This window comes from Pelecanus crispus, chromosome 7 (genome assembly GCF_030463565.1).
Source record: "Pelecanus crispus isolate bPelCri1 chromosome 7, bPelCri1.pri, whole genome shotgun sequence".
Taxonomy (NCBI): domain Eukaryota; kingdom Metazoa; phylum Chordata; class Aves; order Pelecaniformes; family Pelecanidae; genus Pelecanus; species Pelecanus crispus.
Genome location: NC_134649.1, coordinates 9321772 through 9603021, shown reverse-complemented (window position 1 = coordinate 9603021; position 281250 = coordinate 9321772). Strand labels below are relative to the sequence as shown.

General features: G+C 52.1%; 7 protein-coding genes and 1 non-coding gene across 10 annotated transcripts; 4 read left to right on the top strand and 4 right to left on the bottom strand.

Annotated features, from left to right (window-relative positions):
- Positions 1-88384: 88384 nt before the first annotated feature.
- TRNAR-UCG (transfer RNA arginine (anticodon UCG)) lies at positions 88385-88457 on the bottom strand. Its single transcript has one exon. It is a non-coding gene; the product is annotated as a tRNA-Arg (tRNA).
- Positions 88458-89283: 826 nt separating this feature from the next.
- On the top strand, positions 89284-99741 carry POLG (DNA polymerase gamma, catalytic subunit). Its single transcript, XM_075713419.1, has 22 exons — positions 89284-89876; positions 90198-90393; positions 90820-90987; positions 91258-91404; positions 91629-91708; positions 92198-92380; positions 92511-92668; positions 92886-93009; positions 93079-93303; positions 93445-93565; positions 93752-93823; positions 93936-94058; positions 94292-94452; positions 94575-94628; positions 94726-94843; positions 95314-95449; positions 95553-95799; positions 95892-96014; positions 96304-96475; positions 96746-96954; positions 98066-98226; positions 99359-99741. Exons 1-22 carry the CDS (start codon positions 89284-89286, stop codon positions 99418-99420), a joined length of 3633 nt encoding a protein of 1210 aa, XP_075569534.1. The 3' UTR covers positions 99421-99741.
- FANCI (FA complementation group I) lies at positions 99734-125252 on the bottom strand. Its single transcript, XM_075713418.1, has 37 exons — positions 125169-125252; positions 124961-125033; positions 124241-124371; positions 123677-123833; positions 123539-123596; positions 122899-122940; positions 122287-122410; positions 121289-121374; positions 120981-121113; positions 120625-120717; positions 119971-120107; positions 118974-119154; positions 118299-118386; positions 117603-117733; positions 116881-116951; positions 115883-115997; positions 115375-115497; positions 114203-114271; positions 112848-112949; positions 111828-112013; positions 111612-111733; positions 111053-111217; positions 110321-110500; positions 108827-108990; positions 108349-108425; positions 107776-107892; positions 105827-105878; positions 105116-105243; positions 104913-104981; positions 104680-104779; positions 104201-104385; positions 103500-103556; positions 103360-103419; positions 102542-102628; positions 101392-101487; positions 100686-100811; positions 99734-99854 (listed from the first exon to the last, which is right to left on the bottom strand). The coding sequence occupies exons 1-37, from the start codon at positions 125250-125252 to the stop codon at positions 99789-99791; spliced, it is 4035 nt and encodes a 1344-aa protein (XP_075569533.1). The 3' UTR covers positions 99734-99788.
- Positions 125253-128498: 3246 nt separating this feature from the next.
- On the top strand, positions 128499-132512 carry RLBP1 (retinaldehyde binding protein 1). The gene is made up of 7 exons (XM_009483224.2): positions 128499-128510; positions 128757-128885; positions 129171-129372; positions 130483-130661; positions 131333-131491; positions 132142-132252; positions 132354-132512. Exons 1-7 carry the CDS (start codon positions 128499-128501, stop codon positions 132510-132512), a joined length of 951 nt encoding a protein of 316 aa, XP_009481499.2.
- A 4125-nt stretch (positions 132513-136637) lies between these two features.
- Positions 136638-178234, bottom strand: ABHD2 (abhydrolase domain containing 2, acylglycerol lipase). Its single transcript, XM_075713783.1, has 11 exons — positions 178211-178234; positions 167815-167901; positions 166738-166938; positions 156759-156934; positions 155040-155207; positions 151982-152165; positions 148296-148388; positions 146507-146617; positions 145170-145239; positions 144205-144289; positions 136638-143128 (listed from the first exon to the last, which is right to left on the bottom strand). The coding sequence occupies exons 3-11, from the start codon at positions 166929-166931 to the stop codon at positions 142932-142934; spliced, it is 1278 nt and encodes a 425-aa protein (XP_075569898.1). The 5' UTR covers positions 166932-166938; positions 167815-167901; positions 178211-178234; the 3' UTR covers positions 136638-142931.
- A 14180-nt stretch (positions 178235-192414) lies between these two features.
- Positions 192415-201693, top strand: MFGE8 (milk fat globule EGF and factor V/VIII domain containing). 2 transcript variants are annotated; one of them, XM_075714288.1, is made up of 10 exons: positions 192415-192487; positions 195699-195824; positions 196090-196215; positions 196735-196848; positions 197291-197472; positions 197888-198043; positions 198747-198891; positions 199769-199953; positions 201274-201429; positions 201550-201693. In XM_075714288.1, exons 1-10 carry the CDS (start codon positions 192415-192417, stop codon positions 201691-201693), a joined length of 1407 nt encoding a protein of 468 aa, XP_075570403.1. The 2 variants fall into 2 exon arrangements, with proteins under 2 accessions (XP_075570403.1, XP_075570402.1); XM_075714287.1 differs by having other exon boundaries at positions 199751-199953.
- A 6571-nt stretch (positions 201694-208264) lies between these two features.
- HAPLN3 (hyaluronan and proteoglycan link protein 3) lies at positions 208265-210919 on the top strand. Its single transcript, XM_075714357.1, has 4 exons — positions 208265-208391; positions 208690-209064; positions 210148-210450; positions 210639-210919. Exons 1-4 carry the CDS (start codon positions 208265-208267, stop codon positions 210917-210919), a joined length of 1086 nt encoding a protein of 361 aa, XP_075570472.1.
- A 1907-nt stretch (positions 210920-212826) lies between these two features.
- ACAN (aggrecan) lies at positions 212827-240788 on the bottom strand. Of its 2 annotated transcripts, XM_075714019.1 has the most exons (19): positions 240719-240788; positions 239800-240171; positions 238309-238483; positions 237634-237761; positions 236726-237019; positions 234470-234982; positions 233800-233974; positions 233233-233360; positions 232818-233111; positions 232461-232655; positions 231102-231772; positions 229649-230888; positions 228122-229474; positions 219194-219307; positions 216326-216484; positions 215746-215828; positions 215259-215403; positions 214293-214475; positions 212827-212915 (listed from the first exon to the last, which is right to left on the bottom strand). In XM_075714019.1, exons 1-19 carry the CDS (start codon positions 240786-240788, stop codon positions 212827-212829), a joined length of 6381 nt encoding a protein of 2126 aa, XP_075570134.1. The 2 variants fall into 2 exon arrangements, with proteins under 2 accessions (XP_075570134.1, XP_075570135.1); XM_075714020.1 differs by lacking the exon at positions 219194-219307.
- Between the last annotated feature and the right edge of the window lie 40462 nt (positions 240789-281250).

The following is a 281250-nucleotide window of genomic DNA, read 5'->3' as shown; positions in this document are numbered from 1 at the left end:
GAGTCAAAAGTAGCTATTCACATCCCCTTGGGATATGACACCCTCATTTTCCATGCTGGGTAAAGACAAAAACCCTTTACAACATGTTTCTGGAATTTGTCAGCGGCTGCCAGCAGCAGCATGTTAATTAAATGTCGGCAAAGATGGAAGCAAGAGGCTCTGCTCTAATTGGACACTTTGCTTGGTGGAGCTGAAAAACATTGTGACAGAGGAGGAGGCGCCGAAACACTGTGTTCCCCCGCCATGGCATGGGGACGGGGACAGCCAGGCGCAGGAGATGCTCTCTTCTGAACCAGCGTTGCCTCTGTTTGGCCTTAAACAACCTCACCGTTGAAAAAAGAAGAGTAACAAAATAAGAAAAGGCCTAAAATCCTCCACAGGCAAGGTCTCGAGCACAGCAGCAGTGTGGAAAAGGGTTTGTTGGCTAAGGGGAAATTCAGAAATACTGTAGCTGGGCTGTCAGGAGCTCTAGCCCTCTTGCCAGCTGGTGGTGTGTTGTATATTCTTTTATGATGGCAAAGGAGATGTCTGACAGGGGTTAGAAACGGTCTCCAGAGAATGATCCCTGCAGAGGCTGAGTGTACGTTGAGCTGCACCCTTTCCCCAGGGCAGGGATGGGAAAATGGGGGCAATTCCTGATTTCCCTGTGCTGGGATCTGCTGAAGGAAGTAGATCTCTTCCCAGCCCCTTTTCACTGGGGAAAGGGTGAAACAGGCGTTTTCTGTTCACATTTTCATCTGCAGAGCCCATCAGAAACCATCATGGGGACATTTACTGACGGGCACTGTAGACAATCTCATTTCAAAAGTGGTGTCCTAAACTTTTCGCCCCAAGTCTTCAAAACCACCTGAAAGCAGAAGCAGACCCCTTGGGCACTGCATTTCCTACTGCCTCACTGGACCGGGGCCCTTCTGTCCCACCCCATTTGAGCCTCTGGCCATGTCCCGGAGAAGCCAGCACCCAGCCGTGCCAGCCCCCGTGGCCTCTGGTCTTTCCTCTCAGCAGCTTGCAAGGGGCTGCGGGGATCAGTAACTGCAAAGACTGAGCAACCCTCGCTGCTTTAGCGAGGTGGCCAGCCCGCATCTCTGGTGGGGCAGGTCTGTGTGCAGACCTGTGTGCACGTGCCGGCAGAAGGGGCCCCAACCCGACTCCCCATCTCTCCAGGCTCTGCCTCCTCCCTGTGGGAAGACACCTAAATTGTCCAGGCTGCTGGGCAGCAAAGGGTTTTATTGCCCGTGCTCTTGCGGGGCTCAGTCTGGTCTCAGTACCTAAATCACTCGCTGGGGCTGGCCTTGCAGTTTTAATTCCCTGGCAAACAATGCCAGGGTCGGGCTGGCGTGTTTGAAGTGCGGTCGCGGCCCCAGCCGTGGACAGAGGGCTTCTCAACGGGGGGGCACAGAGAGCAGAGGATTGGGCTGCTCCGGCAGGCAGGAGGACGTGTGAGAAAGGGGCTGTCGATACCCATGGGGATTAGGTGGTACAAATTGGCTGGGAAGCACCGGAGGCATTGACCAAAGTTGTCCTGGGGCACGTTCCCATGGGGGGGCTGGCTGAAACAACCTGCCTTCAAGGAGGCTGGAAGGCCCAGCCTGGCTGCTAATCCCCTGGGATCTATGGGGCACAGAGCAGAAAAGAGGTTAAAAAAAAAGAAAAAGAAAATCTCGTGTAAAGGTGGTGGTTTCCCCAAGGGATGATGTTAGAGAGAGTGGGAAAGGGGTGAGGGGGGGGAACAGCATCGTTTAATCCCCCTTTTAATAGGCAGGTGGTAGGCTTTGCTCGCACTCCCGCTCCTGCAAGCTGCTGCAGAGATTTTGGGGGAATGCCTTTGCTCGCCTCCTCCGTCCCCCACTCCTGGTGGAGACCCCCATGCCTCTGCAGAGGGTCCCCGTCTGAGGGCCTGCCCGGGAGAAGGGGGGTCGTGTGCTTACATCTGTGCCCATGTGTGTGTTGGTATGCGTGGGTGCAGGTACATGGTGCAAGCCCCAGATTTGGGCTGAAACGGGCTCGTTGCACGCCCGAGGCGCTAGCCACGGCAGATCTCCCGCTGGCAGTGTGCCCGCGCGTGCAAAGCCCTGCATCCCCACGCACGGGCCTTCAGCCTTCTCGACCACGTGCGACCGTCACACCGAAAACCACATTGTCCGCACCGCCGGTGGTGTCGGCATGCCCTCACACACGTGTGCCAGCCTGCCGGCCACTGCGTCACTGTACACATCCGTCCGCCTTTGCCGTGCGTGTCCGGCTACCGTTGCGCCGGGGCGAGCGTGTGCATGTCGGACGCGGCATGGACGCCTGCGTGAGCACCGCTCCGGCCCCTTCTGAAGGAGCCCTGTAAATTGTAATCAGATTAGGGCAGCCGGTCGCTTAGGGCCCTTGAAAAGGGCATACGTCCCCTCATCAGTACCTAGCATTGAGTCGCACAAAGGGTCTAAGTAACTCGGCAGGGGTCGGGCCCTCTGGAGCGCAGGGGCGGGGGCTCGCCTTTCTTTTCTCTCTGTCCCTTGTAATTATGTCAATTTGCTAGCCAAATTGTTTGCTTGAGTGGACAGTGGGGGCTTGCCCCCCTTCCCGCCTCCCCCCCACCCCTAACCCCATTCATGTGCTAATGTGGGAAGGAGCATGGCCTCCTGACTTCGGGAGGTGGCCTTGAGGAGCAAAGCACAGGGGGGCACGGGCCGGGAGCCCCCCGTTTACGCGCCCATGGATGCCCTGGCCTCGCAGCCCGGATGAACGGGGCACTCCTGTTTGCTTTAGCCCATGGCGGGGTGTGCAATGCCCAGCCAGCCCCAGCCAGCCCTGGTTTTCTCCAGCCATCCCTCACCTGCACCATATCCCCGCTTGGGCCAGTGCATCCCCGGGGCAGCAAGCCATGCCCTGCCGCGCAGCGGCTTTTTCGGCACACCTCCCCGCCCGCGCACCTCCCAGCATTTGCATATATTCTGCCTGCAAAGCCTTGTCAAGGGGAGCTCTTTATTGCCTGTATAGATCACAGGGTGTTAGTTAAGGGGCTTCTTTGTATTGCCTCAGACAGCTGGGGTCATCAAAAGTCCTGCGGTGGGAAGGAGAGACAGGAGGAGGGGGAAGCTCTGACAATACGGACTGAAGGATTAAAGGAGCATATAAAGTTCCTATTGAGTGAGACAAGAGGCTGTTCACTCCCAAGATTGACAGCGACCAGGAGGCGATTCCCAACACAATGTCCAATTAATTCTCTACCCTCTTCGCTGCCGTCTCCTCCCTCCCTCCTCTCCTGGGCTGGAGCATGAGCAGGGAAGGGCTGAAGCTAAGATCCTCGAGAAGGTAATTAATTATTCCTGGCTAAGAGAGCCTGCCAGGGTGCAGGCCAGTCCCCAGGCTTGCTCGGCATCCGTCCCCCTCCCACAGGCTCCCATCAGCTCAGGCCACTTCAGGGTAGTGGCCTTTCCATCACAGGCAGAGTTGTCCCACCAAGGGTCCATCTCCACAGCAGGTCCCACACAATAACCATGGTTAGTGCTGAGCCCAGAAGAGGTAGATTTAGGGCTAAAGACAGACTAGCAGTGGTATGCAGCAGGGCAAGTAGTGGCAGCAAAAGAACTAGCGAGCAGGGCAAGGTGCATGGGCAAGATGCATGGGCATGCAGAGCATCTGGGGAGAGGCAGAGCAGCGTGTGCCAGGCCTGGGGATCAGGTCTTACCTGTATGTGCAGTGGCAATGGTTAAAGCAGCTCCATCTACCCTGGTTTTGTAGGGAAAAGTGGGCTCCTGGCCGTAAGGGTGCATTGCCATTGTCCCCTGGGCTGTCCACCCACACTGGCCCCAGTGCTGGGCATAGCAGGGCTCGTGGGAGATATTTGTGAGTGTGCTCCTACCTCTCCTGCGAACTGCATCTCTTTGATGTACCCCCGTGTACAGGAGCAGAATCTGGGCCACCATGTGAAATTCCTGCAAACCACTGAATATGAATTGTTTGACTTGTCTGGTCTATTTTTTTCCTTGCAAACACCTCAGCCCAGAGGGAGGGAGTAACCAAGAAAGCACCTTTCTCCGAGCTTGCCACCTTTTCACTGGTACCCTCTACAGCACCAAGGCTCCCAGACACAGGTGGCAAACATCCTTACACACTGACAAACTTCTCCAAACCACTTGGTTTGGGAGAAAAAGCCATGCAAGCAGGAGAGCCCAGCTTTCACCGCGGGGGACACTTTGGCCAGCCCATCTCCTCTGTTCCCACCGTTCAGCACGGACCTCTTCCCCTGCCCATGGCATGGAGGATGCCGCCAGCCCATGCCGGCATGGGGTGGGGGACCAGTGCTGCCCACCCCACGCACCCCACGAGCAGGAGATGCCCTGGGGATGCCGGCACAGGGATGCTGGTTGCTCGGTGTCTCCTGCCCGCTCCCTCCCGCCGCACACGCTCCCAGTGAAGTTGTTTGAAAGTCTTCCGGCAGTTTTCGTGGCCAGGAATAACAGATTAGCCATGATCTGATCAGCCCAGTATCTAAGCTGTATTCTCCCCGCTGACAAGTATTTGAAAGAGGGGAGGGGCCACTTTCAGCCCAACGATGAATCTTTCACCGACAAGAAAAGACCCTTTTTTCTCCCGCCAGCCGCAGGCTGCTCCGTGCCCTGTTGCTAAGCGAGACCCGGGGCCGCTGCTTGCACGCGGCCGGCTCTGGCGGGGCCCTCGGGTTAGCAGGATCAGGAGATTCACACCAGACATCTTGTTTTTTAGGGGGGGGTGTTTCTTTTCTCACCCACCTTTGACTGACAGATAACAGCTCGCCGGCGAGGCCTGGGGATGCCCCTGCGGAGGCAGCTTGCCCTGGGAGGAAAGGGAAGATGCAGAAGCCTTTGGAGGGTGGGTTGGGGCATTGGGGTCAGGGGCAAAGCCCTAAATGTCTGGGGTTTGCTGCCACGCATGGGGGTGTCCCTAGCTGGGCTGCAGAAGAGCAGCCCCCCCATACCCACAGCCCCCTTGTCCCGGTGGGTTGGGGCACAGCACGACCTGGGGGACATGACCTTGGAGGATGCTTGGTGCTGGTAGCTAAAAAAAAGCCTGGCTTGGCTTCATGCAAGGGTGGCTCTGAGCTTGGGCTTGCAAGGGGTCATGTGGCAGAGGAAATGGGAGGACAATCTCCAGCCTTGGTCCAGCTTTTTGGTCCCCACAGACTCACATGCTCCGGAGCACCCTCTCCCCCCACCAGCCCCAGCCGGTGCCAACCACCCTGTGAGAAAGAAGGGAAATCACTAAAACAAAGGCTTTCCAGGCTATTTCTGGAGCTGCCAGCATGAGGTGCCCTCGCCTAAGACATGTGCTCACATCTCCCTCCTCTCCTGCAAGGCAGCAGTGCAGGCAGAGCTGCAGGCTGCCAGGCCCTGGGCTGGCACCTTCCCAGAGCCCTGCCTGCCCTCCCTCGCAGGCAGGGTGCTGTGCAGGGAGGAAGGAGGCTCTCCTTCGTGCACGTACCCCTCCGCTGACTCTCCAGTGCCGCTGCCGAACCTCCCTCGCTGGCCCCAAGCAACGGCACCCCTGGGTATTACCAATGCGCAGCAGCTCAGGCTCTTTGTGCTCAGCCCTACGTGGGAAATCCTCCCTCTCCACTGCTGTAGGAAGCCTGGAGAAACCCTCTCGTCCCTACCTTGGCCTGGGAAGACTTTCTTGACCTCAGACCCATGTGAGCCCTTGATCTCAAGACAGGCAGAGGTGACCAGGGCTTGTTGCACTGACATGCAGGAGGACTGTGGAAGAGACCTGTGGGGAGGCTGTTTCCTTTTCCACTGGAAAGGGGAATCACTCTGGCACAGCACCACAAGCTGCTCCCTCCCCACGGCTGTGCCCTGTGCCCAGCTGGTGTGAAAAGCCCCAGGGAAGGATGCCAGAGGGGCTGCAAAATTTACTGCTGCTTTGAGCAGCACAAAAAGGAAAGAAACCCTGAGCCTTCAGGTTAGAAACACAAAAGGCCGGATCCGTGGCTGTGATACAGCCCCTTTCTGTAGCTTTAGCCACACAAAGCAGCTGAAAAACTGGCTTCTCTGGTGAGCTGAGCTCTCCTTCACTTTGTGGGGGGAGAGCTGAGAGCTCCTCCACTTTGGTCCCTCAGTGGCTGAAGGGTCAGTGCCAGTGCCAATGCTACAGCCACCTCCAGCACCATGGGCAGCGGGACAGGATTCCCAATGCCCCAAGGTTGTCCTAAGGTGCACTGGAGGCATGATGACTTTCTCCAGTCTTCCCAGGAATAGGAGCACCTACGTTTGGCATTCTAGGGGAAGGTGGTGTTATGGTGCAGGTGCTGCATCAGTTTGTGCTTGCCGTGGATAGCAGCGGCTGTGCGGGCTGCTTGCCATGCTTGGCAGTGGGCACCCACCCTACATAAATCCTTTCCAGCCAGCAGCTTCTCAAGGTCATGTTCAAGTCTCTCTAGGCTTGAGCCAGCAAAGCACAGGTGAGGTCTGCTGACCCCCAAGACGTCTCTCACAGTCCCCCCCCATCCAACTAACTCTCTGTCACACTTTTTTTCTGGCTGTTGACTGCCCCAGCAGGGGCAAGCTCCCAGCTTTGGCCCTTTACCACTCATATGGTATATCAGGACAGATTTCTCATTCTTTTGGGTGGCTCTGCTAGCCATGAGACACGTCCTCCACTGCACAGACAGGTCTCCTGCCTTGCTCTGCAGCCAGCAATTGCCTGTGCAGTGGAGCAGTGGGAGAGCTGGGGGGCTGGAGCACACCCTTCATCCTCTCCTGGGGAGGCCAAAGGACTTTTGACATACATCTTAAAGCTTCTTTGCCCACTGCTTGGTTAAACCTGCAAATGGCCTCTGTTCCTCTTGGATAAACTGCCTTACTCATTCACTATCGTCTGCAATACAATGACCCAATGCTCACGCCATGGGCGTGAAGACCCATGTTTGACTGTCCCCAACCTCCACATCATCATTGCACTGACCAGGTTTCTAGGATCTCCATGTGCTACAAACAGCAAGGCCCCAGTGTCAAAACGAGTTGCTCTTGACTTTGTTCCTTTTGCCTCAGTCGCTTCTCCTGGCTTCGCCTCCAAGCCTTGGCTTCACCTTGGCTTGTGCTTGGCAGGTGTTGCAAGGTGCTTTGTGGGTGGGAGCAGCAGCTCCCCTTTCAACTTCACTTTTCTCTGGGGAATCCTGAACCACTAAAACCAATTTAGTCTCTAACTCTGGGTAGTCTCTACATGGAAAATGCTCTATAAAACCCTCCTCTGGGAAGGATGTAGTCTGCAGAGAGAGACCTGTCCTCCTGATGGTCTGATCATCTGCAGGAGAGCACAGGGGCTCTTCCCTGGCCAGGGACTGGGCGGCACCACATCTTCTTGAGGAAGAAAGGGAAAATTTGCCTTCAAGGACTAGTCGGTAAAACCTGATCTGAGAATTCATGTCCCAGTGCTGAAATAAACCATTGTGCGGCAAAGAATAGTACACAATGTAAGCACTCAGGAAAGAAGAAAATAATTTTATCCTGATTTCTAGTGCCTTCCTGACTTGTGAGCACCCTCCCATACTCACACATGTCAGCAGAACACAGCGGAGATATATTTATATGAAAATCCGGCTGTCTCTACAGCTATCTATAGCGTTTCTTTCTGTGCCCTTAGCTCCATCCTATGGCTATGGGTTTGGTTTGCTTCAGTTTGGTTCCAGCACCTGGAACATCCCTGTGCAAAGGGATGATATCAGAACCCTGTGTCCAAAATGGACCAAAATAAAGAGCCATCATGTGATCAAACCGGCAGCTTGGATGGGTTGGGGGCACATGGGGAGCCTTGAGCATTGCAGCATCCTTTTCTGGGGCGCTGCCGGCAGGGAAGGGGGTCCCCCCACGGGCCTCCCTGCAGACGAGGGCCCCCGCTCAGAAAGAAGTGGCGGCACATCAGTATGCAGGAGTGGTCGCTGCTTGCCAATAAATTAGCATAAACCACTCTAGGAGGTAAATAGACATACAAGGCGCCAGTGTGTGCAGCGTGGGCTGCGGCTTTGTCTCAGCCCCACTATTGTCACGGCCCCTGCTGCACACTGACCGAGTGGGGCCGGTGTGGTGGGCTCTTACACTTTTGACTGCTGGATAAAAGGGGGGAACATAAAGAGAGGGGAGAACTTTTTTTCGGGTTTTTTTATAAGTCCAGACGAAGTTACAGACGTCTGTTAAACGTCAATTACAGCTGAATAAAGACGTCTGCTTGAGGCTTAGTTATGGCTCCTTTCAGCCACCGAGATTTTTCCAGGGCTGGCCCGGGATGCCTTCGGCAACCTAATTTGGAGATTGTAACTCTATAAACAGGCTCTGGCATTAATCAAGGCTGGTGAAAATGCAAATGACGGCGTGAAGGGGGCTCGGGGACCGGCCGCAGTCCTGCGCCTTGCAACTCAGGGCAGGGAGTAGAAAGAGGGAAGCAAAGAGGAGGAAGAAAGGGGCCATGCAGAGGAGCGGGGATCCATAAATAGAGAGCTTGGTGGGGTTTGCTGACTTTCCTCCTGGTGCTCTGGGAATTGGTCCCATCAGAACTCCTCTGTACCCGCCTCCGCTTCCCACCAGTTAACCCTTGCGGTGCTCCTGGCCGTGTGAGCCAGGAGCGTGGCCTTTCCATGCCTGGTTGCTTAGGTTTTCGAGCAAGACCAAGGCCAAAACACCAACAAACCGGGCATTTGATGCCTTTAAATCCTGGAGGATCGCTGGTGTTTTGGAGAATCCAGACTATATAAGAGAGGGTGTCAGAGCAGCATGGGGATGGCAAGGAGTCACCCCTTTGGGAGGGCAGCTCATGGTCTGCGTGGTCCCCCGTCACTTGTTATGTGGCTTGTTGATATCGTCTCTGTTTTGTCATGGGAAAAAGGCCTCTGAGCTCTACCTGTGGGGGGAATGAAGTCCCAGGTCAGTGTTGTCCACACCATTAAAAGACATCCTGGTGACCATGAAGACCAAAGCTCTCTTCAGCAGGGACAAGGTACCTAGGGACCTTCTTCCCTCTCAGATACATCCATCTGGAGAGGACGAGGGTGGAGGGCTGGAACTCCCCTTGGCCTCATCAGCAATATTGCCTTGTGTCCTGGGATGCTCTAGCAGGCTGAGGTCAGTACCTGGTGAGGGGAACCACGTCCTATCCTACAGCCATGTCATAACTAGATGTTGCAAACCAAATGTAGGAATGAGCCTGAAAATCAGAGTGGAAACAGTGCCAATGCTGAGGGCTAACAGTGTCTCACTTGTAATATGGGGGAGACTCATTCCTTGCTCCCCTGATGCGTGAAGCATCCTTCCTGTGCTCTGCCCCCGTGCTGTACTGGCCCAATGCACCATGTGGTGACTGTGGGATGGATGGTCCAGAGGAGCTCCAATCTCTCTCCCTTCCTCAGATCTGCTGGGAATCTTTGTTTTTTGGAAACATTTGAGAAGACAGGTGCAGTCCAGGAGCATTTTAGAGATAAAAGTAACATAGGAGCCTGCTTCCCATTCCCACCTCCTTGAAAAAGCGTCTTCTCCTCTCATTTCTACTCTATGGGGAGCATCCTCTCCCCATCTCAGCCTCTTTTTTTTTTCTTCTTTGTCATTCCCTTTTCTGCATCTCACGTGGTTACACATTTTCCCATCTCCTCTCTATTTCCATATCCAAAAAATCAAACTGGCAGAGAGATACAAGACACTCAGACACAGAAACTCCAGTGACCCCCCTTCTCTGGTTTCTTGGAGAAACTCTGTGTCTCTTGTACTGAATTCAATAAACCTGGAGTACCAGGTTTCTCCTTGGCCCATGGAGATGGGGGTTAGAGTCCCAGATACCTCGCAGACCTGCCATGTGACTGGCTTGAGGGAGTGAAAAAAAGGGGGGTTTATTGCAGAGAATTGAAACAGAAACACACATCCCAGGCCCTTCCCCTTCAGGTGGTGATCAGGATGGAGCCTGCCCTTCCCAAGATATCAGCTTGATGCTGCTGGGGACTGAAACTGGGCGTATTTTGCCCTGGCTGACTTCCATCCACTCATAGCTTCACCACTGAAAAAAACAACTGCATGCTTCTAGAAAACACCTGAAGGATCCCCTCCAACCTGGAGAGGGTCTACAGGAGGGATTTAGGCCAGAGGAGCTTCTTTTGGTTATGGTTTCTACACAGCTGAGCAGTTTTCCTGATGAAGCATCCTGAGAAACCCGTAGCTGGTCCCGGAGAAGTGTGAATGAGGGAGGCGACGTGCTGAGGCTGTGGGGAACCCCTTACAGGGAGGTGGCACATGTTGATGGGTGTCTTTTGCAAGATTGGATTTTTCACAATGGGATGTGGTTCAGGGGAAAGCCAAGAGAAGGACAGGAGGGTGAGACCTCAGAGGGCTGCAAGCAGTGGTGTAGGCAGAGATGCAAAGCAGCAGTCCCCAAACAGGCAGCTGGTTGTTACGGGCTGGGCAGGGATCGCGGGTTCTCTGTGGCCCCTGGCTGATTTACTGTAACCCTAAGTTCACATCCTTTCCCCTTTCACCTGGGAAGAGGGGGACAGGCGGCTTTTTGGGGAGCTGACAGCACTTTCAAGGAAAGGAAGGTCAGACCTTGCGGTAAGAAAGTATCTCTGAGCCCAGAAACCGAGAGATGACAGAAAAAGAAGGGATGGAGGTGGGGAGGAGGACGGAGATGAGAGGATCAAAAGGGGGGATGTGGATCAGGGCACAGAGCCAGTCTGGCGGACAACTCCTAGGGCTTCCCGAAAAAAACAGAGGATGGGGTGGACCAGCGACAGCTGGAAGATTTAATTGCTCCTCCGCAGACCTGCTCGGCTCCCTCCCTCTCAGATCTGCATTTCAATATGAGAGCAGCAGTAAGTGGGATGCCGCTGGAAGGGGTTAGAATGATTAATCATTTAAAAAGCAAGATCTTAATTACAGGGTGCAATTTTTGCTATTTAAGGAGTCCATTAGTTTCCAGAAAGGAAAAAAAAAATATATATATTGCAGGTTATTCTCCTTTTGAAGAAAATGGGAGGGGGGGACCGGGGGGCCGCGGCACCCAGGCTGGCGTGGCCGCCCCTGCCGGGGCGAGGGCGTTGGTGTGCGAGGATGGCGAGGGGGAGGTGGTGTCATTTGTTCCCCAAGTGATATTTTTGAAGGGTGCTGGCTCTGAGCATTCGCCACGCTCAACCACGCGTTGGCACAATCTGTGCCGGAGCAGGCAGACAGCTTCTGCTCAGCCTCCACCGGCACGGCTCCTCCTCCCCGGGGGCAAGGGGAGGATGCGACTGCTGTCAGCACCGCTGACCCCTTGGCCGAAATAGCTCCCAAAGGGCGTATCGGGGGGTAATTGCCGTGATAACAGCTTGTCTGCTGGGAGTTGGGCTGAGACGTCGCACAGCTCATCTCGCCCATGGCTGAGGCCGCTCCAGCCATGCCAGGGGGGCTGCAGAGCGCCGTGGGCCACAATGCCACCCCTGGCTGGGGACACAGGGCATCGGGGCGAAAGGGGACGCCGGCTCAAATGATGCCCGCGATGCCGCGGCCGCGATGGCTGCGGGCTCGGCCCCATCTCGCCCCGCGCTGCAGCCTGGAGGGAGGTGACGGGGGTTAATCGCCCACCGCCTCCCCTCTGACCCCTCTGTGGGTTTTTCTCTTGTATGGTCATTTAGCCGTCCCCTGACACAAAAGGGAGCGATTAAACACAGCTCAGGCCCTTCATGCTTTAGTGGATTAATTTGCTGATCCCCCACGGATTAAAGGTCTCGACAGGATCAGCGGGAGCAGCGGGGCAGACCCCGGCGGGAGGAGGCCAGCGATAGTCCTGGGCAAGCCCCAGCCCGCAGCAATCCCCCTCTCCAGGGACTTCGTGGTGTCACCGAGCCGTGTCAGGGTTCAAGGCATCGGAAGCTCGCCTAAATACCGCATCCCCAAACCCTCCCACTCACTTCACCGACCAGCCGAGAGACAGGGAGTCCCTATGGCCCCACTCACGGGAGCAGAGTCCATCCCTGATGCACCCAGCAAAGGCGGACAGGGTGAGCATGACCGGCTGCTCCAGAGGAAAGGGGGGACGGTGGTGACTTTGAGGGGCTGCACCCCAACAGGGAGGGGCACAGTTGCCCTCCCCAGGCCTGCGGGAAGCAGAGATTGCATCTGCCTTTAATTACTCCCTCTCTGCATATCAGATGCTCGTGCACCTTCTGCACATGAATGCTGATTAATTGCAGGGTTAGGCTCCGAGGCAGGCCGGACCACATTATTTCTGATGTTTGCTCTTTTCACAAGGAGAATAAATGCCATGAATCCACAGTAATCAGTGGCTTTTAGCTTGTCACTCTTATGACACTCTTTACTTAGACCAGGAAATGGCAAATGTGGTGGAAATAAGAACTTTATTATCTCTTTTTTTCTTTGTTTTTGCTCCCAAAAGGGAGGTGTGTGACGAGGAGGGGGAAGAAGGTGGTGGGGGCATCTCACGGCACTGGAGAGGGAGAAAGCGTCTCCATTTTCCCTGCACCCGAGGAGCCGTGCTTCGCCCTGTTTGGTGAGGGAAGGAAGAAAAGCAGCAGCATCTTCTTTATGGAAAGAGGCCAGGGCAGTGCCTCAGGCTGGGGCTGTCCTGGAGCAGCGATGGCACCCTGGAGATGGCAGAGCTGGAGGGCAGCAGGGTCTCTGCCACCCTCCGCAGTGCCCATGGCCTTGGGTGGATGTCCCCGCGTGCCGCATCCAGCCTGGGCGACATCCCATAGCCTAACCAAAGGAGAGGAACAAGGCTGGGGGGACACACCCAAAAGGGTGCTGAGCGTCCTGGCGGGGATGGGCACTGGGGGACGAACAGCAGCACCTGCAGCATCTCCCATCCCTCATCCCTTGCCTTCCCTCCCCGGCAAGCCCCGCTCTCCTCCCGGCCGAGCCCCATCAGCTCAGGTGGGAAACCCTTTCACCGCCTCCCTCAATGCCCTGCTACCGATCTCATTGCCGCCGCTTAGCTCAGTGCGAGGGCAGCCCTCTGCTTTTCAGCAGCGAACATCTGGCGTGCCGCGGGCGGCTGGCCACCGGCCGCCTCCAGCCCCCTCCCCACGCCACCGGGGATGCCCGCAATTAGGCAGCCTTCGAGCCCTGGCCATGGCCCCGCTCAGGTGAACGCCCGGTTCCCGGGGATGGAGGTGTAATTAAGGTTAATCAGAGGGCCGGGGGGTCAGGGCGGTGGTGGGGAGACCCGCGAGCCTAATGGCGGCCGTAATTAGGCAGCTGTGGAGAAGCGGTTAATGAAGACGGCAACCATTAATAAAGCTCTTCCTGAGCAGCCTTCTGGCCCGGGTAATTGAGGGATTTGCAAGTGCCATCTCCCCCTTAACCCTGTAATGAGCAGACCCGTGGCGGCCCGCGTTAACCCTTCCAGGGACGGCGGCGGCGGGGCCGCTGGCTGCCCCTCACTCTGCGGGGACGTGGCAGCCTGGCTGGGGTCGTGGGAGGTGGGTTGGAGCCTCTCCCCTTGTCACCTGGTCCCTGGGGCTCCCTCTGCCCCGTGGCTTCCGCGGGAGCCCTTTGAGCCATGCTCAATGCGGCTGGCAGAGACTTTTCTCGCAGATGCTGTGGTTTCCCACGCCTGCCTCAGCATTATGCAATCCCCCCCCCAGCCCTCGCTGCCCCCCCGGCCCCACCACCCACCAGCGCCGGGATGTCATCATCAGCCCAGGCCCTGGGAACCCACATTGTTAGCTTAGTAAATAGAGAAATCCCCACTCAAGCATTGCAAATGAGGGCAGAGGGGGAGCCGGGGAACCGCGCCGGCCACGGCGGGCCGCGCGGTCTCTCCCCTCTCTCTCTCTCTTTGAGTTGTCAGATGAATTCAGTGGTTAACAAAGAGTAAGGGAGGGAGCTGAGCTGCTGTCGCAGCTGGGCAGGGCAGCAAGAGGAGGCAAGACTGCAATGCCACCGCTCCAGCGAGCAGCTTCGGCCCTGTGATACCTGCCACAGGTGGGCAGGAGCCCGGCGTACCCCCGTGGCTGTACCTGCCGTGTACCCAAACATCAGCAACTCCGCACCCCGAGGCTCGTACTGCAACAGGGAGTGATGTTTCAGAGAGCGAGGCAGCCAGGGGAAAGGCTGAGAGGGGCTGGGGACGTGTCCCCTCCTCGCTTCATTTCTCTGCTACTGGTTGTGCCTACGTGGCTGCAGTTCCCCAGGAGTCCTGGGGACCCTGCTGAGCTATGGGGACCCACTGTACCTGAATGCTTGTGAGCATCCTGAAAGCATCAGTAAGGAAGTGAGGCAGATCAAAAGATACAGAAATGCTTTTATTTTCATCTGAAATAGAAAACAAGCACAAAAAGGCTGCTTTTACAGAGCGGTGGTTCTGCTTCTCTGAATGGGGCATGAAAATCACCTGGTGAGTGGAGCACCCAGCTCTGGCAGTGGTGATGCTACTTAGGCTGTACCACAGCAAAGTCTCTCTTGGCGCTACCAGGAGGTTTTCCTTCACCTCTCACAGGGGATCATCCAGTTTCCCTCTAGCTCTGGGTTTCTGCACATGCAGGGAGGTGTTTAGAATGGCACATGCTCCCCTTTGCAAGGTGCACAAGTGCTGAGAGGTGCTGTACGAGTATATCCCACCTGGCACTGGTGTCTGGAGCCAGGCTCTGCGCTGAAACCACTGTATATCTGCCTCTGCAACAGCCTGCATCAGGCAGGTCTTTAAAGTCTTTATTAAGATGTGGAGGTGTGGATGCCCTTCTCTGCCGGTTGCCTTGGCTTACAGCCTGAGAAGGTCATGGTAACATGTCGGGAGCTTCGCAGACTTTCTTCCCTGCCTGGCACTGTGAGCAGCGATGCCATTCCAGACGCTGAGCAGTGTTCGAGGTCCCACTGCCACGGTGCCCACAGAGCTGCTGTCCACAGGAATCCCATGGGTGGGCACAGCCGGAGGGTCAGGAGGAGCCACGAGCCCCTGGCTGGGGCCAGGCACCCAGGGGGTGAGGGGGTGAGATGGGAGCACAGATTCAGGGCAGTTCTCTCTCCTAATAAAAAGCTTTTGCCATCATCACTGGACAGTCAGGGAAATCTGCCCAGAGATGTTGGCTGGGAAAACCAAGGGCACGTTTTCCCAGGCCATGGTGATTTGTAAGGGGTTGAAAGATCTCAGTCTTCGGTATCTAATGCTAACCTGCCTTCACTGAACTGTTTTGTTAAACTCTTTAAATTGTGTGTTTCTTTTATAATAACATGCTGAGTTTAAAATTAAAACGACCTTTCTGAAGGTGATAGCAAAAACGTTTCACTCCAGGTCTCTGCCCCTAGTTTGTGCCACTGCAGCAGGACTAAAAGGGGGTGGAGGAGGCTCGGGGAGCCCCTGAAGTCCTGCCAGGGGGTTTGGCAGGGCAATGGCAGCTCAGCCACCCTGGTAACTTGTGTCATCGGGTGCTTGTTGGGGACCAAATCCTTACCCCAGCATAAGCAGGGGCAATTGCTATCGCAATCAGGCAGCCAGAGGCAGAGCTGCTTGGATCCTGTACTGGGAGTGAACTCTACCCCATTTTGGGGGCTACAGCTGGCACCTGGCACCGCTGTGCCGTGGGTGCCGACCCCTGCGCCCACCCCCAGGCAGGGAGAGCCTGGTGGGGAGAGCCAGCCCTTATCTCCAGGGCTGTCCAGGGCAGTGCGTGGGGATGCAGCCTGAAGCTCGCTCACGCTCTGACCTCTCCCCAAATCGCTTGGACCGTCCTCAGGTCAACCCTGTCCCACCAGATTTACTGCCGGTTATACTGGGGGGATTGGAAGGAGTCAAAACCCGCTCCTCTGAGACAAACCCAAAGAGGGGATGGATGTGTGTCCTGCCCTGTACATCGGGGTGGGAGAGAAGATGCTGGGAGGAGACAGCAGCTTGGAGCAGTGCTTGTATTTGGGAAGGACAATGAAGAAGAAACCTCTCCCTGCAGCCCTGCAATCTGGGAGCCCAGATGCTCCGGGTGCTTCACACCCACACCGGGCAGGGAACTGTGCTGTGGGGTCAGGCGAGCTCCTGGGATCTTCCAGCCACACACCCACTCACGTTGGGAAATCGGTGGCAGCTCAGCCCCCATTCCTCCATCCTTCCATCCCTCCCTGGTCCCACGGACTGACCCTCCAGGGACACCCCCAGCCCCGTGCTGCGATACATCTGCTCCTGCGGCGCCCGCTCCTGGCACGGCATGCTGCGGGGTCACCGAGATGGGAGCCACAAGCAAACCATCACTTCCAGGTATTTTAGGGTGGCTTTTTCTTTTTCTCAAGGAGAGCAAATTCCTATTAAATTGTAGCTAAAGGGGAGAAAAAGGCTCAGAGGGGACCAAGCTGGTGCTGAGCATCACCAGAACGACCTGGTAACAAATACATCCTCTCACCAATTATTTACCAGTAAACCTGCTTTGGCAGATCCCACATAGAATAAAACAGGTAGATTTTTCATGAGAAGGTTGGGGTTTTTTTGGGGGGTGTCCCTGCTCCATAAAACACATTTACCCAGTACATACAAAATACATTTATCCAATTTCTTTAAAACAAACAAAATAACCTCTCCTCTCCATCTGGCCCCTCTCTCTGCTCCTTTCTAGCCTGGTCTGCTTCTCTATTCCTCGCAATATGGAACATGACAGGGTATTTTCAATGCTATTTTTGTCCATTGTGTCATAGCTTATATTTAAAATAGCATTTAAATCTGCCAAGTAGTGCGGTGTTTTAAACTGCTGTCAGACTGAGTTTCTCCTCCTACATACCGCAGATTTCAGCTGCGACTTAAAGACAGATGAGGAAAGCTTTTGAGGCGGGGGGGAGGTGGAGGTGGTTGGGGACCAGATTGTCTGCAGGTACGAGGAGAGTCAAAGGATATTAATAGGGTAAAGGGATGCTAAAGGGGCTGGAGGAGGGACACAACCCCAAAGAAAACCAGGGAAGGTGCATACGGGAGTGAAATCGCCTTCCCAAAGGAAGCTCTCGCTTGGGACAAAAGGCTGAAGTGGTGGGACCAGAGGTCTGCACCCAGCAGCTGTGGAAACCAGGGAGTCCCTGGTCTGAAGGCAAAATGAGAGACCCCCATCACGTGGCATTTGTGCTGCATTTGGGGTTTGCCTCACGGCTCCCCGAAGTGGGGTCAATCGAGCCTTTAGCAAGAGCAGCCCTAAGGCAGAGGCTTGCATCGGGGTTTATTATCCCTTTCGTCATCATTTATTTTTTGGGACATGGCTGACATCTGGGAAGCCCTGGGGCAAAGTAGTACAGTCATGGTCCATGGTCAATGCCTGGGAAAGGGCCCGTTCCCTCTCCTTATGCTTGTGGGGATCTAGAAATCTGCTGGTCCTTTCCTTCACCACCATTAATAAACATTGCAACCATCCCCAGCAGAGCTGGCTTGGTTACGATCAGGTTAGAAACGTCAGCCTAACCTCTCCCAGCCAAACCCTCAGCCAGCTCAAACCTCCATGACCCCTCTGAAGTCATCTCTCACTGGAGGAGGTGCTCCAGAAATGGGTTTTCTCTCCTATCTGACCCCAAACCACCTTTGCTTCATATGTTCAACCTTCAGGCCTTTAGTCTAGGTGCTGGAGCAGTTGTGTTCCCTAGATGCCCTGTTGTTCCCTTCACGTGTCCTCCTCTACTCATGGGCACATCCCAGAAACATGATGGGTCCTGAGCAGCACTCCCAACCTCTCCCCCTTTGCTCTGCTCTGCCCCTGCGAGCATCCTCCCTTGCATGTCCATGTCATAAGAGGATGCACCAAGCCATCATGCTCCCAGTCGCCGGCACATGAATGGCATGGGGATGCCCAGGCTGAGATCCCTGCTGCCACGGATGATGCCTTCCTCCCTCCCTCCCAGGGTGCTACCGGCTCCACTCTGCTCACCTTGGCTGCCTGCGTGGGGATTGTTGGTAGCACTGGGAGGGCCAGGTGGGAGCATCCCCATGCCAAGCCCAGCAGCCACGGGTCCCCACCCTGCTGCGGAGGAGTTTGGTATCTCTTCTTCCTCATCTCATTTTTGGCTGCAGCGAAGGGCTGGTGCAGCCCCACCAGAGCAGCTGACGTTCGGGGGACATGGCCTCCTGCACCCCTCTCTGCTGTAAGAGCTCCATGCACAGTGAGTGTGGGGTCTCTCCCAGCCCCTCACACAGCCCTGCACCTTCCCCAACATTGATGGGGCCCACGCCAGGCCCTGACGGCCGCTGGATCCTCCCCGGTGCCCGGAGGGGTGGCTGTTTCATGGGGTGCCCCCAGCCTGCAGATGCCCCTCACTTCCCAAAGAGTGTTTGAGTTTTGGTCCTGCAGCCGTCCCAGGTTCATTTCTTGCTCCATCTCCGCCAGTGTCTCACCCTCTCCTGGGACACGTGTGTCTGCTGTTGATATCTCCTACCCATCCTCTTCTGTCAACACCGCCTGAGGAAGGGACAGATTTGATTTTTAGCAATGTGTCCTCTGTGTCAATAACTCCCCCTCGTCCTCTCTTGGGTGGCAGGGCTATCTGCTCACCCATCTCCTCCTCCCTGCTCAGCAGGCAGCTTTCTCCTGCCTCTCCACTCTCTCTCCTTCACCACTTTCCCTTCTGCCTGGAGTTTTCCATCGCTCACTCTTGTTCCGAGGGAGGGGTGACTCTTCCCACAACTCCTTGCTGTTTCATCCAGTGCCATGTCCCTCGGCACATCCCTATGCCATCCCCAAAACCAGCTCTGCCACCCCTGGGCCAGGATGGCAGAGGCGTCTGCATTACACGCCACTGCTCGCTGGGCTGAAATAGGACCAGCGTCGGGATCTCTCCCTTTGGGATCACCTCGCGCCTCCAGCTTGGTCCCATTCCCCAGCTCAGTTTGGGACGGGGCGATGCGCCATGAGTGGGGGTGCCTGGTTGGGTTTGGTTATTTATTCCTCCAAAAGGCAAAGCTGGGGAAGGCGTATGGCCAGCTCCGCGATTGCATCGCGGCGCGTTAATCAGCCGCATTAAAATTCCAAGACAGCTCCTGCCAAAGTGGCTGCGCACTGTGCAAGGTGGCTGGGAAACGCCGGGAGCCGTGACAGGCAGGCGCGCGGGCAGACAAAGAGCTCACTTCGTCACTCCGGGTCTGCTCCGGGAGGAGAAAGCCAACGCACACACAACCCCCTCCATGCCGCCACACAGCCCCACGCCGCCCGGCCACGCGGATGCCACTGGTGAGCCCTAAGCGAGCAAGCGTGCGGTAGCCAGCGAGCTTGCCAGCATCCCAGCACCGGCCCAAGGGGACATTTAGGCTGGCTGAGCATCCCAGCTGACCCCACGGGCAACCACGGGGATGGGTGGTACCCACCACGGGGGACCGGGATGTCACGGCGATGGGGACCACCCACTGCTCAGCCCTCGGCTTCCCATCCCTGCCCGCGCAGGGGGTTCGTGTCCTCGTGGGGCTGCGAGCCCCCAGGGTGAGGGTCCCCCCCAGGCCTTGTGTCCCCCTCCAAAGCCCCTGCCAGCTGTAGTAATGCATTTTGCCACAGGGTGCCACTATGGCAAAGCTGTAAGGCCGGCTGGGGCCTGCAGCCTTGTTGTATAAGCCATACCTGGCGCTACCCACGTTAGTCGTGGTTTCCTTCTTCCCCTCCACACCCATCTCCCCCCACGGCCCCCGCAAGGAAACCGCAGCAAGAGCACCCCAAATGTTCATCCAAAGGGAACGGTGCTGCCAGGTGACCCCTGTGCCACATGGCAGAGGAGGGGATGCTGCGGTCCCCTCTGGGGTGTCCTGAGAGTGGCACGGGGGACGGTGGGGACCGACATGTCACCAGCGCAACGGCATTGCTCTGTCTCTGCCAGATCTGTCAGGGACAAGAAATCCCGGAGGCTCTGCAGGACCATGTGCCATGCCAGCGAGTGAGGGGGATGCTGCGTAACCCAGGCGTCCAGGAACGACGTGCCAACCCCACTCCTCTCCTGCATTTGGGGTGCCAGGCTTTGGGCACGCAGCTCCCCAGTAAAGGGGGTCTGGCTCCATGGCTGGCTCCAAGGGGCCTGGTGATGCTGTGGTTGGGGCCTTGCAGGTGGCACCCATAGCTGTTCGCTCAATCCAGCCTTTCCCCAAGGATGGATCCAGCCAGCCCTGTCCTCCTGCAGCTGGGCCCATGACCTGCCTGCAGGAAAGGGGATGCTGCAGCTGCAGCACCCCAACCCGTCCCACCCCACCCCACCCCACCCCACCCCACTCCATCCCATCCCATCCCATCCCATCCCATCCCATCCCATCCCATCCCATCCCATCCCATCCCAGGGAGACGGCGCTGTAGGAACCAGCAGGCTGGGTGCCGCACCCTGAGTTTCTCATCCCCCCACACCCTGTAGCCCCTTCCCAGCCTCTCCCCAAAGGGGAGGAGGTGCCCCAGGGCGGCTCAGCCCTGCACCCGCAGCGGCACTCCAGCAGCCCCATTTTGCACCCACGTGAGGCTGATGGCATGGCTCAGCCTAGGAAGCCAAGTCGACAAGAGCTACACAGGATCAGGCCATAAACATGAGATTTTTTAGGGTGAAAAGTGCTCTGCAAATGGCAGGCGGTGGGATCCTGCACGCTGCATCCGCCGCAGGCGGAGAGAGAAAGAAGATTCGCTTCTTCCCTCGCTAATAAAGTCTGGCTGAAATGACACAGTATAATCAGTGTTTACCTGGGAGTTTACATACGGTTTGTTGTAATTATAGTTTCAATTCCTGCTTTTGCATTTTTTTTTTTATTTTTTTTTTCCCCAACATCTATTTTTCAATCAGTAAAAGTAAATACTATTTTCAGCCCAATGTAATTCTTCCACTCCCGTGGCCACAAACACAGCGAGGAGAGCGATTCCATTTGCGCGCTGTGCAATTGAGCAGAGAGAGGAGCCCGGCGGCTGCGGGGCATCGGCAAAGCCACAGCTGAGCGGGGACCTGGGGACACGGGGACGAGCCTCCCCTCCCCGCCACGAGTCCCCCGGGACCTCCACCCCACCCGGCACGGCTACCTTTGCCGGTAAAAATCGGCATCAGGCCCAGACGCTGCTTCCCATTGCGTCGGCATCGTTAAAACCCTAAAGCTGCCTGGTCGGAGGCAGCGGGGAAGGGATAAGAGCCATTAGGTGCAGCATCATTTATTTCAGGGCTGGCAAAGCTTTGTTCCAGCTTGGGGATTGAGTTGGCACTAAAAGCGCCGTGATCCCCCGGATTTAATCTTTTTTCCCCCCTGTTTTTACGGGTGTGATTTATAACAAATCAAGGATGCCGGTGTCAGGTCCCCTTCTTCACCCAACTATTGTCACAGACACACACACACACACATGCTGATTAAAACCGCCCGGCCCCCGCCGGTTCCTCCTCGTCCATCCATCAGCTGCTCCAGGGACAAACTTAGACATCCCGCTTCCAGCCCACACCTCCATACGTGCGTGTTCTGGTGCTGCGGGTTTTAAGCCAGTGTTGGGTGTTAATTTGATATGCGCATACACACAATAAATATAAATATATATATAGGTATATTTATTTATGTCATGCCCCTAAATCCTTGTAAAAATAATTGGGAGCTCTGTCTCAAGGAGGAATCGGGCATTATTGGGATGCAGAATAAAAACATCGCCCTAGAGACACGCAGGGGGTTTCTGCCTCGGCCGCTCCGGTTGAGCATTCGCCGGTTACGGCCCCGAATCAGGCACTGCTTGAACTCGGTGCCAAGGCAGAGCCGCTGCCCGAGGCCGGCGGGCAGGCGGAGGAGGGAAGCTGGGCGCTGCTTTGAGAAGGGGACCCTTCTCCTGCCTGGAGGGTCTCAGCCCCTCGGAGGAATCAAGCAGGGGCCAGCAGCCCTGCCAGCACCCCGTTACACCCCAGCATCCTCATCATCCCCATTTCGGGTTAAAAAATAGGTGATGAGGATACTTCTCCCAGAGCCGTGTCCTTGGCCTCCGCTCTCCAACGCGCCCAGCTCCCCACCAGAGGAATTTTTTTTTTTTTTTTAACCATCCCTGCACCCCAAAAGGGCTGTTTTCTCCCCAGATGCACACGCCATCCCTCTGAATATCTCAGGGGCCAAAGAGGAAAATTTCAGGGCGAGTTTTCAGAGGGGCCCCTCGCCCCCAAGGCCCCGGCGAGGCGGGCGGGGGAGCTGGGGCTGTGGCCGGCGCCGGGAGCGGGGCAGCCCCGCGGCAGTCGGGGCTCCCCGGGCGTTTGAAGTTCGGCTGCGCGGATAAACGCCTGTCCCGAAGCACGGGCGGCTTCGGCCGATGCATCCCGGGGGGGTGAGTTTGTGTTTTCCTAAGGTGGGAGGAAGGAGGATGAATATTGGCCGGGTGGGGAGAAGCATCCTTCTCCCGCTGTTGCCTGACACTGAAAAGAAAATTAAAAACCAAGCCGTCTAAAAAAAAAAAAAAATTGTTTTCTCTCTCGCTTTCACAAAAAAAAGCTCTTCTCACCAATCCTAAGCATGAATATATTTTCTTACTATATTTCTTAAAAGCCTACCCCGCACAACCTTTTTCCCCCCCAAAATAAGAATTAGCTGGCTTAAACTCTCACCCAAAATATTTATCGTGAGGAACAAAGATATTGGAATCGTCTCCGGGGTTGGATTTCAATTCTCCCTTTCAGGCTTTTATCTTTTCAATCCAAATTTCAGTGACAATAATACGATTTTGATTGACATTAAAATTATTTATTGTCACATTGTAGCTGTTTAATAAATTGTGCCTGCTTTATTTTTTGGCTTATAAATACTGTATCTTTACTACCTTGGTGCTTAACTCAAGGGAAGGAGCCACTTCTGAAGGCAGGCAGCAATAGACTTTGCCCAGACAAGATGTAAAAATGCCTTTTTACACGCATGACCCTGAGGAAAGAGCCAGTTCCACCTTTTAATAATTTTTATATTTCAAATCACTCTGTTTTATAAAATTTTGCTTTATTTTCTAACGGTAAAATATGCTCCTGCAAGCTACATGTAAGATGAAGAGGATTTTAATCTCCATCCAGATACAGAACAATTAATTTGTCAGGAGTATTTAAAAAATCAGGAAAACAATTCAGGACACTTTCATGATCCAGATTTGAGAGATTTTTCACCATTCAGGGAGTGAGTTCATCTTCCCCCCCCCAAAAAAAAAAAAACAAAGCCTGGAGACATCCATTTCAGAGTGCCATTAAAATCTGGGTCGCGTTGCAAATGATTTTCTTTTTTTTTTTTTAATTTCCACAAATTACTGAAAGTTAAAAGAACCATCAGCCATTTTACTATTAAAAAAAAAGGAGAGAAAATTAAAAAATAACACAGCAAAATGTAGCCCTTTTTAGAATAAACCAAAAGCAGTCCCTCCACGCCTCGGCAGAAATATTTCCCTGGGTGGAAAATTTCAAGTCTGGGTCCCACCGATGCCTTTTTCCGGGGAGGCGCTGCCTGTTCACCCTGGGTACGGGTGGGATGCAGCGGGGTGCCGGGGCTGCCAGTGCCCCAGGGGTGCTCTGGGGCTGCAGCATCTCACCCTCCTGCCTGCAGCGGGCAGGGGACAGTGTTTGCATGATGCCCTTAAAACCCTTTTTTGGGGGAGCCTGGGGTGGGAGATACTTTTCCCGTTGGCAGACAAAGGAGAGCTCTGCGGGGGAAGAGCGGGTTCGTTCCCCGTGCCCACAGCCACACAAGGCAGGGCGGAGGTGCTGGGGCCCCGGGTGGGCTTGTGGGAGCGGGGAGGGATCCAGGCAAGGCGGCGAGCAAGGATGCTCCGGCAGGGCTCAGCCCTGGGCACCCCCTGCTCCTCCACAGCCCCAATGCCACCTCTCCCCTGCCGCGCATCCCCCCCAAAACTACCCCAAAGCCCAAATCTGCACGTACACGGGTTTGACCCCTGCTCCGCTATTGGCGCCGCTATTTGGGGGTGGCGTTATGGTCCCGTAGAAGACCCCCCAGGTATTTGGGGCAAGGCCTTTCCCACAGGGACATAGGGTGGCCGTGGGGACACGGACCCTTGCCCAGTGCCGGCGGGGATAACAGGGCTGCCCCGGGTCTCCCCGTTAATCTCCTGCACTGCCTCTCCCAGCACCGGCCGGCCGCAACAGCTCTGGCAGCCGCGTTTATTTACAGGCTGAATTTGTATTAAAATGGTTCATTATTTTCCTGACTGGCAGGTTTCCAGTGTCCGTGCTAGTTAATAATTGCAGCCAATTAAACCTTTGCAAAATATGCATTGCGGGGACAGGGCTGGGGGGACACAGCACCCGAGGATTTCTTGCAAGCCCACGGGTGGCTCGTGCCGCCGCGGCGGAGGCCCACGGTGGGCTTGGGGACATGGTGTGGCATCGCCGCCAGCCGCGGGGACCGCCCGGGGACGGGGCGGCTGAGCCCCCGGGGATGGGGATGCTTGCAGGGCTGTCACTGCAAAGGGGGGTTTGCCCCCTTTACAGGGGCAAAATGTGCAGCTGGTGGGGGAAACACCAGTAGGATCCAGCCCAGCCCTACGGATTTGCTGCCCCCTTGACCTTGCGGGTACCAACGCTGCCCACCCCAAGCCCCGACCTGCCCACTCGTCCTGGGGATGGGTGTCCGCAGGGCAGGGCTTGGGCTCAGCCGGGGCATCGCCCTGACCCCGGGCATCCCACCGCAGCTGCAAGGGGGGTTCTTTTCAAAGCGTTCTTTTCTCCCTCTTTTCCTGCCTTTCCGCTCATTCCCTTCCACCTCTGGAACACCCTCTGCCTCCACAGGCCGGCAGAGCATTGCTTCCGAATCCCACCCCGATCCCCCTGCAACCCAGGCACAACCTGGGAATAAAACATCTCTCAGGGCTGCAAAACAAGCAAACCTCCATGGTCCAAAACCCAGGCGGGGCTGAGACTGCCCAGCTCCTTCCACCTGTGACCTCGGGTGCCTTTTGCAAGCTGTAAGGATGCGAGCACGTTTCTCAACCACCGCTTGAAAAGCAGCCAAAGAACGGGAATAAAGAAACATTATTTAGCGAACGCTCGCCCCGCTCTTTGAAGCTGGGAAGCTCGACAGAAAGGCTGGGTGTTCAGGCGGGCTGTGGCTATGGGAAGGCTGGGGGGGATGTTTCTCAGACACTAAAATCGCTCGGAGAGATGCGGGAGTGGGAGCGCGTTCGTGGGGAGGACGGCTGACGGGGAACAGTCGCCTTTCAGAAAGGCAAATAATCGCAGCCTAGGTTAGCTCTTCTGTCGAGAGAATAATTGTGCTTCTAAAGGCCCTGATATGATGAGCAGCACTGCTTTGAAATCGAAATAAATACATAAATAAATCAGGGATCTTGGACTGATTAAGGCAATTGCTTCCCTTGCTTTTGCAACCCCTTTGGGTCCTGGTTCCCAGAGCCAATTACATATTTAAAAAGTTTCTCTCTGAAAAAAAAAGGGCTTGCAACTCTAAAATAAAGTTTCTTTGTGGTTGCCTAATGAACAGCGAGGGCCGGGGCAGTTTACATCTTATTAATTGGTTTTAAATGGCTCCAGCTCTGTCTCGGAGCATCTTTATGAGCCGGCCACAATGTGGCTGTGCCCTCCCGGCTGCCCCGCGCAGGGTCAGGGCACGCCAGGCACCGCTGGCCCGGGCCCCTTTGTGCGGGCAAGCGGCCAGCCCGCCTCCCCCGTGGCCTCTCCTCCTCCACCCCACAGTCAGCCCTACAAAAGCCCCCCAGGACCCGCCGAGCTCCCGCCACCTCGGCCCGGGTGTGGATGCAGCCGGCGCGGAGAGGAGCCAGGGAGACGCTGAGGATGCTCAGCCATTACTTTTCCAAATATATGCACAATTTCTCCAGCTCCCTGCTCCCTCCTGTATGACTATAGGGGAGATTTGCTTTGCCACCCACTCCCCACTTTGCCCCCCACCTTGGCACACTGCTTAAACCTCCTTGTACCCAAACCCCGGCTTATTTTTAGGCTCCGCATGGCCACGACACATGGGAGCTTGGCAGCCGGCACAAGCCCAGGTGCTGCCCGAACATCGCCGGGCACATCACACTTCACACCACCGCGCACCTCCAGGCACCGAGCAGGCAGAGAAAAGGCTCTGTTCCTCACCCAAAAAACACCCAGGGGGGTTAATTCAGCAAACAGTTTCCTTGCCATGAGGATGGGGAGAAATAAATCTTTCCCCCAGCCCAGGGAGGCGCAGAAACCTCACCCCTAAGGGGAGGCAGGGCTCGAGGCACATCCTCGGATGTCTTCTCCCCGTAAATGTGCATTATTGACAGCAGAAATGATGCGGGATTGGGTTTGCAATGTAAAGAAATGCTGGTGATTATTGATATTTTCCAGAGTTGCTTCCAAACCTATTCTTGGGCTTGAACGTGTTGCATGTGTCATCTCCGATGAACGGTTTTAAGCTTTAATTCAAAAAATAGCATTATGTTTATAATACTATATAAGGTTTTCTCCTGGCTGTATGCGCGGGATTATATATGTATCTGTGTGTGGGCGTGGGTGTGTGTGCAGGGATGCAATGAGACAAGCAGCTCAATCTGGAGCTGGTGGGGAGGAAGAGCCGCACACGCAGCCCCGAGAAGCGGCCGGTTCCCTTTGGTACCAATTCGGTTTCTTTTTTACCAGCCGGTGGAGTTGTCTGAATAAACATGTTATTGTTTGGACCGATCTATAGATAAAGGCGGTGATGTTGTACGTGCAGGTATACGTCTGGGGGTGCGTGGGGCGGGGGTGTTCACCAGCTGTTGAATGCTGGAGATGGGCTGGTGCGTGACAAGATGCCAGACGCTTTTCAGCACATCAAATCTGTATCTCAGCACTTTTCACGGCGCAGAAAGGAAACAGTAATTAAGCGACAGGACTTACACCACTTCCGCACCGGAGTCGCGCTGCATCCCTTTCAGCCCTGCACGTGTGTGTGCCAGCATGCCCCGCCACTCCAAGGGGAGCCTCACCCCTTTTTAAAGACGATCCTGATTTTTTTTTTCAATGCTAATGGGTAAATTATTCAGCAGAAAGAGTGTTTCCCCCATTCTGGGATTTTCCTGGTAACGACTTACTGGTCATTTCTGTTGGTCTCTGCCAGGCTCTACTGGTTTTATGAAATGCACTGGAATAATACTGGGAATAGCAGTGTGTGGGAAGGAGGAGGAAGGTTTTAACTGCATGGGGTCTTCCATCTCCAGCTCTGTTTCTATGGATATCTGAATGGAGTTTATATTTATCCCTCCTGTTTGAGCCATATGTGCAACTTTGGAGGAGGAGGAGGAGGCCATGAGCAGAGCCGCTCCAACGGAGCTGCTGGCTCTGCTGAGCCCTGACCCCTTTGGGTCAGCAGTGAGAGCATCACCCCAATGGGCAACATGAGCCTCATCCTTTCTCCCAAGCCAAAATGTCACTGCAAGGGGGGGAAACAGCAGAAATAGTTGGGCTAGAGCAGCAAGCGCTGTGTCCGGCGGGGAAGTGGCCCTCTCTGTGACCCCCAGCTGCCAGCCAGAGATGTCAGGGCAGGAGCATCACTCCTGGTCCCCGGTTCCTCCTGCAGCTTCCCTGTAAACGGCCAAATTTCCTGGGAGCAAGGGATTTTCCATCCGTCACATTGTCCTTTGCTGTCAGGAGAAGAGTCGGAGGAGCCCCGACGCCGGGGGGAGCGTGCTGGGGCGCCGGAGCAGGTAGGAGTGGGAAGGCGAGCGCGTGACTCAGCCCGGCCCCGGCACACCGGCTCCCGGAGCATTACCGTGATGGCTCCATCATTAATTGATCAATCACAGGATGACAGTTAATTAAGTAGAAAATAAAGCTACTCTGCCCAGCCTGGCATTAGTAGGCAGCGGCATTAAGATTTCTGGAGTACAAGGGGGGAAATTAAAAAACAAAGGCACATCTGGAGGAATAACCCCATCGCCGGTGGCTGCCTGGCGCGATGCCCCCCGGGCCGGGATGTGCAGGCAGCCCCTGCACGGCAGCGATGGCCAGTTCTTGGCTTCTTCTCCCCTTCCCGAGAAGCCAGACCCCACCCACTGCCCTCCAGGAATATCCCCTGTTATCCGCGTGGCCCCTTCCCCACTGGCTCCAGCACTGCTGCCCGGGCACCAGCCACGGGACCCTCTCCAGCTTCTGGATCAGCAAAGGGGCTTTTCCTTTCAATCCCATTTTCCCACCTTCCAGTCCTGCCCTGTGGGCTAACCTGCAGCCAGGATGGGGAAAGAGAGAAAGCCAGAAAGGAAGCATCCCTCTCCCCCCCACCTCATGTGCCAGGGATTGTCTTGATATGAAAAATTATGGTTTTTGTTAAAAACTATTACTAATGAGGCGTCTTTCCTGCCCTTAATTGTTGCCAAGGCGATGACCCCAGCCAGCCATCTTTAATTAACTTAGACTAGATCTCCTGAAATGAGTTCCTCGGGTAAATTGCTCACCACGGCTTTCAGGCACGGAGCTGTGTTTGCCCAGCCCGCCCGCCCCGGCGTGCCACCACAGCCACTGGCAGAGGTGATGGCATGGGCTGGCGTCCCCCCCTCCGCCTCCCCCTGCCACTGCCAGGCCAGGTAACCCCGAAGGCAACGGGTAGAAACGCAAGAGCAGTGTGGGGATGGGGATGAAGGAGCGACCGATGCCTGACCACAGGGAACGGGATGAATGCGGATTTTCTCCATAAAATGGGAATTCACCCTGGCTGCCGGCTTCTCCGGGGACCGGAGCATCACGGGGGCCATGGGACCGGCCGCGCGGCGGCTGGCGCCTCTCCAAGCGAAAATCACATTTCCTGCCTGACAGATAACGCCGGTCAAGAGAATGCCAGGACGATTCCTGAAAATGCCATAATTGTTTTAATCTGATGGCGGATAAAAGATAATGATGCTAACAATATTTAAACATAATTATAGTTTCCTGCGGCTGTTGGGCTCTCTGAATCCTCTCCACTCAAGTGGCTTTGTTTACAAGCGGCTTCAATAAGACAGGGCCCGTTTTCCTCTTCTAGCGCCTTCACACCTGCACCTCCATCGAGGCGGGGGGTGGGCGCATGCCAAGGGGATGGCGCTGGCCGGCTCTGCGGACCCCCGGGCTCTCCGGCCCTTGGCCCACCATTGCCCATCCTCTGCTTCCTGGGATGCGATGCCTGCATTGGGGAAGGGGCTGGATGGTGCTGCTTGGACCCTGGCAGCACCTGAAGAGCGGGGATCTGTTTAGGGACAGGTGGCAGGAGTAAATACCCTATCGGGGTGGGGTAGGCATACGGTGGCTGGTTTATACTGGTCACCTGTGTCACAGCTGCCACCCCCCTATAGCCCCCAAATCTCATCCTCAGCTCCCCTCCAAGATGAACTCCCCAACATCAATATAAAATGACAAAGCAGGACAAAGGGATTTTTCAGGAATGATTTTCTGATGGCAAACAAATAAAAAGCCCCGGAGGTGGATGGCTGGGGGTTCGGCATCTGCAGAAGAAGAAAATGGGGGAAGAAAAAAATAGGATGAAACCCCTACACTGGAGACACCCCTGCACTGGAGACTGCTAACCACGATCTTAAAGATATTCCCCCAAATGCAGCTTTCTTTCCGGGGGGGGCTGGCTGCACTGACGGCCCAGGTAGCAGTAGGAAAGGTTGCAAAACAGCTCGGTCGAGTGCGCAGAAACAAGTCATGAGAAAAGACGGGATTTAGGCAAGGCTTTTAGAAGAACTTAAATATGAAATGGCTATTTCAGTAGCTGGAGTTTAGCCTCCTGTGTGAATCGGTCTTTGTAAATAGCAATGGAGGATAGCCAACTTCCCCAAAAGGACTCTACGGGGGGTCCGGAAAATCACAACGTCCTGAGTTTAATGGGGAAAACAGATAGAAATGGTAACAAAGAATGGGGAGAAACAGCAATAAACCTGATTGTTTGGTAAATAAGGCCGAGCCTGTTGCCGAGAAGTGAAGTTTGAAAAGCAGCTGGGGAATGAATAACCGGTGAGAAGTTAGGAGACAAAGTGGCGTAACAAACCGGGGGGGTTCCCAGCGCAGAGGGGTCAGTGCCGGAGCCCCTGCGGCGGGCGGGAGCACGGGCCTTCGGAAGTGTCAGGGAGGAGGGAGGAAGCAGCGATGGGACAGTATCCACTGCTGGTCCAACACAATAAAACCTGGCACCATATAGAGGGGTATGGAAGGGTCTCACTGTGCTGATGAACTTGGCCTTAAAATGAGGGAGGAATTCAGTGTTGAGCACAGAGAAACCAAATCCGTTGCCTACACGGCCATGAAACAGCTACATCCAGCAAGGAAGAGTGCTCCGAGCTGTGGATATGACTTTGGAAAGATCAGCTCAGTCACTGGCAGGGTGCAAGAGGTGCACAGCGAGTCGGGAATGACTCGGGATGGATCAGAGGAGAGGGCAGGGATGGGTGAGGAGAAGGCAGGGAGCGGCTCACTCTGTGCCACGCGAGTCCCTGCCTCGCCCGGGGGATCTCACGGGGCCAGGGAGGCAGCGGGGAAGGATGAAGAGGTGGGTTGGAGATGTGCAATAGCTGCCATCTGAGGAGGGATTAAATAAGGTAGGACTCCAGCCTGCAGGAAGAGGGGAGTAAGGAGAAGAGGACTGTGAAAGGATGAACGGCAGGGAGAAGGTGAATGGGTGCTTACTGCTCGCTGCTTGTCCCAGCAGAAGAGGCAGAGGGCATCGGATGCGCCAGCTGAATGCCTGGCACAGGGAGCTGCTCTGGCAGCCACCTGGGGGGCTGCAGGGACCAAAAGTTTGGAGGGGTCGGAAAAATAATTGAGAAATTAAGGGCAGAGAGGTGCCTGGCTGCTGGAAGGGCTGGGAGCCAGCTGGGGCTGGGGGGTCTGTAGGACGCTGGGCAAGAGAGCGCACCCCTCCCTGCCACCGCCCTGTGCCCTGCCCCGGGCTGGGACACCGCTGGGGACGAGGCAGCTCATCCCCGGAGCTGCCGTGAGTTTGGGGGTGGCCCGGGGTCCTCTGCTCGTCCCCGGAGCATCTCTGACCCCCAGAGCCAGGGATGCACCTCGGAAGGGGACCTCGCTCCTGAAGCACCGGGCAGGAACCACTCCTCCCTCCCAAAATGCACCTCCAGGTTTCCCGGCAGCTCACCCCCGCCCCGCCGGGAGGGGGTCTCACCGATTACCCCGTGCCTCTGGGGAAATCCACGCGAGACGCGCAGGGACAGCTCTTTACACGACACACGTCACAACGGCGCTTGCCCACCTTGCCTGCCCACGCAGGACCGAGTCGCGGATGGAGGGGGGAGGACGACTTTACCGGGGAAGCCCAGCCGCTGCCCTCCGCGGCCCCGCAGCCCACGGCCCCAGCCAGCAGCCCGCGGCCACGCGTGGCCGGCGCCGCGCGTCTCCACGGGCTGGGCGCAGCCCCGACGGGGCGCGTTGACATCTGTAACCAACACGGCGGCTCCGGCAAAGGCAGGGCTGCCCGGCCAGGCGGAAAATTAACACTGACATTGAGTTTAATTAAACAAAACAACCAGGCTGCGAGCTGGAGCGGGGACGTGGCGGCAGCTGGAGGAGCCGAGCTGGGCGCGTTTTGGGAGCGACACCCGCCGCCGCCCCACGGGGACGAGCCCACTCCGGCCGGAGCCACGCCGGGCCCGGGAGGCCGAGGCCGGCTGGGGGGGCCCGGCGTCCCCGCGGACCCTGCCATCCAGGGCCGCGAAACACCATCTTCCCTCCCCGTTTTGCCCGTCTTTTTGCAAAAAAAAACCACGCGGGTCGCAGCACGGCGGGGGAGGCCCACGCGTGTCCGTGCCCCGGCGTGAAGCGGGGGGGCTGCCCGGAGGGGTGCGGCGCGGGGGGGAGGCGGGGGGCGCTCCCGGGGGCGGATTTCGTTGAAGGGGGTTTGGGGAGCTGCTGCTCCGGCGAGCCCGGGCAGCGGGAGAGACCGACGTACGCCCGTCCGCTCACCGGCTCCGGCCCCGCTTTCCCCCCAGCCCCAAATAAAAGAGGTGCGAAGGGCCTGATCCGGCCAGGGAAACGCCAGCAGAGCATCTCCCGGCCAGCCGCTCCCCGCCGGGCACCAGTGGCACCAGTAGCGCCAGTGGCGCCTGCGCTTGCCGGGCCCGGGCAGCGGGCAGCGCAGGCGGAGGGAGGGCAGCCCTGCCCGCCGGGGCTGCGGTTTTGTGCGGCACCGCACGGGAACCGCTCGGCTCCACGATGCCGCGGCCGCGGCCGAGCCGCCCTGCCCGCCGCCCGCAGCGCAACTGCCCCGCGGAGGAGCTGAAAATAGCGCGCAGCCCCGCGCAAGGCGAGCGGGCTCAGCCCCCTCCAGCCCCCGGGCAGCCGCGGCGGGGGTCTCCGGCGTTTGGGGCCGGGCGGTTGCCGCTGTTTCTGTCTGCCCACCCCCGGCTCTCTGCCCCCCCCCGAGCTCCCTCCAGCATCAAGGACCCCCCCCCCGCCTTCCGACCAGCCCGCTGCGCCCGGGCCCTGGAGCAGAGGGGTGATCCCGCCACCGCCAGACGCATCCTCCTCCTCCTCCCAATCCATAGCTTTGGGGCTTTTAGTCTGGTCATTTTATTTCTTTTTTTTTTTTTTTTTTTTTTTTTTGAGGGGGGGCGTGAAATGTCGGCTTTGAAGGATATTTGTAATAACATAACCAGCAAAATGAATGTCATATTTTTGCTCCAATGAATTGGATTTCCTGAAATATTGTCTCCGTAATGATGCCTTTAGGCTCCTCTGGATTAGATAACTCTCCAACCACATCAAGAAGGCTAATTATCCCAAAGCCACTTTCCCCGCATTTCCGCATCTATTTTACGTGCCCATGTATGTCTGCGTGTACACACACGAAATTCCCCCGGAACACGAGGGCTGCCGCTGCGGCGACACGCACCGGGGTGGGGGGGGGGGGGCGGCCTCCGGCGCCCATCCCCGTGGTGCCCCCCCCCCCCCCCCCCACGGCGGACAGGGCAGCGCCCCGGGCCGGGGGGGCCCCGTCGAGCAGCCGTGACGCCATCAAGGCCGACTCCCCTGCCAGCCAATCCGCAAGGTTCGGCCGCACGTCGTCAGCCCGCGCTGACCAATGAGGGGCGAGCGGCGCGGCCCCGGCGGGATCCCCTCGACGGCTGGAGGCGCGGGGGGGGGCGGGAGGGGACCCCCGCGGGACCGCGGTCCCGGCGTGGGGACGGGGCACCCCCGGGGCGGGGGCTGGGCAGCGCCAGGCGCCGGGGCTGCCCGGGGGGGGCCCCCACTGCCCCCGAGGTCACGCGTGGGGGGGTGGGAGGGGGCGAGGCCCCCGCGGGGGGCGGAGGCGCGCGGGGCAGGGCCCCAGACAAGAGGCGCGGGGTTGCCCAGACCCCACCGAACCCCCAGCGCCCCCGGGGGCCGGGGAGGGGGGGCTGGTGCGGGCCAGGCCGACCCCGCACACACGCGGGAGGGGCCGCGGCGGCCCACGCGTGGGTGCCCCCGCCGCCCGCCCCCCCCCCATCCCCATCCCGGCGCGGCTTTCTGTCCCGGCGCTGTGCTTGGGCCGGGGAGTTTGCACTTCGGGATTATTCATCTCCTGCAAGTTTTTTGTTAGGCGGCCCTGAAAGGCCTCAAAGGCTGGGAACACCATTCTAATTACGGGGAAGCACAGCTTATTTAGAAGATAAAAAGAGACTTGTAGTCTCATAACAGCTTCTTATATCCGTCAAATAAGGATCTCTAATGACGGGGTGAGAGCCAGTGAATGCCTAAAACAAACTAAAAAAAAAAGGAGCGAAAATAAAGCAGCCAGGGGCTTAAGATATATTAAATTACCCTGATTAGGAATTTAGGCCGTGGCTCGAGTCTGCTGGAGAGGCTGGCGAGGGGGGGGGACGGAAAGTGCTGCTATTCATTTCTGGGGAGAGGGGTCAGTAGGTCGGAGGAGTTCACAGGGCCTGGCTCTATTCTTATGCTAACAGAGAATACAAGCGCTGGCCTGGAAAATAGAAATGAATTTGCAATAATCCGAGCCCCTCTGTTTGCAAGGCGAGCGGCTCTATAGCTAATTGCAGCCCGGCCTCCCCCGCCTCACTGCGGACAGTTGTAACGATGCATGGGAGATTAGAGCCCGAGGGGTGCGGGGGGGGGGGGTTAAGCTGTCTCCCCCCTTCCCTCTGCCCGACGGTGAAATATTCCGGGGCAGGCGCTGGTGTTTGGGCTGGCTCTGCTCGCGGGGAGCGGGGCCAGCCAACTTCTTGAACTTCCCCGGAGCCGCGCAGGGGAGCGGGCCGCCGGGCAGCGCCGTGTGCCGGGGGAGGGGGGGGTCGGCTCTGCGCGGCCCCGGGGACGGGGGGGAGGAAGCAGCGAAGGTCCCGGAGAGGTGTGGGGGGGGGGGGGTTCCCCCATTGAGCTGCCGGTGACAAGCAGTAAATCGGGGAAGAATAGCGCATGGAAACGCACCGTCGGGGCCGCTCGCCGGCCCTACAGCTGCCGCCCCGTCTCGCCGCCATCCGAGGCACCGGCTTCCCGGCGGGATGCCCGGCTCCCTTCCCGCACCCCGCGGGCTCCCTCTCGCACCCCGCGGGGTCCCTCCCGCACCCCGAAGGCTCCTGCCCCGCACCCCGCGGGGTCCCTCCCGCACCCAAGAGCTCCCTCCGCACGGCGCGGGGTCCCTCCCGCACGCCGAGGGGTCCCTCCCGCACCCGCGGGGTCCCTCCCGCACCCGAGGGGTCCCGCCGCCCCCCGCGGGGTCCCGCCGCCCCCCGCCCGGGTCCCGCCCCGTCGGCGGCTCGGCGGGCTCGGTGGCCGCGGGCGGTTTCAGGACCCTGGACAGGGGCGGGGCCGCCGTCGGGGCGCGGCTCCGCCGGGTCCCCGCGCGTCCCCCGGCCACGTCCCGCCGCGCCGAGGCGGGGGGTTCCTCCCCGGGCGGGACCGATCCTGGCCCCTCTCCCCCTTTTCCCTACGCTACCGGGCTGGGATCAAACCCCCGCAGGGGCCGCCGAGCCCCGGGGCCGCGCTGAGGGCGCGGGCCACGGTTCGGCAGTGGGTCGGAGCCCACCCCAACGCACCCGCCTGTGCGGGGAAGCCGTGGACAGGGGGCGAAGGTGCAGCCGAGGAGCTGTTTTAATGAACACCGAGCGGCTGGGCCAGCCTCCGCCGCCCTCGCCGGCACACGGGGCTGCTCCCGGTGCTGGGGACGGTGCGGACGCCCCGCCGTGCCCCGACGGCGAAACGGGGTGGCAAAGCCCCGGGGTCGCCCGGCCCGGTCCCAGCCACAAAGATCCGGCCCTGCTGCCAGAAACGCAGCCCTCTTTCGTTAGCGCCGCTTCGCCCTCCTCCTCCTCGCCTGCGGCTGGCCCCACAGCCGGAGCCAGAGGTGCTCCGGGGGCGGGCTGCGCCTGGGGCCGGCGGCACCAGCCCCGGACCCAGAGACCGGGACCGGCTCCGCAGAGCCGGGCCGAATCCCGCGCCCCACATCGCCCTCGCAGTAATTCTGCCGAGCGCTGCAAACTTTGCCCCGCCGCCCCGAGCCCCCCGGCCGCCCGGAGGAGTCGGGCTCAGAGGGGCGGAGAGCGGGGCCGGGGGCTGGGGCGGGCCGGGGCCGGGGCCGCCCCGGTGGCCGCGGGTCTCGGGGTCTTCGTAAATCGCTTTTTCCGACTCTCTGAATTTTCTCACTCGAGACTGCAATTAAAAGGCTGGTTCCCGTACGTGGCACACGCCGGGCAGAGTCATCCCCGCTCGGCATTGTCCCTGCCACGGTGCTTCTCCCGGAGCCTTCACCTAACACCTTTGTCGTTTTAAAAGGCAGAACCTCCGGATTTTACCCAGCGGGCTGTTCTGAAGGGCTGCCTAAGCGTAAGAAAATTCTATTTCAGGTACATTAAAAAAAAAAAAAAAAAAGACACACACGTTAAAAAAAAAAAATACACCAACAAAACAAAGGTGTTTCTAATTTCCAATTGTATAGTGAGTCGCTGAGAAAAGAGGTGGCATTATTTGTAATAATAATCTATGAACTGGATTTAGGAGGAATTTTCAGCAGGAAAAATTCATTACGGGGCTGCTCTCTGAATTTTCGCTCTCCCGAGGAAATACGAAAAAAAGATATACGCGAGCTTTTAAAAATTGTTTTGGAAAACAAATTCGCCGGCGCTTTTATCTCCCCTGCGGTGGGACACGGAGATGAGCCGACGCGATTTTATTTCTCAACGCCCGCCAGAGTTTGGGTTCCCCCCTCCCCAAAATAACGCCCGGTCCGGCCCCGGCGCCCTCTCCCCTCCCTGTCCTTCCCGACCAGGCATAAACCGCCGAGGCGGAGAAAAGCGGGTTTCTTTGCTAGAATAAAAATTGGTTTGACTTGCAAGGAAAAAAAAAAAAATCGTGTTTATTTGCAAGAATAAAAAGTGTGTTTCTTTGCAAGAATAAAAATCGGGTTTATTTGCGAGACTAAAAAGCCGGTTTCTTTGCAAGAGCGGGGACCTGCTGCTGGGAGCTGCCGGACGCAGCGTTGTGCTGCGGCTCGGGGGAGGCACGAAAAGGGGGTGATGTCCCCGCTGAGTGCCCCCTCCACGGGGCTGGGGTTCACTCCCCAGCGGCTCCCCCCGGCCGCTGCGGGGGACGCCGGGGGCCCGCACCCAGCCCCGCACCCGGGGCTGCCCCCGTCTCACCGCAGCCGTGCGGGGATTTTGGGGGGGGGGGGGGGGAAGGTGCCCGGGAAGCGTGTGTCCCCCCCATCCCACCGGTGGATTCCTCCCCCGGAGGCTTTTTCCTCGCCCCGCGGCCCGTGGCAGGCTGCTTCCCCTGCCCTCCTGGCAGGGACGGCAGAGCCGTTCCCCCTTCAACGAAAAACCGGGGGGGCGATGGCGGGGCCCCCTGCGCCCTCCACCCCCACCGCCCGGCGGCCGGCGCGGAGGGGAAGCCCGGCCGGGGGGGTCCCCCCCCGCCTCAGCTGCGAGCGGGGGGCGGCGGCCTTCCCCGCACCCCCCGGCCGTGGGTGCGGTGCTCACCCCGCGGCGGGACGCACCCCACGGGTGCCCGGGGAGCGGGTGCCCCCGGTGTGCGCGGACACACGCAGCTCGGGTGCACACACGCGTGTGCGGGGACACACACGGGTCGCACGCACGTACCCGCCGCTGTGGCACACCCACCCGAGTGGGCACAGGCGTACGGGGCCGGGGGGATGCGACACGCGTGTGCGGACGGGTCGCCACATGCAAGAGGTCGCGGGCACACCCGTGCCTGCAGGCGGGCACGGACCCCCGGTACAGCCCCGCCGGCTGCAACCCCCCACGCTGGCTGCACCCCTGCCGCCCCCCAGCCCCGCGAGCCGCGGGGACCCCCCAGCCCAGGCCGTGTTCCCCCCCCACCCCCCGCACTCCCCCTCCCCAAATTCACCAGCTTTCTCGCCCCCCTTCCCCACTCCCCCCACCCCACGCAATTAAAGGCGGCGGCGGAGCGGTGAGGGCCCCCCCGCCCGCGCCCCTCCCCTGCGCGAGGTGAAGGAACACAGGAATAGGTGAAAACACAGAAACAGCCCCAAAACAGCGCTGCCCGAGGTTCGGCTTTATTTGCTGCTACGGCTCCCCGTGCCCTGCGGCCGCGGGCCGGGCCGGCCGGGCCGGGTACCTGGCGGGGCAGCCCCGGTGGCGGCTCCGCGGGCCGGGGGGGCGCGGGGGGGGGGTGTGGGGGTCCCACTGCCCGCGGCGGGGGGCCGGGGAGCCGCAGGTGCCGCTGGCGGGGACACCAGCAATGGCTGTTTGGGTGTTGCATTAAAGCACGCTGCAGTGCGCACACAGGCGGCCCCTCCCCCCGCAATCTGCCTGTATGCTAATGACATGCAAAGCGACTCATTTGCATGTTTATCTCTGTCAATGGGCAAGCGTGGCGGGCGAGGTAATACGTTTCCCACCGCGGCATGGAGGCCTCCCCCCACCCCCACCCCCCCCACCCCGCGCCCCTCACCGCCGCGCCGGGCCGGGGAGGGCAGGGCCGGGCGCACCTCCGGCCCCACCGCCCAGCCCTGGCACGACGGCAGGCACTGCCACAAAATGGCTGCCGGGGGGGGCCCTGCGAGCGCCCACCTCTGCCCCCCAGCAGCCCCCGGCCCACCCGCGCCCCCTCCCCTCAAACCCAGCGCGGATTTTGTGCTTAAGCAGCCAATCGGGGGCGCGGCACCCTTCCCCCCTCCCTTCCTCCCTCCTTCTCCCCCACCATCCCTCCTTTTCTACCCTTCAACCCTCCTTCTTCCCTCCATCCCTCCTTCTCCCCCTCCATCCCTCCTTTTCTAGCCTTCATCCCTCCTTTTCCACCCTACATTCTTCCTTCTCCCCTCCATCCCTCCTTCTCCCACCTCCATCTCTCCTTTACTACCCGCCATCCCTCCTTCTCCCCCTCCATCCCTCCTTCTCCCACCTCCATCTCTCCTTTACTACCCGCCATCCCTCCTTCTCCCCCTCCATCCCTCCTTCCCTCCATCCCTCTTTCTCTCCCTCCTTCCCTCCATCTCCCCTTCCATCCCTCCATCCCCTCCCTCCTCCAACTCTCCTTCTCCCCCTCCATCCCTTTTCCACCCCCATCCCTCCTTCTCCCCCACTGCATCCCGCCTTCCCCACGCCCAGAGCCAAACCCTGGCTGTTTCCACGCGAGGGGGGATTTCTCTTTTCCCACCGCCCGAGGGAAAACTCTTTTCCCTCCTCCCGAGGGCTCCGACGCCGGCCTGGCCGCTGAGCCCCCGGCAACTCGTGACCGCTGTGGACGCGGAGGCTCGGAGGGGCTCGGCCCTCGGTTCCTCTGCTTTGGGGGGGTGAGGGGTGTCCACGGGCGCTAGTGGGGAGCAGCAGCCGTGTGTACGCTCACGCGTGTGGGCCCACGATGGGACAGACATTGGAGGCACCTGTGCGGGCGTGGGTTTTTTAAAGAGCCACCGAAATATTATAATAATAAGTTAATAAATAAATAACGAAGAGGCCTCTCCCACCGCCCCGAGGTGCGCCCACACCCCTGTTTTCAAACACGCCCGCTGGAGCTCAGGGCTCTGGTTTTGGGGAGCGGGGGGGGTCCCCGCCTGCGCGGGGACGCGGCGACCCCCACGCACCCTCGGTGGGGGCACGGCACGGCGCAACCGCCCCACGGGGCGTGGGGGGCAGCGGGAAAGCCCCGGGGGCGGCGCGGGGCTGCAGTGCAATACAGCGCTATATGCGCTCCATGCTATACGTACACACCTATGTCTCTATCAAGCGCACATGGTGTGTCGGGCAGGAGGCCGCGGTGACGGCCCGGCCCCCGCACCCGCACCCACTCCCGCACCCGAGGGGTCGCCCCGCCCCGAGGCGCCGGTGAAGGGCGCCCGCCTCGCCTCGCCGGGCTGGGCGTGGGGACGGGTCTCGGGGGAGCCCCTCCTGCCTCCCCACCCGCTATCCCACCCCTTCCCCGTCCCCTCTCAGCCTCTTATTCTCCCCCCCTTTTTTTTCTCCTTGTCCCAAATCTCGCCCTTTCCCCGGTCAAGGTGTTTTCGCTCCCTCCGTCTCTCATCTCTGTTTTAACCGCGGGGAGGGGGGGGGGGGGGGTATTCCCCCTCCTTCACCCGCAATTGTCTTAGGAAAAAATAAAATCAGCCGAAAACCCCAAATCCGCCAGCCTGTGCCCGAGGATCCGCGGGCAGACCCGGCCCCGCCCTGCCCGACCAGTTTATCCCAGCGCTGCCCGGCCGCAGGTACTGGGAGAGGATTTATTTGGGGCATCAGCCAGCCCCCTCCGGGTGCCCCATGGCCACCCCAACCCCACATATCGCACCCACGGAGAGGAGGTGTGCCCCAGCAGGGATGCCGCCGCTGCCCTCCCCGGGGGGGGTTGCCCCCGAAGCCCCACGCCCCCCCCCGACACGGGTGGCAGCGGGCCTGGGGGTGCCGGCCAGCCGGGGTCCCCCCCAGCGCCCCGGCCAGCTCCCGGGTGGGTGTTCCCCTCCTGAGGGGGGCGGGGAGAGGCAGGCCGGGGCAGAGGCAGGTTTGGGAAGGCCCCCTCCCCTGGCTTTCCGGCTGCCCCCGCCAGGCAGTGTCCCCCCCGCACCCCGGCTTGGGGGGGGGGGGGCGGTCCGCACCCCCGGGGGAGGCCGGCCCGGGGCTCCACATCAGCGTGCCCGGGGCAGGGCCGGTTTTGAGGGACCCCCTGCAGAGACATCCCCCCCATCACCCCCCAAAACCTGCCGTGCCACCGCGCCCGCAGCAGAGGCAGCCCCCCAAAAGCAGATGGGGGGGGTGTCTTCCCTTACCTGAGCGCTGGCCCGGGGGAGCCCCGGGGAGGGGGGGTGCTGGATCCGGCTCGTTTTCTCCCGCCGTGTCCCGCAGCAGAAACTTCCTCCGACCGCGGCCGGGGCCGGGGCCGGTGCGGGGGAGCCGGGCTGCGCCGGGGGGACCCCGCGGCCGGGGAGAGCCGCACACCCCGGGCCATGTTTATATGTGGAAAGAAGGGTAATTGGAGTGCTTAGACCAAGAACGGGGGTTGTTAAGTTTGCAGGCAGGCAGCTAAACGGTGCCAAGTGCGGGCAGGGAGGGAGGGGGGCGCGGGGGGGAGGCTGGGGGTGTGTAAGAAATAAAGAACAATTGTCAGAGGCGAACAAAAGGCGGAGGATGGAAAGGAGCTGGGAATCCCGGGGCAGAGCCCCTCGGCGTGGACTTGAACTTGGGCTTTGACACCGTCTGCGAGGCGGAGAGCGGCTCCGGGCCGGGCGAGCCGGGCTGCGGGGGGGGCGACAACAGTCTCGGTGGCGGAGAGAGGGGGCATTACCCCCCCGCAAAACCCACCTTTCCCCGGGGGCGGGGGGCACTTTGCTTCAGGATGCTAGTGGTCCGGGGGATAACCCAGACGGGCTGAGACCCGAGGGGCTCAGCGCACCTCCCGGGGCGGAGGGGGGCGGCGGCGGGGGGACCCCGTCGGGGCTGGCCGGGGCCAGACGGCCGGGGGGGCCGCCCGGTTCTCACAGTCTGCGCCCGAGCCTGGATTCTCTGCACGTCCCGGCCGGTCCCCCCTTTGCCGCTATTCAGCACTTAATTGAACATTAATGGCAGCTGGGGATGAGGTCATTGGAGCCGGCTTTTCTCACACATTTTTCATGCAAATCCGCTAAACTCTAAACAAATTTGAATAAAACCCCCTTTGTGCGGGCCCTCCATGGTGTTTTTCCACGGGCCGCTCCGCCTGTCTCCGAACACTTCATCCGGGGAGGGGGGAGATGCGCTGTGCCGGGGGGGGGGAGAAGCAGGGAGATGAGGGGGCGGGGGGGGTGTCCCCGCCCGGGCCTGAAGCACTGGGCAGAGCCGTGTGTAATACCCAGAGAGGCTGTGTCCTCTGCGGGGCTCCCAAATCCAGAGCCCCCCCAGGATGCACATTGGACAAGTGGGGCCTCGCACTGTGCCATCACCTCCCTTTGCACCCCCCTCATCGCACCAGTTCCCCCAGTAATATCCACCAGGAACACCAGTTCCCCTGTTCCCCTGTAACCCCTCGATAGCACCAATCCACCCCCGGTGCCGTCAGTCCCCCTCCAAGTAACACCGACCCCCAAAGTAATACCAGCCGCCCAAGTAGCATCAGTCCCCCCAGACACCCAAATCCCTCCCAGTGCCACCAGTGCCCCCAGCACCCCTTGCTGCACTGGGCAATCAAGCCCCATTGACTCTCTGTAAGGTGGTTTTCGGGTGCTCGCGGCTGCACAGGGTAACGGCACGCAGAGCCCCCGACCCCCCTGCCCCGCGCCTCCGCAGCCCCCGCGCAGCCCCCATTAGCATCCCTGCACGCCCGGCCCCCTGCCCAGCCTTGAACTTGGCCATGCCGGGCTGCGCTCCTTCTGCCTGCCTGGGCTCACACAATGCCGGCCTTGACCCATTGTTTGCTTTTTTTCGGGTTTCAGCTGGGAAAGCGGCCACCTCGCGCAGCCTGCCCCGAGCACGCCGGGAGCCGGGCACAATGGGGAACCCTGCTCTGCAGGCAGAAGGGCTCCAAATCATTTGAGAGACATATTCATTATATTCTTTCACGGGGGTCTGTTTGCATTGGGTTTAGCGGTTACTTCCCAGACGGGGTTCAGACCAAATAAAGATCACTTAGCGGCAAGGGATTCGCTCGGGCTTTCAGGGAAATGTGCCTGATGCGGGGCACAGCGCAGCCCGGCCGCTTGGCTCTCGGCTGCTCCCGCTTCCCCGCTGATTTGCCTGCGTTTATTTTGTGCCCGTTGCCTCCTCCATCCCGAGACTGCACCAAATCACACAGCTTGCTTTTGCAAAAGGGAGAGTTTATTTTCAACAGTGTATGGGGTGGGGGTGGGGGGATTTTAATGGGAAAGAATTACAGCCAGTACGTTTCTCTTACAGGAACAGAGAGGGTGCAATAAAACAGCAGCAGGGCTGCCTGGCCTGGACAGACTCACGGTCCTCTGGGCCCCAAGCACAGCGCCGTCGGGAGGGCTGTGCTCCCGCAGCTCCGCACACCCACGGACGAAGAGCGGCAAGGGCCGAGCTCTGCTCCATGAGCAAAGCCCGGTGCTAAAAGCTTCCTTCAACCTTCACACACCCGGTATTTTGCCAGGTGAGACAGTGGCTTGCTCAGATCCCTCTGCCTAAGCACTGTGGTCCTGCTCCGGGGTATTTAGGGCACCGAAGACAACATACAGGAGTGATGTGGGATGATCCCCTGGCTCCCTGGGTTGCCCTGGCTCCCTCCCCACGGCTGCACCAGCGTGAGTCAAAGCGATGCAGAAACCCTCTGTGTTCATGAGCCAAAGCTGCCTCCTCTCTGGGGCCATCGGAGAAGCAGGTCAGGGCCCTCCTGGAGAAACCTGGAGATGTCAGATGGCAAGTCCAGGCAGGCGGTAGGTAGCCAAGTGCAAGAAGGAACTCACAGGCTTGAAAGGTCCCTTCTCCACTCGCTGGGATCTAGGAAGGAAAGGAAAAAAAATGGAGCAGTTATGATCTCTGGCAGGGAAACGGTCCAGCAGCACTTGGCTGAGAACAGACCAACTCAGCTCATGGATGGAGTGCAACGCCAGCCCTCTTTCCCTCCTCACCACATGTTTCCCATGGCTCCGGGCCACCTTACCCCTTTCCCAACCGGGAAAACCATGGTCCCGGACACCGAGCTCCCCCTGCGCCCGCCTCAATCCCCTACCTCTCTGCCTGCCCCGCACACTGCCAGCCAGGGGAGGGCTTGCTGCTCGTCCTTCCTCCCTAGGCTTTGGGGCATGGGATTACTCTGCATGTCAGAGCCACTAAAGGCACAGCCCTCTGATGTTTTAATCTTCATGTTAACTTTCCCTGCCCTCGGCGCCCTTGCCTGGCTGGAGAAAGTGATACCGAGCCACGGAGCTGGAGCCGAAGCTATGACACTCCACAGCAGTCCCCTTCTCAGCTTTCCCCACACCTCCTGGGTTTGCCCCACACATCTTGCACCTCGTGTCAGGTTCTCCTCCGTTTTTGCTGATTTTTTTCTCTATTTCGTTTGCACTTTCCCCATGGTGAGTGCATGTCCCCTAGCACAGTCTCCGAACCCAGTCCTATCTCTTTGCCATCCTCCCTTTGCTTTGCCTATAAACTGTTATGCTGGAAGGAGTAAAGACTAATAAAACTAATTCTTGAATACGCTTGGATCCAGAGTGCAAAAGGAACCATCAGCTGGCTAATTTATTCTTTTTATTGCACCAAATTGTAATTTTATAAAATATTGCAAATTTTATAAAATATTTGCAAGCCCATTTTAAGAGATAAATCTTCTGTGTGGCTCTCTAATGAGCCGCCCTGGGAGTAGCCGGCATGTGATCTGCTGTAGGTCGCACCGCGACGTTCCCGGGCTGCAACTGGATGAACCACCGTAACTCTTTGAACTGTGCAAATACTCTACACTCTGGGGTCCAAGCTGCAATTTTCATGGGTATTTTTTCTCTCTCTTAAAAATAGATCTTCTGTAACCCCTTTATTGCAATATTCATAAAGCACTTGATGGAAATCCAAGGAAAATCCCTTCCCTTTCGCAACTTTGAAGCAAGCCTAAAACTTAAGAGATGCAGAAGGCAAACCCACCCCACGTGCGTGGGTTTAGGGAAGGACCACAGCCTGTCTCTGGGGAATTAGGTTGCCGAGAGGACAGACCCCATGTGTGTAGGGAGACCCAGGCTGCAAGAAGCCAAGGCTCAGCACTGCTTTATCCTAAGTAACATTAGGAGTCACCCCGACGCCCCCTCCAAGGGATGGCAAGGATGTTGAGGTCAGGGCAGATGAGATCTGAACAGTGGTGGGTGATTTCCCAAGCCCAGGAGAGGAACAGGAGGCTGAACCCTTGTGCTCACCAGGGAAAACCCTTGCAGGGCAAAGACCTGGGCAGTGACAGCCCCTGCCCTCCGCCTGGGCAGGCTGAGCTTGCTGTGACCCACAGAGAAACTCATCTACGGTGCAGAGAGAGAGGATGCTCGTTGGTACGAGGCATCAACCCACCCTGGGAATGATGCCCTGCCTGCCCCGTGGGTTTGCACCTTCCAGCACTTAGTAACTGAGGGCAGGAGGGCTGGACCGACCCAGATGATTTGACACAAGCTTCAGGAAAGCCCAAACCTCCTGCACACACTTTTTCTGCGGGCAGAGTTCTATCTAGCATTGCGGGTGCCTGCAAACATCGCACTGCACCGGGACCCGATCCCAGCCCAATGCTGCCTTCTCTCCCCAGCGCCCTGCACAGGGAAACCATCCCGCACACGCAAAGTAGCATGTGGATTCATTATCCCTCTCTTTTTTTAAAAACGATGCACAAATAATTGCAATTACAGCTCAGCGTCTGCCCCAGCACTTGCTCCTGTGCCTCCCTGTGCCCTTACAAAGCCAGCGCTGAGGTTTATATGCTGACAAACTGCCCCGCCACGGCTATTTTGGGTGGTGGGAAGGGCAAACACCCGCCCGCCCCCCCCCCCCCCCCCCCCCCCCCCCCCCCAAATAATGGCAAAGGGATGCAGGACGCTCTGCCTAATCAGATTCCTATCCCCTATTGAGGCCGGGAAGGAGGGACCCCGCTCCTCCCCTGCCCTCAGCCCAGCCTCCGCTTCACCGGCTCACACGGAGAAACTTTCTGGACAATTTAATCTCGCCAGGGTGTTATTTAGAAAAACCTTTTTCACTGTCAGTTTTTTTTTCCCTCCCTTCCTTCCCTCCCCCCCCGCTTTTTTTTTTCTTCCCTCCCAGCCTTGATTGAATTTTGCAAGCCCCTGATATCTTTCTTTTTTGTAGGGATGCACGCTGCTTATGCAAATACCAGCCTTTCATACCGCCTCCCTGGCTCAAGTCCTCCAACTTGAATGTGACCAAAAGCTGTGCTCTCCCCTGCTAACTCCTTAGCACAATTACACCTCCATTCTGCTCCAGGGGCCCAGTGAGGGGGGAAAAAAAAATCATTTTAAACTAATAACACGTGCTGTTTGCTTTGGATAATTACAAGGGAGCTTCGGCTTCTAAGAGCTATGAAATATTCTGTTCGGCGGGGCGGGAGGGAGGCTCCGTGTTACGCCTACGCTGCGAGTTTTATCTCCTGGCGGAGATGCTCGCGCGGCCTCTCGAGGCTCCTTCCATCTCGCGCTCGTCCTGTGCACCTGGGCAAGCATTTACATTTCCTACGGAGGAACTTCTCTGCGCTTTGGGCTACGGGAGAGAGGAGAAGGCGGCTGACATTTTTCTTATCTCAAGTTACAATTTCCTGCAAGCATCAAGATAATAAAACATCGGCGATGGGCGAGCCGAGCGAAATGAATGCGTCGCTGGCTCTCCCGCGGCATCGTGGGGAGGACCGGGGAGAAAGGACACCCGAGGGATGCGGCCGCTCCGCCGGCTCTCGTTTGCATCGCAGCCCTGCTGTTATTGTCCTCTTGCCTTGTCTGCTGGGGAAGTTTATGTGGAGGGCTTTCGCTGGGGCGAGGAGGAGGAGGAGGAGGGGAGTTTTCCCCAAAAGCACCCAGGAATCTGTCAAAAGAGGGACAGAAAAGAGAAGAAGAAGAAGAAGGGAGACAGAGAGTGGGAACGTCAAGGACCCCTGACTAATGAATAGCAAGTTTGCCCTTGAACCTCCCTGGGCTTTGCCATTCCCAGGCTCCAAACAAGGGCTGATGCATGCTTGGGCCCAGCTGCAGGGGGACCGGGCTATGGTTCATCTCAGACACTTTGACAGCCTGGGCCTTTTCCCCGCATAGCTCAGACTCGCCTAACTACTCCCCTGGCAACAGCTCAGTGCAGGAACCTGCGCTGAGGCCCTGCCTGCTGCATACAGAAGTGCGAGGAGGAGGGGAGCCGCTGGGAGAAATTAGCTGGAGACCGGCTTAACCCATCAAATGCTGGGCAGGCGTCGCCAGCCCCGGCACCCTTCGCTCCGTCCCCGGCTCGGCTGGCCGGGTGCTCGCTGGCAAGCATCCACAGCGGAGCAGGAGAGGGGCAGCGATGGGTTAGATGTGCCGAGTCGCTGCGTATCGCAAATCCCATGACCTGCTGCTTCGCCAAGACCCAGCGCCTTGGACCTGGTGGGGCTGAAGGTCCTTGTGGTGCCAGGGATCTAGGAGGGAGCCGCAACAGCCGGCTGGAAAAGGCCACTGGACACTGAGTGGGAAGGGCATGGCCTCTCCCTGGTGCGGCAGGGACGGGCATCCCTCTCTGCCAGCCAAAACAAGGGCTCAGGCTGGACGAGAGAGGCACAAACTTGCCCCGGCCACTCTTTCTGCATTGCAGATCAAAGGCAGGGAATGAGCTGGCCTTAGGGGTCTGCACTGAATGGCTGGAGAAAACAGGCAGGAGCACCCGGCGGCTCCAAAGCACGACCCAGAAAACGTTCCCACATCCCAGCCCCATATAAATCAAGGGGGAAAAAGGGGGGGCTCCATCCCAGCCTCTGTTTTTACAGAGCATCTTTCATGTGCAGCCCCTGAGAGAGAGGGCTTTGCCGAGCTTGTTAAGGACGGCTCCTGCGCCAGGCAGAGAGGGGGACGCACCATATGGAGAGGAGAAAAAGAAAAGGGGACACTGAAAATGGAAAATTATGCAAAGCAGGAGGAGAGGCGCTGGGGGAAGGGGGGGAGGGAGGCAGCGAGGTGGTGGGGGATGGGGAGAGGGTAGGCTGAGAAGGGAGCCCTGACGTGGGGGACACCAGCCAGCTGGCATGGGGGCAGCAGGAGGGACAGAAGTTTCCTGTGACTGGGTGCAGGTCAGCCCTTGCCACCTTTGGGTGTCGTCACTGGAGGGCAGCTCTCCAGCTGGGCCTTCCCCGAGCAGGCCTGGCCACGGGGCAATGCCCGGCTGGACCGTGGTGGGTGCACCCTGCACCTGGAGCTGTGCCACGCCGGGACATGCGGCAAAACGGGGCCCGCAGAGACCTACTTCAGAGGTGTCCTCAGGACCTCCGTTACTATGGCAATGAGGTTGCGAGCAAACATTATGGGTTTTTTGGTCAAGGTTTTTGCTTTTAATCAATCACAAAAACCGGACTCACGTACCGAGGTGCCGGGTGCCTTGTAAGAAATGGCCCTCAATGACGGCAACGACAGCAAGGGCCCGAATCGCCCTGGGTCTCAGCTGCTCACGCAGTGATGGTGGACACTTGGGTGAGTTAAGGAGAATCTGAACGCAGCTGCCAGAGTTCTTCCCTTCCCCTTGGTCCCCTGAGGGTCCTGGTGCCACAGGGCAGGCTGCAGCCCCAGCGTGGCGCAGGGATGCTGGGGATGCTGTGCAGGCACAGGAGGGAGAATGAACTTTCCAGTCCCTCATGGGTGTTATTGCCCAGCTTGTGCTCAAACTCCAGCACCTGGCCTAATGAGGCATTTGGAGAAATGACTTGGCCCTTCCCAACCCAACTGCGGAGCTCCTCCTTGCTCTCCTGGAAACCTTGGCCACGTCCTGGCTTCTGGGCTCAGCTCACCTTTGGGAAACCATGATGGCTCCTCCGTCCCAAACCCACCCTGTTCCTCTGGCTTGAGGGACTCTGTGCTGGCTCCTTGTCCGTGGGCCAGGACCACCTTGCACATCCTCACTGGGTGCCAGCCTCCTTCTCCAGCCCATCTTTCACCCCAGCATGGAGAGCCATCCTCTTGGTCCTCCAAAAATCCCCAGGCTTGGTGCTTGTTGCTCTGCCTCCCCTGCTTGGTCCCCTCCATCCTGTTCCCATCTCCCTCCAGCTCTCCTCTTGACGGCTTTTGATCAGGACAGCTGGTGCTTTTCCTTCACTCTCCTTGGCATCACCCAACACCCAGGAACACAAACTGCTCCTGGCTGTCACCTTCCCTCCCTCTCGGCCCCGGCGCAGCCTTTGCTCTCACACCCGTCTCTACTACGCCACTCCCTTTTTTAGCTCCTTCTCCTGTGTGTTGCATCAGGAAACCTTCCCTTGCTGCATCCCAAACGGATTGCTCCATTAATCCCTTCTACCTTACTTCCCTCCATTTACTGTCAGTAAATCTACCATCAGCGCTCGCCCTCGCCTTACGCCCCCAAATCCATGTTTCAGGCAGTTATGGGGCAGATTCATGTGGCACGAGTGCACAGAGATGGGCTGCTACATGGGCAGGTGTGGGACCGTGCCTGCAGAGATGGGCACGCTTGCCCCAGCGTACACGTGTTCCTGCCTGCACACACCAACCCCTACATGTTCCTGCCCATGTTCCCACTGCCAGATCCAAAGCTGCGGGATCTTGAGGACAGCTCTTGCTCTCCCCTTGTTCTCCCCGAGAGCATGGGCATTATCTGCGCAACATGGGTGTTGCTGGGATTTGGGCTGTTCGGTCTTATCGTCACTAGACAAAAAAGATGCTGTGTCCATCTTCTAGTTTCTTCAAGAGCCATGGCCTGGAGTAAGGCTATATGTGTTGGCCAGATCCTCAGTAAAGCCCTGGAATAAGCTGTAGGCACTGAGGAGGATTCATCTAAGCAGCACACAAAGAAAAATAGCAAAAAATAAAGTTCACGGGTGCACAAGGAAAACAGAGCTTCCACCCACAGAGCAGCTGTGTGGGGCTCCGGGGACAGGCAGGCAACGTGGGAGATGTTTCAGAGCTTGCTCTCAAGATGATGCATTTGCAACTGCTTCCCTTCTGCAACCGGTGGAGGTAAACCGAGCCTCCTGCCCAGCAGACACATGTTTTAATATGTGTACCTTTGGGCAGAGGTAGATGTCCTGAGCTGCTTTAAGGCTGGCAAGCCACTGTGGCAAAATGATGCAAAAATGAGATGTGCCTTCATGGCAGAGGAAGAAGAGGGATCTCTTTTATCCCTCGATATCCTGACACAGGCAAGCAACTGCCCCTCCATGAATGAACCCAGGCGAAGGGGCTGCTTGGTGTTCTCACTGCAAATTCCCACCCATTAAAAATGGGTGGTGTGAGGTGTTGGGGGAGCACATGGGATTCAGGGTGTCCTTTGGATCAGGCTGGCCTCAGCTGCCGCACTGGAAGCTGAACCGTTTCCAAGGAGGATACGGCAAGAACAGCAAGTCCTGCCCAAGTGACGGTCCAAAGCGTTGGCACTTCGTCCTGATTCAACCTCGCCCCAGATTCCTGCCCCTGGCGTGCATCCAGGTTTCTTTCTCCTTGACCCATCTCCATCAAAAGAAGTGCTGTTACGAGTCTCTGCTCTGAGTTTCTAGTCTACAAATAGAAGCAAAGCGGCCCCTGCTCCAGAGCTGAACATTTCCACTAAACCCTATTTTGATGCCTGTCCTGGCAAAAGAAACCTTTGGGGACCGTGCCCCTTGTATGAGATGTTAAATACTTCAGCCTCCAGCAATACAAGTCACCGATACGATATTAAACGATACAATTGCTGTATGTCCCTGCATTCCTGCCCTGGCTGCAGAGCTGCAGCATGAAGGAGCACCTCCAGTAAACCTTCCTCCGGACGGGGCCAGGGAGCCAGCTGCCTCGAGCGCTGGGGCACGACGTGCTTATCGGTGCTCTGCCACCCCACACAGAGAAGCTGTGCCACGGGAGCTGCTAAAAGAGCATTTCATTTTCAAACAGGGCCCCAGAGACCTCTTGTGTGAGGGCCTCTATGGAGCCAGCCGGGGGAGTGCAGAACAAGGAGACACGACCCCAGGCTAAAAACAAGACAGACCCCAGGCTTGCTGGACCTTATTGTTCTACACCAGGGTTCAGACTGGCCTGTCCCCTTGAGTCAGTGTGTCTCTCCTATGCCACCACCGATGGGGAAACAGTGAATTGGGATTTTTTTTCGCCTCCCTCTTCCTCCCGTTTCCCTCCCCTAACTCCTTTTCCGCATCATAAGCAAAGTCCTAATAAAGCTCCCATCCCCACTGCCAGCCCTGCACCATGCTCCCAGCAGAAAAGAGATGCAAAGCCACGCTTGGAATCTGATTCCCCGGCTTTAAACGCTGCTCTGCCAGCAAAGTGCGACTTGAAAGCTCCCCTGTCACAGTTACAAAGCTCCGAACAGCCCTTCCTCGGATAATCACGCTTATCTCCAGATTAAGAAAGAGAGACCTGCAGCTGAGGCTGGTCACATGGGCTGGGATGTGGGCAAATCTCTTTTAAACAATCCCCATATAGCTGTGACCTCCACCGCAGCCCAAATACACCGTCCCTCGGTCCCACTCGAAAACCAGCTCTGGAGACATGACGGAGCATGTGAGAGGAGACCGCCCTGGAGAGAGCGGGGGCAGGCGGGAAACGGGGGGGAGGAGTGAGAAAGCAATGGAGAAGAGGAGGATGAGAAAGACGAAAGAAGAAATAAGTAAAGGGAGGATGTGGGAGAGGAATAGGATGTGGTGGAGAGGGAGGAAGAGTGCGTGGATGGAGGGGGAGGATGATGAAGGACAGGGAGGTCTCTGCTACTCTTCCTGCTGGGGATTAGTTGTCCCTGCACTGTCCCCAGGTTAACTCTTCCCGCTCTGTCCCCGGCTGGCAGCCTAGCCCGATTACGTGACTCCAGCTGTGCCAAGCAGCCTTGGCAGGGCGAACACATTACCTACTTTGTTGCCACGGATTCATTAAGAGGCTTTGCTTGTGTGGGAATAGTCATCCCAACGGGGAAAGAAAAAAAACACCCTTCTGCAGATCAACCTGGCGAGGAGCTCTGACAAAGCGGTTTCTGTGTCCCTGCCTGGGGCCTGGGAGCAGAATTAAGGAGAGGCAGGGATGCGCAAACGGGAGAGGAGGGCAGAGGGGTGGGAGATCAGTGGGAAGAGGTGCCCAGCAAGGCCCCTGCTCAGGAACGAGGCACCAGCCAGGGAGGGAATTGCCAGCCCTTTGCAGGATGCTGGTCCCTGGTTCTTTGTGATTAAAGGCCACCTTGCATCTGGGTCAGGCGTGGATGACACATTCACCCTGTGAGCAAATGAAAGGTCCAAGCAGCCGCAGAGTGATTTTTTCCAACAGCAGGTTCCCCTCTTACATCCATGCGGGATTAACACAATGACTTTGCAATGGAGGAGCCCAAATGGCTCTGAAATGGTCACAGATGCAGAGCACTGGGGCTGGACCTCTCTGAGAATGCCCACGATCTGCTGGCACCGACTCAGGGCTTCCAGACGCGGGGCTCGGCCACCGGCTGCAGCTCGCCAGGAGGGACCGCAGTGCTGCCTCCCCGGCTGCTCATTATTCACCCTGCGCAATTAGGCACCGCTGATAAGTCACATGAAATTGCCTTTGTTCTCCAACTGGATGACCCGCGTTTCACGGGAGTCCCTTTTTCCTGCACTTTACTCACGAGTTGCGCACCGTACCTACTGCTGGAACAGCAGTGAGGATTTTGGGGCACTCTTTGGGCTGGCCATGAGTGCTCCCTCGCAGGTGCCCCATGCAGGTCAATGGGAAGCTGCAGCCTCACCTGCCCGTGTTCCTGGGCTTCTCTGAGCACAAAGGAGAGTTGCTTCTCCCGCAGCCCACCCTGCCTCACCAGGGACAGACATGTCAACTCTCTGCCACGCAGGTGGCTTTGCCGCTCCCTGGCTACTCTACCATATCTTCCTGTCACCTCCCAGCTGCCCTCCCAGCAGCAAAGCCCAGTGCAGCTGCAGAGCCATTGCGGGAAGAGATGTCAGGCCTTGCTCAACCCAAACTCTGCTGATGCCAGTGGCCACCTCAACTTGTTCGTCATGACCTTCCCTTTCCTCCCTGGCCAGCCTACTGGAAGGAGTCTACCCCATGGTCTCCTGCTCCAACCAAGCCATGTCCCACCCAGGCTCCCTGCAGCACCAGCCCTGCACCACGGCGTGTCTGCTCCTGCTCTCCATCCCTTCACTGCCAACACCAGGACCCAAGTATGGAAGAGAAGGCAAAGCACATGGGAGCCAGCATGAAGCTGAGTGCCACCAAACTCCACAGCAGACAAGCCGTGCTGCAGCAAAACCTCCCGAAATGACCTCCACTTCAGACAGCCTTGCACCATGTAGTTCCCTGCTCTTTTGGCATCCAGCCGCTGCTCAGAAGCAGATGGGAGCACAGGGAGAAAAGACACCTTGGCCCATTCTAGAGCTTCTTCCCAGTCTGCTCAAGAAATGTACGTGGGCTCTTAAGTCTTGTTGATTTAAGGGAAAGGATGCAAAATTAATTTAGATGGGAAATTAATTAGATATGAACGGGTGTTTACATCCCTACACGTACAATGAATTCTTGTGTGAACCTACAGAGTGCAGATGGATGGATGGATGGATGGATGATAACAGCACTCTAGGAATGACATTATGTGCTGGTCCGTACACTGGGGATGTAGAAAGACTTTTGTCCGCATTGGTAATTAATAACTCTATCCTGAGCAAATGTTGATAAATCCGTTATAGCGCATGTTATCTCTGTCACCCCAACTCCTGTTCTGCATTTCCATTTGCCTGTTTCCACTGCTCCACCCCTGGCACCCACACGCTTCACTTCCCTCCCATATTTTGTAACTAGCAGCAGATTTGACTCCTTTTCTGGAGAAGCAGGCGGAGGTTTTGTTGCTGGGGCTTTGTGTGAGCGATCACATGTGCATGTGTATACACAAAAATGGATACAAATCCATTGGAAATAAACACCTTTTAAGGGACTTGAGAGAGAGACACAGGGCAGAGGAGAAGAAAGAGCCTACAGACCCTCAGCCAGACAATCAGCAAAGGCGAAGAGAAAGACCCAGTGAACCAAAAAAAAGCCTCAGTTCTCTTTTAAACTCTCCATGATTTGCAATGAAAGCAGCAGATCCCATCGCTGGGAAGCCCGGCTCCGCCAATGCACCAGAAGTCGCAGCAACCCTCACCCCTTCTTCTCCCAGCTCCGCACAGCTCAATTACCCCAGGCTGCCAGGCTGCGCTGAGCACACCCCCGCCGCCCCGCGTCTCCCCCGCCGCCGAGACAGCTTTCGCCAATGGAAGGAGTACAAATATATTCATTGGCACCTTATCAGACATGCATGCAAAACTAATTAACATGGGGAGACATGCAAGCTGCCACCCAGCCACAAATACACACCCACGAGCATGCACACACACACGCACGCATGCACAAGGCAACCCTTGTCTAGGGGGGACATTCAAAAGGCTTTGTCACTAATTTAGGCATCTGTCTCAGTCTGGTCTGGTCCTCCTGGCTAGGCTGGAGTTGTGGTTTTTTTCCCACTCTGTTTGACAATGCTGGGAACATGCCCGGAGACCCCTCATTCAAATCACCCCTTGACAATGGTCTCATTGTGTGAGCATATAGAAAAGGGAAAGGATGGGGGAGAAAATGTGGAAGGGGGGTAAGGAATTAAAATGTGAACCCAAGGAAGTGTTTACTAACACAAGCCTCGCAGCTGCCCCGTCGCTCCTCCACCCCCTTCTTCCGCCCCCGGCTGCTCCAATGGCCCAGCTTGTCCCCAGTGCGAGGCAGGCAGCAGGACAGCGGGACAGCGGGACGGCGGGACGGCAGAGCGGGAGCAGGAGCAGGGCGAGAGATGGCAGACTGGAGGGATGATGCCTCGGGGCATTCAAGTCCTCAGCAGCAGCGGGGCAGGTACCAGTTTGAGAAGAGAAGATGGAGTCAGAGATGCCTCAGAGAGGATTAGTGACTTAAAATGTCCTGGGAAGGACATCTTCATGGAGGAGCAAGAGATTTATTGGTACAACCACTCCAAGGCTTTCCAGGCAGGGACAAAAAGTGTTTAAACCTGGCCTCATGGATTAGAGCAAGCGAGCAGACTCGCTGCACGGTTTGGACTGCTCTCTTTGGTGCTGCTGCCAGACACACTACAGTGCGAGAAAAAAGGGAGGGAGCAGCGGGGTGTCAGGGCTGGGGGCTCAGGGAACAGACCAGGCTCCCTTCAGTACTGGACTGTCTGCCTATTGCTAGTTATTAAATATCAGGAGAAAAAAAACAGGAAAAAAATGCTCCCTGTGCCCTGACCACCCCCCAGCCACGCCTGGGGAAGGAAATAGAGAAGGTGCAGATGGGGGTGTTAGCCCCCAGCCCCACCACGCTTGGCTGGCCTCGGCAGGCACCGTTCAGCTGGAACTGCCCACGAGACGGCAGAGCAAAGGCAACAGGAGCTGGGGAGGGGGAGAAGATGATGACAACGTTTTCCATATATGCAAATGCATCTGCACAAGATACCCAGAGGGAGACAAAACAAAGAGACCTCAAAGAGGCTGGCTCTGAGATCCGCACAAAGCCAGATACCTCCGTACACCTACGGCGCTTGCACGTGAAGACCTGCGCAATGCGAGATGCGATGCCGCCCAGAGGTTCCCCCCATCCGAGCAGATAGCAGCCCAAAGAAAGCCTCGCTGAGGAGCCCAGCAAAAGCTGCAAACACAAATGCCACAATCCCACGTCCTCCTACACAAACAGATGCACCTTAGGAGTAAGAAACTATTCCTGTCCATCAGCTTAGTCAGAGAAGAGAAAAGCTGTGATGCAAACCCAAAAGAGCCCCGCCTCGGTGTGGCAGAGGTAGCCCAGCTCCCCTGACATTGCTCCTGCAGCCAGATCCACCACCTGGACCTTTGTTTGGTTTCCGTAAGAGGAAAGCTAAGAGATTTCTGGACATCGCTATCAACAAGGCAGGGCAAAATGTCACACAGAAACCCAAGAACGTGCACAACAGCAAAACATTTCCTTCCCACAACCACTGCGACAAAACGAAAGTCACCTGTGCAAACATTTCTACTTAAAAAAGGGAAGCTACTGCCAAGTAAGCAAATCTGTGCTTTTTATCCAAACAAGTGGTTGTGAGCAGTTTTATTGCCACATTCCTCTGCCCCAATACACAGGGATAACCGCTTGACATACAGTGACACATAGGGACTCGGGGACAAAGCTGTGGTTTTAATAGGGCAATGCAGACACCGAATGAAATAAAACCCTATAGAGATCAGCTTGCCAGGGCTCAAGGCTGAGAAAAGCTATTTGACAGTAAAGAGAAACAAGGACACTCATGATTCTGCTCTCATTTCCATGCTGTAAATTTGGGCAGCTTTTACTGAACGCAATTAAATCCTCACTTAGGATTTAATCCAGTGAAGCTGAGGGCAGACCTCAGTACAAGAACCACCTCTGGGCTCTTCCCCTTGACTTGCTCTGCGGAGGTCAGCAGGAGCTGTGAAAAAGTTGAGTGAAAAAGCAGGGGGATTCATAGCTCCCAGCCAATGTGTCCATTTCAAAGCCCCCTCCAGCTTCATCTCGGCTGTTCTTTCCCTCACCGGTGATTTGCCACTTTGGCTGCAGGGGAAAGTCAGTACCAGACTTGTAAGCACAAAGACTCAAGGGTATTTGGGCATCTCCTTCCCTTTACCTCTAACAGCAGCTGAAGACCTCAGCAATCCTTCAACACATCTATTCCCTGCCTCTGGGGCTGATCCTTCCTTTCCGATACCCCAAGGGTTCCAGTGTGGATTCCATATAAGACCCTTGCAAGAAACCATGCAAGACCTTCTGTTATTAATACCTATTTGACTATTTTTTAAATTTTACCTTATTCTAAGACAGTGCATTTCAAAGGCTCTTTTGCTCACCAGCACAGTTTAACACTCTGGGTTTCACAAGCAACAAGTGATAAAAGTCCTCACCTACTTGCACCACATAGGTACGGTCACCTCTGGACTGTGACCTTAAATCTATACATGCTTTTCCCCTCAGATGTTGAGAGGTGTAAATCTCAACATCTCATTAAACAGCTCTGCAGATCACTCAGAACAGATTGCCTCACAACATAACTTTTCGGCTGGTCACTACCCACGAGCGGATGATTTTACATGACATTTATTCATGCAAATTGCAGAGGCTGTAGTCTGGTTACCCAGCAAGAGCGTAAAAAATTACAGTTTAGATGCATAAATGCTGGCACCATCATAGAAGGCATGATGAGACTGGAAACACATCCCTGGGTTTCAAATGCAGGGCAACAAAACTTAGAGCGAGTCCTTGTCAGATGGGGGGTTGTCACGAACGACCCCCCCCAGATGACCCAGGGGAGGCAGAGAAGGGCACGTGCAAGGCTGCAGGGCCTACGGAGAAATGAACTTCTCCCGCTGCATGTGCAGGAACCTGCCATGGGGAGAGCACACGCGACATTTTACGTCACTCACAAAGCCTACTCTGTCCAATAAAGTGAGGAAGTAAAACAAAGCATGAAATCCAGGCATAAATTAGCATCCTTCTAGTCTAGCTTTATTTGTGCTGCTGCTGCTGTGGATTAGCATCTAGCTGGCTGACAGGCTGATAGGCAGACAGAAACAGGGAGAAATAAAAAAAAAATAATCAGTGGGTGTCTTTTTTTCCCTATGGTTCCTGGGATGTCTGCTGTCAAAGTGCAGACAGTGTTCATCCCTGTAGGACCAGAATTTTTCCATCTTCCTGGGAGAGCAATAGGCTCTGCAGGAAAGCAAATCCCCTCTGAGACATTTGTGACTGTGCCCTGCAAAGCTGGCACTCGTTGTCTGACTGCAAGCCCAGTGCGAACCAGTCACATCCACAGCCGGCATCCCTCTGGCATCCTCAGCATCACTTCAGCAGTGTTTCCAGAGAGCCAGAGAGCCCCGGGAGCACTTACGGTGTGGGGCTGGGAGACCGTGAGGATGGCACCTCGCCGCAGGCACACACAGGGAGCAGACGCCCCAGGATCAGCTCTGGATCATGTTCACCCGTGCTTGGGGCAGCTGCTTCCTTCACTGCTCACAGCCACGGCTGGGTTTGGTACCTGATCCCAGACGACATGACCAGCCTCTCCTCTCAGTTCGTGTCAGAAATGTGTCACTGCCAGCTCCTCAGGCAGGGGGACCTGCAGAGAGCGTCCATCGGGCTGTCACACAGCCTCCCGCTCCTCAGAGCTGCTTGGCAAAATAAGTGGTCATCACTGGAGATGTCTCTTCTCCTCGAGCTTGGTGGCCTCACGCCCACCCACCCGCCCTTTCTGAGCACAGCCACAAAGGGACAACGCTAAAAGAGGTGCTGGTCCTTATGGCCACGACCCCAATCCTTCCCAAACCAGAGCGCCCTGCCAAAGGACATGTTGCTACCCTAGCACCTTCAGGCAGCAGAGGGGAGCTGGGATGCTTTGGGAGGATGATATCAACGTGGCATTCTTGCCCAAACTGGGGGAACAACAACAGCAACCTTGACTGTGTTCAAACAAACTGCAAAACCCATTTCCACCCTTGCTGAGCTATTCACAGCTTGGTTGGGTTCTCAAGTCACAGGAGATCTCTAGTCCCTGCCTGTCACTTAAGGAGCCAAACAGAGAGCTCAGTTTTTAGGCTATGGAAAGCAAATTTTCAGCCGTTTTCAAAGGTGGCCTAGAAAACACAGACTAATTCTGCACAGCCATAAAGCAAGTCCCTCAGGAGCACAGCGAGCAGTTCGAACACCCCAGTGTCCCTCTGCTTGCCAGCATAACACGTACTGAGTGGGTTTGATCAGAGGACACAGGTATGAAAATTCCCCAGGATGTAGTGAATCCCTCCTCACAGCTCCTGGCCCCACAGCCAAGTGCACCGGCCCCACTGAGCACTGGTGCCAGCAATCCCGGGCTGATCCCTGAGGCTGGGCTCTGCCTTTGCAGTGGGGAGCAAGCAAAGCCTTGCATGCAGCAGGCATCCGTGTCCGGCTCTACATGCCCCATGCCCAAATGGGTCAGCACAGGCAACTCTTCCCCAAAGGAGGCACAAGGGCACTCTGCAGGGCTTGGGAGACAGCCACTGCTGGGAACAGCCCAAGCAAAGGGGACGTATCCCTGTTCCTCCAGCCATGCCTCCCACAGCGTGCATGGCCCAAGGCTGAAATAAGGCTGGAATAAGGCACATCATCACCATCCTCATCCCACTGCACACAGCAAGACAGTCTCCTCCACACCCATGCACCCACAGAGGCATCTGTGGAAACATCCTGTGGTATCAGCAGGGCGGCTTCTTCTAGGGGCTAGGAAGGGAAGATGGATGAAGACAGTGCCGAAACCTGAGCCTTTGTTTCCCAGCACTCAGCTATGTTGCACACTGCCGATTAGGTACTGGAGACCGGCCGCTTCCTGCCATATCCTCAAGCTCTTGCAGCAATAGCAGGCACTCCTTTAACCTCTGGCATTTGGGGATAGAAGGAGGCAGAAGTCAGTCAGAGCCTACAGAAATGCAGCGAGCTGCAGGAAAGATCTCCTTTTTGCAAGAAAACAGTCCCCTAATGGGCTCCCCAGCCAGCACTTATCTACGCGAACCATTTGTTTCCTCCCCAAGCTCTCAGCTTGCTCTGCCACATCACCCACCCACCTGATCACAAGCAAAACGAGTCTGATGGGTCCCAGCCTAGCACCCACTCATGAGCCCTCTGTGTTTCTAATCTGCTCCTCAGTGCCATGCCATCAGGAAGCCCAGCCTGGGGACAATGCAGGACTACAACTGCTCTAAATGCTTGTACAAGTCCAGACTCATGCATGCAGTTTGCCCTTCATTTTGAGAGCTCCAGTACACTTCTGCATAAGATATATTAAAACTTACAGTGGTTACAGCACATTCAGGCAAGTGGCCACTGGGGCCGGGGTGATGCCTAAGAAATGTATCACAAATGGACTGAAGGAGCACATTCCCCTGAGACGCTGGTCCGAGTGGCAACTTGGGACATGTCTGCAGCAGCCTGGGGAAATCCTGCACAGTCCCATGAGGACAGCACAGAGACAGCACCTCCTCCTCTGGCTCTTACGCAGAGTCTCCCACAGCGCTGCACACAGTACATGACCTCTCAGTTAAAGCAGGGACCAAATAAATTTTAAAAGGCATTTTTTTCCCCGGGTCCTGGCAGTGGGGAAGTCAAATCCCATTTTGCAAGCTGTCCCCAGAGCAAGACAGACCCGTACATGTCCACAGGCATGGCCAGCCTGCGTCTGTACAGCCTTTTCCCCACCGCCTCCACAAGCACATACACAGATGTGCATCCGTCACTTGGTCTCTTACAGAGTAGGGTGCCAGGGACCAACATCACCAATTATTACCTTCCGGAGGCTGACGCACATACCACAGACCTTTGTTTCCAAGTTTCTCTGTGCCCACGGCCATATGACAGTGGCTGGGACCACTCCTGAGAGTCATCAGTACATCTAGTGGCTTGAACTGCCATCCAACCCAATGTAATCCATGATACTTTGAGTTGTCAGGCTCTCTTTCACTCCCTGTTCAGTGATACACAGCATCCTAGACTGTCAGCCTTCAGCTCTGAATACCAGGAATCTGAATCCCCAAAACTGCTAAGCCTGACTCCAAAAAAACAAGTATTTGGAATGATTTTTGTCAGACTGGTAATGCCTAAACCCTATGAGATCTTTGACTTGTTTCCAGAGTTTTCCCTGCAATGATGTGTCCCTAAATACATTCCTTATTAGCATCATTTTATTACTTTTAAGTGAGAACTGAGACAGCCCCTGATTACAGTTGCTGGGTGTTTGCAACAGATACCCCAAATCCCAAGCTTTGCACTAAAACCCCCGTGAGTCATCCTGGTCCAGCCTTGCCAGCTGCTCTTCTACCCAAAAGGCACCTGCCCTTCAGAGCAGGATAGTAGAAGAAGGGAGGAAAGCTGGAAAACAGCCATCTGTGTGACTACAAATTAAATCAGGAGGAATAGCCCCAAAAGCCTCCCCTAGCCTTGGCCATCAGCAGCAGCTACTCATGAAAGTCCCACTGAATTTGTCCAACTGAGAGCCAGAAGAAAAGACACATTGCTCCTGCCTTGCTAAATTTTCTGCCAAGCTTGACAGCAAGGCGTGCTCAGCCATGGCCACCTAGCGCATGCAAACCTGGCCTGACACTCTCTCCTTCACATGGCTTTCTGGACATCTCTCTCTTCTTCCTGCTGCCCTCCCTAAACCACAAAGCCAGCACTGCCGCTCGCAAGGTGCGTGCCATGCCAGGGGCAGCGAACACGTGCTCCTCGCAGCCTCCTGGCCCCAGGCCTTCTGCCAACACCGTCCCAACATGGGGCACGCAAGCAAAAGAGCTGCCGGAGGAATCCACGCCAAGCGGCGCTGAGCACGACCTTTCTGCTTTACAATGGTAACCTGAATCCTAAATACTGTATTTCTACGCACGCATTAAAGCCATGAGACAATGGAGACGGTGAGGCTGGGGCTGGCTGCAAGCCAGCTCTGCACCGGTCCCACCAGCACCCGATGTTTCCCATTTCCTTCTTTTTTTGCCCTGGCAGATAAGCAAAGTCCCCTTAAGCCAGGAGGCAGGTGCATGCGCAAGCTCACCCATGACTTGGGCACTGTACATGACTCGCCCCTCATGGAAGGTGGATGCCCAGGAAGGCCCGGAGAGGTGGTTGTCCTCCTCTCTCGCTCTCTCATACAAGCATTGCTTCTCCTTTAATTGGTTTCATTCATGGCGGCCCTTTGCTAAATGTAATTATGCCAGGCTCTCTCCATCTGTCTGCGTTCAGGAAGAGCCATCGCTCTCAGTGTTTTTATTTTCAATCTTTATTTCTGCATTAATCCCCCCTCTGCGCTCACATGCACAACAATGTTCAGGACCTCCTGAGGACATACAGGCACCAAATGAAGAGCAGGATTTGTCCCTGGGTCTCTCCTGGCTGGAGGACATTTTTTCACGGGGAAAGCCCCATACCTCAGTTGCTCTCTGTAACCGCCTCCACCTCTCAATGATACTTGCACAAGCCAGTCCTTTTGCAGACACTCAAGAGCTGTCTGGGAGCCCAGGCAAGAGGAGACAGCTTGATTTTGTCCGCACCCACAGACGCAAAGGTATCTCTGCCCTGTCTTCCCAAGCCCAGTACATAAAGGTAGCAGGAGATGCCTGCTCAAGCTGACATGGACCACTTGTCACATGATGGCAGCATTCAATCCTACACAAACAAACGTGCTAATTTTCCTACCCAGGAATGCAGACAAGGCGAACATGGCTGAGCACAGGGATTAACAAACCTCAGCTCTGCAAGGGCAGCTCATAGCTGCATGGCCGAGGCTGCAAAGCACCCAACGCACCCAGAAACATTTCGTCCCTTGGGGTACATTACCCAAGGTCCTTACGCCTTCCTCGGCCACAGTAGGTAGGTCTTGGGGGTAAAGACAGTGCTAAAGGAGTTGTTGGTTTACCGAGAGACCAAAGCCAGCGACACAGACCCTGGGCAACCAAGCACCATCTGGTGACCGCCGGCTCCCGACACAATAGCCCACGTTGGCATGTTTATGATAGAGACCAGAGGCGGATTCCCATTATCCCCATCAGATCCTGTGATGTGGTTTCAGGAGAAGGACCACGAGAAGCAGATGGGATGGCAGAAGAGAAAAGAACGCAGCGAGACAGACAGACAGGAGAGATTTATATGAAGCTAAAGCGCATACCCATAAACATGGGATAAGTAAATAGCATGTAAGTATGAAATTAAATGCGGGGAATCCATGGCATCCAGTAATCAGTCAACTATCTCCTTCACCTCTTTTTCCGTTTATCATCGCCATTTTAAAATGAGATATTTATGCCAATAAGTAACCCAGTTGTACATCGTAACCCTGCAAATATTGGCTGGGATCTGAGAGATTCGTCCCGACAGACAATTCATTTTTACAGTTATTTTTGGACTCCCAGCTTTTGTGGAACACCGGCTCTCTGTGTCGGATTTTATGCCCCTGAAATGTATTTACAATGCATGGCGTCTGTATTGTGCATTACACACTTAAATCATTGCTTTTCATTCATCGCTTATAAAAAAAAATATTGCAATATCCTGAAGCTCCAAATACTCAAATTCAAAATATTACTGCTGCGTTTTTTGAGTAACACTATAAAATAACGTTGTGTTTTTAGATAAAGGAGGGAAAATTGATCATGAGGAACATGGATTCCCAAGATCCAGGAAGAAGGGGAGTTTGGATTTCACACCATGATAAATGAAAAAAATGAAAATAAGATCTGAAAAACCCACAAAGCTTTATTTTCTAAACAAGAACATAGAAACATTTTGTCACTTAAACAAAGGGAGGAGGGCGGGGGAGGCTCCGCATCCCTGGTTTGCTCTCTGCAGCGGACAAATACTATCAGAAACAAAAAGCATGGCATAGTTAGCAGGAGCAGAGCTCAGCGCTTAGGATTTAATGATATGTATTTAAGTTCCTTTTAGGGGAAGCCTTCTGCAATCGTTGGGGGGGAAAAAAAATCATGGTTTTAAAGGCTTCTGTCATTGTTGCCTACAAGCCAGAGAAAGGCGCTTTCTTTGTCATCCGGGGGTTTATGGAAACACCTTAATGTGTCCTTTTCATAGGTGAAGCAAGGCGCACAAAGCAGCCGCGTGCCAACGCGTCCCCCCCGCCACCGGCAAAATAAATAAATGGAGGAACGCGGGGACGGCGGCCGTCGTAATCCCCCGGCAAAACGGCAGCGAGGATGGTCTGGCGGGGTAAATATCGCACGTCTCCTGCCAAACCCTGCGTGGGCTATTGTCCCACCACCCTTTTTAGATGTCATTAAGGATTTTTCGCATACAACCAAACGAGCGGAGGGGACGAACGCGCTCGCTCCTTCCCCACCAGTTGGAGAAGCCATGATGAGGCGGCTGGGAGCCGGCGCGGGGAAAACACAGGGCAAATTAGGAAGTATGTTAATTCAATTAATATCACAGAGGGGCTGGCGGGCGGGGGGGGGAGGTGTGCGTGCAGATTTTCCGCCCGAGGAGGGAGGTGGCAGAGAAAGAACTGGGGCATGCCAGCTCCCGTTATTGTTCTGCCTTCATTGGTAATTAGCAAGATAAGGAGGGGACAGCGTGAGGGAGGCAGCGTGGCGAGGACGAGGCAGCGCTGCACCCCACCTCATGCCCATGCGGCCATCTTACAGGCGGCGCTCGCCTCCCTCAAAATGGCCGCCGGGGCCCACGCTGCCTCAGGCCCGCGGCTGCCCTGCCCCAGCGGGCTCCCTTCCACCCAGCCTGAGGCGGCTGGCACCTGGCAGCTGGGAGCAGCAGCAGCCATCCCGCAGGCCCACAGGGAAAGGGGGGCCCTGGGAACGAGGGAGTCACCATGGAGGGCCAGAATGTGCTTCAGGCCTCGCTAGCGGCCATCTTAGCCAGGGCCTCGCTCACAGTGCCAAGGCATCGTGCACACAGCGCTCCCGCAGCTTTTACCCCAGACCTCCTGAATGGAAAATCATAATACACCTCTCCTTCACGAGGCAGCACAAGTTGCCCGGGGCCACAGAGGCAGCTGTGCCCTTGCCATGGCTTTCCCCTCAGATGCGAGCGGTGCAGGAGCAAAGGCAGGGTTATCCCCACACGGGCAGCCGCTTTCGGGGCATAGCTGCCTGCCTGAATGTGCCCCAATGAGTCCCGTAAGCTGCCAGGCACTGGGCTGGCGTCCTGACTGGGGTCTGACCCTGGAAGACATGGACTGAACAGGTACAGCAATACAGCTTGGCAGTCCAAGAGCTATGAGGGAAAACGTCGCCTGCCTGGCCACCAGAGAGCAAGTTATGGGCAAAATCTGCCTTTCTCCTGACTGAAACAAAACAAATCCCAAAACAAAACTGCAAAGACACCAGTAAAAAAGATACGCACTTCTTAAATCTTAATATAACACACATTTAAACCAAGATCAGTTAGAAAAGGAAAAGGCACGGTTACACAGACAACACAGGCAAAGCTAGACCTGCATTTCCCACTCCACGTGAGCTTTGCAGTGGAAACATCAGTGTTGTTCAGTTCTCCAAATGAGCAATACCAAACACCAATCAAGGAACCCTCATCGTTGTCCCGGGCTGTCCTCAGGACAGTTACAGAAATTACTGACATTAAAGCAGTATTTGGGAAGTGTTTCACATGTCTTTAGCCACAACGGGGCTATTTCACACGGTGCGATTCGCACACAACACACATTGAAAATTCGGCATCTGCTCCAGTACTCTGCGGAGAACCAGAGCATGAGGGTGATTGCAACCGCACGCAGACAGGGCCGTGTTATACATCTTGGTTAGACAGTGAAACATAAGGGATGGCAGGCTAGCTGCTCCGCTCCGGGGTTGTCTACATGGAAAACCACACCATTATAATGACAGCACTATAGGTCAACTGCTACTGCTCCTCACCACGCTGGTGCACATCTCCACTCTTAAAACTGGCTTTCTCCAGTTTAGCTTAAACTGCTTCCAGCACGACATCACCGGTATACAGGAGAGTCCTGCCTTCTGCAAAAGTAAATATCCATGGAGGTTGTACGCGTACAGCTCCTTACTTTAAAATCCGCCCCCCCAACTGTACGTCTGTAGCTAGACCTGCCCTTCGGCTAACCTTTCTGTACTCCGCACACTTCTGGGCTGTTCACAGTGCCCGTGAAACACTATTACACCCTGCTTCCCTTGGGTGCTAATCCTGCTTGTCAACCCAAAGGCAGAAGCAGACGGTGGCTTGGCATTTTGATTACGTTGTGATCTGTTTGAACCTTCCAGACTCTTTTGATGTCTGTGCAAATTTGAAAGGGGGAGCCTTCATCCTCCACAATGAAACTCCGCTATCGCATGGTGAAACATCTCGGGACTCCTACGTCCATAGCCAGCGCTAGATTTGAAGCGGGGAGGGGAGTTATGGCTCCTCCAGGAACAGCCTGAATTTCAGGCTAACCAGTTCTGGCCCTGAGCGGAGAACACCATGGGGACAGCGTGTTGCTCTTCAAACAAATGCATGCATAGGGGAGTGTGCGCATGCACAGAGACACCATATTTATACAAATAGATGCATTCATAGGAAAATGCAAATAGCATCCTCTTCCGTCCCAGGCTCCCTTAGAGCTCCTGACATCCCAAGGTTTCAGAGGAGTACAACCGAGCTTCAGATCAAACATTAGCCCTGCGGGGGTTCCCTCAGGGAAGCAGCCGTGCAGCGGGGTCTTTTCCCCGCTTCCGTGCGAGGTTTCCCGACCCGGCCTTCCTTGGGTGCTCTGTTCTGACACGCGTAAGACACACGCGCGCGCATGCAGAGCCTTGCTAAAAGGCGCTCTGGGAATTGAGCTCCGCTTCCTCTTTCTTCTAAATCAATTGTCATAAACCAGCTTTTGTTTTATTTTTAACAAAGCGACGGATATAATCTCCACGCACAGCCCTTGCTGCTCCCATGGCGCCGTCCTTTGGCACAACAAGCTGCCCAGGGCCCCCCGAGGACATGGGCCCAGGAAGACAGCAGGGTAAGAAAGACTGGGAGAGGCTGCTTTCTGGTGCACAGAAATCCACTCCTCCTCTCTTGAGCCCATCACTTCACAGGCAGCTGGATGGCGGGTAAGGCACTCCCAACTTCCCCAACCCAATCTCCAGCTGGCCCCTTCGTCCCCAGCCCACTGAGGTGCCCACTTTCAACCTGTATTTTACCTTGCGCTCTGCACACCAAGGTTTCTTTCGCTCCTTGGTACCAGCAAGAGGTGACCCCCGCAGCACCATTGCAGCAATCGATGGGCTGACACGTAACTTGTGACAGCCTGAGCTCTGCCTGCCTGCGGCACATCCCTCTCTCCAGCCTAGCCAAGGACCTTTCCCTCCTCCTCCTCCCGTCCCACTCACCCGGGTCCAGGACTCAGACATACGGAGACATTTCTTGATGAAACCTATCAGTGAGTGAGTGGCAGCTGAGCAGGTACCGAGCAAGACGCAGGGCCAGACAGCAGCCAGGGGGGAAGGCAGCGGGTGGAGGGAACGTGCCTCGGGAGGAATACTCACAAAGGGCTGCTTTCATTAATAAAACATTCCCCCCTCGGTCGCCTTTTGATTTGGGTGTAAGAATTAACCCCATCTGCCCAACGGCACGCTACCTACCAAGTCATCTCTGCTGAGGAAGGCCGTCTGACGTGTCCGCTCAATTGCTACGCTTCCCCCTGCCCACGCTCCTTGGCTCTCCAGACCCCCTCCAAACAGCTCACCAGCCTCACTGGGTATGCCCTATTGCAGAGATCCTCTTCCCACAACATAGATTAGACCCAGTGAAAATAGGCTTAGTGAAAATACCATTTCACTATTAATGCCCCCCCCCCGCCTTCACACTCTCTCACACCCAGAAAGATTATAACAAATCCCAGTCACCTTTTGCCCCTGCTAACTACTGCTCCAGTCTTTGCACTGCACGCCTTCTACTGCGAGTAGAGAGCCAGGCACAGGGTAGCACTTGTATATATACACACACATATATCTAGTCAGCATTGGAGATGTTCAGCCGCAGAACACAGATCTCCCTGCACAGCATCTCGCCTTGTCACGACACCCTAACCAGTCTCTCTCCGCTGTAATTGCAATGCCTGGTCCTTGGGCATCAGCAGAAAGTTGCAGCAAAACCTGTGTTGGTTTAAGCACGATCTGTCCATTCAAAATTGGTGGGGGGTTGCTTTTACATCACTGAGACATTTCTATTCTCTGTTTCAAGTAAAACCGAGATGCAGAGATGCCTTCAAACAGACAGCCCCTTCATTTTTCCAGAGGTGTGTTTTAATGAGTGACTCGCCTTCCAAAAAGGGGCCAGCGGAGGGGAAGGACAGCAGATTCTCCACACAAATTCAATAGCTGATAGGTTGCCATGGGCTAAAGCATTTCTTTGCACACATGAAGGGAAGGGACTCCAGAGCACTAAGGGTTTTGCCTCCCATGAGTTATAGCTCTACCCTTCAAGAGCGGAATAAATGCTTTATCCCATTGCAGCCTGCGATGTATTCTACATAGATGGATTGATTTCCCCTATTGTTCTTAATAAATCCTGGCGCATGAAGAAACTCACTGCACAGCCATTTTTCCTGCCTTGTTCTACCTTGCAGAAGTAATAAGGGTCAGATGTGACTGCAGTGGGAAGCAAAGGCCATACGCGAGGCGGTACTTTGCTGGACGCAGTGGGTGTGCTCACAGGGGCTCAGTGGGTGCAGACAAGCAACACCCTTTTCTCGGTTTATTCCCCCTTCTAGTTTAAGCTGAGGAAAAGGGGAACCACGCCTGGGTACCACAGCACGGGAGTGGCTCTGAAGGGAGCAGCCGCTCTACAAGCTGAGCCTGCATGAGTCCCCTGCTCTGCACAGGGACAGGCAAGGCTCTGGCCCTCTCTGACCGGAGCTCTCACAATGGCTGATAATACAGGGCTGAGCCCTGCGCCTCCGTAGAGCCTCCCTGAGCACACCCTGCTCCCTGCCATGCCCTGTCCATCAGACCTGCCCCTGCCCGCATCCCAGCTGAGAGGAGCCCGCACTACCAGCCCGGGGGCTCCTCTGGTTTCTAAAAAACAAAAAAAAAAACCCAAATACCAAACCAATCCCTCTCTCAATGACTCCCACTGTGCAATTCAGACCCCCAGGTTGTTGTCGAAAGGCTCTCTCCCTCCCTGATGCCTTTTCTACTTGCAAGGTTGACACCCGTCCTCTTTCCCTGCTCCAGGAGGGTGTTTGCTGGCCACAGCTTTGTTGGTGCCCAGCAAGGAGGCACTGCTGGGCTCCGGGAAGCAGGTGGCTTTACATGGACCTGCCTTGGCCACCTGCCTTCAGCTCCATGCAGCCTCCCTGGATTGTCACTGCTGGCCTTCTCTAGCAGCAGCTAACAACTGGCCCCATTTCAAAAGCCTGGCTGGAAATTTGGCTGCGGGAGGGAGGGAGGGAGGGATCAGGTAAAAGAGCTGGTCTCCCATGCACGAGTTGGATTCGATCCTTCAGCAAGACTCCAGGGACTCACCTCTCCTTGCTCAGGTGGAGACGTCCCAGCCCTTCCCAAGGCATCCCACTCCGCAAACTTGCAGTCACGTCTGATTAAGGAAAAGAGAATTTGTCTCAATTAGAAAAAGGCTCCCACATGCATGGACGGATGTCAAGTAATTACCAAATGTCACTCACAGCTGGAAAAGAGACCTTAAATTTGGGACTGTGCAAACTTGCACACACAATTGCGAGTGAGTTACGGACCTTGGCATGCTTCAGAGCATACCTTGTGTGGATGCTTTCAAGCCCGTCCCCTTGGCTGAAATACATCCAGCCACGTAAAATACAGCCAGACACAACCCCGTTCTCTAATAAGGAAATAAAGCTGAGCGGACCTGTGTTGCCAGAGCCCTGAGAGCAACACTGTCTCTTTAATTTTCTCCCTGGCTATCTCATCCTTTGCACAAACTCTTTCCTCCCTGTGGCTTCTTCCAGCCTGGTGGGCAAAGTGGGAAAACATCATTAGGGAGGAAAAATAATTTAGTTTGTTAATCAGTATCCAGTGGTGGGAAACAAGAAAGACAGAGAGCAGGGCTGGCGGTTAGGGCTTAGGAAGGGCCAGCACAAAGCCCACCATTCATGACATCTGGGGCTGGGATTCTCATTGAATTAAACAGACACAAAGAGCAGAGGCATTTCATGCTCTCTTCACAAGAATTATCATATCTCCCTGGCACTAGGAAACCTTCAGCACGGGAGAGGGGGAGAGAGAGAGAGAGAGGGGAAAGCGGGCAGGCTGGGTAGAAATATGGGGCAGGGTAGAGGAGGCTTTGTTCCAGGGTTGGATTTATGGATGGGATGTGGCGCGTTGCTTTGCGGGGAGAGACAGGGCCCTGGCGCGCTGGGTCTAATAAGAATCAGCAAATGTGAAACAGGGGGCCCCTGTGTACCATGAAGCAGGGAAACCCGCGTTTGACAAGCCAACAGAATAACCGCTCGTGTCTCAAGGCTGTGGAAGGATGCTGACGTTCGTACGAGATGTGTCGTCTTGTGTGTGTGTCAGCGAGGAGGGGGGAGAAGGGGAGCGGCGAGGAGTATAAACAAGAGACCAGGCAGCATCGTTCAGTCATGAAAATTAATTAGCTAACGTGCAAACCATGGCTGCCTCTTCCCACTGCCCTGCAAGCATTTCCCATAAAGCTATGGTGTGTGCGGAGCCTGTGACTGGGAATGACACGGGCAGATTAGGCAGCTCCTTGGGACAGAAGCCTGGCAGCAAGAAACCCACGCCTGTGCAAAAAAAGTGAGAAGGGGACAATTAGGGTTCTTGGGGAAGGGGCAGAGCCCAGGGGCCAGGAGAAAGAGAAGCGGGAGAGACTGAGCACCAGACTGAGATTGAGCATCTTGTTGCTGCAGCAGCAGAAATTGGGGTGGATCTGAAAAACCAGCCATGAACGGGGTCTGGTGGAGAGCAAAATTATTTAGGGTTTAGACCACAAGCTCTCTGGGGCAGGACCTGTCGACTCCTGCAGGCTCACACCGCAGAGGCCCATCCTACTTGGTCTATGGGCATCACCAGAGGATCCGCTTTAAATACTAATCCCTCCATGACCAAGACCTGTGAGCTGCTGGAAGCCTCCCTACAGCATTACCTGCGGGAAGAGGGGACAGATCTCTGACCTCATGTCCCCGGGGTAATTTGACCCCGTGCACTGGTGCCACAAGCAAATACTGCTACCCGCTGATGAAGATGAGAAACTCCTGTCTGACTTCATGTGCCCCAACCCCGAGCTTTCAGATCCCGCTACAATATCGTGCTTATTCTTTGCTGGGAGCAACCACAGGAGAATGAGGGTGCAGGTGGCAATTACCCAGGGGAAAAGGGCACAAAAAGGGAATGAGGAGATGCAGAAAGTGATTGGTAGGGAAAAAAATAAAGAGAGAAGCCTCTTCGACACGGGATGTGCGCAGAGAACAAGGAATGCGCTGGAAACAAAGGGATGCAAGGAGAGAGGAGAGGCTGGGATGGGCATCTCGGCAGACATGTAGGTAAAAGTTGAAAAGGAAGCACTAATTAGCACCCAGACCATCACTTTCCATTAATAGCTTGTCACCGTTTCCTTGATGTTGCTGAGAGCAGGAAAGTTGGTATGTGTGATGCTTACCTGTCTCTATCTCATTAACAGAAGTCAGGGTGAGAACAGACGTTTATTGCCTGCATCCAGATAGACAGGCCCTTTGCTGAACTGAGATGCAGGAGAGAGGGGGAAAGTTATGAAAAAGATGCTTGTGAAACACAAGCCCATACCCACATGATGGTAAACCCAAACATAAGACACTTAGATACCTGTGCCGATGCAGGAAGAGCCCCAGGCAGGTATCAGGCTCCAGAGTCCACAAGGCAAAAACGCTAGGTCAAATTATAACCCAGGGCAAATACACTGCTGGCCGGGGGAAAATGCTCCAGTAGCAGCACAAGGTATGTGCAAGGGGCCATGACTGCATTACACCCGGGAAAGTAAAATGAAAGACTGCTTACTTCCTCAGACAAATTTGCTCAACCAGAGTCCACTCAGCTAGAAAACAGACAGCCAAATGTCTTATCGCAAGCCAGAATGGAGAAACCCCCAGTAAACAAAGAAAAAAGAAAACAAAAAAAAGCCATTTCAAGCAAAGATAAATCTGCATTGCATGTAATGACCTCCGAAGTAATTCCTCCAGCAGTTAAGAAAAGAGATTAGATCTCCTGTGTAATACACAAAGGCCTCTCCTTTCCCTCCAACATGTGCAACAGCTCCTGTTAGCGACACTGGAAAGAGGGAGTGTGCAAGGCAAGGCAAGGCAGGGCAAGGACGCCAAGGAGCAAGTATCTGTGAACTGGTAGCACACGTCTGCTGGTGCGATGACGGGAGTGTGCGTGCACGTGCACGTTCCTCGGGACACCCTCACTTTCACAAGCACACAAATTCACTCCGCAAGCCAAGGTTCCTCAAGAGCAGGAGCCCAAACCTCCCTAGGAGTGAACCAGGCAAAACCAAAGGCAAAGAAAACATCGAGCCTGGGACTAGAGGAACAAAGGCTTCCCCCTCTCAGCTTGGAGGCATCTTCTTGGCCATTTAGCTCAGATCAAGTGTAGGATCTGTTGACTCCCCCATCTATTCAAATGAGCGCTTTCAATAGTCTGCTAGGTCTTTTCTGCTCTACGACTTCTCTACGCCTGTATTTGCCGTCCCCGACCAATGCAGTTAATGCCACATGCAGAAAAACTGCCCTGAAGAGCCCTCGTTTAGATTGTGTGGTCAAGCACTTCAAAGTTAGGAAGTGTCCAATTTATGGCTGTCCGTGCAACCTTAATTCCACCTCTCTGTGCAGCCACCCTGGCCATGGAAAGAGGGAGTGAGCTAAAAATAGGCTGTGACCGTGTCATTACAGCCTCGTGAGGGCACGGGCAGGGAGAGGCTGAATTAACGTCTCATGGTCAAACTGAAATCAGGTACCCCCCGACCTGCCAGCGCTTGCTTTGGTGCCTTCAACCATGTACATTTTTAATATACAGAAATCACATGCATTCTAAACATACAGAAAAATGCATTATTTATAGCTAATAAATAATAGATTGTTTATATAAGCAAAAAGAAAAACAATTGTAGGCAAGTGTAACGAATTCCCCTCCCTCCACCCCGCACCCATCCCTGGCTTCGTCCTGCGCGGGCAGAGCGATTTCAAGCCCCGAGCCTCGGCACAGATTTCTGCCACTATGAAATACAGGACTAATGTTATCTGGCAGCGGCAGAAGGCTGCTCTCCCGGGGCCGGCGGGGAAGGGGGACCGCTGGGGCTGGCAGTGCCCAGGCCAAGGCACCCACACCCCCCTATACTTTTTCCTCCCCGCGCCAGGACCCGGAGGAGTTTTCTCCCAGGAGATGGAGCCGTGCTGGAACAATATGAGCTAGAGGTGGAAGGGGGTTGTGGAGTTGGCTGTAACTGTCCTCCCACCTTCCCCAGCTGGTCCAGAGCTCTGCAATACAGTGGTGGGAGTCCAGGGCTTCACCCTGCTCGTGGTCTGTTATTATTATTCCAGGGAAACAATACATTTTAATTTTTTTTCCCCCCCAAGAGGCAACCAAAGGGAAATTGTGATTCCGAACAATTCATAATTCAGCTAAACCTGAAAGGAATTTAAGGGACAAAGAATAGGCATTTCTCAAGCCGAAGAGCTTCCCCTGGCCGAATTTCAAGGGCCCGCAGCAAACAATGGGAGTGTCAGAGGTGCTCAAAAAGAAAAAAAAAGTTCAAGAATCTTTACAATAAAAAGTGTTAGGCAACACAGAGGTCAGAGCCAGCTCCTCCTATAATAAATAGCACGACTATCCTACATTAACTATAGGAGACATTTTAATGCAGTGCCTCGGCTTCGTGCTAATTATACTTTTTCACCATATTTTGAACCTAAGAAAAAATGTCATCAGTTAATTATAACAGATGAGGGAGTGTGAAGACTTCCTCAATAAATAATGCCTTGATATCTCATATCCAACAAGCAGCGCGCACTGCTCTGAAGGTGCCCAGAAATATGTCCTGTCAGGAAATATATCAAGAAATGATGGTCCCATAAGCTGGCTTTGTTTCCAAGCCTTGATTTTCGGCCCAATAATTAAGTGATTTTTATGGATCGGGTAGAGTAAAGGTCGTGGGACTGCTGGAACCGTGCCAGAGAGAGTCAATGTTTAAAAATAAATAAATTCCCAAATCAAAATGAGATACAAAAGACCTCGGCAAATTCCCCCCATGGTCGCACACATGAACACACAGAAGCGATTTGGTTTCTGGACCCAGGTCCCATCCTTTCTTCGCTCCCGGCATCTCCACAGGAGCCTGGCGTGCTGAGAAAAAGCCTGGTTTTAATGAAACCAGGCCACCGCCGCCAGCGTGCCACCGGGAGCCAGCCACCGCCATCCACCTGCCCCAAGGAGCAGGGACCCTGTCCCCCTGCCGCCGTGCTGCCCCGGGCGCAGCCTCCCACTGCACCCATCCCTGCCCAGGCCGGCGGGCGTCCGGGTCGTTACGAAGGTTCCTCAACTAAACCATCTTTCTTTCAGCTCCCTTCCCCACCCGGCACCCCTCACTTCCCCCTCTGAAGAGCCGGGATTTGGCGTGGGAAAGATGTCTTTGGGCTTTTCACAAATCCAGTATCCCCTTGAACCAAAACCAATTAGCCTGGCCCAAGGTCCTGCCATTGAAGGACTGTCCCTTCTTTTCAAACCCCCGCGGGCTCAATTGCTCTAAGGAGCCTGGATGTGAATGAGCAAAGCCCACTTAAAGTGGTACTTAAGGCCAGACCAGGGTGAAGGAAAAGAGAAAGCCTCTATAGGAACAGCAAGCCGAGTTTCCAAGAGACAGCTAACTGCCGGAGATTGTGTTCTTTTGCTCCCCCCCATTTTCTTTTTTGTACCCCCACTCCTGAGCTTTCGAGGCAAACGCTCCTAACCAAACCTGAGCCCCTGAATAAATATTAGATGGCACCTGAAAACGTGAAAGCCAGAGCCCCGTCCTGACTCTTTGAGGATGCCGGGAGCCCGGCCGCGGGCAGCATGATGGCTGAGCCTCGTACCAGCACAAGCTCTGGTCCCAAACACGTGTGCCTGGAGGGATGGAGGATGAGCTGCCCGAGACGATGCTTTTGCAGCTGGGCTCTTGGCAAACACCTTCCCCAGGTGACCAGACTCATGGGCACGAAACGCCGAAATCCCCGACCTGGAAAGGGCAACTCCTGGCATCATGTGGTGGGGAAGCCCGCACGGGCAGCCACGCAGCCATCTTAACGCTCACGGCCCCTGAGGACTTCTGGAGGCTCAGGGCGACCCAGGGGCCACAACGCGGCAGCACCACTGGCGGGGGTGACACGCGGTACCCACGCCACGAACGGCGTGCACGCACGGCCACGTGCCAGGCACCTCACCTCGGCGCTCACAGCTGGGAGAAACTCCCATCACCTGCACAGATGCCACATTAGCACCTTCCCTCCACCGAGACATGAGAAAGCGCGTTTCTGGCACGCAGCCGCGATCCCTCCCCGGTGCACGAGCAGCACCCATCCGCAGCCACAGCTGGGATGGACACGCCAAGCCCCTGAGCTCTGCCCCTTCTCCGGAGGCATGGACAAAGCCAGGGCAGAGCAGCGGTCCACCTGCATCGAGGGTGCGGGGAGTGGGTGGGAGCTGAGAGAGACAAAAGAAATGGCCGAGCCCGGCCTCAAGCATCGAACCTGCCATTGCCAGGCGATTCCGCAAAAATGCCCATTGATGGGATTTCATCCATAACTGAGCGGGAGAACTCGCACGGCCCCAGCTCCTGAGGTGCCTCCTTCGAATGGCAGGGACCGAACAGCCCCTTCTCCACCCACCCCTGAGCCCAGCCGGATTTGGCTTCCCCGGGTATCTGGTACAAACTCCCTTTACCTCGTGCCTCGAGCCAAACCCGCTGCACGGCAGCCGAGTTTTAGGAAAAGATGGGAAATAATGAGTTGGAGCACGCGATGTCCCAGGGCATCATTTTCCTGGGGTGAAACCCACAAACGGTATTTTCCATTTATCCCCCAACAGCACACGCCGATTCTTCCGTTTCTGGCTCCCTCTGCCCATCCCCAGCTCTGCCTGGAGAACAAAGACATCACGGCCCAGCTCCAGAAACCTCACCCACGTCTGGCCTATGCTGCATCCTATCGCTCCGCCGGGAGAGTCCCACCAAGAAGAGAAACCCACCGGCAAGGACCACGAACACCAGGACTTGGGCTCTTCTCCCTGCACAGCCAAAAAAGATGCCTTCCCTTCTGGGTTTGGGCTGCGCAGGGGAAAAGATCCAGCCGAAGTCAACAGCTACGCAAACAGGGCAAAGGGCTAAGCCACAAAGGAACCCATGTGTAGCCAAAATCCACCCCTGGCCCAAAGACGGACCCTTGGGGACCCTTCTTCCACCGCAGCACTTAAAAAAACCCAGACAGAAAGCAGAGACCTGACGGCGGGCTGCCAGGGACTCTCTAAATGCAGCGGGTATTTCACAAGCAGGGATTTACCGGGGGGCTTTATCCGCCTCCTCGCCCCCCACCCACGCGCACACGAGCTGGGGATGCTCGTACCACCATCCCCCATCACTCACTGCCACCCCTCTCCGTAATGGGGGGGCCGCCTCCACACCTGCCCCAAGCACCCGCGGGTTCACGCCAACGACGAGGGCAAAAATGAAGAATTTAAGCGCCAGTAAAAATTCAACCGCAGTTTCTCTCTCCTGGAAACTAAAGGCCAAATTGCTCAGTCCCTGTCTCAATCCCCTTCGGGGGAAACCGCTCTGGGATAAGCGAACCAAGCCCATGGCCTGAAAAATTACCTAAAAAATCAGCTCAGAACAGGCGATTTTGGGGAGAAAAAAAATTTAGGAGTCAAGGGTGGTTTCTGACCAGCTGATCGAATAGCAAGGTGAAGAAGCTTGCATTGATCCTTTGTAAGTGTTCACATGTAGACACGGATTTCCACACTTCCATTTTATTTCATAAAATTATGTATATACGTATTTATATACACACACACAAAGACATTTATTATATGTGCGTATATGTATTTTTTTTTCCTCAGATCCTCTTTTTATATTTTCACCTTTTGCAATTACAAAAGCCAGGGACAGAAATACCTCCTGGGTTTGCCAGTGCAGAAACACTCCCACCAAACAGATTTTCTCTAACACGCTGGTCGAATGCTTCCTCCTGAATTATATTCATTAGGAATTTGAATGTTTCTTTCCTCCATCCCCCATCAAATCAGTACTCCGGAATAAATGCATTCATCAACCACCTTGCTCAGTTCCCTCCTGCTTTGTTCAGTCTAGTTTTAAAGCATCTCCACTGAAATCGTTTGCACCTGACTTGATGCTAGCGTATGGAAGGGGAAAAAAAATAAATAGGAGAAGAATTGAGTGCCACTCACATATTGTGGAAATAATTGGAAAATTATTTCTTAAAAATAGCCAACATAATAAAGGAGGGAAAGGACTACATTCCCTCCTCCCCACCTCCGATCTCTTCTGCAATTTCTGGGATTGCATCGAGCATACATATTCCAGATGGGCTGGAGAGAAGGAGGTTGGATCTTAATGACACGTCTTTTGCTGCCTTTGGAATGAATGATTCATTTGGATCTCGCCGAGACTCGGTGCCACAGTTGAGTTACATTTCTAGAAAATCCGTATCTTTAATTCTGGCGCTGCGTGTGGGACCCAGCAAATCACGGAATTACTGCTGTAACTTCAGATTAGTAACGCTTTCTAAATGATAGTCTAATTCCAGGCCTTCATGCTTTTCAGCGTTCACACTCACACGGCCTTTTCCCTGGGAGGCTTCCTGCGGAATTAGTGCTGGCGTCTTCGTCTTTCTCTGCCCTTTTCAATTTCTCCAATGACTTCTCATTAGAATATATAATAACAACAGCTCCTCAGAACTTTTCTTTCTCCCGGTATAGCCAAATTCAGGCTGAGATCCTTTTTCCTTACTGTGGTTATGGCAGTGCTTTGCTGGCCCTGGAAGGGTGCACAGGCATATTTAGCTTTGCGGGCCTACGTGGCGTCTGACGCCATTACCCCGTGCAAGGGAAGGTGGAAAACCTGCCTGCGAGGTGCGCGGGGCTCCCACTCTCGCCGTCCCCGCAGGCCGGTGGGCGCGGGCGGCTCGGCCCTGCGGTGCTGCCCTCTCTGCTCAGCCAGGGATGCCCAGCCGCAGAGAAAAGGATGGGGCAGGGTACCTGCGCTCCACCTCTCCGGGCGGTGGGAGCGCGGCAGCATCTTCCCCCCCATTTCCCCATCTCCCGCAGCATCTCCCGGGGGACAGAGAGCCGGCAAACAGCCCACTCGCAACCGCAGCCACGGGAAGCTTTTTCTCTGCAGCCTCCCCGGAGCTGTCACGGCCCGCGTGGGTTCGCGGCATCATCCCTGCGGGATGCGAACCGCCGGCGCCGGGCGAGGGGCTGCTGGCGATGCCCCGTGCCCTGCCCCAGGGTGCCGGGGGGGCCCCGGGGGACCCCAGCCCCGGCCAGGGGCGCTCACCCCACGCCAGCTGGGAAAACGTGCCGGGGAGGCTCGGCGGAGAGCGCGGTGCTTTGTGTCGCCATGGGAACGGAATGCAGATTTGCCAATTGCTTTTTTTTTCTTTCTTTCTTTCCTTTTTTTTTTTTTTTTTTTTATTATTTGCCAGACATTGTAATACATATTATGTTTCAACTTCTGGGGCTTGCAGCGGAGGTGAGGGAGGCTTTGTGCTCCCAAAGAAGCCCCAGGGCCGGTGGCTGCACACCGGAGGGGTGCATCCAGCAGCAGGACCCCTTCCCTGGGCATCCCCCTCCCCGGAGACCCCCCCTCCAGCTACGGACAAAAGCAACAGCCACCGCGCAAGAAAAGTGATCACATTATCGCCAACTTGACCTTCCGAAGGGAGGCCAGGATCAAACCCAAAGCCGAAAAAATAGAGAGAGAGGAAGGGAAAGAGGAGAAAAAGGAAAACAGCCAAAAGCCGGGGTTTTTCGAGGTCTGACCCGCAGGGTGGAGTGGGGGAGGATTTATTTGGGGAGGGTGCTCGCCCCCTCCATCCTCCCAGAGCCGCGACACCCCGCAGCCCCGGAGTGAATTTCGAGGTGCGTGTAACCGAGCGTCAAACCCCGGATTTCTTTGGCGATGAAAGCATTCGCGCAGGGCTCGCCTGCCTTTCCCCGGCCCTCCCGCCTGCTGCCGCGGAGCCCCGGGCTGCCGCTGCCCGGAGCGGCCCGACGGGGAGGGCGCGGAGCCGCAGCCCTTACCTGGAGCCCCGAGGGCGGCGGGTCCGGTCGCCGCGGCACCGCCGGTCCTGGTGCGGCCGCTTCCCCCGGTGTGCAGGTCTGGAAGTCATTTCTACTTTCGGTTATCTAGCTTTATGATGGCTCCACAACACTCATACAGCTAGATAACCAAAGACAGAAACATCCCTCCGTCGGGGATGCCGGCCATCCGTCCGTCCGTCCGTCCGCTCCAGGGTGCGGGTACGGCCGGGGCAGAGCGGCCGGGAGCTGCCACCGGGAACCACACACAACACATACACACAAAAAAAAAAAAAGAAAAAAAAAAAAAGAAAAAAAAAAAAAGAAAGAAATAGAGAAAAAAGATAAATACGAGGCGGAGAGGACGAGCCGGGGCTGAGCCACGGGCGCAGGGCAGGCGGGCGGCACCGCCGGCTGCGCGGCTGCCGCGGGGGCTCGGGGCGGGCTGCGGACAGCCGAACCGAGCCGTACCGGGCCGTGCCGAGCGGGGCTGCACCGAGCCGAGCGGGGCTGCGCGGGGCTGCGCGGGGCTGCAGCCGAGCCGAGCCGAGCCGAGCCGAGCCGAGCCGAGCCGGGCCGGGCCGAGCCGAGCCGAGCCGAGCCGAGCCGAGCCCTGCCCGCCGCCGCGCCGGCCCGGGCGAGCGGCGCCCGCGCTCCCGCCCCGCCGCCCAACTTCTACTCCCCTCGCATGGTAATCGCCCCCTTTGGGAAGTGACGTCACGCCGCGCACAGCCAATCCCCGACCCCGCATTTAAATCAGCGCCCCCTTTCCCGCGCTTTCCAGCCCCGGCCCGACCGGCAGGGAGCGGCGGCTCGCGCCGCGCCCCCCCTGGCTGGACGGGGCGGCCCGGCCCCGCTCGGCCCCGCTCGGCCCGGCCCGGCCCGGCACCGGGCGGGACCGCCCCCCCCCGCGGCGCCCGGCACCGGCCTCCCCCCGCCGCCGTGCCTCGCCTCCCGGCCTGGGCCGGAGGGGCTGCGCCGCCGGTCGCTCTGCCCCCCCCCGCCGCCTCCCCCCCGCCCCGCCGTGCCCCCGCGGAGGCTCCGCCGGGCCGGCAGCCGGGGGGGGGGCAGGCGGGGAGCACCCCTGCACGGCCCGGCGCGGGGGGACCCCTGCAACTAACTTCCACCTGCCTGTCCCCGCACTCCCTCCTCTCCCCTTCCCCTCGCCCCTTCCCCTCTCCTCTTCCTCTCTCCCTTTCTCTTCTCCCCTTCCCCGGCCTTTCCTTCCCCCCCCGCCCCTTTTCCCTTTGCGTCCATTTCCCTTCCCTTTTCCCGACCCCTGTCCTTCTGCCTTTCCCCCGTCCCCGCCACGCCATGCCCCCCCCCAGCCCACCCCTCTCACACCTTCTCCTCCCCGAGCAGCGCCCGCCCCGTCCGGGCTCCGCACCCGGGGGCAGCCCGAAGGGCCCCGTTCCCCGCAGCCAGGCGCGGGGCCCGCCCGTCCCGAAACGCGCCCGGGGGCTGGGGACGCACCCGCGATCCCGCACCCATCCCCGCTGCTCCCCTTTCCCCCTTATTTTAATTATTTCCCCTCCAGGTTTTGCTATTTCCCGCACAGGTTCTTAACGCGATATGTGTGTAGCGACGAAGCCGGCACGTACAAATAAGAATAACAACAATAATAATAATAAAATGCCAGGAGGTAAACGTGATTATCTCGGGCGCTTATCTGACCTACTCCGCGCTAAAAAAAAAAAGAAAAAAAAAAGAAATTAAAATAAAAATTGTAATCCCTCGCCGCTTCTAAACATCGCCTTTCTTTAAATCCGAGGCGAGGATAAAATGTGCCCTGCTGCAAAACGAGGGATCCGCGAAACGAAGCGATCGCGGCGGGAGCAGCCGCGGCTGAGCGCAGCTTGCCGGTCCTGCCGGCTCCGGCTCCCGGCGAGCTCCGCTCGGGTTATTTATTTCTTCCTCTCCTCGCCTCCCCGCTCCCCGCCATCCTCTTAAAAAAAAAAAAAAAAATTAAAAATGAAATAAATAAAATCTACCAGCTCAATTAGGCTAAAAGCTCAAGGATCAGCGCTGCCAGCCCCGCTGCAGCCGGCGCTGCTCCCGGCGCCCAGGCGAGCCCGGCCGCCCTGCCCGGCTCCCGGTAGCCGCTGGTTCCTTCTGCCTCCTGCCTAACGAGAAACGGGCCCGGGGGTGCCCCGGCCGCCCCGACGGGGCTGCGGAGGGTGGGGAGAAATCTTTGCTCCGTCCCCAGCTCCTCGGTGCCTTCCCCGCGGCCCGGAGCCGCTCGGGAGGGCGCTTGGCCGGGCTTTGCTTTAATTTGCCCCGGAGAGACGGGGGGGGAAAAAATTGCCATGAATCGGACCTCCTTAATTTTCCGGCCCTGGATTTTCTCCCGATTTACCGCTGTCGCTGTCAGGGTGATCGCTGCCGGTGCGCTCCCCGGCTGGGGCGGGGGAAGGCGCCCGCCCGCCCCGCCGCCCCCCACGGGCAGCCCGGGGGTGCGGGGCCGGCGGGGCCGAGCGGACGCGGGGACACGGGGGGGCTCGCCTGGGCCACGGCCCGGCCTCAGTGGCCCCCCACGGGGGGAGGCCCCGTCACTCACCGCGGGGCCCCGGGGTGCAGCGTGGGGCGCTGCCGGAGCCCCCCCCCCCCCGCGCTCCCGGGGCCGTTCCGGCGGCGATGCGGCCCCGCTCCGGCCCCGCCGTCCCTGCGGCAGCGGCGGAGGGGCCCGGGCGGGCAGAGCCAGCCCCGCCAAGCCGCAGCCCTGCCCGGCTGCCGCCCTGCGAGCTCTCCCGCCCGCCGTGCCGAGCCCCCGGGCCGCCGCGTCGCTCGGGCGAGGGTGCTGCGGGTGAGGCACCGCACCCCGCCGGGCTGCTCGGGGCTGGGGACGCGGTCCCCCCTCTCCGCCGGGAAAAGGAGGCGATTTTCTTGGCAGAAATATATAATATTATTTTTTTTCGCTGCTCCTTTTCGGCAATGCTTTGCTCTGCTCGGAGCCCTCGCCTCGATCCGCTCCGTGCGGGCAGAGCCCCAGCACCTGGGAGAAAATCGCACCTTGCGCTTGGGGTATTTGTTGGGTTTTTTTTTTTTTTTTTAGGCTTTGTGAGGGTTTTTTTTGTTATTTTGTTTTTTTGCGGGGTTAGGCTTCGTTTGGGTTTTTGGCGCAATTTTAGCAGGATACGTACAAAATGGCTCCTTGGCACGGCGCGGAGCACCGGCGAGCAGCCTGGGAGCGATCGGCGGCCGCAGCGGGCAGCGCCCGGAGGCAGCCCGCCTCCCGCCTCACCTGGGCCGCCCGCGGGGGCCGTGGGACCGTCCTTCCCCTGCACGCACCCACGAGAGAAAACGACCCGCGGCGGCGGGCGGCCCGACGGGACGGGGAGGGGCGGCGGTGCCGGCGCGGCTCTGGCCATGGTGCTGCACCGCCCGCCGGCCCCGGCGCGCCCGCGGACCTTCCGCGCCCACCCGCGGGTGGCACGGCCCCCGCTGCCCGCTCCCTCCTCGGGGACCCCGGCCCCGGGCAGGGCGGGCGGCCCCGCCGGCCGCAGCCGGGGAGAGCCCCGCTGCCCAGCGCCCGGTCGCCGGGCCGCCCCTGAATTATTTAACGTGATCGCCCTGCAACGAGCCCGCTGCCTTCCCCTCTTCTACGTCCTGCACGTCTGACGTCACTTTTCTTTAATTAGGAGAAGTTATTTTTAGCCAACCTGGAGTAACCCCCCGCGCCTCGCCGCTTTGAGCTGCATCTTCTCTTAATTGTGGGGTTTTTTTTTTTTGTTTGGTCGGGTGGTTGATTTTTTGCTTTTCCTCCACAATCGGGGCTTCGCCGGCCTCGCACAGAAGCGGCAGCTCCCGACGGGCGTGAAGGAAGCGCGTTGCTTTGTTTAGCAATTAAAAGCCGTCTCTGAGCAAGCCCCGGCGCTGAAAAGGCAAAGCAGCGGCGTCCCAGCCCCCGGCTGCTCTTTTTTCTCTCCGGCCGTCGAGGGCCGAGCCCCAGGCGGGGACGGTCCCGGACCCCCTCGCTCGGCGGGGACAGGCGCTGCCCGGCCGGGGGCCGGGGGGTGGCGGCACGTCGAGGGGATCCGGCCAGGTGCGGGCTCTGAGGCCACCTGCACTGCTATGATTCGGGCTTCCTTAAGGCTGAGGCCTAAAATGCGTTTCACTTCCAGGGAGATACGGGGGGAAAAAAAAAAACAAAAAACAAACCACAAACCACAACAAAAATCCAAACCCCAAGGAAATAAGCATTTGCGGCAAGGGAAGGAGCAGAAGGGAAGAATGAATGGGAGAAAAAAATTGGAAAAAGCCGAAAATAAAAGAAAACAAAAAAAAAAAAAATAAAGAAAAATAGAAAAAAGGATGAAATAAAATATTTTTTTAAAAAAGCAAAGACAGATACAGCAAATAAAAAATAAAATAAATTCTCCAGCACCAGAAGCCGGTGGCGGATTGGGGCACGGGCAGCGGCGGCCCCGCTGCTGCTCGCCGGCGGCACATCCGAGCAGGGGAGCGGGGCGCCCGGTGCCCCCACCCCCACCCCCCCCGCGAAACGAGGCCCCGCAGCAGCCCCCGCTGCACCGGGAGGAAGAACTTCCCCGGGAGTCCGGGATTTCTCCCGCGGCCTAAAGCCTAGGTGCCCCCGGGAGGCTCGGCCTCGTCCAGGCGTTTCGCCCGGTGCCGCCTCTCCGGCCAGCAAGCGGGGACCTTCGGGGACCACTCGGCCCCGGCCCCGCGGCAGCTCCCGGCCCCGGCTCCCCGCCGCCCCCGTCGGGGCTCGGCCCGGCCCAGGTCCCGCTGCCGAGCTGCAACGCCCCGGGCAGCCGGGGAGAGGCTGCCGGAGCAAAGGCGTCCCCGGCAGCAGAAGGTCCCCCCGTGTCTCCCGCTCGTCCCCCGCGACGGGTAGGCCGGCTCCCGGTCCCGCGTGCTGCCGGCACCTGGAGGCGCCCAACTTCCCGGCGGGGACCGGCCCGACTTCGTCTGCCCCCTCCCCGCCTCCCTCCCTCCCTCCTCCCCCCGGCAGCCGGTGCGTGTGTCCCCCCCCCGGGGGACGGGTCCCCCCGCGCCCTCCCGCCTCCCCGGGGCCGCCCCCGCCGAGCCGGCGGTGCCCGGCCGCGACACTCACTCTGGCGGCCGCGCCGAGGGCAGGACGGCGGTCCCCGGGCGAGGCGGGCGGCGGGGGCTGCCCCCCCCCTCCCCGGGCGGGCGGAGGGGCGGGCAGGGGCTGCCTCCGGCCGAGCAGCGGCCCCCGCGGCCCCCGGCCCCGGGCGCGGAGCGGCGGGGGCGGCGGGGGCGGCTCTGCCCGGGCTCCTTGCGTCTTCCCGGCGGCTGCCGGTGCCGGCTCTGGTTGCTGGCCAGGAGCTGCCGCCGCCGGCAGGCTCTGCCCGCACTGACGTCAGCCCGGCAGCCTCCGATGCACTCCAACCATGGCGGAGAGGAGGAGGAGGAGGGAGAGGGGGAGGGGAGGAGGCGGGGGGAGGGAGGGGGGCGAGGAGGAGGACGGGAGGAAGGCGGCGGCGGCGGCGGGGGGTTGGTGGCTGGCAGGCTCCGCCGAGCAGAAAGCGCAGCCCCTCCGCCTCACCCCTTAATTACCCCCCGGGGACGGGGCTGCGCTGGGGAGAGGGGCCGTGTCCGCGCCCCCCCCCCCCGCCCCCGGCGGGACCCTCCGATGCCCCGCTCCCGCGGGGCCGCCGCCGCTCACCCGGGCGCCCCGTCGCACCGCCGGGCACCCCGCTCTGCCCCCCGGCCCCGGGAGCGCTTCTCCGGGGGGAGAGCCGGGGCCAACACCCCCCCCCCCCCCGCCGCCCGGGAAGCCCCTCGGCGGTGTCCCCGTTCCCTCGAGGAACCCCACGCCACGGCCAGCGGGGAGAGGGCTGCGGCCGGCCCCTGCCCTCCGCTGCCCCGGGCAGCTGCCTACCGCCCCCCGGCCCCCGCTCCCCCGCCCCGGCACGGCCCGGCACGGCCCCGCACCACTGTCCAAATGCTGAACGTCCCCGCGGCTCCCGGGCGCGGCCCGGCACGGCCCGGCCCGCCTGCAGCCGTCGGGCAGAGCCGGGGCACCGGCTCTCCGCGGGCTGCGGCCCCGGCCCTGGAGCTGGGGGTCCCTCCTGGAGCCGGGCCGTGCCGTGCCGGGCCGTGCCGGGCCATCCCCGCCCCGACGGCCAGGCCGAGCCCCGGAGCCCCCGTGGCCCCGGCAGCCGCAGCGCGGGTCCCGGCGGCCGCAGCGAGCTGGAACCGGGGCGCGGGCTCGGCGGGTACCGCCTGCGCTCCCCTCCTCCGCTCCCCTCCATTTCGGTCGCCCTTACCTTCTCCCGGGAATTACACACATCTTGCATCGCCTGCAGCCTTTGCAGCAAGGCAAAAAAAGCCCCCCAAGCACCCCCACCCCACCCCTCCTGGCACACCTTTGCTCGGCGTCCGACCTCTCCTCCTCTTCCTTCCTGCGTTTAACCTGGCTCCTATTTTTTACCTCCGATTCCTCCACCGATGCCCCGGAGCGGCTCTGGGGAGTCTCTCGCCGCCCCGCTGAATACACAGGGATCCCCAGACAGGTTTTCTATGTAGGAAAAAATAAACCGATCGAGCCCGAGAGATCTGCAACAGCCGAACACGCCGCCTCGCCTTTACATTCGTGTTTTTAAATTCCCCCGTTATTTTCCTTTTTGCATCTGCGAGTTGCCACGAAAGGAAATATAACCCCAAATGCCACCGCCAGCAGAAACCGGAGCTCGTTGCCAAATTCCGTAGTATTTTATTTTAAAAGCAATTAAGTAACACCATTTAAAAAAAAAAAAAAGAAAAAGAAAAAAAGAGCGTCTTCTCCTCTTCCCGGGGAGTGTAAGAAATCCTTTTGCTCACCCAGAGTCGAAAACCTAATGGCATTGTCGTTAAACACGAAAAGGAGAATATTAAGAAATTGCAACACTCCCTCCCGAGCGCTCCCCCCCCCCCCCCCCCAGTTTATTTGCCCTAATAATTAATTCACAAGAGCTTAACTTCGGTGTAACCCTGGCGGTCTTTTCATTAAAAAATCCCCGCGTTTCCTATTGAATTAGCTCTGCTCCATTGTCGCTGAAATGAAGACGCCAAACCAACTTTTACCCTGAGCATTTTCTCACCAGCCCAAAGAAAAGTCTCTCTCCTTTTTCTTTTCTCCGATTTTTTTTCTTTCTTTCTTTTTTTTCTTTTTTTTTTTTTTTTTTTTTTTTTTTTTTAATTCAAGCACCCAGGCGATGGACGTGTCCTGCAATTTAACTACTTTCAAATTCTTTGTTCGGGTCCCACCGGGGCTCTATTGTCACCCTATTGAGAGAGCTTATTGCCAAGTCAAGCCTGAGCGAATTGAGACACACACGGGAGGAGCCCCGGGGGCTGGGAGAGGGCTCCGTGGGCTGCTCCGCCCGGGGGGACCCCGGCCCAGACCCGAGGGAGCGGGCAGGGCGCGGGGCAGGGGCCGCCGGCAGCCCCCGGGCCGGGATAAGCGGCGCCGGCACCGATTTCCCCAGGAGCCGCAGCCGCCAAAGCAGCCCCGGCCCCGCAGCGCCCGCGGGAGCCCGGCCCGGGGGTGGGGATGGGGCAGCCCCCAGGATCGGGCTCCTCTGCACCCCCAAAGCACACACCCCCCCCCCCCCCCCAGCGCCGGCATCGCCCGTGCCAGCAGCTCCGGGGCTCCGGTATCACGGCCGCGGGCAGGAGGGGGACTTACCTCGGGTGCCCGCCGAGCCGCCAGCATCCCTCCCTCGCCGGTTCTCCCTTCATCCCGAAAAGGAGGGTCGTCCCCCCCCCCCCCCCCCCATCCCACCCCCGACCCCTCCACCTCGGAACCGGCTCCCGCCTGCCTCCCCTCGCCCTCTCCATCGCTCACTTTCGGAGAGCGCCGGGGCTCGTCTCCCGAGCAGGCAAATAGCGGGATCTGGGGGGCTGCTTTTCTATTCCCTTTTCTTCCCCCCCCCCCCCCCTCCCGGCTCCCCCCTCACCCAGCTTGGAAAAGGGGGTACGAGCTGCAGGGAAGTGTTATTTCAGGAGAAAAATAAGCTGCAAGAGCCGTGCTGGGCACGGATTCCCACCTAAGCCCGTACCTATAGAAATTGCCCGTTTCTCCCGTTCCTTGGCCCCCGGGGGGGGGCCCCGGCTGAGGTGTCTCTGCCTGCGGAGGGGGGTTAAAACCCCGTTAAAACCTGCACCCCCTTAAAATCGGCTTCGTCCAGCCGGGAGGGCAAGGCAGAGGTGGGGGATGCTGGAGGGCAGGGGCCGCTTCTCCGCATCTTCCCCCCCCCCCCCCCCCCCGCCGCCCCGGGGTGCTGTTTGGCTGCCCCTTGCTCCCCCAAAACACCCGCCCGGAGACATCCTCAGTGTTTCGATGTCAGGGGGCGATGGGGGTTTACGGGGTCCCACGCCGGTCGCAACGGGAGGGCCGCGGCGGGGAGGGGGGGGGCGCCGCCGCCCCCCCCCTCCCCGCCGCGGCCCTCCCGTTGCGACCGGCAGCCTCTCCGTCGTGCCCCGGGGGAAGAGGAAGCCCTTGACCCCTGGCCCCGGGGGCAAAGGGGTTAAACAAAGTCCCACCGCCCCGTTATCCGACCGACAGCATCGAGCCCCGGGCAAGGAGCAGGGTCTCCAAACCGGGGGAGGGGGGGGGAAAGTCGCATCTCCCACCGCCCACACCCAGCCCCGACGGGGCGCACCGGGATGGGGATGCTTCCCCGACAGACAGACAGACAGACAAAGAAAGAACCTAGGGGGAAGAAAAAAAAAAAAAAAAAAGACCCTACACACCCCATCCCGACTTATGCATTGCAAGCAGCCCTGCTGAAACAGCGGATTTTGGGGGGTTATTTCGTGGTTTTTCCTTTTTTTTTTTATTTTTCGGTGGTGATTTTTTTTTTCCAGCGGTGCCGAACCTCCCTGCCTGCAACCGGGTGAGGTGCAGGCAGCCCCGGCCCGGTCCTGCCTGCGGGCAAAGCAGCGCGGTTCGTTGTCACCGACATCCCCATAGCGCTGCCGCCCGGGAGGGCTTCAAAAATAAAGCGGGGAGAATAATTTCGGGGAGAATTAATTTTTTCCCGCTTGCGGGGGGAAGGATTTTTTTTTTTGTGGGGCGGGTTTGGATTTTTTTTAATTTATTTTTTTCGCCACCACGGTAAAAATAAGTGGATCAAAGACTCTAAATAAGAGGAGATCGGCGTTAACGTAATGCATCGGGGGGATGAAGAAGTCCCCCGCACCCGGGGAGCCACCCCGTAGCAGGGGGTCCCCAAACACTTCCCTGCTTCGCCCCAGGGCAGCTCAGGGCTCTTCCCTCCCTCCCAAAGGACCCGCAGCCCCGGAGCATCCCTCCCCGCCGGCTCCGCACCCCCCCCAGCTTCCCACTATCCCCGTGGAAAGACCGGGAAATCTCCAGCCCCCCGTGGGGGGGGCCTGATCCTGCCAGGAGAAGGCACGGGCTGCGGGGTGAAACAGCACGGGAGGCGGTGGGGGCGGGCAGCAGGTATTTTGGGGGGCACCGTGTGTGGGGGGGGGCTGTGTAATGCATTTGAGGCCGGAGAAAACAGATGCGTTCCGCAAGTCCCCGTGGTGGTGCAGCCGTTTTGGGCAGGAGGGGGCATAGCATGTCCCACGCCCCAATCCCGCACCCCCGAGGTGCACAGCTCCCTCCCCTCGGGGGTGCAGGATGGGAGTGCGGAGCGCACCCCGGCTTTGGAGCTCCGCAGGGGCCGGGAGAGGTGAGGGGGGGCTGCACAGTGCCCGGTACCCCCTGCCCGGTGCCCCAGCGGGATCGCAGAGCGGGACGGGCCCGGAGCGGTACCCGCACCCCGACGGCCCCCGGGCCCCGTGGGAACCGTCCCGGCGCGAACGGCAAGCGGCGGGAGCGCAGCGCCTCCTGGCGGTTCGGCGCCGCATCCAGCACACGGCTCCGTTCTGGCGCGGCACCGCGCGATGCCAAAACCGGGTTTGGCCTCTGCCAGGAGCCACCTTCCCGGGACAGAAGAGCCCCTGCGAGGGGCACGGAGCCTGCACCCGCCTGCCCTGACCCCGGCATCTCCTGATCGCCTTCCCCTGCGGCCCCTTCCCTGCACCCTACGCCCCGTCACCCTTCACCCTGCGGTCATCTTCGGCTCCCCAGCCACTGCTCCCTCCCCACTCGCCAAGCTGTCCCCACCCGTGTCACTCGCCCCAGCAGGGAGGGCTTCTCACGCGTCCCCTGCCCCACTCCTACCTGTGCGACCCCACGCACCACCCACCCCGACCGGGCTGGGCCAGGGGACCCTGCACCCCACCGCTCGTTGCGAGCACACCCTTGAGGCCTCGGAGCTTTGAGGCGCGAGGTTTTGGGGCACGGGTGGGTGCCCTGGCTGCCAGCGAGCTCTGCTGGAAGGACCCCCAAAACCAGCCGATGTGTGCAGAGGGGTGGCTGCTCCCCGCTCCCCAGCCTCACCTCCCCGGGAGCGCGGGGCCGGGATGGGGCCCGTGTGCCCGCAGCAGCCGGGTGGCCCCGCACCGCCCCCGGGGCCGCTGCCGCTGCCTGCGCCCGCCCCGCCCCACTCGCGTTACAGACGCGGTCGCTCCCCGGCTCCGCGCACGCTGCCGCCTTTTCCGCCTCCGGGGTTCAAAACAGCGGTAAAACGCGCCCGCCGCGGGGGGCGACCGCGGTGAAGCCGCAGCCCGGGCCCGCCGCCGGCTCCCGCCCCGAGGCCGCGGGGCGGGCGGGCGGAGCAAAAGTGACAACGCCGACGCGGCGCTCCCGCCGACCGCGGCAGGACTCGAACCTGCAATCTTCTGATCCGAAGTCAGACGCCTTATCCATTAGGCCACGCGGCCGCCGCTGCCACCGCTCTCCCGCGCGCCCTACTGAGCCCACCGCCGGCGGACCGTACCATGTGCGCGGGGGGAGGGGGTGGGGACACACACACGGGACGGGACGTCAGCGCGGCCGGAAGCTCCCCCGGGCGCCAGGCTTTGGATCCGCTCTCCGGCCCAGGCCCGGGACCAGGTGGGTGCGTGGGGCCGGGGGGCGCGGCCGCGCGTGTGCGTCCTGGGCGGGGTGCATTCCTGCGGGGGGGGGGTTGCACGGCCGCGGGGGGGAGGGTTGCACGGCCGCACGGGGGGGGTTGCACGGCCGCAGGGGGGAGGGTTGCACGGCCGCACGGGGGGGGTTGCACGGCCGCAGGGGGGGCTTGCACGGCCGCACGGGGGGGGTTGCACGGCCGCAGGGGGGGCTTGCACGGCCGCACGGGGGGGGTTGCACGGCCGCAGGGGGGGCTTGCACGGCCGCAGGGGGGGCTTGCACGGCCGCACGGGGGGGGTTGCACGGCCGCGGGGGGGGGTTGCACGGCCACGGAGGGGGGTTGCACGGCCGCACGGGGGGGGTTGCACGGCCGCGGGGGGGTGTTGCACGGCCGCACGGGGGGAGTTGCACGGCCGCGCGGGGGGAGTTGCACGGCCGCGCGGGGGGAGTTGCACGGCTGCGGGGGGGGGTTGCACGGCTGCGGGGGGGGGGTTGCACGGCTGCGGGGGGTGCAGCGCAGCCGGGCAGCCCGGCCTTCCCCGGGCCGTGCGTGGCCGTGGCGGCGGGGCCGGGCGGGCGGTGCCGAGCTCGCCCCTCGCCGTTCCTCTCCCTGCAGCTCCGGCCGCCCGCAGCGGGCAGATGAGGCGCCTGCTCTGGAGGGGGCCGGTGCGGGGCCGCGCTGCGGCCGGCGGGACCCAGCCCCGGCGACGGGCCCCCAGCTCCGCCACCGGCCGCCCGCTGCCGGAGAGCCCGAGCCAGGAGCCGGCCGAGGGCCAGCGGCGCATGAACCCCCTCAACATCCAGATGCTGTCCCGGAGCCTCCATGAGCAGATCTTCCGGGGGGCCCGGGTGCGCTACTCGGCGGCGGAGATCCAGAGGAGCGTGGAGCACCTGCAGCGCCACGACCTGTGGGGCAAGGAGACCTCCACGCTGCCCGACGTGGAGCTGCGGCTGCCCCGCATGTACGGGGCCAACATCGACGAGCATTTTCGCCTCCTGGCGCAGAAGCAGAGCTTGCCCTACCTGGAGGCGGCCAACGAGCTGCTGCGGTGCAAGCTGCCCCCCGTGCCCACGCAGTGGGCATGGCGGCTGGGCTGGACCCGCTATGGCCCCGACGGGCAAGCGGAGACCGTCGACTTCCCTGAGGAGCAGGCGGTGGTGTTGGACGTGGAGGTGTGCGTGGCTGACGGCCACTGCCCGACGCTGGCCGTGGCGGTCTCACCGCACGCCTGGTGAGATGCGGTGCCGGCGGTGGTGCACGGTGGGGTGGTGGTGGCAGGGATAGCTTTGGGAATGATGGGGATGCTCCCGAGCGGAGCCTCTTCCTGCAAACCACTGCCAGCTTGCGGGGACAACACAGCAAAGGCCCCGAATTGTGGCTCTGGGATGCGGGACGTGTGTCCTGGTTAGCGAGCGCAGCGGTCCCCGGGGACAGTCACCTCCCTCCCATGGGTGGGGTCCTGCACAGCACCCCACGGCACAGCAGCTCCTTTTGGTCTTGGGAGCCCCTACTTTATTTTTTACGGCTGTGGGGTGCCGCATGTCGCCTGCAGGTACTCGTGGTGCAGCAGGCGGCTGCTGGAGCAGCGGTATTCCTGGTCCAGCCACCTCACCCTGGCCGACCTCATTCCCCTGGAGAGCCCAGCGGGTGCTGTCTGTGCCGGCAAGCAGGACTGGCCGGAGAGAGTGGTGGTGGGGCACAACGTGGCTTTCGACCGGGCCTTCATCAAGGAGCAGTACCTCATCCAGGTAATCCGCGGTGCCGTTGCTTCGTGCTGGCAGCTGCGGTTTGTTACCCGGATAGTTGTTTGCGCTGGCTTCTCAGGGTTATTTTGACTGATGCCGTTCTGCACAGATACCCCAGAATCGTGCTCGCCGTGTCCTGCAGAACGGGTTGAGGTTGGATCCCTTTAGAGGGGGATACTCTTGCACCCTGTAAGGTTGCTGGAGGCTGCAGGATTGCGGCTGGGGATGTGGCAGGAGCCTTTGAGCAGCTGATGGCCTGCACTGGGGATGCTCTCGGCTTTCAGAAGAGGGGTGGTGGGAGGCAAAGCTTTGCCTTGACAAAAGCAGCCCAAGCAGAGGACCTGCAGCTCTGCAACACAGGGCAGTGCTTGCTGGCAGCTGCAGGACATTTGGCAACACGTTTCTCCTCTCTCCCCTGATGTGTCCCAGGGCTCCCGGGTGCGTTTCCTGGACACCATGAGCATGCACATGGCCATCTCAGGGCTGACGGGCTTCCAGCGCAGCCTCTGGATGGCTGCCAGGCATGGCAAGAGGAAGGGGCTGCAGCAGGTCAAGCAGCACATAAAGAAAACGGGCAGCAAAACGGAGGGGCCAGCTGTGAGTAAGGGAGCTGAGCCGCTGGCAGTGGCGTGGGTGTCCGGGGACCTTTTGATCCCATAATGGGACTGTTTTCTCCTGCAGCGGGGCCATCTGCTCCTCTACCGGCAGAGTAGGAGCTGTTGGAGCAGCTCTGCTGGGTGAAGCTCTCCCAGCGCCTTCCAGATGAGGTGGCCTTGGTTTAAAATGGAGCAGCGGCGTCCTTCACCCCTCCTGATTTCGGCCACGGCCGGTCCTTGTCCCGCCCCGTCTGACCCCCGTTGTTCGCAGGTGACTTCGTGGGACTGGGTGCACGTCAGCAGCATCAACAACCTGGCGGACGTGCACGCGCTGTACGTGGGGGGGGAGCCGCTGGAGAAGGAGGCGCGGGAGCTCTTTGTGAAGGGGACCATGGCCGACATCCGGAATCACTTCCAGGTGCGGGCAGCGATCCCAACATCCCGACAGGCAGTGGGAGCTGGAGATGGGAGCGGGGTGGGAGCAACTGCTGGGGGAGTTTCAGTTTTGCTGCACTTTTCTTGCGAGGGCTTTGGGTGTGCGTGGGGTTGTGATGTCCCCCATCCTCCCGCAGTCCTGGTGCCTTGCCCCGTGCTGGCAGAGGGGGGGCTGCTTTGCCTGCTCTCACCTGCCTCTGCCCCCAGGACCTGATGTCGTACTGTGCCCGCGATGTCGAGGCCACCCACGAGGTGTTTCAGGAGCAGCTACCGCTCTTCATGGAGAGGTGAGAGCCACCAAACTCTGGCCAGCGTTGGCCATGGGGCTGTGGTCTTGTCCAGCAGTGGGGAGGATTGTGGTCCCCTCTGGGGATGGGATGTGGCTCCTCTTGTCCTTGGGGTGGTGGCGGGAGGTTGGGGGGCTCTGAACCCATTTCAGGAGGGACCTCAGACTGCCCCTTTGCATGCAAGAAGGAATAAACAGCAGCACAGTGTGGCTGGTGGAGGCAAGCAAGCTTGATGAGGCAGATGGGAGCGATACAGCTTTGGAGTTAGCACGCAGGGTTGCTTTTAGAGCAGTGATTTATGTGCAGGGCAGGCAGAAGAGATAGGGGTCCTTATGGGCTGAGGGGGAGAGCATCGAGGACTGTGTGGGGCTGGGAAACTCTAGGTGAAGACACGATACTGCAAGGCACATTCGTGTCCAGCATAGTCTGGTGTTTCCAGGGCAAATGGCCTCCAGCAGACATCTAATTCCTCGCTGCTTCGGTCTCTAGGTGCCCCCACCCTGTGACGTTTGCAGGGATGCTGGAGATGGGGGTGTCCTACCTGCCGGTGAACGGGAACTGGAAGAGGTACCTGGATGATGCCCAGGGCATCTATGAGGAGCTGCAGAAGGAGATGAAGAAGTCCCTGATGAACCTGGCTAACGATGCCTGCCAGCTGCTGCACGAGGACAGGTACCCATGGGCTGGGAGTGAGGTCCTGCCACTGGCAGGACAGAGACCAGGCTCCGGGTGGTCCATGGGGGGCTGCGGGCGGGTGCTGGGGACAGGAGCAGAGCTCAGTGTGACAGTGGTGTGTCGGCAGGTACAAGGATGACCCCTGGCTTTGGGATCTTGAGTGGGACACACAGGAGTTTAAGCAGAAGAAGAATCCGGGGAAGAAGAAGAAGGATCAGGACAGGAACAACAAAGCTCCTGCGGAGGTGGTGGGCTCGGACAGGTCCACACAGGAGTGGCAGGAAGGTGAGTGCAGGTGGTCCCTGGGGATGAGGGATGCTCGAGGGACACCTTCCCATGGGTGCCCAGACGAAGGGACGCGGTTCGTTGGTGCTGGCAGGTGAAGCATTGCTGGCCTGCGTCCCCATGCTGGGGAGCGTGGCGGGGGGCTGACTCGAGGTCCCCGTCCACAGTGCGGCGGCACGGAGGGCTCTTTGCCAGCTAGTCCTTCTTGCCCCACCAGACCCCGGTCCCCCCAGTGAGGATGAGGAGCTGAAAGCCCCCGCAAGCCGGGTCCTCCTGGAGCATCTGAAAGAGACGGTTGTGCTGCAGCCCAAGAGACTCCAGCACCTGCCGGGCCACCCGGGGTGAGTTGGGGACCCTGGGTGTCCCCGAGGGTTGCCCCGCACTCTCTGACCGTCCCCGCTGCTCCCCAGGTGGTACCGCAAGCTGTGCCCGCGCCTGGAGGAGGCGGGGTGGGTGCCGGGACCCAGCCTCATCAGCCTGCAGATGAGGGTGACCCCGAAGCTGATGCGCTTGGCCTGGGACGGCTTCCCCCTCCATTACTCGGAGAAGCACGGCTGGGGCTACCTGGTGCCAGGGCGGCAGGACAATTTGCCAGCAGCCCCCTCGGAGGCGGAGGGCCCTTCCTGCCCACACAGGTGAGGGGGGGGGTAGCGGGGTGCTGAGCTGGGGGCTGCCCCACAGAGGGGTTTGGGAGCTCTGTGGGACTCTGCCCGGGTGCTGCCCCGGAGCCTCGGTCCCCGTCGTGGGTGCGTGAGCCCTGCCCTCTCCCCTGCCAGGGTGATCGAGTACCTGTACAGGCAGCACTGCCTGGAGAAAGGCAAGGAGCAGCCCCCGGGGCCGGAGGCCACCTTGGAGGACGAGCTGCTGGTGATGGATGGCAGCACGATGTGGCAGAAGGTGAAAGAAAGGATGGAGGGAGGGTGGGAGGGAGGTGTGGGGCTGGGCTTATTCCTGTGTGCATGCGAAAACCAGCCCCGTGTGTGGCTCCGGGGGCTGGAAGTAAGACATTCCCTTCACTAAGTGTTAAATCACTGGAGAAGCGGTGTTTGACCTGGCTCCCGCCGCGGTCCCTCTGTGCTGCAGGTGGAGGAGCTGAGCCAGATGGAGGTGGACATGGAGGAGAAAATGGGCAGAGCAGACCAGAGCCTGGCACAGGTAAAGGGGGTGTCCTGTGGGATGGGGTGGCGGATCGGTCCCTGTTTCCTGGATTTTCCCCTCCTACCGTGCCGGGAGGGTTCCCAGCATCACCTCGCATCGCTGGTCACAGGAGGAGATGGATGAGCTGTGTGAGCCGATGGAGGTGAGGAGCCAGCCCTCCTACCACCATGGCAATGGTCCCTACAACGATGTCAACATCCCCGGGTGCTGGTTCTTCAAGCTGCCTCACAAGGCAAGTTGGGTGCTCCTGGGGCTCTTCCCAGGGGCTGTGTCACCCTGCCTGACCACCCCGTGTCCCCTTGCCTGTCATCCCTGTGCTGCTCCAATCCTGGGACCACCATGATCCTGTCCCATGGGATAGGGTGGTGGCAATGCATCTCTCTAGCTGGGGTAGGAGGGTGGGCACAACTTGACTGATATCAAGCGGTGGCACGCTGAGCCCTGGCACCTTTTTTGCTCCTAAAGGACGGGAATGATAACAACGTGGGAAGCCCTTTTGCCAAGGATTTCCTGCCCCAGATGGAGGACGGCACCCTGCGGGCCGCTGTGGGTCGCACCCATGGGACCAGAGCCCTGGAGATTAACAAAATGATCTCATTTTGGAGGAATGCTCACAAGCGGATCAGGTGAGCGGCCGCCTTCAGCTGAATCGCGGCATCCCTGCGGGCGGGCGGAGGCTGCGTTGCAGCCGGGGGAGGTCGTGCAGACATGGGGGGCTCAGCATCTCGCCTGCTGCTTGTCCCTCCAGTTCCCAGATGGTGGTGTGGCTGAAGAAAGGGGAGCTGCCTCGTGTGGTGACCAGGTATGGGGAGGAATGGCCCCAGCTGGGACCACAATCCCCTTTACACTGCTCTGGGAGGGCTCTGGCATGATGGTGCTCAGCCTCAACTCTGTCCCAGGCACCCCGACTATAACGAGGAGGATGATTACGGAGCCATCCTGCCGCAGGTGGTGACTGCAGGCACCATCACCCGCCGGGCAGTGGAGCCCACGTGGCTGACGGCCAGCAATGCCCGGGTACAGCCGCGCTCGGGTCCTTGTGGGGGTGTTTTGGGGCAGTCTCTGTGTGTTTTGGGCTGGTGGGAGCAGCCTGGGTTGGAAATAGGAGTTGCGGCTGGATGCTGGGGTTTGAGGTGGCAGGGCTGGTGCTGGGGCCTTTCCCTTGCTGATATGCTTTGACTTTGGGAGAGGGAAAAGAGTCAGCAGAGGCTCCTGAGCTTCAAAATTTGGTGAAATTAGAAGAAAATGCTGAAGCACTGGTTTCTCTCCTTCCCCAGGCTCCCCTTCTTCCATGCTGGAAGAGTGTGGGGGGAGTAACCAAGCGAGTGATGCCCCACATGTGCATTAAACCTGGTTTTGACTTTCAGAACAGAGTTTAGGGCATGGGGAGCGCCATGATGCAGCTGCGGGAGGAAGGCTGCTCCTGTGCCACTGAGGATGAGAGGGAGGTGCAGGGCTTGCACTGAGCTGGGCATCGTGTCCCGCAGGCCGATCGGGTGGGCAGCGAGCTGAAAGCCATGGTCCAGGTGCCACCTGGCTACTCCTTGGTGGGTGCAGACGTGGATTCCCAGGAGCTCTGGATAGCTGCCATCCTTGGCGAGGCACACTTCGCCGGCATGCACGGTGAGCCAGGGCTGTGCCACGGGGAATGGGTTCGCTGGGTAGTGGGGTGACCCCCCCGAGCGTGGTCCCGTTTGGTGTCCAACCCCTGCTGCTCTCCCGGCAGGCTGCACGGCCTTCGGCTGGATGACTCTGCAAGGGAAGAAGAGCAACGCGACAGACCTGCACAGCAAGACGGCTGCTACGGTGGGCATCAGCCGGGAGCATGCCAAAATCTTCAACTACGGGCGCATCTACGGGGCCGGGCAGCCCTTTGCCGAGCGGCTGCTGATGCAGTTCAACCACCGGCTGACGCAGCAGCAGGCGCGTGAGAAGGCTCAGCAGATGTACGCGGTCACCAAGGGCGTCCGGAGGTGGGTGTTGCCTGGGGAAGCGGAGGGCGAGCAGGGACAGGGATGGTGGCCGTGTCCCACGGGACTTGGGCACGGGTCGCTTTCCCCTCCAGGTTTCATCTCACTGAGGAGGGGGAGTGGTTGGTGAGGCAGCTGGACCTGGCTGTGGACAGGGCGGAGGATGGATCGGTGTCGGCCCAGGATGTCCAGCGGCTCCAGAGAGAAGCCATGAAAAGGTGAGATGCTCCAACTCTGCACGGCTCTGGTGGCATCAGGGTGCGAGGTGGAGGGAGCTGCAGCCCTGCGGGCAGATAAGGGAGACAGGGCTGGATGGTCCCGATCCTCCCTCCCTGCTCCCCCAGGGCTGAGTCCATTTGATCTGGGGGCTCCCAGTCTCTCCCAGTGACCAGTTAGCAGCAGGAGGTTGCAGGGGCTCATCCGGCTGCCCCAAACCATTTGAGGCTCTCAAACGGGGCTCATAGCCTTGTCCCATGCTTCCAGCAAACCTCCCCTCTGCCCCGTCAGGTCCCGGAGGAAGAAGAAGTGGGACGTGGTGGAGCACCGAGTATGGGCTGGAGGCACCGAGTCCGAAATGTTCAACAAGCTGGAGAGCATCGCCTTATCCGCCTCGCCGCAGACCCCGGTGCTGGGCTGTCACATCAGCAGGGCCCTGGAGCCCGCCGTGGCCAAGGGGGAGGTAAGGACGGGGCTCTGTGCTGCTGAGCTCTTGGCTTTGCTTGTCTTCTCCAAAATGGCAACCCCAAGTTCAGCCCTTCTTAGATGGTGGAGACCCAGTAGGCTCTTGGAGCCATGAAGAAACCCATTGCCCCTATTTTTTATCTGTATGCCATCAAGAAAACCCAACAACCCTGAATTTAACAGGCTTCTCCCAAGAGCTCTCCTGTATCAGGACCAGGCCTGGGACCCTGATGGTGTCCTAGCATCTGTCTGTGTTTCCTTCCACCAGTTCCTGACCAGCAGAGTGAACTGGGTGGTGCAGAGCTCAGCCGTTGACTACCTGCACCTCATGCTGGTTGCCATGAAGTGGCTCTTCGAGGAGTTCGACATCAACGGGCGTTTCTGCATCAGCATCCACGACGAGGTGCGCTACCTGGTCCAGCAGCAGGATCGCTACCGGGCAGCCCTGGCCCTGCAGATCACCAACCTCCTCACGCGGTGAGATGTGACGGCTGTGCTGTCTCCTGGGAATGAGCGCCAGCGTCTCTGGGGTGGGATGGGGCAAGCCCGAGGGACTGGGGTGACGGCAGAGGGGTTAGCTTTGCCCTCAGCAAGCTGGCGCAGAGCCGTTTTCTTCTGCTCAAGGGAAGTTGGCAGTGCTGGGGGTTGGACTTCCTTCATGCATGACTTGGGTGGCTATAAACGGAGCTCGGCTTCGATGTCCAGGGATAATCTGCTGGCAAGAGGGGAAAATCGTCAGCTTTTGGCTCCTGCAGAGATGGGGCCAACCGTTCCGCTCTGCTGGGATGCGAGCACATCGCCTCCTGCTCCCTTCAGGTCTGCAGCCGTCGCGTGGCAGCAGCCCTTGGGCTTGATTGAGCAGCTGGGAGCGTGAAAGTGCCCCCGTCCCTCGTGTCCCCCCCGCCTTCAGGGGACGGCAAGGGCCACGGCTTGTTGTCGCTGCTGCGAGCACCAGCGCTGTTGACCCTTCTGCAGCGTGGGGCGTTCCGGCTGCCTCCCTGCCCTGTGCAAGGTTAAGCTCAGCCTGGAAAGCTCTTGGGCCTCAAAGGGCATCCTTCAGTCCGGCTCCGGCACAGCCAGCTTTGCCAAATCCCCTTCCCGGCACTGTGGGGTATTCAGTTATATGGGAGCCGGCCAAAGCTGAGCTGTTTTCTCCTGCGCTGAGGCGGGGATACAGCAAACAGCCTTTCTGTGCCGGTGTGGCAGGCGCAGCGGGGGCAGACGCCCTGACGTTTGTGCCTTTGTGCCGGCTCCTGCGAGCACGGAGCTTCCTGCTGAGAAAATCCAGCATCTGCTCTGCCTGAGAGGATTAGCCAGGAGCGAGGGGCTGGGTTCTTCCTTTCTTCCGAGGAGGCTCAACGTACAGTTACGCTGTTCCTCCCACGTCCACTTTAGCAATACTTGACCCTCCTGCTACCCAGTACTTAAAAAGCACCTTGTCTTTCAGCTGCTGAGTGACGCGGGTGCAAAGTAGCCTGTTAGCGGCGGCTGGCCAGTGTTTTGTGAAGCTGTGGCTGATGGAAGCCGGGTGTGACAAGGCCTAAGGGTGATGTGTAGCACCACCTGACCTGGTCTCTTGCTCTTCCAGGTGCATGTTTGCCTACAAACTGGGCCTCCAGGATCTGCCACAGTCAGTGGCTTTCTTCAGCGCAGTGGACGTTGACCAGTGCTTAAGGAAAGAGGTGACCATGAACTGTGTGACGCCGTCAAACCCAACTGGGATGGAGAAGAAATATGGCATCCCTCAAGGTGAGTGGTGTCCGTGCAAGCTAGCCCCCCCCCCCCCCCCCCCCGCCGTAGCCCCCTCTGCAGCAGCCTCCCCAGCTCAGGAGAGCCCTTGGCCTATGCAGCCACTCCCCGAGGGCTCCTCTCTACAGCAGAGGCACCTCGTGCGCCCCTTGCTTCCCCACCCGTCAGCTGCCCTGTGGGCAGCAGTCACCCTGGTGCCAGCCCCTCTCTACCCCACTCTTTCCTGTCTCAATCCTCAAGTAGTTTGTGCTGCTGCTTCCAAATATTTCTGACAGCGATGAGCTGGACTTGGCTCTGTTATCCCACACGCACATTTGCTTTGTGTCCCCCAGAGAGAGGAGCCCTCCTGTGCATGTTCAACAGCCCAAGATTGAACTGTGCCTTCTCTCAAATGGGAAGGAACAACCTTGTGTATTTTGCCCTCCAGACCCAAAGTTTTCCAGCCTTCAGTGCTTTCTCTCCTTCCCCACTCCCCCTTAGCCCAGCACAGGTCTGTTCAGAGAACTGCCTTGGCATTGCTGTCATCCCTGTCTGCACCCAACATAGCCCGTTAACTGCTACAGGCAAACATTTAACTCTGGGCTGGGACCTGCTTCAAACAGCTCCTCCTCGATGTGCGGCAGTGTTTTCCCAGATAAGGAGAAGAACCTGCCCTCAGATTTGTTCTCTCAGTTGTTGAATACGTGAGACGTGCCACCCTTAGGTAACCTTTATTAGGAGTCTTCCAGGCAAAAGGTGCTTTTAGAAACAGGATTTGTGGTCTGTGGGCAAAAAGGGCACTTCTGTTCTCACCAAGAACAAGGCAAATTAAACAAGTGCATTACATCAGGGTCAGCAAAAACGTAACAGCGAAACCAGCCTCCCAGAGGAAGCTGTCACCTCTCTGCTTCTCAGGAGCTGCACACAGCAGCAAGCTTTAATGCTGAGGCAGAACAGCTCGTGTTTCCAGCTTCCTACTGCTGCTGGTTCCTGCGTTCACACCACCACACAAACCAGAAGTTTGAATAAATTTAAGGCTTTTTGTGCTACACGCTCTGAACTAAAGCAAGTCCTGACCGTCACACTCTTATGTTACACAATCTCTTGAGTGTACTGCAGAATGCAGGGAACTGATTGTCCCGTTGTCTTCCAGGAGAAGCACTGGATATATATCAGCTAATTGAAATAACCAAAGGTTCGCTGGAGAAGAAATGATGACGCTAGAGTGCCAGAATGACAACTGTCCAGAGAGCGTGCCAGAGCTTGGCTGTCCTTTCAGAAGGAGATCTTTTGGCAGGGACTGATCCTGGTCACTCTGTTTCCTTTTTGCTGTAAGAAGGGATGTTCCCGGGGAAGATAGCAGCACATTCAAATAGCAGAGGCGCTTCTGAGGGCGGCAGCCAGCTGTAAAACCTGAGACAGTGGCCCGAGTCGCTGCTTGCACGCGCATGGGCAGAAAGGAAGACGTCGTAAGTATTTGGCAAGAGAAACAACAAACCATCATCTCCATACATGCAGTTCTCCAAGGCGAGTTTGCCACAGAACAGATGCCGTGGGAGGAGGCAGCAGCGGCAAGACCAGCTTTATTTTTTTCGTTGTTTCTTCTTTTTGGGTTCCTGGTTTTCATCTGTCTGCTCTGCTGTGCTGCTCTGGAGAGGGGAGGGAGAGAGTAGCAGTACAGAGTGTGATTGTTTTTGTGTGATTAGTCTAAGAAATGTTTACCTAAAGCAAGAAACCAGATGTGCAGAACAGGATTTAGCTCTTTTTCCTCCCTAACAAAATGACCTGACTATGGGACTCCTCTCACCCACTGAGACTCTCCCCATAGACCTGCCCCCCCAATTCATGGTGGAACTTAGACCACAGGTTATCAATGGCACAGGACAGGGGCTGTTTGTGCTGGGTTTTGGCTTGTTGAAACACTCAGGAAAATACAGACAGAAGCACCAATAAAAACCTGGACAATCAGCAAAGTAAACTGTTTATTTTTTTTATTCAGCACAGGTTGCGCTACCTTCACCAGCACTATCTAGTAGAGATGGGTGTGAGGAGAATGATGCCTTGGAGAATTTGCCCTGCCAGCTGTTTATCTACAAAAGTTAACCTGGATGCAAAACCACTTTGCATCATGCTGCAAAGGTCTGATCCTGGCCAACCAGTAGGTGCTCAGAGGTAACACTGACAGACCTCTCCGCTTGCTGAGGCAAACAACAAGGCCTTAAGAGCAGTCTCACTTCCCTAAGACCAGAGACAGACAACTGGTGCATGGAAATAAGGGTTGCTCAAGGCAGAGGGCTGGAGTGTAGCAGATATTAGCCAGACTGACTGTTCACTCCTTTGTATCAGCCTAGCATTAAAGTGAGAGCTAACCAGAGAAGACAAACTGTCCTAATTTCACATATACCTCCACAGCTCACAAATACAGTTGCCCTCAAAAGAGGGGGAAACCTATTGGTAAAAGCAGCTAAATGAGTTCTGACCTGGTCGTTGTCTGGCTCATTTTCAGCATTCTCTGTGTTATGCTCCTGCAGCGCGCTGTCTAGCATGGATGCGTTGATGCGGAAGTCCCGGGAGGTGCTTAGCTTCATATATTGCATCAAGTTCACCTGCAGCAACCAAGGTGAAACCAGGGGGAGAGGACATTATGCCATTACCATCTTAGTTTAGTTTTCTATCCTGCCTAGTCCTTTGCACAGCACACTGGGACCGAGTCCATCACAGTAATAATGCAGGACTGAAGCAAAAGGTAGGTGAAAAAGCACCTCCCCCCATGCAATCCAGCAGCACATTTATGTTTTCCTAAAAGCCAAGTGATTACCAGTTACTCTTACTCTCGTGTAGTACCTCATCATGGTACATTTCCCTCCTGCTTATGAAACAGACTGGGGGAGAAGGGCGAGGAAAGCTGGCATTAGGTGTGTGAGTTTCTGCTCAACCAGAAACCGTATGATGTTAGGTGACAGGCAGCACCGCTATTGACACCTGCTGCTATCAGTGTGACAGCAATTCAGTAGTGTTGGGCCAGGAGCTTGGGCAAAGGCTGAAAGCAGTGCAAGGTCCTTACACCTTCCAAAGTTGAGCATTAATAGAGACTTTAGAAGGTGGACCAGCAACAGCCCTCCACCATACCATTGGTCCCACTGTTCCACTGAGTGCAGGTCACAGAAGAGCTCTGCTTTACATTACCTTTGCTTTCTTGGAGAGATGGATAAGGAACTTCTCATATTGCTCTATTGCAAAAATCAGGTTTGGGATTGGCTTGGTCTCCCGAAGCACCTTAGCCTGAAATGCAGAAAGGAGCGTGACAGGTCAGGTTTGGAAGTGAACAACGATGCTGTAGCATGACATGAAGACCACGACACTCCCAGTTTAGAAAAGTGTCTTCAGTAGCCTTGCTCCGTACCAGTCCTGCCCCAGCAAGGCTTGCCAGCTTTGTTAATTGGTTTTAAATTGACTCCCACTATGGTTAGCCTGTGTATTGTTTTGTACTCTGCCTGCAGTCCACAGCCCTGATATGCCTGACAGCCATCAGAGCAAAGCTTCCTCTGCTCCAGCTCTGCAAAGGCGTTACAAGCACACACCTTGCAGGCAATGAGCACGTTGCTGTTTCACCACTTTCTTGCCCTGTTTATTTACCACCACTGATATTTGCTCCCCATGGTGACAGAGTGGTAAAAGGAAGCAGCCCATTTCCCTACACGCAGTCCATTTCCATACACTCAGGGAACAGCTAGGAAGATCATGCTTGTGGCTTTTAAACCCTTAACATCACAGGAATGCCTGGGATGACTGAGGAGACAGAGGAAATGCTGGCTGGGAGCACAAACAAAGGACATAAAAGACCAGGAACCTGCCAGCCTGCTCACTTGCTCCCAACCAAATCACACAGTCATTCTCAACTGCTTTACTTCAATGGAATCCACTACTTTATCTTTAAATGTACTGATAAAATGAAGAAACACTTAAACAGAGTGCAGTATTGGTTCCAATAAATTAGCCCATTTCTGTAATTTCATAGCTTACCCCAAATGATAAAATATCAGACAAGATGGACTATCCAGACTTGACCTTTGTTTCATGTCTGTGAGCTTTTAGCCTGCATTTAGTGAAGGTGGCGCTTTCTTGTTGGTTTTTGGTTGTTTTTTTATTTGTTTTTTGGGGTTTTTTTTTTAGGCTTTTCTCTAAAGTTAAGGTAGATTAAATTTGATTTTTACTTAAAAGGCCTAAATAACAATTTATCATTGGTGATCTGTAAGACGCCACCAGGTAACACAAGCCTTCAGGTATGATCCCAAGTTCAAATACAGCCCATGTTCTAACAGTGAGTCAATCTTACCATGACTGTGGAGATTGCAGCAGCTTCATCCTCTTTCTTCTTCTTTTTCTTCTCTTCCACAAAGCTTAAGCTCTCACTGTGGATATTCTGAAGGAGGATGCCAAAAGATGTGGCATTAGAGGGGAGGCAGGGAAGAAAGGCCAGCCAAGTAAGGCCAGAGAAGTCTTTGCTCTGGCCAGCTAACAGCATTACCAGCTAGATGACAGAAAGGTAGTGATACAAGAAGGATGGAATTGGGGGTAATCTCAAAAAAAGAAGGAAAGAAAAATTAAATTTCATCATTTCTATGTTCAGAAATACGTATGTGCTAGAAGTCCCCAGGAGTGGTAGCTCTGCACACCACTACACCTTCCCTGATATGCCACATCTGTTGTACAATTCCTGTGGTCCTCACTCAAGCACCCAATTCCTCTCCAAAGCAGCTAAATCCCATCTTTGGCACTGCAGGCTTTGGCACCCACATTACTTTACACTGTGAAGACTGCAGTGTTGTTGACCTTTATTTGCCATTGTGGTTAACAGTGGTATTAATCTCATCCAAAAAACCCTACATGAACAGAGAGGGGAAAAAAAAAACCCAACTAAAAAACAGCTCCCCAAACATTGTTCCTTCCCTGCTCAAGCAGGAATCAGCATGCCCAGTCCCAGTGGTGCTGAAATGTCTTATACTGTTATTTGACATAGTAAAGCTTGAACTGTAAGAAACACATCATGTCAAGAAGATTAATAATCCCCAAAGGTGCCCATGTACTGCAGCTGATACACCACCCAGCATCAGACAGACTGACTGTGATTTTGCCAGTTAATTTAGGCCTTACCTGTACATAAGTAATGAATGAGTAACACTGTGGGGTCAAGTGGGAACCTGAGAGCTTCACCTGCAAAGACGCAGAGAGGTTGGTGTTACTCCTAACTCAAGGACACGAGCCATTTCCTCCAGCAGTTCACTCACACTCACCAGCTTTTCTAGCCTTCCTGGAATCGTATTTGAGGTGCTGCGGCACGCTTGGATATACTGCAAGGAAAACATGAAAGAGTTTCTTCTAGGTACGCTATTCCCATCCTGCAACCTGTACTTCCAGGCAGGGCTCAAAGCAGCTCATCCAACGGCACAGTGGGGAGGGCAGGATTTGCACGAACTATCCTCCCCAGTGGCTTGCTATATCCCGAATGCCATGTCTGCATTCCAGAGCTGTGAGAGAGCTCTGGGGTATTTCACCGCCTTGTCTCAAACTAGCTCCACTGGCCTGTTTTCATGGCCCAGTTCCCCCAGGTCCAATGCTTCAAGCCTTAGATGGGAATGAGTGGCAAGGGCAGGATTGCTGAGCACTGTGAGAACACTGCTAGCGCCGTTCATTGTGGCACACAGCTGCGTACAGAGGAACCTACAAGATACACTGGAAAGAGCCACTCCAAGCCACGCACAGCCAAATTCAGCTGGAGAGAAGCTTTCCTTTACACTGTACATCTATCACTGCCCAGAAAGGTCATGAAATCAAGGGCATGAAAGCCAAGAGAATAAGGACTCAATTCCTGCAAGAGATCAACAGCCCAGTCCTGAGCGTAGCTGCTGCCAGGGGTCACTGTGAGCTTGCTTTAGCAGATGGGAAAAAACTTTTTAGATCCTTGCCAGCCCACTGTCAGCAGAGCAGCACTCACATGTTTGATGAGGGAGGTGAGAATTGCGTATGTCTTGCTGAGGCTTCTCAGCAGCGTGTCCACGCAGCTCCCTGCAGGGAGTGCTGTCTGTACCAGCTCATGATAAACTGTCAGCAGAGTTCCCAGCTGCAGAATTACACCTTTCTCCAGAGCCTGGGTTTGGTTTGATGCCTGAGAAGAGTCTTCTAGAATAAAGAGATGAATGCCTGGTGAATGTGTGTCTAATGAATCCAATTATGCAGGTGGCAGGCACAAAAGACCACCTTTGTGTCTGGTGCACAAAGCACTAGTGTGGCACAGGGAAAATAATCACTGGAGGGATTTTGCGACAACACTCTCTATCCTACATTGTTCGTGTAGAACCAGATCAAGAGAGAGTTTAACCTGCCCTCAGATGATGCTACTTCAAAATCCCAAAGTATCTTTTTGCTCTCTATCTTCATCTGTTTTCGACAAAGGTGTAACAGTAAGAAGTGAACCACTTATGTTACCTGATGTGTCTGATCCCAGACTGGTGAGTTTCTTGATAAGCCAATCCACCTCTTCAAGGACCTTATCCGCCTGACCCAGAACCAGCAGCTAAGACAGAAGCACCAATAACAAAACAGGTTTTTGGAGGAGCTGGAGACAACAGGAATCTACAAGCCACTTGTAGCACAGTAGTCCTGTCCTGGACACTACAGGTTATTCCATACACACTATTCTGACTCACACAGACAGTAGGGGCTGCAGTCTTGGCATTCACTAGGGCGAAATGGGACCGACTCTCCACTTCTACATCCTGGTCGGAGGAGAGAAAACAAATTCTGGTGAGTAAGACTTTAGCTGCTGTCACATAGTTTGCGCCAGAGTTGCGCTCGATTCTGCCCTGACAGCACTAAGTGATAAAAGAGTTAGGCTGCTTCTGCATCATACCTGATCTATGTCTCCCAGGCAAGCATGGATGTCTTGTGCGAGTTCACGCAGCAGACTGACAGGACTCTTGTACATAACATGGAGACTGAAGAGCAGAGACAGCAAACCCTTGCAGCAAGTGATATCCTCTGTGGGGAATGAAAAAGACAACAACACGTTACCAGGTGCAGAGCTCCCCTAGCTATTTACAAATATCAGACATCCAGTGAGGGAAAGTCTCAGATTCGGTATGGATTTAACAGTCTGCATTTCCAAAAATGATACACAGTAGGTGCAAATTCTACCAAAATACCAGTTACAAAAGCAGAGTTTACAACATCAAGCATTGCATATAATACTGTAAGGGGAAGTATGGCACACTGGAGCCCTCAGCTCAAAGAAAAATGATGACCAGAAGCACTGAGGAAGCGCAACACAAACTCTGGCAAGAGTATAAATCCAGATTTGAGGAACAGATGTGCTAAATTACAAGGCAGAAAAGTCAAGTAATTGTCTTCTCTTTCTTCAGCAATGCTGATATTTACAGAGATGGAGTTTCTTCCCTAATACTTGTGCTAATAACCACAATGTCATGGCAATCTGCCACAGAATGGGACATGAATCTATCTATAACGAAGAGGTAAAAACAGGACAGACAACAGCAGAGTATCTAAGGGCCTAGTATCAGACGTGACACATCACATCTAAACGTGCTCCCCAGAGCTTACTTACCAAGAGAATTTTCTTTGCAAATTTTGACTGTCCAAGTCAGGAATTGAAGGAACTGCATAAGGGGAGAAAAGATATCATGGCTTTGAAATGGGATTCAAAGCACAAAACTAATAATAATAATAATAAAAAACCCACAAAAAAAACCAGCAAAGGGAGAAAAGCACCTATCCATACTCTGTGAAGTTCCACAAGGGACACTTAACCTACTAACAAGTGAAAAGCTGAGATCCAGGACAGGGGAATGGCTATACATTCCCTTGGACAGAGCAACAGCTCCATTTAATTTAAGGTAAATGATGACTCCAGACTTCTGGCACACTTTGAGTGCAGGCCCTAGCTTGTAAAAATGGGGCACCTCTAGTCCACTTTAGAAAATGCCTCCTTGCCTGGAAGGAATTAGGCACTCAGCCAGTTTGGACTGGTCATAAGTCTGCTGGCCTTTTTTGGCTCTATTCCCATGTGGAAGCCATACCACATCTAGGCTCTGTTAGGAGTCCCTGCTCAGGCGAACAAGTCATTCAGACTCCAGGTGCCCAAAGGCAGGATCAGAACGTGCAGGAGTCGGGTGGGAAGAAAATTTGTTCTTAACTGTCCTTGCAGGCATTTCACAGGTGTATGCTTAATAACTGTCTTGGGTTTGCATGGCAAGGTTTCGGTAGCAGTGGGGCAACAGGGGTGGCTTCTGTGAGAAGCTGCTAGAAGCTTCCCCTATGTCCAATAGAACCAATGCCAGCCAGCTCCAAGACAGACCTGCCACTGGCCAAGGCTGAGCCCATCAGTGACAGTGGTAGCATCTCTGGGATAATGTATTTAAGAAGGGGGGGGAAAAAAAACCCCAACGAGACACAAACTGCAGCTGGAGAGAGGAGTGAGGATATGTGAGAGGAACGACTGCAGACACCAAGGTCAGTGAAGAAGGAGGGGCAGGAGGTGCTCCAGGCACCGGAGCAGAGATTCCCCTGCAGCCCATGGTGCAGACCCTGGTGAGGCAGCTGTGCCCCTGCAGCCTATGGAGGCCCACGGGGGAGCAGAGATCCCCCTGCAGCCCATGGAGGACCCCACACTGGAGCAGGGGGATGTGCCTGAAGGAGTCTGTGACCCCATGGGAAGCCCGGAGTGGAGCAGACTCCTGGCAGGACCTGTGGACCCGTGGAGAGAGAAGAGCCCACGCTGGAGCAGGTTTGCTGGCAGGGCTGAGGACCCCGTGAGGGACCCACGCTGGAGCAGTCTGCTCCTGAAGGACTGCAGCCCATGGAAGAGACCCACGCTGGAGCAGTTTGTGAAGAACTGTAGCCCGTGGGAAGCACCCATGTTGGAGAAGTTCGTGGAGGACTGTCTCCCATGGGAGGGACCCCACGTTGGAGCAGGGGAAGAGTGTGAGGAGTCCTCCCCTGAGGAGGAAGGAGCGGCAGAGACAACGCACGATGAACGGACCCCAACCCCCTGCACTGCTCAGGGGGAGGAGGTAGAGAAAATCGGGAGTGAAGTGGAGCCCGGGAAGAAGGGAGGGGTGGGGGGAAGGTATTTTAAGATTTGGTTTTATTTCTCATTACCCTACACATGTTCTCACTCCTCTCTCCTACTCAGGTTTGATTGGTAATAAAGTAAACTGATTTTCCCCAAGTTGAGTCTGTTTTGCCCGTGGTGGTGATCGCTGAGTGATCTCCCTGTCCTTACCTCAGCTCATAAGCTTTTTCATTATATTTTCTCTCCCCTGTCCAGTTGAGAAGGGGAGTGATAAAGCGGCTTTGGTGGACACTTGGCATCCAGCCAGGGTCAAACCACCATGATAACGTAACAAAACTGTCACTTTGATATGGTGTGGTCTGCAGGAGAAGGCAGAACACACACACATGTCAAAGCCCTCAGATGTCAACCCAGTCTGATAATCTTCCCACACCTACAGCTACTACCCATATCCCTGCCACCCCATGAAGGTTGTGAAGTACCTGCTGAGAGGCTGGATCCAGGAGTTTGGACAAAGTGGAGAGAACTGTGATGAGTAACTGCGTTTCCTTGGAGTTGAAGTCATCTTCAGCACTGCTGAACTGGTTCACCAGGGACCTCTGATCATGAGAAGGAAAGAGTGTGCATGCTTGTTGCAGGGCCATTTTAAGAAGCAAATAGCCAGAAGCTGCAGCAGGTAAAGGAATCAGCAACAAGGAGAATGACAAACAATATAAAAAGAGGACTCTTCTAAAGATCGAGTGCTGGTTTTTGTTATGAGTGCTTACATAGAGGTCCACATATGATTCAGTGTGACTTTTACAATACTCTGGTAAGTTTATGCTGCACTGAAGGACCTTATAGCTCTGTAAATACATGTGCACTTCAATCCAGCTCTGCACAGTGCCCTGAAGAAGCTTTCCTTAGGGATCAGAAACTTTTCTGAACTGCCAGCGAATCAGTGTCACAGTGGCTATCACATACTCAATCCTGTGGTCAAGTAACAGAGAGCTAGCAGCATTTTCTGCCAGAATTACCAGTGCTTTGGAACACTTGCAGCACACAGTGGTACTTACCTGAAACTGTCGGATCTGGAAGGCAGCTTTGTCTGTGACATTAATATCCGTTTCTTCTGCGTCACCATCAGTAATATCTGGCAGAGACAGAGAGGTGCAGAAAAAAGCTAAATGCCAAGAGCAGAATACAGGATTTATTTCCAAAAGTGGGAAAGACTGCAACTGCTCACAGCTAGAGGAGGAATACAGACTGCAAAACCGTGGTGAGCACAAAAATGTGTTAAAGGCAAACTTCAAATAGATGAATGCTATATCAGACCCCAACTGTCCTCTGCTGACAGACTGAGAGCTCTATAAAAGCAGGTGAAGATATCTCTGGAACTTGTCTCTGGCATGAAAATCAATGCTACTAAGCCCACCTTGGTACTGAGAGACAAGGACCAGACCCCTCTCTCCACTTATGGATAAAGGGCACTGGGTCCCTAACAGCTAGAACACAAAGCCTGGAAACCAGAGCAGAATTGTACCACGTGCCTACCCAGGGCTCGCAGAAACTGGGGTATCCGGGCAGTGTACAGCTGCTGCACCGTGTTGAAGATCCGCAGTAAACCTTCCAAGCACAGAAGTGAAATGCTTTTGCCCTTCTTCTTCCCTGACTCTTCAACGACAGTGGGAATTGAAGTGTACCTCCAAAGCAGAACCCTAGGGGATGGGAGACGAGTTAACATCACATGCTCCAGTAAAGCTGGCTGCACAGTGCAAGAACTAGAACAGGGCTAATCACAGATTCTGCTCTTAGGATTGTATTTTTAATATAACTACATTGGAAGGTCTTTTTCCTATACGAAAGTGGAGGGAGAAGAGATCCATTTTTAAGAAGATCTTGTTTCAATGTCAGCAAAACAGCTACTGCATTCTTCCTGCACAGCTAAATAATTTAATTCCTTCCAGGTGCCAAGGGACCTTCCAATCCCATTTCAAGTCCATCTTTATACACTCATTTCTTCCACCTGGCTTTTCTTCTGTCTCAGACTACCCAAACGCTGACCACTGGTGTCAAATCTGTCAGTGACAAAAACCAGCTTTTCTCTTGGCAGTTTGAATCTGTGAAATGTCAGATATCTCTATAGCGCTCTATATAAATAGAATCAGAAAGGTAAAGGCAGGCAAAGCAAAGTGAAAAGCTTTAAGAAAGAAAAATTGTTTGGCCCAAAGAGGACTTTTCTATTTGTAGGCAAACACCTTTTTCCTGCTCCCCCAAGCCAACTTCTTCCCTTTTTTGTTCCCTCTCCTTTCTTCTCATTAGTTCTGTTGCCTGCATAGATGATCTTATTCTATTTCAATGTCCAATCACACAAAACATGTAGCTCACATGTAGTCCTAATGACTGCAACAAAAATAGCCTCTATTATTTGGGGTGAGGCACAAAATGGGCATTATTCATGGCAGAAGTAATTTGCATTTTGTGCTCTCTGCTGACTGGGATCTGAAAAGACCCTATGCAGATATGACCTAGATCCCAAAAGACAACTAGATGCTTAACATTCTTGGATTTCCAAAGGATTAGATGCATGAATGTCTTCAAGCATCTTGCATAAGTCCTAAACAAACATTTTCTAAAGCTTGTGTCCCTCTTACACCTGTTTTATACTGTAGCAAGAAGTGAATTTTAACTTCATTGCATCCCAGAGGCCTCAAGAATCCAGCCTGTAACCATCCTACCTCCTCTGTGACAATGAACAATGAGCAAAAAGTCAGAAAGAGGCTGAAAATGAGAGTTTGATGGCGTTTGGTTCTTCCAGGACAAGTACCATTATTAGAGCTCTATAACTCACTCTGGCACAGAAACTGTAGTGCCTCCACTTGATTTCTCAGGAGCAAAGAAAGGCAATGATCTCAACCCAGTAATAATAACTGTTTGAAACACTTATAGTCTGCATTCTTCTTTCAAAACCCTACCTGGGAATCAAAAATCCCCAAAATGCACCGCTGCTTTTTAGGGCTGATGTCTCCATGTGCCACAGTGACCCACCGTGTGATTTTGCAGAGGTTCTGAAACATCTTCTCAGGATTTTGTCCATCTGGTCCATCAGTTTGTCCTGTCTCCTCCAACTGCTGCACCTTCTGCAGAGCTACACTGACAGCATAGCGCTGGAACTCTGTGCTGGAGCGCAGAACCGCTAGGCTCTCCTCATGGCTTTGGGCATTGTCCCTGAAGAATCAAGAGCACTGTCAGAGAATTGAGGATGCACTGAAAAAGCACGGAGATGGCTTATGCGATTTAAAATCTAAATAAGCATTTACAAATAAAATAACTACCTAAATTCAGGGTGGAAAAGACCCTTTGTTTTGGTAGCTTGTAGTGAACACTCAGAGGATAGAGTTCCACCAGCCTTTCCAAAGGCATTAACAGACATGGTTTGAATTGATGTCCGGCTCTGTTCCATAGAGGACTGGAGCTCAAACACTGGAGTTTGTTGTCTGGGGAATGGCCCAGGACTGGAAGAGCCGAGACTCTCCAATGTCTTACAGGTCATAAGCAAGGTTCAGGAAAGCTGGTTTGTCCAATACCAGGAATTGCTCAGCTATGGCTCCTGCCTGGACTATGATGCCCTCCAGACAAGTGCTGTTACCACGCATGCTTTGTAAAGAAATGAAAATGCCTGTACCGTGTATGCAGTGCACAAGACAGTCAGCATGCAGACACCACAAAACCAGCTTGTGAATAGGCCTTAAAGCTTCTCCAGATATGACAGCTTCTCACCTGAACAGAGCTGTGAGCAGAGTAGATACAAAACCCATGGACAGGAAGCTCCGGGCAGTTTTGTTGCCCAAGGTAGATTTGTTCTTTCCAGCTTTCTCCTTCAGGATTTCAGAGAGTTTGTTGTAACATGTAAACAAGCCTAGGACATCCTCAAACTTGTTCTTACTGCAATAAAGTAGTAGAAAGCATTAATGAAGAAAAATCCAGTCTTACAGTTTCCCATTTGAAGCTTCAGTTGCCAGATTACACAATGGCTCTTTCTAAATGATAAAACCATGACATATGACATCTCCCCACCTCCCCAACAGTGTGTACCTCATCCATTCCTCTTTGACCTGCTCTTCTACAAAATGTCACATCCCATCTCCCACAACACACAACATTCTAAAGGAAGACACTCCCCACGGTTCTGTGAACGCCACACACACTCAGAAAGCATCATTCTGATTCTGTGTTGGCACTATTATCCTGTGCTTGCAATGAGTCTGTGTCCTGTACTCTGAAGAGCTAGGCACAGCGTAGCACAGCTAGCGCTGGAGGGTAAGACTTGATGTTTTACCTGAAATTCCCTACGTTGAAATTGTACTCAATCAGGACCTCACAAATTCCCATCACCTGGATGGCATAGATGTTATTCTTTACACCGACACCAGAAGACAGAGAAAAATCTGCTGATTTATCCTAAAAGGTAAAGGAAGCAAGTGAAAAATCTTTTAAAAACCTGACAAGAACTCAGTGTCGTCTTCCACTGAGTCAAACTGAAAATCTGATTTACCAGTTCAAAGTCTTCCAACTCGCTCTTGATCATGCGTCGTGTGACAGATTCTAGCATCTCTTCAAAGTTTTGCTCAAATCCCACATCCTCCTCCTCCTCCTCCTCATCATCTTCAGCTCCTTGGCATAGATGCACAGTGCTCTTATACCAGGCGAGACAGTGTTGGATACAGCAGAGCAGATGGGCCTGAAGGAAGCAGCCACACAGTCACACTCAGCCTTCTGGTTGGAGGTCACTGGCAGAAGCGGACACAGGCCAGTTGTTATAGTTACAGTTGGATGCAAAGAGCCATAGCTGCCATCAGAGGTTCATGTGAGTCTCAAGAATATGCCTTATTCCCAGAACAAGGGGGTCTGCAATCCTACACACAGCTCCCCAGTTCTAGCTTCAGACAATGTTGTCTGCCTGAGCTTGTCTATATGGGATGTAAAGACTTGACTCGCACTGCTCCCTCCACCCAGCTACCTCAACTGCTGAAGGAGATGGAAAGGGAATTTCCAAAAGGGCTCTCACTCTAGCTGCAGTGTCTGCTCCCTTCCTGGGTGTGCTACCACAGCACAGCATGGAAACTTCCTTAGGGGAAAACAAAGTGATTAATTTGAATTTGTTCCCTCGGAAATACAATGAATCGTTGTGGTCTCATCTCCAACAATTTCAAAGGAGCAAAACCAAAGCGCAGATTCTTCCCTCTGCTACACACACAGAGCATGACTATTTTACGTGGAATTCAGTTGAAGGAAGAGAAAAAAAAAAAGCCAGGGTGAGCTCAACAGAGGATAACAGAACTATGCTGTTCCTAGAGCATTTTTCACACAGGTCCCCAAAACACTTTGCTAGCTAGGGAGCTCTAATAGATAGTCTGAGGCAGGGGTAAGATGTCCAGCTCTATTGTCATTAAAAGAATTGCTCCAGGCTAGAAGAGGCTGAAGAAACACAAGGTATTCAGCTCATGTAGCAGCACAACTGAAATGCTATGGAACAGACAAGCTTGCAGCTGTGACCAGCCACTATAGCTCTTACCAGTGGTTCCTGCAGAAAGATTTGATCTCCTTGAGCCATAATACATCCCTCAAGTTTCAGTGGAGGCAGGAGGTCTGGCTGGGGCAAGTAATATTGCTTTATCTGTCATAGAAAACAAGAAATAAAAATAACCAGTTACTTTGTAACTAAGCCTCTTACGTTGTTTGAAAACAGAATACAATAATCTTTGTACTCCATTCTACAGAGCAAAAACTAGCACTGTGATAATGGGACTGTACATGTATGTGAGCCACATCACCTGCCCTACTAGTAATTAAAATCCCCTCTTGAGTTGCTTATGTACCTCTCAGCCACGACACGTCACTGCCCTAAAACAAGTTTATCTGACCACTTGCTGTTGTGTTGCCTCAACACGCAATGTCCCTTGCACTTCGCCTGCAGTGCTACCTACCCTTTAAACAGCGAGGAAAAGTAACTAATTCTGCTGCCCGTCACCTGTACTGAATGCTTGGCCCTGTTATGGCATCCAGCTTCCTGCCCTATGGGTACAGTTATGGAGGCTACACTTGGCATTAGAAGAAATCCATGAGAGACCATGCTTGCACCAATTCTTGGCTGTTTGGCACACCACAGGAAGGAGATATGCTCTGAGTACTGATATAGGAGAACCAAATAGGGGAAGTTATATATAAAATAAAGCTATAAAATTTTATACATTTACACCAAGTTCCCATTAAGTGCCCTCTGCTACCCAAAAGCTGCCTTGGCTCTGTTCATGCTCTCTTCTCAGACCCTATACTGTCATGGGAAAGCTGGAATTAGTCAGCATGAACTCTACGGATGATTAAAGGGAAGAAAATTACTTGTCTCAAAGAAAGCACTGCCTGTCCAGTGGATTGAGGAAATGTGATTGTCTTGTTGCCATGAGCAACACTGTTGGGCGATGACTTAATCCTCCTAGATCCTACACGGACTTGGGTATTCTCCCGATGGGAGGACAGCAATAATAATTATGGTGTCAGCACACATCCTTGGGGAAGTATGGGAGGGTAACTGCTGTGCACTGCTAAGGAACAGGGAGTGCACAAAGCACTTCTCTGGGCATCACACTTCTCACAGCATCTCAGAACTGAAGGGTTGGAAAGGGCTCCAAGAGATCCTTTCTCTTCTACCATGTGACAGGATATGAACCAGTCTCCAGATGTTTATCTAGTCTGCTCTCTCAGTATACCAGGGATTTGAACACCTCCTTAGAGAAGTGCCGCAGCACTTAAACATGTTTCCAGTGTAAGAGAGAACTATTTTCCCAACATTTAACCTGAATTGCTTGCTATACTGGTTGCAGTGCAGAATTCTTAGGGTCTCTGCAGCCACACCACAGAGCAGTACTTTACCTGGGACAAGAGTGTTTCCATTATAGAGCTGGCCAGCTGGGAGTTCCTGCGAAGGACATCATAAAAACCCTGAAGACAGGAAGGAAGGACAAGTTGGCTTACACAACAGAGAAAATGAACCACATGCATAATAAGTTGGTGTCGTACGACAGCAACGACGCTTTGGCACCACAAGGAACCATGAGGAAGTCAGAATGTGCTCAGTGTAAAACTCCATACCTGGCAAAGCAAAGGCACCACAGAAAGAAGGTATGAATCAGAAAGAGTATGAATTTCCTCACAGGGGCCCTCTCACAAGCTGTATCTCCCTAGCAGCGGTGGCATCAAGCCCAGAATGACTTTCACTGCTATTTAACACTAACACTAGATCCAACTTCAAACTGTGAAATCCTGCTTCAAAGGCAAAACAAGCCAGTGGGGAAACTGCAGGAGGCAAAAAATCCTTCAGAGAAAACTCAGTGGATGGATAAAGCAAGCACAAGTCTTACAGCAACATTGATGAACACACCCAAACCTTGCAGCTCACCAAAGGTCAGTCCAATCAAGTCAAGAAGGAACCAAAATCTCTGATCTGAAGAATTTTCCTTTTCTCAAGCTGGTACCCCATGGTTACGTCAGGAGCTAAGTTATGCACCCAAAACCGACTCTCTATATTAGGCCATTTGCCAAAAGAAATCTAAGGGGCAGACAAACCTTTATAGAAAGTTGCAAAAGGAAGAGGAGAAAAGATAGATCCCTGACGCAGTCTCTAAGGAATTTTCCCCATACTCTCCAGTCAGGGTTTTCTCTGGAGCCCATGACTGACTCCCAGCAACACTGCTCCCACCCAATGCCTGTTATAACACTACTCCCACTGGGCATCAAACATACTTCCCATTTCCTAGGTCACACCACAGGAAGAAAGACACTGACGCATTTTTGCTCTTAAGCAAAGTATGAGATGAGGAAGATACATCAATGTGTCTTTGGGCTTATAATGGCCCAAAAGAAAAAGAAGCAGAAGGATTGAAAAAAATTATAGTCCTTGGTACATGTGTCCCATGAAGAACATAACTGAGATGATAGGTTGTTTTCCACAATAATGTGATCATTATTTACCTGGAGCTACAGTAGAAGCAGACTACAGAAGAGCTAGTGGATGTTTAAACAGAGATTGAAGAAACTGTGTTTACCTCGTATAACATGAGTCGAACATCCGCTTGCTGGCTCAAACATCGCCTCAGGCTGCCCAGGATTTCAAGGCAGAAGGCCTCATTAGCTGCAGAATTATAGCAGGCATGAACATCTGCCTGGACCTGAGAGGGAATATCAGTCACGTTATACTGGTTACAATTCTCAAATATCACAACACAGAAGCAAGGTGATAAGGGGTCTGCCCCTAAACAATCACTGAAACAGTCCTTAGCATTCTGCCAGGCTCTTTATCATTATCATGGAGCACTGTAAATGCTCCCCAGAATACTGGTGGTGTAAGAGAGAATGGCCCTGAAAAGCAACATCCCTATGCCAGCTTCACTTTGCACATTGCATTTCCCAAAGCTTTGCTTCCAGGACTAAACCTTCCTGAAGTTATATTTCTATTTTGGGGAAACACTCCACTCTTGAGTTGTTCCAAACAGTGCATATTAGACATGAGACTGTCTCATATGTCCACACTGGGGACTGCAGAACAGCACTTACCTGAGTGGCACCAATGGCCTGGCTGCACTGGGAAGAGGTCAAGCTGCCCAGAACCTTAAAATTTCTTAACAGAAGCAAAAAGCCAGCAACCGCAGCTTTACGAGCATCGAGCTGCCTGTGAGTCAGGGGAAGAAAAAAGAAGCGTAAGGAAAGATGGAAGCAAGAATCTCAGAAGTAAATAAAAGATCAACTCAGCAATGAAAAAGGGTCCACAAACACAGAGTGACTGTACCCAGTGGAACTATATTCCCAAAGAGGGCAGCATAGTCCCAAGTAGTTAAGAACATGGCAGTTTGCTGGGAACTCCCTTGTTCTACACTCTCACAACATTCAATTTCCTTTCTGTCCTTGCAATGCTCACACTGAGGGAGAGCTCCAGGCCAAGACCCAAGCACTAAAAGTCCCCTGAAAACTGGAATGGTAGTCTCACAGAGCTCAGAGTTGGAAAATTCCTCACAAAAAGCTGGTGTTTTGCTTTGCTCACCGAAACTCCAGGTCTTTCCCAAGACCAAGTCCCTTGCCTTGAATAATAATGCTAAATTATGAATTCTGTATTCATAACCAGGCAGCCAATGCCCAACAAAATCCAGTCTACAACCATAGCATTATGAAGACAGCAGGATGGTTTGCTCAGAGCATTACCAAGACAATAAGCCTGCTTCTCTACCACCTTGTAAGGGATCAGAGGGAAGGTGGCAGCTCAGCATTCTGCTCAGTGGTTCCTTCCAGACTCTCCCTAGCATCTGGATGTACTCAGCTGTGTAGACACACATTGGAATTGGTTTTAATTTTGCCTACTTATTTGGAGCTCCCAACAGCTTAGGAACTGCTGGGAACTCCCTTACAGTCCTAGGCTAAAGAGATAGGAGATGTCACCATCTAGTTATGGAAAGAATATAGTAAGAAGACACTTAGCCAAAACAAACAAAAAATACTTTTGCTCCAAAACCATAAATGAACTGTAGAAATTGTTTCAAAGAATCCCCTTCCCAGCTTACCTGGAAAAGATAGCTTTTTGGAGAACAAGTATCAGGGAGTCCCTCACTGACATGCTGACTTTGAGCAGAGGCTGGAAAGGAAGATACACTTTGGAGAGAAAAGCACTAAGGCATGCCAAGCCCTTGGGGCATATGAGCTCATCTTCCTCAGGCCCATCTGGCCCTGCATTTGCAATATTGTCATCAGTACAGTAGGAGAACCAAAACATTTTAAAACAATATAAAATTAAACCCAGAGAGCTGTAGCAATGAGACACCTGAGCAGGTTAGTAAGGAGACAGTGCAAGGGTTTGGGAGAAGAACTGTTATCCCCAGATTGGACGAAGCAGGTAGAAGTTTAACGCCAGTGCAATATCTCAGCCCAGGCAAAGAGAAATACTGACATGGAGCTTGGAAGGAGAAAAATCAACATGACAGCTACAGCTGTTCAGCTAAACACCGTACACTTAGTTTACAGTGTGCAGCATCTGGGTATCTTCCAGATGAAAGGTCAGCACAGAGCAGTTTTGGTACCGTGCCAGACCGCACCATATGCTTTTTGCTAGAGGGCACATGCAAATCCATGCTTGAAGAACAGTTCCATGCTACACTGAACAACCTATAGCAGAATATGAAGGTTTATTTTATGAGGAGGGTTATTAGATCATGCATATAATTATGGCCTAAAGCTGTCACTGGAACTAAACTAGCAAGGATATTCACGGAAAAATGCAAAGCTTTACCTGTACTGCCCGGAGGAGCCCTTGCACTGTGTCAATGGGCAGAAACGACAAATTGTCAAAGGTCTCTGTGACTTTGGAGGATGAAGTCTGAAGCACAAGAGGAGCAGACACAACAATATTGGACAGCAAGTCTGAAAAATAAAAGAACAAAAGGAGCAGCTACTGCCAAGGAGCCAGAAAAGTCTGAGCAAAAGACGTCTACAGAGCTCACAATTAGAGAATAATCAAAGCCCTCCCATTACGTGGAGAGGTCGTGATAGGATGAATGTAAAAAATCTGAGCTCTGCTGCAGGCACAAAGTGTAAAACACTCACAGCCCGGCTGCAGGGCCTCACCCCACCAGAGGGCACCGAGGTATAAGAGAAGAGGCTGCAGCATTGACATCTCAGCAGCCCCAGCAATTCCCAAGCACCTGCCCAAAGACAAGGAGGAAGGCAAGGCTAGGAATGTGTAACACGTTACTGACTGATGGATACCAACTTTGCGTGCGTCAGCTGTTCCATGGCAACTGCCTGCAAACATGTTTTCACCTGTGATGAATACAAGGTAATCTGATGCAGCTGACACCTCAGTAAGAGGGGAAGGAACAACTGATTTTCTTGGCTTCAGGTCACTTCAGCAGGAACTTGTTCTGAGAAGCTACGTTCTGAGTGTCCACAGAGCAGGACACATTTCTCTCTTTCTCTTTCCTGTTACCTATGAAGTGGCTGACAGGAGATGCTGCTTTTGTGAGGACTCTGTTCAGGACCTGCTCAAGAATATCACTTCTGATGGGCTCATGAACCTGAAATGAGAAAGTACAAGAAATAAAGATCAAACCTTACATAAATTTAAGATATTCCTGTACATCAGAGCACAGGCATTGTGCAGTACAAAGCAAATCCAGAGCTGAAAGTTAAGCTGGGACTGGTTGACAGAAGTCCGCTTTCAGCTAAATACACACAGACCGATTCAGGTTTCATCCCAGTCCAATCAGAACTAGCACATCAGAGACACACACACAGTACACGCGGAACATAATGGGTCAAATGGTCTGTGGGATGCAAGTTTACCACTTCAGTGATGATGCTGATTTCAATCCCACTTCTGACAGATTTTCTTTGTACCTCTGAATTTCTCTACCTTCTCTGCAGTTTCTTGGAAACTGTAACAGGGATTACACAGGTATTGTGGTAGTTGGAACAGATTAGGACTTTATGAAGATGACTTCTTTCAGATGGACAGGGGCAAATAGGAGACTAAATCTAGTATTGTTTGTATAACACTCATGAGGGATACAGCAGGCAAGGTTTTGACACCATTTACCATGAGAGAATAAGATGACAGTTCCCTTCCCCCCGCAAAAAAAACCTTCTCCAAACCATATACTACCTTAAATGTTTCCAGCAGGATACTTGCTCCCAGTCTGCAAGCCTGCTGGGCTGGCATTTTTGAAAGGCCATAACTGGTATCAGCAGCTTTTCCTCCAAAGGGCTTTTTCGGTTCATATGATTCCATTAGGCTGAAGCCAAGATCCACCAGGCCCTGAGTAACATGGTCCCAGCCAAATGCACTGAAGAAAACATTAAACAGACCAGGAAAGAAACAACTTACTCACAGAAGAGGTTTAGATTAGAGCAGTCTAAAGTAAAATCTTCCACAGTCATTCCAGGGTACAAAGCAGCAATGAGAGGTGCCTGATCACACCAGGGAAGATGCATCCTTCACGACCCCATATCTGTCTTTAGGCTGAGGGGCAGGTGCTCAGCACAACATGTCTTGCAGTCCTGGTTCTCCAACCATCAGACTTCCTTTCAAGTCCAAAGGTTTCCTCGCTATGGGATGTGCACTGAGGTCTGACCTGAACGTGACAGTAGGCTACAGTCAGGATGCACAAATATCCTACTGATCCTAAGACCTTCAAGTCAGAGAGAAAGACAGAAGGGGATGGCTCACATCAAACTAAATGACAACTGGTGACAGATCACAGACCTATCCCACAGGATGATTAAAGGACTAACCATGTCAGGGAAGAAAACAGTGAAGCCATCACTCATCCCTTGATCAGAACACAAACTACAGCTGGCAGCATGACTCATACTGTCAGCTGCTTTACCAGTGAGAAACAGATAGGGTCCTGATCAGTTTAGTCCTTTGTATCACCAGATGCCAAGACTTGAGGTAGAGGGGGCAGATTTATACAGCTGCATTTTTTTTTGCTTTTTTTAATTCACCAATAGAAAACTGGGATAACAACTTTGAATTTTGACGCTGTTCCCTGCTGGCACCTGGTCAGCAGTATTTAGCACCCCAGAGCATTCTAGCAAGGCTGAAACTCTCCCTCTCCCAAAGCCCTTTGAGTGTTCTGCAGCACATGGCAACAACTCACCTATTTTTCACCACTTCCAGAATTACAGTGGTTACATCATATTGTTGAGGAAACAAATCCTGCAGAAACTTGGAGGCCTGAAGGAACTGCAGGTCCTTGCAGCTTCTTGTGATTGATGTTTTCAAGAAATCAAATATCTGGAACATAAAATCATTGAGTGTGAGGAAATGATCTTTGAAATGGGACCTGTATAGTCTTGGGTATGTTCCAGTAAGAGCATCAGCCAGAGCACAAGTTCCAGTACACCCTGGAATCTTAAAATCCACGCCAAAAATCTTAACTCACTTCTTTCTCAGGACAAATACACCAACCTCATTAAGTGCCTCAAGGAGGGTAACCTGCTGCCAGATGCTCTTCAGGTGGCTACCACAGAGCCAAAACATTAAAAAAAAGAAAACATTGCTTTTCTTCTCATCCTACAATACCAACCCACAAGAATCACAACTCTGGAAAATTCTGATATTGCTCTGGGCTCTTTTATGGTGTTCAGTAAACTACAGCGTACCAATGACCTAACTGCCTCCCCACGAGCATCCTGAAACCATTTTAAACCTAATTCTGATGGGACTATGACCTAACCATGCTTCCTTTCCTTTACAAGGAGTGTAGTGTACATCCCCATGGAAGTTCTCTGCAAGCTTATCACCCACATACCTGCTCTTGCAGTCTGTGCTTTACTGCAACTGATAGCAAAAGAGCCACGCTGAAGGGACACAGGGCTTTACCAGGGTCCTTCTGTTGCTCAGTCTAGAAAATAGCAAACAACAGTCAGAAAGTTTATCTTCAACTGTAGTGTCCCGCAAGTTCAGGGAAGCTATCAGGCCCATATCACGCTGCTGTCGTGGTGTAGAAAGGGACGTCTCTTCAAACATATCATAGCATATCATAGTTAAAGTGATCACAACTGAGATCATAAAAATTATTAAATCCCTTCTACAGATAATCAATTAAGCTTTAAAAACCATGCTTCAATATCTTCAAGAACAGTGCCTGCTCCATCTTTGTCGTACCTTTAGATGTCTGATCAGTTCCTCACTTAGGTCCTGATCCAGGTTGATAACAGAAACAATATGGAGAATAACAGTGCCTTCCACATAGCGGAGCTGGTCTAGGGGCATTGTGGCTACCTCAAGGTCCACTGATCTGTAAGGTTTATCAGAAAAAACCAAGCCATCCAAAGCCATAAATTATTTCCTATGTATCAAGGAGGACGTAATTGTACAAGGTTTAACAATTCAAATTCAAGGAGCTCTGGGCAGGACCAGGGTGACTACAAATACCCAGGTAGTAAAGAAAGGGGATGACACGGAGAACTTACTGTGGAACCCTCTGTTCTTCCTTTTGTCTCTTATCCAACTGATTGAAAAAACTGATGATTCCTTCTAAAACAGTCTTCTTACTGCCCTGCAAGGCAGGACATTACATTAAGCCACTGCAGGGTCTGCAGCATCCCAGAGAACTACACTCTATTCCCACACCAATTACAAATGTCATGGTATCCTTCACTTCCCTTCATAAATCACTGAGGTGGGGAAGGACTCCTGTGTGGCTCATTTCCATCTTAAGTGACTGGTTTAGTTTGCGTTTTTCTTTTGACGGCACTTATCAAAGAGTTGGAAGAAGCTGAAGCTCTCAGCTATTTTTTTTTTTAAAGTAGTTATTAATTAGAAGGAATCCTTTATGTTATAATCAATTAGGGAGGCTTTCAAACTCCTAACTTTAAATCTAACATTACGTTTTGGCCAGTGGACCCAAACGACCTCCTGTAACACACATGTAATTTGTCTTTGACTGGATCATTTTGACGTTGACTCGGTCACAAATGAAGCAAGCAAAAGAGCCAGATCACCCTGTCAAAGGGCAGAGATGTCACTGGCAGCCTCTGCTTGCAGGAAGAGCACAAGAGATGAGACATTTCCAGCACAAGTCAGACTACAACCCAGAAGACAGTCATACTGCATGAGCTGTTATTATAGTGTGCAGACCACAGAGAGTGAGCAAAACCACAGTTAAGAACACTGGAAAAAAACAATCCTCTCTGCTGCCTGCCAGGTCTGTGCTCATCCCTTATTTCCCAAAGGTCTCCTTTCCCCACAAGGAAGATGAAGATTATATCTTCCTGTGAGCAGTCAGCTTCTTCAGGGTAGAGGGAGTTAGAGAAAAAGAACCTACTGATATCCTGCTGTGTCCTGCTCCCCACAGCAAAGTTTGGGAACAATCGCAATCCCCACCAAAATCCAGCCTATAGCTCAGTCTGTACACATTTTTTTCTCATGGTATATGCTTAGGGGGAGGCCACGTCCCATGAGCTTTTACCTTTGCAGAAAGCAGCAGCAGCTGATAGACCAGAGGGGGAATTTCCTGCAGGTCTAATTTGGAGAACATCCGAAGAACCTTTTCCACCACAAACTGCAGCTCCTCTCCTGATAGTGGAATATCCCTGTTGAATCAAAGATGCAGTCTAATAATTTTCACTAATTTCCTTCAGAATCTCACAGCAGAGTCAACCCATAGCTAGACAAAGGGTCCTAATGTACCAACAGGCAGCAAATGCTCCCAGAGTCCTCACCAGAAGCAGTTGCCACAGATCCCTCAATACCCTACCACTGTCCCAGGACACTCTTCAACTGTTGGTGCTTAGATCTCCTTCACATTATGCTTGTTCATTAACGTATTGTTAATTTGCCAAGGCTCACTCACATGGAATAAAAACCACAGTGCCACACCCAGTCTCTGAGGCATGCCTGCCCAGCTGCTTTTTGTATCCAAATGGATCTGATGTGGATGTTCTTCGACTCAACCATCCACAAGGCTGTGCCTGGTATGGTCAGACCTACTGTTCGTACGTGCCCCAAACTACAAGTGAAATAGGACATGGGCATGACTGCAGCACAAGAAAGTGTTGATGTTGAAGGTAAAAGGAATTACCTGAACATGTTGGCAAGATGTATTACACTCCGAGGATCCCACCTGGTAAAACAAAAATACGTTGGAAAATTGAGAGCAAGCAGAATTATCGTTTATCCCTTCCCTCCTCGTACACAATTATTCAATGTCACCATTTCCCTGTTACATTCTGATATTAAGACTAAAAGCCAAATTTCCACCAGAAGTCACCACTGCCACCCTAACCACCCAGACTTAGAACACTCCAAACTGCCCCTGTCCCCACAATAACAAATAACCAAAAAAGGAATAAAAACAAGTGCTTCCTGAGACCAATTCATGCAACACCATTACAAGACTGGGGAACAGGGTGTTCCCTTGCCTTCCCAGCCAGAGAAGACACTGTCACAGAGGACACAGATTCAAAGATGATAGAACAGGACACAGACAGTGATGTCCAGCTCATCATGATGTCTTTTTCAAAGCACAACATGAAACACACTGTTTTGCCATGTAACTAAGAGGATGTTGGGGCTACAGACACACTTAGCAACTGCAGATTTAGCCCCCGCTGTACCCGTACGGTATCACAGGGAATTCTGTAAAAGGCTCAAATAGAGCTAAGTACTGATTGATCTTTAAACGGACTAAAGGATGGTGGAGCTGGCAGAGATGTACGTACTTGCTGGAGCAGAGGGTATTTATCAGCTGTTTCTTAAACTCTTCCCCATTCAGTTCACCTGAAAAAGCAAAAGTCTTTTAGGAGCCAATTCCAGAGGATGGGAGGACAGGCTGGGGAAAAGGAACTTAGAGGGGTTACCTTTCCCATAAGCCAGGCTCTCCTTCGAACTGGCCAACGCAGTGAGAACAGTGGAAAACAACTCCAAGGATTTCCCGTTAGACAGGCTGCCGCCTTTAATAACATCAACAAACAGGGTGGCAAGCTCAGCCAATGCATGGCCTGGCAGCTGGCGAGCCTGGGAGAAGACACAATAACACGAAAGAGCCTGAGGCAGCACACAGGAGAATTCCACATACACATCCAAACCATCACCAGAAACCAGCAAAGGACAACATTTCTTACAGTGAAATGTTCCCCTAAAAGGGGAATTCACCCCCAAGACTGTCATACTGTCATTTATAGAACAGAGCAGTAAATCAAGTTGATGTAATTATAGGTTTGGAATTTTGAGTCTGGGTATAATTATCCAAAGATAACCACATTTACACACACAGCAAATTCCAACACCAGCTAACTTAATCCAGGGCAGATCCATGGAAAGGACACAACTCATTTTGTTCAGTGGCCTAGTGAAGTATCTCAGTCTACATATGAAATGATACCCAGCAGACCCCAGGAAAGCCCACCCAAAGGAGCTTCTACCTCCAGCATCAGCAGTCCTATGATTTCAGATGCCTTGCCCAAATGCAGGTCCCCTGACTCCACTAGCGGGACACAGTGCTTGTAAATCTGAAGCCTCCTGAGAACACCACTTTGCTGGGAACAAGGGGAGCCTTGTAACGAGAAAATAAAGAAAACAAAGAATGGAAAAAAAGTTATGCAAGTAACATGTTGCTAAACAAGAGGAAATTAGCAGGGCTAGACTGTCATCTGACTGCAACTCTCCATTTTATCTATCTGACAAAACAGATAAAAAACAGAGCACAGGAAATGAGGATTTCTTGGATAAAACAGCTGAAACACTCAACCCTGTTATCACACCCTGTGGTTCACTCAACCTGCTGCCTGAGATAAGGAAGTGCCAAAATGTTGAGAAGAATCAGCTTGGCAATTAAGCTTCAGCTGGCCAGCTCAGTTCTACTCCAAGGTACCCAAGAGCTCCCAAAAGTAAAGCCCACTTACAACAGGCTCATTACAAATGTATTAGTCCGGTTTCCTATTTCCCGTATTTATTTTTGGATGTCGCATTTCCCTGTGACAGCCCTGACTGGCTAATTCTTACCAGAAGTGACTCTTCCTTGTTCTGCTGACCACTTCACCCAGCCAGCCTGTAACCCACCGGCCCATCGGCAATCAGCAGGGCTGGGGGCACAGTCCCCCTCCCCAGCCACCCCCCCAAAGCGCAGCTCGGAGATCACCCACCTTTGAAGATCCCTCTTAGCAAAGCTGCCGTCTCCCGCCCCTTCAGGGCCTGCCTCGTCACCATATCGCCCAGCTGCAAAGAGAAGGGGACGCTCTGAGCTGCACTTCACCCAAGGCCTCCCGAGGAGAAGCCGCCTCCGCCCGCCTGACAGGGCCCGGCAGCGCACCCCCCGCTCCCCGCACACAGGGCCCGGCCCGCGGGGCGCACCTCGCCCTCCCCCAGGCTCTGCAGGGCCTCCTGGAGCCGCTCGGGGCCCTCCTCGGCCGCCAGCGCCAGGATGCGCTGGGCCATGGGGCCGCGGAGGCGCCCGGCCCGGCTGGGGACCCGCTGCCGGCGGCCGCCGCCCCCTGGGCCTCCGCTCCGTCACCCCGAAATTCCCGCCCGGAAGTGCCCGCCCGTCACCCGGGCAACAGCTCCCGCCCCCGAGCGCTCACTTCCCTTCCCCGCCACCGGCCACTCCCGCCGCCCCCGGGGACGCGGGTTCGAGCCCCGCGGGGTGCAGGCAGCGTGGGGTGCTGGCGAGTGGGGTGGGGGGGAGGGCAGCATGCGGTGCGTGGCAGCGTAGGGTGCAGGGCAGCGTGGGGCGTGGGCACGCGAGGTGCAGGACGGTGTGGAGTGCAGGCACATGGGGCGCAGGGCGGCATGGGGTGCAGGCGGCATGGGGTGCAGGCAGCGTGGGGTGCAGGCGGCGTGGGGTGCAGGCACGTGGGGCAGGCAGCCGGGGGGGCACTGGGGTGCTCGGCACAAAGTGCCCATTCAGGGTCACCCCGCAGCAGCGGCACCTGGCCTCCGTGAGTGCCACCCACGTGGAACGCGAATCCCTTCGAGTAAACCCCTTAATTCCGGGGGGCACGAGGGGTGGCCTTGGGCGCACAAGGAGGTTTAGCCCTCCTTTAAGCAGCAAGATTTAGCCGGAGGATCCGGTGCCGGCACAGTGTGGGAGCTTTCGCAAGCCCCGTGCTCACGGGGAGTGGGAGCTGACGCTGCAGAGTGAGGGGGAGCGAGTTCGCCCGGGGCCAGGGGCCGTGGGGAGGGCAACAACTGGACCTGGAGGAGAGACTCCTAAAGGGATCCAGCCGCAACACCTCGGGGTGGGTCCTCCTTGGGGTGGGTTGCTCTTGGGGCTGCCATCCTTCCCAAGACCCCTTTTCCCGGGACAAAGCACCCGCTTGGTGATGCCAGGGGTTGTGCCTGAGTCTGCAAAACTATTTCATCTGCGATGAGCATGATGGCCAGGATGCCCAGGTGGCCAGGAGAGTGCGGGTCCCCTCTGCCACCCCTGTGCAGGGCCATTGGGCCTGTTCGGGAGCCCCCAGGCTGACGATGTCCCCCCATCACACACCGTCTTGCTCGCTGGGCTGCAGACGAACGTCCCACAAGCTCTAGGAGGGAGCTGAGCCTTGTGCCAGGGCATGGGAAGCGAGCGGGGAGGTTGGGAGGTGTCCAGCGGAGAGCAGCACGCTGTGCCCCTGGCCACGGCAGCATCGCTTGGGGTCTTGGCACAGGTCCGAGTTTTTTCTCCCTGCTCTCCCCTGCCCTTCATTTGGAGTCTTGTGCCTTCCTCCTCCCTCCCTCACAGCAGGGTCTCGGCACTGTTTGCAGGGCAGCCCCGTGGAAACCAAATCCGTAAATCCTGGTGGCATTACAAAACATGCCTTGTGTAAGCCCCTTCAGTCCTGCTCCGGTGCTTAGCCCAGCCCACCTCCCCGAAATCCCCATCGTGGTAAGAGCCCGGCTGAGCTCATCTGGGCTTGGGGAAAGAGCTGTGCACAGCCCCATCCTCACCACGTCTTCACCCAGCTCTGGCAACTCTGGGCCTAAAAAGAGTTAAGGATGCAAGTGCTCGCTTGCCCCATGTGGCTTCAGCATGCTGGGATGTCCCAAAACCACTCCTTTTGCCATCCCGCTGCACCCACACGTGGGCTCAGCATGGTCCCTGCCACATGCTGGGGCTCCCCTCCGTCACGGGTCCATGGCACCACCCCTGGGGTGGACTGGGTTCCAGTTCCCAAAGCTTCAAGCAGGCAACCATCACTTGGAAGCATTGTAAAAAAAAAAAAAATCTGCCCATGTTTTTTTTATTTTAAAAGCTGGAAGTGGACCTGTATGGATGCTGGTTTGGGAGGGCTCATTGGGGAGGAGTTGGAGAGCCCTAGGAGGGACCAGCCCCGGGAGCATCCTCTGCCGTGCACCCATCCCCACAGCCAGACCCTGCCCACACCGCCAAATTCACAGTGGGACCTTGCCAGGCTTTTCGGGGCCGAAGCTGGGGAAGAGACCTGGCCTGCTTGTCCCAGGGGATTGGGCTGGGGTGGCAGGCTGCCCATCGCCTCCTCTGCCCGTGCCCCACGCTAATGAGTGAGTTACACAACAAGAAGCTTTTATACTTCGTTAATCGGGTCCGGCATCCCAGCCCGCCCCTCCACGCACGCTCCGGCCGGCCGTTGGAGCCCCAGCTCCCTCCTTCCCTCTCCTCAGCTGCCTTTTGTAATGTTTTAATGGGGTTTCTTGCCTGGGTTGTGCTGATTTAATTACAAAGCTGCAGTGAGTTGATGCCTTGTGACGGTCTAATCCCAACCTGGTGACTCTACAAAGCTTTCGCTCAGCTTTCTTCCTGCTCCACTCCGGCCTCGCCGTCTGTGCTTCCGTCTCTGCCCCGTGCACTGACTCTCTGTAGACGGTTCAGCTTTTCCTTCCCTGGTGAGTACCCGGGACTTTTCCCACCCAAAATAACTTTGCATCAGAGACTGTAATCCAGCCTTCCCTTAACCTGGCACCTCCAAGCCTGGGATTGCTTTTAGTGCCTGCAAAAATTAGATGCCTGTGCCTTCCCTGGGAGCTGGCTGGGAAGAGGATGCCCCTGGGAAGTGGTTGAACTGGAGCCAAGCATCCCTTGCACAGCCTGGGCTCGGAGCCGGTGCTACAGCCCGGCAGGGGCAGGGTCGGGTGCTGGAGGGAGGATGAAGGCAGGCTTCCTCCTCCTCATGCATGGGAACAGGGTGTTTCACCCAGATGGCATCGGAAAGATGCTGAGAGGCTCATGGTCCAACGAGCTGGTGACGGGCTCTGGGCTGGAGCAGCAGGGGCTCGAGGGTTTGAGGAACACCTTGATAATGGGGCCAGGCTGCCCACCTGGCCACAGCTGCGCACTCACCTCTGCCCATATGGGGATGGTCTGAGATGAAATGGTGCTGGGTGAGCTCATAGGGTTGGGGGTTCCCATGAGATGCCTCCAACCTCCAACGGAAAGGCAGAGCCAGAAAAAAAGGATGACGGTGTCAGACAATCAATACCTGCATTTTTAAGGTGCTTTTGCAAACATCTCTGGGGTTTCTCAAAGCTGCCCAGCCTCTGGCAGGCAGGCAGAGATGCAGGCAGTACGTTATGGAGCCGAGGACAGTTGGGGTATCCCCACCTGAGCAAGAGGGGCAAGGGATGAGGCACAGGGGGGCTGCAGAGGTTATTGAGATTCCCACTGCTGCTGATTCCTCCTTCCCTCTCCCAGTGTCCTGCAGCCGACAGAGGACAGAGGACGACATGTCTGCGGTTGTGAGTACTGCCCCCACGCTGCCCCATCCCCTGCGCTCTGAGCATCCCCTCCCCACAGTGCTGGGATGGGGTGCACCCCATGCCCACCCCACCTGGGTGGCACGCAGCCCATTCCCATCCCATTGCATCCCCTCGGGTGCGAGCATGCAGGCTCTGCCCTTCCCCGTAGCCCCCCAGGAGACCTGCGGTGGAGCAGGGAGTTGGGGGGCTGGCTGGAGAGACCCCACATCCTCTCCTCGCCCCCAGACGGGCACCTTCCGCAGCGTCTCGGAGGAGGAGCAGGCCCTGCGCACCAAGCTGGAGCGCCTCACCACCAAGGACCATGGCCCCGTTTTCGGGAGGTGCGAGAAGATCCCCCCACATACCCTGCAGAAGGTGAGGGCAGCTGCAAGGAGCGGGGGGCAGGCACAGCCTGGGGCACCCATTCCTTCTTGGGGGCCAGAGGAGACCCTCAACGGGGTCTCACCTTGGGGGGTGGGATGTGCTTACACCAAAGGGTCTCAGAGGGGTGACCCAGCTGCCCCTGCCCTCCCCGTGCCAGGATACTGCAAGGAGCATCACTGCATCCCTCCAGCTTTTGGGTGCCTAAATGACCCCCGGTGTGTTTTGGGATGCATGGGGGGTCTTGCTGAGCCAGGCCTCCTCCCTGCTCCCCCCCAGGCGAAGGATGAGCTGAACGAGACAGAGGAGCAGAGGGAGGCGGCAGTGAAGGCGCTGCGGGAGCTGGTGCAGGAGCGGGCGGGCAGCGAGGAGGTGTGCAAGGCGGTGGCTGAGAAGGTGAAGGGGAAGGACGACTCCTTCTTCCTCCGCTTCATCCGCGCCCGCAAGTTCGACGTCCACAGGGCCTATGACCTGCTGAAAGGTGGGGAGGGGTCCTGGGCTGTGATGCTGGGCGAGGACGGGGGTACACATCCACCAGCAGCTCCCAGTCCTATGCTGGTTCCTCCCTGGTCTGGGCTGTGCCTGCAGAGCAGGACCCTGGCACGGGAAGAGGATGAGGAGAGAGGATAAATAGAAAAAGGCAGGCTTGGGGGACTTGGGATGCAGGGGGAAGAGCTGGCATGGGGAAGGAAATAAATGAGGGTGGTGCCAGGCATCCTGCAATACGAGGACAGTCCCATTCCTGGCTAATTTACTGGACAAAGTGGAAAAAACCCATGCCTTTGGCAGCGGCCGGCTCTTTCATTTGTGCAGCAAATCCAGCTGGTTCGGGCTACATCCCCTCAAGACCCCCACGCCCTATACATGCCATATATACACCCTATACATACCCCTACCTACCCCTGTAAGGAGCACCCATGCTGATGCTTTCGTGCATGCTGCCTGGTGGGCTCAGCACCCCTGGGACCCCTTGAGGGCTGGGGGCAGGTTGGGGGGCTTGCAGCACCTCCTCCCCACATCAGGGGTGACCTGTAGAGATGGAGGGGGAGAGGAAGAGCAGCCTGGGGGGGTGGCCACCAGCTGGGACCTGCCTGGCTTCGGCTCTGCTCTTCTTTGTGTCAGCTTGGGGGATAATGAGTTGTAATTATCAGCGCTGGCTCCCAGACGAGCTGTTTTGTTCGCCCGCATTTTCCCAGTACAAGATTCCTTATTTTGTGCTTGCAGGGTGCCAAGGGAGGGGAGCTGGGGGATGTCACCCAAATGGAGAAGAACGGGAGAAGGGAAATGAGGGGAAAAATTACTTTATCTTCTCGTTGAGGTGCTGGAGAGACAGCAGGCGTGGGAAGCCGCCGGCATGGGGACAATAACACTGAGTGTGCTGGGGACAGGGCTGAGCTCCTCTCACCCCCTTTGCTGGATAAGACCTGACCCACATGGACCCTGGGCACAGCTGGTCCACAGCTCTTGGGCTCAGGACCAGCATCTCCCCATCGCCAGCCTGCCCTGTCTCCAGCAGCTTCCCCAGCACTGCCCTGGCTTCCCAAGGCTGGGCAAGCAGCCGTTGTCCTCCCCAATGTCTGCCTCTCTTCAGGCTACGTGAACTTCCGCCAGCAGTACCCGGAGCTCTTCGACAACCTGACCCCCGAGGCCGTGCGCAGCACCATCGAAGCTGGCTACCCCGGCATCCTGGCCAGCAGAGATAAGTACGGCCGGGTGGTGATGCTCTTCAACATCGAGAACTGGGATTACGAGGAGATCACCTTTGATGAGGTCAGCCCAGCCCAGCCGTCGCTCCCGGAGCACAGTGGTCCCGCTCCCGGGCTTGTCCCACTCAGCACGTCTGAGCGCAGCATCCCTACACACACACACACACATCCACACACAGCCTCCAGCCATCCAGATTGAAGCAAATCTGTAGCCCTTTGAATTTACTCTTCCAGGGAGTGTGGGATAGCATGGTCCATCCCAAAGGGTTCTCCTTCCTTGCCCTGATGCGTTGCAAGGTACAGGCCAAATTCAGGGTGTGCATCCCCCAGCCCAGGTAACACGGGGTGAAGAAAGGCACTGTGCCATTAAATCAAGGTGCTTTAGAAAGGAGGGACCCACAGGGCAGAGGAGGAAACTGAGGCATGGAAAGGGCTTCTTGGCAAAGAGGTCTCCAGGCACGTAACTCACAACTTCTCCAGGCTCAGCTCTGAATTTGGTTGCAACACATTGTTGATCCAGATCTGAGACACACCCAGCTTGAAAGGGGAACATGGTGGTTGTTGAGCATCCCCCGAAATGCCCTCCCTGCTCTGAAGTCCTGGAGCTGGCTGTGACAAGCAGGCTGGAGTCAAGCAGACCCTGGCTAATGATCCACGGGACTCTTACTGGGAACCTCCTGGGGTCTATGGGAGGTGAGACCTAATACCAGACCTGCCGCCTCTCCTCTCTATCAGATCCTTCGCGCCTATTGCGTTATCTTGGAGAAGCTGCTGGAAAATGAAGAGACCCAGATCAACGGGTTCTGCATCATTGAGAACTTCAAGGGCTTCACCATGCAGCAGGCATCGGGGATCAAACCCTCTGAGCTCAAGAAGATGGTGGACATGCTGCAGGTGAGGTGGCAAAGTTTGCACCCAGCAGTAGCAGAGTGGGTGCTGGGGGAGCAGAGACCTCAGGGAAAGGAGCAGGCAGGGCTAGCAGTGTTTGTGATTTCCACTGACACCAGAAGAAAGCATCATGGAGAGGCTGTTTCTCGTCACATTCTCCTTCCCTTGCCAGCTAATTGGCTTAATCCTGCAGGATGGATCCTATTTTTATGGCCCCAGGTCCCTGTCCTCTCAAAAGCCCAAGCAGAAGCAGTACCACCACTCCTTGCAGCATCCTACAGCATGGCCTGGACGCCTTTCCCCACCACCCTCCCAGCCCAGCCCAAGCTGGATAGAGACTCACAGGCACTGCAGGATTTCTGCCCTTTGACCAGAGGCAAAAAACACTTGGCTCTCTCCAGGGAAGGAGAACAGCAGAGATGCAGTCCTTCTTGTGGAGTGGGAGCAAGGAGCCATCCTTGAGGTTCTTCAGCTTCCCTGGTACTCCTGGGGCAGGGATGGACAATCCTCTGGGTCAGAACAAAAAAGTGGCCAAAGAGAGAAGGGGAGATTGGGCGAGGGGAGCTGTGGCAGTGCCGGGGTGTCCATTGCTGCCCACCCAACTCCGCATGGCCAGCACCCTCTGTAACTGTCCATGTCTGGGTTTGGGATCCTAGGACTCCTTCCCAGCACGGTTCAAGGCCGTCCACTTCATCCACCAGCCTTGGTACTTCACCACCACCTACAACGTGGTCAAACCGTTCCTGAAGAGCAAGCTGCTGGAGAGGGTGAGTGCGGGAAGGGGATCCAGAGGCACATCCCTGGGTGAAACAGAGCAAGGAGAAGTTGCCCTGGTCCTCTGCTGAGGGTTGCTCCCATCTCCCTCCAGGTATTTGTGCATGGGGAAGAGCTGGAGTCCTTCTACCAGGAGATTGATGCTGACATCTTGCCAGCAGACTTTGGTGGCAACCTGCCTAAGTACGATGGCAAAGCAACTGCAGAGAAGCTCTTTGGGCCCCGCATTGAGGCTGAAGACACGGCTCTCTGAACTGGGGTCCACTCCTCCTCCCCTGTACAATAGGATCAGAGGTGGCCCTCTAACCCCAAACACCTCCTTACTGTAGCTTTGGTTGAATGACTGCTCATGATGAGGCACTCGGGGTGTGTTGCTCCACGCCTGTCCCTCCCCTCCCCAAACCTGGCAGCAGGCTGCCTGGCAGCTCTGTCGCTCGCAGGCAGAGCATCCTTCCCTTGGGAGCCAGCAGAGAAAGGAGGTCACCAGCCCTCTCCCGCAGCATGCCCTGGAGCTGCGGTGGGAGGACAGGACAGCATCTGCTCTGGGAAGGGAGGGCTACAGCGAGGGAGAAATAAAGTGTTTAACAGCAGAGCTCTGGGGTCCCTTGTAGCATGTGGCAAGAAACAGGAGTGCAGCTTTTTGGGCACAGGTGCTGGCTGTGCTGCTGGTTCTAAGGAGGCCAGGAGTGTCAGTGCTTGGTAGGAGACCCCTGTCTCCCCCCACCATTGACTGCCCTTCAGCACAGGGGCCAAGGAACCAGCCGTCTCTATCCTCCATGAATCCCAGGATATGCCCCACCCCTGCCTGAGCAAGGACCCCAGTTGTCAGTCACCTGCTCTAACCAGGAAAGAGAAAACAGCCCAAAAGATGCAAGCAAGAACCCAAACAGGGGCCCAGGTAGAGCTGACTGCCTAATTCCTGCTCACCCAGGCAGGGAGGGAGGAGGAACAGAGGCTGCAGCAATCACTAAGGGTAGGAGATGGATTTTAACCACAGGATAGTGCAAGACAAGCAGAATATACCCTTCTAAATACTTCAAAAACCTCAGCACAGCTGTTTCTCCTAGCACTGCACCATGAGGGGGAGCTCGGCCAGAGAAACCCCACCAAAAGCCACCATGGAGGGCTGAGGAGGGTCCTTGTCCAGCAAACGAGCTGTGCCTGATGCTAATTAGCCCTTGCTAATATGCAGTCAGCAGGACCAGGGTGGGAAGGAGGGAAGCAGAAGTAGCTGTGTCCCAGGGAAGGCAGTCTGTTCTGGTTCATGAACCAGGCATTTCCTCCAAGGAGCTGATCAGATACCTGTTTCCGGACTGTCTTCTCCCCTCGGCGAGCAGTAGGGCTCAGAGGGGGCAAGGCACTGACTTCTACCTAGGTTACCTTCTTCTCTGTCAGGCTGGTCCCGCAGCATGCCCCATATCCCCTCCCTCCCTCCCAGCTCTGCAGCTCCACACGAGTGCCTTTGATCAGCCAAGCAGAGGACCAGACCCCCACCCGAAGCTGGCTGAGGTGGAGGGTGCTGACAAGAACCGCATTCATCAGGGTACTGGCTCAGGCTCAAACCAAACAGGACATCAGCTCCGAAGCTGTGGGGAGGATGGGGCCTGTCTGGGAAGAGGGAACTGGGGTTAAATCTGTTTTCTCCAGCCTCAGCAACGCAGTGGCTGGTCCACACATGGCAAGTCCCAGCCCAAGGCTATGCCAGCCTTGTGCGAGAGCCCAGAGGGAGAGCGAAAGGCACCTCTCTGCTGTGTTTGACTTCTTACTGTGCAGTGCTCTTCATGGGGCTGGGAAGCATCTGGAGCCATCCCAAAGAAACCACGTGTAACAACCCTACAGCCATCAGGCCAGTGCAAACACAACAGCACAGCTTGCTTGGGAGACAAAGCAATTGCAGCTCACTTGTAAAAACAGAAAGAGACAATCTCCCCGCATATGCACAGACGGGAGCACCACACTGCTGGCTCTGGGGTTTGGACTGGGACAGCCATAGCTCTTGGGAGGTCCCTGCGGCTGCTCACCACTGCTGGGACAAATTGTCAGCTAGTAGCTTGATTTGATAGTGAGACAGAGAACAACACAGCAAACAGAGCAGGGAGCATGATCCATGCTGGCCTCAGCTTCCCCCCAGAATTACTCTGACCAAGCCAGGAAAGAGTTTTGAAGTAGGTCTTTTGAAGTAGATCCGACAGCTAAATCACAATGGCCAATAAACTAGAGATGGAGCCCAAAATACTGCCTCCCACAGAGCAATTCTCATCACAGGGGAACATCAGCAATGGTCCTGGCCCAGCCCAGCCCAGCCACCCCAACAGCTCACCAGTCCCCATTACCCTCCACATCTGTCTCACTTGGTCTGTAGGTAAAAAACCACACACCAGTGAGCTCTTAGTGTCAGTCAAGTAGTGCTTTTGGCAGGGCTTTTCTATGCCCTAGGCTCAAACAAGTGGTTAACTCCTTAGATGTCAGTGTCCCAGCCAGAGATGCTGTTGCATTTTTTTTCCTGCCAGCCACCAAAAGATTAGAAACTCCACTCACTCTAATGATTTCTGCACAGACACATGAGCCAAAAGCTTCACCATACGCTGCAGGAAAGCTGCTGTCCCAGAGGACAGTCCTTCCACGCGCTGCAGGAAGGGCCACAGCTAAGCCCTGTGCCTTGCTTCAGGTCTTAAGTCCTGGCACAGCCATAGGTCTGGCTCTGGAGGAACCCCCCCAGCCAGCAACACAGTGATCCCAGGAGAACCTGGGGGCTAACAGGACTGTCACAGTCTGCTCTCATCCACCAGCAAAAATAGCCCTTCAGCATTGTCAGGACAGGCATTCAGTTTTTAAGCTGATGCCATCTCCATTCTCCACTAGAGAGGCATCCAGGACCTCTCTTGGCTACAAGACTGTCTCTGCTCACTGCAGGGGGGTTGGGCTAGATGACCTCTAATGATCTCTTCCAACCTAAAACATTCTATGATAAGACAAAAAGCAACTACGAAAGGCTTGAGCATCACTAGGGCTTGTGTCACATGCTGCAAGGGAGAAAGGGGGGAAAGACGATAAAGTCCACCCCCCAGCTAGCTCCAAGCTGAGCCTTAGGGAAGGCTGAGCCACCAGCCTCTGCCAAGAAAGCCACATGCTCCTTAGCTCAAGAGCCTGCTAGACAGCCCACGCTGAGCCACCAAGCCCAGCCCCAGAGGATGTGACAGCCAGGGCAATTGTTAGATGCTCCTATATATGGCAGGAATTGTTAAGACTGACTTCTCCCTGGAGGCTCTGTCCTTGTTCTGTTCACTGGAACAGAGAGGCAGAAGAAGGCTCCAGCGGGAGAGGACAGTAGTGGCAGGGGCTGGCACACCATCCATACGTTGCTACATTAGGACAAGAGGAAATGGGCTCAAGCTGCACCAGGGGAGGTTTAGGCTGGAAATTAGGAGAAATTTCTTCACAGAAAGGGTAGTCAAGCATTGGAACAGGCTGCCCAGAGAGGTGGTGGAGTCACCATCCCTGGAAGTGTTCAAAAAATGGGTAGATGTGGCACTTCGGGACATGGTTTAGTCTAGTCTACCCTTGATTGGTTTAGCGTGGATTTGGTAGTGTAGGTTAATGGTTGGACTGGATGATCTTAAAGGTCTTTTCCAACCTAAACGATTCTATGATTCTATGATACAGCCCCTGTGCAGTCCTCCCATTGCTCTACTTGACACTCAGTTCAGCTTTCAGCAGGCAGCAGAGCCAGGTCTTTGAGAGGTGGGCACAGAAGCTGCAACTGCTGAAAGGATCGAAAGGTGGAGAAGACACCCACTACACTGCCACCCCTTAAGTATGGAAGTAGAGGAGTGCAAGCTTGAGGTTTCTCCCTCAAAGGAAGGAGTCATTCACATTTCTTAGAACAATTAGAACCCTTGCCTTTACCACTAGAATAGCCAACTAGCAGGTCAAAACACAGAGGCAACACCAGAGTTCATGAAACAGGAGTTACTGACAAAGGTTGTCCTGTCTGGAAGTGAGGGAGCAGCAAGCCAGCTGCTGCCTTGGTATACACCACAGGGATATAAAGACAGTGTTTCCTCAAGGCAGTCTTGGTTTAGACAGCACTAGCAAACGGAAAATAACATCTGAAACTACATCACATGTAAGGGCTAGGGCTAAAGGATTCCTCTTGTTCCTCCTTCAGCTAATCCAAATCTCATAGCTGAGGGAACATGTTCAGATACCCACTGTTGTGTTTTAATCAATATTACCTTGCTGGCCCAATGTATTCCCACATCAGACGATCCTCTCCCCACTGCAGAGGAAGTAAGAAAGCATAGCTGCTTTGCCTGTCAAGAGCAACAGCTGGACCAATAACATTGCACACTGTCATGACATGTAGCACTGACTTCAACAAGTCCTTTATTTTTAAATAAAGAAATCCCACTGAATCAAAGATAACAAAATTACATTGTTTTGCAATGACATCCTTTTTACACCACACAGAACAAAAATCAAAGAAAAAAATCAAAGACACTTTTATATATATTTATATATAATTTTAAAGGTAAACATCAGCAGATATAGAAAAATTGCATTGCTAGTTGCAAATCATCTTCCCTGCAGCTCTCAGCTCCAGAGAATCTGACCTAGAACATGGCAGCAGGGAGGGTGTCTCGGTATACAAGTTTTTTCAGGGCAGCATTTAGAAATGGTTCAAGAGTATAATTTCACCAATTTGAAAATATTTTCTAGTAAACTGCTCACCAAGAACATCAGAAGTCACTCGCTCTGTCCTAACACACCTGCATGGGCAAAACAAGAAGGGCACAGGTCTGTTCTTCCTCAGCTCTCCACACAGCTCTTTGGCTTGGGATTTCCAGAGAAAGAGGTTATGCTTTGTCAAGAAGAATGTCTAGTGATCTGTCACTAGGAATTATGGTCAAGCTGACAAGTAACACAATGAGAAAACATGCTCCTTTGTAAAGCTGCTGACTTGGGCTAAGCAGTAGGGTTTGGTTAAATCAAATACAAGTGGGTTTTGTTTAGCTTTTTTCTTTTTTAAAGACTTCCCAGCTGGCAGGAGCCATGAGAAGGGTCAACATCCCAGTAGAGCTATAGTGGAGATAGTAGAAGAAAGTTCTATATCTAATCAAAGCTCTTGCGTGATTAGAGATAGACAATGTGAGCTTGTCATCCAGACAAAAGCAAAAAGGCTTTACATAGAGCCACCTTGTGAGATTGGGCTCCTTACTGGCATTAAAACTACCTGGGTTAGGCAAGGCCATTGGGTGAGAAAGAAAGAAAGAAAGAAAAGCCTTTATCCACAAGTGATGTGGGGTTGGAGCTTTTGGGGACCGTTATCCAACACACTTGAAAAAGGCTGTTCAACACCAGCAGAGCCAACCTGCTAAATGCTGCCCTGGATTGCAGTGTTTGTTTCCACTAACCAGCAAAACCAAGCACATGGATGTTCAGAATGCAACAGTTCAGGATAACCCCAGAAACCCTTCCACCACAGCGTGGAAAGCTGGCAACTGCTTTGACTCACTGATGGCACTTATGCCTAAGCTCCCCCAACAGCTGAGAAAGTTCAGGCCAGTGTAACAGACACTCCCAGCAATAAAAGGGGTACAGTTACAGGCACCCCTTCCTTGGGACGGTGTTGCTCTGAGGCATTCTAAGCTCTGAGAAAACTCAGAAAGTCCTCACACTAAGAGTTGTTTGCTTTTCACTTAGAAGCCATGAAGGAGACACTACTTTGAGTCACTGTGGCTCCAGGACCTTCCCAACCAATAGACCTGCCGAAGGAATAAGGACACATGGAGCAAGACTCAAGCCAGAAACAAGATGCTCTTCACAACAAGCGACTTGTACATGCAGCACAAGGCTAGGGCCTTTTCTGGTCTCCTCAAAAAATGCTGTGAAGAATTTCAGTAAGCTCCAGACAGGCATAATATTTCTAGAAAAACTTGGAAGCAGTTCAGGTGACTAAACTGTTTGGCAATTAAATCCTGAAGTTGCTATTCTCTGCTTTTTCTTTTGAGATGTAGTCACTTAGGCAATCTACCCCCAGCTATGCCACTGGAGAGTTAACCGACATAAGAATTTTGGGATTGTAAGGTAACAAGTCACCTATTAAGCAAAGCAAACCCTCCTTCTATGACTCAATCCCTACTGCTAGAGGAGCAGAGAGCCGAAAATGATCCACTGCTTAATATATATTATTTTAAGCCTTAAAATAGACTGCAGCTAGTTGTAGGCTACCCACAAAAGTCCTTTAAGTCAGCACACTCATACAGTGTACATTGCCAGAGTTGTCTCACTACCTAGTGTCTGAAAATTCATTAACTAAAGAGCAAAGCCCCAAAAGCTCTGACAGAGCTGTTACTGAAGTCTCTAGATATGCTGATGTCAAGGGTGGAGGAGAAAAAGGACAAGGCACCATGTGTCAAAGGGCTGTGGTCTAGGAACTTGTGACAGATCCAGGACAGATGACACAGGTAGCTTGGCTAAATTCAGTACTGGAGCTAACAGTTCCCAACATCTTTGCTTAATGTCCTGTCTTTGTAACCTGTATCTTCATAAACAGGAACTGCAGAAAAACACTTAGGAAAAGACTGCAAGGAAGTTGAAGCGGCTGTCCTTACAGTGCAACTGCAACACTGTCAGACCCATCTGAAAACACCTTCAATGTAGAAGCTAACCAACATTAGAAATGCTGGCAGATGTGATGTAGTGGAAGCTGCAAGTTCCTTGTGTTCAGTAAGTGCAAGTCCCAGCTGCTCACCTACAAGCTTCAGATCTCTCCAGACACTGACAAAGGTGATGGTTGGACCAGCCTAACCAAGGAGTAATAGTTCTGCAACTTGCTACCTGATTGAGAGAGTCCTCAGGGTTTATGTTCAAGTGCTACTTACATACAGTGATGGGAGAGAACTGTGTATACCACACAAGACTACCTGTGGAAGAGCTCTTCTAATGCTTTTTCTAATCCCAGTTTGAAACTAAACAGAACACACAACAGATTCATCATGCTGTAATCTTGAACTGCGCTATCAGACTACACTGTAATGATATAGAAGTGCACACTTCAACTACCTCATGTGTCTTGACAAGAGATGAAAAAGACAACTTGACCTCTAAGACTTAAAAATTCAGACTGCATTTAAGGTTGAGTTCACTGGGCAAATGAAGACCATCTGCCCACATCACAAGACTAGTATTGCCTTATTTTGGGAAAGAAGAGTATTTCAGATTAGGACTGGACAAAGTCCTATGCATCTTGGGTCATAGGTACTAGGTATCAGTTGCCAGTCACTGTCAGCAGTAAGATTTAATACAGGATTGCCTTTGCAGTAACATGTACCGCAGCTTAACTTTCTCCTCTCCCACTTCCAAGATCTCTATGTTACTGCTGGCAAGTATGACACCATGAGTCTTGCTTTGAAAGCAGCAAATTGGGTGGGATGGGGAGAATAGATTTTTCACTGCTTCCACCTACAACAAGCTTAGTAAGCTGAACCATGACAACACTTGTTGAACAAGCCATGACAAAAACTCTTCTTCCCCAAACAGGCTAGAATTAGTTGGTCAAGTCACAAGTGGTTTGAACAGCTGTAGATGCAAGTACAAAGTGCAAAAACAGGTCAAAGGAGCAAGACAGAGACCCATATTACTTCTATAGTTGAGAGTTTCAGAAAGTCCACAGCATCAGCACTTCTGAAGTATGAAAGCTTGGGTTGCAGGGCAGAAGGAAGTATTCCTAGAGAAGACCTTCCAACTTTAATAGTTGATTAGACAAAGCTACAGCTCCTGCTGCTTTCAGAATTGCCTAGCTGCTCACCTCATTTTAGCAGACTTGCTTAAAAACAGGTCATTGACTGACTGGCCATCTGCTGTAGTAAAATCAGTTTGAAATGAAGCTTCCTCATACCTCAGAAACACAAAAACCTGTTTGAAAGCCTGGTCCATCAAGAATGATCTTCTTTACAAAACAGAAAGAGGACGAGTTTTTTCCAAGAAAAAGCTTCTCAGGACAAAGCTCTGCTTTCAGAGGGACTGGCATGACTTGGCCAAACAGCAGAGGCAAAACACTTGCTTTGCCTCAGCTTTAATCTCCCCAGACAGCACTGAGCCAGTTCTCACCCTCCTGACTTTCATGTTCTGGGCCAGTCAACAACTGAATTGTTCTGCCAGCCTGGGTTCCTGGGAAAGGAAGGCAAAGCTTCAGCTGCCTGGGGAGCTGTGGAGCAGAGCCCCTGCTTTTGATAACACTCTCAAGTTGAGGAAGGCAGATATTTTGCTCTCAAAGGAGGTCAGATGCACGCTGCCCTTTCTGTCATCGGTATCCACATGTTGGGTCAATATGATGGGCTCTTCACTTCCACAGCAGTATCAGTACCAAGGACAAACTTCTGTTCCTCTAGAGCTGTCCAAGGTTGATACTCATGGCAGCACAGTAAAGCTGGATTGAGGAAGGACACATGAAGCATGGGAAGGGCAGTTTTGCTTCCCCAAGGCAGACAGCCACAACCTGTGTAAGCTACAGCTGTAGTATACTATGAAAGTTGAAACACTTCTAAAGTTGTAACCCACTGGAGATAAAAAACATAGCCCCCTGCACACCTAAATTTATACTGTATCTATTTGATGTGTACAAGTGTTGTTTACACTCCACTTCTGTTGAAGTAAGAAGATATTTAAGTCATATCGAATGAATTTTACATGAACAGCTACTTAAGCAAAAGTCTGAAGTGTCTTTTATGACAGATTATAGTGATATACAGATGCAGTATGAATAGGATAGAGACAAGATATCCATCAGCTAAGAATATCCTTGCTAACTGATGCCCTAAAATAGTTCTTAAGGAACAGCCACAAGCACAGCCAAGTCTTGCTATAGCTTTACTTGGTCACATCTCTTTGATGAAAAAAAAGAAACTTGGATTTACTAACAAAAACCCACAGTTCATTGTAACAGGCCAAGGTGTCTGGCCTAAGGCAAATGAGAGGAATTTCCTGATATGATAATGCACCTTTGCTACAATAGTTAATTATTGCTTTATTAAAACAAACCCCCACCTCTCCAACCTACTGAAGTTCAGGGACAAGGCAGTCCAGAAGACTTGTTCCCCTACGTTACCAGACTGAAGTCTTGCAGCTTGTTTCACCCTTAAGCTATAAACTAAAGTGCCTGGAACACAAACCAAGGCTGAAGCAATAAAGTGCTAATTGATGTGGGAAGTATGACAGGAAAAGAACTTCACTGACACTGTGATAAAGTCCTAAGGATGGATTAATGAGACTACAATGTTGACAAACAGTAAAAAAAACACCCAAGATTTTGTCTGCGAAGTTTCAGTCTCTAGATTGTCATGGGACAACTTTCCTTCCAGGGGACAGACTAGAGTCTTTAACAATCTTGGCACAGACCATAACAGCCACTTGAGGGAAAAGCACAAATGAGTGGGCATCTTTCCTGCAAACAGCTTTCACACTTCACTTTGCACATTAAAACTAGAAGAGGATGTCTGGGTGTGGAAAAGGAATTGAAGTGATGAAGAGCCCAGTGTCTTACTGGAGCCAGTAATCCTACAGCATTTACATAGATATGGAAGTAGTTAGCCATGCAAAAATATAATTTTAATTGTACAGGGCACAGACATCCACTTCATCAACTGTAAGGCAAGTCATGTGTCTGAAAACCATTTGATGCTTTGAAAGCTAAGGGGAAGAATTTTGGTATGACATAAGGGGAGTAAATCTAAACAGATACCTACCTGCCCAACAAATTAATCCCTAACAGAGTACGTAATTCTCTATGAAATATTCTTAGAAACAGACTGAGCTCACAGAAGGATCCTGCAGATTCTTAATCACTGGTTTCCATCTGGAAGTCAGAGCCAGCTTTAAAAAGCCTTGGGTCAAACAAACACCCAGTACAAAAAGATAACTACATTTAAGAAGAGGCAAAGATGACAAGAAGGTGACTGATCTGGTGTTGGTGCAAGAACATGTTTGCGTAGAAACATTAACTGGTATTACCAGCCTGCAGCTTTTCTCGAAGTCCCAGCATAAAGATACCCCAATCCACAGATAGCTGAAGCATGGACGAGTTAACTATTTTTAAACTGATTCACTCGTGTAAGTGCATTCCTAGTAACTAAAAGGCTTCCCTTGAGACGGTGCAAGGCTGGAACTCCACTTGCAGCCAAGCATCTGTTTTTCCAAGCCACATTTTAGTGGTTAACAGACTGAATCACTGATCCACTCACCAGCTTGTGGCTTGGTACAGGGTTTTTCCGGCACTGGGACAGAGAAGAACAGAGTCATAGTTACCCTGTCATCTACACCTAAACAGAGGCCGCAGATCAAGTTTTTGACCAGCAGGTGAAGAAATTTTGATACTTGAAACTTCTGCTATATTAAAGCAAGCAGGCTTTAGCTCCATAACCCTGTAACAAGTCACAGTCAGCAACCTAATTCTTCAAGCAGAGCAGTAAATTACAAACCCAAGTGACTATATATGCAAAGATGCTCTGACCAGATATTAACCTCTGCTTTGACTCCACTTCGGAAGAAAACATTGCGATCAAACCCCAGCCATAGGATATCAAGGAGAATGGAATCCTGAAGCAGCAGGTGAGGGAACAAGATGTTCCCAAAGGGGGGGATATACTGAAGTGATCCAGAGTCTTTGGGTCAATTACTCCTGGCCAGATACAGCCTGCTCTGTGTCTGAGCAGTGAGACTTTGTCTTCTCCCACTGACAGATGGCGTTGGCATACTGTACCACAAGCTTATCCATCCAGGTGAGAGGTTCTGGGAATAGTACAGACCCCTCAAAAAATCCCAGGTGGCCTCCATGAAGGGGCAGCACATGCATGACATTTTCCCGTTTCTCTGTAAAAGAAAAGGAGGCACAAAGTTTCAGAAGGTTAACATCTCGGAGCTGAGAATGAAACTATCTTAAGTGGTGATAATCAACACTATCCTTGGCATAGCATCTACAGCAATCATGTGTAGGAAGCAGGAATGCACTGACAAAGGCCATGGCTACTTTGAAGTCCAAAGCACATAACCTTACTGCTTCACAGAACAGGACAGTCTGCAGGACAGTCTGCAGAAACCAGTCCCTGCCAGTACAAGAAGGTTGTCCAAGAAATGCTGCTGGCTGGGCCCTTACAGCAATACCTGTATTGCCATAAGAATGCTCATTCTTTAATGAACGAGCATCTTTACCTTGTATACACTGGAACTAGGACTGTTAGCATCATGTGGAGCTGCACCAAAGCTCTGACAGTACATTGGCCACCTTGTTCCATGTACAGTGAGAAAAATACCTGTGCTTGCTTCTGTCTGGAAGCAGCTGTGGATTAAGTTCTCTGCTCACAGCTTTCAACCAGGAAAAGAATGAACCCTGCTTCCCTCCCTGTGCACCCATTATTTGTGTGACAAAGCAGCAGCCAGCTCCCTCTGCTGAGCTTCTAAAGGTAATTTGCCTTTTTTCCTTGGCTGAAGATAGACAGCTCATAGAACTCCTTTCAAGGCAAAAATCCTAGTTCAGTACCAAATAACACAGTTATGCATGTGTCCCCCAACTCTGCATCAGCAAAGGAGGCTGTTCATCTGTACTTAATCAAGACTATCACTATAATAACCCATATTTCTACCAAATCCCAGTGATGAATGAAGACACAAGGAATAATTTTTCCATTCAAGAACATAACCTGAATGTAACCTGCTGGCTATCAACACAAGCCAAAACAGCAGAAGGTGCCTGAAAGGACTCAAATTCTTCCTGCTCAAGGTTAGCCTTGTTAGTTCTAGCAACTGGTGATTTAAAGAGGCTTAGTACACCTCTGACAGGATTACAGATGTAAGGAGGCAAGTCAAGCTGCTTTGAAGTCATGGATCATGTGATAAGGAAGCTGCAGGTACACAAATATGCACAGCTGGAGCAGACTGCTCCAACATACCTGAAAGGGCTCTTGGAATTGATAGAAGACTCTCATGCACAAGAGGGTCATCAGCAGCATTAACCAACAGAAGAGGAACATAGATCTGCATCAAGAAACATGGCAGAAAAGGAAGAAACACCACAGTAAGGGTTGGTATTTAAGTTTCAGTCTACCAACTGTAAAAGCATTTTAGCTTACCTCAATTAAGACATTTTATTTCAGAATTGCCCTATACCTGGAGAAGTGTTGGAAAAGCAGAAAGAGTCAAAGTTTAAGACTGGTGGCTTTTCACCAGAGTATTCTGCAGCACTTGATTTTATTTATTTTTTTTTCCCCAACTCAATTGTACGAAAGGAGCAGGGGTGCATCAGAGCAAATACAGATTGAGTCACAGATCTTCCCCATTCTCAGAATTAAGATGGCTACACCCTTTTTTGCTCTGTATTGCTTTGCACATCAGGCAGCTAGTGCCAGCTCTGTTATGGACACCTTGGTTAAAGTCCAGGAAACTCCCTTGGAACATCTCCATCCTCTGGCTCAGTAGATCAAGGAGGAATTAATCTTCCAGTTCCACTTCTGCAAAACTTTGGTCTGCTAAGCATCTGCCTGCCAGATAGCATCCTGAGTCTCTTCCACAGTATCTAGTGAGTCATTCTTCCTTGAAACAAGCAGGATCTATGCCACCACCCATTTCCCACCTTATCCTCATATACTCAAAGCTGTTCAGCTGAATGCATGGCTTTATCTAGATTACTGGGGTGATACTACCTGTCAGAGTTATAAGCTCTTCAGAGCCCAGAGCATTTAGCCCCAGTATTAGGAGGTAGCAAGAACTGAAATCCCACTCCAATATACTGTCTGATTATTTCTGAAAATCCCAGCTAAGACAGCTGTGTCTAGGTATCAACAACAGAAACCACAGTGCATTTTCTTTCCAGTAGGAAAATGAAGGTACAAGAGCAGTCTCTATTGTAAGAGCTTACCCTGTGCAAGTAATGCAGGCAGCTTTCTTCTTCATAGTATTCCTTCAGGGAATTGTAGCCGTGGAACTTCCTGAAATAGAGAAGACTGTCATTGCAATCATCTGCTTTAGTACCCATGTGACTCTTACTTTCAAGTGAACACATATCTGCAGAGATAGGAATGATGCCTCTCTTCATGGACAATGCTTTTTTTTCTACCCAGGGTCTCTGCAAAACTCACCTTTGGCAGCACATGCCTTCGTGCTTTCTGTGCTTACTCAAACACTGTGATAGCATGGGCAAGTCATACATGCAGGTTGAAGTCTAGCAGCCTTCAGCATATTTTTTTTTTTAAAGTATCCCATTTCACTTAAGTAATTGTACATATGGAATAAAGAAAGTTATGATCTTGTTCACCTTTTCAAATAAAAAAGCCTTTTCAAATACAAAACCACCAGAGTTTATGAACCTCAAACATAGTGGACAAAAGGGCCTGCCTACAAGCCACCCAGAATTCACTGTGGTTAAAGTTCTTTGCCAGATCCTTGGCTCTCCATCCTAAAGAATTCAGTAAACCTGTACTCAAGTGCTTTCCCCTCCCCGCCCCCATGAGAGACAACATAGCTGTTGGCCCAAACTAGAATGGCCTCAGGGGTGAGGGACAAGGAGGGAGACTTCCCTAGGAATGGCTTTTAAAAAGCAGCCAGCAATACTCCCAGTCTGCCAAAAGTGTTATAACTGTATAGCTGACAGTTTACAGCTTCATTTTGGAAAGGTGTCAATGCCCGATACAGAACATGCCATGGTATGAACACTGCCACTGAAGAAAGCGCTATGTTGTTTTCAAGGACACAGGCAGTAACAGGCTACTGCTTAATAAAGCAGAGAGCTTTAATTTAGGTGTTATAGTATAACCAGTAAAAAAGGTTTATCATCTCAGCCAACCCTAATGTTTATTGAGAAGGCAGGAGTGGTTTCGGGGGGAAAGGTTTGTTTCAAAATTCAAGCAGGTCTAAGGACATTTATGAGAAGTTCTGAGCTGCCTTCCACATTCTACACTGTTTTTTGCCAGAGCTTGTGGCAGAGCTGGCATCTTCCTACACTACTGAAGGCTGCAGGTTCAGATTTACTGATAAATGCCTCCTGGATGATTTTACAGAAGCTGTAACTGTCAATAGTAAGTATTTTTTTTTTCTGGTAAGTTTTATTCAATGTGAAGGCAAGAAAGCATTTCTGAGGTTGTCAGCACTGTATTTCAGCAGATTCCTACAGGCACAGCAAGGGGCATGCCAGAGCAACACTTGAAAGAGAAGGTACTTTCAGAGATCTACATAGGATCAGAGAATCACCCGTCATACCTCATAACGTTATCGTCAATCTGCATAAGGGATGTTGCTGTATAGAGTTTGCTCAGATCAGCATCTGACAGGCTGTGTGACTTCTTCATGTTGTCTCCAAAAAGAACTTGCCTGGAAGAGTAACATCAAGAAAAACATCTGAATAACATAACAAGGGCAGCAAAGCCATGACCTGTTCAAGGACAACTATTTTACCATGTCTGACAAGATAAGAGGTGGGCTACATATACAGGAGACTTTCTTGGGAACAAGCACAGCTTATTTGTCCACCTCCCTTTGCAGCAAGGCATAAGAGAAACCCTAGCAGCCTCTTCATAGAAAAAAAAAAAGAAAAAAAAAGGAGTGGCCTCTAAAAAGAATCTTCCCAGAACAGACAGCACTAAAGGTATTTGGAACAGAGGCTGGGTTAGAGGGAGGGTCCCTTGGCTTCAGACCAAACCCGTGGGTGGCTCGGGTGAGAGCACTAACAGTCCTGGGCATAGCACCTCCTTCACCATCTGGTCCTAAAGTCTCCCCAGCGCAGATATTAGGTTAGCTCACATGGCAGAAATTACTTGGGGCATTACCTTAGCAGAAAGCTATTTACTATGGACACTTGTCATAATTAGCTATTGCTCTCAGGAGAGGATGTGTTTCTTTACCAGAACAAACTGCTCCCCTAACAAATAGAAAAAAGCCACAAGTTGGAAAGAGGTTTTTATTCCCTTTCAGAGGCAGCTGCAGGGCAGAGTAGGAGGGAGGCTAGGTTTGATTTGGGGGAGCTGCCTCAGACCACAAGTGATTATGGAAAAAAGTTTACTTAACAGACCTGCCTTCAAGCCAGCACTAGTTTTTTCTGGGTTATGAACTTAAATACCTTTTAATGGGGGCTTACCTAACTTCACATGTTAAATTTGGTCAAGTTGTCTAAATATTTGTCAATCTGGAATGAATTGTGTGGATCATCCTACATGTCAGCTGCCCTAATTCCTTCTACAAGTGTTTCATACTGCACAGGAGTGTAAACAGTGAACCAAAAGTTTACAAGTGACACATGCTCTTAATCAGAATGGGTCTTAGTATTCCCCTCAAGTCAGGCAACTTCAAATATGCACAGATGAGGTACTTACACATTTATTGCCCTAGAAAGAAGTACCCAGAGAACTTCTGATGGAGGAAACAACAACATTGAGCATGTCACCTGTTTAACAAACACATTCCTTTGACATGCAAGAGCTACAGATCACAACAGCAGCACAAGGACCCTATGAGTACACTTCCACTCCAGGAAGAGCAACACTAAGTATTTTGATGGCTACATGCTCTTTCTAGAGGAACAGCTAGAAGCCAGAGCTACATTTTGACTATTTGCTTATTTGATAAGCAGCAGCCCCATACAGCAGATCTTGAAGATTAATCCTACCTCAGGTAGGTGGCAGAACTAGAGGCTCCTTGAATAGGGAACTCTTTGGCTAGAAGGAAAACAGATGCAAAATACTCCACTTTGAAGTCTAATTGCAATGTTTTCCTGTGTGCATCTTGTTTATTCATTAAGCAAGTCTCCTCAGAAGGCAAAAAAAGACAAAGCCCGCTTTCTTCTAACAAGATCACCAAAGCTTATTTGAACATTTTACAGTGTATGAATAAGATTGACATGGTCTCCCCTTCTCTGTTGGTTCAGCTAAAGACCACCAAGCAAGGAACTGGTGCATAATCTTTCACAAGTCCTGTTTTAAAGGACCAGGAAGACAAATCCTATATAGCAATTGACCCAATCAATACTATCAGTCTAAGTGATATACTGCAGTACCTGTGAGAAAGGATGATCTTCTTCATGTTGTCTGCCATGAGGAAGTTATAAAATCTTCTACATTGATCCCATTGCATGAAGGTTTCCTGTGCCCTAGAAAAAACACAGTGCAGAACAATCAAAGCTGTTAATGGAGATCTTGCAAGATCAGATTAATACACTGTAACATTTTATGGCAGGCTAGCGGCTATGTAAACAAATCTCCAGGCCTTCCCTGCCACGGCTTAACCTTTTCCAGGAAATGACTTCCACTTTGAAGAAGTTTGGTAGTATCAGAAAACAGATCTGCAGTCTCATTTTGCACAATGCAATTAGCTGTTTTGATCAGAGCATTTAAGAGACATCAATCAAGATCTGCAACACAGACAAGAAAATTTTAGTATCCTTTTGCATAAGTTTAATTTAATTTACCTAATGGGACTACCAAGGGAAGGACTAAAACCTGTTGCTGAACGAAGTGTTGTATATTGTGTATATTAGCTCTGCAGAGGAAATAATTTGTGCAGATGTTTCCAATATGTACAGGCACTACTATTGTTTTAGCTTCATTGGCAGGGCCTGTAGGAATAAATACTAGTTGCAGCTGCAAGTGGCATTGAGTTGAAGTCTTTAACTATTCTCAAAGCAGAATAGTACTTCACTGCTTATCTGTTGTTAAAACAGAATTAAAGTCATCCAGACTTCTGTGAGCTCTGCCAGATACCAGCACTCCTTTGCTATGCAGGGTCATGGGCAGGTTATAGCTTTACTCTTAGCAGGGTTTGCTGTTACTGAGGAAACACACTATCATTTACTGAGCAACCTAAGAATGCTGGGAGCAGTTTCAGCTACTGAAGTATACCTACCATTTAAACATTAACATACCACGAGAACTACAGCAGATTTAGCATGACCTTCCAAGCCACAACCTGCAAGGCCCCTACCAGAGCAAAAGCAAGCTTTGTTTTCTTGTACTAAGCCATGCTAGAGTACAGAATTTAAAAAAAACCAACCAAGCCTTCCTTATCTTTTTGTCTAGCCAGACTATACCTACCACATTTATGCCAGGGCAGGGGAATGAAAGAAGACAGGAAGATGCACATTTCTTTCTTCACAAAAGGTTTTCCAAGCAAACCTTCTAAGTTATTATTACAAGATGTTTGAAGTTAAAGCTACTACACATTTCCCTGCTGTTCCTGTGGTGTACAGTAGTACTCCTAATACGAAAAGCTGCAAGCACTGAAAAAATGCAGCTTCTGGTATTGAGGACTGCACAGGTTTCACGCTGTGGGGAGAGTCCTCAGCTTTGCAGCTATGGTGAAGATGCATTCCACAAGATCAAGAAGCAGAATCAAGCCTGTGCAGGCAGAGATTAAGGAATAAGGAGACATGTCCCTGTTTAGCCTCGGGGAACAAATTCCCCAGCCTCTGTGTTAATTCATTAAACTAAGAGCCTCACATTCTTCTGGCAGACCCTAGTATTGCTGCTACTTTGTTATGCCCAATCTATGGGACTCGTGCTTAATGCTCTGGGAAGGCTTTCATATTTCAGATCCCTGTTTCACCTTGCTCACCACCACTTTTTTCCCTTCACTTCCTAAAGTTATTTGGGGGATAAAGGCTGTACAAGCTAATAAAAGAAAATGGAATTGTAAACTAACTGGTCATGTCCACCTGGTTAATCCATTTTCATGTAGCCCAGAGGGATGAGGCCAATTATTTTAACCTACCAGACCAAGCCCAGGAGGGCTAAGGCTTAACTATTTCACCTGGAGGAATTTACTGATGTTGCTTTCCCCTAGCTCTTTGGCTAATTAGCATTTAAAGCAGAAGTAGATACTAGGTAGGGAGACAAGATCTGAAAAGCCTTTCTGCCAATTCCCCAGTAATGTGTAGCAGATGTTTTGCAACTGCAGATTTGCTAGTAGATGTCTACCCAGCAGGTGGAGTCAAGAGCTCAATAATCCACACAACCCACTGAAGACTCACATTAAAGTCAGACAAGCAGCTGTTACTCTCCCACACAAATATCCAAGTGCAGTACTGTTAAACAGGTTGTCCTTGCCCTGCTATTCTACCAGCAAATCATGCCATACTACTACAGAAATCGGCTTAGGGAACAGCATTACTCACATAATTTTGGAGACCAGAAATACAATATTGCATAATTGCAGAAGATGAACCAAGTGGACCACAGCCAGATGTGCAAACCCTGTCTGATGGCTGCAGTTGAGAAGCTGGCTTCAAAAGGATGCTCTGTGCTCCATGCCAGAACCCCAAGACAAGCAAGAACATTTTACTTGAAACAAAACAAAAACTGTTTCTGAAGGCATCTGTTCAGATTTTAAGGGTGGGAACTCATGAGGACCTAGCAGTAGATTATACACTGTTTTAGCAGTAGTCATATCTGATCTCAAAAGTGATTAGGAATGTTGGAATATTACTGAAGTGCACATCAAGCTTTTAGTCACATCTGAATGCTTCCAGAAAAGCTTCTTTCTTTTACCTGTAAGAGCTTAACTCATAAAAGGTGTCTTCAGACTGCTGACTATCAAACTGGTCCCTGCACAGGCAAGAGCATAAGCAGCATCAAGAGAGTTCCAGCTACCTTGACCAGGCTGGGAGGCTAAATTCCATAGCAAGCCCCTCTCAGGGCTGCCATAGTTTCACCATTTTTATCTGCCCAAAGGATCTTGACCCAAATACCCTTTTGCCTTTCAAACAGTCTCAGGGCTCAAAAGTGCAGTTAAATTACTGTGAAGTCAGCTACACCTTAGTAGTTGTCCATATGTACAGACAGTAAAACCTGAAAGCAGCAGCTTAGCCAGTTACACTGTTTAAATCTTCATTAATTGTGCATACATGGAAAATTACTGCACATGAGTTGAGCCACCAGTTTTCAAGCAGCTGTGCTGTTATTTACTGATGGAGGATCTGGGTACAAGTGTTGGCACTAGGTGGAGCTGTTACAGCTCTTGAAGTGCTACAGCCTTGGCTTCCAGGTGGGGAACCACAGGTTAACATTTTAGGCAGACTTTTGGGCTATAAGCCTTCTCCTCCCCACCTTCCAAATTGTATAACATAGTTGCAAGTGCCTCCCTCTCTCCTCATCAGCCCATAGCACTGTTTCACTGACACACACTAAGAGGGGATCATGGACTAATAGCGTATGAGCTGTGTCTCTTTTTCCAGTCTCCCCAGGTAAGAGCTACCTGATGAAACTGCACACAGAAGCCAGAGAACCTATTGTGAACCAACAAATCCTTCTCAGAGTGATGAGAAAGTGTAAACTACTGCTTGCAAACCTGGCATCATCTCAGCAGTTTGTCATGCTGCCCAGCCTGCCTGGTTAATTACACCAGAGCTGCAGTGGGAATGCCTCCTCTTAGGACACTGTGGCAATCCTGCCATGACACAAAGTTAGGCCAGCTCACACACACAGACCAGAAGCTGCCAGCATGTACCTGGCCAGGTACAGAAAACTATTTGCATTGCTGACAGAAAGCTCATTTGTGCTGCCAACTCAACAAAGCTTTGGTTACTCCTTCAGGAGGGTGGCGTCCCACACGCTGCAGTCTGTCAGACCAGTTCAATGCAAGAGAAGCAACACACTCTTCCCCCTGCCCTGCCATGCACACCCTGCTTAAGATCTGCCCCCGCTCCTGCACTCCCAGAAGAGACTGGCATGGAGCAGTCTCTAGACCTACCTCAGTGCACTGTACCCCTGGCACACGCTGACACAGCACAGGACTCGCTCCTGGTTGGCCTGGCTCTCTCCCAGGTATTTGCACACAATGTTTCCGCCCAGGCTGAAGCCCACAACAACCAGCTGGGTCTGAGGGTAGGTCTTCTTGATGTAATTAACCATGGCACCAAATTCCCAGGTGCAACCTAAAAATAAGGACAAAGTCAAGAATCATCTTCTAACATACCCAGATTCCCATGCTTCAGTTGTGTGCTTTAAATCCAGCTGCTTACCCTTTCTGACTTTTCAATAACCTTAAGGTTTTAAGAGCTCTGATTCACACATGTGTTCATGTATCTGTTTTACAAGTCCTGTGGACCTTAGCTCACGCCTAGTTCTGACAGAGTGCCAAAGTAAAATGAAATTAACTTGCTTAGAAATCATGGCAACAGCTAATCTGACAATCCAACCTCTGCTTTTTAAGTTGCTTTAGAAAGAAGAGTCCAACAACTCTGGCCTTGACATTACTATCTAAGAACAGCACACATCGCTGTCTTCCTGAGGCAGTTTGCCACTTCTGAACTTAAGTGGGGTGTCTGGAAAGCAGCTTGCTCATTTGGTTTTACCAAGGCTGCCACAGATCCTTAAATCCATGCTGATGCAGGGAGGTCATGGAAATTCAGAGCTGGCTTGTCAGGAAATTCAGAGCTGGCTTGTCAGGAAATTCAGAGCTCTCTGTGGACTGTTGCAGAGCCTGACTAAAAGCAGGTGCTCTCTGGAACCAGATGGAAGGGTTTAAGCAGAAGCAGGTAGCCCTTTTTAACCACTGATAGAGGTAAAAGATACTACAGCTTCCTAAAAGACATATGGGTATCTCCTCTTCTAGAGAGGAGGCAAGTGCCACTATGCAGATCTGTTCTGCTCTCAGCTAACACCCACTTGCATCCCACAGGCTGCAGACACCAAGGGATCCAACTTCTTGCAATACTGGGGTCCCCTCAGATTGTTTGACAGACTCGAAGGCCTCCACACATGCAACATCTGAGTACATACAGGTATTTCTCCTGCCTTTGAGTTTGGGAAAAGGAAACATGGAGAAGCAGCTGCAAAACTGACGGCATTACTACACTGGTATCAACTGTCTATGCAACCTTCCCATTGGATTCAAGACTGCAAACCATACAGGAAGCACCACATGAACATAAATAAAACTCAAACTGTTTAATCCTGTCTAGAGTCAGAATCTCAGCTCTACCCTGTGGAACTTGTCCAGGGAGATAAACCCTAAGAGTTGGGATTCTACCCTGTGCCAACCTAACAGTGCTCCATTGTGTTCCCACTCCAACTGTGGCATCCTTGCTAGACATCAGACTCAAGTTTTGGCTAGCTCTGGAGTAGACTGAGCACCAGGGTTTGTGTTTACTTCAGTGAAACAGCAGGCTTCCAGCTGAGCATTTCAGCAGCGCTTGGGCACTTGCTTGTGAACATTCTTAATGAGCAATTTTCCTCAAGGTGACAAATGCTGCATTGCTCTTGTTTCCTCTGGAAGAAGCCAGCAGTCAAAATACTTCAGTGTTTGACCTTCATGATTTGAGGGCAGCTGGCAACTATTTCAGAAGTCTAAAACTAGAACAGCAACAGATCAAGCTTGATGTAAAGGCTGGAGGATTCAGCAAATCCCAAGTTTAGGCTACTTGTTCCTCAACAAATATGTCAGGAATCCAGCAAAAGCTGGAAGGACACCAGGATATTTGGATTGGAGGCAGAGTAAAGTCCACTCATGGTCTTGCTGGCACTCCACTTAAGCAACTCTGCCGAGCTATTTACTGTCTTACTCAAAGGAAATGCTAGGCATTTCTTGCCCTTTCCAAGGCTATGAGAGAGACTTAGAAAGGTATGTCTTGAGAGATGCACCACAGAATAACTCCCTAAGGCAAAGCTCTGTGGAAGAAAGCTCTTAACTTTTATCAAAAAAGCAAATGCTTTAAGGAGGCCAAGGTTAGTTCCCAAAACATGGTAGGCTTGAAGCCATTAACAGCCTAGGGCCTCAATACAAATCGAGGTACTTTGTATTCCTGAAATGTCTTCCATGGGGGAGCAGAATAACTATAAAACAAGCAACAAAGCATTACAGCCTATTTGCCTGCCAGACCCAGAATCTCAAAGCACAATATTTCTATTTTGGCAATTCAACTGTTCAAGACAAACATTCAAACTGTTAATCCAAACTCTTAGCAGTATCTTGGTTATCTTTAAAGAAGAGAGAAGCCTAACACCAGTCCGCTAAACCCACAATTGACTCCTGACATAATGTACCTATAGATGTTTGTAGAAAAGAGGGACATGAGGGCTCAAGAGAACTTGGGAACAAGCAGATCAGGTCACAGGCAAGAAGGCCACATTCTACAAGATCATGTTACTCACTAGCAGGGCAGTTAAGAATAGCTGGAGTCACCCTTAACAGTTGCAAATCCTCTATTCATTTTCATTTCTAGGTTAAGAAAGATTTCCTTATACTCAAGGTGAAAGCCCAAAATCATGGCAATTAAGCACTACCACTTCTGTAGCTTTACTGTCATACTGTAGAACTGTTGCCATTCCTTGACATTTGTGTTACATCCAGGGACCAGTCCTCCTATGTCCCTCCTAAGATAGAAGTGTACTTTCTGAATAGGCTGGTACAAACTCCTCTCATTACATTTTACAAAGCCTCAGAAGTAGTGTTTATCATTCAGAGCTAGGTTTGTTTCACATTCCACTAAACTGACACTTCAGCATCTTTAAAATAATTTCAGCAGGCTCTTAGTAGCCACAAGTGTTTTTTCCAAAAGTTTTCTTTCCAAAATACTGCCTCCTTGATTAGGATACATATGTAAGAGCCAGGAGAAGAGACAAGGAAAAGTGAATCCCAGTATTAGCCTTCCCTCTTCCTCACATGTAAGTTAATTTTAGTTCCTAAGAAACAGTACAATATCATCCTCATTCAGATATGGCAGTTGTGTTATGCTGAAGGAGGCTAATCAAGCCCTAGAAATTTCACAAGCTTGAAAATAAGTCCCCAGTTGCCATAAAGTACCTACCGTATGTGAACATTCGTGGAGAAGTGAGCTCAATATTTGGTAAGGCTCCCAAGTGATTCAGGACAGCACATCTGTACCCATTTTTTTGCGCATAGTCAACAAAAGTGCGGATATACTGCTTTTCACTGTGGTTAGCAATCCCAGGGCAGATTACCATCGTAACATCCTCTGTGCACAGAAAGAAAGGGAAGTTAAGTAAATGTCACTTCATGCAAATTAAGATATTCAGAAGGTTTCCATTTCAGATCCGTGGGAAACCATCTACCAGAAGCAAGCTAAAAATCCTACTAGTCTGCCAAAAATCCAGTATGGGACAGGAGACTAGCAGCTCTAGTGCTACAGATGTGAAAAAGTAATTCATGCTACAGGAGATGAACAGTTTTCTAACTTCATGGAAAGCTGCCCAAGCAGTTCTACAGGCACTGCCTAGAGACCAAGAGTAAATTTGTCCCTTTGAAGGATGTTTTTGACATTACACATACTCTGCCTTCTGACAGCCTGTTGTGACTGCTAAGTGTGTGGAAGCTCTGAAGCCCACTGCTCATTCATGCACCAAGTAGATCTGGCTACGCTATTTTTCCCTCATTTCCATTCCAGAGTTGGGTGTAACACATATCTTCAAAATGAAGCTTTGCTAAGCACAGACATTGTTTGGCTGACATTAGCCATTATCTGCTCTGTGGCTAATCTAATGATATTTGATCTGCTGACACTGTTCACTAGTTTAACAAGATATCATTTCATCAACTAAGAAAGTAATTGTAATTCAAGCAAGCACAGTAAATTACATTCAGGATTAGCATATGTGATTCGAATTACCTATCGGACTCTTATGTGCAAGCTCCAACACTTAGCAGCTCTAGCCACCGAATCTTTGCCTCATTAGGAAAGCACTCCTCAGATTCTCTTCAGTGATAAAGATAACAGTAACTGTTCTAGTGTAGCATTAAACCATGAGGATCTCACTGACAGTTAAGAACTCTGCTTTTTCTGAAGGCCAAATGGGAGTCACGGGCTTACAATGAAATCAGCTACTGCAGTAAATTGTACTTCTGAAGTCAAGCCACAGTAACTCAGTTTTAAGTGTTGCTGTTACTAGCAGTAACAGCGAGTTTGAAAGCTGACACCCACTCTGAATATACAAACATGATGTTGTAAGGAGTTACCACAATTTTCTACTTTTTCATGGAATTCTCTTCACGTCTGGACTCCTTCATATCCTGTGCACATGGAGTTTTCATGCAGATGTTGAAACACCTATTGTTAATAAAGACTACCAAGAATCTGTTTCTAAAGAGGGGAAGAAGTCTACTTTCTTTTCCACACACGCCAGGCTATGAAGAACCACATGCAGCTAGCCTCTGTTCTATGATCCCACAGCCTTAACAGGCAATGGGCATTCCAAACAAGTCTTAACCACCACACTTGTTGCCAGCCTCTCACTTGAGGCACACGTTATGGAACATTTCGTCTGTTCCTTAACTCCCCACCTCATGCCACAAACAGTTAATTCATCTAGTCGGGTCTTTCCTGCTGTCTGAGATATAGGTATACAGCAAGATGGACTCATAGCTTCCACACATTGGTTAGCAGCCCCCTTCCATCACTGTAATTAACATCTATTCTCTCTGCTAAGTCAAGTAGCAGTGTCCTCACCCATCCCCAAGAGCACAGAATCAAGGTTAGCAGCTATATGCAGCCAGCAGCTGTTTGACTGACCTCCAATGCAGTGCTCAGACTGCGGCTCAAAGAGATCAAAGGTGGCTGTTGCTCCATCTGGCATTGTGAGGTATTTGCGATGTCCATATGGATGTGGTGATCTCACTCTCCCCATTTTTCCGTAAAGGGCAGTCTGGATATGTCCACTCTTTCCCCAGATAAGAGGTGGAATGTACCTGAAACAGGCAGGAATTTAATTGTTAACACAGCAGGGATAAGCGAGGCTTTGAGAACAGATAAGCACTCCTACAACAAATCTCCCCCTTGCTACCAAATATAGTAACAAATATGAAATTGTTTTTGCTATGACTGAACTGGCAACACTGATCTTTGCAGCCTTACACAAGAGGAGAGACTGATATGCTCTCAAAGCTGACAAATCAGCACTGATAGCAGCAGCAGAAGCCAAAACCCAGACATTCCTCTATATTGAAACATTACATGCGCAAATGTTTCTCAAATACATGGAGGCCTTGTGCCTCAGTGAGATTGGGGCAGCATGTTGCCAGCCAACCAAACTGACCTCCAAAACCCGTAAAATGTTGTAAATCTGTTTTAATTGAAACACTGAAGCCTGTTTGGGTTGAGCCACATGAACTTGTGTAAGCACTTGACTGTATAAGCCAGTGGCAGAAATGACAGGATCGATAGCACATTCTAAAAGACTGAAAGCCCCAAGACTTGATGGTTGGGATGATTTTACACAGAACTGCTTTTCACAGTTAAGTGAAGAGCATGGTACAGGGGGATTTTGCCTCTCAAGCAGAGAGAGTCCCAGTAAAGCTGGGACAGTTTTAAAAGGACCTGTAAGAACTGGCCAACCAAGCTCCACTGAACAGTAAATCCCTTTCAACATGAGGGCGGACTCTACCAGTTACATTTGTTTATCAAGGGCATATTAAAGCTAGATGACAAAGCAGATTGTCTTCTTTTCCTGGCTTACTTGTCCTCAAAAAAGGCCTGGGGAAACACAGCTATAAGCTAGAAGGGGTTAAAGGCTTAGTTACCAGTTTTGTTAGTACAAGCAGAGCTGCAAGTGGTTTAACTGGAGATCTACTGTTCCTACATGGTGGTGGTGGGGCAGTCACCTGGCCACTCCACAAAGGACAGACAAAGCCAATGCCTTGAAAAAGATAGTTATATCAGTTCTCAACAGGAAAGCATGAATGATTTATTGTTTAGGAGAACTGCAGTCCCAGGGGACATGCTTCCAATTAAGGAGCTGTGGTCTCTGCTACACAGAGCAGGGTATCCAGAAGAAGCTTGAGAGCTCCTGACACCACGTTGGATCCTGAGAAATTAGCAGCTCCCTCCCCATTTTGGCTTTTTTGGGGGGGCTTCCTGCAATTATTCCCTTTACGGCTTTACAAAGTAGATATCTATTGGGATAGTGCAGTCAATGTAAACAAGGCTGCACAAGAGGAAATACAGATGGTTCTGCTCAAGTCTCATACAGCTCCCTGCAGAGGGTTTTAAACAGCAACTATTATGCCAGATGGAAGAGACACTGCTAGCATACGAAAAAGTGTCTAGCTTCACCCCAGTCATTTACTTTACAACCAGTTCAGGTCAGTAGCCATACCCCAGACTGTGCCTGACTGGCTTTTTGTTGTCTTTCACAGAAGTCATTTGCAGATGGGTTTTGCTAGCAGCTTTAGTTAAGGACAGGTGTCAAATACAACCTGTAAAAAGAATTTGCAGTTCTTTTAGAAGAGACTCAGACATCAACATTGTTGCATGGTTTCTAATCTTAGGTTAAGCACATGCATTAGAAAGTTCTGGTGATTCTGCTTCCATACAGCACTTTTCAAATCAAAGATTATTCCAGGTAAAACCCAAAGTCTTACCCCATTGGGGTAACAGGAAAGTCATTTCTCCAGCTGCAACAGCCAAGTTATACAGCTGTGACTGATTACTGCTACCACCTTGCTAATAAAAAAAAAAAAATCAAGGTTCTCTGCAAGCACCAATCTTTTCCTCATGCCTATCTACAGTTCAGTTTCCAGCTATAAGTTAGTGTCATCCAGTGGAATAGATGCAGCAGCTGCAGCAGCACATACCACAGGATGTTGCTAGAGAGGAAATGATAAGAGTCTTCAAAGCCTCACCACTACTGTTAGAGTTTAAATGAAGACAAATGGCTTCAAGTGTACTGCTTACCAAGACTGTACTACTTACCACAGTCTGCCTCCTCAGGTTGCAGCTGGTTTCTTTGGGAAAAAAACCACCCCAAAACCTGCCTTTGAATAACCCGACTGAAAATTACCTGAGGTACTGATCTTCAGTAAGTCAAGCCTTTACACCACTTTCGCATAGGCAAACAGCACATGCAGTTTCATTAAGATGTTCATCATTAAAGGAAATACCAAAATCAAGGCAGGAATCCTTGTGACTCCATCCATAATGATGGACAAATGCTACCTATGGGTTCCACATTTCCACCTGAAGGCTAAAACTGTGTGAAGTCCTGCAGACAAGGGTGCGTTCACTGCTTGCTCCCTTCAGAGCACACAAGCTAGTGTTTCTGAGCACCCTATGGATCAAACAAGTACAGTGTTCAGCTTATCTTTTACGTTAACTCCAGTCAGTTGTTTAAGCATCACACTGCCTGCAGCAAAGATGTACTAGTATTAGTCACTCCGCATGTAACTACACTCTTCTAGATAAATATTCAAAGGTCAAGTTCCAGCATGAGTAATGTGTATAGGACAGTACTCTGCTGCAGAGATTTGTTACTCCCACTTAGTCATACTTAAGCATGTTAAGTATTTTTCTGCCATTTGCACTTAAAAATAAAGCAGTTAAAGCTCTGAAATACTTGCAAGTATTAGAGCAGCAGCTTGTTGTCTCACTTTTTTACTACTGCCCATCAGCCTTTAAGCAATAGGCTTATGGTGAGATAGATATCCTAAAATCCCTTAAGTATCCAGGCTCCAGGAGACTGAACATCCCAAGACTTCAACACGGAGAGGGAAAGAAGTTGCCCAGATTGCTTAGATCTTGCATAATCAGTGAAAAACTAAGACAGGTTAAAACTCACCTTACCAGACTGATGCAAAAGCAGGCAGCTATTACAAACATTAGACTTTAATTTACCAAGACAAGTTGCCAATCTAACCTACTACAAAGCCCTATAAATACTTGACAGTAACAAAGTGATGACTCTGTATCACTGCATTCTGGTAAAAGCTGTCCTCAGCTGATGGACAAGTTTGACTTTGCAAAGCATCCTTATAACCTATAGCAGAGTCAGGCATATGATCTGTCTATCAGTCTACTTCTGTTGACCCACCATTTTGGCAGTAGACAAATCTATTTTCAAAGGTCTTCCTATGAGTGACTTCTATCTACATTTTTGAGGCAAAGTCTACAAGAACTTCCAAGACCAAGTACTGAGCATAATAGTGCAAGACTGTACAGGATTGAAGGACAAGACATCATTTTATCCAGGGTTTGTGTGGACTTTCAACTTGCTTTTACTAAAACCATACAAAGAGAAGGGCATAGAAAGAACTCTTCAATCATGAAGGTGCATGATACCACACTGGTGAGGCAAAAAAACTAGCCAGGAATTACGCAAGAGTCTTCACCCTCTGAAAGTGCAGGTAAGATAATATGGCTTAAATAAAATTTAGCTTATGTGAAAAACAATTCCAGTGACATTTTCATACTCAATCCAGCTGAAAAACCTAACTCTCCAGTGCTGATAGCAATAGCTAGCACAGATTGTTTTGCAATGAAGCCAACATTCCTCATGGCAAACAGCTGTAAAGAGATGCTCCTCTGAAACAACCATCCTGTAGGCAGAACAACTCAGGCTATTTTTCTTATGGCTCACCTTAACAAAACAAACTCAGCAGGGTGTGACACATGGAAACATGAGCTAGATATTATGCAGACTGAACAACTAAGTAGTATCCACAGTTTAAGAATCATTCAAGCATTGCCCTTTAGATTTTGTGCTAAAGCTATCACTACTGCTAAATTTAACCATGTCTTCCAAACAAGGGCCACTCACTCATAAAAGCAGGTGGCTTCCCTCCAGCACTGATATTAAGAAACAGGGAAAGTGTTCAAGGACACAACAGACTTCAACTTCTCTATAATGCCTGCTATAAACCAAAGTGGTTTTCAAAAGCAGTGTATTGTGGAGATTATCCCAGTACAGCAAGTTTCATTGTATGGAGATGATTCACTATGAATTCCTCAGTGTGCCCTGTTCCAGCAAAGCTGCTCATAAATGCACAAGTGCCCAGGCACAGACACCATGTCTATAAGCACCATTTCCAACGTTCTGCAATAGTGGTTTAGAGACGACAGGAGCAGAGCAGCCAGCTGGATGGTGAACAGCAGTCAGGAAGACCTCTTGCCAAAAAGGTATATGCATGCCTACAAGGACGAGGATGATATACCACAATAGCACAGACAAGCAAGTACTGATAACATAGGAGATCCAAAGGCAAAGTTGTGTTGTAGTGGAAACAAAAAAAGTTTCAGTTTCTGTGAAACAAAAATGGCTTCCCGGTTTGCTCCAGACCTAGAGGCTTTCAGCTGATTCACTTCTCTGTTTTGATTTGGTCAGCTGCAATGGATATCAGGCACTCTGAGTAAAAACAAATATTTGAGGCAGTTAGTTATGGCTTCCAGTAACAGGATTCTGCAACAGAAGGCAGACAGAACAGGTCTGGGGATGCCAGTTACTTATTATGGAAGCTGACTTCTATGGCACAACAAGTACAAAGTTCAGCCTTAACTGGCTAAGTGAATTCACAGCCAGTTGCATAAACCTGCTCACAAATACTGATGTTTTAGCTCCAAATGCTGTGGTTCAGCTGTGCAGCACAGCCCCACATCTTGATAGGTGGCTGCCCACAACAGTGCCCAAGAGCAAGAGAATCTGTGTTTCAAACATCCTCCTAGCATTTTAATATTAAAAACAATTCCAACATGTGATTGTAGATTAAGTTTTAGTGGCTCTCAGGAAGCAGATTATGATTTTAGAGCACATAACATCGCCCAGTATGCAGGAATTTAGGAAAGCAGCAGCTGTATAAGCAGCTCACACAAAGCACAAAAACTGTGCTATTTTTATTAGCAAGCATCAGCCTTCATGTCCTCAAAGATCTGGAGTGGAAGTTCAGCAACAGGCTTATTTCTGGAGCATTACTTCATTTCATCTGAGGAGATTAACACTTTAAACATTAACTCTCACATCAGCTTTGATGTGCTGTAGTACATTGGATACTGACAGCAAGAAAGCAGACCCTACAATCTGTCTATGTCAGGAGACACCCTGAGAACTGCCACCTGCATTATAACAGGCAACAGGTTATTTTTGTCCCCTTTACAGAGCAGTTTGGGGGCATTTAAAGGATGCTTTAACAAATCAAACCTTGTTTGAACCTTGCCTCTTATTTGATGCTAAGGAATGCAATTTGAATTCCAATCAAGAAAGCTCATCTAAAAGTCCACAGGGCTCAACCCCATCCCCTCCCAATATGTAGAAAGCAGCTTTTTCTGCATCAGATCAGATACACTGTTCAACGTGATGAAGACACAGCAAATATGTAACAGCAAAATTTTAAAGCAGCTTACAGAGCTTCCATGTCCCCTGAGCCTCTGAAAAAGAAACTAACGTAAGTGGAGAAGAAGTGTTTGCTGCCCATAGAAACTGTATGAAGTCAGAACTATTTACAAGTACAGACTGGCCTCCTCAGTTAAACCATTTCCTTTCCAGTTTAGGCAGCTTTTATTTAGTAAAGTGCCCATCACACCCCTCCTCAATTTTCAGTGATTGCAAGAAGTATTCTATCCAAAACAGGGCACAAATATTACAGCATGTCTCCCTTGCTGATGAGAGCTGGAGAATGCAAGGCTGCTGCCAATGCCACAGCAGAGCACCTAGCAAGGACTCAGACCCCGCCGAGGCTGCTTCTCTCCCTAAGGTCAATGCTTCAACTTACCAATAGGGAGCTGCCATTCTTCTCCGCCTCTCAACATGTTCACTTGCCAAAGCTTCAGGAATAACACTGTTGTTCTAGTTTATTATTCTCCTGGAAGTGTTCCTCCCAGGGTGACACACTAAGGAGTTGACAGGAATCAAGCACTGCTATTAGATGGAGGAAAAGAACATTGCAAAGCTTGAAGCCAGCTTTTCTGACTACTTGTCTCCTTGCATCTAGGAGAAAAGCAACAATAGCGCAAAAGAGTCTTCTGGTACCAGGCAGCCTGCTTATCCAGTACAGGTTACTGTGCAAGCAAAGCATAAGAAGGATCTAGGCTGGATCTTTGACAGTGTTTACAAACACGCTTTTGCCTCAATCTTTGAGGAGCTTGCCTTTATTAACGATAAAAATGTGCAGACAGCAAGGATAATTATTTTTGATAAGGATGACACTTGTGCCATGCCTCTACAGGAATAAAGGTACACACACGCACTTGATGGTAGAAAAAATTGGGAACAGCCAAAAAAATCTCTAGCCCAGTACAGCAAGCACTGGCCAAATTTGTCCTTATGAATCAAAGAGCCAATGCTGCATTTCTAGAGGAATAAGAGAGCAGATGGCAGACTTTCTGTACCAATTTGAAAGATGGGAAAAGGAGACAGCTGCAGCCAGGGGTTAGGCCCAAGTGCTTGAGGGCAGCAATAGTTTTGCTGATTTGCCAGAGCTTCCATGCAAGAAGCAGTTCTCTGAACGAAAAAGGATCTGATTATGCTACTCCGCTTAGTAAGCCAAACTACAGAGCTGGACAGGGGTAGAGGGAGAGAAATAAAGGAGGGAAGAAAACATGAGCTCTAGGAAGACAGAGTCTATCGCTTACTGGTGTTGATCGATATGTAGAAAGCTTCTAGCAGTTTAGAGAATTGTAAAAAGCAATACTAACATCTGCAAGTACAAGGTACCTGGCATGCAGCCATCCCAGGCAGTTTTACTATCCAAAGCTCTTAAATTATTCATCTACCACCACTTGGCTTACTGAATGACACTACAGTTATAATGTATTGAGTAAGTCCATAGGTGAGGATGGTGCCATTAAGCAGAAATAAAATCCAGAAGTGTTTTTTCCAAGCATTTTTGGATAGCCGCACAGATAGAATAACTTTGCTTATTTCTGCTTTCTCCCTGCCACCCTGTGTTTTCCAGCAATACCCCCAGCAAGACCCCTTCCTCCCTTAAGGATAAGGGAGCTGAACAAACCAGGTCTGAAAGCCAGTTCACAGCTATAGAGAAGAACTGGTCTTAGAACAGATCTTACAACAAACCCAGTACTGATATAACAGAGATTGCTGGGCTACTTATTCTGCTTTCATGGTAGAATTTGAAAAGAGCTGCTTAATCAGCTTTCCTAACACTCTGAATAATTAGCAAGTAATCAAAGCCTTACAAGATTTTTCAGGGGAGTATGGCACAAGCTGCTTTCACATAGTTTGTAGGACTAATTAGCAAAAAGCTATTTCATGCATAATTGCAGGAATTTAAATATATTTGTTGCCCTTTAGGCTCCAGGTGACTTTCATGCCTGAAGATAGGATTTCTTTGGTTTTTTTTTTTAATTTCTGTATTAAGAGCTGTGATAACATCACTAGAACAGCAAAGAATCACATCACATCATCTTACAGAGTTGTCTTTCCTGTAAGCCCTTTCAATCCCCAACAGCAATTATATTCCTGTCTCCCCTAACACAGGTATACAAGTAACAAGACTGAACAACTACCTATTGACACATTTCATTCTAGTTTGTTTCAGATGAGTTTGTTTCCTGGGGTCATGCAAGCCTTTGAGGCAATGTTCTGCCCAAGAACCAATCAGTGCTACAGTTTTCAGAGAAGTTGGCAAGCCTGAGCTCTGAGCTGATCCAGAGAACGCAAACAACTCAAGATTGCACACATAACGCAAGACTAGGGTTCTGCAAGAAGCTCTTCACTCCTGCAATTAATGCACAACATGTGTACTGCAATTTTTAGACATGTTCCGCATTTTTCACTCCTTTGGGAGTACTTTGTTCTCCAACTGAGTGGAAGTCCAAAACATGCCTCTAAATAGTAGTGCTAGGAGCTTGTGCCATAAGAGCAGAGCTGAAATAGAAGTAAAATGGACTCTGAATTAGTTTACAATGTTTCCAAAGATTAGCCTAGTACTAATATGCTTTCAAGACCGGTAACCAGCACTGCTTCATGCTTGCTTTCTCAGTGACTAGGGACATGTAAATCTGGAGTGCCAACACTGAGATGACAAGTGTCTAAGATACACGAAGGAGGTTCTAGTTACCTGGTATTTTTTAGGGAAGCAACTGCTTTGCAGTTAAGGCACTAGGCATAATCAAGAATCCAATTTCAATGCTCAGCTTCACCACACATTTAAGTTACTACCAAACTCAGAGCACATCAGGGAACCCTCTTTATGCTCTAATTTAAAACAGATAATGCTTTGCTTCCTCTATGAGTTTACAGATCCTATGGCCTGAGATCTTATACCTTATGTAACCATCATGGTGCAACCCCAGTCAGCAACTAAGCATCACACAGCTGCTTGCTCACCCTCCCCTCTGCCAGTGGGATGGGGGAGAGAAACAGAAAAAAAAAAGTAAAACCCATGGGCTGAGATAAAGGCAGTTTAATAGGACAGCAGAGGAATATAAAGTAATAATAATATTAATGATAAAAGAATATACAAGTGTTGCACAATGCAATTGCTCACCACCCACTGACCTATGCCCAGCCAATCCCCAAGCAGCCATCACTGCCCCCCCGGTCAACTCCCCCCAGTTTCTATACTGAGCATGATGCCATATGGTATGGAATAGCCCTTTGGCCAGTTTGGGTCAGCTGTCCTGGCTGTGCCCCCTCCCAGCTTCCTGTGCACCTGGCAGAGCATGGGAAGCTGAAAAGTCCTTGATTAGTATAAACACTACTTAGCAACAACTCAAACATCAGTGTGTTATCAACATTGTTCTCATACTAAATCCAAAACACAGCACTATGCCTGCTACTAGGAAGAAAATTAACTCTATCCCAGCTGAAACCAGAACAGTAATCAAGAAATCTAACACAGCACTGCTAAAAGCCTCTCATTTCCCCTAAGAATGACTATCATTAAGTCAGCTTGACTTTTGAGATCCAAAAGGAAGGTTCATGCAGCTGCACTCAGTGCTTACTAGATAATTGATGTATTTAGGGCTTCTAAATAGGACTTGCAAGTTTTCAAAGTGATTGCAGAAGAGAAATACTGTAATCAAAGTCCTTGTACCTCCAAACCCTCATGAAATTGCAGTAAATGCTTCATATTATTGGTGAAGGTAAGGGCAGCTGCATTGATTCTGCAGGTCCTAGAATGGAAGGTCAAGGATCAGCCTGCTCAAATACACAGTTGACATAAGGTCAATTTGAAAGTGGATTCAATAGGCTTAGAGCTGACCAGTGTGTCATTACTTTATTAAACTAGTTATGATGATGTGCTCTACCCAGTAACAAATTTCATTAGTCTTCAATCAACTTAAGGCACTTCAAATAAGAGTAGGCACTTTAAAACTAATAGCCACCCCTGTATTCATTTTAAGTGCGTGGACACACCATGAAAACATTTCCTTCCTGTGAGCCCTGACAGATTTCTTCCCTAATATAAAGGGGAGTACATGAACAGGAACAAGTGCTGATTGCATCCATCCCTCCCCACTTCCACAGACAGTGGGCTATATAGTGCTGGTATAGTAAAATATCAGCATACAGCTACTATACAGAGAGGCAGGGATGACTTTTTCCATACATCTGTGGAGAGCCCTGCACAATAAGGCTTGGTCCTAAACCCACATACCTGGGACACTAGCAATAATGAAATGCTTGACTTGGAACAGGTTTATTTTATCAACAGAATACCCTGACATTCATTTGCACCCAGGTTTAAGAAACACACTAAGCAGAAGAACAGTTAAGTGGAGCTCTTCTCCCTATAACACATGCCAACATGAAAAATATACTTACTCTTTGGTCAAAAGTGGGCAGGATTTGAGTAGAAAGCGGGCCAAAGCAGAGTCCTGGTAAATGAGTTCAGGAGGGGCAGTTGGGCTTTTTAAATTCAAGCAGCGAACAATAACGTACAGAACAGCAGCAACTGCAGCTAGCTTCACCCCATCAAACACTGCCGGCAGCTCACTGGTTTCCAACATTGCACTCATTTTGAGCCTGGAGATAAAAACCAACATTAAAAGCTTTCTGCAGTATACTACTGGACATGAATATCAATTGCCATGTTAAATAGAAGACTCTGCTAACCAACTACATTTGTCAGTTAACACTGCTAAAAAAAAGTCCTACCATATGAACTCACACTAGCAACTTTTAAGATGAAAGGAAGTTTATTTTGTACTGCTCTAAACACCCTGACCACCACAAGAAATAGAAACTGAATGATCAGTTGGGAAGGAAATTTATTCCTAATCAGTGCTGCACTAGAATTGCAACAGTGTCTCGGGTGTCAAACCCTACAGTCTGCAGCCAGTCAATACTTCCAGGATCTTGGCCAAGACTATCCGGCTCAAATAAGAAGCTGAGTGAAAAGCCAGGCTACAAAGGCACATCAGCAGCTTTGGATGTGTGTTTCTTCCCAGATACACAGGCCAGGCTCAAAAAGGAGAACTTGAAGGAACTACTGTGCTAGCTCCTCAGCCTGAATTTTGCAACTCTATGAGAATACTGGTACTAACTCCTGCATGTATTTAAGGTGGTCACTTTATGTACCAGTGAGTTCAGCATTTCTTTTAATTCACTGTAGTTGTGCAGCTGAAGAGGACTAGATTAACAACTAGTCTTTCAAGGGCTTCAGAGTAAAGGAAGCGGGACAGGAGAGAGAATTCAGAAACCCACAACATAACAATATCCTTCGAGTTTGAAATCAAATTCTTAAACTGATCCAGCTTCTTTTGAACATATGGTTCCAATAGCTGGCTGCAGTTATCACAGGGACATTTCATCCATGTTGAAGGGGCAGGTTTTTCCCTGGATCTTTCCTCAGCCACATGGGTAAGCCAAGTAAGATAGCAACTGACAAGTAAGTCTTACCAACGTCACTTGTTCTTCAAACTAGAAATAATTGCCAGTCCTCAGTAGAATTGTCACTGTCTGGATCCACATACTACCTGGGTTACCCTGTGAGGGAAAGAAACATAAATTGATTGTTACTGGTACGGCTGCATCTGTCAGCTGGAAGGGAAGAACACAAATTTATATAGGGGTCCCCATCACAGACATTACAATTGATTTGTGTATTCAGTCATAACCACTTCAATTCTGATCCATCTGCGTCAAACCTCTTGCCTAAGGACAGATTCCAGACTAGATCAGTTGCTGACAGCATATTAATTCATTTGCAGTATGCAGACACACCTTCATGAGCAGAGATAGACAGAAAGCAATAATGAAAACCAGTGCAACTTCAGGAGAAAGCCAAGCTATGAACTTCCGGAAGACCACAGTCACCATCTTCACAAGGCAGTGACATTGTCCGCAGTTACAAAAACTACCCAAATCCCTTCATATTTAAAAGACTAGAAGTAACAGGCTACTGTTCTTCTCAACTTTGTGCAATATCCTACACCGTTAGTGAAGTGTGAAGCCAGTCTGAAAGAAGTTTCCTGCTACTTTTACTGAGGCTAAGCAAGGCAGCTCACTCCTACAGATGGAAGCTGGTAAACAATTTCTGCTTGTTCCTGCACTTGCTTTTTTGAGAAGTTAAAACATATCATGCTTTAACAAGACAGTGAGAGCCACCAGGAGGCTCAGATACAGGCACCTAATTAACACCAGTGCACACACAACAAGGCTTGTTACAAGAACTTGATGATGCCAATAAAAGAGAGAGTGCTTTCAGCCTGTAACCATAAAAATGTAAGTGATATTTACAATTAGAACTGGATTCGCTACAAGCACAAAAAAACCATGGGGAATCGGAGCTTCCAGGAAAAAAATACTCCAGAACCATCTGCTCTCTACCACAGCTGCTGCTTCCAATTCAGAAAATACACCAACAGCACAGGCCATACCAAAGCCTTACTCTTCTTCCTAGCAGGAAGACAAAACCTCAGAAGTACTTTCCGTACTCATACAGCTACACCAAAATCCCTTTGAATAAAACAAGTCTGACATCAGCTATTGATTAACAGCGTGCCAGAAAGCTTCAAGTTTCTGCCACCATAACAGTCTACGTTGCAGGAGAACAGAGGGCAAGGAAAGTGGAGACATTTAATATTGGACAACTCTGAAGCTTTTATTTTCCAATTCTGAGCTTCACAGTAGAAAGGAGAGAGGAGTTGGCTACAAAAAGTAATTTATGTTTCTAATCAGAAGATGACATTGACATCATGTGTCTCAATTAAGAGTTTGAGTACTATGTTCAACTATAGTATGTTACCTCATTTCTGCACTTAGTAGACTTTCACCAACACTACCACCACCTGCATAGGACACAACAGGCAAACTACAGCAATGGCTTCTCCAGGGAAGACACAATCAGCAGAAGAGTGGATTGAGTTCCTGAACAACCACTGACTCAAGGACAACCAGGTGCTTGAGCAAGTCTTCCCCAGATAAAACTCCCAGAAGTTCTGTTGGCATGTTCCCTTCATTATTTTATTTAGAAAATTAATAGAGACACTGATACAAAAGTTACTTAAGACCTTCCTGCCACCTGGATTTTAAGCTGGTTTGCTGTTTACAGCTTTCACAGCATTAGTGAATTTGTTAAAAATAAAACTGGGCACGATTAGTCATTAGCATTTTGTACTAGGGACTCAGTATAACTGATCCAACTAAGCTGTATCTCCCCGAGAATCTTCTCTCCCACATAATCTTCAGATTACAAACATACCGTATCTTTTTGATACTTCTATATCGAGTTTTTGCCTATCACTACCTTAAAAAAGCATACTAGCTTGGAGTTACTGTCAGGAAAATCAACTGTTGGTAGGCAGGATCATGCTTTAATACTTGTGAACTAGTATTTTTCCCTTTTAGACAGTCTAAATACACATTCACTGAATATGCACACCTCAAACATGTGCTAGAGGTTCATGTATTTGCCAGAATCTTTAACCTAAAAGCTCAGATCAGTCTGGGTAGAGCTAACACAAAAGTTGGCACTACTGTCGCAGTTGCACAGCAGTCTGCAGTGGTTAACTAAGCAACAGATCTAGTCCAAAACAATGAGGTTAGTAAGCTCCACGCCCTATGGATCCAGCTGTGGCACTTCAGGTACTTCCCCAAGAGTCTGGTATTTCTGAAGACCTAAACAGACCCGTCTCAGCCAGGGCACATGTGCAGGGGCTGAGCCAGAGTGCTCTGCTCTAAAATTTTAAGGCTTTAGCTTACTGAAATAGATTGGAGAGCTCTGCCTCTAATCACATAGGTCAAATGCCTTGTTATTTACAAGCAGGCATGAGGTCACCTTGCTTCAACCCTTTTTGGATTGCCCCAATAAACTTGTCTGTTTACAGAAAAGGACAGATAACCACAGTGTTGAGCCAGTCAAATTTTAATCTAGAATCTCCTCTAAATAGGTCAGCATTAACATAAACAGACAAACAGTTGGCCTTTTTTGTATACAGAACACTAGATTCACTTTTAGCAGGCTAGACAAAATTAGCAAGAGGCAGTAAGTATATCACTGGAAGCAATCAAGCCCACCTTCTCATCCATCACAGGGTTTGAGATCCACATTAAAGAACACAAAGAAGTTGAAGCTCTTGGGGCCAAGGATGTTATTTTGAAGCACCTTAAGCGTACCATTCCTTTTTTAAAAATCACTTAAAGGCATGACAGTCCCAAAGACTGACAGCCTTTTCAAGCAATATTCTTAAGTCCCATTTGTGACTGAGGACTAACTTTAAAATCAATCACTGGAAACCAAGCACTGGATTTGTGGAGTCTTTTCATCTGCCCTTTCATCACAGAATAAAAAGCTGAAAATCACATTACAGGGAACACTTCAGCACTACTGTTAACAGAGTGCACCCCACCTGTACAAGTATGAGAAAAACCCCATGTCTCCCCTTTCCAGACAGGAACAGAAACAAGTAGTTTGTTTCAACAACAACAACAGCCAGCAGAGCTACAGCAAATTCCTCATGTATCCTTTCAAAGACACTGGGTTGTGGGAAAGTCATTGCCAAGATACTTACTTGTACAGCAAGTGAAGTCATGACTAACAACAAACCTGACACTTGCACACATTTCTGTTCCAGGTTTCCTGGGGAGAGGAGACACTACAAGGGACAGAAGTCACTTCACCCTGTGACTCAACAGGGCACGGCACAGGATTTGGTAGCTACCAAGGATTACAGCTCCTCCACCCATGCCAAAGCTAAGCCTGACTCCGCATACTGGAAAGCCAACATTAAAAAAGCAAGACATTAAAGGAAGCCAATCCCATAGGGTCCTTCCCTCAGGCCTTTTAATGAGCAACTGAAAGCCTGGCAGACTCATTTCACAGAAGCATTAGAAATGCTTTGGGCTAAAGCGAAGATGCAGCTGTATGGAACTGCCCACAGACAAGAGTAAAGGCAGCCTCTTTAAAAGGGGCTCCACTAGCAAGACATTTTATGCTCCATTACATTCACTGAAGAATCTTGAAGGAATTCCATTTCCAGGAATGGCAGTTTCATACAAAAGCCTCCTAAGAGGCCCTCCCACCAGTCAGCATACTGGCTCACTAGTGCTTTCAGAGCTCAGCTGGGCACCAAAACACTGGAGCATACCTGGCCAACACCAAAAGCATTTAAAAATCCCCTTTCCTATCCTTTCACAGCTTCTACCAAGTAGTGTAATATCCTCTCTTCCCTGCTAAGATTCAGAAGAGCCAAAGAGGCTGCTTCTAGACAGATTAAGCAGACAGACTTCGTTAACTAACTTATCAGACATTTCTTGGACCAGTTTCATTTATTTGTAGTGCCTGCTTGCAGAATAAACTCTGAAAGCAAGTCTGTTGGACAACAGGAAAGCAAAACACCTTAATTTGAAGAGTTGTACCTAGGCAGATTCAGATGAGAAGTAAATTTTTTTTCCCCCCCTCTTTGGAGGGGGAAGAAGGAAGGCTGTTTCACTGAAGTTAGTTCTTTAGAGAATGTTTCCAGGAAATTAATCATCTTGGATATCAGCCAAAGCTAGTATCTCTTTCAAAACATACACCACAAAACCAGAAGTTACAGGCCTGTCACTACCAGGTAAGACATTTAGAACCACATTATGGAGAAGGGAACTTTATTAAGGAAAGGGTAGAAAGTCAGAGCACTACAAAGGTTTTTAGACAAAGCCAAGGTTTATATCAGCATACAACTTCTTGAATCTCATTCCAGGAAGTGTACAGAAGTGTCATGCAGCTGAGTTTTCAATGGTTTAAAAGCAGAGGAAGATGTTTAGAGACCATCCAGACGAAAACCTACACAGGGAATGTATAATACATCTGGGAAAGACTGTGAAGCAATGTGTCTTAATGGGAAAGGCTGCCAGCATAAGTTTTTATAAAGCACTGGAGGACAGTCTGAGGTCACACAAGCTATAGGAGTACAGGAATCTGTGCAAGAGTAATGAAAAACCTCAAGCTTTATTGTGCAGTCCCATATCCTGCCTTTTGCCCAGTACTTTTTGTATAAAAGATGCTTTCATTTTTACGGAAAAGCGTTAAGCCTGAACTGCTACTTTAAGGTCTCCAAAGAATTACGTAGATACAAGTATTTTAGGGAAACACCAGTAGTATGCCTCATCGGTTTAGGCACACAAAGCAAGGCATCACACTGCTTATTTTGAGACTGGCATCTACCCAGCCCAAGCTTACCCCATGCAGAACCTCCTATTATCTTCAGCGGTAGCTCAGAAGAGAACATGTCAGAAGCAAACGATGAGATCATCGCGATGTACCACTCGGTACTTCTGGCCATTTAAAACAGCCAACTAAGTCTCAGGTCTCAAAGCATAGAGGGTATAATCAAGAATTAGCTGCGCACTTAAGCTTAGGTTTTCAGGAGATGTGGGCATGAGAGATAAAGTGCAGTGCTCGCCAGAGTCATCAGTAGTTTGGCAAAGCCCACCACAGTTTTATTGTCAAACATCTGACAGATTTTACCATCAAATAAAGAGGGCACACTGACATGTCCTATCACAAGGATGCTTAAAAGAACATTATTTGGACAGCACATGAAAGTCCTTCATAAAAATCCCTCTGCCTTGTGCCAGAGCCAGCACCCAGGCCAGGATCTGGCTGGCTGGTGAGTATACAAAGCAGCAGGTACTGTTTACACCATGTTCCAACAAGAATTTCTTGGCTGGTGCCTTCACTGGAATTTGACCTTTTCATCAGATACAATACTTGGCTCATATACTAAATTTAGAGGTACTGCGAGGTTGCAGGGACAAAGTTCAAAGCACAAGGCACCATCAGCACAGCCAGAAAGACAGGTGCCTTTAACTGGAGCTTTCTTCCCTTTTTGACTTGGAGAAGTCCTGCACCTTCAGAGCAGAAGCCAAGCACCTAGGAGGGCTGGGTGTACATGCCAAGGCAGCTTCCTTAAGCAAGCACCTAAGAATAATTTTATAGCCAACAGGGCCAAAGACTCCTTAGGCCTTTCACTTCCCCAAGAAGGATAATTTACAGTCAAATGAGCCTTGGATTTCACTTCCTTCCAACTACAGGAACTGCTTTTGTTTCTTCATGATATCATTTTAACTGATCAAAATGGTTCTACTGCATGACAGGCAGCTTTTGTATATTATCTAAGAAGGTTGCTATGTAGACTCCCTGTATGTCACCTTATCTAGTTCCTGCTTGTCACAGATGATTGAAAGACACTACATTAGCTTTTATTGCACACACCTAATATACAAGATTAAACTAAGACAAGACAAGGCTCTGATGACTCCATAGAAATCAATTAATTGCATCTTATCTTAAAGGAAAGGCTCATGTTATTTAAGCAAACATAATTATTTGATTACTACAGAGACTTAGGACTTTGTCACACCCTAACTGCTGCCTTATGGAACTATGGGGCAGAGCTTCAGCTCCTTGTAGAAGTCAAGCTTACTTCGAGGTACTGAGGGAGAAGAAATACTGGCTAACACCTTTCCAGTCTTACAGCATTAGCAGGTGTAACTAAGCTACTACATAACCCTGCATCAGTGGGCAGCATTAAGCTCAAGGGAAGAAGTGGAATAAACACTTTGCAGAGAACCTGAAAACCCATGCTCAGTAGTTGAGGGAATGCTACTAGCATCAAGCCACAGATAACTAAGTGAACTAATACAAACTGCATTACAGACTAAACCCAACCCAAAAGAGTCTGCTATATTCCTTCACTATATTTTGAAATGCAGCATCATACTGTTAAAGCCTCATTTATCCTCAGACTCCAGACTGTCACAGAGCTCAGATGAACATACTGGAGGAGCAGCCCGAAGTCCAAGCACATCACAACTATTGGCTCAGCTACAGGATGCACACCTGAGTAAGCGGGGAGCATGCTCCACACCAGACTAGCTGCACAGCAGGGAAAGACCATCTATCACCAAAGTACAAGTTAAGACAGCTAAGAGAACTTTATTCAAGACGGGTCCAGTTCAAGCAGTCAGAAAACACCTACATCTGAACATGATCAAGAGCTGAGGTGCCACTTCACTCCAAGGTCTTCAAACACCCTGCTTATTTTTTCCCCTGACAAGCAGCTCTGCTCCACAGCAGTACAGATTTCCAGAGTCATTCTCAGAGTCTGTCCATGACAGATAGAAGGCTCACACTAGAGAAGTTTAATTCACATCATTACATTACAAATGAAGCAACAACACTTCAGGACAAAAGAACCAAATACAAAGAGACAGGACCTGACCAACACACAGCTACCACTACTGCAGAACACTCAGGTTTTGTCAGAATGCCGATTAAAACAAACAGAGGTTTTTCAAGCGCTACAGCAGTCGCCAGCAACTCAGAGTTTAAAGAATCTGAGTGGAAGGTTAGGGATATTGCAGGCACACATCTTAGGACATTTTCTCCTTACCTCTTACAAGGATGTTCACTGTAAATGAATGTGCATCTGCTTATTTCACTTAGTACAATCTTTCATAGTCACATATGCCCAACCAACACTTTCACAGAACAGAGTGTTCCAGTTAAGGGACAGCCTGGCTTGAACACCTTCAGCATAATCTTTCTGGAACCTGTATCTCTATGCAAAAGCATCTTTGAAGATGTAAGTAAGTTTAGAAACGACAAATTGTTGAATGGTGAACCCCTCACTAGCAGCCAGTCACTTGTCCTTTACATGAGGAACCCTTATTATACTGAGCACTCGATGCCCTGAATAGGGCTGTAGCTCACGTATTAGCAGCTAGTATATCAGAAGTTTCAGAAGGGTTTGGTGTTTGCAGAAGCTCAGTCCATATTAGTAGAGGAAGTTGTCATTGCCATTTATTTTAGTCAGACTGAACCCATGATAAGAAACTCAAGTATTTCTCAACAGTAGAGCAAGCGCTAGGCAACCACACTTCTTGGTCAATCTTAGAGATACAGATTAAAATCTTCTGTACATTGCAAAGTATGACACTTCCTTCCACTGCTGTTACCTCTAACAGAGCACAGGCACAAAGATGTTTCAAGCACCTTGTCTGTACAGAACTGCTTTGCAAAGCATTTTGAAGTAGTGCTGCCTGATGCTGGCAGAGTAAGGCTGGCAGTTAGAGACATTCTTTATTGTCAAGTCAACTGATACAGCTGGAGGAAAGACAAGCCCTTAGGCACACAAGGCCTCCTAGAGCTAAAAGAGGCTAAGATAGCTGCCTGACTAGGTTAGCATCATTGCCACCCACATATGTTGGGCAAGTGGGACTTTGATTCTCCCTAAGGACAGCAGGCTGCCCTTGCACATTGAGTTCAGTACCAAACAATAGATTTGATTTCAATCAGCAGAGTTTGATCACATTCTTTTTAACTGCACATAAGCTTAATCTTCACAAGCTATTTAGGCTTAAGAAGGGCAAATACTTGCACACAAGTTCAGCTGATGTATATTACATATTAAGAATAGCAATTCAGAGCTATAACACACCATAAAATACAATCTTCCAGAAGAAATCAAAAGTGTAGATGAAGACTCCAATATACTAGCAGAACTATGATGATTTAGGCTTTTGCTGAAAAGTCCAAAACACCAGTTTCAGGCTGGTGTCTGCACCTTTCAGTAGGTATTACAAGCACCAAAGACCCCAGCACATACACCCTTACAAGACTTCACTAAATCCTGTTCTTTGGCACTGCCAGCATGAAAGTAAGGATGAAGAGGCTGGAGACACAGAGCAAGAAAGGGGAGTAACAGGGCAGTGTGAATCCAGCAGCACCCAGGATGTTTGCATTATCAAGTGAGGTTAAACTACAACTATAGAAGGTTTGAATCAGTTCTCTAAAGCCACCATTTTCTACAGTACATCAAATTACAACTAAGTATACAGTTGGAACTTAGTAGATTTGGATAACCTCTCCATATACCTGTGTCAAGGACAAGTTATGTTATTCTGCCAACTTTCCTTCCCAATACCACATCCCAGGACAGTGACTATTTCAGCATGTTAATCTCTGGGTTTTCAGACAACAAGCTTAGTAATGCAGCTTTATGAAACACTAAAAAACTAAGCTGCTATTTGTTCCCTGAATTAAAAAAATATAGCTTTTACAAGAAGAGAACAAGTTAATTTTTGAACAAATTAACTTCTTCAGAAACAGTTTTGCAAGACGGAAGGTTTTATCCCCAACCTCCGCGTCTTTTCTGCCGCTAGAAAAGACAGTCTGGCACAATCTGAGGTCAGCCTCATCCTCTACCCAGCTAATCCACTCGGTAACACAGAGGACCTCCCATGCAAAAGCTGAAATACAACTATTTTTAATAATAAGGCAGGAGAATAGAAGAACCCAAACATTAGCTCTTAGTTCTTTCCTAATATGCTTCCTGTTTTTACTCTTGACTTTGAGACCAAAATAAACGATGGCTAGAATAATAAGAAAGGCTGCATGTCTGCTGATCCAAGAAGGGACAGGAGAATTTATTCAAACTTCTCTTGCAACATGAAAACTAAGCAAGCATCTAGGAAAGAACGTGAAGTAGACAAACCAAGAAAAGATAACAACAGAACAACCAAAGACTAGCTGTCAATAACAAAACTCCCTGCACATAACTGAAGGTCAGAAAATGAGATCTCACAAATGCAAGCAGCTGAACCGTGTGTTCTACAAACACCATATCAGTAAGGACTAGGATGTGTCAGCCTAAGCAATATTATGAACATGGCCGAGCATGATAATAATTGATAAAGAAGGCATGTAAGACAAACCCACTGTACCAGTTAGCTGATTAATAAGCCACAAACATTTGTTACAGAAGGAGGCACCAGTGATGTGGAAGCCAAACAGCAATCTGTAAGATGCAGACAGGAATCTTTAGTACTTACCACACCAGTGACAACTGTACATCAACAATAAGAGGAAGCCGTTATGAATTCTCTGAAGAGACCTACATGAGGATGCAACTACAGAATACCATCCCTGCAGCCATAACTGTGGTAACAAAGCCACTGCTAACATACCTCTTTAAAAAAAAGTTACTGTCAGGTGAGGGATTTCACCAGCTGCAATACATCAACTGTGACAGATACTCCAACACAGGATGGGCTGATGTAAGTCACAAGTTATACATGGGGTTATAGAATGGAGCAGACAGAATCCTGTCACACAGGCTGACAAACAAGTATACAGTACACATCAGCAAGAGAAAGTCTAAAGTTGTTGCAAAATGCTAGCAGCAATGTCAGGACGCAGGAGCGCAACATTAATTCATTTAAAGGGAGCAGTGTGACCTGACTGACATCAGCCAGAACTCACCCGGCTCTAACTCACACGAGTATCACCCCCAGGACCTCTGCTCTGCACTCAGCTCCCGAGGCGCCTACCTTTGCTTCCCACCTCGGCCTCCACCCCCTGCGAGCGCAGGCTGCCCACACCGCCGCTCCTCGCGCCCTGCAGAACCTCGCACCTCCACGGAGCGATGGGGAAGGGCGTCACCACCCCACCGCCCGCCCAGACCTCCCGACCCCGGCAAGAGCCGAAAGGAGAGGCAGCGGGAGCGGACCGGACCGCAGACCACCAGAGCCAGGCCGGGCCCAGCCCCGCCACAGGGCTACCCCCACATAAGGCAAGCCTGCTGCAGAAAATAAATAGAAAGACGGCGGCTGGACGGGCACGGGGAGCCTGAGGCCGGAGCGAGAGGCGCACGGCTGACCGCCCGGCGCCTGGCAGACCCGGCCGCAGGGCAGCGGCCAGCAGACCCCCCCCACGCCCCCTCGGGCCGCGTACCGCGGGGAGCCAGGCCCGGCCGCCGCCGCCCCCTCAGCCCCGCGGGAAGGGGCTCCCGGGGCGCCGTCGCCTCACCTGCAGGCCCGGCCGAGGCGCGCTGCCGCCGGCAGCTCCCAACCGTCTGCACCAGCCCCGCTACGCGCGGCCCCTTAGCAACCGCCCTCGCCCTCCCATTGGCCGCGCCGCCGTGCCATTCCCGCCCAAGCCCGCGGGCGGATTGGCCGGCAGGCGAGCTGAGGGTGGGAGCGCGCCCCAGCTAGCCTGCACGAGCGCCATTGGCTGGTGGAGACGCAGCGGGGCGGGGCGCTGCGGTGCCGTTGGCTTGGGCGCCCCTCAGTCAGGCGGAGGGGCGGTGATTGGCGTCCGCGGGCGGGGCGGGGCTGCCGGCGCTTGTGGGAGCCGCGGTTAGCGCCGCCATGACAGAGCAGGGCCGCGGCGGGGGGCGGCGGGCGGAGCGGTGACGCGAGGGTGAAGCATCGGCCTCGCCCCTGGCCGCTTCCTGCAGCCGGAGCCAGCACCCCTGCCGCGGGGGGGTTGGCAGCCCGGAGACCGCTCCTACTGAAGTGCATGTTCCCCCCTCAGTGACATGGTGGACTGGAGGGCTGGATGGGCCAAAAGCCTCTCCAGCGCGGCACAGGCCTCTGATAATCCATCTAAGTATGGCCAGGTGCTGAATATTGGTCACGTAATGCTATGTTGCAATCAAAAATCGTTTAGGAACGCTATCTTAGGGCCCTAAAAATGGTGGCTGGGCCTTAACACACTCTTTGTTTCCTGTGGGCCTGCAGGCTGCCTCTGTGTGGCAAACCTGGCACTGGGGTGCAAGCTCGGATCACCTCTTCCACCTCACCAGCAGGAGCAAAGGGGTCTTCCAGCCCCTCAGAGGTGCAGGAGTGCCGGTCTGGTTTCCTTCCAGCAAGTGGGATGTGTGAGGTAGACAGAGCCTACCACATCTGGAAGGCACTGGAGGAAAACAAAAAATGTCTGCAGTGCAATGTTTATAAACTTGCTTTTCTGGTAGCCTTCCCTAAAGAGGCACATGTTACGTTGCTACTAACACCAACTGTTCCTAGCTACGTTAATGGTTGCTTTATATAACTGCATGGAAAAATCCTTTCCCTGATTTCAGACATTTTGTTTCCTCTGTTTACTGGGAGTTGGAGCTTCCTACGTAGAGAAAGCTCTCAAGCAGCATGTCACATTTTCCAAAGAGTTATGTATTTGGAGAGATGACTAACTGCTGTAGGCTGAGTCATGGCGAAGAAGGGAGCTCTGAGGAAGGGCCGACGGGACGGCTGAAATGATGGTGGCAGAACAGAAGCAGCAGCAGCCCCAAAGCGAGAGCTCCTCCTTGTTCGCTACAGATGTGATCCTGTACCGTTCACTCAAATGAGAGCCATATTCCTTATCTTCAGCTTTTAATTAACCTTGTGAAAATACCCAGAGTTTATGGTGGTTGCTAAATTTGTCGGCGACTCAGCTGGGCTGAGGTTTGGTACATCTGAAGGCAGCTGAGTTATGCTTGCGATCAAGCTACGAGATAGGCTTAGCAGATAAACTTCCGGTATCAGCCTCTTAACTAAGTATTTGAAGAATGTGTTTGAATTTGGTTAAAGAAAATTGCAGCCCAATTGATTCCAGGTGTACCTTGGCTCCTCACCATCAATCCAGGGAGGAAAACACAGATCCAAGCAAGAAAACGCGCCATGAACCGGAGCTGAGCCTCCAGGCCAAGGATTTTATTTTAAATCCTTGAGGCTGTTGGAGATTTCACTGACCTGACAGAAGCTCAGCTATTAGAAGAGAGCTTTCCTAAGCACGCCATCACAAAGCAAAGCAAACCAAACTCTCAGCTGCCTACTTCTTGCTAAGGAGAAGTGAAACATAGGGTGGTCTTTTATGCCAGGGGTGCTCAGATACATCAGTGAGGACCGAGAGCTGAGAACTGGAGGGGACTAACACTGAAGAGGTGGCAGCACAAATTCACAGGTGGCTGTGGCAGTGGGAGACGCACTCCTGAGCTGTGCTTACTGCAAGAAGAAGGGATGTGGTGGAAAAGGTGCTGCATTTCCAGAAAGGGAAGGAGGAACCGGTGCAAGTCAGCTGGTGTTTTGCTCTGCACAACATTGGGGGATTCCCACTGCATCTTCTGGTGCGGGAGCAGAGATGGCTTGGAGGGAGCAAGTGTGTTTTGTGAATACAAACCCGGCTTTGGGCTGTTAAAACAGCCTGCGAGCTGTGGCTTGTAAAAGAAGCTGCCCTCCCTCTGAGGGTGCGGGAAGCTGTTGCTACGGCCGAGCCAGTGTGATGAGGAGCACCGCAGGGCTGGTCGGTGCTGGGAGCAGTGGTGTGTGTTGTAGGTGTAGCGCTCTGGCCTGGAGCCAGGAGCGAGGCCGTACCACTCGCAGCAAACAGCTCACGCTCAGGAAATGCCATCTGAGCAGTAGCCCAAACCATCCCGTAAAGGAAGGGTGCTGGGAAGAGCCGAGCTTCATTCCAAGCCTTGTAGGGAGGGATTTGGCCTCTCCAGCCCAGCAGATGCTTCTGTCTGATGTTCCTGCAGAGAAGTGGGATGGGGGTGTCCAGGGACACCCTAATGCTTTGGAGACAGGAGGATTCCTCTTTGAGTAGTGTGGCTACTGCAAGAGAGGTCAAATGTATGTGCTGGAAACTGTAGGCACAGGAAGAACACGCAGCTTTGCCTTGTGCTTTGGGCAGGCACTAACCTCTGTACAATGAGGCCAAAAAAAGGCTGAGGATAATTTCACCTTTTTCAACCCAGCAACTGGAAGGGTACCAGGCAGAGAGAACTTGATGCGGTGCTGAGCCAGCCTGAGAGACCCCCATACAACACCGTGGTGACAGTCACCTTTTGTTCTTCACATCCTTCTCTCTTTTGGCTGTTGCTGCCACAAGGAACTCAGACCGGTTTTGTGCTTCATTTCCCCTGGCCCAGCTTTTCTCCTGCTCAGCAAACTCGCTGTGCGCTGAAGGACTCCTGGGGACTTTGCGCCTCTGAGGAAACCTTTTTGCTGGAGGAAATATCAGGGTGGTGTTCTCTGCCAGTGTAGCAGGAGCAAAAAGGAAAACATCTCTTATGACAGGGTTTGATTGCCAGCTGAAAATAAGCGAAGTGCCTGTCAGTGACATGTGAGCACAAAAAAGCTTTGCAGATGGAAATAAAGGCAATGCTTTTTCCTCTTCTGCTCTGCCTTCCCTGCAGTGCCAGCGAGGTATTGGCTTGCAGGCTGCAGAGCTGTGCCGTTTGAGAGCCTGTTGGATCTGGACGCACAGTGCTCTTTGGACTCTTACGTATTTTCTGAAAATGGTGTCTAAAAGCATAATGGGCACTTTGCAGATCTCTAAATAGACCAGCCTGTCCTGAGGAGCTACAGCGTAAGGAGACAAGTGCCAGGGATGGGGGAACGGCTGTATCATACAAACCGGAGCTGGGGAGGTGGCACGTGGCCCACCTGCTCAGTATTTTTCCATCACATTCTCATTCAGCTGTGCCTTGCCAACTTCCAGCTCTGTCACCCTCCTCAAAAGCTTCTGCTCAGGGTTTATTTAGCATGCTATTTATTTCCTAATTATAGCACTTACTGACTAACCTCAGCCCTACAGGGCTACTGCTGTCCACCTTTTTGTGCCCTGTAGACCAGCGGCTCTGGTCTCTTCTTATGGCTGAAGGCATTTCTTCTGCTGCCCTGTTGCTAGAGACTTTCTGACTTTTTTTTTTTTTCTGTTTTTCTACCACACCAAGACTGCTAATACAGGGAGCTTCACTGATCGTTTCAGAGCAGATAAGCTATTGGACTCCCAAATTCTTTAGCCCAAAAGAGAAATGCCACTGAGCTGAACACTTTACCAGGCTGTGCTCTGCCACTTCTGTCCATGAATTCCGGACAGCCAGCTCACTCCTTTTACCCCACGTCCAGCCACAGCGGCTGGCTGCAGGAAGAGGTTTTGAAAACCACTCCCCGGCATCAGCAGTGCCTCCTGCTTCTGGATGCTCCATGGCACTTGAACGCTGCCTGGCTCCACAAGCAGCCTCAGCGCTGTAGGGGAAGGATCCGTCTCTATCTCCCTGAGATGAATCTGTGCCACAACACTTGGGAATTTTCCAGGAAGTCTGGTTAGGTGAAATTCCTACCTCCTGCACCAAAAGCCGCCAGGCTGAGCTGACCTGTTCCCTGCAGCCACCTTCAGTGCCACCTCTTGTTTGCTCGCAGCCTTTTCTGCTCCTTTATCACACATTTTGGTAAATCAAGACACAGCTGTGGGAGCCAGGCAACGCTTTGGTGTGGCACCTGTCCCTAAAGCCATCTGCACAAGCCAGGGGGTTGTGTGCAGGGGAGGCTGCGTGAGAGCAGCAGGTATCTGGCAGGCAGCGAGAGCAGGGAGAGGAGGTGTGTCTCTAGTGGAAAGCAGGATGGATTGGAACAATTGAATGTAGTAAAGCCAGAAGGATGTACGAGCTTCTCCTGGAGTGTTTCCAAGATGTCATACTGAATAAAGGAAACTATTTGTCTTCTGTTTAATTCTGAGTGGTCCGTCTGACATTTGCCATTATACTGTGTTCCTGAGGTCGGAGTTTGGAAAGACTATGATTATCCAGCCTCAGGAAGCCAGAGAGGGAGACTGCTAAAGCCACATTTTTTTCAGTGGCTGCTTGTGAAATACTTCTCCGGAAAAGTTGCCATATAAGTAGCGGTGCATGAGAGGAATGAAGGGTTGCAATTGCGCAAACTGAAATGCTTAGTGAACCGAACAGTGGGATTATCAGTCCCCTGTAAAAATCCAAATGTTAGTATTGCCTAAGGAATGGGGACGAGACTCTTCCTAGAGAGCAGTATTTATGGAAAGAAAGTGAGCGGAGGTGGAAGCTACTGCCTCGTGCCAAAATAGTGGGAATCGGGATAGGTCTGGGAGGTAAAGAGCATACAACTGTGTTTGGATGAGGGTGAGTATGAAGGAAATGGTTACAGCTGTGATTTGCGGGAAAGGGTGATGGTGTTAGGGTGTAGAGAGCCAGAGCTCTGTTTCCTGGAGGTGCAGAAGGAAAGCAAGGGTGAGAGGAAACAGGCTTGATGCTGGTGCAGGGATGTGGGTTGTGTGTGAGGCTGGTGGGGAACACGGGAGTATGGTTTGGGGGGTAGGCAGATGGGGAGGAGGCAGCAGGGGCAGTGGGATGGCCAGGATGAAGGGATAACCCAGAGCATCCCCGTCTGCTGGATGCTTTCCTGGACATGCACTGGCAATCCCAGCCAAGTGGGGAAGGTCTGCTGCCATGTGCAGGGGCGAGCTGGGGGTGACCACCCTCTTCCACGCACAAGGACCAGATCAACCTCACAGGAAAACAGCAACTGCAGAGCTATAGCCATCGCTGACCTCACGCCACTCCTCCAGCTGACCTCACCTGGCTTCGCAGCAGCGGCACTACCCTTTTGAAAACCCTGCCTGTGCCACCATCGAGTTAAATTATTGCATTCGCTGGAGGAAATAAACAGTGCTGCTGATGCCGTGTAATGATCACTTCTCTGGGCTGACACCACCTTGGCTCACTGCGGGTTCCACCTTGCAAAGCTGGTGTCTCAGCCTTTGGAAATGACGTCTGATTTACCACACGTCTGCTTGGAACAGACTAGCTTTAAGATCCCGATCCACAAAGGTCCCATGAAACCCATCCTTGGATTTGGCAGTAATGCCGCAGGAGGCTTTTGCTGGAGTTACGTAGGGCTGGACGTGTAGGGAGTGTTGCAGGACTGGGAGGACGCATGGCTGAGTGATGGTGGTGGAGGTCCTCCTTCCAGATCAGCGAAGAGCTGCTGCCCGGTGGAGGCTAGAGGGTGCTGTGCTGCAGGGAATGGGTGTCCTCCCTCCTCGCTCACCATCCCTTCAAAGGCAGAAAAAATTTGCAGGAAACGCTGCCTTTGAGGTGAGATGAAGACCAAGGTGCTGGGTGTAGTTACTAACAACCTCCAAGGCTTTTTAAGACTAAAATATCAGCCCTGTCTAGCTCATTAGTTAGCACCCTGAAGGTGACATACAGAAAGGGTGGCTTTCCTCAGATGGGTGACAAAGCAAAAAGGAGGGGACAGAGACAGGACTGGGGAAAAGGAGTGAGAAAATGAGGAACTAGATCAGAAGATAAGGAAGCTCAGCAGAACAAAACCAGAGAACAGAAGAATAAAGGAAGAAAATAGAAGAATAAAGAAAGGAAATACAAGATGAAACCAATGCAGAGGATCGCATCAGCTGCTGTGTCCAATTAAGGGCTGCAGACCTGCTCCATGATGAAAAGGGAGATTTGCTTGGGAGAAAAATCAAGGAGCACTTCCTGCTCACGGTGGCTGAAGCTGAAGAGCCGTCAGCTGATGGGGCAGGATCAGCTCCTGTTTTCCCAGCTGAGGTGTGGCTAATCCTGAGCCCAGGAAAGAGCAGAGCTGAGGAGACACGGAACAGGCAAGGGGGGGCACGGGAGACAGGCCTGTGTTTGTACAGCAGCTGACAGGCAGCTGCAAGACCAGGCAAAAACACAACATGCTCCCAAACAAGCAGCTCTCTGAGCAGATCACTGCTCCCTGGAAAGCCTGCCAGCTAACCACAGGCAGCCAGAGCGAACGTGCCTCCTGTGTGGAGGTGCACGTGCTCTGCAAAACACAGCCCTGCCACCCCGAAGCTGCGGTTGTGGGGTCACTGTCCTCACTGCTGGCAAATCTGCTTTGTCTGGCTGCCTGCAGCACACGAGGCAAACGTGCAGGCGTAGCTAAAAGAGGAAGAAGCACAGGTAGATGTTTTCTTACATTCCTAGGTCTTACAGAAGACAACCTACCAAAAGTGAGAAGATGCAGACATGACAAAGGAGGAGGAAGACTGCAAAGGAGCCCCATTTCACAGCTACCCTAAAGGGACTGCACCTACTTCTGCGTCATGGGAAGGTTCTGGTGTTCTTTTAGGTGAGCAGCGTCCATACAACATGCTGTGCCTGTGAAGCCAGCTCTGCTCATGGAAAAGAGCCACATCAGGTCTTGATGTAGGTGACCTCCCTCCTGTTTTCCACCTCGAGCCTGAGGTGGGATAGCAAGGACTGGAAGGGAGCATCCTGAACTGGACATGGGTTACCACACAAGCCCCTAATAACTGCCCTGGACCCACCACGTGTGCCGAAGGAGGTGCTGGGGCTGCGTCCATAGGTCCCTGGGGAACATCTCCAGGAGGCACAAATGTATGTGGCCCAGAACATGGACCAAAGGGAATGCTCTGGGGGGGATGCAAAGTCCTGTTAGGAGCTTAGAGGGGCTGTAAAATCCACACATTTTCACTCACTGTATCTGCTCTGGATGTCTCCAGTGAGAGACACTGGTTTTACCGCTGGGGCTGTCAGAGCAGCAGCCCATGACCAGCTGGGGACAAATGCAGACTCAGCACTGGAGCCAGGGCCGTTTAACTCCTCCAAGAGCCACTGGGAGAGTGCAGAATAGGTGGGACTTGCATCCAGTATCAACTGGGCTGTGGGCCAGGTCAAAGAGGTGAGAGGGAACGGTAACATGAAAATGCCTGGAGGGTGTTTGAAGGCAGAAGGCACATCAGTTCATGCCGTAATAAAGGCTCCAGTAGAAGCTGGGCAAGGTAATTGGTGTGGTGGGAGATCCCACTGAGAAGGAGGAGTGATTGCCGAGGACATATGGGGTATGGCTAACAGAATGGATGTCTTAAAAATACGTTAGTATAAACCTCCCAGCAGGGAGGGAGAAATGCTTGGGAGACTTTATAAGGGTCTGATACAAACCCAAGCTCTAGGAAATCTTTGGAGGAAATTTGTGAAGCAGTGAGGGGATGGGTGGATACCCCTGCCCCTCAGGACACTCTTGTTCCTGCTAACGAGGTCTTCACCGCTCCAAACAGTGTGTATGGAAACTGTGCGGAGACATCTGTGGATGTGCAGAGCTATCAGCTGGCTTCTTGCCTGGGAGCTGCTCTTGCTGCTGAGACAGGAGGTAGCACAGCCCCAGGCAGAGCCCTCGGGGAGGACGCAGCTGTCCTGGCAGTCCCGCCGTGTCCCCTCCTCCGGCCTCGTGTCCCCTTGAGTGCGTGCTGCCCCTGGGGCTGGCTACGTGCGCTCCTCCATGGAGGGTCCTGACGCCCTGACCAGGCAACAGCCCTGGTTGTGCCATGGCCGTGGCTTTCACAGATGGGTTTCATTGAGGACACATGTCTGGCTTGGGGCTTGTTTTCATTTCCTTTTGAGGAAAGGAGGAGTCATGGGAGAGGAATAACTGAGCGGCTGAGCCGGCTCTCCTGGACACAGACCACAGTGCCAAACGAGCTCCTGCTGTGGTTTCCGCTGCGGCTCAGGAGGCTGCGCCCCAAGGGGCAGGAAGCAGCAGAGAAGGAGCTTCAGCTGGTGTGCCAGCGGTGCAGGATCCATCCAGGACAGGAGAGCAGCTTGTAATCACAGCGGGAGGCTCTGACAGGTCTTGGGGCAGGGGTGCTATGTAGCTCTTTGCCAGCACAGGAGCTCCTGCAGCAGCTCCAGCTGAAGGCACTGGGCGCCAGGAGCTTGCCCCCGGAGCAGAGGTCCTACAGGAGCCAAAGTCCTGCATCGACAGTCACCAGCCACCCCACACAGGGGCACAACTGGCTCCAGGTGGCCTCTGAGAGCCACTTTGGGCTGTGGGAACCTAGGGAATAAGGAGCCATGTTTGAGGTGCAATGACCCCAGATGCCCCCTGGGGTTGGGCATCTGTGCAAGAGAGAGGGAGGTGTGCAGGGACCTGTGCTTTCCTGCTACAACCAGCCATAGATGTGGCTACTGAAATGTATCTTAAAAGCCCCCAAATATGCCTCTCTTCAGGAAGAAACTAATCCCAGAGCTGTGGCAGATCGCCCCTTGCCTGCCAGGCTCTGGGGAAGTAGAGCAAGTGGGAGGCACGGAGTGGGGCGGGGGGTCGGGGGACACGGGCAGAGTTCAAACCTTCTCATTATGCTCCGAGATACAGAGATCAAAAGGCAACTTCACAAATTAATCAGGCCCCAGCCTGGGCAGAGCCTCTCCCCAGGACGGATGGGCGGGAGGGGAGCGTGCGGTAATGAGCAAACTGTCTCTTCTTCACCAGCCGGTAAGACAGGTTCTGGGCTCCCTGCAAACCCCGTGGCCCAGCTCATTAGAGCTCATTAGTGTTGTTACATATTCATATAGCATTAGCACCGTCAGGCCCCTGATGTTTAATCAGGCTGCAAGCTTGCCTTGAGCCCTACAAGTCTTGGAGGACCTTCCATTAAGCGTATGCCGGAAGCACACACACCAAATCAATGGCTTGAGTAAGGAGGGGTCTTGTGAGCGTGATAACAGGACGAGGATCTGTCCCTTGCCACAGAAACCTGGGTTATCAGAGGAACCTAAACGATAAAGTTATCAAGTACACAGTTTAGCGCTTTGTGTCAAGGCAGGAGCTTGCCAAGAGCTCCTGAAAAAGAACAAAAGAGCCATGGCTTATCTGCCTGCGGCATCTGCTCAGTGCTTGGGCAACATCAGGCCACTCGCCACTGCTAATCCATAAGCGGTTTCGATTGTGCATCGTGGTGTACCACAGAGTGTCAATTTGTGTTACGGGGTAGGTGCTTTCAGCCAACAGGCTGGAGAGGGGCAAGGTGAGCCGGGGATGTGGGCTCTGCTCCATCCTTCCTGGGCAGTCCCCTGAGACGGGCACCGCAGGGAGCAGCCACCACCACGCAGGGGTTTAGTCCTGGCCAGTGGTCGGTGCTGATCCATCGTCAGTGGGGACACAGCTGTTTCCCAGGGTGATTTCTCCTGTAGTAGATACAAGTGACCTTTGGAAATGCTGCTGTTACCACTGGTTGCAGAGGAGGTGTGTGTAAGAGGGTAGGCTGCATGCCTACCCTTTAGATGGACAAAATAAAGGGAGACATGTCCTTCCCTCGATCCCCTCCAGCCCTTGGTTTCCCATCTGTCAAATGAAGATGAAGGCAACACCTTTTCTGTTGGAGATATGCATGGATAAATCCTTAAAGACTGCAAAGCGCTCCAATTCAGAGAAGGGGGTTATATAAAGGTGCTTATATTAAGCACCTTACACAGACACACCAGCTCTAAGCTGGATATAATCTTGTTTATTGAGGTTAGAACAAAAGACTTGAAGCTAAACTGGCTGGGATCTCATCTGAGCTCTGACATGATCAGCAGTGGGAACGGAGCAAAACGGGGGTACAGTGCTGCCCTTTGCCTTCTTCCTTTTAAATCACAAGGTTTTACGTACCCTGAAGGGCACTCGGTAGCTGTGCTTTCCATGCCCTGAGGATATTCAGTATCTAGGTTTCTTCAGATAGCCCTGAAATTCCTGGTACCTAAACATTAGCATCCCTAAATGTAAAGCCTGAGCTTAAAGAAACTGTCGCCTTTTTGATGGAAAGGGCAGAGAGTGTGGAAAGCTTTTTTTTCTCTGGAAAATAAACAAAGTCCATCCACATGCAAGGATTGTCCTGGCCAGTGGATGTATTCTGCAGCCATCGGAAACCACGCGCTGGCACGCCAGCGGGTGCTGACGCCGGCCAGGGCTGCAGGAGGTTAGAGATGCTGGCACCGAGTGCTTGGTTATCCTGTTAGAGGGATTAGGAGCAGGCTGGAGCTTAATCCTCTGCGATGGTGCTGCGGATTGCTTCTCCTTCCTGCTTGGAGTTGCAACCACATGTGGTGGGACAGGGTGGCTTGATCCCACAGAAACCTTCCCAGGACCTGTGCTGTGGCCTGAACCACAACTTTGGGCTCCGGGAAAGAGCTGTGCCTGCGAGGGACGGGGCTGGCTACCTCTGCCAGGGGCATTTTTTGAGCAGAGAGCCCTCAGTGTTGGGGCAAGGGAGGAAAACCATGTTGCAGGGAGGGTTGTGGGAGTGTTTTGGATGGGGAATCCCTCCGGGGTGTAACATCTACCTTTCTTTTGCTATAAACCTAAGCCAGTGAATTTCTTTATAGAAGAGATAGCTGAAACAATAGCGGCTGCCACCCAAGAAAAGATCCATGCAAGGGCCAAATGAGACTTTGCTGGGAGTGGGGGGGTTTCATTGCTATCTGATGTCAGGGGGAGAAGTCGGGTGGGTCAGAGATGAGTGTCTGAGAGGGAGTGGAGCTTAGGAACACGAAACCAGGGCGATACCAGAGACATCACTGCAAATGCATCAGCTGTGAGATGCACCTTGGCTGGTTTTATGGCAGATGGGGGCTTTATGTTTGAGCAGGGGGCAGGCTGTGTATTGTTCACCTCTGTCGTTCATGGGAAAACGCCTTTGTATAAGCTTGGAAATAAAGAGGATTGCATCAGAGAAACACGCACCCCCATCACCTATTTTCCTCTTTATCACCCCAGCTATGGGAACCAGGATATTGGCTATCTGCATGGCTCAGAAAGGGTTACGGCACAGCAAAGCCTGGCAGCTCTCCATGCAGAAGAAACCAAACCCAGTGGTAAATTCTGCTGTAACAAGGCCTAAGTAGTCCCTGCAGAAGGGAGTGAAATTATGCCTGACCTTCGACCTACCCAACTCTTTCAAGTAGAGCCATCCCTTGCGAAAACTTGGCGGCTATATGAACCTGGGGTGTGGTGTTCGCCTGTGGGGGCTGTCTCCATTCCTTGCTGCTTCCCTGTCCTTGACAGGTTGTTCCTCTCTCTTCTCTGTCTCCCATAGCCAGAGCTTCCCTCTTCCAGCTGGAACAGTGTGGGCTCTTCCCAACCCCGATTTCTCATTGGGATTCTCCGCTCCATTGCAGGTCTCCATCGAAAGAGCCACTGGTGCCTCCAGGAAGTGCTGTCCCTATAGAGAGTGTAGCTCCGCCTGGCTTCCACCACTCGCTTTTTAATATCCTTTCCCATGCATGTTCCTCGCGACATTGGCATTCATGCCCCCGGGGACAGAAGGAAAACATTTTGCTTTCTGTTTTTAGAGAGGCTGCTGATTTTTCTGCAGCTCCCTCTGGGTCTTGCATCCTCTCCGAGACCAATTCAGGCAGTAGCCCCTCAAGAGGCCAAGCAAACACCCTTGTCCTAGTTGCTTTTGCACAGGCCTGGGAATCTTGCCCTGCGCTCTCCTCCTCCTGACCTTTTTTCCCTCTGAACACCACAGCAGTAATTACCCTGAGGTTGAAGGGTTATTCGAAAGCAAGTACTGTGTCTTGTCCGCTCCCTCCTTTCCATCCGCTGTTTCTCCCTACACTGGAGTTAAACTCTGCCTGGAGTTTCCTTTGTGTCGCTATTAATTGAAGGAAATACCACCAGTGAGGGTGGTGGGTCTGGGTGGGAATATGTGTCCAGCTCTCTGTGTTTCTCATGCCCCGGTGCTCCGGCCATGCCACCAACAGCCAAATCCCCGGCACACCGGGGCAGCTGGACCTGCCGGCGGCTCCGTCCCTGGGGTGTCGCTCCCAGTCTGGGTGCTCTCATGGGCACTGGTTGCTGGCATCGAGGAAAAGTATTAGCTGGACACTGGAGTGGAGATGGAAAAGGAGGTGGAAGGACTAGTCAAAGTGCACAGGGCACGGCTGGGCTGCCCGGCTCGCTGCTGGCTGAGGTGGCCGCGTTGCCAAAGCCAGAAATGTAGCAACACTCGGGCAGAGTCAACATGTAAATATGTGCAGCCTGTCCGAGGTGGGTCAGTTAATGCTGAAATGGAGGGTTTTGCAAGAAGAGATAAAACCAACTTCATGTTTGGCAGGAGGGCTTGGAGTGGCTTTCCAGTGCAGGCGCAAATGATCCAGCATTCCTGTACTGTGCAGTTCTCTTTTTCAAAGCATTTGCGCCTGAGTATGAATTTAGCCTTAATGTGCTTTAGTCCGACAATTTCTGCCTTCCAGGGCAGAGCTCCCCACATGGCACCAGCTCCTCTCAAGAGCATGGCTGGGCTTTTCCAGGCCTCAGGGGCCGGGCACAGCTCAAAGAGGAGCTTGTTTGTGGCTGAACCAACAGATCTGTGGTGTGCTGCTTTGGGCAGAGAGCTGTTGTCCCCCCCCAACCCCTTTCCTGTGCACACCCGACCTGGCTGCAAGCTGTTTTCTTTGATGCTGGTTAGGAGGAGCATGGGAAAACCCCGTGCTGCTGGCATGCGGGGTGCCGAGGGTGGCACGGGGCACTCACGTGTGCCCCATCCTGGTGGAGGGGAAGCCTTCTCCAGCTTTTCCCCCACCCAGGGAGAGAAAAGAGGGGTTTGTGCTGCAAAACAGCTTCCTTCTGCCAAGTGCTGGCAGCCCCTGGTGCACCCCCGTCGAGCTCCGCACCCCTCTGCCTGCCAGCCGGGGCCGTGGGCCGTGGGCGCTGCAGCCCCAGCAGCCACCCAAGAGCCAAGCTCTGGCGTGGGGTGAGCCGGCAGACCCCCGCACCCAGAGCATCCTCACTGCGCTGCTCTCGCTTCCAGGCCGCTAATTAAGCATCTTCGGCCACCAGGCCAGTCCCCCAACCCTGTCTCTTCCCCTCCTGCCACCTGCCTGCAACCTGCATCCCAGGGCGGCGGGGGTACCCCCCTTGCTGCCGGCACCCCCCTGCTGCCGGCACCCCCCCTGCTGCCTGCACCCCCCCTGCTGCCTGCACCCGCCTTGCTGCCAGCACCCCCCTGCTGCCTGCACCCCCTTGCTGCCTGAACCCCCCTGCTGCCTGCACCCCCTTGCTGCCTGCACCCCCCTTGCTGCCGGCACCCCCCTGCTGCCGGCACCCCCCTGTTGCCTGCACCCCCCTTGCTGCCTGTACCCCCGCTGCTGCCTGCACCCACCTTGCTGCTGGCACCCCCCTGCTGCCTGCATCCCCTTGCTGCCTGCACCCCCCTTGCTGCCTGCACCCCCCCTGCTGCCTGCACCCCCCTTGCTGCCTGCACCCCCCTGCTGTCTGCACCCCCCTTGCTGCCGGCACCCCCCTGCTGCCGGCACCCCCCTGCTGCCTGCACCCCCCTTGCTGCCGGCACCCCCCTTGCTGCCGGCAGCCCCCGCCTCCCCAGCCCGCAGCCCCCCCCGGCTCCCCGGCGGGGGCTCTCCGGGGGGGGGCGACCTGCGGGTCCCCCTCTGCCCGGCGCGGCGGGGCCGGTCCCCGCCCCGGGGGCGGGCGGCGGAGCACGTGGGGCCGCGCCGGGCCGGGCTGAGTCACTCCCGCCCCGAGCCCCCGCCGGAGCGGATCCTCGGCGCGGCGCGGCGCGGCTCGGCTCGGCTCGGCTCGGCTCGGCTCGGCTCGGCTCGGCTCGGCTCGGCGCGGCGCGGCGCGGCGCGGCGCGGCGCGGGACGCAGCATGGAGGCGGCGAGGCTGCGGCGGGCGCTGCTCTCCCTGGGGCTGGGGCTCTCGCTGCTGCTGGTGGTGGCCGGTAAGTGCCGGGGTGCCGGCGAGCCCTGGGTGCCTGGGAACCGGGGTGCCGGGGAGCCCTGGGTGCCAGGGAGCCGGGCTGCAGGGGATCCAGGGTGCAGGGGAGCCCGGGGTGCTGGGGTCCCGGCGTGCAGGGGACCCGGGGTGCAGAGCGAGAGGATCTGGGGTGCGGGGTGAGAGGGTCCGGGCTGCCGGGTGCGGGGTGCAGGGGCGGCGGGTGAGAGGGTGCGCAGCCCCCAGGGCTGCCGCCGCGGGAGCAGCGCTCGGGTCCGCAGCCCCCTCCTTGCTCCCGAGCCGGGAATAGCTCAGCCGGGCTGTCCCGTGTTTTCAGGCTTAGATAACCGTGCCCGCCGAGTAAACAGCTTCCCTGGGACCGCCTGGCACAGCCGCCTGGCTGGCCCGGCCGGGGGAACCCCAGGGAGAAGCAGCTCCATCGTCACCCCGTGGGTCACGCCTGGGGTAGGGGACTCCGAAACCGATGGGTGAGACCAGGGAAAAGGGGAGCAATGCCCACGCCAGACTCCGGGCCGGGGGGCAAAGGGCGGCAGGGAGATGTGCTGTGAGGAAGGCCCTGTTTGCGCTCGCTCTCCCTGCGGAGGGGTGCTCGTTTTGCACCTCTCCTGAGAGAGGCTTGACCTGACCTCCCCCAGCCCCGCTGGGATGAGCCGTCCCAGTTTTTGGAGGATGTTATTTTTGCCTTCCAGCCAGCCTGTGGGTTCATATAAGCAAACATTTCCAAAAGTGGTGGCTGATCTTTGTTGCCTTGGTTCCTCACTGTCCAGCCTGTGACAGCTCTGTCCCTGACTGGAGAAAAATGTGTGTGGGGAGGATGGAGATGCTGAACTGCTCTAAAACCAGGCCTGAAACAGCTGAGAAATTGGAGCATCCAAAACTACTTTGCCACAGTGGAAAATGTGACCGTGCGCCTCGCTGCTAGGCAGGGGGCTGGCTAGCGAGACCCACCACGTAAGGGATTATTCCTGGGAGGGATTAAAAGGGAGTCCAGTTACTTGGGATAGTTAAAGTATAAATCTGGGACCCCTCCTGTCCTGACCCTGGGAGGAGCCCTTGCTCCTTTGCCACTGTGTCCCACCTCAGAAACTCCTGCATCGGAGGCAGCGCGGATGCCAGGGAGCACACGTTCGTTGGCGTTCCGTGCCTGGGGAAGCAGCCGGCTCCCGCTGCTGAACAGAAGCAGCTCTGTCCGCAGGGCCTTGGCTGGCTGCTGGGAGAGATCCTTGGGTTGGGGTGGCTGGATGTGCCCGAGACCTGCGGAGGGGCGTGGGGCAAAGGCATCCCCACGTATCAACAGGAGCTCTCTCCTCCCATGCTGTAGCTCATGGCAGCGCATTGATGGAGCATGAGGTCATGCAGAACAGGCTGGGCAGCGCAGGCAGCGACTTGAACCGGTGCCCAAGTTTTTTTGCCTCTTGAGGCTGGGCTAAGGGAGCTACAGCATCTTTTTGGAAACCTTCACGTAACACTGGCCTGTCTGCCACCAGTGTGTACCCTCCAGATGTGAAGTGTCAGAAAGAGTAGGATTAACTCAAAGAAGCCCTGCTATTAAAAGACTAATGAGTAGGAGCTCTCTGAGTAGTAGCTTAGGCTAATGAGCGCCATGCTGTTTGGTGTGGGTCCAGGCAGTGAGCCCACAGCTCATTAACTTCCACCTTCCCCAGGGCATGCAGGTAGTGGGGGTTATTCCTGGGTCTCCACCTGAGTTCAGCCCTTGCTCTGACTCCTGCAGCATGGCAGAGAAGAGCCTGGCATGAAGGCATGTGCTGTCCCAGCGCTTGGTGAGGAGTTATTGAGGCTTTCAGCCAGATCTGTGGGAATCTGGTCTAGGTTTATGGAGAGTCTTGCTGCTCTTGGGGCAGAATAAATTGAGGGTGGGAGGAATTTCAGGCTGGCTCTTGCAGTCTGATTCAGCACCGCAATGGGGAGCAGAAGGCTGATGGGTGTGTTGGGTTGACCTCGGCTGGCTGCCAGGTGCCCAGCCAGCCGCTCCCTCACTCCCCCTCCTCAGCAGGACAGGGAGGAGAAAAGAAGATGAAAAAGCTCCAGCGTGGGCCCTTCCCATGGGGTACAGTCCATCAGGAACAGACTGCTCTGGTGTGGAGTCCTCCATGGGCTGCTGGGAGACAACCTGCTTCACCGCAGTGTTCACCACGGGTTGCAGGGCAATCCCTGCTCCGGCGCCTGGAGCAGCTCCTCCCCCTCCTTATTCTCTGCCTGGGGTGTCTGCAGGGCTGTTTCTCTCACATTTTTCTCACTCCTCTCCCACAGCTGCTCCGCAGCATTTTTTACCTTACCTTACTTATATTATCACAGAGGCAACACCAGTGTCGGTGATGGGCTCAGCTTTGGGCAGCAGCGGGTCTGTTTTGGAGTTGGCTGGGACTGGCTGTCTCCAACATGGGGGCAGCTCCTGGTGTCTTCTCGCAGAAGCCACCCTTGCAGCCCCCTGCCACCACCACCACGCCACGTAAACCCAACACCATGGGAGAGGCCGGAGGTGGATGAACAGGCAGGGAAGATGGTGCAGCCCCAGCAGTTCCCCCCGGGGACCTGCCTGTGGGCTGGGGCTGCCTGGTGGGAGCTGCTTGGAGAGTGCTTGGAGTGAACGGAGTTCTGGCAGGCATCGTGGAGGGATGGACCCTGTGATGGACCTGTGATGGACCCTCTTCCCGTGTCTCCAGCATCTGGGAGCTGAGGCATGCGGGCTCCCCCTACAATGATTTTTTTCTTTTGGTCTTACGAGCACTAACTTCCATTAGCAATACCCAGCCATGGGACCAGCCCCATTCCCTTGAGTAATCCCATCCTGCTCACGCCCGAGCGAGCCCCAGCCTGGCCGCCTCTGCTTCCCAGCTGAGCAGCGGAAACGCTTGATGCACCAAAGACCTGGTTTTCCCCTGGCTTTGGTTTGATGTGCAGGCTCTGTTAAACCGCTTTTTTAATGTGCCAGGGCAAGGCAGGTCCTGGCTGCTCTCTCATGCTCCTGGTCTCAACCATCGCTCTTGAACGCTGTCAGTCCCGCGCAGGATCCGGGAGCCGGTCCTGCTGGCCCCTGCTGCGTGCTCCCCTCCCCATGGCATCGTCAGAGGAACAGTTCCTGCTGTGGAGCTGGGGTGTCTCTGTGTGCATCTGTGGGGCTGTGGCTGATGCCTGCCACAGGGACAGCTTGCAGTGACATTTGGCTTTGCTTCCAGGTGACTTCTGCGACGTAAACTACTGTCAGAACGGGGGCACCTGCCTGACCGGGATTAATGAGACCCCCTTCTTCTGCATCTGCCCTGAGGGCTATGTTGGGATTGACTGCAATGAGACAGAGAAAGGTGAGGTGCTGACCCCATCACGGGGGTCCCATGAAGTCCAGGAACCTTGCAGTGTGGCAGCGTGCCCTCATTGTGGCCCTGTACCGCTGGCCCTGGGGTCCAGCCCTGCTGATGGGCACATAGAGCGGGGATCCAAGCAGGGATGTGGTGATCTCCATCACTTGGGGGGAATGTGACTTCTTTGGGGAGCCACAGCCCACTGGACGCTCTTATTCTCCACCTGTGCCCATATTAAAGCCATTTTCCGCCCTTTCCCCTTCCCCAGGCCCCTGCCACCCCAATCCTTGCCACAACAACGGTGTGTGCCAGCTGGTCCCAAACCGGGGGGATGTCTTCACCGACTACATCTGCAAGTGCCCCGCGGGGTATGACGGAGTGCATTGCCAGAACAGTGAGTACGGTGGGGTGGGGGAGGCTGCTCTGCTGCTAAGGGCTTGGGGACCCTTCGGGCAGCACTGGGGGAACAACTGGGGGGTGTTTGCAGCTGTGGCTGCGTTGGGCGCTAGGCTCTGTCAGAGACCATGGGCTGGTTTGGACCTTGCAGGGTGGAGGGAAGAACCATGACATGGGGACGTGGCGGTGTCTGAGCCTTGCTCTGCATCTCTGGAGGGACACGGTGCCTTGAGTAATGGGACACGGGGTGCCTCGAGGCTCAGCCTGCTCCAGGCGGGCTCCCAGCCTTGCCATGGCTGTGCATCCCAATGCACCTGCATGGCTGCAATCAGTGGGGGCAAGGCCTGGGCAGCTCCTTGGGTTAGAGCTTCAACCCGTGCCACCATATCAGCAGCGACCTTGCCATGGGTTTTGCTCAGGGGATGCCTCCCGCTCTTCCCACTGTGCTGAATGAGGGGTCTCCTCTCCGGGACTGCCTCTGGGGTCACCTCCTGAGCCCCCCCTCTCTGTCTCCTAGACAAGAACGAGTGCTCCTCCCAGCCTTGCAAAAACGGAGGCACCTGCCTGGACCTGGACGGCAACTACGCCTGCAAGTGTCCTTCTCCGTTCCTGGGGAAGACCTGCCACATCCGTAAGTCCCTGGCACCAACTGTACAGAATTCCCTTTCCCTCCCAGTTCCCTGCTGCTCCGTCCCCCATTGCTAGCGTCCCCAGGAGAGATCTCACCAGCTGATTTAGGGGATCTAGAGAGCAGCTGTGGGTGCCTGTGTGCTGGCTGCGCTTGATGCCAGCAGGCCTGGTCCTGATGGAGGGAGCATCCCCGGGAAGGTGCTGTCTCCTCTCTGGGGAGGCCCCAGAGCATCCTTCCCCCCCCCAGACCTCTGTGTGAGAGGGGCTGATGGATAGTGCGGTTTTGACTGAAGGCTGAGGTGGGGGGGTACACCCTGGGGACAGCCAGGTCTGAGGGCTGGCCTCCATCTCCTGACCTGTCCCCAGACAAGAGGCAAATGATCCCCCGGTTTTGCTCCCTGGTTGCCCTCTCTCTTTGGTGCTGATGTCCCCACTGCCCCCAGGCTGTGCCGTTCTCCTGGGCATGGAAGGAGGAGCCATCTCTGATGCCCAGCTCTCGGCATCCTCTGTTCACTACGGCTTCCTTGGCCTCCAGCGCTGGGGGCCAGAGCTCGCCCGCCTCAACAACCACGGCATCGTCAATGCCTGGACCTCCAGCAACTACGACACAAGCCCGTGGATCCAGGTACCTGCGGCAGGACTGGGAGCGCCGGTGTAGCGGGCAGCCCCAGTAGCCATGGCTGGTCTTGCAGGGCTGCTCTCATGGCATTTCTCTGCTCCTGGTGAGAAATGCGGGGCTAAATTGCTTCAGCAAGGTGCCACCCAGGGGCATCTAGTGACGTGCCTGGAGAAGACAAGGTCCCTGGGGAGAAGATGGGGACCTGGGGTGGCAATCCATCCCTGCTTGTCTGCCAGCCCTGGGATGCAAAGCTGGGATGCTTTTGCCTCGAGGAAGTCACAGCGCCCTGGGCAGCCCCTCTCCTGGTCCCGATGCTGAGCATGAGCCCACCCTCCCATCCAGGCTTGGCGGTGCTGGTGGGTGCAGGAGCTGTGCACCCCACCTGTGCTGCATCCTGCTCAAGCTCTTCTCCCCTCCCCAGGCCAACCTGCTGCGGAAGATGCGGCTGAGCGGGATCATCACACAAGGCGCTCGCCGCGTGGGCCAGCCGGAGTACGTCCGCGCCTACAAAGTTGCCTACAGCCTGGACGGGCGGGAGTTCACCTTCTGCAAGGACGAGAAACAGGACACAGACAAGGTGGGCTGTGATGCTCTGCGCGGGGCCATGCCGGCTCCCCCCACCCAGCGGTGCTGCGGGCGCTGGGGTGGCTGTGAGCTGCGTCCCAAGCTGTCCCCATGTTTGGGAAAGTGCTTTTGACCTGGGTCAAAGCCACGTTGGGAACCAACTAGCAGCGAGACAGCCCAGATGGTTCCAGCACTGGGCAGCACTCTGGCTCTATTTAATTGACCATAATAAGCATAACCAAAGAAGCAGCGCTGACTTATTTAGGTCATTCAGATAATATCTTTATCGCTGACACACTGTGGGAACCGGGCATGGTCTGGAAGTGCTAGCAAATGGCTTACGCAGCTCAGTGCTGTGTCTGCACCAAGCATGAGCTGACAGTGTACCATCTCACTCTTGAAGCAGGAATAGTCACTGAATGCAGCACTCTTCACGCAGTTTTTTATGGCAAGTGTCTTGTGCTTGTTTTTTGAGCATCCGGGGAATGGCCGGGAATATCTGCCTTGCTTTAAAAAAAAGAAAAGTTTCTCTTGTTACTGCAGTGGTGGGAAAAAAATGCATGCAAACATGACCTGACTGTATTTATTGTGTTAGAAAGAAAGAAGCAAACCACCTCTCTGCTTTTCACAATTTGGGGAGTGTTGCCATAGTGGGAGGGATTTTATGCCCAGGGCTGCAGGAGGGCTGGGGCACTCAGCCCTGCTCGCCATTGCAGGTTTTCCAGGGGAACATGGACTACGGCACCATGCAGACCAACATGTTCAACCCTCCCATCACCGCCCAGTTCATTCGCATCTACCCCGTGATGTGCCGCCGTGCCTGCACGCTGCGCTTTGAACTCATCGGCTGCGAGATGAACGGTAAATGTTGGTGGCTCTCCCCTCCCCAAGGACCGCAGGGCAGAGGGTGACATGGGGCAGGGCATCACCCCTTCTACCAGTTCTGATCCTCTCGGGCAGGGAATTTGTGAGCGCTTGTTTTTCTCATGTCAGCTACGTGATGCCTGGAAATACCCACGGGTGCTTTTGGGGAACACAAGCTGTTAATCCCACCGGCTCAGCTGGGCTCGAGCTGCATTCTCACGCTGCTAACACCTTCCCAAGCTGGGTTTTTTTATTGTGCCTCCTCCCTGTCTGAGCTGTGAACCGGCTGCTTTTCCTGCCAGAGAGCTTGAAAAGCATCGGAGGATGAAAGTCCTCTGGGAAACGTGAGGGGTGATTAGCCTGAGCCCTTTCCCTGTGCCTCCCACATTCCTGCCCTGCGGCACATCCCCAGCAGCCGAGCAGGACCCGCTTGTCGGGGTGGGACTGGGGCACCGTGGGGGCTTGGGTCATGTCCTGCTGCTGCGTGGGTGCGGTGCCAGCCGTGCTTTCGGCTGGGGATGTCTTTGCATTGCTCTCTTCACCCGTGAAAGCATCCTCCTGTGCCTCCTGCTGAAGCCGTCTGTATTCTGGGGCCAGGCTGTGCTGTGGGGATGTCCGTACGTCCCTGCAGCAGGAGGCACTGTGAGCCAGGGAATAGATGGGAACTCAAAATCCCGGGAAAAGGCAAGCCAGCTGTGCCTCTGCGCCTCTGCTGAGCCTTTCCCTGCCTGGCCCTGCCTGCCAGTCCGGGTAGTGGGAACGTGGGGATGGCGCCTGCCGGGGCTGCGGGGTTTTGCTTGCGATGGTGCCGTGGACTCTTTCTTTTTCACCGCCTGTATGAACTGTTGTGTTACAGTGTATTTCAACACGGCAGGTTGCTCGGAGCCTCTGGGCATGAAATCCCGCCTGATCTCCGACCAGCAGATCACAGCCTCCAGTGTCTTCAAGACCTGGGGCATCGACGCCTTTACCTGGCACCCCCATTACGCTCGCCTGGACAAGACGGGCAAAACCAACGCCTGGACCGCACTCCACAATGGCCAGTCCGAGTGGCTGCAGGTGGGTCTCTCTGCTCTCCCTCTGTAACCTCATTTATCCTCCCCAGCTCCTCCAGCTGTGTCTGGGGCCACCTCCTGTGCCTGGGGCTGCCTCCTGTGCCAGGGCGGCTGGAAGCAGGACGGGCACGGTGGGAGAGGCCGGGCAGAGCCGCAAGGATGGTGCTGCTGGAGCGTTGTCGTGGAGCATGTAGCCCAGCGGTGCTCTCCCCAAGCTGGGATTGCAGGGGCAGGTTGGGATGGGGCCGCAGCCACCGGTTTTAACAGTGATGCTGGAGCACTGGGTCAGAAACATCAGTGCCCGTAGGGACAGGGACAAGGACAGGGTGGTGCTCTGCATCATCCCCTTGGGAAGCACCATCTCAGCCTGAAGTGACCATCCCACAACGCTGCCCGGAACACCGTGTTTCTGTTTTGCAGGAAAAAATTCAGGTTTGCTTTTCTCTTCCCAGTCTGGAATGGGAACAAATAGTTTTGAAATTTCCTTCTCAGTTTCCTTTCCTCCCCTGTTTTTATACTTTTCACATGATTTCATGACATAATGGGACAAAGCAATTTAGATATTTGTCCCGCTTTTTATTCGGGAAATGATTAAAAGCAGCTGCTCCATGGCCCTAAATAAAATAGCTTATCAAGACGTCTGCTCATGGTGTTGGGATGGCACGCTGAGTTGGGCCATCACACCGTAGGCTGCCTGTTTGTGTACATGTATATAGATTTACACATATACTCATATATATACACATATATGTGTATACGTATAGCTAGTACTGCCCTCAACGAGCATGAAATAGGAACTAAATTAAGGAGCCTTTCAGCTCATTTGCTGGGTTACTCTGCAGCGTGCCAGCAGCACTAGCGCAGTGTGGCAGAGTAAAGAGAATAGAAAGCATCTCAGTTAGAACCCAAATGTCAGACTGCGCTGAACTGCATATTTTCTCAGCAAGAATCGCTTTCCAGTGGAAATGCATTTCCTCTGGGAATCCTTTATTTTTTTTGAATTGAGATTTTTTGCTGTCATTCCCACATTGACCTTTTCAGCAAAAAATGTCGAGGTGGCAGCGGTGGGGAAGGGAGCTGAGATGGTGGGGTTTGTATCCTGCTTTGGGTTGCTTTGAGGGATGCTGCGAGTGTTAAAGGGTCAAATACTTCACAGTAGTGTTTTATTAGTCGCTCTGGCCTTGGGGTGGGGTAGAGTGGTGTTTTCTCTATTCTTGACCCCTGAGGGCCAGCACGTCCCGGCTGCCTCCGGGACACGCAGGATGCTCTGGGGTGGGAGCACTGCTCCTGCGAGGAGCCTCAACGAGCCTTGTCTTCTTGCCAGATCGACCTCCGGGACCAGAAGAAGGTGACGGGCATCATCACGCAAGGAGCCCGTGACTTCGGGCACATCCAATACGTGGCAGCCTACAAGGTGGCCTACAGTGACAACGGCACGTCCTGGACCCTCTACCGGGATGGCCAGACAAACAGCACCAAGGTGTGTGGGGCAGGGCAAGGCGGGCAGTGACTTTCCAGGGCTCCAGGATGCTGCTGCGGGGAGGGATGGGATGGTGGCAGAGGTCCCGGCGGTGCTGACGCCCACCTTTCCCCCCGCTAGATCTTCCACGGTAACAGTGACAACTACTCACACAAGAAGAACGTGTTCGACGTGCCCTTCTACGCCCGCTTCGTCCGCATCCTGCCCGTGGCCTGGCACAACCGCATCACCCTGCGCGTGGAGCTGCTGGGCTGCGACGAGTAGGCGCCCGGGGAGGAAGGACGGGGCTGCTCTTTCCCGCCGCCCGGCCCGCGCCCTGCCCGCCCCTGCCCGCTCCTGCTCTGACCTCACCCCCCCCTCCATGTACCCAAACTTGGGAGGCGGCCAGGAGGGCTCCCCTGCCCTGCGTTGGCGCTGGGGCCGCAGCACTGCACTTTATGGGGCCTTTGCAGATGGGATGCAGGGATGGCTCCTGCCCTTTTGCCCCCCTAGCCAGGGGTGAGACCCCCTCCTGCAACAGGGGCTTGACTGGGGCATCCTTTCCTGCAACTGGGGCTTCCTTGGGGGACCCCTTCCTGCAAATGGGTCTTTGCTGGGGGACCCTGTCTTGTAACCAGGGCTTGGCTGCATCCTCCCAGCTAAGCCTGGAGACAAATTTTCTCCCCCTTTTTGCTTCTGCTTTCAGCAGAGAGGCTGCAGCCAGGTGGCAGTCCCCTGCCTGCACTGGGGCTCAGGGCTCAGCAGTTTTGGAGTGCTTAGGGCAAGCACCCTGGGCACACAGCTCTGACGTCCCTCCTGCTCCCGGCATGGCTGCAAGCAGGGGCTACTCAGCTGTTGTCCCCTGCCCATTTTGCCAGGCCCTGGGTCTCCTTGCCTGCGGTGTCAGCACCGCATAGTGCGAGGGGAGTGATGAGACAGCTCCTATCAAGAGGCACCGGGTCCCCATTGCCGCTGGCTCTACCCACTGGGCAATCCCGGCAGGCGCTGCAGCCGGTGTTTTGGCAGGCGCTCCCCATTCCCCTTCCTGGGGTACTGGCTCCAGCGTCCTCCAAGTCTCAGCATTGCCACCATCCCCACCTTACTGCGGTTTGGGGTGCGTGGAGGTCCCTTGTCCCCAGAGCCAAGTGGTGACCAGGGGGGCTGCAATCTGGTAGTTGGGGAGAGATAGTTTGTAGCCACAAGGGTGCAGAGAAAAGATGGGAAAGGTGGTGGTTAAACCACCCAAAGGCAGTAGGGAAGGAGCTGTGCCATGACCCTTTTTGTAACCTGATTTTTTTCCCTTTCTGTGGGGTGGAGGGGAGCCTCTTGCAATGCTCGAGCCCTTGGGATTAGCAGTAGGAGACGAGTGAGACCTGGCGCCGGCAAGCGGGAGTGCGGGCAGGGTGTCCGGGCAGCGGCGCTGGCGGCGATGCTTCCCCCGCCCGCTGGGATGCGAAGCGGCCGTGGGGCCGGGCCGCTGGCGCGTTCGCTTTGGCAAGCGCCGAGGGAGCCCGGGTGGGATGGCGGCGGTGGCCCCGCTCCGGGGTGTCTCTGACAGTATTAAAACCAGCTGAAACTTCAGGGCTGTTGGCTTGGCTGCTCTGTGCCTCCCAGAGATTTCGCAGACCCTCCTAGCTCCCTTCCCCGCCTAAAAAACAGGGTACCAGGACTTTGTGCATCTTCCCTGCTGCCTCCGCCCTGTCGCAGCTGCCGGAGCCTGTGCTTGCAGCTGGCCAAGCGCAGTGGGATGGGACTTGGGGAGGGGAAGCCACTATCAGCACCCCACGCCCTGTGTCTCCTCCTTTGGCTTTGATCCTGGAGCAAATCCCCCAGCTTGGAGCAAAACTGGCTCTTGCACCCCAGTGCGCTCCCAGGGCTGGAGGGAGCTGTGGGTTTTGCCAGGGCTGCCCATGGGGATGCTCCCAGCAGAGCCCCCCTGGGCAGGGCCGGGGATGGATGCTGCTGGAGCAGGATCCCTCTGCATTGAGGACGGGGTCTCTGGTAGGGAAGGAGCACTGGGGTGAACAGGACAGAGGAGCTTTGCTCCTCTCCAGAGTCTTCTGCCACACTGGGCAGGGACACCTGAGGATGGCACGAATGGCCCAGGGCCGTCTGCATCCCACCACAGCTCTCCATCCCCGCAGCTCTGCACAACGTCCGTGCACCTTCCCAGTGCTGGCACTGCCCTACTTGGCCATGCTTCCCCTCCTCAGGCCCTGCCCATGGCAGAGGGGCTGGCGGGCTGCTTGCAGAGACCGGGCTGAATTCATTGTGGCTGTGGCTGCTTGGTGACAAATAACAGCCACAGCTAGAGACAGGGACTGGGGGGACAGTCAGCCTGGTTCACCTCCAGACATGCCACCCTTATCGCTGGGAAGCTGGGGCAGAGATAAGAGCAGCTTGCTCCGGGTCCGGCCAAGACAGCCCCAAGCCAGGGGCACAGCAGAGGCTCCATGGGGAGGGTGATGGGAGCAGATGCTGCGCGTCAGAGCAGGGGATGCATCCCCAGCGCCCGGCCACCACTTCCCCCTGCCCGTTGCCACCCCCATAGGCGAGCCCCTCTGACGGATGCTGAGCCCCTTCCCAGCTCTGTGGTGTTTCCTTCCTCCTCCCGAGCCCCACGATGCGGGGGGGTGGCGAGGGCCAGGGTGCCCTCCGCAACATGCACGGCCCCTCAGGGCTTCTGCCTGTCCCTCGGATGCTCTTCCCGGACGCGGCTGGGTTGCTGGGGCAGCAGGAAGGCCGGGAGGGCCAGCATGCTGCAGCCGCGGCACCCCACTGCCTGCTGACTCGGCTGCTGGTGCTGCCAGCTGCCCGCGAGCCGGTTCCTCAGGAAGCAGCCGTCTGGGAGAGCATCCTCTCGCCTCCACCCAGAAATCCCAGCACAGATCACAGCCTCCTCTATCCCACCAGGAACATGGGTTTTCCTCCCCAGTTTGAGCCTTGGGTAACAGGTTCCCTCTGGAATCATCCCATGCAAGTGGCATTTCAGGGAGAAATCTCTCCGGTGGGGCCACAGCAGAGCTGTCAGCTGCTGGGTTTGAGGTGGGGAAGGCAGGAATGACATTTTTATGGCTCCCGTTCAACCAAAAGCTCAGCCAGCCCTAAACACATGCCCTAAACACGTGCTCCCGGGTCAGAGCTACCCTGACCCTGTGCAGCCTCGCTCACCCTGAAACCCATGGTCCCACCCAGGGTCCCTCTTGGGGAGCAGAAAACAAATCTGGGATTATCCCTGAAGCTCCAAAAATAGTGTGAGAGGTGGGAGGGAGCGAAGGGGATTCCTCCTTCCTTGGGGGGCTGCTGGTGGCAGGATGCATTCCCATGCTGCCTGCTCCCCAGGAGGTGGAGGGCATCGTGGGCACATCCAGACAAGAGCCATGGCTGAATGTGAGCCACGAGCTGTTGCTGAAAAGAGATGCACAAAAGCATCCCTCTCCCCTTCCCTGCCGCTGCTCCCCTCTTCACACCAGGCAGAGGATGGCTCCTGGCAGGCACCATGGTGCAGGCGGTGCAGGCAGCACAGGGCACTGTGTGGCTTGTTCCTTGGCTCTGAAACAACGGGCTGGCCATGCCAGGGAGCAGCGTGCTCCAGCGGGGCTGTCCGTCTGTCTGCACAGCTCGGGAAGTGGAGGGAACCATCTGGATCACCGGCTCACTGGGATGTGGACAACTTGGGCAAGCAACTGGAGGGGGGCACTGGTGGCCGGGATGCAGCCGGGATGCAGCTGGGATGGCATCCCACCACCTCTGGCCATGGGGCAGGGCTGGGGGGACCGGGGGCCCTCGGCTGGGATGCAGGCAGCGCAGCAGCCCCGCACTGCTGTGCCAGGAGGTGTAATTGCCCCTCCATTGTGGGCTGCAGAGCAGCCTGCTCTGGGCAGGCAAGCAGGCAGCGTGCCCGGCTGTCACGCTCCCATGTCCCCGGGCAGCCCGGCCCTGCTGTGTCTCTCTTTGGGGAGTGCTGGCAGGCCCCGATGGGTGGGTGTGCAGGGAAAAGGAGAGCAAGGAAGAGCAGTGCCTCCAGACCCCGGGTCCTGCAGCCATCCCTGCTTGGGGCTTCCCACGGGGGACGGGGGCTGCCAGGCCGGCGCTGGCGGCAGATAACACTGTTTCCGTGCCGGCTGCTCCCTATCAGCGTGGCGGCGACGGGCAGACAAGATCGCAACCTGAACGCGCTGTGCTGGGAGGGTGGTTGGGAAGGGGTCCCGGCCCCCTTCTCCCCACAGCCAGCCCCGGGGCAGTTTAGTTTTGCATGAGTTGTTTTCTTTCCGGCTTGACGCCGTCCTGCGTGGCAGCAAGAGCCGGACCGGGGCCCCCGTTGCTCATTTCCTTGCCACAAAACAACAAAGTGGGGGGTGAAGCGGCGCGCTGGGCCGGGGCGGCGGGTCGCCGGGTCAGGGCACACGCCGCTCCGTGGTTCCTCCGTGTGCTTGGCCCCATCGGCCGCTCCTGGACCGGCATCCCCCAGCTGTGCTGCCGCTGTGCTGCCCTTCCTGAGGGCTGGATCTGGGGCTCTCAGAGCCAGGGCTGAATGTCCGTGTACCAGCAGGAGCTGGCGTGGAGGGCATCACCCAAGTCTAGGGATGATGGCCCCCTCAGACGGGTGCAACCAGGCACCCCAAAGCTTTTGTGCTTGTTCCTGTGCCTCTGCTTTGCCCCCACAGACCCAAGCGGACCCTGAAGAGGCTGAACCCCGTGGCTCAGCTGCCTCCCCTGGACCCCAGAGCAGGCAGGTGCTGCCTGCGCATCCCGCACACGGACCACCCCCCGCCACAGCCCACCCGTCCCGCGCTGCTCGTGCCCACGGTGCTCCTGCCACGTGCGTGCTTGATGCCACCATTGCCTGGGAACCGCAGCCGGGCCCCCGGTGGGACATGGGACAAGGGAGGACTCTTCTCCCCCAGCACTGTGGCTTCACCGGGGCTTTGCACGGGGCATCACAGGGTCCCACCAGCCCCAGCGGGGCACCCCGCTCCTCACTCCAAGCCGGGGGCAATGCTGGCAGCTGGCACATCACAGAGGAGGCGTGCGGGCAGAGTGTGGGCAGCGTGCGGGCAGCGTGCGGGCACACAGTGAGGCCATCGCCCAGGCATGGAGGGCAGGTGGGGGGCCCGGGGCACCCACCCCAGCTCCGGGCTGTGAGCCGGGGGTTGGGAAAGGCGTGTTTCCCTTTAAGAGGCAGGCCCTGGAGCTGCTTCCTCTCAGCCCTGCAAGAGCCCTAAACACAGTGCATCTGCCTGCAGCCTGCCTGCACGCCTGCCTGCAGCCTGCCCGCAACCAGCGTGAGTACGGCTTGGCCCCGGAGCCGGGGTTGGGAAGGGCTGGCACCCCGGGGTGGTGGGCACCCTGCTTGCCGTGGAGGGCAGGGAGGAATGGCATCGCCATGGAGGGTGCCCGGCATCACCGCGGAAGGTGCCAGGCATTGCCACGGTGGGTGCCGCAGCACGATGCTCACTGGCATCGTGGTTGAGGATGCCAGGCCCCCCGGCATGGCACCGCGGTGCTGGGCTCTGGGGGGTGGCTAGGCCCTGGGGGCACAGGGGGGGCCAGGGCTGGTGCCCCCCAAACCATGTGCAAAGCTGCCGGTGCCTCGAGCCCGCCCTGCCGCGCCCGGGCAGCACGTGGTGGCATGCCTGCCGGCCTCTGGTGCCACCGGGCTCCCGGGGCTGCGCTGACCATTGAGCGGGTGCACCCCTTGCCCTCCGGCACCGGCTCTGCAGACCTTGGTGGGTGGCAAGCGTGGGCTGCACCCCACGGGAAGGTGAGCAGTGGCACCGACCGCGGAAGAGACCCTGGGAGCGAGTAACCCATGGTGAGAGCAGCCGGTTGCGCACCCTGGTCTGCGGAGACCACCACCGCACCCCGTATCGGACCCTGCGGGGGGTGAGCGCCCGCTCTCCCACAGCCCCCTGGCCTGGGGGACCTTTGCAGGCATCCTTGTCTAAGCAGGGGACACAGATGTCAGATCCCTCCCAGCCTTGGAGGGGGGCTGCCGGAGGCTTGCTGGGTGCCGGGCCCCCTCTGCCGGCTCCGGGAAAGCTCACAAGCCAGCAAATTCCGCTGCGAGCCGCCCTGGGTGAGCTCCATGCAGGGCACCCTCGGGTGCCGGGGGCACCCAGAGCTCAAGACAGCGTGGGTCTCTGGTGCCGTGGGGCAGCCGGGCTTCCCCCCACCCAGGGGACGTGGTTTGGGTGCCATACGTGTTGCATGGGGTCAGCGCCAGCCGTGTCTGTGACGCAAAGCAGCAGCTCTGGGTCAGAGCTGGCGGTCCTCGGCCAGGCCGGCTGGGTGCTACCGGGCTTTGTCCGGTGCTGGGGCAGCAAAGGCAGCCCCGAGCTCTCTCCTCCCCTCCTTGGCTGGGTTGCACGCTCGGCTGCCTCTGTAAACCGAGCTTGCGGCTTACAACGGGGCTCGGCCACGTCTCTCCCCCCGCACTCCCTACGTGATGTTTTCCCAGTGCTCCCTGTTCAAAGGACGCCCTGGGATCCTGTTTCCCCCGGCTGCCCCGTCCCCAGCTTGGTCTCAGCTCCCCACGCCGGGCCGCCTGCTCCTCAAGCCCCAGCGGGCAGCAGTGACGAACGCAGTGCTGCACAGTGTGACCCAGGCGGGAGGATGAGGATGGAGGGGACCGGGAGCCCTGGTTGCGGGGCAGGTCTGGGGGCACGGCTCAGGTTGCCTGCGCCCTCCCCTGTGAGCAGGCTGGCTGCTCTGCTGGCTACTCCCACCCCTCTCCTTGCACCCCTGCGATGGGGTTTGCCTGCCGCACTGGGGCCCTCCTGGTTATTTTGGGGTGTTACCACAGCCCTTTTCCCCTCGGCAGCTCAGGCTCAGAGTTCAGCCTCGCTCCACAGCCATGCTGCTGCTCCTGCTGCTCCTGGAGGCCACCCTGCTGTGGCTGGCCAGCGGCTCCCACCACCCCTTCTACAACGGCTTCTACTACAGCCGCATCATGAACGACAAGGGCAACGGGCAGGAGAAAGGTATATTGGGGGTTGGCAGGGCTGGCGGAAAGGGGGGCTGGCAGGTCGGTGCAGGGGGTTGAAGTCCCCCCCATCTCTGGGATGGGGCTGGGACCCATCTCTTGGCGGGGGGGTGTTGGGGCCCAGAGGAGCAGGTGGGGGTGCTCCAGGGATGCTTGGGGGTTGCTCGTGGGATGCTAAGGCAGAAGAGGAGATGGCTGGAGGGAGGGAGCAGAGCGGCTGGTTGCAAGGAGATTTGGTGACGCTGCCCAGCCCTGGACCCTGACCCACACTTCACGTCTTCCCTCCCTCTCCACAGTGGTTTACTTCAACGGGGCCAAGCTGGTGGTGGAGACCCCCAAAGATCCCGTCTACAGCTCCAACGGTGCCAATGTCACCCTCCCCTGCCACTACCATTACGAGCCTGAGATGGAGGGGAAGGGCAAGATCCGCATCAAGTGGTCCAAGCTGCGGGACGACTACACCAAGGAGCAGGACGTGCTGGTTGCCATTGTAGGCAAGACCTGCGTGGCCTTTGGGGACTTCCAGGGCCGCGCTCGCCTCCGCCAGGCTGGCCGGCGCGAGGCCTCGCTGGTCGTCAGCGATGTGCGCTTGCAGGATGATGGCAAATACCGCTGCGAGGTCATCGATGGGCTGGAGGACGAGAGCAATGTGGTGGACCTCCGGCTGAAAGGTGGGGGCACGGTGGGGACTGCGTGACTCCCTGCGCCAAGGCAGTGAGCCTGGCCTTCCCGTGGCACCCCCTCCTTGGGGGAGGTAGCAAGGCAGGGGGTTGGGGAGCCCAGTTGTGGGCAGAAAGGGGCTGGGATGCTCAGTGTGAGCTTGGGGCTGTCTGACTGTGGGGTCTCGGCAGCGAGTGAGCCCAGAGCAGTCTGCCCAGCTGGGATGCGGGGGATGCTACTGTGGAGTCAGAGCTGGGGGTGACCCTGCGGCCACAGCATTTCTTTGCCTTTAGCCACCCATCTTCCCGCCGTGCTGCATCATGTGCAGCTGACCCCTCGCCTCCCAGCTCTGGGTATCTTGTGGTGAACCTCGGTGACTCGTCCAACCCCTCTTGCTCAATTGCCATGAGGGACCTGACTCAGCCCTGGCTCCACTGCCAAGCTCAGAGCTGTGGACATGTCCCTCTTGCTGTGCCCCTGCCCACCCCCTCAGCCTCTGGGCCCTGCCTCTCACGGTGGCTTGTCCCCACCCGTCCCTGTGACTGTGGTCCGAGGTGGTGGTGCGCATGTTCCTGTGGTCCATCCATCCCTGCGACAGGGGTCCATCCGTCCCCATGCTGGTGGTCCATGTGTCCCTGGGATCGTGGCCCATACATCTCCATGATGCTGGTCCTTGTGTCCCTGTTCTGGTAGCTGTGCACCCCCCTGCCGACACTGTCCATCCCCACCGGGGTGATCCGTGCCTCCCTGGGACCACTGTCTGCGCATCCCCAGGACCGTGTGGTGGTGGTCCCTGCATCCCCAGTGTCGTGATCTGCGCACCCCTGTGTGTGCGGGTGCTGTCCCCACGGGGGTGGTCCCCGTGTCCCCCGCCCTGAGCCCCCGTGTCCCCGTGCCACCAGGTGTCGCTGGCAGCTCACCGCCGGCAGCAGCCCCGTCCCCGCAGTCCTGAGCCATGGGCTGTGCTGCCCTGGGGTGGCCCCTCTCCCAGAGCCTGAATTTGGGATGGATCGGGGACCCCTGCGGCTCCTGACGGGCCGGACAGGGTGGGTGGGCTGCCCGCAGAGCCGGCTGAGCGCCCCGTCTGCCCCCAGGCGTCGTGTTCCCCTACCAGCCTCCCCGCGGGCAGTACAGGCTCAACTTCCACGACGCCGAGCGAGTGTGCCGGGAGCAGGGTGCCATCCTCGCCACCTTCAACCAGCTCTTCCAGGCCTGGAGCGAGGGGCTGGACTGGTGCAGCGCGGGCTGGCTGGCCGATGGCACCGTGCAGTACCCCGTCCGCCTGCCCCGCAAGCCCTGCGGTGGGCTGCACCTCGCCCCGGGCATCCGCAGCTACGGCCCGCGCCACCAGCACCTGCACCGCTTTGATGCCTTCTGCTTCTCCTCCGCGCTCAAAGGTGGGTGCTGGGCTGGGGGCTGGGGGGTGGGATCCTAGGGAAGATGCTGTGCCCTGTCAGCGGCATCCCGTGTCCTCCCTCCCTTAGGGCACAGGGCTCCGCCTGGGTGGGGATGCTCCAGGCGGGGATGCTCCAGGTGGGGATGCTCCAGACCATGCTCAGCACTGATGCTCCCAACTCCCTCCTAGGAGAGGTTTTCTACCTGGACCACCCGGCCGGGATGACGCTGGAGGAAGCCAAGCAGAGCTGCCAGGACGTGGGGGCCGAGATTGCCCGGGTGGGGCAGCTCTACTCCGCCTGGAAGTTCCTGGGGCTGGATCGCTGCGATGCCGGCTGGCTGGCAGACGGCAGCGTCCGCTACCCCATCGCCAAGCCCCGGGCCAACTGCGGCCCCGTGGAGCCTGGTGTCCGCAGCTTCGGCTTCCCCCGCAAGGGCAGGTTTGGGGTCTTCTGCTACAAGGAGCGATAAGGAGCTGCGAGGGCTCCTTGGCTGGAGGATGTTTCCAGCCTGACACTGCCCAGCGTTGGGTGTTTCCGAGGGCTGTTTTGGGGGTGACTGGGGGGAGGCAGGGCGGGGGGGGAGGCTTCTTTTTGTTTTATTTTGTTTCCTTCCTTTATATTTTCCACATCTTGCTCAGCAGCCAGCGCATGCAGCTGCTCGGGGCGGCTGCTGGCTGGGGCAGCATGGGACTGTCCCCAGCATGGGGTATGCACGAGGGTGATCCCCATGGGCTGCTGCCACCCCACTTGGCCTCAGCCACCCCATGGGTGGTGGCCCCCTCCTGCGGTGGCAGCACGTCGCCGACGCTCGCCTGCCCTTCCAGGCTGGTCCTGCCCCTGAGCTTGTGGGGTAAGAGCGAGGCGAGGCTGGATTCGGCCAGAGGCAGAGAGTGGGTGTCTCTGTTGCATCCCAGCCCCTCTTCCAGCCCCGTCCCCATCCTGCTGAATGATGCCATTGTGCCTGTCCCCGTGGGAGCACCAGTGCCTTATCTCCACGCACTCCTTGCCTGGACTCCACTTGAACTCCGGTGCTGCCTTCTTCGAGCATTTGGTTATGAAAAGATGTATTTTCCTGGACCTCTTTTAATAAATCAGTGGAGAAAGCCCTGGAGCAACGTGGCTGTGTCCCCATCTCTGTCCCCACGAGTGAGGGGTCTGCTGCATTGAGAGGATTTGGGGATCCCCAGCTGGACACCTGGGGGCTGTCTCGTTCTTGGCTGAGCATCGTCTCATCGCTGCTGGCTCAGCCCTGCGCCCACCTGAGCTCCTGCAAGGGCCCCGTGTGCCCTCATTAATGAGTGTTAATTAACCCCCTGGGTGTCAGAACTGGAAGCTGGAGGGTGAAGCACTTCCTGCTGGCGATGGGGTTTAGATAGTTTTAGGCATGTGGGTTAACACCCTCCTGGGGTGAGAGCTGAACAGGGGTGGCGATGTCCTACCCCAGGGTCCTTCTTTGGCTGGGGCTTGAGGAAACACCCCCGCACCTCTGTTGTCCCCAGGGCTGCACCCTTGGGTGCTGGCTAGGGCTGAGCTGGTTCCATGTAGCCTGGAGGACCCTGTTTGGGCTCCCCTTCCTTCCCCGCTGCCTTGCTGTGGGAGACCCGCCCCCCCCCCCCCCCCAGCCCACACAGACACCCACCTACCCCCAAAAAACAACACTGAGAAAGTGCCCATTCCAATTTCACTCTCTTTATTATTTATCATTCTTTCAAAATAGGATATGTTCAAAAATATAAATAGGTGCAGGGAACGCTGGTGCCCCGCACGGTCCCCTGGAAAGAGCACATCGTCCCAGGATGGGTGCTGCGCGGCGGGGGGTGGTAGGGAAGCAGAGAGGGGCTGTAGCCCCCAGGTCCTGGGTCTCAGCATCCCCTCGCCTCCCTCGTCCCACAGCTCCTGCCACCGCAGCCCCCCAGCCCTCCCCACCCGCCCCAATGCGCTGCAGCAGTAGGAGGATTCTGGAAAAAAAAAATAAAACCCCAAAAGGTGCTGTTCACCCCGGAGATTAAATAACAGAAATAATTACATTGTTCATGGATAAAATCAGGAAAAAATAATCATCTTTATTATTTAACTTAACCCCCTGCCCTCTGCAAACCCACCCCCCTCCCTGTCCCCGAAGGCACGAAGATAATTGGAACCGGACGGTTAGTAAAAATGCTGAGATCTAATTTGCTTTGCTTTGGTGCTTGGAAGAAACATTAATTTTCTTTTATATATATACACAAAGGTGGGTTTGTCTTTAATATATTTTTTTTTTCCTTATATGACAAAAAAGCAACAAGAAGAAGAAGAAATCAACTCTGTTAATATAACTGTTCTGTTAAAAATCTCTCTTTCTCTCTCGCTTTCCCCCTCGGTCTCTCTCGCCCCGCTCTAATGGGTGGGTCTGTGCACAGCTCTGCCGCTCGGTCTCGACCGGCTCCTGGGGCTCCTCTTGTATAGCCTGCGCTGGTAGTTGGAGGCTGCGGAAGAGGGAGGAGAAGAAAAGGCACCTTGTTAGCAGCAGCCAGGACAGAGACACTGCTTGTCCCGCGCTGGCCGCCCTGGCCCCTGGCTCCCTGGAAAAATACGGGGCAGCCGCAGGCAGTGCTGCCCGGTGGGCAGCTGTGCGTGCCCGGCGCCAGCCCGCTTGCCCACGCACAATCGGCCCTTCTCTCGCCCCCGCAGCCGGGCTTTGCTTGTCCCATCCCTTCCCCGTGCCTGGCCAGGAGGGCTATCGGCGTGGGCATGGGGACCGCTTCCTTGTCTCCCCCGCTGCCCTGCCAGTCCCGCCCCGATCCCCTGGGACAGCGAGGGAACTCTCCATCAGCGGTGGGATGTGCTCAGGGCACAGGAGGGGAAACGGCCCCGTCTGGCTGGCAGGGACAAAGTTTCTGCCTGATCTTTGCTGCCAGTCTCCCTCGAAGCTGGCACCGCTCTGGTGCGATAATTGCAGGAGGGTTTTGGTGGAAGCAGCAAAAGCTGATTGGGAACAGTGTAGGCCTTTTGGTGGCTGATGGTCTGCGCTGGGAGCAGCCTGCAGCCTTCCAGGTCTGTGGCAGAGCCAAGGGAGTCAGTGGCTTGCTCCACACCACCCGGCCGCCCTCGGACACCTCCTCCATCCCTCCGCCTTCCATCTCCTCCCTGGGGCGGAGGTTTGTCCCTTACGCCCGTATCAACTTTCCCTGACTGTGGGACTGTTACTTTAGCTGGAATTGCCCAGCTGGACCGGAACCTGGCAAGGAGGCCACCGGACAGATGTGATTTGGCTGAGGCCAATGAAATTATTGGGAAACTGCAAGCGAGCAGGGATGGGGCAGGGGCGTAGGCAGGCCCGGGCGTGGGCTGGGACGCCAGTGGGAGAGGGCTGGCTGCCATCAGCTGGAGGCCTGACAGGAGAAGGGTGAGGCGCCCAGCCCTGTCCCTTGGCTTAGCTCTGCTGCAGGGCTCCTGTCCGCTCCCAGGGCAGGGGGATGCCGGGGAGGTCTCGGCAGGGAGCACAGTTCTCCCCTCCTATTCTCTCTGCTGATGCAGGTGGTCCCAAAACTCCCCCTTTTTCTTTCCTTTCTTTAAGTAGCCTGGGCCCTTGGTAAGCTCCTTGTTGCCCTTTCCTGGCTCCAGGAATTGCCTGGGCCGCCCCTCCAGCCAGCCCCCGTGGTCCACACCTGCCCAGAAGATGCCAGCTCCCATGGCCCCACCACAGGGGAGCTTTCGACAAGTCAAGGGGACCATGATGTCCCCTTCTGCCTGGCTCGGAGCTAACCTGCACCCTAAGGCGATGCTCCCCTCATTCCCAGCTCCTTCTCCCAGCTGCAGGGATGCATCAGCCCTATCCCAAAGGTGAGGGGGGCGAGACGTACGGTTTATGCAAGATATCCGTGGCTCCTCCCACTGCCCGTTGGGCTGGCACCGAATCGTGGGCACGTGGCGCTGGATGTAGCCTTGGTTGCACTGGTACCGCACCATGGAGTTTATTTCGTAGCGGTCCTTCTTCCGACCAAAGGTCCTGGCGTTCTCCACCATGGGGGGGTCCCCACAGGCCACTGCAGGAGATGGGCAGAGACATGGAGAGCTTGAGGAGTGCTGCCTGGCTGAGCGAGCAGCTCACACCCAGGCAGCTCCTGCCTGCCTGGTGCAGGCTGGGCACGCACAGCCTCGTCACTCTGCTTCTTCTGCACCCCATCCCGTGGGGTCTCCAAGTGCTGGAGAGAAGCGGTGTGCAGCGGCTGCTTGAAAGGTGGTCACTTCTGGGGTGGAAAGAGGCAGCTGTGTCCACAGCCATCTTTGCACAGCCCTGACATGCAATGGAAGTGATGCCCTCCCCTGTTATTCCCGCCTTGGAATAACATCTCTGATCTAGAAGGTGTCTGGGTCCCAGGTGGACAGGTGCCATCACCTGAGCCTGATGGACTTTTTTTGCCATGATGTCCACAGCAGGATCGTTGCTTTGTTTGGGGGGGGGACGACAGACAGAGGCAATACAAAAAAGGGACAGTTGATGAAAAAGTTCATAAAACCTTAAATCATTTTGAGATTGCCTCTGTCCACAAAATTTAGGGGCAGGAGAATATGGAAATTCTGTGACGGGCCTTGAAATTAAGCAGCAGTCTGCCTCAGGGCTCCATTCCTGCCTCACAGAGAGGCAGTGAGAGCTGGGCATCACAACAGCCACTCATGTCCATGGGAGGGCATGGGGCTGGTGTGCAGGAGCGATGCTGCAGCAAGGGTACTGCTCTGCCTGGGGACATGAAACCCTGGCCCTGGCTCCAGCCCCACAGCCACTGCCTATGCCCCCAAACCTTGCCGGCACGGCACAGGGTGCTGACCTGTTCCTTTCTTGCAGGTGAAAGGGAGGTGATAGTTGCAGGGAACATCATTCCATTCGCCTTGTTCGTGCCAGATCATCACAACGCAGTCCTCACCCGCGGCAAAGAAGTTATCAGGTTGGTTGGGCCGCCAGTTCTCAAATTGCTGCCGAGAGAGGAAAGCCCTTCACCTAAGACTGAGCCCTCTCTTCTACTCCCTCCTTCATCCCTGCTGCTGCCTCCCCGTACATCTCACCAGCAGAGACCATGGGTTGCTGGCACTGCTACTACAGTGGTTATTTCTACCGCGATGGTGCCCAGGAGCTTAGCTGACCAGCCTTAGTAGAGGTTTGGAAAAACCATGAGCTCTACAAAGTTTAGGGCTGCCTCTACTCAATGCCCAACCCAAGCACTCAGCACGTAACTCATGGGGCTCTTCCAACCAAAGGGGAACCTCTTCCTTCCACCGAAAGCCAGTGCCTGCCTGTGCCCCAGGCTGCAGGCTCACCAGAGAGTGCCCGTCGGACCAACGGAAGTCATTCTCCACAGCTCTGTCGCTGAGGCCGATCCACTGGTAGTCCTGCGCATGGCCTGGAAGAGCCGGAGGGGGAGAGAAGAGTGGGTCATGGTTCCCCTACACCTTGCTGGAAGCATTTCTTTGCCACCTCAGTTGTCTCTGGCCCTGGAGCCTTTGGGTCATTTGGCTCCTTCCCAGTCACTAGCTCCTGATGTCCTTTTTCCCCTGCATCATGTTTGTCCATCTCCCTCCCCACTCAGTGCCATGAGCATGGATCCACTCACACTGGGATGGGTCACTGTGCTTGTTGCAGCAAGTGAACATCTTGTGAACAAGCCACATCAGCAACGTGGTAAGAGTGAAGATCTGTCCTAGCTGAGAAAGGGCCCTCTTCTGTCTCATGGCTGGACAGTTCTTCCTCTCCCATGCAAGGGTGAGGCCTCATTAGGAAATATCTGAGCACCAGTGGGGGAAATTGTGGTTTTTTACGTCATTTTGGGTAAATCTGCCCATAGACTCAGAGTCCAATGGATGGACCCCTGCCCAGTCTCAGGCTGTCCTCAGTACTCACTGTTCACAAATTCTTGCTCCTCTGGGGTGATGATACTGCTCAGGTGGGCTTGATGTTGTCGGCATTTGGCCTCTGCATCCGTCCAGGTCTCCCTCTCTTCAAAGTGCCTGTAGCAGTGGCCTTGGAACTTGGTCCAGCCTTCCTCACAGTTTTCCAGGTCTGAAACACACAAAGGAGGGGTGAAAAGGAGTTGGTGCACGGGTCTGTAAGCCTTCCAACTCACCTCTTAGCAGCTCATGCTCTCATGGCATGGAAGAACACATGGTTGCCTGACACCGTTGCCTGTGGGAAATCCCAGGGAAAATGATCAGAATGCATCCAAGACACACGCAGAGAGGGGAGCCTGTGTTGAAGGCCCTGTGTTTGCAGAAACGTGACCAGTGCTGCTAGAAAGCTTGAGTGATACAAACTTATTCCAGAGCATGTAATGTTCCTGGACTCTGTTTTTGAGGAACTGACCAAGTAAGAACACCTCTCTTCCCACTTGTGCTGGCCTGCAGAGTTTCCTTGCTTTGGAAAGAAACTCCAAAACCTGAATCCAGATGCCCAGAATCAACACGCATGTGTTGAAAAGGAAAGAGGGGAGGAGAGTCCACGTTCAGGTGGTCGGATCACTTGGTGTGGTTCTGGGGCTCTGGAGGAGAAGCAAGCCTATAGAGGCGGGAGAAAAGAGATGGGGGCAGAAACTTACCGTGGTGGAGAGAGAAAACTAAACCTCAAGGGAAAAACTTGGAAGCTGCTAGAAAAGCACAAAAATTTCTCAACTTTTCAGAACATCTTTTACCATCTGAGAAACACTGAATAATTGAACCCATTAATTAAAAGAAATGAAATCACAGATGGGAGGAGCAGAGGTGAATGGAGAAACTACCAGAAAAGGCCTTCAGTAGCTCCCATGCAATCCAACACCACACATGTGCTCCATGTGACCAAAGGAAACAGAAAATGAAACGTATTTAACCTCAGCCTTTCAGATGCCTGATCTACCACCCGTTCTCAGGCGCTTGCTTCTCTTGGAGTGGAGGGCTTTCATGAGTCTCTTGGAGTGGAGGGCTTTCATGCCTCTCTCCCTTTCCAGTAAGGTTTTCTGTACTCAGTTTCTTTCTTCTGTTAAACTTGGTAGGTCAAAGCACTTGTCACCTTCAATCACACTAATTCCTCCTAATCCACCCTTCTGGTGTTCTTCCAGCTGGAGATTGCAGATGCTTCATAGATGTTGGAAGGGTTGCTAGCTGAGGCATTAAAAACGTTTTCTGTCTTCTTCAACAGATCAAATGGATTATCTGGAAGTAGCTGAAGCTCTAAGGATTCTTGGGCTTTGCAGGCAGATTGCTTGTACAAGGTGACATGCTCTGTCTTTTTGAGATTTAAGATGTTTTTCCAGCAGCTTGAACACCACCCCTTGTCATCACAGTCTGAGATAGGACAGCACATGGCACAGAACCTCAGTAGAACATTTCCTAAGAGAAAGGCCACTCTTTCCTACATAGCTGTTACTTATGGGGAAATATGACAGCAATTGCCTTGGAAAAGAATGACTAAAAGCTTGTTCCCTAGTAGGGTCATTTTCGTGGTGACAAGGACTGGCTGTGTGCACAGATGGCAGAGCTCACCTAAGGTGTCCTGCTGCTCTTGGAGACCAGCAGATGTTATAGAAAGGAAAGTTTCCTCATAGTAATAATGAAGATTTACACTCACCACTGAATTTGGGCACTAGCTTCCTCTTGCATTTCCCAGGCTCTGGCCCCCAGGCATCATGAGCCCATAAATCATAGAAGAGAGGAAATTAAGTCTAGCTTGGACCAAACAAGATTGTAAGCAGCCTCAGGGTAGAAAGTCTCTTGTTCTATTACAGGGATCTTCAACAAGACGTAGGAGGGATGGGTAAACCAGGGTCTCATTAGGTTGCATTAGGAAAGTGATGTTAAGACAGATGGCCCAATGATGCTGAGCCTTCTTTTTATGGTCTGCTCCATATGTTCATATTGGAAGCAGAAAGAGAGATGCAGAGAAAGGGAAGCAGAAAATCCAATATACAATATTGTTACTTGTGCCAAGGTGAAGAAGACACTGCAACCTTATTCCTCGTTTGTTTGAGCAAGGCAGGAGAGCTCCCACACAGCTAAGCTGACAAAAGTTTGGACTTTCATCAACTTTAAGAAAAAAAAAATCCTTTTTTTCTTTCCTTGTAGAAACAAAAAGAAGTATTAGTGCAGGTCATAGTACCTAATTTTGATGGAAAAATAGGTCACTTCATGTTTTTTCAAAGATATAGATTCCCTGCTGATTTTGCCACAGGAAGCCACGTTGAAGAGATGACAAAAATGTCGTGCTGTGTCAAATTGGTGGAGATTCCTGGAGTGAATGAGGCTTCTCTCAGCTGCATCTTCACAGAGAGAAACACAATCATTTTTCATGGCTCAGCTGAAGCATCCTTCCATGAAATTCCAGTCTAGCAGAGAAAGTTTGCCTGAGGTGAAGATGTACTCAGATGTTTCCCTACTGCTACAGATGAACAGAAAGACCCTTGACCCAAAGGGACAGCGGCTTCTGTGATCAACACCATTACAATCTGTACGGCGCTTCACTAGAGAAACTTAACAAAAATGAGAAAGATGAAGAAGACACCAGAAGCTCCTTCTTAGGAATCTTAGAGGACATGGTGCTGTGATGAACAAAGTAATCAAAATACATAAGCAAAAGTCTCAAAGCTTTTCCCTAGTGTATTTTAAGCTGCTGTTAGATGTTAGCTTACTGAGATGAAGGCAGGACTGATCGGAGCACTTGTGATCAGCTTTTTTGGGGGGTAGGGTGTGAATCAAGTAGTGCAGCAGTTAGTAAGATTAGCTGAAGCCAGGTAGGCCGTACCGATCTCACACAGGTCCCCTCCGTAGCTGGGAAGGCATAAGCATTTGAAAGAGTCGATGCCATCAACGCAGGTAGCTCCATTCAGACAGGGGCTTGAGTGGCACTCATCAGTGTCTGCAAGAAATCAAGGGCTTCCATTAGGGCTCTGGGCAGACAACTCCACCAACAGGAGAAGTTGTTTCCTTGCTTGTTTAGGAGGGAATATCAGTTGTTTTGGGGGAACCTGGAGTTGCTAGGGGTTTATTTTAAAAGATACTGCCACTGCTGCTGCTGGAAGAAGGAAGGCAAAAGACCCAACCCACCCTACAAGGAAGACATTGGTTTTCTGTCACTTGATGGTTGAACACCACTCTGAAGATATCCGTACAAGCTCAGCAAGATGTATCCAGTACACAGCACCCAGTGTCTTTGACAGCTGTGGTAACTCTTCCTTGTCCACTGTCTCTGCCTGATGGATCAAACATGCAAACTGGTGTCTCTGTCTCCACCTGCTATGGGTCTATGAGGAAGAATGTGGAATTCTTATAAGTAACAGAAACATCCTGAAATAGATCTCTAGCTCCTAACTGGTCTTCCTGGGGCCAGTGCTCGCTACTACTTTCTTCCTAACTATAATTCAGATGAAGTCTTGAGTCAAGAAATTTCTTCTCAGTGAAGATGAAGAATGTGTGGAGAAGAAAAGAAGTGGGTTCAAAGACGGTTCAGAGACACTCAACTTCTTCCCTTTGAGGATCTTAGGCCTAGCTATGGGTGCCTCTTCCTTGGTGAAGAATATTGGAGTGCAGTCCCATTTTCTCCAGATCTGTCCCCACTATGGTCTCTCTTGCTTGTGATGGGGCTGGAAGGGACAGTGGGGATTCTATGATTCTATGATGAAGTAGTATGTCTTTTCCAGCTGTGGATTCCCTTAGTTTCCCACCTAGAACAGCCCTTAAGATTCTTTCTGTTTTTCTGGAGGTGAAAAGAGAAGTTGGTATGGGAAGAGTTTGGCCCTCAACTCTCCAGTGCTTCTCAACTTGCTAATTAGCACAAGCCTGGGTAGCACTTCCATCCCCTGTCATCTTGGGGCAGAAGGAAGGAAGCATAGATGCTCTGAAGAAGGCCATGGGTAGCCAGTTTATATCTCTATATAGTAAAATCTAGCCTGTGCTGGAAATAAAAGCTCTTCTCCCAGTATCTCTCCAGACTGAGCCTTGATCCTACTTATTGAGCTTTGGAATCAGAAGAAAAATCATTCAGAATGGAAAGACTTCAGAGACGTTCAACTCAAGAAACAAGGAAGAAGACTAAGGAAGAAAGTAGGAACACATCCATGCAGGTTAGGTTAAATGATGACTGGTTAGATCCTCATGCGAGTTGCTTCTCTCTTTCATGCTCGGAACAAATGTAAGGCTTTAAAAGTGCTGACTAACATTCCATGCTCTTCTTATGGATGAGAGGGGTTAGTGAGGAAATATTCAAAGATGATAAACATGCTGGCTATGGAAATACCAGAGAAGAGCAGCAATTCCTCAAGGTCTGTGCTTGGGGGGTCTTCTGATTGGGGTATATTCTGTTGGACACTATCTCCCTGCAGAACCATGAACAGCTGCTCAGTGTCCCCAGACACATGAGAGCAGACGTATGTTTTACTCCGTGTGGCTGTCTAGTCACTCAGTGGCCAATGTCTGATATGTCAACTAAAAGTTGACATGTTCTGTAACATGCCTAAGTGATGGAAAAAATTCTTCCTGACCTTGGATGGTAAATTGGTTCATGCTTTGGAGCATGAAGGTTGTAATCTTTATTATAGGCTGTATTACTGCCAGCAATGCAATTATTCCTCAGATGGCTGATGAACCTCTTACACCGGTTTTGCAGTTAGTTCTTCACTGATAGAAGGAATTTTTTTTTCTCTAAATTGCCCTTCTAAATACTTGTGAATGCTTTCTGGATTTCTTTGTTCACTGCAACATGAAGAGAATTGGAGAACCTATTTCCATGATACTGATAAATACTTTCTGGAACAAAATGGGGGTCATGGGCCTAGCAGAAGTGAAGAGTTGAACTTGGCTGGCTGTTGCTTATTAGTCACTCTTGGGCTTCCTAGAAGATAGGGACCATAAAGGAAAATGAAGTATCCTGAGAGATGATTACAACTCTAGAGGCCCCTTGGGCTTCCCAACAGCAGTGGCAGCAGAAGTTCATGTTGATTCCAGTGGGCTCCAGCTGAACAAGTAAGGAAAGGCTCTCCTTTGTCCGTTAGGCTCCATGAAGTGAAAAGCATGCTGCAGAAGTGGGAACAAAGCACATACGAGAGCTAAAGCAGAACGTTTAGCAGGGAGTAACGAGTCTTCAGCCATCTTCAGCCATGTGGACTAAAACTTGACACATCCAAGATCTCTTCTGAGCTGCAGAAGACCCACTGTGAGTTGTCGTCCCTGGTCTTGGAGGAGGAGAAGGCACACATGTGCAAATTCATTGCCACAAATTTCCAGCTGGGAAATAAAACTGGAACAGAATTTCCTTTTACAGATGTTGTATATAATATGATTGCACATATTATATATGCTGTAAAAACAAATCTCTGCATATAATGTATTTGTTATATATGTCTTCATACATATACATATATATTTTTATATGATACACAGAGAAAGGGCATGTACTTGTTGGTAGTATTGGAAAAACAGAAAACAAATACAAGTGAGACACAGACGTTTGGTTTTTTTTTTTTTTTTTTCCCAGAAGTGTGCTGCAAATGGCTGGAGAGAAGATGTTTTAAGCACATGATGATCATAAATACCAAAATGCCCCTTCAGCCCATTGGGCTGTTGGGGCAGTGGCCCTATCTCCATCTGGATGTAGAATCACCTCACCAAGCTGATACCAGGAAACTCAAACATACCAGCCAGGATGGAAGAAGTGTTGCTGGTTCTGATCCTCCTGGAAAATCTAGGTCTTGGAGGTCTTTTTGAAAAGTAAGTTCTAAATGGTAAAATTGGCAGAGATGTTGTCTCTGGAAACCCTGGCAAGCTGGTTTGTGGGTGTTTCTAGGATATTGCATCAGAGCCATAGGATTTACAGGAGGTGAGAACGCCAGTAAAAAAAAAAAATCCCATCTATCATGCAATGCTTGGCTTCATAACCTTTTATATACCATAAATATGTCCATTCCACAGAGTTTAGAGCTAGATGAGGTTAGTAAATCACTGAAAAGCCTGGGGCATGCTAGGTGTGCTGGCTCTGCTCAGCAGGAAGCGAGCCCGAACTTCCACAGCACCAGCTGCCAGATACCTTGACATCCAAGGATCATTTGCTTGGGTGAACAGTCATTGAAAAAGTCAGTTCTGCTTTGAGATGCAGCTCAAGTGCTTATCAACCAACAAGAAGACAAGACTACTGCTATTATTACCCAGCGCTAACAAAGGACAAGCGATGCGGCATGGGATGCAGAACAGAGGCAGCCCTTGCTTTCAAGAGCTTCAGCTCTGAAAGGGAGACGGGGAGAAAATGCCTTGCAGTGCCAAGAAGAGGAAGCCCATTTAGAACATATTATTGACTCGCTTCTTGAGGATAATGCAAAATTAGCAGCTCTTTAGAAGACCATTCATACTGCAGTTGATATCACCCAGAATTTGCCAAAGATATTTTGAATCTATTGTCACAACAGTTGCTATTTTTTGCTACTAACAGGACCCAAGGTCTAACTTCTAGATTTTTTTTTAAATAAAACAATTAAAACAAAATATCCAATGCAACCAGGCTCTTGCATCTGGAAGATGTAAACTGTTGGCTGGAGAAAGCAAGAGGAGTTACACAGCTACAACACAAACTTTGAATTTGTTTCACCATTTTCTTCCTAAGATTTCTTTTACATTGCCAGATACATACTATATTTAGTCAGAACTATTTTTTTTTGGTGCAGCTAAACACAACATAAGTATTCTCCCAATGCTTTAAAAAACAATTCGCTGTACTAGATCATGGAAACTGGAAAGAGAAATCCTTTAGAAATGAAAGAGAAATAGATTGGTCCTGGTATTGCTCAGAAGGCAAATAGCATGCAAAAGTGAACACGCAGTGTCAGTGGTGAGAAGGAAATGCTTTTAAAATCCTTCATCCCAAGCTAAGAAGACAATACTAGAAACAGTGCTAACACTTTTTAAAACAATACAGTCTGTGCATTTCTCTCAATGGCAGCCGGTATGGAAGATGAACAAGAATACCCATTAAACAAGGTCAGCTTTGTGCTTAAAACATCTACTAAGGAGAAGCAGCCTGTGAACAGAGAGGATGCTGTCACCCAAACCCTGAACAAGTATAGTTTTCCTGAAGCTGTGAGTAACTGGTTTAGAAATATACCCTAGGATTTAAACTCCTGTTTTTGTTCTGCAGAGAGGAAAAGGTAAGACAGAAAGGGAAGGCATTTTCAGGATGTCCAACAGTCCCTGTTGTGCCCCTCACCCTTTCTTTATAGTCCAAACAGGGACTCAGAGACCAGCTGGATAATTATCTTCTAGAAACTGAGGGAAAAAAAAAATCCACGTACAAATTAAATTTGCTTTTCAGAGACTCCTGGGAAGTTTGAACTGCTGATCTGATAGCTCAAACAGTGAAGAAAAACATTGGAGCAATTGTAGGGTGACTCCTACAAGGAAAGAATAGGAGTCGGGGAAAACAGTTCTCTCACATTCTAAGTAAAATGCTAGCATTGAAGATCACATAGCCAGCTAGTGACTTACAATGAGCAATTAAGTCATTAAAATAATTAACTACAATAATTAAACCAAAGTTGCAGCAGAAGGAGCAGATATTGCTACAGCCTTAAAAAGCTATATTCATCTAGAGAACTGCAAGTTTCCAGGAGAACCTGTTGATCTGCTGGGACCTTCAATTTGTCCAACACTCTCATGGAAGGAGAGCTCAGGAAATTTGGACATCTCTGCCTCCAAAATATTATGTGTAGAAGTAAACTGACATGTATATAACACTAGTCCAGGACTGTAGGTTGCCTCTTCAGAGAAAGGTGGAGACTTCAAATCATCTGGTCAGCAACAAATGGTCTGTGCTTTTGCTTGCCTCTCAGCCAGGACTGGTACCTCCATCTCCTTCTTGAGAGCATGCTCTTCATTCCACATTAGGTGAAACATTATGAATCAGGTGAATGTTTTCTAGACTTTTTTCTTCTGGGCTGATCTCTGGACCAACACAACTGTATCCATTGGACTTCCAGAGCATGAAGAATGAGGAAAGCCCATCAAGACCTTTCCTCTTTTGGATTCTAACCTTCAGCTGTGTTGGGGTCATAGGCAGCAGACTTCAGAAACTCATTTCACCAGAGACAAGCACACATAAATAGCTGCTGTATCAGCACATTTCTTTTTTCCCCCAATCTGAGTGAAATTTTTAAGTCACTGACTGGTCAGAGTGCTCCAAACCACAGCCTTTCACTGAAGTGCCAGCACGCTTTTTTTTCAGCTAATAATTATTTGTCTTCAGATGTTACCAGAAGCAAAAAGACCCACTGAGTTGGCAAAACTCTGGATGAAGAAGCCAAGCCTATGGACAATTCTTCAAGCTTGCGGGGTTCCTGTCCTCACAGAGGAATCAAACTGCTGACTAAAGACATGTGTAGCCTTCAATTTGGTTAAATACTAAAAAATACTGGCACTCCAAGTGTTAATCTTCGGTCATCTTGTGCTTCTGGCTCTGGCTTTTAGATAGAAGTAGAGGCTACAGCAGAACAGAAAAACATCATTCCTCTTAAATCATCCCACCAAAAAGACTGCTGGATCTAACTGGAACTCTTCAATGACAGGACAAGAGGGCAACAGCTACATGCCTCCCTGCTCCTCACTCTAAGCTCCTTCTGTAAGCTGAACTAGCTTCACCCGTGCTTTAATGTTAGTCAAAATTAATTGCACTTAGTGGGCATCCATTACATCCTACAAACTCTGAGCACAGCACAAGGAACAGGTATTAGAACTGATCTTTTTGCAAGAGCTAAATTTCAAGACTGGGAAGTTTCAGGTAAAAAGGCAGCCACAACATGGGAAATAGCATTTTAGGTTCCAGCCTATGGTTCTTCCTTGTAGACTTTCCATGTTCACAATCCCCAGAGCACTGTAAAGAGTAATGACCCAAAAAAGGAAATCTGTGATTATTTTTCTTCTTTTGTCATCACTTTGCTCTAATTCTCTGGAAGAAGTTTGCCTTGTTGCAGGGGCCTTGCAAGTTCATGGTCAATACACTTTCTTGCCACCTGGATGAGCTTCCTTCAGACCCTGACCAGGACTGCATTTAACCCTATAGGGACACTGTAGTAAAGAAGCTTACCAATAAAAAGAGAACTTTTACCCTAGAATATCTTCCCTGGTGGGAGCACCAGCTATACACATGTACTCAAGCCCATCTCTAGTTTATAAAGAGTCTACAATAAAACTTCATGCAGTCGTCACTTACTTCTCCCTGTCACCTGCTAAGAAACCCCAGCTGCTACATCGTCATCTCTGTGACTTGCAAATACACAACATGTTCCAATTTCAGAACATTTTTCAAGATTCTTCACACATGAGCTGCCGAACACATGGTTTTCTTTCAAAATACTTCACAAGAATGTTGGCTAACAAGCTCTCTGAAAAATCTGGCAATCGCCTTGTGGGTAATTTATAAAAAGAAAAAGCAGTGAAATAAAACCGTACTTTGGGGCCAATGTTTTTTAAAACTTTTTTTTTTATTATTTTTTAACTGAGCCTCACTGGCTAGTTTCCTTCCTTCCCCTCAACCCTGCCTTTGCTGGCTTGTTTTTGTCTCCAGGCATGGATGTGGCAGCAGGCATGGCCGAAAAGCAGAGCCCATTAGGTGTGCAAGGAAGGCTTTTGGGTGCGTAACTCCTGCAGCACCCTGCCAAGCCCCGGATGCCGTGCCAGGCTGGACCAGTGCTGTGGGAACGACTCCGCTGACTTGCCTTCACCCACTCCTGCAGCAACTGCTGTGCAGCTGCTCAGCAGAGACAGACAGGACCTCAAATGTGTTATGAGCAGGACTGAACAAAGGTTTGTGATTGCCTGTTTTCTCAGAGGGAGAGAAGTGATGCAGAGGGAAATGCAGTGACTCATTCGAAACACTTCGGGGATGGAAATGATGGTAGAAACCAGGCTGAGCTTCACAAAGCCCTGCACTTACAGACCCTTACTGAGCCCAGAGCTACCTATGCTGGATGGTGTAAATTAACCAAAAAGAAGCAGTTCAGGAGGTAATGTGGGAAGGGGGTGGAATTAATACTTTTGCTAGAAGGAACTGAGCAAATCTCTTTGCACATACATTTTGTACCATACTTAAGCAACACGTCCTACATGAACACGTGGCCCATTGAGAACTGAGCATATGTAGGACCTTCATACAATAGCACAAGCATTGATGGTTTTGAAATGGGGCCTGTCCCCAGGAGCCAGCAAAGTGAAACCAAGCCATGGCCAGGGATGTCGTGGAACATTCTGTGTTACTGGGACTGGGCTCCTCCCTTGGCCAAGAAGCAGCCACCAGCAAGCACAACAACATCCCATCTCATTTTCTTCTCATTGCAGTATCCTAATGCCTCCACAGCACATGAGCACTGCTTGGGGGATGCTCGTCAGAAAGCTGGCAGAGTGTTTTCACCATAAATGGTTACTCAGATTTAAATATTGTATCTGTTTATACTTGCCAGCAAGGGGTTCTACCAAAGACAGAACACTAAAACACCAAAAAAGGGGCAGGGTGGGAGGAAAGGCATTTATCAGCACAGCTGACAAAACGTAGCGATGCTCTGAGCATCATCTCACACATTTAGCCCATTCTAGCTGCGGAGAGCAGTGTAAGACAGACAGAGACCACAGGGCACCCACGCTCTGTGCCAAAGGGACTGGAGCGGTTTGCTTGATGCAAATATTGCCCTCAGCACAGATGGTGCTGGGAGCAGAGATTTTTGTCCCCAGGTGGCTTGCTTTGCCTCTTACCCCTCGGCTCTGCAAAGCTGCTGATGGCCAGCCTCCCACTCCAGAGCAAGTGCTATGAAACACTTGGGGATACAAGCAGCAAGTCAACACATCACAGATAAACAAAACAGGACAGAGACTTGCAGCCCATCTTATCCAGCTTCTCAGCTGCATCCACTAGCCAGGGTGGAAGTCTCTGGTGGGTGGAGCTGTCTCTGCTCTTGTTTCCGCGTGAGAAGAAAAAAATTGTTTTTTTTCTCTAGATTATAGCAATGGCTAAGGGCAATTTCAGAGGGGGCGTGAATGCCCTAGTGCCCTCCCCAGCCATGTCACACTCAGGTGCCTGGTCCCAGCGGCTCTCAATGACCTGTCACAGAATACCCTTTTCCGAGCCCCCACCTCTGGCAGCACAGAGGGGAGAGCTCACCTAGGTCCCAGCCATCACTCAGGTACCCCTGGGGGCACAAGCAGATGATACCCCCATCATGTTCCTGGCAGGTGCCAGCTCCACCAGGCTGCTGCTCATCACAGCTGGGTTGCAGCCACGTCCACCAGGAACAGCAATTCAGAGGAGTGAACGATGCCTACTGCTATGGTGCAGTGGGGGAAGGCCAGATATGCATCTCCTGGTGCTTCCCTTGAACTGATCCTCTGCTGCTCTTCCCAGGGGCATGTAATTGCCATGGGCGGGCAGGAGGGAGGTCCAGGATGCTTCTGGGGATGTGCTTACGCTGGCTGAATGATTGTATTACCTGCCCAAACACAGACTATCATTTAAGACAGAAGCTATTGAACACGACCTGTGGAAAACCCCACATGTTTATGGCTTCTCACCACAGTAATATTTTGCTCTAGCCTGCTTCTGTGTTAATGTTCACTGCTGTAGAAGCAGGAAAATGTGACAGCTTGCCTCCTCCCTCCCTTCTCCTCCATAGTGCTTTCCCTTCCATACAAGAAGAAGACACGGTACCTTCTGTAGTGGGTCCTAATGCATCTATTGCTTCTTGTGAGACTTGAGGCAGGGAAGCAGTAGCGGTGGCCAGCAGATGGGGGTTGTCTAGAACAACAGCTGTCTCTGTCTCCTGTCTTGACACCATGGGAGGGGAGGGCTCTATTTCGAGCTGAGGCTCTTCAGGGTTCCTGAAGCCCTGTGTTGGTTCAACATCTGGAGTACTGGTACTAATTACGATGTCTGGGACAGAGGTTTCCCCTGAAATGCCTGCGATTGAGTGTTTCACAGTTCCAAATGTTACGTCAGGAATTTCCTTCTCCTCTGGAGCACCAGAGGGCTCACCACTGACCAAAGATGTGGCAGCTGTTTCGACGTTAGCAGCAGGCAACACAGATGCTTCTCCACTGGTTTCATGGACTGTGGATGTTTCTATGCTAATCTCAGGAAATGCAGATGTTTCACCCCGGGCTTCTTGACTGGTGGATGTTTCTATTCTGATTTCAGGAATTGCAGAGGTTTCCCCACTTACTTCTTGAACTGTGGATGTTTCTATGCTAATTTCTGGATAGGCAGATGTTTCACCCCTGGCTTCTTGACCTGGTGGTGTTCCTATGCTAATCTCAGGGAATGCTGATGTTTCCCCACTGATTTCATGGACTGTAGAAGTTTCTATGCTAATCTCAGGAAAGGCAGATGTTTCACCCCTGGCTTCTTGATTTGTGGATGTTTCTATTCTAATCTCAGGGAATGCAGATGTTTCCCCACTGACTTCGTGGACTGTTGAAGTTTCTATGCTGATTTCAGGAAAGGCAGATGCTTCCCCACTGATTTCATGGACTGTAGAAGTATCTATGCTAATTTCAGGATAGGCAGATGTTTCACCCCGGGCTTCTTGACTTGTGGATGTTTCTATTCTAATTTCAGGAAATGCAGAACTTTCCCCACTAATTTCATGGACTGTTGAAGTTTCTATGCTAATTTCAGGAAAAGCAGATGTTTCTCCACTGATTTCATGGACTGTTGACGTTTCTATGCTGATTTCAGGGAAGGCAGATGTTTCTCCACTGGTTTCGTGGACTGTGGATGTTTCTATGCTAATTTCAGGATAGCCAGATGTTTCACCCCTGGCCTCCTGACTTGTGAATGTTTCTATTCTAATTTCAGGAAATGCAGACGTTTCCCCACTGATGTCTGGAATGGTGGATGTTTCTATTCTAATTTCAGGAAAAGCAGATGTTTCCCCACTGATTTCTTGTATTGTGGATGTTTCTGTGCTACTTTCAGGAAACGCAGAGGTTTCCCCACTTACTTCTTGGACTGTGGATGTTTCTGTGCTACTTTCAGGAAATGCAGAGGTTTCCCCACTTACTTCTTGAACTGCAGATGTTTCTATGCTAATTTCAGGATAGCCAGATGTTTCACCCCTGGCTTCTTGACTTGTGGACGTTTCTATGGTAATTTCAGGAAATGCAGATGTTTCTCCACTGATTTCTTGAATTGTTGATGTTTCTATGCTAAATTCAGGAAATGCAGATGTCTCCCCACTGATTTCATGAATTGTGGATGTTTCTACACTAGTTTCAGGAAATGCAGATGTTTCCCCACTGATTTCATGAATTGTGGATGTTTCTATACTAGTTTCAGGAAATGCAGATATTTCACCACTGCTTTCATAAGCTGTTGATGTTTCTATACCACTCTCTGGCAATGCAGATGTTTCCCCACTTAGTTCACCAGATGAAGAGGCCTCACCACTTGGCCCAAAACCGTAGGGAAATGTGACAGCTGTTTCCCCACCCAGTTCTTGTGATACTGTTGGTCTTGTCACAACTTCTACTAAATCTGAAGTGACTAAAGTGACTTCTGGAAGCCCTGAGACCTCCCCACTAATATCAGTCACTGCTGAAGATTGTCCACTTAGATCTGTGGCTCCAGAAACGTCTCCACTGATGTACGGGATCCCAGATGGCTCTCCACTGAAGTCTCCTGTCCCTGAAGGAAACCCACTAGTCTTCACAGCTCCAGACCCTTCTCCAGATAGTCCTCTGTCTCCAGAAGGAAATCCACTGATTTCTATCATCCCGGATGGCCCTTCTCCCACCTCTTGTGCAACTGATGTCTGTGTTACAACTTCCACCAAAGTGGTATCCACAAGAGAGACTGTGGGAAAGCCAGAGGTGAGTCCACTTTCCTCTCCAGAGACTAGGCCACTGGTGATGTCAACTCCAGAGACTTCTCCACTGCTGTCAATCACTCCACTTGGGTGTCCGCTCATCTCGAGCACTCCAGAAACACTCCCACCAAAGTCGACATGCCCAGAAGGCTCACCACTGATGTCGAAACTCCCAGATACCATGCCTGATGAGTCTTCACCTCCTGAAGCCAATCCACTGATTTCCAAAATCTCTTTTGCTTCTGCTTCTGTAATTGAGGGAGTTGTTGTCACTTCCTCCAAACTGGCATCTACAAAGGTAATGCCCGAGGCCTCACCGCTTCCATCGATACCAGAAATAAGGCCACTTAGGTCCACCAGGCCACTGACCTCATGTGTTCCAGATGGTTCTCCACTGACGTCCAGTCCTGAGGGCAACCCGCTGAGCTCAGGCCCTCCGGAGGGCTCCCCGCTGAGCTCGGGCACCCCAGAAGGCTCTCCGCTGAGCTCAGGCTCTCCGGAGGGCTCCCCGCTGGGCTCGGGCACCCCAGAAGGCTCCCCGCTGAGCTCAGGCTCTCCGGAGGGCTCCCCGCTGGGCTCGGGCACTCCAGAAGGCTCCCCGCTGAGCTCAGGCTCTCCGGAGGGCTCCCCGCTGAGCTCGGTCACTCCAGAAGGCTCCCCGCTGAGCTCAGGCTCTCCGGAGGGCTCTCTGCTGAGCTCGGGCACCCCAGAAGGCTCCCCGCTGAGCTCAGGCTCTCTGGAGGGCTCCCCGCTGAGCTCGGGCACTCCAGAAGGCTCCCCGCTGAGCTCAGGCTGTCCAGAGGGTTCCCCGCTGAGCTCGGGCACTCCTGAGGGAAACCCTTGGGATCCACTGGTGTTCCACTCAGTGGATGGGAACCCTGACAGATCTCCTTCACCGCTGACTCCGATGGATCCTTTTCCCTCCTCTCGCCGTTCTGGCACTGTTGTGACAACTTCCACCAATGTGGTATCCACAAGAGAGACGGTAGGAAAACCAGAGGCAAGTCCACTTTCCTCTCCAGATGACACACCACTGACTAGCTCAGTGCCAGAGATTTCTTCGCTCAATCCAGAAGGCAGCCCACTGCTTTCCACTCCAGATGGCATCCCACTAATTTCTGGTGTCCTTGAAGTAGACACTGATACATCTTCCTCTGCAGAAGGTAAGCCACTGATATCAACAATGCCAGATGGCACCCCACTCAGGTCCCCTGAGGGTAGCCCACTTTCTCCAGGTAGAAAGCCACTGGTATGCAGGTCTACCGATGGTAATCCACTTTCTCTGATCCCTGAGTGTTCTCCACTAAGTTCAAAAACTCCAGAAGTTGGTTCTCCACTTGTGTCTGGGACTCCAGATATCCACCCCGATGCTGAAGATTCACCACTGACTTGATGTTCTTCAGACTCAGTCACCTCCCCTGACACTTCGCTGATGGAAGCATCGGTACTTGTTTCCTCTGGTATTACAGTAGGTGGAGGAAAAGCAGATGGACTCACTGGAAAAGAAAGGGCAAACAAAGAGAGAGAGGAAAATTATTTACTAAATTGTTTTAAAGAAGCTATTAACAATTTCCTGGTTGACTTTTCCTCCAAACTGATACCTTTGGGATAAAAGCATGAAGTTCTTGCAGAAATCATTTAGCCCCTTCAAATTTATTAATGAACATTATACCTTAAACAACTGTAAATTATATATCTCTGGGAACCTTACAGAATATAGACAATGTCAACAGTGACACCAGTTCCTAGGTCCCAAAATCAAGCTACTGCTTCCTCTGAGATAACATGTGGAAGAGAAAAAGTTTGGTGCTGCTCTGACCACACTGCAGCTCTGTCCTCCCTGGAAGGCATGGTCTGAGATCTGCTTCTAGCCTGCCTTCCCCCTCCCAGATACACAGCAACATATTTTGTAAAGTGCTCTGGCAATGTTGTGTGTGCTTGTCTGCAGCATGGCAGGACAGCTGGTCATGTAGTTCAGTCCTAGACAAAAGTTCAATAATATACATGTGTAGCGCCTCCTGAGGTATCTGTGTGCACAGCCTCAGACTTTGCTAATATGGTGATAATTGTCTAGACTTACAGGGAGTCTCCTTCATCAAAGACACTATCCATTTATTTCGGGTGTGTCCCAACCCTACAACACCAGCCAAGTACAACCCAGCAGATGGGGAAGCTCTGACCCACCTGAGAGTAGTGACATGTCGGTTGGAAAGACCTCTGTCCCCCAGGCTGTCTGATTCTCAGGTTGAGTCGCAAACTCCGTCTCCACGGTTGCCTCCTCCCCGGAGGGTACCCCCTCCACTCCAGGGATAACTTGGGTTGCCAGCACATCTTCTTCAAAGAACGAGGTGACCCCCTCCTCCTCTGCAGGTGGCAGAGCTGGAACAAAAAGGTATTGGAGGGAGTTTCCAAAAATTCACAGTCCAAGATGCCGGTGAAGTGCTTCCCCCAAACTGGCACCCCTATGTGCCCAACCTCCCTTGTGAAATCCCTTTGCCCGAGGAGACCGGTCTACATGCCCTACAAGGGGTGGGAGGGTACCTCTGAAACAGAAGGCATGATGCCGGGACAGCGGGTCGGGAAAGCCCGTCTGGTTGTAGTGCTGGTAGACAGTTCTCACGCCAGGCGCATCCCCCCCGCAGGCGGGACGGGGGGTCACGATGGGATAGCGGAGGCTGCCATCGGCTAACCAGCCAGCATAGCATCTGTCCAGGCCCTGCTTCCAGGCAGCGTGGAGTTGGCCAACAGAGGCCAGTGTGGCATTTTGGCTCTCACAGTACTGCTGAGCTTCTGGGAAGGTGAACTGCTCTGGCTGGGTTGCAAAGAACACCTCACCTGAGGGATGGGAGAGAAAGCAGGTGTGAGTCCCTGCATCCCACCAACGCACATGCAGACGTGGAGATGTGAAGCATGTATTTGCTCCACAACCATGCCCAGAGGAAGGGGGAAAACATACCCTTGAGCCTGTCGATGTAGCAGTACACGTCGTAGGTCTCTGAGGCTGGGCGCATGCCATATGACCGCACACCTGGAGAGCTCGCTTTGTCTCCTACACAGTTACTTCGGGGATTCACAATGGGATACCTACCAAAAGAAGAAGAGAAGTGGAAACCCAAGGTCATCTGTATGTACCCTGGACTGAAGAACCTCGGTGTACTTGGGAGCAGGACATGAACACTTCACCATTAGAGGCGCTCAAAGCGCCCAGAGTGACTTGGAAACAAGTTTAATCTGCACTTACAGCTTGGGGCAATGACTACAAACTTTCCTCCACTCTTCCTGTATGTCAGCACACTGTGGAGCTCAGTGCTGCAGGATGTATGCACAGGTTAGGAAAGAGGTAGGACAGGTTGAGAAAAACAGGTCTATTGGACACTAGATATCGTGGCCTGGAGACAACCTTAGGTCAGGAAAGCTTTAGATGCTGATGAGCAGAGCAGCAGGACAGACCAGAGTAAAGCCTCAATTTCATGGCTAAATAGTAATTTTGGGAGGCGTCTTCCCCAAGTCAATATAGTTTTACCTGACTGTCTGGTCCCGCAGCCAGCCAGCATCGCACTGGTCAAAGCCAGCCTCATAGGCAGCCTGGAGCTGTTCTGGAGTGGCAATAACTGCATTGTTCTCCAGGCAGGCCTTCTGGGCTTGGACGAAGGAGAAGGCGTATCTGCTGGTGGCAGCACGGTAGTGAAACACCACACCTGGGGGAAGAGAAGTCGTGGTGAGACAGCAGATACAGGACCTCCCCTCCACCAAGATGCATGACCAGAAAGGGTCTTCCCAACAACAGTGCAAGGACCAGTGCCTGTGAAACCCACTTTGATGGAGAAGACTCATTCATTGAGCTTTGTTACCATTGAGGGTGATGTTCTGGGGATCTCATTAGCTCTCCTCTAGGATCTTAGTACCTTGACTTTCACCTTCCCTGGAGCCAGATGCACATGGGATTGCAGGGTGACCATGGCAGCTAAGCCCTTTTGAGCACGATAGCTGCACATGTGGCCCACAGCCTCCTCCTCACCTTTCCTGTCCTACTGTAATGGAGGCAATCAGCCTGTCCCTGACCCCCAACAGGCCTGCACACCTCCAGGGAGTTGGGTGCCCACTGTGATGGCAGAAGCTCAGACTGTTTTCAGCTGAATGGTTACCTCTAGGAGAAACTGATCTTCAGGCTTCATGGAGTCCTGGTGACTTACCCGTGGGGGAGATGGGCTGCTCAGGGAGGAGATCAACACCAGGGGCTGCTGTCACTCGCACGAGCTGATCTTCCACTGTGAACGTCGAGGCAGACTCTAGTCCTGGTGTGGCAGTCACCCCCAGGGCCTCTTCCACTGAGGTCACCTCTACTGTTTCAGTGGTGATGGCAGTGCCTAAGGCTATGGTGGTGACCTCTTCAGGTACAGCCCACACCTCTGTGACATCCCCCCTGGTCATGTTCTCCTCCTCTGGGGCAGCTGTCTCTACTGTGACACTGGTGGGGAAGAGATCGGGCAGGACAGAGAAGCCCTCATACAGCTCAGTGGCAGTGGGTGTGATCTCAATGGGCTCCAGGGTGGCGATGCTGCCACGGGCCTCCTCCTCTGTGGCGTTGCGTGGCAGAGGTAGCTCCACTTCGGTCTGGGTGACAGTCTGGACAGTGAAGGCACTGCCTAGCTCGCCTCCCGTCTCGTCGATGAACTGCCCTGGGACAAGAGTCTCAACGTCGTCCCCTACACCAGGAGACAAAGCAACAGTCACAGAGGACATGGTCAGTCTAGCAAGGTGTACTGTGCTTGTGCTGCCTCCAAGAAGAAGCTGGGTGTTTGCTGGCTCTGAGAGGAGCAGGGAAATCATGACGGTCTGGTAAAATAAATGGTTTTGCTTCCTCCTCAGTGGCTCCCTACAACACCCCAACACGGAGGGTACCGCAGCTGGCAAATCAAGAGAGGTCTTCCTCTGCTCTCCTCCCAGCACTCCTTCCCGGGAACACCTTGCCCATATCCAAGTCTGCACTGACCTCTAGTGCCTGCTGCAAGGAATTTAAGGTGGCCGGAGGGAAGTAGGGTTGCTTGGATAACCTCCACAGCAGGTCTGAGCCGTGGGAGAAAGACAACTGGATCCTCACACTCAGTGAGTGAAGTCTCACCAGGATCACTACCTCCTTCTGCTCTGCCCAGGCGACAACTTAAAAGCTCATCACATATAAGCGTGCTCATCACCAGGACAGACAAGGCCACGTGCTGTACCAAATACATTCAAATAACTGCTATCTTTCCCCTCCCAAAACGCTTTCCTGCTCATGTCACATCCCTTGGGTGTAGGAGAACGTGCTTTACATGCCACTGAGCAGGTCAGCCTACAGCAAGGATGGTGGTTTAAAGAGCAGCATAAAACATAACTGGGCAGGTGAGGGAGGGATGGGAGATCTTGGATATGCAGCAACACAGGTCTTGGCTGGGGAGGGAGAGATAATGAGACACTGTCAGCCCTTTCCCCTAATACTGCTTTCTTTGCTCTATTTATTTTCAATTCCATTTTCCTGCTAGCTCATTTTAGCCAGTACCTCTAAGACCTCAAAGGATTCAGAGAATTAGATAGAGATGCTCAGACAAGCACTGGCTGCACTCAGCAGTTTCAAATGCGTACCCTGAGATAACCAGACGGCTGTGGCTTGGTGGACCAGCCTTTAGCTTGGCCATGTAGCTGGATAACTCCAAGGGGCCTGGGAGGTTTTACAAGGCCTCCTGACACACTGATCATGCATGCATCCAGGCACAATAGGTCTGTATCAAAGGAGTTTCAAAACATATTTTAAAATATTGTTATTATTTTTTAAAAAATGGCAATCCTATTTGAATGTTAGCCTCTGGTTTCCCTGAATAGACCATATACCACTGTGCTTTGCCCCCTTCTTGCTGCAGGGAGAAGAGTACAATTAGAAGAAAGGGGGAGTAGCTGGGATGCTCTCCACCTCTTAGGTGCAATTTTGCCCCATTTCTGATTGCTGGAGACTGCTGCAGTCTCTGATTTATCCCAGTATGTAGACTCAGGCATGTATCTGTACATCACAGCACTATACACATGTTCAGGATCAGATCTGTTCTCTTTTTCCTTCTTTTCCATCTTCAGCATTCAAAGTCTTGTACATGAAGCACCTGAGCTCTGCTCCATGTCTCCTGGAGAGCTACCAAGCTGGAAGGTGTGGGGGGACTGAAGAGAAGAGGGCTGCATTACACCCACCTCCTCAGACCCCTCCCATACAGGGCAGGCATCTGTGCTCTTTCTGGACTCTGCTTCCTACCTGAACAGGAATGGGGGACTAAGTCCTTTGTCAAACCTGCTTTCCCCCTGGCTTTTTTTTTAAAAAAAAAAAAAAAAAAAAAAAGAAGAAAGAGGTTAGCTCTGGCCTGGGAGCTTCTGCTTGCTGATGTGTAGAGACATATTGCTTATTCCCACAGCCCTGATGCACTCACCACTATAGCAGATGGCATCGTAGCGAGAGTGGGGGTGAGGGTACCCCGTCTGGTTGATGTACAGGTACACTGTCCGCACGCCCACCAGGTTTCCTCCGCAGTTGGGCCGTGCTCTGGAAATGGGGTAGCGGACACTGCGATCGGCCAGCCAGCCTGCGCTGCACATGTCCATGCCGTCCTTCCAGGCCAAGTACAGCTCTCCTGTGGTGGCCAAACGGGCTCCCAAACTGCGGCATTTGTCGAAAGCTTCTTGGAAGGTGAACTTCTCAGGGGCGGTGGCATAGAAGACTTTACCTGCAATCACACCATCCATTAGCACAAGAATTAGCTGTAGAATTTAATCCCGATTCCCTTTCTTTCCTCTTCCCATTCCTGAGAGTCTGGATAAGAAGGAAAGTCCTATGTATTAAAGCTGAACTGCAACCCCATGTTGGTGACTGTCTGTAGAGACCAGAAGAAAGGGAGTCTTACAGACTGAATACAGACTGGAGCAAAACATACCAAACTAGCTGGAGCCACAGGGCAAGGGGAAGATGAAGGACAGTTTCAGTTCTGTTGTGCTGAATATTTCAATGGATCCCTGTCATAAGCATGGGTGATGACCTGCTCATGGCCTCTGAATGTCACACCCTCAAATGGATGACTAGAGACATGTAGGATGGCATGGACTCTGGTGGACGTTAGATGGACTCCACCCTTTGTACTGCATTAGTCATTTGACATTAAAATTGTCCAAGGTCTAACAAAGAGACTGTAGAGAACATCTGGCCTTGCTGGGGTATGCGCTTTTTCCATCTTTAACCTGTCTTGCCTCTAGGCCCTTTGCCTCTGTTTACTGTTGTCTGGTCCAGGCATGATCAGAGCGTTGGCTGCTTCTGCATCTAGTAACAATAAAAGCCCCAAGTCACCTTGCATTTGCTCTGCATAGCAGTAAACATCGTAGGTTTCATCTGGCTCACGGACACCATAGGTCCTCACTCCTGGAAATTCATCCTTGTCGCCATAGCAGCGCTCCCGGGGCCAGTGGATGGGGTACCTGAGGGAGAGAGGGAGCGTAAGGAGGTGGGCAGCAGGACCCCGGCAGCCGCAACAAGGCTGGGAGGGAGCTGCGGAGCACTGCGCAGTGTGATGATTTATGGCTTTTCCTGGGTTATGGGGAAGGGGAAGGATAATCTGCTGTCCTGCCTTCTCTCTGATGGTGCTGAGACAGCAGGCCCTGGGAACACTGGCCAAAGTCATCAGGCCAAGGTGCCTCCCCAGTGGGGGATGCATGGCTTGGTACGGTTGAGCCACGCTTGTGCATTTTGGCATAGCATCTGTTCTGTTCAGGGAGGATGAAGGATCAGGATTAAGCCATTGTCCACTTGGCTGTCACCACCAGCTGAGGACAGTGGTCACTCTGCATTCCTACTATAGATTCTCTCCTGGCAGAGAATGCCTTGCAATCCACCACCTCCCTCTGCACACCAGCAATTAAAACAGCTGCAACAGTTTCTCAACTGTTTTCAGCCAGTGGCTTCATTACAGAAGCCCTTTCCTAATGACCCTGCTGTGGCTTCCCTTTCCCCTCCACCATTCATTACCTGACAGTCTGATCAGCCAGCCAGCCAGCATCACACTGCTCGTACCCATCCTCGTAGGCAGCTTGCAGCTGCTCGGGAGTAGCAATGACAGCACTGTTCTGGATACAGGCCTGCTTTGCTTTCTCGAAGTTCAAGGTGTACCTTGTGGAGATTGCTCTGTAGTGGAATACGATGCCTGCAAAGCACAATAGCCATCACTCACACATCTGCTAAAGAGCAACCATCCCCTTTCCTTCCAAAGAAGCTAAGGTTTCAAAGAACAGATACTACGTGTCAACTAGAAACTATGAACTATTTCTGCTGACTATCTGTACTTGAGCATCTCAAGCCAAGGGTGAATTGCTGGGCTTCTTTCACAGGACCTTGCAGAGCACATCGGTGACCTAGGACAGCAACTGCTCTCCCATGGTGCTGTAGCAAAGTCATGGTGTGTTAAAAGCCGGTACTTGAATAACAGTGTGGACAGTGGGAGGAAAACCATCACCCAGAACACAGAGCTATATCACTGTCAGAAGGACTCAATACTTTCCTGATACAGCTCTGTGCAGTGTTTTAAATGCATGGTTCAGAAATTAGCCACTGAGGCAGAGCAGGGACCGTACCGCTGTGCAGGTTTGAAAGCTGCCACTTCCCAATGTCCTGCTCAGGACCAAGGGTTCAGAGTGTCAATCACTGTACAAACACCCAGGAAACAATAAGAAGAGGCAAATATACTTAAAATCTCCAGATCTGCTGCTGCAAACATATCTAAGTCATATTTTTTTTGATGAACAGGGATCTTTATAAAGGAGGGCTATCAGTACACTCTGGTCTGGCACGAGCAGGCTTTAACTCAAGTGGAAAATTCACCAGGAGGTAGAGAGGGGGCTCCCAGCCTCCTCTGTCAGATGTGTACTCCAGTGCATGTGAGCAGCAGAGACCTGCTGGTTAACTGTTGTAGTGGAAGCTGTCTCCCTGTCCTACACTGAAAGAAAAAAACAAGATAAGGATTGTAGGAAACTTTTGTTATTTTATCCACCTATTACTAGGATGAGCTTTGCAAGATGATGGGGAAAGTTTTTCCAGAACAGACCAATTCTCCACCTGAGGGCATCCCATCTCCTAAAATGTTTGGAAGAAATAAAAGGTCTTATGATGGCCCTGTTCCAGCTTCTCTCCTTTGAGCAATAGCCCAGCATATCCAGTACCACCTCTTGCCAAGGATGTCGTCTTGCTGTCTCTGCAACTCACCTTCTGCCAGAAGAGTCATTTTATTGCCATATATTCTGCCATGAGTCATTTTATTGGTTTGTTTAGTCTGGTCCTAGCCTGCTAAAATAAATGCTTGGCCCATGGCTTCTGCTCACCTGCCCATGGCCTTATCTGTGACCTGACCGAAAGGGTTTACGCCTGTGAGGAGAGCAGTGCCTCCTCTGATCATATATTTTTCCTCCCTTCTCCCCAGGCCAGGCAGGAAGATCTTGAGGGGAAAGAGCAAGGGCAGGATCTCACCTTTCACTAGGACCTCTATTGTGTCTTGTCTGTCCTCAATCCCATACATCACTTCACAGCGATAAATCCCAGTGTGGTTGGATCTCAGTGCCTTGATTTCCAAGGTGGCATCAGTGGGGATGGCGGGGTAGTTGGGCAAAGAGATTGCCTCCCTGTACTCGGTGTTGAGCCGGATTTTCCCACCGGTGGCCACTAGCAAGACAACTTCAGTCCCATTTGAGAGTTTGCTCCATTTGATCCGTGGGGTCAGCAGAGCACTGGTGTCCTGTTCCTCTGGGATGTTGAAGTAACAGGGGATGTTCAGGGAGCTTCCCAGGACAACACGCAGGGGAGACTGCTCAGGTATCTTCACTTCCAGGCCATCACTACTGTCTGCCAATTCCCAGATAAAGCAATGGTTACATCAATGACACATTTAGTCCAAAACATCCAGTGCTTCCATATGCTCCAATGCCTATATCTGCTTTGTAAACCTGTACCCACATATTCAGACATACCCTTTTTGGTCTAGTCTGCTGAAAATAACTTGCAAAAGGGAAGTTACAATCATTTTGCGCCATGGTTACTTTTGGGATTTGGACCAGTGCTGGATGTGGGAATGAAGGCACTGGAGGGCTCTACTGCAGTGTAGCTGCTGCCCATGGTATGAGATCATACCTGATAGGGTTTAAGAAAGGGGAATGCTGCAGTTCCCTTGGTTTCCCCATAAAACTGCCTTTGCCTGGAGCTATCTCCCTGGCTCCCCAAGCACAAGAACAGTGACAGGCTATGGCACAGCAGCCATCCAAAAAGAAGAGCCCTGTGGGTACACAGAGCAGATCTTGGGTACACTTATTTCTGGCAGCTGCCCACGCTTGGGGGTGGGACCAGAGTGCAGCACATCGCCCAGCCCCACTTTTCCACATGCCGGGGCACGTACCTGAGAGCTCCACAGAGACGGCTGTGGTGATGACTCGCAAACACACAAACACTAATAGTAAAGTGGTCATAGTTTACCTGCAAGAAACAACACAGGGAGAAAGGATTTATGACAGCTGTATGTTCACAGGGAGATGAGTGCTGCAGATGCTGCTGCAGGGCAGTGCAATGCTTTCAGCCGCCCCTTAAGCCTCCTACATGTGGCTGGCAGTGAAAGCTGGTCCTTGGGGAAAGACGCTGTCTCAAAGTGCCTCTTGCTTCAGGAAATGAGTCCATGAGACAAATAAATAAGGTGCTCTGCTATGTACAACAGACTGAAGTGTTATTATATATCACTTCTTATTTTGCTCTCCCATTCTCTCTTGTGATTCAATCTTCCCTGTGGAGCAGAAAGACAATTTTCCAACATATCTTCACACTTATTAGGTATTTGCTCAAGAGGGACCATCACGTCCACTAAATCTTTCCCTCAGAACAGGATCTGCCCCTCACCAGCATCCTCCATCCAAGCCAGCACTGGCCCTTGGGCCAGATGGATGGATGAATTTTGTTACAAAGGTTACAGCGCTTTGGTCCAATACTCTTGCATTGACAGCATACATAGCCTTAACTGCAAATGGATCCTGAACTGATACAAGAAATCCACAGAATACAATTCTGGGCATCTTAACTCCACCCTAAAAATATCCTGTTGGGATCCCTCAATTAATCAGAGCAACCTACTACTTCTGAAAACTTTAGGAAAGGAAAGGAGCATCCTCCTGACACTGAATGGCAGAAGCAATATAGGGAGGCCAACTAAATTAATCCTAACTGGATTATCATCCAATATAATATCATGGGATTTTAAATAGCCATAAATGCTCAAGTTGGTTTTAATATTTCAAATAAACCCCATGTCCTCAGGCAACATACCATTGTTTAGCATCACATTTCAGTACTGACTCAGAAGGAAGGACCACACCTGCTGAATCACTGGTGTTTCCTTTAAGGTCACCTATCCAAATATTGGCTGTTTAACTCCTGTGATCTAGAAAGATCCCATCTGACTTCAGCTGACAGGGAAAATTCTGAGTATACGCGTATTGACCCTGCAGAAATTCCATCAGATATCCTCACTGGCGCAAGAAAAGGCCAAAAATAAACCTCATCCTGTACAGTCCAGCATTAGTCTTTCAGTTATGAAAAAGTAGACCTCCATGCACTCGTTCATTTCAACCTGACACACCACAAAATCTCATCTTTGTGAAACCTTTAGTTAATAGAGACAGCTGTGCTGGCAGAAAATGGGACAGAACAGGGCTGGAACACATTGGCAGAGAAGCACAGAGGCTTGAGTTTGCAGCTGTAGGGCTGAACAAGATCAAATGGACATATCTCAGTTTCTGCTGGGCCTGGGAAAAAAATTTCGGATAAGTGCCAACCTCAGGGAGAAACCATGGAGTTGTGTGTCTGTTTGGGTATCTCTCCCATTAGGAATCATATCTGCATAAACAATATATTATGAACCTCTTCTGCAGCATGACAGTTGACTTGACCATTTCCCTCTACTGATGGCCAGGACCAAGTCAACTGCCATGCTGCAGAAGCGGTCAAAGTGTTTGGCAGTCAGTACCTGGACGATGGCAGGTACGACGATGAACATGCCCATAGGATGGGCTGTGGGGGGCAGTGAAGTGCCTCCTGCTCATCACTAAGCAAGGAGAATTGGAAACACCATCTGCTACAGATAAACGGTCTGAAATCAGCTTGGCTAAACAGCCGTACCCAAGAGTCCTTAAAGAGCTGGCTGAGTAAATTGCTGGCCCACTGATGTTCATTTATAATCTGTGTTGGAGCACTGGGGCAGGTCCCGAATACTGAAGCACTGTGCCAATAGTCAGCCAAGATATACAATGATGAGCCTCATAAATACACACTAGTTTGATTGACACAAATTCTAGGCAAAATAATGGAAAATCTGATACAGACTTCAATTCATTAAGCACTGAAGAATAGGCGTAATATTAATCTTAGTTGAGGCACTTGTATATAAAACAAGTGCTTCCAAACTTGATTTTATTAGTTGGCATGATTCTAAGTTTGTCTGATAAAGCTGCCTGCACGGTGCTAACATAATGTAATTAGATTTTTATAAGATTTGACTTTCACAGGGTTCCATGATATGAAGATATGTAATATCAGCAGTACATAGATTAAAATGGCTTAGCAGAAGCCTAGCTGGCAGGTCTCTAAAAGGAGCCATCTGAGGGACACTGATGTTGGAGGAGGTATTTCTAATGGGCATCTACAGGGGTCAGTATTAGACACAATGTGTTTCCAAATAGACTATATTCTAATAGAATCAAATATAAAATTATACAAGGGATGCAGAACATGCCTGACAATGGGATGTTGTGTCCTAGAAAGAGTCACTCAGGAGAGCTACTGCCATCATCTGACATAAAACCAAACAGGAATACCTCTCTGTGCATCAGTGGCGAGCAACGGGAATACTGTGTGCACCTCTGGGTGGGCATAAGGATATCGGAAAAGATGGTGCAGAATATATCCACTAGCAAGGATCGGAGGGCTGGAGGAAATGCCTTATGGGGAGAAACTAGGAAGTCTGAATTTAATTATTGTAACAACACCACACAAAAAAAGACTGAGAAGTTGACAACAGTGCACAAATATTGTTTGAAGCAGAAGCTGCTGATGCTAAAGGGCTCTTTGATCTAACAGAAAGTCTTCACCAGAACCAATAGCTGGCAGCCATATGCCAGGCAAACTCAAACGGGAAGCAAAGCCCACATTTTAGACAGAGAGTGATGGATCATTGGAACTGGTAGCAGGGGAGGCAATGGAGTTTCTATGCCTTGATATCTTCGAATCCAGATTTCAAGGCTTCTTTGGAAGACATGGCTTAGGCAAACACAAGTTAGTGGGCTCAATACAGAGGTAACAGGGTGAAATTTAAGAGGACTACATTCACAGGACATCAGCCCAGAACGGTCTCTTCTGACATTAAAATTCATGAATACGAATATATCACTGTTTCGATCTCTGCTCTTGTATTATTCATCTTGCCTGGCTCTAGGCAGTACAAAGAATCATGTTTATGAATATCACACACATTTTTTACCTGCCTTGTAGGATGTAAGGCAAAAAAGACATCCTATAAAATTAACCCCCTTCCCCGCTCAATCACAGCCAGCCATGCCTGAAGTCTGCACAGGTGAGGCATCCCCTGTCTCCGTGTCAGGCAGGGAGAAAGGGATTCAGGGGTAAGCTGCCAGTGGAGGAGAAGGATAAGGGCTTAACCTGTCTTTTGGGAGACATCTCCAGGTTATAGACCAGTCACTGCTAACACATGAGGCACTGCAGAAAACTTGAAGCAGACACAGTTTCTGCATTTTGGTGTATCTTTAAGCTTTGGGGGAAAACTGAAGTCCACTCTCTGAAGCATATTCTTGTTTAGTTAGAGGAATCCTAAGAAGAACAAATAACTGTGGGACTGTGCATCCAGAGCCCTCCTAGAGTAGGTCACTGCTTTCACTATGGACCAGCCTGACACTGACTGAGGACTGTCTCCCTGGAATGAACGGAGGTTGTGGCGTAGGCTCAGATTATTTCTACCTGCACCATCCCAAACCTGCCATTCCAGTGGATATCCTCCATTCTCATCCTCTGGATAAAAGGAGAAATAGGAAGGCAAAGATCATGTGAGTCCTGGGAGCAGGGGTGGGCCCTCCAGGGCAGAAGGCACTTGGTGGGGATTCAGGTAGAGGACACTCCCCTAGCTATTAGTAACTAAGTCTTTAGTCATGATACCTGCTCAAGCATTAAATAAAAGCTCTTGCTTCTCCACGCTCCTTAGATCAGGTACCTTTCAGCAGGCTCTGCATTTTGCCAGAATCCAAGTAAGCTGAACAGCCCTGAGTGTCATGTGATAAACTCAGCCAAGAGAGGCAGCCAGCTTTAGACCCGGATTGCCTACTAAAGAATAGAAACATCCTAGAACATGGAAAAGGAGATGTTTAAAAAAAATGGGAGCTGGCTGGCTGAAAAGACTTTTAGTGTCTGTGTCTACAGCAAACTGGTATTGTTCTGAGTCCCACACAGCTGTTATTTCTGTGTACACTGGCAATGGGTAGGAGGAGAGCAGGTTCATCTGTGCACCAGTTAGACATCACAGAACAAAATGGCCTAAATAGAGGAAATTCATGCTGTCCCAAAAGCTAAGACAAGCCCATGCAGTCCTAGTCTTATTCAAGCTTTATGATGATCTTTCACAAGAAAAAATAGCCTCATATGATAACAGCTGGGACCAGCAGTATCTTTGCAGTTTGGTTTAGCTATGGAGAAAAAACCCCAGCCTTCTCTTATCTGACAGAAGCCCAGCAGCAATGGATTTTCCTTGTTAGCAGAGGTTAAACAAATGACAATAACAACATTTTGGGTGTATTCTGCAAAAGTGTTGACTCCCTGCCAGTAAGAAACCCAACCTACTCCTCAGGGTGCTGTTTGCAATGTTGATCTCCATTTTTCCTTCCCCTTAAAGCACGCCAAAGACGTCCAACCCTGAGTCTGCACACAGCTCTTGTTGGGATTCACTATGCTGGGAATGCCCTTGATTAACATCCTGTTGTTACAGCAATGGTTCCATCCTGCAATACTTGCACTCCACATTGTCTCCAGTCGGATATCCAAGCACATGATAATGAGCAAGCAGCTGCTTGAAGGAGCAGTTCTGGAAGAAAGGAAGTAAAGACAGCGGTCTGTCTGAGCAGACATGGATAGCGCAGATGATGGAGACCTTGTCTGTCTAGCCAAGGGATCTGGGGAGGTTGTTCCTCTCATTCTAAAGCAACATTTAAAATAGATTATATAGCACATACATCAAAACTGATGACCCCTCTCCACTGACTGTCAGAGAAGAGGAGGGTGATTAGCTCAAGTGTGGATGTTGTCTCTACAGAGGTGTGAATTCAGATCAGATGAGCTGTGCCCAAGGAGCATGATGGTACAGTTCAGTGCATGGGAGAATTGACCTAGAGCAGTGTGTGCTTGCTGAGACAGGATCTGGCATGACTGAGTAAAGGCAGAGTAAAGCCTGGAGCAGGCTAAGCTGCAGCAAGAACATCCCCTGCTCAGCATCTTAGTGATGGCCCCCAGCTATGGCTGAATGGCCAAGTAGAGAGGTGGTCCCCAACATGTTGGGGATACAGTCAATATCCCTACCATATATGTCATAAATAAACTTCTGGACATAACTTAATTTGACTACTTTTTTGAAAATAATCGAGGTAGCCTGGCTACTCAAAAAAGGTGAGCTACTAAACCCATAGGAGCTACCAGGTCACTGCTGACAAACTCCAATTCAGTTGCAGGGTCCTTATCTTCTCGTAGAAAAAGTCACATTGAAGAGAAGTTCTGCAGACACTTAGGTGGAGCTCCTCCTAGGATGACTACTAAGAGAGGATGACTTGTCCTACCTCCTCCTCTCTTCTCACAACAAAAGCTGCCTGCTCCAGCCATTCTCCCAGCAAGTGCAAATGGAGTTTTGCAAGTAAACAGTCTGCAGGGCTGGAAGGTGTTTTTGTAGCATGGACCTTGCAGAAGGTATAACGTGATCATTGCTGCTTGTGTGTAGGGCTCTGTGCTGCAAGAATTAGTCCCTCCCAGTACTCCCCACTAGATCTTGGACAATCATAGAATCATAGAATCTATGAGAAGAGAGGAGGAGGTAGGACAAGTTATGCAAGGTCATGGCTATGCCTCTGCATCAGAATAGCTGTCCCTGTGCAGAGTCCCAAGCAGTCTGGAGGAACAAGAACCCAAGCAAGCTGCCACAAAAATCCCAGCCATCCTACCTTCTCTAACCAGTGACTGAGACAGAAACGAGGCCCTCTTCAATTCAGCTTGGGCCAGGAAGAATTCAGGAAAAGCTCTTGCCTTTCCAAAAAAGACAGAGTCGGGAAATGCTGGTAGGCTCAGGAGCTCTCCACCCCAGAGAACAACTGACCCTTTCACTGAAGTTTATTGCCACTTTATTTTATGCCTAAGGCCATGCTTCTGTATCAGGTTGTGTGCAGACTGTCCTAAATTGGCTGCATATAAATAAGTTTATTTGAGAATCTAAGTGTATGTAGAGGGAATTGTGTACATATATGCAGACAGGTTTAATCCCTTGCTCTTCCAACCCTGTCCCCAGGTTTTCAAAGGACTGAAGAATCTGGAGGGAGCAAGAAAAGGAAAAGTCACTGCAGTGAAATTCCAACAAAGTGCCTACACAGTAAGACTGTATAGTGGAAAATAGCCAGATGGCCCATTTGCAGCACAGTCTAACTTGTTTGCTTACTGGAAAGCATTTTCTGTTCTAGTCTATTTCAGTTGAGTCCCATCTGCAGTTTCTCCTGTGGCCTTTCTTGTTCCAGACCATGTTAATCACCCCTGTTGCAATTCAATTTTTTTTCATCACCTTTAATCCTGCTGTTGTCCTTTTTTTGTGGGAGATGGATGGGTCATTTTAAGCTTCCTTGTTTCTCAATTTTGGAAGACCTTTAATATACTTACATCTTGTTTCTGACAGCTAATAAAATGCCATTCATTACCTAGAAGATATGCCTGGTCATGAAGGTATTTCCAAAGACAATATTTCCTTTAAAATTGTGGATATAATGAGGCTCCTGAACAAGAGTCAAAAGCAGCACTACTCATTTAGCCTTGGATTCTCTCTCTTCAACTGGTTTTCCATCCCCTGTTTACTCCCCATCAGGGAACAGACCTTAGTTTATCTAGGACACATGGTAACCTCCACCCAGCCTTATTTCAGCTCTATTACTTTCAGGCAACATCGCTGAAGACCAAGGGTTTGGTGAGGTCTGAGGAGACACCATCACCCAACAGAGACATTGGGAGTGTTCTCATGTATGTTTAGACAGCATGTCCCACGTTCTTGTAGGCTTCAGCATCAAATGGTGGTTTCTCCACCATGTAAAACTACAGAGTGTTCCTCTATGATCTCTACGAACAAACACTTTATTGTCCGTCTGCATGTTCCCAGCCTCTGTGTAGGACTGAGAGCTTTTCTGTTAAAAACCTCAGCTTGGTCCAGGAAATGGGAGGGAAGGAAGGGGAAAAAAAAATGAGGGGGGTGGGCAAAACCAGTTTTATTTCTTCTTCTTCTTTTTTTAAATAAGGCAAACTTTGGAACTGAAATATGGCAATAAATGTACTCCTGTGATTTTTCATGTTTTTTCAGCTGTAAAGAAAATAGGAGAAATATTCCATTCTGTCTGGCTTCCAAACCATTCTGAGAGCAAGGTCTTTATGTACAGAGCAGCTGGGATGCTGCTCCTGCCTGTTCTGTTTCTGAAACCATCCCCGCAACAATAAAGTGGTGTTCCCCAGGGCTCAGTACTGGGGCCAGTTCTGTTTACTATCTTTATCGATGATCTGGATGAGGGGATCGAGTGCACCCTCAGTAAGTTTGCAGACGACACCAAGTTGGGTGGGAGTGTTGATCTGCTCGAGGGTAGGAAGGCTCTATGGAGGGATCTGGATGGGCTGGATTGATGGGCTGGGGCCAATTGTATGAGGTGCAACAAGGCCAGGTGCCAGGTCCTGCACTTCGGTCACAACAACCCCGTGCAATGCTACAGGCTTGGGGAAGAGTGGCTGGAAAGCTGCCTGGCCGAAAAGGACCTGGGGGTGTTGGTTGACAGCCGGCTGAACATGAGCCAGCAGTGTGCCCAGGTGGCCAAGAAGGCCAACAGCATCCTGGCTTGTGTCAGGAATAGTGTGGCCAGCAGGAGCAGGGAAGCGATCGTCCCCCTGTACTTGGCGCTGGTGAGGCCGCACCTGGAATACTGTGTCCAGTTTTGGGCCCCTCAATACAAGAAAGACATTGAGGTGCTGGAGTGTGTCCAGAGAAGGGCAACGAAGCTGGTGAAGGGTCTGGAGCACAGGCCTTATGAGGAGCAGCTGAGGGAACTGGGGTTGTTTAGCCTGGAGAAGAGGAGGCTGAGGGGAGACCTTATCGCTCTCTACAACTACCTGAAAGGAGGTTGTAGTGAGGTGGGTGTTGGTCTCTTCTCCCATGTAGTTAGTGATAGGACGAGAGTAAATGGGCTCAAGCTGTGCCAGGGGAGGTTTAGATTGGATATTAGGAAAAATTTCTTCACCGAAAGGGTTGTCAAGCACTGGAGCAGGCTGCCCAGGGATGTGGTTGAGTCACCATCCCTGGAGGTATTTAAAAGATGTGTAGGTGTGGCACTTAGGGACATGGTTTGGTGATGGACTTGACAGTGCTAGGTCAACGGTTGGACTGGATGATCTTAAAGGTCTTTTCCAACCTAAATGATTCTATGATTCTATGCTTCTAAGTCCTTTTTTCCCCAATCAGAAAGACACACAACAGTAACTGCTCAGATATTTTGTCATCGAGGGATATAGTCCTCCACATGCTGACAGTCTTGCAACATTGGCTGCCTGGATTGCTACAGGAGATGGCAAGCTGATAGCACCGAGGTGTTCTTAGTGCATAAGGCACAAAAGAGAAAACATTTGTGGAAGATTAGGAATAATGTCAGGTTTCACCTCAAGCCTCAGCTCGCTCCTGTCCTCAAGCACCACTTGCTACTGCAGGCATGAACACAGTCAGACACAGCTCTGCTAATACACCCTGGTGATGGTATCAGCATGCCCCTCAGCCATAATGTGTGGTCCAGAGCTCCTCTCTGTCCTCTTCCACAAAGAACCAAAGTTGCCTGGACCCGTAATTTTGGTTCTATGTTATTCCATTTTCAGTGTCTATGACTTTTCTTTCAATAAAAGAGTTGCAGTCTGTTACAATTTGACTGTTTATCTAATTATATTGCACATATGCTACAGGAAAAGCCAAAATACCCAAGGATGTAGGGACATGCTTTCAATAAGCAAGATGCCACAGGAAATCTTAGCAAAACCTAACCAGTCATATGCTAGGTTCAGTTAGTGATCCCAGCTCAGACGTATGGTCTGGAACAAACATCCTACTGAACACAAAAAGCTTTATAAACATTTATCTCTTTTCTGGTATCTACCACAGAATGGCTCTCATTCTCCCCTGATTTACATTGGTTTTACATTACATCTCCATTAACTTCAGCAGTATTTCTCCTTTTCTTTTTTTTCCTTTTTTTCTTTTTTCCTTTTTTCCCCCCTGAGAGATCAGAAGCAAGCTAAACGCACAGGCTCCAAAACAGCAGAAACCCATACCACTGGCCACCCCAAAACTAGCTCTCTTGCAGGAAGACCAGAACTGTCTGTCACTGGCAACACACACCCCAGCAATTTTCCTACCCTTCAAGGACAGAGAAGTTGCAAAATGTCCACTGTGGCAAGTAGATGACAGCTGGAGCCTTTCATGCAAGGTGTGGGATCAGCACCAAGTCCTGAGCTGCCATGGCTCTGAGTGTCTGCTCATCTGGAAAGCAAGAGCCACATTCAAACAGCCCCTAGAGCCTCTAAATTCAAGGGAACAATGAGCCTTTGAGACTAGCTGAAGCTCACACTCAAAATCCTCTCTACTCCAAGGGGAGAAAAAGAAACTTCTAGAGAGCAATTAATCTCCTTATGAAATAGATATCTCAGTTGAGAACCTTTAAAGAGTGGTTCAGCCATTTCTTTATTAGCTAGTAAGGGAGCCTATAGGATTCTATGCAAGGGATTCTATGATTCTATATGTGCTCCTAAGAAATGTGATGTGAAAGTCCACCTAACAAGGCACTGGGGAGGACTGGAAGAGACATGAAGCTGGTCCCTGTCAGCTTCACAATGGTAAAGATTTTTTCTCTTGCTGTGCTCCAGGTAGAGAGAAAACATCATGCTGTCTTGAAAAGTCAACAAACTTAGGAGATTCAAGGTGAGAACCACAAGACCATGTGTATGGCTGCAGGACCTCTCTAGTAACTGCACATTTGGGTCATGCTAATGACATGTATTGTGACAACATTTCTGATTGGTACCAGTTGTGTAGTATTGTGCATAGCCTCAGCTTGCATTAATGTCCCTTCATGTGACTAGGCACCTCTTATAAGGTACACAGGCTGCAACAACCTCTTGCTAAGGACACCTTCTACTGATGTGCTACGTGCATCACACTGCACCGCGATCTTTGTTGAGGCTGTCCATGCTGGGAATACATGCAGCTGGTAATACTAAACATCCTCACACTGTCACAGCCTGGACACAAAAGAGATAGGTGAGCAACCATATCCTATCTGGCCTTTGCATCACCAAGTACTGCATGCTGCTGGTTCTTAACAGCAGTAAAAGCAACCTTCCATCCAACCTGGAGGAAGAGCTTCCAGCTTCATCACAGTCTCAGTGTCTCGCTCTTTTTGCTCCCCATTTTCTCTTTCCAAAGTTGGCACCTGAAAGTTTTCTCTGCATTAATTCCAGACATTGTGTAAACACTGTGCTTAGATTTACTTAAATGAGGCTGTTTCAGCCCTAGCTTTCCTCCCAATTAGATTTCCTGTCTCATAAATTCAAGACATGCACAGTTTAGCTTTGCTGGGAAGGTGGAATCTCGACTCAATCCTCCCTTTGGGATGACCTGGAAGACAAAAGGGCAAATGGCATCGGAGAGGGCCTGGGGCTTTCTGGTTACTGGCTGGAAATGGGGGAGACATCCTGCCATGTGCTGTTCAGGAGGTAGTGCCAGTGGTCCAAGCGAGTGTTACTACTTGCCATAAAAAATCTGCAGGATTTGAAATCTACCAATCTCTTGGCATTTTTTTTTCTTCATAACCCCAGAAGATGGAGAAACATCTTTTCCTACTGAGCAGATCAGTGGCATTTTCAGTGGAGATGCAAGGGATTACTATTTTCTCCTGTTTCCAGATGCTCAAACTCTTTGTGACTCCTTAGAAAGGCACATGCATATCAAACATCCACATGCACTCCTTGTGCAGGCAAGCAGAAAGAGTCTCCTAGGAGTGAAAGAGCCTTTCCTCTTTGATTCACAAGTCTCTAGTCACTAGGACTTCAGATATTTTTTCTGACAGCGACGTGAACGCCCAACCATAATGCAAGTGTGGGTTTGCTACAGCTGCTGAACGCTCTCAAGCACCTCAGAGCCTGAAGAATGGTCTTTGCCAAAACGTTGGGGTAGGTTTTAATGAAAGTTATCTGCTGTCTGGGACTGATATGGTGAACTTGAGTTCTGGAGGCACTGGGCTGGCTTTGCATTCCAGTTTATGGAGAGGGTACACAGTGTAAACAGAGACCACAGTCTTCACATTCAGACTATAATGAGGGTTTTGCTGCCTTGGCTGTGTTGAGGAAGACTCCCCTACTTCTCAGTTTCCTCTGCCAGCAAACATCTGACAACTAAACTGAGCACAAAACAGCCATGCCAGCTTGTACTAATCTAGGAGATTGAATGGTACAGGAAGGATTAAGAAAGAGAAGCAGCTTTTCACTCCCATCTATGGTTCTAGGAAAGCTTACTCAATGGCTGGGCATTGCACCCCCTGAAACAGCCTCATGCATGACAGCAGGAGAATGGATCACCGTCTCCTCTCATTTCCTCCTAGACCAGCTTCCCCAAGTCCACTTTGTCCTGCTCTTGACAGTTTTAGCAGTGGTGGAAGATTATGAGGACCACGGACAACGCATTCCCCCTCACTTCCCTTCCAGGGACAGAGTCATGCAGCAGGCGGGTGCTCAGCAGGGGCGGTGTTTGTGGCTACTGTCTGGCTGTACAAAGCAGAGGCTTTCCTGTAAGTGTGTGGAGGGTTTAAGGCCCTGATAAAATCTCACTAGTCTATCTCTTCTTTCAGGTTTTTCTTTTATATTCATCCCCAGTCACTCCTCCAGCCAGTGCCATCTCATAGCACCTGGTAGACCTGCATCCCTGTACAATTCCTTCCTTTTCTGTGTGCTCAAACTGTTCCCGTACCAGGAGACCATTCTGGCATGCAGTGCCCTCTTCCCTCTTAGCCAAGACACACAGTGTGTATTTAACTCAGTCTGGTATTTAACTAGCTAGTATTTAACTAGCTCAGTCAATAAGGTCCCTGTTTATTTCAATGTTGCTCCATTCCTTTTGGGGGATGGAGGTACCTCAAAGTACAGTTATCTGCCCTGTCTTGCACCAGTTGTTCCAAGGAGATTTCACCATGTTGGAAACACTGAGGGATGCTCAGCTCTCCTTGCTAGGGGCAGTCCCGATGGGCACGGACACTCATCCACTGCTCCTATTCACTTGTCAAGTCACTTTATCCGAACAGTAATTCCTGCCTTTGGTTCAGCCTGTTCTTTTCTGTTTGGGCAGAAACCGATGGGGACTCCAGGCAGAAAATAAATCTTCCTCTTGTTTTTTTCTACTCTAGTGATGCTTTTGAACCAAGCCAAATTGTACAGCAGAAAACAAAACATGACAAGAAAGAAGATAATGACAAAATAGTTCACAGCCAAACAAGCTTGCTTCGGGTTTGCCACAGAGAAGGCCATCCATCAGAGACCTCAACAGCTTTAAGTCCTACTTTATGAGATTGGCAGGGAGTTGGAAAAGAAGGAGCAAGGTGATGGAAAAGATGCCTAAGCAATTGTCCTCTTCTAGCCACTGGCCCCTCCATGAAGGTGGATGTCGGTCTCTGGGTGATATATTCATCCACCCAGCAGAAAAGATAATAGGACCCCTCGGCATGGGAGAGGGAATAATTGGCAGAAGGGTTTCAGTTCCCTGGCTGAGATTTCCATTTTGGGTCAGTCCAACACTTCCCCAAGAAAACCCTTCAAACACTTTCTGAAACTAGCAACAAATATAAAAGGGCAATTTTTTAATCATATAAGACCCATTGTTCAAACAAAACTGAATCACAGCCTTTTGCTTTTTTCCAAAGGAGATCTCAGTGTCTTCACAAAACTCTGCCCACACTGAAAGGTTTGTTCCCTTCAAACACATGGTGAAACTAGCCTGAAGAACAGAAACTTTGCACTTTAAAAACAACCAAACTCTCTGATCTGAATGTATGTTATGTATATATAGTGCTTTCTCTCTACATATACATGAATTTATAAATGGGCTTAGGTGCGATATTACTTAAGAAGCAACTGTGAAGATGTGACATTGAAGGAGAGAGCAAGGCGGAGACAATTAGCCTCTCCAAAATTAGTTTCAGTCTAGGGTCAATGAATATATATCAATAATCTTTTCATTACAGCTCAGATCTCAGGGCTCCACTGAATTACCCCAGCACAGGCAGACAACAGTCCCTGCCTTAAAGATCTTGCAATCTAGAAAGTATGCTGCTGACCAAGCCTAGAGAGCACAAATGTGAATTTGGGGAGACCACGGGAATCCTGAATAAAAGCAAGGCTCTTACATGAAAAATAAAATCATTCTGTGAGGTGTAGACTGCGAAGGGAAAGAAATTTAACCTTAGCATAAGCCACAGACATTTGGAGAGGCATTGCTGCTAAGCCCAAATCTACAGTTTGCTAAGCAAAGTCCATATGCCATACCTTCAAAAAGAGAAAGCAAGGTATGGAGGAAACCAAAACAGTAATTAGATGGTAATACAAAGTTTTCTGAGGCAAATAAATTCCTATGTATGAGATGTGGTTGAGGGAGAGAGCCAAAACTTTGCCCAGCGTTTGGTGAAGCATTCTGTAAGGGCAACAGAAAATGTTGTTTTTCCAGAGGTACGTGGAACAGTTTAAAACTAACAGTGCCCACATTTTGGGGAACAGAAAGGCACCAACACAGATCCCCTTGTAGGCAAAATAACTGCCTAGCAAAGTGTTTCAAACCAGCAAATATGCTCCAGCATTGATGGAGGAGATGTGGGCTTTAAAATGGATCCTGGAGCATCCTACACTGGTATTTTAACTCAGACAGAAAACACTAGCAAGAGAAACTGTATAAAAGTAAAATTTGTTTTATACTATTGGCATAAAAGATCAATTCAAACACAAGTAATAATTATGATCTATTTTAACCAACTATCTTGTAATTCTTCCAATAAGATGGGCAGGTAAATTATCTGGTGGCCAGATCCAGTTACCACTGGAATCAGTAAAAAAGATGCCATTTACCTCTGAGGTTAGGAACATTAAGCCCGAGTTCTGGTATTAAAACCTAGTCTAGACAAGTAACTGCTTGCAAGTCCCAAAGAGACAGCAGGGAGAGCTCTCAAAAGAAGTCTAAATGCCCACAAGTTTGTACAGAGCACTCTGCTTTCAGACAGAAGAAAAATTAATTCCATAAGACAATATAACAAGGAAAATCCTGTTTGGCTTTTACACACAGTATGAGAACTGGATCTAATCATACTTAACATTTGGGCACTGTCACGGTGCAGTCTGCAGATTGTGGTAATTCCATAGCTGTGCCTGAAAAGCCATCGCAGCATTAATCCACATTGATCACACACCATTTAAATAAACCACACAAAGGGAGCGATGTTCAGTAAAGCTAGTTGACAGCTAAATGTTCAAAACAAAAATAATCCCTAAAATTCAGGATGAGCATTCCTGCAAACATGGTTGAATGAGTCATACTTTAAGTTAATGTTTTTTAATGGAAGTGTACTGGGAAGGTGAAGGGCTACGGCTGATATTTGTTCTGGCCCTCAAATATTGGTCCATGCAGACACCAGGCTTGTCCAGCCAATGTCTGGGGCCTCTCAAGCCCCCTCTGCAGCACTGAGGATGTTCAAAAGCCATGTTGGACATCCTCTCCCCTCAGGCTGCGTGCTCTGTGCTTGCTCTCTGAAAGGCTCTGTGTAATCTCCTTCCTACCATAAGGATGTCGCACTAGAGAATGAAAAGTATAAGTGAGTATTTTGGAGAGCAAGAGAAATGAGCCCCACTGGTTGTTAACAAAATTAGCAGATGGATTCTAAACTGAGCTTTAAAAGATCTTGAATACAAGTTTTGATACAACAGCAAAAGATACAGTGCACTTTCGCATGGATGCCGTGAGATTTCTGGGAATGTCAAAATAGTTTAGTAAACTCTGATAGCCTGCCAAATTGTTCACGGCATTTCAGAATTTAAAGATGCAAATGGATGAACAAGGTGCCTAATGGAATTTGCAGAAGTGTTTCTCTGTGTCTTCAGGCACTTTGCTGTTTCTGCAAAACGTGGTCTTGAGTCCCTAAAGCAACTTTTGGAAAAGGACGTAATTTTATAAGGGAGATAAATCCAATCAGCTATCTGAGTGTCTAATGACCTTGATTCCCAATCAGTTTCGAAACATTATTGTTTAATTACACCAACAGCACAGATGAGAGAGCCATCTCTGACAGATGAGGCAGCACAGATCTACAGAAAAGCAGTCAGCTGCAGTTGCAGAACAGAGAGAAATCCAGTTGGAGAATAGAAGAAATTGGAAATAAACTGTGCCAGGATTGACGAGATGGTGCCAACCAACGTATTTGAGTGTCTTCGCTTTCACCAGTATACATAATGGAGGCATGAGTAAAGCTTAGCATTACTCTGAGACTGCAGTATGAGAAAGATGTTTCCATTTTAAGCATGAGCAAACCCAACTTTCTTGTCTTTGATGCTAGACTATGATTCTGAAGCTGCCAAAACACCCTCTCTCCAACAACACATGAACAGATGAGCTGCTACAGAGGATACAGGGGCAGCAGAGGACCTTAGCACCTAGGAAAGAAAGGGCTGAGCATAATAGTCATAAAATATGCAGGTTTATGTTGGTTTGATATGCTTATTCAAAGTAGGAGGTCAGTGGCAATTATAAGAAACTGGCCAAAAGAAGAGCAGAAGTGAGGTAGCCTGTGTGGATTGAAAATCTGGAAAAGGGGCTTGTGTTAGCCAAAGCATCTCTGTTTTCCAGCATTCTCAGCTGCTTTTGGAGACACCACCTCTGCCTACAAACCTTGCCTTGACTAAAGAAGAATATCTGATGGGGCTAGCAGAAGGAAGGACAGAAGATTATTAACTTTTTGAAACAGGGTCTCTAGGGAAAAATACATAGTTTCTCTAATGAAGAATGTAGATGAAGACTGAGGGGCACTTGCCCTAATTTCTTCCAGGGGAATGTCACTAGGTACTGTACACAAGACTGAGCTGGCTGCCACCTGGCTAAGCACCATGCCGTGGCAGTGTGATGTCCAGCAGAGGCCAGCTCACCTGAGAATTTATCTCACTTCTCAAGAAGGTTTTCTAGCCCACACTGAAATCAGTGCTGTCTTGGTCAGAGTGGTGATGGTGCCTGGGCTAGCAAATTCAAAGTTACTTTGGGTATGTTAGTGAGAGCTGGAAGCACAACATTGAAGATGAACTGAAATTAAGATCTTGGCTGACTCTGAGATCTTCACGCCTGTAACCCACATGCCTGCCTGGATACAGCAAGTGAATGGCCCAAAATGGCATTCACATACTTCAGAAAGGTATAAGGGCAGGTAGAAAGCCTATTGGTGATACCAATATGGGAATAATTTTGCAGATGAAATGGGTACAACACTGCACAGCACTGTAGTCTCAGGGGCATGCTGGGGTTGGTCTGGAGCATTTCAAAACACTGGACAGATTCAGAGCTGAACAATAAGAGCAATGAAGACCCTTCTGTCCTTTGCTAGACACGACTCAACATTATTGGTGGTGCTGAATCATTTCATGCTGTCCCATAACAGGCAGGAAACCACACATTGAGACTGGAAGGTGATCCCTGCTGTTAGCTAGCATCAAGGAGGTTTTTTAGGAGGCAAACTGCAGGGAATCTGGGAATTGTGAAGGGACCAGGATTTTGCCCTGTCTCTGGTAAAGTGGCTCATGATCTTGAAGGACACCAGGAAAGGTCAAGATCCCATGGCTAAGCAAAGGGGCGACGCCCTTTCCCTGCTGACATGCAGTGATGGTTGCAGGATAGCTCCAGCTCTGTGGCTGCTGACCATCCTGTTTTTTGTGAGAAGGCCCAAGTGACAGTGACGAAGGGCTGAGGTGGGAGCCCAGTGTCCCCCACCCTGCACAGCCCTGCTGTGTCATCTAATGCTGGTGTAGTAGGCCATATTAGCAGACTAAGTACCCTGCAGTCTAACAGTATCACTTACGCATCAATTACTACAAGGCAGCAGGGTATTATTTATATGATAAGTGCTATACAAAACAGCAGGGTAATATTTAGAGGGCAAATACTACGGAGAGGAAGGCTGCAATTTGTTCTGCAGCAGCAGGATGTTCTGTGCACTCCCAAGTACCAGACAGGATTAGGGTGACACTTACATGCCAACTGCTGTATGAGGACAGGGTATTATTTCAACCCCAGATACAATAATAGGGAAAGAGTATTATTTACTAACCAGACGGAATGCAATAGCAGCAGTGGCAGTAACTGCACAGTATAATTTACAACAGAGGAAAAGACATCATTTGCAGACCGGTTATTACAGAATGGGAGGGTATTTGCTATGGTACAGCACTGAAGTATTACTTTGAAGCCGAGCGCTATAGAGGTACAGGGTATTATTTATACACCAAACACCATAGAAACTATTTTTCTGGTGTAAGTAATAGTGACAGTTAATCATTTATATGAAAGCCATCCTGTAATTTCCAATATGTGAACTACGTGATTACTTCAACCTTGAAACTGTGGTACAGATGATGTCATGTTAATTACACTTAGATCTACGGCTGCTGTGCCACAGGACTGCTAAGCCGGAGTAATCTTCTGAAGTCAATAGATTTGTGCCAGCAAAACTACCAAATCTGCCCCTGCCCTGTGCAAAGCCTGCAGTGCCCAGGGATTTTCAGGGTGCTGGTGGGGTATTTATCCCTGACCCTGTGCAGGATCCCAGCAGGAGCAGCAGGTTTTGCTGTGGATTACAGGTTATTCAATCGCCAGCGCAGCGGCTGCTGTCCCGGTGGAGGTGTGAATGATGGATGGGAGCTCCAGCTGGAAGGGATCAGCACCATCATTTTCACCTGTTTATCAGCTGCTGGCCTCTGCATTTTCTTTACACACCTTTTTCCTCCAGTCTGTGATCTAACCTCAGTCAGGAGATGTTCCTTGGTTATTTCTTGTTAGTTTCCCCTAAGGATTTTTTTTTTCCCTGTCAGATTATTCCTATTTAAATTTCTCGCCTATTAAGTCAAATCTGTATTTCCTGCAGCCATCACAGATGATTCCTTCTGTCCTTCAGTGGTTTTCTACACCAGTGCTAATAAAACGTCCAAGCCCTCTGCCCAGTGCTAACCAAGGGCATTGGAGAAGCCAAATGCACATGGAAATTACCAGACCAGATGAAACCAATGGTGTGTCCAGGCCAGTATCCTGTCTTGGACAAGACCTATATCAGCAGCTTCAGAGCAAAGTTCTCATCATCGAAAAATAGGGAATAAATTGCTGAGGAGGAAGTTTCTTTTTAAGACTAGGCACTTAGTGGTTACCTTATGCCTTGAAGCATGAGTATTTACATTCCATATTCTCCCGCTAATGTAAGCTAGGTTTATTGGGCATGGCTTAATAGACAGTTTTCCTCCTCTTCTGCCTAACACGTGAGCACTACCCTGCCAGGAGAAACTTCCTGCCCTGATCACTTCGTCCCTACGATACAATGTGGTTGCTCTCGCAGATGCCCTTTTGTCTCATGTTGCCTGATGTGGCCTCTGTTGAAGCAAATACCTTTCCTCCGGGACCTGCCCTACCCATGGCTGGGCATTCAGCAAGGCTGGGTTCAGCTCCTTCCACTCCAGTGCTTCCAAGGTGCTTCAGAGGATCCCTGGCTCCCATGTAGTTCCCTGGTAACATGGTGGCAACCAGGACTATCCCCTTGTTCAAGGTTCATGAGGTGCCTCAATAACTGTCATAGCAAGTACAGCTGCCAGGTCAAACAGCACCAACCTGCCTTTTCCTGGACATGCTGTCACCCAAGTTCTTCAGAGCAATCACTGCTCCTTTCCATCATAAGCCTGCACACTCTCAGGACGTGGTGAGAACCTGGGGAGAACTGGGCAGCAAGGTAGGACTCCTCACCTGAGTTAATTTTGGGTCTCTCCCAAAGTTCCCCCTACTTCAACTGACCCAGGTGTCCTCTGGCTTGCACAGGGGTTTGGAGAAAAGCCATGAATTGCCATGCCTTGATTGACCTAAAGTGCAACTACAAAGGTGAAAACCCAGACCATTATGCTTGTCAGAGGTATTCCGTTCCCCTGCTTTCATCTCTTTCTCCCTTCTCTCAGCAGAGCCCTTTCTGTGGTCTCTGCTCTGTCCTCCCCTCCAGCTCCCAAGCACAGCAAGGTTTCCTCCTCAGCCAGCCTCAGGAAAAGACAGAACCATGGAAACCTGTAAGCAAACCCTGCTCCTAGGCTGCCGCCATGAAGTCTATACAGCCGGAATGGAGATCTGGTGGCTTCCGGACTTTGCTGCATGGCCAACATGCTCAAGTCACATCGTCTCCCTTATCTTCACTTGGTCATGGGAGCAGTGACACAGCTCCAGCTGCCTCTGTCAATGGGCTGAAGCCATCGGGAACATAGCTCACTAAAGCCGATTGCACAGTGGTTGGGCTTGTAAAGCAGGGGAAGGAAATCAGAGCGAGGCGGTCCATATGGCTGCTACTTAACACCTCGGGGCATTTCAACAGCTAAAACACATGGAGGCTCTTGGGGTACCCAAGTTAAACGATTCTGGTATTTCTCATTCCCCCCACCCTTCTGCTCTCTGGTCTGTATGGAGCAATCACTGGGGAAGGAGAATATCACGCAAGGGAGAAATGGAAATTTTTATTAAAAAGGGAAAGCCCAAGGAAAAGCACACGAAGGAAAAAAATCTCAGCGTGAAACGTCTCAAAAAAGGCTGCGCGGGTAGCACGACAAAACCCCCCGCCTATTCATCAGGCCAACAAAAAGCTTCTTTAGGTTTATACTGTGAGTCCATTGAGAGGGAGGGGAGGGGAGGCAGTGCTCACACACCCGCCCTTGTGCACACAGGCAGAGCCCACAGACCTGCTCCACGCACACAGGCAGAGCTGTTCTGCCCCCTCACAAGGAAGCACTGAGTTTTTAAAAGTAAACTGTAAGGTTTCCGTTGTTGCATTGGGCTCAAGTTTTTTTTTTTTTTTTTTTTTAATATATAACAGCTCCCTCTCTTTGCCGTCTCTCTCTCTCTTTCACTCTTTAAACAGCCCCGGCTGCTCTGGGCTGCTCGGCAGCCGTCGCGCGCTGGCTCCGTATGTGGTCCAGACCCGCTATGAACACGGCTTTTGTTGCCGCTGCTGGGAAGCTGCCTGAGAGTGGCACACACAGCCCAGCTTGTTTCACACGTGGAGGCTGCAGCGGGTTTGGGGGGGAAGGAGGAGGAGGAGGAGGAGGAAGAGAGCAGCCTGGGGAAGGTTGTCTTGTGGTAGAGCAGCCATCCCACCACTGGCAAGGGAAAGGGGGAAGCAAGGAGACGGAGGAGGGTGGTGGTGGAAAACATGTCTCAGGCAGCTAAGAAAGGTCCTGTTGATTTTTAAAATGGGACCAGCTGGCCCTCCACCAGCCCACGTTCCTGCCGGGTGTAAGTCAGCATGGGAAGGCAATGAAGTCACTGGATCTGTGCGACTTATGCTTGCAGAGGATCTGCCCCAGAGAGAGGAGAGGAGAGAAAAGACCAATAAAGGAGCGGATTTTGGAGTCCCCAGGGTGTCTGACCATTATGTGCATCCCTGGGTGATACCAGAGCACTGAACAACCTGGTCTCTCTTTTAATTTACACATACATTAATTAATTTGTTTCTGTCTTTTAAGTGATACCATCCATTCTCTTCTCCTCTAAAACCCTTAATGGTTCTCTCTAATTAGGTAGTATTTTACAGTGATGAGCTGCTGTTTGCTCTGACAGTGCTAAGTCTGCTGAATTTTATTTAATATCTCCTTTTCCTTAGTAAGTTTTTCCCTCCATCTCTTTCACTCCCTCGATTTCATATCTTGTCGGCCCTCTTCACCCATCCATCCTCCAGCCCTCGTGCTGCTGTCAAACCCTGCTACTGTACACGGAGGTGATTATAGGAAACATTAAACAGCAGTTCAAGTGGAACAGATAGAGTTTTCCCCCAAAGACCGTTCAGGCTGCTGAGACCACTCATCAGCACGAGCACATCTCCAGCCCTCACCCTCTGCCCCATCCAGTGATGGTGGGAGGGGATGCCTCCCCTTTCTGCACTCTGACAGCAACTTGAAACATCTCAGAAAGGGGCAACATCTCCCCTTTGACCTATCAGGTGGATACAGTCTCTTGAAGCCAGCAGGAAAATATAACATCAAACAACCAAAGCAAAGAAACAAATAGCTCAGCTTCCAAAAGCGTGAGGGATTGCCCTCCTTTGCAGGATCAGAAAACCCACCAAACTCAGTCCCCAAACCACTGGCCCCTCTGCCCAGCCAACATCCTTCATTGGGAGCTTATAGACGAAAACCAAAGTAGTGAGGAATGCTAAAAAATTCCTCTCTCCCAACTATTTCGTTGTGGGATGTTCCCCCCTTTCCACATCTGGCAAAGTTATTTCAGAAAGCTAGGAAAGCTTTTCAAACTGAAGTTTTTTGGCTAAACAACTCAAAAGGGAAAGGTTAAAATGCATGCTTTCCGTTACACGCAGAGGGTTACTTAGCACAAGGTTTAAATGAAAAGTCTTAAAAAGTAGTAAATGAACAAAAAGAAGAAATTTCTGATAGAGATTCTGAAAAATAAAACCTTTTTTGCCCTGTCCACTTCTGCAGGAGACCACAACTTGCTGCAAACTATTGCTAAAAATATGTTTCATCTGTGAATGGATTCGGAAAGAGGGCAGGTACTGAGTAACGCCCGAAGCAGCTAACTGGAAATAGCCCAGGAGACTCTGCCAACTGCTGGTCCCTGCCATCCTCACGCAAGGGGAGCGCACTGTCAAACCCTCCGGCATCCAGGCTCTTTTCATTTTCCTTCTGAACTGGTCAGCCCCTACAGAGCTTAACACCCCTTTAGCTCAGATATCGCCCTTTGCCTTCCCTGTAGCAAAGCAATGGCACCAATGAAAGCAATAATCATGAGAAACCCCGCAGATATTTAGGACACTTGCAACAAATCAGCACGACGGCAGCCTCCTTCCCCAGTGCTCAGAAGCAGGATCAGACACATCACCAGGGCTCGAGTGGTAGCTGAAATCCATCACAAAGAAACACCGATGGGTCGGAGGGTCTTTTGGGGAGGGAGAATGGGGATAACCCTGCCTCTGCTCTCCCACCTCGTGGTTTTGGCTACAGGATCTCTTAAGCCCGTGGCTTGCTTTCCCTCCCTTCCCCAAGCCAACTAACAAACTTGAGACATAGCTGTTGCCTCTGGCTATAGGTTTGCTCCCCATAACTGGTGGGTTGTTGGTGAGGACTGCTGTGCCGAGAGGCATGCCAGGCACAGGCTCCCCTCTCACAGCAGCGCTCCTTGCAGAAGGGAAACTCTGTGGAGAAGCTCGGGCTCAATCAGTTTACAGCTTTTCTCACATTTCTCTGCTGGCTGCTCACCAGGGAAACAACCAATCCACTGATTGAGAGCCTGCATCTTTAGAGCACTGGGGAAAGAAATAAGAAAGTTAAGGAGAAGATACCAAAGAGAGAGGAGGGAGGAAAGTGCGATACATTACCTTTAACAGTTCAGTGCAGTGCTTCCAGAATCTAAGTCCCATACACCTGGCAGAGAAATGAGGTGTTTTTCGGCGTTCAAGAAGGGAAGAACTTGCCACTTCTTGCTATTACTGTATGTCTTCTTCACAATCTCCAGATGAGTTTTCCTGCCTCTTTTTTTTTTTTTTTTTTTTTTCTTCCCCGGTTCCCCAGAAGAAATCAAAATTCCCTGTGTGGTATTTCAGGTCCTTTCAGGCAGTGGCAGCAGCAGCAGGCTTGAAGAGTAAGTACTGTGTGTGAATGGCAAAAAAGAGAGAGAGGGTTTCAGACCACATTAGCTGCCACTGGCTGCAAGAGAGACCATCAAACTCCTGTCAGCCTCCTTAGATACCTCTTGAAGAGCTGGCAAACTAAGTGTATTGGATCCTCCTCTGGATTTTAGAGTAAAGGTAGGCAGGCATCCAGGGGGCAGGGGGAAATAGGAGGGCTTACGGACAGAAAAGGAAGCCCAGCCTCTTGGAAAGAAGGGAAAAAAAAAAAAAAAAAAAAAAAACCCAGAAAAGAAAAGAAAAGAAAAGAAAGGGGGGAAAAAAAGCGTAACCAAAAAAATACTGTAAATGAAGAAAGCTGAATGGGGAGTGGGGGATTAAATTTAGCCCTCTGGTTTGGAAGCAAACTGGCTGGAGCACCACAAGTGGTTGAGAGAGAAGAAATAGTTTATGTAATAAAAAGAGAACATGGTTTATGCAAACTAAAATAAGATGAAGCTAATTAAGGAACCTGGGCAAAGTATGGGTGTCTGCAATGCAGTCAATATCACTGCAGTCTGTGTAGAAATGAGCAGATTTCCTGGGAAGCCCAAAGAAAGCAGCAAACAGGAAAGTTTAGGGACCTCTCTTGCATGGCTCTACTGGCTCCTGCAGGGCAGGAGGCAGCTGATGGCAGTGGAGCTCAGTGTGGAGGGACAGAGGGCATGCTCAGCATTAGGAAATGGAAAGCACCTGGTGCATCAATAACTGATAAGTGATATAAAGTGATATATGGAAAGCACCTCGTGCATCAGTAACTGATAAGTGATATAAAGGCAGAGAAAGGAGGCTGTTGGGAGTAAATTAGTCTAAGAGCTGTTTGGGGTGAACTGGGGAGAAATACAGAGCCTGTAAGCACCTAGGAATGGCGGAGACTGAAGCAACCACCCCAAAACTTAGAGGAGGATCCCATAACTGAATCCTTGGTTTTTCTGGTTCTGTGAGAAAGTGCTGAAGAAGCTGTAGTGTGGTGGTTTGTGTGTTTTGTTTTGTTGTTTTTTTTTTTTTTTTTTTTTTCTTCTGTGGGGGATGCTGGTACCTTGGAATGGTAGAAAAAGGTGTGCCTGGGGGAGAAGGAATGGGTCTGTTGCTGCAGGCCCACACCTTGTCTCGTGAAGGGGCTAGATGGCAGCTGGGAGGAGGTGGGAAACTGCTGAGATTTTCACAGTGAGAAAACCTCTTCTGGTTGAAAAACCTGTTGTACCTCCGTGGTGAAACCTGAGGGTGAACTGAAGTCTTGTGTTTGAAGCTCCTCAGGCTTGCAAGAAGGCCCCAGCTCGGGCTGAGACTGTCCACACCATGACTCAGTCTTTTCACCTCCCTGATCATCACCTTTTCAGCTGCTCAGAGATCTCCAAGAGGTCAAGGTGGGGTAATCCTGAGTGCAGAAATGCAGCTGTATGATGTTGCCTCCTCAGTGAAGGTCCCTCTGCCAGCATATCTCCACCACAGGAGACTCACTATCTTCAGCCTGAAGGAAAGCCTTCCTGCAGGCTGTGACTTGGGTTACCAGAGAGAGGAGAGCTGGAGACACCAAGGTGAATGATTGTATAGGTCAAATTATATCAAGTTTCAGCAACCTTCTTTCTGCATTACTGTTACTCTGGGAAAGAGAGAAAAGTTTTTGAAGCCCTTAGGTTTTTAAGAGGTTTTAAAAGGTGGGAAACCCTCTGGGTTCAAGAAGGAGAAAGCTGTTTCCCTTAATGTGGAAGAGAACATCACCAGTCTAAAGGTAAAATTCAAAACTGAATGCAGGGAGGTCCACAAACAGGATTTTTCCTCTCTGATGCAGTATGCACACCTTTCCTCTGGTGTGCTTCGGACTTTAAAAGATCTGCACTGGGTGCCCTTCCTCTGCCTGGAGCGACTGGGGGATGTCAGGTCTGCTCTGTGCCCTCCTTGCACCCAAGCCACACGCCTGCCCTCAGCCTCTCTCTTTTACTGTTATCTTTAATATCTGCATTTCCATCTCGCTTCCCAACACCCTCCTTTGCTTTCTGGTTTATGATATAATAGTTTTTCCTCCCTCTATGAATTATTTTGATCCCATGCCTCATTTCAAAACTTGCTTCCTTGACTGCCTCACTCTTAAACCTGAGGCTCATAACCCTTTTGCAGGCGTTCACGCCCTCTCATGAGAGCTGTGCATCCATCATCCTGACAGGTAATGCTCCCAGATCACAGAACATGGAGACATACTTCTTCCCACGAGTACCTTATTCCATCTTGGAGATTCATGACCAGATTGTGGTTCATCTTGGATCATCACCTCTTTTTTCAGCAGTGAAGTGCTAGGTGTTAACTTAAAAACTTTCCAGGTGCCCTTATGCTAAAAGTCAAAAGGACAGTGAGGGAAAACTCCACAACCATTAGAAATGATAATGCATTTCCCCATCTGAAACTCTTGGACTTTATTTCCCTGACCTCACATGCCTTTAAGTGTTGCTGTGCTGCCTGTTCACATCAAATTTAATCCTTCCTCTGTGGAGTTCAAGTGGGGACCATCCCACCAACTCAAAGGGCATTGGATCCATCCCAGGGGCTGTCACCACCCCCAGCTGCTGGGTGGGTTAGGAGAAACAGAGCCACACCGGTTGTGCCGGAGCATTGCCTGCCTCTCCTCCTTGCTGGCTGGGGTGTCTCTGCTTTGTACTGGGCAGCATGATGTACCTGTAGCAGTGTCGTGGTTTAGCCCCAGCCAGCAACTAAGCACCACGCAGCCGCTTGCTCACTCCCCCTACCCCGATGGGACGGGGGAGAGAATTGGAGGAGTAAGAGTGCGAAACACTCCTGGATTGAGATAAGAACAGTTTAATAATTGAAATAAAGTAAAATAGTAATGATAATAATAACAATATAATAATGATAATAAAAAAAATAATATACAAAGCAAGTGATGCACAATGCAATTGCTCACCACCCGCCGACCGATACCCAGACAGTTCCTGAGCAGCGATTGCTGCTCCCTGGCCAACTCCCCCCAGTTTCTATACTGAGCATGACGCCATATGGTATGGAATAGCCCTTTGGTCAGTTTGGATAAACTATCCTGGCTGTGCCCCCTCCCAGTTTCTTGTGCACCTGGCAGAGCATGGGAAGCTGAAAAGTCCTTGACTAGTGTAAGCAGTACTCAGCAACAACTAAAAACATCAGCGTGTTATCAACATTCTTCTCCTACTAAATCCAAAACACAGCACTATGCCTGCTACTAGGAAGAAAATTAACTCTATCCCAGCTGAAACCAGGACAAGCAGCGAGAGGGGACAGGCAAAACACACTTCAGATGGGGCATGACAGCTTGTGCTTTAGGCAGGACTTTGTATTTCCAGCTCGGGATAAAAAGCACGTAGACGGGAGCTATAAAATATGACCTGACTGATTTTGTTCCAATTCATGTACGTGAGAGACTCTGAAACATCTCATGCATGACAGCAGCCCTTTCTCCCCATAACATAAAGCCCCTTTGGGAAATGTACATGTTTAGTTGTTTTGCTGTGGAATAACTGCGAGCCCTGTGTACCCTCTGCTGCCACTGTGGTTTGGTGAACAAAGCCCCATCCTAAAACTTTGGCGAGCTTAAGCCAGGGAACAGAGAAAATTCCACTTTGGAGCTGCCCAGCTAGGAAAATATGATGCTCCACACAAAGTGGTTTCTTAGCAACTTCAGGAATGGGGTAGAAACTGCTCAGTACCTGCTGGCCATCCCAGTTTTTGTCTGCATCAGGAACGATTGGAAAAACAGCTAAATATGTTTGGAGAAATTGTGATTCATAAACTGCTCTTGTGTGTGTTTGGTTTTTAAGCTAAGGAGAGGCCAGCTCAAAAAAAGTCACATAAATGGCTTTTGTTTTTTGTTTAAAGCAGAGAAGCAACAATTCTGAGCTCTCTGAAATACAGGTAACACATTGCAAAAGTTCTTACAGTTAGGTAAGACTTTTACATGTCATTATAAAGTTCAAAGGAGGCTTATGTCTGTTCCCAGTGAAGTTCAGTTTTCAGGGAGTGCAAATATTTGAACAGAGAACAAACCCTGTGGCCAAGGAAGAGTGAATAATAGCTTTGCCACGAAAACTATCAAATATCCAGAATTTCTATGGTGGAAGCAGTCACTGAATGAAAATGGACAGGAAAGAAAAAAAAAAAGCCAGACAGAAAAAGGTTGTATCAGTTAAGGTGGTAGTTGCTTGCAGTTTTCCAAAAGCAACGAAAGGCAGGCTTGGGTGGCCTTCCAGCCAAAAGAGTGGGGGGCTGAAGGAATGGAACAAGCAGTAGAATAAAGAATCAAAACCTCAAACTGCTTTTAAAACTTGCATAAACTCAGCCACTCACTGTTGTGAACTACTGCTCCTTCCCTGCAACTACCAGTTCAGCCATTTCATGGCTCTCAGCTCAAACCCTTGTCTTACTCTTGGGATGAAAAGTAGAGTTTTGTGTCCCTGGAACACTTACCATTTCTAGAATTATTGTGTCCTATTAAAAGCTAATTAGGCATTTAAAAAAACAGCAGGGACATGAGAAAGGGGTATGGGATCCCAGCTACTCTGTGCAAAGATAGCTGAGTGGGGTCGTGCACAATTTAAGTCTGTGACCAGTCTTCAGGAAAAGGCCCTTCAGATCTAAGGGCAACCCAGGAGCTTGTGCCCAAAAAGTACTTTTCATGCTTTTACAGTCAGTATCTAAGGAATTCAAACCACATTAGGGCAGATAACTCTTGATCAGCCGTCACAGGTTCCTTTAGATAACAGTATTTGAGATTTTGCTGCCATGTGGTGCTGCCAAAGCCCTGGCACCATGTGGAACTGAGGCATGCGGAGGCAAGATGACTTGCTCAAGGCTATGGGTGAAGCCAGTGTCAGAGTCAGAACATCTCCATTCCCAGCCCTATTCCCTCTTTTAAAACTAGCAAAGACCTTGATCTGCTGCAGCAGCTCAGGGGCGGGTTTGCCTGCACTGCTAAGCTATCTTTTCTGAAGCAGCAATGGGAAGTGATGCTCTGTGAGGGTAAGGCTGCCACTTAGAAAGCTCTGCTGTGCTTTCATCCAGGTGGGAAAAAAAAGCCAGCTCCCACCTACCTGCCAGTCCAAAGCTTGCCTCCAGGCAGCGGTGGCTAGGAAACAGAGAGGGGAGGAAGCAGGCTGAGAGCCCCCACAGCAAGACAAGCACTACCAAAGTGAGCATACTTCATGCCCTGACTGGTGAGAGAAATGAGTCTCTAATTGGAAGGGTGGGGAGAAGGCTCAGATACCCTATTTTCTGTGTTTCTGCTGAGGTTCTTGACACTTTGCATCCTTGCTGACTTTCAGCTTGATTGTTCAAGCATGCATGGGAAAGAAATGCTGGGGTTTAGGCACTCACACACATAGACACTCGTACACATCCATGTGGGCTGCTCGGTACTGCTGACAGCCCAGACCACTCAGGCAGCCCTTGCTGCACGGGTGCTGCAGGTTCCTGTTGCTTACCCAAGGGACAGCCTTGGGTGTCCTGGAGGGGAAACTCCTGCACCAGGAGGAAACCCCTCCAGAGCTGGTACTGAGGCACCGCTGTGTGCATCAGCAAGGATTGCCTCCAGTATGTCATGGGCAAAGCCTGAATAGCTGTTGCCTAGGTGCTGCTGTCAGGTTGCCTCAACATCAGCTTTGACCCTCATGTTTGGGTCCTGCACTTCTCCAAGCCAAGATCCCACGATAGGAAAAGCGTGGTGTGAGGTAGAAGTATTTGTGTCCCTGCATAGCCCATGTCACTGGGTTGTGGAGGGGACTGTATGGTCCTACTTGGGGTCCCATGCCAGGTATGCCAGGCTAAGCTGTGTAGGCACTGGAGGGATGGTGCCAAAATCCCTTTAGCTAAAAATTAGGAGGGGTCTAAAAACTCCTAGGAGAGGCTTTACCCACTGAGACATTATCCTGAGAGCATGGGAAGGAACTGTAAAGAAATGAGTCAACATCTGGGGGTAAAAAGGGCACGGAGAATCCTCCCCCTCCAACCACAGCACCTGTGCCCCTTTATTCCAGAGAAAATATCAGCCTTGTTGGTGCGGGTGGAAAACTCACCCCATATTTAAAAAGCAAACCCTATACACACACACACACACAACTTCTCCCAACCCTGTTTGCATCCCAGATTGGAAACAGTGCCCTTCCTGAACCTCCTGCACTGGACAATGTATCTATTCAACCTGCAGTGACCGGGATGCTCCAGCTCCTGCTGAATGAGCTGCCTTCTGCTCACAGTGGCCGTCCCCGTGCCGGCAGATGTAAACAGCGGGGCTCACCCCCACCCCGATATTGTGGCTTGTTCATCACCTGATAAAAATAGAAGCCCAGGCTGGCAGGCGAGATGGTGCACACAGCCAGGTGTTTGTTTGGCAGTGGGTTTTTTAAAAAAATATTTTCTTCTTTTTGCTTCTCTCCTGTCCGCTTGGTGTCTTTCCGATTGCTCAACAGGGCTGTACAGAGGGAGCGGGGACAGACATCTCCGGTCACAGGTTCAGTGCTGGATGGTGCAGGCTTGCCTAGATGAGGCCTCTCATGCTTGTCCTGGCTGCCCAGCATCTCGTCTCCATCCTTGGATGGCCATGAGCAGGGTGTGAAGGGAGGATCTGGGGGGGGAATGGGACCCATGAGCTTAAACACCTATGGTGTTAAGGTTTACGCTGCCATTTGGGCTGGGGCTTGGCACACAGAGAGGATCGCTGGTGCCCTGGGGCTGCTCATCCCTCTACATTCACAAAGTACACCCCTGGGAAACTCCCTCCTGCCTTTGGCCAGGGCTTTTGGGGTGCAAAGAAGGGCTGGCACCTCCTCGGCGAAGGGAGTGGGCAGTGGTGAGGCTGCAGCCCAGGGTGGCAGGGCTGCACAGGGCTGTTACTTGGCCAAGACGTGACTGCACAGCCCATCAAGCTCCATCCATGGTGCTCCCGCTGCACAAGGGACCTGCTGCCCCTCCCGCTGCACAGCTGCATGCCTAGAGTGTGCAGTACGTGTCCAGCCTTCCTGGCCATCCCTGGGTGATGGTGAAACGGCTTTTCTTCAGGAGGCATGGTGCTGACTGCTCCCTTGGCCAGGGTGATGCTGTGCACACCTCCCTGCCCATACATGCTCCCCTCGCTCGCCTCTTGCCTTCGAACGCAACCGCCGCTTCTCCCTTTCTCCTTTTTTTTCCCTTTTGCACACACGCATGCCCTCACCTCACCTTGTTAATCAGCTGCTTGGACTGAACCTAACTTCGCCCCCCTCCCAGTCTCCCTGATGGAGACCTGTAAGCTTCAGCAAGGAAACGTGGGGGTGGGCACCATGCAGAATATTTATACAAAGAATGAATGAAAACAGTGCTAATTTTATGTTCCTCCCAGCCTGGGATGGAGCAACACGGGAATACAGCACCTTTTGTACAGGCATAGGACATCTCCTCTGTTTGCTTTTCTCCCAGAATGCCTCTTCTCTCCCCACACAGTATAAACAGGTCGCTGTTGACCTTGGAAACTGGCGGAGAGATTACGTCAAGCCAGGCAGGTTTGCTGGGCTGGATATTTACGGTCTTGCACCCTTTTGCTTTGGCTGCAGAGGTGACGTACCCGACGCGTGCTCAGCTGCGTGATGGGCTCCGAAGCAGGGTTGGCCAACTCTCCCTGTGTGCAGGCATGGCAGTGGGGAAGCCTGGAGGTCTCTCTGACCCCCAGGAAAACTGGCTGCTCAGGGGAAATTCTGCAGAGAGTGTCTCCTTTTGCTTTGCTTGCTTTTTTTTGTTGAACAAGGTTTTTGTGGCATTTGTTTTGTTCCAATGAAAGGTGTTTGCATGTCTGATCTCAGTGAGGAAGAGGCAGGGAGGGGTGCTTCAGTGCAAAAAGCAAGCAGCAAATAGGGTCCGGCAGCAGGTGTAGCTCTGTCTGCCTTCTTCAAAAAGCTTCTCTGTGTTGGGCTCTTTGGCCACTTTGGAGGTGGGAGAGGTTGCTGGAGAGGCTTTTGACATGAGCATACCAAGAAATCTCCACAAAGAAATATTTTAGCTGATTTGTTGGCAGTGAAAAGGAAGCTCAGCAGAAACAGCGATAGCCTGCTACAGTGGAAGGGGCTGCTTGACAGCTCTAGGAACAGCTTGCCCTGTGGCCAGTATGCTGAGAAACAGGAGGAATGAACCTGTACATCTCAGTGATGAGAGGTGAATGAGGTGTTCCTCACCCAGAGCCACTTATCTCTGGAGGGGGCAAGGCTTCTTCCTAGGAGCTAGAAGGAACATCTTACGTATCTCACATTCAGAAGGTCATGGCCATTGTGCCGGCAGCTTTAAAGTCCCTGTAGAGGATGAGGCCAAGGCACTCAGTTGCAAAGAGCTTTCTGCATTCCAGGAATCCTCCAGGCAGAGCAGCTTCAGCTGATAAATAAGGGGATCTCAGACAGACTTGGTTTCGTTGGCATGCAACAGCCCAGAGGTCATTTTTTAAGCAGAAAGTCCAAGAACATTCACAGCAGGCAGTGGGCTTTTCTTACTGGAGTTAAATGGGTTTTCAGTCCTTCAGCAAGAGGTGTACACTGGTCTTTTGGAGGTTAGCCTGTTCTTTCATCCCATTAACACAAGAATCCCCTTGAGCCTTTTAACCCTCCCAGCCCTGCCCAGGAGTATTCATTTTCCCTGTCCCATTTATGTCTCGGTTTCTAATTCGCAAGTGAAGCAGGTTTCATGCTGGTAAAATGGTGTAAAAACGTCAATCTCAAACTGAAAGCTCCACGATTTGACAGTAATATTTATACAGACCCACATATAACAGATGTGGATTTAAGATCACTGCTGGACGTTACTATCTGCCATCATCCCTTTTCTCGCTTGAGTGGTCAGAGCTCAGTAGCAGACTTGCATGGAAGGAGAAGAGTGTAGCGGGCTTCTCCAGGCATGACACATGGAGACCTTGATAAATTATCCAACCCCAGGGTTGACAGTGAGTTGGCAGCTTGTTCCTTCCACTTCTCTTACATTTATTATTAGTCTTTCTCTTTCTTGGTTTATTTACCTATGAAACCTCATTCTCTGGTTTCAGTGTTTTACTCCTTGTTTTTCAGTCTTCAGCAAATGTATCTTTTGTTTACTGCAGAAGAGAGGACACTTCTCTGTCTGGATTGTAGGGTGGGTAGGTGGAGCTGGAGTTTTAATTCAGAAGACCCAGAAATATCATCAGAGTTACTCCTAATAGCACACCTCACCTTGTTCTGCCACTGGAAGATATAACCTGCCTCACCTTTTAGCTCTGAGTACTGAGGGGGGCAGATCAAAGCTTCCATTAAAACCCCATGGCTGGAGAGCAGGTTGTGACCCTCCCATCCTTCCCCCAGCACTGGAGTGGCACTCTGAGGAGCATCCAGGCTAGATCTCGTATGGTTCTCCACCACCAAACACACCTCCAGACAACCTCCTCCTTTTCCTTAGTTCCTTGCAGCTGAGCCCTTTGCCACATGTCGATGTCTCTCTGTGCCCTCTGCTGAGTTCAGAGACCAAGTTTCTAGGCTGATGAGATGATCATTAGGTATTTTTGGCCTGGGTCGAGGCATATGTGGTGTGGCTAGTAAGAAAAACTTGCCTTGGCTTGTGCTTGTGTTAGATAAGAACATCTTGAACTGCCCTAGGCTTTTGCATCCATGCTTGGATTAGATCCACACTCACTGCTGAATACTGGACCAAGTAAGGATGCAGGGGAGAAGTCCTCAGGACACCTTTCCAGCAGTCTGTATGCTTCTACTTTACAGATTGCTGTTGCTTTCTTAAAAACCCAGCTGGGACTGTGCTCAGAGCTCTTAATAGGTCTCTCTTTGACAACTGCTGCCTCCTGGCATGTGTACTTTTTTGTGAAACATCCCTCATTGGCCTGCAAAGTGGGGGCTGCACCTCCAGGAGGTGTTTCTGTGGGCTCTCCAGAGGTTCCTGGTGCCTGAAGCTGGGTCAGGGTTGGACAGGTCCACCTGAGGTATTGTTCCAGCGGAGAAGAAAGCAAAGGACTAAAATTCAAATCCCCCCTGTTAAATGGAGAACTCTGCAAACCGAGGGCTCCCTGAAAATGTTATTCCTCGGCTGGGATGCAGAGATCTCAGTGTCAATATTTGTGAAATAGGAAGGGCCCTGCCAGCTACAGCCTTTCCAGAAACAAGCGTCTGTGTGCAGGGCTGGGGCAGCTGCTCCGGGCTCAGCCTGGGACGCCTGGGGCTGGGGCTGCTGCAGGAGACCCTGACCGCACCTGTCCTGAGAGGCTGGGGGAGGCAAAGGTGGGACGGCTCTACTCACAACCCTAATCTGCCTCTTGGAGGCTTGGGTGAGATTTATACTGTTCTTCAGAGAAGCAGAGAGCAAGGGTTGCTTTGATGCCGTGGTGTTTCTGCTCCGGTAAAATGCATGAGTGAGTTGGCTTTGATATGGTGGCACAGTTGCCTGAGGGCATGAGGGAAGAGCCCTGATGTCTGCAAAAGAATAATGCTGCTCTGGCGTGGTCACCATGTCAAAACGCCGCTTCCTCAGAGGGACAAGTTAATGGTGATGTGAATCTCACAACCCTGAAACGGGTAAGAGGGGGTGAGAAGCTGAGCCTTGACGTAAGGATGCTGATGGCAGGCTGCAAGGGTAACGTTACCGTCCCCAGGAGGGGGCCAGCCACCTCACAAAGAATGAGCTAGGATCCTGAACCTGGCATAATGCCAGCACCCTTCAGACGAGCGAGTAAAAGACCTGATGTAGTTACAATCTCAAGACTAGCTGTTCCCATAGCATATAAGCTTGAATTCCCTTCTTTCTTTCTTCTTTGTGGTGTTTCAGATAAGTCCTAAATATGGGAATAATGTTCCCCTAAGTGGCAAGTGCTTGGTATTGGCTTTGGAAAAAAAGATGTAAGAATACTTACCTGTGTGGAAGGAGTGGCAGCCATGCTTCATTTTGAAGGTCATTCACTTTCTGGACCCTCTTTCCCAAGCACTATTAGAAAAAGCCGGTTACATGGCCTGGATGGCAAGCAAAAGCAAGAGCCACTGCAAGGGAAAGTGGAACTGAGCTGCAACTGAGGGTTGCAAAGAGGGCAAGTGATAAACCCGAGCAGAATTAAGCAGACCAAGGAAATCCCCACACTGGGTAGTGAGGGCTGTGGGGACTCCAGAGCGCTGGTGATGCAGCCCCGAGGAGAGCAGGGCTGGAGCCCATCCTTCCCATCCAGGGGAAGGATGGAGGTGCAAGAAGAGAGACTCATGCTGCAGGCAGAGGCACATTGGGAAGGGCTCAGGGTCTGTAGGTTACGACTGAGGTGCGTTGTCAGGGCTGTGTGCGCACCTGCATGCTTTCCAGGGATGGAACAGCAAGGTGTTGAGATGCATGGGTGTGGGGAAGGAGATTAAACAGTCCCTCACTTTCAGAAAACAAAATAAATTACCTTTCTCTTCCTGGATACTGTGAATGCATCTTGGCCTTTGTGAGAATAAAGGACTGACCGACCCATCTCTGCCTTTAAAGGATCCCAAATAGCCGGCACCCTAGCCCATGTCCCTCCTTCCTTCATAAACAGCCCTGGCACGGAGCACACATGTTCTGCTGCTCAGCAGACAGCCTGTCCTTTGGCTTGGGACTATTAAGGTGGGGAAATAGCCTTTCAGGGCTTTGTGATTTGTTTTACCCTTTCCTTTGTTGGGTCCTTTTACAGGAACCCAAAAGTAGCTGTTGTGAAAAGACAGAAGAGACTGTGTGGACCTTGGGCAACTTTTTTGAAGACTGTAAGACCTGCCAAACAGCCTGAGAGAAAGGATCTTACTGTGTTGATTTGTTTTCTTTGGTTTATGGGGGGAAAAAATATTTCACACATAATTAGAGCAGCCACAGAGAGATTGTATTAAAGGCGCTTTACTGGAAATTTCAAGGGACAGAACAAGGGAAACCTGTGTTAACACTAGCAACCAGGAGAAGGACTTTGCCTGCAAAATGGTGGGAAAGAACAATGTGGAGTGTTCAAGCTGCAAGAAAGAAACTGTTCAGGAGGGCAGCATGTGCATGAGGGGCTGGGATTAAACTAAGCTACTGCAGGCCATGATGCTCCCTGCTTCCCTCCCCCAGACCCCGTGAGTGTTGCAGACTGCCAACCTGGGTGGTCAGGTGTGGAGCACAGGGGTAAGACACCACTCCTACGAGAGAGGAGAGCAAGGACCAAAAGCCTGACTTAATCCTCTGGTATCAAGAACCTTGGTGTCTCCTTCAGCTAAATCCACCCAGTTTCTGCCCTGTGTCAGTGGGTTAGACCAGCCAGTCCTTCCGTCTCGAAGACCTCTCCAACATGCCGTAAGAACTCTTCTTCCATCTACTGATCCCACTCCACAGACAACAGCAGTTCTTTTAATGCAGAAACTCAACAGCAGTTCTTTTAATGCAGAAACTCCCAGGACAGATTCAAGTTGCTCAACCTTGTCCATGCTCTAGTGACAAGGCCACCATAGACCTCTGCATGTTTCCATGAAACCCATCACTGTGGGCTCTGCATCCCCTGGAGTTTTGAGTTCCCTGGTGGACCTTGTTGTATCTGTGTGTCTGTGTTTCCCTCCAAAGAGAGAGTTTTGTGAGTGAGGTATGACCTTATTTAGGTGGTGCTGGGATTTTTGGATCCCTTGGGCTCAGTGAGATTCCTGAAAATGAAGATCTTGAGTTTCTGTTTTACTCTAGTTTGAGGGAAACTGATATAGGGAGTAGAGGACTGATGTGCCCATGAGACCCATGTTGCTACCTTACTCCATGGCACCTATTGTTGGTCAGCCTGAGCTCTCCACCCATGCCGAGGTGTCACTTTAACTTGTGACACACAGAAGTATCATTATTCCTGCTTTAAAAGTGGAAAAGTGAAGTGCATAGCCTTACCCAGGGCCATATTAAAAATCTCTGCTTCACATGTATTTAGCCGGCTACAACTAGCCCTACAGCGACCTGGTACACTTGTGCCCAAGCAGAGGAAGCAGCATTTAGACTCTCCTGCTTGCAAACCCTGCTCTTCACTATGAAAACCAAGTGCTCACTGCTGGCTGTTTTGTCTTCCTTAATTTTTAAAGCTTACATCATTCTGTGGCCAGAGATGTCTTGGGTGTCTTACAAGAGCCACTCTTTCCCAGGTTACCTGAGGGCAATGCCAGAACTGAACAGCAGCTCTACAGAAGGCATGAATATACTGTGGCCGTTTATTTCCTACTGTGCTTAAGAGATGAGTGAAGCATATTTGTGGTGGTTGCTATTAGACATCAGGGAGGAGCATTGCCTGGTGGTTAGCATAGGGACTGGCTGTCAGGACTCCGGAGTTATATTCACAGCAATGCCACTGACTTTGAAGGCAAAGTGACATGACCTGGTCTCCTCATCCTTGACAGGGGCATCATTATATTTAAACTACTCCACAAGTGGGCTGACGGCACCTAGATAATTCAGTAACTCAATAGCTGCTCAATTTTTTGTATGTTGCCTCAGCAACCATGTTGCTCTGACTGTATGGTGGTGCTTGGATAGAGGACACGTAAAGTCAGGGTTGTTGAGCACCCACAGTCCATGGAGGACTATGGAGGTGAAGCAAAGTGCACAAGTCACTCAGCACTACATTCAAGTTGTGCCCATCCCTTTTTCTTGGGAGCTTGTCTCCTTTCTTCTCCTCTTGGACTTTGTACCTTTCCCTGCCTGATATTCCCTGCTGGAATATCCCTCTGGCTCCCCTGAAGTTTCTGTCCTATCTCCATGCCAGAAGGCCATTTCTCTGTGTGCATCCCTGACTCCCAGCTGTGTCCCCTCTGTCTTTGCATGTGCCATGTGGCAAAAGGCAGCCAAATGTCCTCCCTCGGTGCTGGGTGCTGCTTGTATGGAGGAGCTGAGGAGGCTGAGTTTGAAGGCTGTGTCTGAATCAGCTGCTGGAGACAAGGAAGTCAAGGGGAAGGAAAGAAGGCAGAGGAGCAAAATGCAGATAAAATCCAGATTGTGTCAAGGAAGAAAGGGAGTGGAAAGATACTTGGGCTTAGGTGGGCAGAGTCTGCCTGGTGAACCCCATCTGTCACAGGTGAAAGAGTGATGCACTAGTACTGCTGGGTCTGAGAAGGGAGCCAAGGAGCACGTCACGCATCTAGCCTCTGCTGGCCAAGGAGCACCTGGGCTTTGGGAATTAGATTAAGTAGGTGAGTATTTCTGCCCATTACTAAGCTGTTGCCTGAAACTCAGGATGCGGATTATTTGGGAAGCAGTACCAGGAGGCAGGGAAGGCTCTGGGACAGTGTTTACAGCACTCCTCTTTGGTACAGGGAGAGGGCGGCCAAGAATAATCCTCTGTTAGCCATTGGCAAGGTGAGCTGGTTGGATTTTTCCATTTGCCCTGTGTGTGGCTCTCATCTTTGTCCTCTGACACATGCCAGCCACTGGCCTGGTTGTCCCCAAACAGGCTTCTCTATTCAACACTACTCAGCTTGTGGGGAGGAGGCTGGGGTGCGCGGAAGGACAGCACACATCCCCGGCAGCCCGTGAGACACTTAGGCGGCGTCGGTCTCTTCGTTGCCACTCTTCCCTCATTTAAAGCCACACTGTTTACCTTCCAGTCTGGATGCAGAGGTGGAGGCTGGCAGGCACGCTCTGGCTCATGGTACCCTCAGGGTAGGAGACAAAAGATGGAGGAGGGAAGCAGGGCTGATGGCAGAGCCAGTCAGGTCAGCAGGGATTTTCCTTTGATGTGTGTCTCTGGGCAGCGCTGCTCCACGCTCCCTCGGCTGCTGCAATTATGCCGCTCTTTTCCCTGCCAATTTTCCATGTCTGTTAGTGCTGAGGTTGGTTTGTGACATTAATTCTTTCTCTGCTGAGGTGGGTGAATAAGCTACTGGCCTGTCTCTGGTTTAAGAAAGCCAGTGCTCCAGCGGCTTTGCCACAGCCATGTAGCGTGTGGCACACCACAAGCAGAAGAGAGCGCATACCAGAGCAAAACACGGCAGCACAAGTGGTGGGAAAGGGAGATCTAGAAGCAAAGTGGCCCAAAGCATGCTCCCTTCCCACCGCCTGGGCTTGGTGTTGCTCCACACCCTAGGGATCCTCCCCACAGACCCCACAAACCACAGTACTGGTCTCAGGTGGTATCCCTGCCTCCATGAATACCTGGGCCAGGTATGTGATCACTGCACCCTAAAGGCTGGTAGTCCCTAGCCACAGGCATGCTCAGGGTAAGAGTCCATCGCACTCCCTGCCATTTCATAGAATCATAGAATCATTTAGGTTGGAAAAGACCTTTAAGATCATCCAGTCCAACCATTAACCTACACTACCAAGTCCACACTAAACCAATCAAGGGTAGACTAGACTAAACCATGTCCTGAAGAGCCACCTCTCTGGGCAGCCTGTTCCAATGCTTGACCACCCTTTCCGTTAAGAAATTTTTCCTAATTTCCAACCTAAACCTCCCCTGGCGCAGCTTGAGCCCATTTACTCTCGTCCTATCACTAACTACATGGGAGAAGAGACCAACACCCACCTCACTACAACCTCCTTTCAGGTAGTTGTAGAGAGCGATAAGGTCTCCCCTCAGCCTCCTCTTCTCCAGGCTAAACAACCCCAGTTCCCTCAGCTGCTCCTCATAAGGCCTGTGCTCCAGACCCTTCACCAGCTTCGTTGCCCTTCTCTGGACACACTCCAGCACCTCAATGTCTTTCTTGTATTGAGGGGCCCAAAACTGGACACAGTATTCCAGGTGTGGCCTCACCAGCGCCAAGTACAGGGGGACGATCGCTTCCCTGCTCCTGCTGGCCACACTATTCCTGACACAAGCCAGGATGCTGTTGGCCTTCTTGGCCACCTGGGCACACTGCTGGCTCATGTTCAGCCGGCTGTCAACCAACACCCCCAGGTCCTTTTCGGCCAGGCAGCTTTCCAGCCACTCTTCCCCAAGCCTGTAGCAAGCAGAAGCTGAGAGCATCACCTCCCCGCTGCTGGCCCTGCCAAGCTCTCTCAGTCTTGTCCTCTCTGACAGTCTCAAAACAAACTAAGGCACCTTAGTTTTATCCTGCATAACTTGAACCAGAAAGGCAGCTGAGCACAGGAGGAAAACTACCCCCTCGCTATGTGACGAGTTACTCAAGGACCCCTTCGGAAATCCAGCTTTGAGCAGGAAGCTCATTTGAAAAACCCTTAGCAAGTGAATATAAGCATACAAAGTGAAATAATAAATCAATTATTTTAAGTTCCCTCAAAGCAGCAAGCCCAGAAAGAGTTGATGGGAAACTTCTACCCCAAGATCAATGTCAGAGAGCCAGGATTAGAAACCAGCTGAGGCAGATCGGGTGGCTTGAGAATAAATGGTCACTTTTCAATAAGGCAAAAGAGAGATGACATGAGAGATTTATGAGGCTGGATGAAGAAGGGACTGGTCTGGTATGACAGCTTCTGGCTGTCCAGACAGCAGTGCATTTGCCTCCCTCACCCGGATCCCACCTCCCCTCAGAGCCTCGGTCTGTGCTGCAGGGAGCTCCTGTTGAGGGAACTTCAGGATGTAAAGATGGAGAAAGAAGTTTCCTTTCTAGGCATGACGATGAGCTGCAGGGGAATGAAGGAAATGGTTAATAAGAGCTGAGACCTCAACGGGATGCTCAAGACACAGTTCAGAGCAGACTGACCTCAAACACACTCAGACATAATTTTCTATGCTGGGGTGAGTGTTAACACTGTCTTCTGAGAAGCTGCCAACCTGCTACCATTGGAGACTCACAGATCCTAACTGCAGGGCCTGCAGCCACCTCTGTATTTCATTTCACACCTCGGAGATGTCTGCATAAGCAACAGCACCCAGTGGGACCAAAAAACGTGAGCAGAGAGAGAGCAGGAGTGAGAAAAAAAGAGATTTTTAAGATTCGATCAGAGATGCATTTCCTCTCTCTGTGTTGGCTGGAGAAGTGCCTGCCTGGCCAGGTGTATGGCTGGGGTGAGGGACTGGAGGCGCAGCAGAGTTTGGGCATGTCTGTATTACTGCACTCACACGTTAAATGAAGGTGGCCCTTATCTGACCAGAGAGCACAGAGTAGGGCAAAACCCCAGAATGCAGTGCTGTGAATCCATGGGCTGAGTGCTGTGGTGGAACATCCCTCCCAGTGACACACTGGTGTAATGGGAGTCTCCTGCTCCCCCCTGTCCAAGCTCACTGGGTTGCTGTGGAGGAACGGGCTGAATCCGTAGCACAGAAAACCAGACATCTAGGGCTAGTCTCCTTCCAGCACTCGTGCTAACTCATTTAAAGCTACCTGGGATAACTGCGCTTTGCTGTGCTGCTCACAGCACAGATGTGCCCAAGAGCAGCCCCTTTATAGAAACTCATGAAAAACTGACTCAATGGCTTTAAAGGATGGGGCCAAAGCTGCACACAGCTTCTGGGCTGAAAAGCAGGAATCTTGTTCCCAGTCCAGTGCTTAATTCACTAACCAAGCCACTTCAAGCTATTGAAAATCCCCTCTTCGAGGCCAAGGATCACATTAGTGTCTCCGTAGAAAAGACTGCTGAGCTCTAATCAGGTGTAGAGAGGGATTCTATGGAGGATGTCTTTTCACCGGGCACTGCTCCAGCTGCTAGGCATTTGTTCCAGCAACTGGTGGCAAATCTTCCTAAAAACGTTGGCAGGCCTCATATAATAGGTATCTTGAGC

Bases quoted from the DNA above. Each gene is read 5' to 3' on its own strand.
- POLG (XM_075713419.1), top strand. From the start codon at position 89,284: ATGAGGCGCCTGCTCTGGAGGGGGCCGGTGCGGGGCCGCGCTGCGGCC. The intron at 89,877-90,197 runs GTGAGATGCGGT...TGTCGCCTGCAG, and splicing joins GCGGTCTCACCGCACGCCTG to GTACTCGTGGTGCAGCAGGC. The intron at 98,227-99,358 runs GTGAGTGGTGTC...GTTGTCTTCCAG, and splicing joins GAAATATGGCATCCCTCAAG to GAGAAGCACTGGATATATAT.
- ABHD2 (XM_075713783.1), bottom strand. From the start codon at position 166,931: ATGAGTGCAATGTTGGAAACCAGTGAGCTGCCGGCAGTGTTTGATGGG. The intron at 156,935-166,737 runs GTAAGTATATTT...TGCCTGTTTCAG, and splicing joins TGCCCACTTTTGACCAAAGA to GTACATTCCACCTCTTATCT. The intron at 148,389-151,981 runs GTAGGTCTAGAG...TGTTTTTTCTAG, and splicing joins CAGGGGTACAGTGCACTGAG to GGCACAGGAAACCTTCATGC.
- FANCI (XM_075713418.1), bottom strand. From the start codon at position 125,252: ATGGCCCAGCGCATCCTGGCGCTGGCGGCCGAGGAGGGCCCCGAGCGG. The intron at 119,155-119,970 runs GTGAGTTGTTGC...TGTTTTCTTCAG, and splicing joins CTGGAAGTGGTGAAAAATAG to TGCATTTGGCTGGGACCATG. The intron at 111,218-111,611 runs GTAAAACATCAA...ACTTTATTGCAG, and splicing joins TTCAACGTAGGGAATTTCAG to TAAGAACAAGTTTGAGGATG.
- ACAN (XM_075714019.1), bottom strand. From the start codon at position 240,788: ATGACCACTTTACTATTAGTGTTTGTGTGTTTGCGAGTCATCACCACA. The intron at 230,889-231,101 runs GTGCCCGAGCTC...CCCTCCGGAGAG, and splicing joins CCCAAGGGTTTCCCTCAGGA to CCTGAGCTCAGCGGGGAGCC. The intron at 212,916-214,292 runs GTACGTCTCGCC...CCTCTTCCGCAG, and splicing joins ACGGATATCTTGCATAAACC to CCTCCAACTACCAGCGCAGG.
- MFGE8 (XM_075714287.1), top strand. From the start codon at position 192,415: ATGGAGGCGGCGAGGCTGCGGCGGGCGCTGCTCTCCCTGGGGCTGGGG. The intron at 196,849-197,290 runs GTAAGTCCCTGG...CACTGCCCCCAG, and splicing joins GGGGAAGACCTGCCACATCC to GCTGTGCCGTTCTCCTGGGC. The intron at 197,473-197,887 runs GTACCTGCGGCA...TCCCCTCCCCAG, and splicing joins ACACAAGCCCGTGGATCCAG to GCCAACCTGCTGCGGAAGAT.
- HAPLN3 (XM_075714357.1), top strand. From the start codon at position 208,265: ATGCTGCTGCTCCTGCTGCTCCTGGAGGCCACCCTGCTGTGGCTGGCC. The intron at 208,392-208,689 runs GTATATTGGGGG...CCCTCTCCACAG, and splicing joins GGGCAACGGGCAGGAGAAAG to TGGTTTACTTCAACGGGGCC. The intron at 209,065-210,147 runs GTGGGGGCACGG...GTCTGCCCCCAG, and splicing joins GGTGGACCTCCGGCTGAAAG to GCGTCGTGTTCCCCTACCAG.
- RLBP1 (XM_009483224.2), top strand. The intron at 129,373-130,482 runs GTGGGGAGGGGT...GCCTCTCTTCAG, and splicing joins GGCCTATGACCTGCTGAAAG to GCTACGTGAACTTCCGCCAG. The intron at 132,253-132,353 runs GTGAGTGCGGGA...ATCTCCCTCCAG, and splicing joins AGAGCAAGCTGCTGGAGAGG to GTATTTGTGCATGGGGAAGA.